Raw genomic sequence first — 288,358 nt, forward strand, 5'->3', positions numbered from 1 at the left:
CTCCCCTTTAATTTTTAATTCTTATGGAATTTATGGGTTTTCCCCATTGTTTCTTTCATCTTTCAATATCCAATTTATCAGTAAACCTACAGTTTGTTTGTAAAGGCAAATATCTTCCACGCATTAATCAGTGGAATCCTTCCCATTGTTTATCTCTCAGTGCTAGTTTTATCTACCAGCAGACCCACTGCTTGCTTGTAAAGACAAATCTGTCAATGCTCTCAGCAGGGGAGATTGGGACAAGGTTATCTGTAAAGCCCCTTCCAACTTCGTAACATTCTATAATTTAAAACCCACACTCCAGGAGTTGCACACTGCACGCACGCACAGAGCAAAAACACCATGCGCTGCAAATACTGTTCATTGTTCAATGACATTTCGGAGGTTACAGAGAGACCAAGCGCCTGCACCCTTCTCCACCCGTGGCTGCCGCAGCGGACCCGCAGCGAGAGGCCGCTCGCCTTCACTTACGAGCAGCCGCTTGGGGTGAATCAGCCTGATCAGATTTGTCCTAACGATGAGGAACTTTTCCCTCAGCATTCGGGACACCGCGCACAGCGACACCCACCGCCCACCAGTGCCCGACTTCGTGGCGGCCTCTTCAGCCAGCGGGAGGGAGGGAGGAGGGAGGAGGGAGAGGCGGGGCGGCCGCCCTCACTAAAGATGGCTGCCGAGGCCGGCCCGGCAGCAGCGTGGCGGCGAAGCCGTTTCCGCCCGCCCCTGCCCGTCACGTGATCGCCGGGGGCTGCGGCCGCCGCTGCCTGGCCCCGGCGGGGCAGAGCCGAGCGGGCGCGGAGCTGCGCCGGGGGGAACTGAAGCCCAGCTCAGCCGAGCCGAGCCGGGCAGAGCCGAGCCGAGCCGGGCCACGCTCCCGGCCGCAGCGGTGGCGCCGGGCGGTCTGGCCCTGAGCGCGCTGCACGGTCCGGGTGGCAGCAGCGAGATGGAGCCCGAGGAGGGAGAAGATCGCACCCCACTGCTGAAGGAGCCCCAGCCCGACGCGGGTGAGACGAGCGGCAGCCGCCCCTGTGTGGCGGCGTCGCGTTGCCATGGAGGCGCGGGCCGCGAGCGCCGCTGTGGGGCCCGGGGGTCGGTGCCGCCGTGCCGCTGGTGACGGGAAAAGGGTGACGGGCCCGGGGGCTGCGGTGCCGGAGCCGCCGCGGTGCCCGGGGGTGCTGGATCAGGCACGGCCCCGAGTCCTGACAGCGGTCGCGGCTCTGTCGGTGGCGGGGTCAGGCGTGCCGCCCTCTCAGACACCAGCTCTTGGCGCTGGGTCGTTGCAGTAAAGACATTCCAGCCCAAATACCGGTCCAAATATTAAAAACTACCGGGGTCCACCGAGATTGTGTCAAAAATTCATACGAGGGCAGAATTTTGAGTAAGACTAATTGCTTGTGACTAGTGTGGAGAGGAAGGAAGGTGAAAGGATGCACGAAGGTAGGAGAGGAGGCTCGATATACGGTCAGAGCTTAACAACAGAGCCCGCGTGTTTATTTGTCTGTGCTGTTTTGCTTCCCAGAATGCACAACCTATAAAGAGTAGAGTAAGATTTTTTTGTTTCTTTAGCATGCTATGCAAAAATGCTCTAACCTACTTAGCAAATGTGCAACTGCATCAAGAGGAGCTGCTAACAAAATGACTTTGAAAGCGGCAAGAGGGAAATTTGAGCTCAAGTCTTCCTAAAGCAATATGTTCTTAAGTTTGCACAATGTATCGGGCTCCAGCTGGAGGTGCCTCACCTCACCCACAAGGAAAACTGCTGCAGACGAGCAACTTCCTTTAAACTGCCTTGCAACTTGCAGCACAGACCTCTTTTTTAACTGCAATTTAAGAATCTTGTTAAGTTATAGCTACAGTGCTTTAAAACATGCCCCTAAAATCAGAATTAACTATAGATGTAGGACCGAAGACAGCTAGTCAAGGTAAGACTTTGAACACAATGCTTTAAATTTTGTTAGCTGCGTTGAACTTTAGGGGGGTGAATGTCTATGTCTGTAGTTATAGCACTCTCCTGAAACACACCTGTAATCTTCTTGAGTCTTCCATTCTGTTAACCTGATCTAATATTCTTAGGTATTTTAAGTGCACATGATGGAATGATAGGGAACCAATAATTTAGTAGCTATTTGCTTCAGACTTCAATTCTATATGTTTGTTAGGTTTTTTTTTAGTGAAATGTTTACAGTTGGAAAAAAAAAATCTGACATTAGTGAGCTTAAGTTCTTGCTCATCTGTTTTGTGGAGATTGCAAGTTATATACCAGTAAGAGTCTTATAGAAGAAAAGTAATGGTTGTTCCAGTTAATCTGCATTTCCAAGGAAGGGTTACATCATTAGTGTGTTATTAAGCTTTCTGTTATTATTGTTTAACCCCAGCAACTACAAGAAGTGGAACAAGTAAGTAGCTTTACCTCTAATTTTATTAATTGTTGTAAACTATATGACTTTACATTTTCTACTTTAGGCAAATTGCCTTTTAAACAACAACAAAGAACAACAAAGCTGCTTGAGTAGTTTTTGTGTAGTAGGTACTTCCTGTTCTCGGTGCCTGTTCTTTTTAATAGAAGCAATAAAATCTTGGCTGCTCTCCCTCATGACATTTAAAAATCCAGGATGGCTTTTTTGAATGTTCCTGATGCAAAACTTGCAATTTCCACAGGTCTGGAAGGGGTTTTGCATATTCTCCTTATATTGCATATTAACCTTGTTTATTGTTTACTTTTTAAATGAGCATAGCAAGTACAGCATCTCTGAGTCATTTTATCAACTTGTGCAGCCAAATTGAACTTCACATAAAGTTTGTCAGGATTAGAGACTTAAAAAATGGGAAAGTTCTGTTAATTTCATGAAAATCTTGCAGAAAGTCTCTGTTGGTGTTTCCTCACAAAATATAAAACCACATAGACTCATTCCTTGTTTCAGGGAAGTTACTGGGAAGGGGTCTCATCAGCTTGTCCACAGGGCATGTCCTTTGTTTCTTACTGCAGATCAGAAAATCCAGTCAAGTGACATACTGCAGTAGCAGATGAAGCTCTTGTCAGTCCTGTTCAGAGATGTTGTTGTTCTATTCATCATTTGAACTCTGAGTAGTGAAAGATGAGATCACTGTAGACTGATGTAAACTGATGTAATATCTGCTGGTCTCCAACCTTCCCAGGGTTTCAGACATCCAGGTTATAAAACTTCCCATTAGTAACGTAGCTTCCTTACAGGAGGGGAAAATCTACACTCTATCTGAAAATTCAGGAGATTGTTCAAGTAGTTCCTCAACAATTTGACGTTCCTGCTCAGTAGTTAGTAAAGAGTAGCTGCAGAGATTTAAACTGTTGCAGCTCAGTTCTGATCTGGATCTCCTGGCACTGATGAATGCCCTCTGCCAAGTGCTGCTGTGTACTGCTGTAGGAAATCAATAACTGTGTTAGAGTCCATAGTCTGCTATCTGTGTACAAACGGCTGACAGAGCTGACTTAATGTCACAACACAGATGTAATGGTGAATCTTAGGACTCATTTCCTTTGTTGTCTTGTGACTGCCAAGAGGATGTACTGGGCAGCTGGGGACCTGTTACTGTTTCACAGTGCCACTACGGTGTCTGCCATTCCCCTTTCTGGTAGTTTTGGCAGCTGTCAGCAAATGCATATTCCCTTTTTTATATTTTTATAAGCAAACTTATAGAAGGAAAATTTGCCCTAGAAAACAGTCTGAAGTAGCAATGACTTTTCTTTAGCACTATTTTAGGAGTATTTGTGTTTCTTGAACCATTTTTGTGTATACTACAGGCTTCCCACTAATAGTTTTGGGGGTTTTTTAAGTGTGAAATTCTGTCTTGAGTAAATATTAGAGTATTTTGGAGAGGACTTTTGAAAATATGTTTCTAAATCCATTTCCACAGACCACACTACCCATCCTCTGCAGTCCCCACGCTGATGTGGATAGCTGCCTGTTGTCTAAATGATAATGTTTGCTTTGCACATCAGTGTGAAAAGTGGGGTTTTAAAATTTTTTTTCAACCAGCCTCAGACTCTACCCCTATTGAATAAACCACTTAAAAAGAAAAATTACTTTGTCTTCTTGCTAATTTTTTATCTTACCCAAAGATTTCTGAGAACCTTAGTAAAAGCTGCTTATGAGTTGTTTTTATTCTGTTAGGTCTGTTAAACATTTTTCATTTGCTCTCCTTTCAGTCCCTGCATGCTGCTCAGCTCGCTACAATCTCGCACTCCTGGCCTGTTTCGGGTTCTTCCTGCTGTATGCACTGCGTGTGAACCTCAGCGTGGCTCTGGTGGATATGGTAGAGCCGAACACAAGCTTAGCAAAGAATGTGACTTCCAATGTGTGTCCAGAGCATTCTTCCACCATAAATGCCCCTCGCAACACAACGGTGAGGTCTCGGCAATGTGTCTTCTCTTGTAACGTGGCATGTCAAAGTGGTTTTAGAACTCTGTGATAGATAGAACCATATTTAGGTGGCAAGAGAACAGGCTGTTTTTTTACTGGATGGCCTTTCCAGTGGTTCTTTTAAAGCTATTCTGGGAAATATTAGCCTTAAATGACTAGCTAATTGAGAAGTGCTGTGCTCAGGGTCAGCTTTTTGTCGTACCCCTTTTCTGTGCTATTCCTTAGAAACTGACTAATCTGACTACATAGATCTACCATGACTCACTGTTTTATATGCCACTTACCAATTGTTACTGTTACATCTGCGTCAGAGCTCCCATTACTGTCCAATTTGCCTGTTCTTTGTACAGTCACAATGGCATGAAATTTCATTACAAATTAACATGTAATATTTCTCTCTCCACTTCTTCAATCTCTTTTCCAGATTGTGCATTTTGTCTTAATATCCTTTACCTCTGACTTCCAGTAATTCTTAAAATCACATTTCTTAGCTGAACTGCCAGATATGGAAAAAAAAACAAAAAAAACCCCCCAGATTTGTGAATTTAGACTTGCACAGATCTTGTCTTGAAGTTATTCCTGAGGACTCTTGCCATCTTCCTGCTTTCATTTTGTTTGCTTGCTTAGACGTCATTTATTATTTATTGCAAACAAATTTTAATGGTGAAGTTTATGGGAAGATTCTGTCTCATCATTTCTGTGAAATGTATGCTGTTCATTTAGATGCAGACAAATTGGTCTTTTGGAAGTGATCCCAAATTTCAGAATCACTTTATTGGGCAACAGTTCCTGTCATCTTGCTGACTTCCTTTATAGCTGCAGATTCCTATCTCAATCATCTTCACTTTTATTGCACTGTCCACTAAACTCATCTTTCCTCTGTTGTGCTTCTCCCATTATTCCACCTACCCTTGTGACCCCTGTCCTTGACTGCTCTCTTTCTTTAGATTAAATTTGCAACTCCTTATTTGGTTTTTTTGTCCATAAATTTTCTGCAGATAAAGCCATTTTATAGAGCGTGACAAAATGTCCACTCTGTGATTTGGAAGTGGGATTTGTACTCAGGCTTATGTAGTCAGTACCTGTCACCTAACCCAAGCTACTGAGAATTCAAAAAGGGATAACTGCCAGAACTCTTATATTTGATATAGTGATAATTTTCATACTTGGGTTAGATATGTCCAAACAGATTGTAAACTACCTGAATAAGTTTTAATACAACTTTGATTGCAGTACAGGTGGGTGTAGAGGAAGGAGACCCTAGGGAGTAGGTCACAAAAAATTTGAAATTTATCTATAAAGGACTAAATGGTGGATCAATGTAATAAAAAATATGGTCAGAGAAACTGCTGTCTTTAACTTACTGCATTCTGTTTGGGTTTTTTTCTCTTCTTAGGGAGTAAAGTATTCTTGGGATGCTGATACTCAGGGATGGATCCTTGGTTCCTTTTTCTATGGCTATATCATTACTCAGATTCCAGGGGGATATCTTGCAAGCAAAATTGGAGGCAAACTGTTGCTGGGGTTTGGCATCTTTGGTACCTCTGTATTCACCTTGCTTACTCCCTTAGCTGCAAATCTGGGAGTTGGCTATCTCATAGCTGTCAGAGCCTTGGAAGGACTGGGAGAGGTAATCCTGTTTCCTCTATGTAATTTGAAAATGTATCTGAATAATTTATTTAAAATTGTAGTGATTAGACTCTGTGATGGTTGTTATGCTGGAATAGTTTATGGATTATTTCATTTGAGTGGCTTAGTTTTATGGTTTTTAGAATAATTAAAGCATTTGCGCTATATTTTAGCCTAAGTTTTCAAATAAGAAATGTAACTTGAGACAAAGCTATTCTCACTTTTCAGAAATCAGGGCCTTGAAACAAGTGTTGTTTGTATTGTTCCTGCTTTTCCAGTGTATACAGAGTCAAAAGCAGGAGAAATTAATTCTGCCTCCTTATTCTCATGGCTTGCACAATTTTTATAAGTGGTTTCTTGCTGGACAACAAACTAATAGACAGTACTACTGCTTTTTAATGGAACATGCTTTGAAACATGTAAAGTTGAAGTGAGTTCTAAAATTCTTGCATTTCAATAGAATGAAATGATGTTTTCTAGGGTGTTACCTTCCCGGCTATGCATTCAATGTGGTCTTCTTGGGCTCCTCCACTGGAACGCAGCAAGCTCCTTAGTATTTCATATGCAGGTGAGAAATTCCCACGCTGATAATGGGATTATAAATTTTTACTGCAGTTAACAGGGAGGATTGACTTAAATCAAAGGGATTTATATTATAAATTTTAATCAGTATTTAATCCAGAAAGTGTAACATTAAAGTAAATCGTGCTTTCCATTCATTTTTTTCATTTATTCATGGTTTTTATGACCTGAAAAAAGGTATTGATCTACAAATAAGTGTAAACTTGGGTCTAATTTTGATGTGATGTAGTGCAAATAATTACTGTGAAGCTGATTCATAGAAAATACTGTCAATAAAAAAGATTTAGCATTAGGAACAAAAAAGCTGGGGCAGTCACAGGATAGAGCTGTTTGGTTGGTTTTTGGAGGGGTTTTTTAAGTGTTCTTGGAGGAACTTGGGGAAGAAAACATCCAAGGTCCCATGTATTGCTGCAAGAGCTCCTTGTCAGAGTCGAATACTCTGCCAGATTGTCCTAGATATTCTGTGTCTGGAAGGTGTAATGTTTGATACCAGATTTACTTCTTTCAAGATACACTATGTTGCACAGGATTTTTGATTTAGCAGAGTGATACAGAATGTACTGAAAGCACAGTACAAGTCAGCACATAGCAAATGTAAGTTGACGCTTTGCAAAATATAGCAAGTGCAATACACTTCAGTTTGGGTTGACTGCAAGTCAAGTCTATTGTTCTCTCAGAAATTCTGTTAACTCATATACTTTGTGTTTGACTGACCCAGGTATTCACTCCCCTCATCTTGGTCTGGCTAAGTCAGTGAGATAGTCACACTTTTAATGGACTGAATGAGGAGAAACATTTACACCACCAGATGATCCACTTGGCTGCTTATCTAAATCAAAGCCACCTTCTGGTGCCCTTTGTATTGAGATAAAGTCAGCTTCTTTCCAACAACTGTGGTTGGTCACACCCAGTGTTACTCCCCGAGTTTGATGGACATGTTGGTCTTGCCCACCTCCACTGAGCCGCCTTGCATTTTAGGGGTTTATTGGTCAGTCACATTGCTCAGTGCAGTATTTGAGGGCAGGTGAAAAACACAGGTTTCTAATTTTCCTAGTCAAAATTGGTATTATTTCTTAGAGGATGATAAATTTTGTATTCAGTTACTGAAGTAATGGTTTGCTTTGCTCACTCTTACTAGCAATATTTGTGCTTTTTATTTGACCTGTGGTTTATCAAGAAGACTCACTTTTCCCAGAGGGATGAAGCCTTAATCCTTTTGCCTCATGTTTCCTCACTTTGCTCTGAACCAGTTGTCTCGTCAGTCATTGAAGTGACCCTTCAAAGAGCTACTTCAACTCATCTAATGCATCAAAAAGATTTTTAAAAAAGAGAGGAAAATCTGTTTTCTCCCTTGGTATTTAACTAAATCTACTTTAAAAGAAGTCTTCATGTGAGACCCAGCACACAAGTTAAGCAGAGCATACAGAGTTGGGATTGCCTTCTACTGCATTTAGCAATTGGGAGTTTTTAAACTGTCCTTTTGTATTTTGTGAAAATATATGCTAATGTACTAGTGAGAAGAGTCAGTGGCCTTGAACAGCCCATTGTTAGCAATCAGGGGTGGATAAGACATCTTGTGTTATCTTGGCAGGTTGTTTTCCTTCTTTCCTTTCCTGCCACGCTGGCAGTCATGCGGTCTGTAGTTAGTTTAATCATGATTGTGTTGATTTTCTGAGAGAACATGTGGTTGAGGTTGTAAATCAAAATAACAACTGTATATATTTTGCATGATGTATGTGGTTTTGTTGTTCATTGTTGGAGCTTTCTGCCTCATATAAAAATTACTGTTTCCATTAAGATGGAGTCTAGGTAGCCAGAATATCAACATAGTCTTAATATTTTCTGAGTTGAGATAAAGTTTGGAAAAGTAATCGTACAACTAACATTAAGAGACAAAACCTACTGTTTATGACCAGTGGAGTGTCAAGTATGTAAATAATACAGGTTCCTGGTTTAGATTTCGAAAGGGAAACACCTGCCATCCTTATTCTTTGCAAAATGTATGTTAAATTATAAGCACAGGAATAGTTCTTTCTGGCTTTTGGCTTTATTCTGAACTGGAATCTGCCCATTTTTTCCCTTCTCCCTTGGTCCTAGACACTGTCGCATTCGGAAAAACATGGAATTTGAACCTACTGGTTATATATGCGTGCCTTCTGCTTCATGTTTCTAGAATTCCTGGCTTTGTGGAGCTAGAAGGAGATATGAAAAATGCAAAATGACTATACTGTCACATTATACTCCCAAGGCCTTAATTATACTGTGTTCAGCTCTCTCTTGTTTTGCAGCAGTACCAATTGGCTAATTTACATTGTTTAGGATGTGTTAGAGCCATCACTTTATTGGAGATAAATGTGCCAACAATGCTTATCTTTTATTGCTTGTTGCTTCTAATTTTGGCTTCTGAGGGCTTTGTGGCTCTATTTGCTTGGAGCTGCCAAGGCAGCTCAATGTGCCTGTGTTTCTTTAAAGCAAAGCACAACCCTCTAGTGGCAGTGACAATCTTTATTCATGATGTATTATAGAAAAATAAAATAATTCTGAAATGGCACTTATATTTAAGGGGTGCATAGGAGATCTAATTATTTTTCCACTTTGTTTTGCTTTCTTCTGGTAGGTGCACAGCTGGGAACTGTTGTGTCCCTGCCACTATCTGGTTTAATTTGTTACTATATGAACTGGGTTTATGTGTTCTACATATTTGGTGAGTTTCGGTTGTTTTGATTTTTCTTAATTATTAAAAGTACAATCCATATTCTTTTTGAGAAGCATATCTTATAAAACTTATTTTACGTTTTAAAAGCTTGTTTGACATGTTGGGTTGCTGTTTTATTCCTTCTGGGCAATTAGAGATATTTAAGGCTAAGTAGATTCCAGTGAATGGCTAAATAAGCCTTCTTCCAGTGAGCAAAGCTGTCTCTGAGTTGGACAAAAGCTGGTACAAGTCAAATGCTCTTAACTCTCTCACCACTTGAAAACAACAGACTGAAATTTCTTACCTGAAGTGTGAAATTGAGTTAATAACTTTAATCCCAGGAATAAACCTCAACTTTGAATGAAAGAACGTGTGAAAAGTTACTGCTGCTTAAAATGTAAACTGTGGAAAATCTCTATCAGTCACAGGGACCCTGAAGGAATGCATAGCATGTTTACTGTGACTTATATTCTCGAAGAAGCTGAAACAGAAAATATCTTTTTTAACAGCATGGCTTAGCTAATACTTTTTACAGGTCTGTTTATATGTCTCAGCCATTTCATATTCTGCATGGGAAGGGGGAATCAAAATATAAGACAAGAATTACATTTTCCTCAAAAAAAAATCTCGATTTTTTTACAAATCACAAAGATTCAAACCAAAGAACTGAACAAAAATGAAATAAGTTACAATGTTACAGTTACATAAAAGTGCAGTTAATATGGACTGATTATTAAAAGTTACCTTTTTTCAAATGACTATTCTGGGGTCGGCTTAAGACAGAAAAGGAGGAATTGTACATCAATTAAGCTGCATGTACCTACATATTCTGTATATGTGCACAGAGTATTTTTTGTGATTAAACTTAATGTGAACTTTTTATTTCCTGAGGGTGAGCCATATCCTTCGGGGCTTTTCCATGTGACTAAATAAAAATACAATTATATATGAGCACGCAGCTTTCTTGCTATATGAAGAACTTCATGCAGAGGAAAAGAAAGGAAAAAAATGAAAAAAATCTGTTTAGTCATCTTCATTCTTTATTATATCTAAATGTACATTGTTAAGCCTCTTTGGGGAACTAGCGTTTGTAAGTAGATAGAAAAATAATGTTCATTAAAATTATATTAGCATATTGAGAAAACACTTCTGACTATATCATCTGAGAGTATTACTCGAAAAAATTGCTTTTTTTTTTCTTAATTTCTATCTTTTCACCTATCTTTTCACAACAATAGGTGCACTTGGCATATTGTGGTGGTTCTTCTGGATGTTTTTGGTTAGTGATACACCAGAAACTCACAGGAGCATTTCACATGCTGAAAGAGAATATATACTGTCTTCTCTAAAAGATCAGGTACAGCACTTTGGTAGAGACCAACCTACTTAAGTCTGAACATAAACCACAAACATGGTCATTAATGTCAAGCTTTGTTTATGGATTGTTACATGTTTTTATGCTTTGTTATATGTTTATGTAAACATGTCTATGTTTAGTATAACATTGTTAACCTGAGATGAAGGCAGGATTTTTCAAACAAACAAAAAAAATTAAATAGTGCAATTGTAAACTGAAAACCAATCAATAATCAAGTAAAGCATTTATAATAATGCCTTTTGTTAGAGATGCTTTTGAGGTGTTTTATTTAAAAAGCTTTGTATTTAAAAAAAAGCCCAACTCTGTCATTTTATACTAGACCCAGACCTGTATAATGTCTTTAACATTTGCAGTACAATATTTTACAGCATTTCTCTTTCCCAGTGTGTCATCTGGAGTAAGAAACAGATTACTATTTGCAGAGAAAATGCTAATGAGCCAGTTCTGGAAGACGGCATAAGATTCATTCCTGTGACTGGGGGAGATACGTATTAGAAACAGTGAAGCTGGCTGAGAGACCAAAATTAATATCTAGGATTGAGCAGGAAGAATTCAGCTAAATCAACACCTGAGGGGCGACCAAATACTTAATTATTTATAGTAAAAGCAGAAGGCATCAAATTTCAACAAGGGAAGGCATACTTTTTGAATTACAAAATGTAATAATTGGTTTGCATTGGAATAGTAAGCATCAGAGCAGTAACATACTTTAGTATACCTTCATTGAGAACTGAAGATGGTAATTAATTCATTGCTGATGACTTGCATTTATCAACTGAGACTCATTTTGTGCCTTTCAGAATGGATCATGAGCATAGATTTGGCTAGCATCTAAAACGCTGTATTTAGTAAATGTTCATATCAACATCCTGATTTCCTTCTTTTTCTATTCTCTTTGTCTCCTGCTTGCCAGCTTTCTACACAGAAATCTGTTCCCTGGAGAGCTATGCTGGAGTCCCTTCCACTCTGGGCTATTGTTGTGGCACACTTCTCTTACAACTGGACTTTCTATACACTTCTTACACTCTTGCCCACATACATGAAGGAGATCCTGCGATTTGATGCACAGGAGGTGAGATATACACAAATATAGTAATTTTCTTCTGAATTAAAGAAGCTAAATCACCTGCTGTGTAGAATAGAGGAAACTGTTTAAGAATCTTGGAATGTAAACCTACAGCTGGGAAATGATAACCCTGCACAATTAAGCAGATGCATCAAAAATGTTGCCTGCCTTATAATTTCCACTTTCTAGACTTATTTGACATTTACCTTAGTGCCAGCTTTCAAGTTGAATTTTCTGTTTGAAGATGCATGGTACCCATCTTTAACTGCTCTGCTTTAAAACAGTAACTAGAAAAATATTTTCCTTGTTATATGGCTTCTATGATTATTTGAGCTTTTACACCAAGTTTTGTGGCTTCTGAAATAGTGTCTACTTTTTTGCTACCTCATAAAGGAGAACATTTCCAGTTAAAAATAAAATTAAGAAAATCATTGGACAAGTGGCATTTTTGAAAGTATTTTAAGGAGGGGGTTTGGGGCAGAAAGGGACCAGAGGGAAGCTTCATTCTGACTGGCTCACTTTCTAAATTGTCAATTTCTTTCCTCATGAGCAGCAGAGGTAAAATACTTTTTCTTACTAAGGTAATGGGATGAAACAAAACCATAGTCTTAAGGTCCAGATACAGTGCTTTTCAAGAAAATTTTATAAAACTAAATTATTTATCAGGGAAAAAATAGGGTGTGGGGAAGGTGGAATGTTCTTATTTATAGCAATTACTTGACTGTACTGGTCTGTCTTTATTGAAACGGTTTTGGTGATGGCATAGCTTCCCTGGAGAAACTGGTATAGCTAAGATGAAAAGATGCTCAGAAATTGCAAGAAATTTAACATAGTGTTTTCTTGGTTTAGCAAACAAAAATAATGTAGATCAATCTGAAGATGAATGCCATGCAAGAAAGAGGTGATGCCAGCAATCTTGGGAGGCGAAGATGGGGAACCTTAGCATTAGAACAGAAGGTTGCATTAGGGCAAGCTGCAAAATGGCTGGAAAAAACTAACTGAAGTTGCTGGTTGGGCTCCTTATTATGCCTCTTCAGGTATTCCCAGAATCAACATCCATGAAAGTCATTTGCTACCACAGTTCTCAGTTGCATGTGTTTTGTAAAACACCGCTGGGTAACAGGTTCTACTGTGGTTTCCTTTGTCTCTGGGTTATGTTTTTTCTTTTTGGAGTAGCTTAGAGTACTGACTGTTGTGAACATTAAAAAAAAAAAACAACAAAAAAAAAAAAAGCTTGTGTAATAGTGTTGGACTAATTTTGTTGCCACACATTTAGATGGAAATTGCATTACCGTTTAAAATGTTGTACAATTGTTGCTGATCAGTTTCCTTTCTAAAATACAGAAACTAGTTAAAAATAATGCTGTTTCTTTGAATCGGGCTTCAAAAATGTTTTTAAATTACTGTCTATATTTCAAAATTTTACTTACTGTTTTTGAAAACTGACTGATATCCAACAGGCAGCATGCTTAAGTACTCATAGAATGGACTCCAGGTGGGGATGTGTTTCTTGTTTAATTTCAAATTCAAATTCCTAGGGAATCTTTCACTTCTTGATAAATATACATTTCATACTAGTGTATAAAGGTCATACTATTTCTATTCAAATACCCCTTTTTAAAAACAGATAAAGTCAAATTATAGCACTGTTATCAGTAACTATCCATAATTTTTTGGAAAGCCTGTAAATGTAGGCAGTTTAGTAGTACCTTTTGTTTCCCTTCATCAGAAAATCATCTAGAATCAGGCAGAAGTCTCTAAGCAGCAGTTTAAAGTAATGGGAATTAACTGGTGACTTCAGTGTAAGTAATGTCAGATCCTGGATAACTCTGCTTTGGGATTGTGGGATGTCCAGCGTAGATATTATGAAAAGTCCTAGTTCTAGATTTTGTCTCTGTTTATAGCCAGCACCAGATGTTTCAGCAGATGGATAAGGAATAATGTAATGTAACAGTAGTACAAAACCCAGAGATTCTGTATAGTTTTCAAAATTCTGAATAATATTTACAGCTTCTACTTGCTTTAGTAACTTGCTTGATATTGGTATTCTGGAAACTTCCACAATCAGGTTAATGTCCACAGGATACCTTCAGTTGTAGTTTTCTTTTTCCTGAATAACAGGAAATAATAACAGTTGCTGATCTAAACCTTTGAGATTTTGGTCTGACTGCATTGGTAGTAATAGATTAAGTCATGATTGATTTGTCATTTAAGTGTTTTCACTGTCTTCTCTTAACCTCCTTAACAGAATGGATTTTTGTCTGCCCTGCCTTATTTTGGCTGCTGGTTATGTATAATTCTCTCTGGCCAAATTGCTGATTATTTACGGGAAAAACAGAACTTCTCCACTGTTTGTGTTCGCAAATGTTTTACCCTAATAGGTAGGTACAAGTATCATCTCTTGGAACATATAATCTTAGAACATACAATAATATCAATTTAGGAAAATTTAAGGGCTTGGGGGAGTAGTCTGACATCCTGCTGTGAGTTTAGGCAGCATTGTGCATGGCTAGAGAGGAGCAACTTTATTTGTACATTAATGTGTCAAGAATAATCCTATCTTCTTCCATGAGAAGTAGGCCTACTGGATAAGAGAACAATAAGAGATTGTCAAAAGCTTTTTTTAGGACAAGGTAATTGGACTACAAGCAAACCAATCAAATAAATGGTCATGTAAAGTTACCATAAAAGGGTGAATGAAACATTGTTATCAAAAAAGGTTTATCAAACTGACAGGATTATTGTTCTGCATGAGCCTATTCTGTTGTTCAGTGTTTTGTTTATCTAAGACTGAAGTAACTGAACAGGAATAAACTTGCAAAATTTACAGTTACTACCACAGTAAAAAGACCAAACAGAATCCAAAATGGTCTTAACTAACTGGGAGGAGTGATGATCTGAAATCACTAACAGATCAGCCAGATGAGGTTTTTAATGAACATGAATAAAAGACTGCATTTAAGAAAGAGAAGTTGATTGCTGAAGAGGGAACAGGAGAAAGGAAAAAAAAAAAAGATTAGGCACACGATCCACAAAAGTTGCAGCTCAGTTATTGTATGGTGATCCTTGCTGTCTTCTAAATTCAGTTGATTCAATTTTTTTCTTTAAAGCAGCTCTTGTAATAAATTCTCAGGCATTTGGTTTGTTTGTCTTAAGCCTATGCTATTTTGGTGATTTGAGTTGACTGCAGGGCTGCACCTCACACCCATGTATGTATAACTCAGGAGAAAAAATGTTGTCTTAGGAAAAGCAGGACTTAGGTTGGTTTCATCAACAAAAGCATGTACTTGGAGCTGTTTGCAGAGGTCATGAGTGGGTCATGTAAATGGGCTCTGGGAAATGGCTGTCAAAGTTAACTGCAGATAGGAAGCAGTGTGCATGAGCTCATGATGGCTGATAAGCTGTTTGCAGTGCCTGATGCAGCATCTCTACAGCTGTCTTGGATTAATCCAGGGTTCACAGTGTCAGTGTAGCTTCAATTTATTTATAGCAATAAATAAAATTAATTTGTGAGGTAATTTTCAGAACCTGTTGATTTTTGTTAATTTTTTAATCTAGTTTGTTCTTTGTTGCTAGAATGGGATATTTCTGATCTAGTTGTTGTTTCCTGAGACAAGAACAGTTTTGCAGCCCGTCTACTCTTCCTTTTTACAAGGACATGTAGTGATAGGACAAGGGGGAGTGGCTTCAAACTGAAAGAGAGTAGATTTGAATTAGATGATAGGAAGAAATTCCTTACTGAAAGGATGGTGAGACACTGGAACAGGCTGCCTAGAGAAATTGTGGCTGCCCCATCCCCTGGAAGTGCTTAAGGCCAGGTTGTACGGGGCTTTGACCAACCTGATCTAGTGTAAGGTGTCCAGACCAGTGGCAGGGTGGTTGGAATGAGATGGTCTTTTGGTCCCTTCCACTCCAAAGCATTTCTGATCCCGCACGGTCCCACTGTAACGCGCGCGGTGCAGTGCTGATTCTGTACGCCAGGGGGCGATGGAAGTAGTATGGAAAAGACTTGGAGCCCCCAAGTGTGTCTGGGGTTAAACGTGCATTGATTCTGAGGGTTCTGTCTTAAAGGAATGATTGGACCTGCCGTGTTCTTAGTAGCAGCCGGGTTCATAGGCTGCAACTACGCACTGGCTGTTGCATTCGTGACCATATCAACAACACTAGGAGGATTTTGTACATCAGGCTACAGCATCAACCATCTGGACATAGCACCTTCGTAAGTATTGCAGGAACTGCTGTTAGTGCATATGAAATGTTTATGACCCCTTTTTTTTCTTTTTGTGTTGCTGGGGTGCCTTGGAAATGTAGCTATGGAGCATATACTCTACAGACCTGGAATGTAAACACTGACAATTGCTTGGGGTTAAGCACTGTTTTTCCAAAAAGTGCAAGTTTGGCAGACGATATGACATCAACAATAGTTTAGAATCATTCCGGTTTTAATCCTGCAGTAATAAATTATATAATTTCTGTAGTTACAGATTGTAATTATAGAGTTGATAGACTTTTCTCACATTTGATTAATGTTCTTGATAGGACTGTTTTTTGAACTGTACAATACAGTTAAGTGTTTCACTGTTTTCAACTTTTCCATTGGAGCTATCAACCCCTAGTATGAACATTACCATATTTAAACACTGTGATACAGGAAAATTATTTGCATTTGAAAAACATTCTGTACACTGAAATCTAAATTTTGTTACAAGTAGTTGACCTGATTTTTCAGTAGGTCAGTAGGTGTCAGCAATTGTACAATTGCTCTTAAATGAATAATTTTCAAGAGTGGAAAGTTGAGACTTCAGGCTGTAATTTCTCCAGTGTGTTACAAATTCATAATTGGGCAGATCTGTCAGTTTCCCAAAGAGTGTGGATATATGTATATTCTCCTAAAAGTGCACTGGTAGAAGTCAAGTACTTTGCTTTGTCATTCATTTACCTATTTGTGGTAGCACTTAGATGTGAACAGGGCCAAATGACTTTATGTCCAAAGAAAAGTATGTTTCTGTATTAATGTGTAAAATGCAAAGACTTTAAGGGTAAGTGTAGAAGAAAAAATATTTTGTAGAAATAGTATCTATTAAAAAATTCTGATCATCTAGATAACCTATAGAAGACTTTGGTTCCCAGTTGAAGGTGGTATTCAGGCTTTGGCAATTGAAACTATGGTGGTCACATCCACAATCAGGGACAATTTTTGACTTAAAAGATGGATATGAAATACTGGGAATCCAGTTAATCTTGGCATGTGAGGTTAGGTAGTAAGCAAGAGTATAGATATCACTGGCCAGCTATAAACAGCTTGTAATGCTGAATTGAATATGAAAGTAAGAAAAATAGCTTCTGTGGTACACTTCGTTTAAAATCATGTATAACTACAAATTTAGAAAATGCAGTTAAAGCAGTTCTTCTGGGGTGTTATGGGACCATTATACAACTTCTGTTCAAGCTTAGTTTTGCAGAGCTACAACAGTTAGTTTCCAAAATATGTATTAAATTGTGCTTGTTATGTGAGTACAATTTAACCTGTCCATGGAATGCAACAGAACTGTGACAGGAAAAAGGAAATCATGCAACTGCGATGTGACTTACACACACAAGGAACTTCTGTATGTAGGCAATGGCTAAGGTTTCCCAAACTAGGATGTTGTATGTGTCTTCTAATTTTAGATAGTTCATTTTGCATTTCAAATATGTTTATTTCAAGAGTCAATTTGTTTAGAACAGTATTCAGTGTATTTTAGGTGTTGAAAAAAGGCACAGAAAGAAAATGATGTTATACAGTGCCGATGCCTGTCAGCAGGCATAGTTAGTTATCTCACATGAACTGCTGCTGATCCCTTTGACCAAATCCCACTCTGTTCTTCCTGCCCTCAATAAAGTCCTGCTTTTTCCCTTCGCATTCACACTAGACAAGTTCCTCTAGCTCTTCTTCGCTCTCAGACAGGGGGAAGGGAGCACACTGAGTGCAAGAGGGGTAAGTGTCTTGCTGATAGTTCAGGGACTTTGGCCCAGCATTGCCTCTAGAGGCGAGTGACTGCATATGTGGGAAGACTTTCCTTGGTGGTCAGGGTGAGTGCTGTTTTATTGAAATGAGTGGTTTTCTATTCAGCACATGCATGCTTTACTTCAGGGTAATTCTGTTTAAATGGGGACAGAGAAGGAAAAAAGCACATCCTTGTAACAAAGGTCACATTGAAAATTTTCTTCAAATACAGAAGTGCAAAAAACATCTGAGATGAGAAGAAAAAGAAGACTGTCTTTCCTCCTTCCCCCACACCTAATTTTTTGCAACTTGTCTGAACTTTGTTGGCTAAAATGATCAAGGGAGATATGCACAATTTCAAGAAAATCCTTGACATAATTGTAGAAATCTAAAAACAGGGTCTGCATAAAATTGTGAAGGAAACCTCAGTAAAGAGTTTACTCAGAGCTCAATATTTATTTTTCATAATTTACTGAAAGACATTAGAAAAACCGGAAGTGATTCAAAGTAGTTTCAAAATATACAAATGCCCCTATAGAGTGGTTAAAAGTATGCTGCCAAGAATAGCAAATGGTCCCTTTTTGCTATGAAAATTTGCATCATATCAAAGAAATAATTATTATATTCACAGAAAAAAAGTGAATGAAAATAGTGATGCTTAATTAACAACAATATTTGCTTTGTGGTTTTTGGCTGCTAACATGTATTTATTATGCCATTGGTGAATTGGATTGGAGAAGGGTTGGGGACAGGAGGGACACAAGATTGTTCTTTTGGGAAATACACATTTTGTTTTAGCTCTTTAAATCTACATTAGTACCTTTCTATTATTACAGATTTTAATATTGGTGTCACCATTATCCCTTGTAACATTCATGTGGCTCTGTTGTACACTAAATACTTCACATAGCTGTTTTTTTTTTTTTACTCTTGACATTACTACCTGACTGCTCTGCAAGTTAATTTGTATTTGGTTATCCCCTCTATGCCATAAGAACCTGGCCAACAGGCTACTATTGGTTTTGCTGTACAGACATGTCACTTTTTGCTTTCCCTTTTCATATGGGAGTTTCCACTGTGCTAAGGGAGTGTCATCACAGTTATCTGCATCAAACAGCAAGCACTATCAAGAATGCAACCTCTGTCAGAAACACTGGGCATAAACAGAGGCATTTAGCCAGCAATTGGTTGCCAAAGATCTTTGTCAACTGGAGGAACTATTAAACTATGTTTAGTTTTAGAAGTGTCTGTTAGCAGTATTGTAGTGCTTAAACATGTTGAAGACAAAGTGTGTTTGGTTCTACATAAAGACTTTAAACAGGGTTTTGCTTTATTTTTATTTTTTATTTTGCTGTATTTGCTTATTTTGCTAAGGGAAACTTTCACACTTTGACATTCAGCTTCATAAAGGCCTGTTAATTCTAAACCACTCTCTAAGATAGGAAGACTGCATGCCAGATTTAAAGGAAATAAAGAGGTTTTTAACTAAAGTGTTGGCATGCTTTAAACTGATAGGTAGTTTACAGTTTCAGGAAAAAAATCAATTAGTAGGCTAGATGATTGTTTCCCTTTCTCAGGAAAAAAACCACGTTTTTCTCGTTTTTCTAATATCACTGGAATGAACATGGCAATCTTTTCTAACAGTGCTGGATGGTGAATTCTCCTGTTTTGGTAAATAAAATTTCAAATCTGTGCATTTCTTTTTGGAGATGAAATATGTTTCTATTATGTTAATATTGGTGAGGACACAATTTTACTCTAAACACCTAAAATTATCACTGGGATATGATTCCTTTCTCCTATGGTAAACTGCAACTATTAGTATTTTGCATGATTCTTCAGCCAACAAATCCACCTTGAAAATCTAAAACACAGGGATCTGTGCCCTGGTGGTTAGAAGGTCAAACTTCTGTTGCACATCTGGCTCTTATTTCTCTTCAGTCTCTCTCACAAGTCTGCACTTGTGGTACAGTTTCAAACTTTCATTATTGCAACATGCCTGTGACAGAGATCTTGAATTGCTTAGAGATGAGGTGCTGAGATTCAGATATTAAGCAAGTTACCAGCTTTTCCCAGCGAGTTTTTATGGCCGCTGGTGCATACACATACATTTGTGTGTGAGAGAGCAGCACGTTCATGGAACAGGAGGCCTCAGAACGGAGCTGCAGGAACGGCAACCAGCAGAACTGGTTTAGTCAGGCCTATTTCCCATTGGTCTTGACTCACAGAAAGCCATAGGGAAGGACTGCCACCAGAGCAGTATCTTTGGAATATACACTTTGTAATGTAAGTGGGGATGTCCAGGCACACTGCTGATATTGCCTTCTTGGCAGACAAATTTTTAGCCATGAAACCTGAACCAACTCTTACTGTTGGCAAAGCACTTTGTCATGCTCCTTGTTGTCTTTTTGCTTCAAGACATGCCATGTGCCTTTAACTGCTCCAGTGGATCCATTCCAGACAGTTTGGTTGTGACTTAGCAAAAGGGATGTGGGTTTGGATCATGGGTCTTGAGCAAAGCCATAGGCAATTTAAGTTAAATTCCATAACTAGCCTCTGAAAAATAGAGACATACAGAACCATTTAAGGAGAAAAGGATCTTTGAGATCATCACACCCAACCATTAACCTAGCACTGCCAAGTCCAACACCAAACTGTGTCCCTTAAACTGTATGTGCCAAACTGTCAGTGAGTTGTTATTAGAATAAAAGCAAGTCATTCACACTGGAATATTTGTGTTTTAATTTCTTTTGTGTGATCAAGATGAGGCTCACATGATCAGGTTAGACAAAATTGTTTCCATGATTGATAAGCCTTACAAGTTAATAACCAGTGTTAACAACTTCTCTTGCAGGTATGCTGGAATTCTCCTTGGGATCACAAATTCTTTTGCTACTATCCCAGGAATGGTGGGGCCAGTTATTGCCAAAAACCTCACTCATAATGTGAGTCTGTTTATTATCTTTTTCAGTTGTTTTATTTTTATCTCAGTTGAAGAATTTTTTTCTTCTCAAATCTGCAGTCTTTAAATGAAACATGGGTTACACCTGTAAGTCATATTGTTCCATTGTTGTGAATTACTTAATTCCTGGCTTTTATTGTCCTGACTATGACCAGGAAAATAAGGGTAAAATCAAAGACCTTTGTAAGACTTGAAAATTTTACTGACTCACCCCTTATAATCTCTAGGAATAAAATTAATATATTTTTATCACAGTAGAACTCTGATAAAATGCCAACTAGATGAGACAATTGTGGTATTGTTTTATTAAATTAGAACAAGTTCTTGCTTGTTTTTTGTTTCTTTTTAATTAGGTTCTCACATGAGGTGTTGAGTTCTAATGTCAGCATTTGTCAGATAAGTGAGAAACTAGATTTTAGTGTTAGATTTGACTAACAAGGTGGTGTAGCGATTTGGATCGAAAAAGGGAAGCATTTTGAGGAGTTGATTAGTATTTTTTCAATGAACATATGAATCTTTTAAGAAAGGGAGTTGGGACGAGTAAGCTTAGTGATGAACTTGAGTTTTTTTGAGTTGGAGGTCATTCTAAGGAATTTCTTAAAAATCACAGAATATTCTGAATTGGAAGGGACCCACAAGGATCTTCAAGTCCAGATCTTAAGTGAATGGCCCATATGAGGATCAAACTCACGACCTTGGTTTTATTATCACCATGCTGTAACCAAAAACAATCAGAAGATAGTCATTAATACATTATTCCAATAAAATTAATTCTTCCAGATACCTTAACAAGTGGGTTGTTTTAGGGTACTTTTGTTCAGTTTAGTTTTTCCCCCCTCCACACTAATGCACTCTTCAGGTATTCTGTTTTTGTAGTAAGATCATTTATAAGTTTGTTACCACATCATCTGGAACTTAAAAAAACCTCAAACCTTTAAGACATCTATAAATATTATTTCTTTACTTGAAAAGAAAAAAAAAAAGCAAATGCACCTCAGTTACAGTTTTTTACTACACATTTATTAAGGCCTTTTTAAAATAGAGTTTAGAGAGATTACTCTTGAAATGTGAGTTAAGGTAGCTACCTTGTTTGGACCAAAAGGCTTATGACTCTAGAATGTTCACACAGTCATTAGGAATAGCTTACTGCACATGCAGGGCACTTCAGCTCTTGGATCACCTGATCTGAAAGCCAAGGTAGTGTTTTCCATACAGTAACATTCTCTGCATTTGTGTCAATGGTTCTGTATCTTGAGTGATAAACTGATCCAGATAGGGCAATGCAGTTCTGATAAGACTTCCTGTGTAAGCTGTATTATAAAACTGAAGTTGAATGTACTAATGATTTCATCCTTTATGTTTGTAAGGCTTTTATGGTGCTGTGAAATCATGCTGAATGGCATTTACATTTAAATAGGCAAGGCATGTAGCATTGATTTTAAAATTGCTTTTTCTTGAGTGTGAAGCTGCGCATTGACTGCTTTTTTTTTTTTCTTTCCCCCATTTGACAGAATACTGTGGGAGAATGGCAGATGGTTTTCTATATTGCTGCCTCTATTAATCTATTTGGAGCAATTTTCTTTGCATTATTTGCAAGTGGAGAAGTTCAGGACTGGGCAGTCAGTGGATATCACTTGCATAGAAACTGAAGGAGATGTTGAAATACCAAAGCTTTGCTGAGTCCCGTTGTGCTTGGAACTATGTGACCAGAAAAGTGCCTTCCCTGCTGATGCCTAGGAGTCTTCGGAGCTGTTCAGTTAAACTATTTATCTCTGTATCTTTTGTACTGAAAATAATCTTACAGACTATGCTATTTCCTAATGAGAAACTACTTGGATTAACTACAGAAATTTCATGCTAGGACTTGATATGAAATATGTGATCAGAGACTTTTTAAATCAGTGTGCTAGGCTCTAATACCTTCCAGTTTTTTAATTAGTATTTTCTGAATTAGTGTCTAGGCAGATGTTTGCTGATACTAAAATGAGAGGAAAAAGTAAAGTGGTTATGTAGCACTGTAAGGAGGAATGACGTGCAAAGAATTGTACCCAAAAATGTGGTTTGATTTCCATTATGAAACTGAGAGGTTTTTGCTGTTCAAAAAATTGTAGAAGAGCTCCAGTTTCATACAGTCTTTTATAGTGCTTTTATTTTGTCATTGTTTTTATGATGGCTAAAAAACGCACGTGATTTACTTCTATTTTATGCACAAATTTTGAATACATAAACACTCCCTGTTTCATGAATACAGCTTCACAACTAATACACAGCAACAAAGAAGTAAATGTCCCATTGGAGCTGAGAGAATAAACCACGTGTCCTCTGTGGTGCAGATTTTTCAAATAGGCCACATTCTTATTTCTCTCTGCAAAGAAGAAGCAGTGCAGCTCAGTGGTATAAATCTAGGGAGTGTACAAGAGTGAACTAGAAATAGAATATCTGCATGATTACCTTAAAATAACTTTCGGTTTGTCAAATTTTTTTGTCCCTTTAAATCAATGCAATGGAATTCTTTCCTCTTGCATGTAGATATGTTTGCCAGCTTGTCAGTGTAAATGAAATAAAATAAGGCCAGTGTAGCAAATAATGAGGAAAATCAGTTATCTAACAGCCTTGTTTGTTACTCAGATAAAACTGGAGTATAAAAGAAGTAGTGCAATAACCTGGTGCTGTTACTCTCCTATCAAGATAGAATTTGACACTCAAGAGCATTTTTTTGCACAACACATACTTGAATGCCACAGAGTAGGATTAAAAGTTAGAAAAACAGTGGCCTTGTTTAAGAACAAATGGCTGAATAATGTTAGAGCCACAAAGCAAAGGAAAATTCCTGTGCCAAAGATTCCTGGATTGGAGCAATTAGGTAAAAAGGAAAAGTCACTGAGCTCTGGGTTTTTCGTTTACCACCAATCCAAAAGAAAAGCCCAGTACTAAAGCTGCTCCAGTGGAGCCTACCTTCCTTCATTTCTAGGAAATGGCATCTGCCTCTCCTTTTTAGCTTTAAGAGCCATTTTGTTTTGGCCTTCCTTGAAGTGTCATGTTCTCTGATAGTGGATTTAAACTGTGTTTAAATCTCTGTTTGCGTCTGCAGCATTTCCACAATAAACAATGTGTTGTTCAGATTAAATTAGTACTGATTAGTGAGAGTATGTTAAAACTATATTATGTCTTCAGTGTTTCTACAATAAATGGATTGAATATTTACATGTGCATCTGTTGCTGAAAGTTACTATCTCCCTGAAGTTAGAACACCATTTTGAAAGTATGCTGAACAACAAGGTTGGTGACTGGATTAAGGAATGGTTGATGTTTTCTTGGAAAATTACTTTCCTCAGAAGTTTTTTGTCTGGCTTTACAGGTAAGTATTGTCTTCCACCTGACACTGTATTAAAAGTAATAATTTCACTTTATGTAAAAAGAAATTTGTATTATTTCAGTATCTTTGGTTAAAAAGGACGGGGGGGGAGTTAAAAAAAAGTAGCGTATAGTTTAAATTAATTTATGCCTTTGCTTTTCTAGAGATTGTCATCAGGGCAACAAATGGACAGGGTTGCAATTCCACCTGTTCTGAAGTTGGAAACTTCGGCTTCCTGTGCTTTTAGTCTTTTTCTTCCTGTGCTTTTAGTCTTTTTTCTTTGAAAAGAGTTCAGCTGAATATCAAAATTTTAAAAATTATACGTAATGGAGTAGATGCAGTAGAAGTGTATATAGACATTCTTTGTATCAGTTAAATGAGTCTGAAATGGATTTAGTTAAAACAGAATTTTAGGCATATCAGCAGTTGAGCAGTCCAGAAATTTTTGAACCAGCACACTAGATTTTCTTTTCCCTTCATCTAAGGCACCATTATTATTCATTTGGCATACTCTGTAACTTCTAAGTCAGCTTGGAAAGTAGGACTGAAAAAATGCTGTAAGTCTTAATATTATTTGTGGACAACAGACTACACTGAAGTTAATAGACAGCTATTTCGGATTTCATTTTTGAAAGTTTCAAAATATAGAGTGGGATTCTTGATTCAGTGAGGCTTTTAACATATAACAAACAAGAATATCCTCAAAAAACCCTTAAGTGTTATTTTTCTGTATCATACTTGCAAAAAGGAAAATCTATTAGAAAAAGCTGTCAAAATATTTTCTGCTAATCACAATATTATGTTTATTGCATTGCCACGCTACTGTTTCCAGGGTTCTCTCAGCCAGTTTCATCTGTTCAAAGACATTTCTCATATTCTGTTTTTTTCAGGGGTAGCAAGGGGTTTGAGTACCTCTTGTCTCAGTTCACCTGTGTGACACAGGATCTTGTTAGAAATCGGCCAGTTTTTTTGTGGTGACTCTTTTCCTGAAACAATCTCATAACTGTTATTTCTTCCTGCATTTCCTTAACAGGGAGGAAGTACCAGAGTAAGAAGTTGTGCTCTCTGTTCCATGAAGAACCCTGTAATTAGGATGTCCACCTGGAATTGAGGGAAGTCAGTTCAAAAACAGATTTCACCTATTTCAGAGCAGGAGTTGAACCACTGCTTTGGGAACATGTCTTAGTGTTGTCAGGTATTTTTAAGTGCTTTCTCTTCAATGTCTGCTTCTGACACAGTTCCACTTATTTTATTTTTTTTTTTTTAACATTTAGAGCAAATTTCTACCAACATTAGAAACAAAAATGAAATAACTTCTCAGAATATCCTACAGCATGTGACATGGGTATTGCCTGAGATCTGCATCATGGTCTCTTACAGCCTGAAAGTGCCTTCCTCATGCTTTGCAAAAGATGAAATGCCACAAAGTAATGGGTGTGGGTTTAGAAACTATTTTCTAAATAGTTTTTAGAACTATTTCTTTGTTCTAAGGGTACAAAGCATCAGTCAAGTACCTTGCAGAAGTATTTGACGTCCAAAAATATGAGTTAACTTACATAGGTCTTTTGAATGCTAACCTAGTGAGGGTTTATATACCTCACCATAATACATAGGTACCTGTGCATGGTGCTTCCGCATCTACGTGTTCCTCTGTAAGCGGTAACAGCTGCATTTGCTGTGTGAAAGGGTCGTCTTAGTTGATTTCCCAGAAGTTGAATAGTTCCTGTGATGTATCTTTTGTCTGCCTTCTCCTCTCAATCATTTATTTACTTATTTGCCAATTTCTCCTGCGGCGTGGGAATGTTTGGTTCCATGACAAATTAATTACGCTTTGAGTTTAATGAGATTTCCAATATTTTTAGTGTTTGTCAGAAAGGAAAACCATGGGTGAGAAAGCCTATACATTCCACAGATAACTGAGACACAATTTGTATGGAAAGGTGGTATCTTCTGTTAGATCGCCTAGAGCTTCAGAGAAAAAAAGAGATGTTCTTAAACTTCCTCCTTCACATTTTGAGCTCAACTATCACAACTAAAACACTGCTACAGTGTTTTGTAAACTGTTGCAGTGAGTAGCATTTTAAGAGGGTTTCCCATTTCTCCTGTGCACCGGTATCTCAAAAAGCTGAATGTCTACTCTTAATTTCCATGATTTCAGATCAATTAAATCACATCAAGTTGACCAAACCAATTATCAGTCAAACAGTTGTAGGCTGCCCAAATCCTTTTCTGAGACCTGTCATTAAAAATGCTGTCTCCGTTAATACAAGGACACTGGCTTTAACTGTTACCCTGAGGAAGATAATGTCTGCCTTGAAGCTAAGAAAAGGATATAATGTGACATGAATGATTTGGTATCAACACATTTTGCTGTTTCTGTGCCCATGGGGGAGGAAATCATCACACTAGCACTAGCAAATTCACCAACAGCATAGTAGGTAATCCTGAAGGTATGAAGAGGACTTCATGTGGCCTCCTATTTGGTCTCTTCTATATGAAGAAATATAATAAGCCTTTTTTTTTAATGCATTTGTTTAACTAATCAGAACATGGTAGAGCAAACTTAAAGCTTTGCTGATTTGCCTTCTTCATGTTTCACTCATACTACAGCTATTAATATTTCTACAATTCTGTATCTAATTGACTATATGTTTATAGTTCTCAAATATAGCTTAAGAAAGGGTTCATTTATTTACATTTTATGTGACATATACAGTCTGTTGCAGAAGTAATTCTTGCCATGTTAAATACTACACTAAAACAATGAGTTCTATTTATTTTAATTTCTTGCCTTCCACCCAGCAGAGTTGCCTGTAGCCTCTAGAACTTGTTTTATGTCAAGGTGTTAGTTTTTAACATTTTGTGTGTTTCAAATCGCTAGAAAAAGAACTGCAAGAAGACACCAGCAGTTATTTAAATCCCAGTTGTGTTGCAAATGGCCGAGTTTGGGCACACAAAGGCAAGCCACAGGATAAAATAACACTATTGAGAGTTAACGCTGCAGACCCAATTAAATCCCACTGCAACCTACTTCTCCTCCTTCATAAAGCTGCCATAATGGTGGTTGGTCATACATTTTAAACTAAAACTCCATCTGTGTGATTCACATCCCTGACACAGAAAACAGGTTTTCATTGTGTGTAAAACCATTGATCTGACTTAACATAACACTTGGTAATTGCTAAGAAGCTCCAATACACATCTGGCCAATGTAATTCTCAAAGGAATCATAATTCAATCCAGTAAATTGCATTTCTTTGAGGAAAGTTACTTCCATGTGAAATTTTAACTGTCTGGCCTTACCAGTTAATAAGTGGTGTCCTAAAAGAGTTGCATGTTTTAGTTTTCCTCATCCTGTGTAAGCTCCAAAATGTAGGATTGACTTTCATTTCTCAAAAGTACACTTAATAAGATTGCATGTTGGTAGAGTTCAGGCTTGGATCAGACACAAAACAGGAGAACTCAGCTAGCAGAGTAATTAAAGAAAGTTCAGGAAATAGTGTACATTTTCAAGTGAATGCAGATTAACTTCAGAAGGGTAACTTTGCTCTTATTGCAACATAACCTGTACCAGATTGCAACATACTGCAAGTGAAGATGCCTTGGAGTTGCCCAAGGCATAACAATGGAAAGAAAGTATGGCTTATTATGCCAATATTCTGTTCGCCTTCCCCTTCCTTCAAAGAATATATTTGCTATAGAGTAGAGCTGAGTGAAAAGTGGTAATAGCCTTTGATAATGTGTTCTGGGAAGGAAATTTCTTTAAAGGAATTTCTTAATTTTTTTTTTTTTTTTTTTGTAGTATACAGAAATTTCCACATTGCTGCTTCAGAGTAGAAAATGAATATATCATTTTTTCTGGTCTTTTCCTAAGTTAAATTCCATTGTACTTATTTAATAAGCTTAGCTCAGTCAGACATATTGTCATGTTTTCTGATGGAAAACATGGTTCTGCTGATATTTCCCTACCTACCTCTTCTTCTGAAGTATTCTAGCAGAAAATGACTAATCTTCTATTTCCAAATCATCTTACTAGATGAGAAGAGTCAATAGATGAGCAGACAGCAGGTTTGTTTAGTTTTTGTTGCAGGATAGGGGGAAATGTGAAGAGAAAAACCCCAACTATTTTTCTCCCACTGCTTTTTCCCTGACCATCAGGGCTTCATGGAGAACAAAACTATCTTCTGTATTTACAAGTTTAAACAATCTCTGCTGATGGGGGGAAAGAAAAGAGTTTTTTGTATTTTCATTTGAGGGAGATCAAGCAAGAGTCTTGCTTGAAGGACTTTTTAAAATATCCGTAACTGGATAACTGGTTAAACTGTTAAGCTATAAATTCAGTTGGAATGGCTATGGAAAGGCTTAATTTCTTGTCTGGAATGTTGTTTAGTTAGTGCAGTCTGTCTTTTTTTTTCTTTTGTATTGAGATGAGCATATTTTGGAATTTGCTTCCAATACAGTTACTTGCATTGATATTTTCTGCTATGAACACAGGTTCTGCTTAAGCTGAAAAGCCCTTTTGTAGAGAGAATGGAAATCGAGATGTTTGAATTGTCAATACATACTTGGTAGAATTGCTAAGCACCTCTGCATGGTTTTGAAAGTAAACTGTCGAATACAAGATACGCATAGCAGTAGAGAAGGATCACATTGTGGAAGCAAATTCACACAGGGATGGTGGTTTTAATTTAACACCTCCCTGCAGAGTCATGTTGATGCCAATGTACTTAAAGCAGCTATTGAGAGCTAAGCATCTGCTGAATTATTTTGCTGTAGTATTACCTAAAGCCAGATTTGTAAAGGAGATGGCAAGTGGCAAAGCTATGCTGTCATACATAAACTGGTAAAGTGCATGCTGCCAGCAACAGCACCCATAGTTCTCTGTATCAGGCATAACCTCTCCCTCTCATGGGAGATAGGGGCTTAAATTCCTGCACGTAGAAGGAAATCAGCCTTGTTCCCTTTTCTATCACATATGGGGGAGGAGGTGGAATCCAGTAATCAACACTTACTCCCTGTTTTGAAAGGAGAGGGGCGGCCCACATTTGTGAACAGCCCACCTTGTCAGTCCTCTTATCCTCAAGCCCTGAGAACCAGGACTGCATGATGTTTGTGGAGCTGTGAAAGATTTAGAAAGAAAACAGGGGCACCAGGGATCTGTATATCAAAGGCCTGTGTAGCTGCCTGTGTGCAGCTGGCACCTTTAATATTAAAAAAGGGCATCTGTGGGCACAACTGTTTCTAGACCTGAGCAGCAACTGAGGTTTTCACTACCCCCAAGTGTGTGTGAAGTGTGTTCACTCAAGCTTAGATACCATAGATATCTGTAACTTTGCATGCATTGCAACATTCTTGGGATTCAAATTATCCCGTCTTGCTTGAAGCAGGCTGTGAAACTCAAGCCACAGCAGTCTTCTTCATCAGTCTAAGAACATACAAAATCACAAGCCACAGAAACTGATTCCTCCCCCAGCTCTCCTCTTAACAGGGTGCTAACTTCAAAGGTTAGTCTTGACCGTTGAAATACCAGCTGTATTAAACCAGCGGTCAGAATGCAAGCAGCCAGTTTGAATTGCTGGAATTCAATTATAAGCAGCTGGCTTCACTTCTAACTGAGGATCTAATAGTAAAAAAAAAAAAAAAAAAAAAGAGGCAACAGACCAAAACAACATTCCAAACTAAATCCATCTGTCTGCTTCTACTCTATGAAAGTTAAATAGTAAGTGTGCCACTTTGAAGCCCAGATGAAAGTTTCACCGTTAAGAGCATGTGCAACCTGTACAAACACACATTTACAAAGGCAGATGTCTTCCTACAGGAGATAAAAATAAATCTCTCTACGGGTTTCCTCTTCCTCTGTGTCTGTTTTAATTCTTCTGAATCACAAAATATGACGCAAAGTCACAGCAGCATGCACAGATGGATGGTTAATATGCAGCTCCGATTGTTCTGAGGAGGTTGCTGTTTGACTTGTGTCTTTTCAGCTGAGTCATGAAGCATAACGATGCAGTTGTACATTTCTTTGTCTCAGTGCTCCAGGCAAGGAGGCTGCTGAGAGCAGCTATCTCTGGCCGAGAGGAAACACAAAAGCAGGGATTTAGAGTACGGAGCGGGGCAGTGCTGAGCTGGTGCATGCTTCTGCAACAATAGGGAGCCATGGCAGGCCCCTGCCCCAGCACGGCTTCTCCCTACCAGCCAGCCCGGGGGCAGCTCACGAGGATAAGAAGGCATAGAGGATGATACAGATAAACTACTAAAAGAATTCAGTGATGGGATCAAAATAATTTCTCCTAGCATGCTGATCCCTGAAAAATCTCACGATCAGCAAGTCAGTTAGCACAGTCAATAAAATACTTTGACTCTGTGCAATGTGCCTTTACTGCATTTGATTTTGATCTGAGAACTGACTACTTGTAAAGAAAGTACCAAGACTTCCTAAATGGGCTTCACTTATGCCCCAAAGAATCCTCTGAGGCCCCTCCATTCCCACGCACAGTTTGTTTGAAGTCGCTGCCTCCAGCTGTAATTGTGTCCTGGAGTTTTTGCTTTAAATGAAAATGGCTTCACATTGAACCCTAACCCTTATTATTGTCCTCAAAAGAGAAGAGGCCCAGTAGATGTGCTCTTGTATGAGTCTGAGTAGACCTACCTGACTCCTTTAGAGATAAAAATTACCTTAAATAGGTAATAATCAAAAAAGTATTGGCTAGTAAAATATTAATGATACAATAATAAAATATAAATGCTAGTCTTTGCACCCAGTGTTTTCTACCTGAGTGACTTCAAACACTTCTTGGTTATAGTGCCTTTGTTCATGAGATGGGATAGTGTAACAGAGAACTACTTGGAAGAGGTGAGGGGGGGAGGCAGTTGTGGAGTGGGAGCCAGTACTGTGAGCCCCTTGCTGCTCTTCAAAGCCTCTGTACCTGTGAATGAGGGTCTGCAGCCCCCCCAACCTCCAAAAAGTCAGCAACTGTCTTGTGACTGTTTGCTTAGCACATTTTTGTGCTTTCAGCCCTGGATAGCTGAGATGCAAAGGTGAACAGATTCCTCAAATTTCTCTACATGTACAGCTGGTTCCATTGTGGAATGTTCACACATCTAGAAATAGGTAACACAGGAGAGGAACCAAAAGCTAAACCTGGCTAATTTTTATGAAGACACAAACTAGGGGTCTGAAAAATAGGAGGCTCTGGCACAGTAATAAGCAGCATCACTGGGAAGGTATTCCAGCCACAGGTAACACTAACTATAGCAAAAGCCTCTGGTCAGTGCAGTCTCCATTTCCTGCGTAAGATCAGCCTCATGTTTTATTCATCAGCTAAGTTAAAAATGACAGATTTTTAAGGTTATCGCTGTGATGCAGGTCTAGCCCATTTCAGTCAAATGACAAACTGGCAACTGTTCTATTCAAATTAGTGTAATTCTGCTCTGTATTTCAGAAAAAGAAAATAGTATCCAAACTTTTTTTTTTGTACAGAATGTGAATCAATCATGTTATTCTTCTTTATAACTGCTTAGGTAGTTAACTCCCACACATTGCAGCTATTCATGTTAAAAACAACATTCAACAATGTATAAAATAGGAGAAGAGGCATGTATAAGTACACTGGATTAAACTGTCTGCTTCAACATGGAGGAGGAAACTGAAAGACAGATGTTTGTGTATTGTGTACTGCAAGTGATATTACTCAGCAATTTCCAGTGCAGGTGAGTTTTCTGTGGAGTTTATCACTATGTTTATCACTTCTAGAGCCAAATAATGAATTTATTTGGTTTTGGGGTATTTTTGTCTTTATTTCTGATGACCAAGCCTTCTGTCATTTTATACCACCAAGCTATGGAGGTGAAAACCTTAAAATCACTGCACTTGTGTCTGGTTTTATGTTTACATCTGCATTTCACCCCACTTTCACTGCAAACAATGACTTCCTGCTATGCAGGGCTGTGGTCCCTGCTCTTGCTTTTCTTGCTTTCTCTTGTGTGATGGATTGAGTGACTGTTGTGTGTGCTTTTTTTTAAACTCTGCTGTTTATGTTATATCTGCAACAAATGTATCATTACAGAAAAAGCTATATATGCCTCAAATTAACCAGAAGAAATGTGATTATACTGATACATGCTTTACTTGTAGCTCCAGCTGTAGTAACATAAGACCTGCTTTATAATTCATCCCCTGGGAATTTTGCGTCTATTTTGAAACCTTTGACGTGCCTAAGAGAAGGTAACTGAGAACTGTACACCAACACTTTCAAGTATGGTGATGACAGATCATTTTTTTAAACCTTGTGGATATTTCTATCCTGAGACTTTCCTAGCATGTCATAAAAATGACAGGATTATAAATCATGCTTAATTACCGTGGCTTACCTTAATAACCATTGAAAACCTGTTTCACTGCTGCCTGGATGGCAGCAGAAGCAATTTGTGTTCTGTGAAGAGTAGCTGGTTAGAGCTGCCTCAAACCATCCTATACTTACACTAAGGTAAGACGAGGGTGGTATACTGTGTTGCTGGGTATCTGGTAATCTGCACGGCAGCAAACTGATTGGGGGGGGTTTTCACACAGGTTGTGGTTTCTCTTTCACTTTGAATTAGTCTGCACTTTCTGTATTTAAAATGAGTACTCTGGTCACGTTCACAAATGGGTAATTTGATATGTCCCTATATCATAGGAGAGGCCCTCTGGTACATGTGATATAGGTGTTGCCTGTGTTCCAGGCATGGTCTGCATTCCTTTTCTTTAAACCTCATCAGAGAGAAACTACGTGAGACCTTCACTGCTGCCATTCTGGGACACACTGAAGATGCATTGGCATCGGTTTGGAAACTGCTGGTTTGGCTGAAATCATAATGTCAAAGCCATGGCACAGATAATTGTCATAGTTTGTTTTCGTACTGCTGTTTAAGGAAGCCCTGAGGCAGCTGGTGTTATAATCCAAAAAAGTCTCTGTTCTATCTCTTTTGCAGTAATTCCTCACCACCCCTATCTCCATCCCTAAATTAGTCTGTGGTTTAGGCAGTCACTGGACTAATATAATTTTGATAATTGTCAGGAAGAGAGAAAATATGGAAGGGAGTTTGTAAAATCGAAATGGAAAGTATACTTGGTTGATACATTTTTTAAAAAGCTGCCTAAGAATATAGATGACAGAGTATTGACAACTACCGCTTCAAGGATGTGTACTTAGCTTAGCCAGTGCTGAGGAATCCATTCCGTGTGGTGTCTCAGTGAGAGCTGCAGTGGGAGCCGCAGGTTGAGCTCTGGATTGGGAGAGCCTGAGGCAAGAGCCCAGGAACTGCCGACCCTTTGCACAACAAAGGGCCCAGGGACTGGACACTGACAGATAGGGCAGGAGCTGACAACCTCCAGGCTTTTTCATACTTGGACTGTGAGGGTATAGAAGTCCAGGGATTGCTTTGTTCAGGGTCCTTCCCCAGAGGCACCAGCTCGAGCTGTTGTTATTTAGTTACTGCACCACGATTTAATTATTTTAAGGAGCTGGACATCTGAGACTCTGCAGTGGGAGACCTGGGGTTAATCAGGTGAGGAAACCTGGTGTGACTCTGTGAGTGTGGGAGTGTAGCTGCCAAAGGGCCTCAGTTCCACCTCAGGTGGGTGAGTGTGACTGCCAGAGTGGCTCCTGCAGGGCTGGACTGGGAAGTTTCCTTAATACCAAAATGCAATGTAAATACATAATGGTGGCTGATTACTTTTTTTCTGTTTTTTTTTAACATACTAAAAGAATTGAGTAGAAGGTGAATAATACATGATGCAATGTTATTGTTCCATATTGCTATTAACAGATCAATGGATGTAACTGGATGTTGTCTGTTGCTTCTTGTATGCTTGGAGAGGTTATGCAGGCCCTGTTAGCAGGCATTGTACATATTATAGCAAGAAAAGGAGAAAAACCCAAGCAAAATCCAAAAAATAAACTCCCACACATTCCATGGTTCAGAACTCAGAGTTCAGAGACTATAGACACAACAAGATTAGGGTCACATTCAGATGACTAAGATGGTCTGATGTTACCTATTCATGCACATAGTGACAAGTAATTCAGTATTGTTGTAAACTTTTGAAGTTGTAAATTACAATTATTTTGTGTGTATTACCACTGACTTCTCTGCTGAATAATGAACACTTCAGAATTAGTAGTGGAAAAACCAAAATTGCCATGGAAAAATACTCAAATCTTTTTGAAAGAGGTAAGTGTGTTTTCACAAGGTTTAAGCATGAATTGCAGGTCTGGGCTTCTGAGAAATGCATGTAGTATGTGACATGAGCCTAGGTCTGCCTCGATGGTTATAATGGCCTAGTGAAGAAAATAAGTGAGAGTGCAAATTCACTTTGTAGCTAAGTTGATGTAACTGAGCCTTGACACCTAAATGATATGTCCTGCTTTCTGTGGGTTGAATCAGGGAATCAAGTGGCCATGAAGTTAATTTGGTCAACTGGATGATTGAATAGGAAACAAAAACAAAACAAAAGTTGTCCTGTGAATAGCTTCACTGCTTCCACTCCCCTTTCAACTATACAATGTGCTAGATCCAATGCAATAAATCTTTGGATTGATAGAGGAGAAAAACAATTCTTCTGGGAGGTATCCCCAGCTGCATAGATTTAGCTTTTACATGGAATAATACCTTTCAAATTCCTGAACTCAGATATATGCTAAAGAGAAGAAATTAAAAGTTTAGTTTGGAAAAAACTTTTCTTTTTTCTTTCATATCCTCTATGTTGCAGTTTGTTTTACCCACACCAGTCACTATCTGATTCATAGGAATGTCATTATTCTGAACTGTTGTTAATGGATACTGTTTCTCAAAAATATCCCAGAAGGAAAGGGAAAAGCAAGTGAGCCAAAGTTTCTGCTTCCATGGTGCATATGGGTGTGTGAATGTTGCTGGGTCTCATGACTCACTGCACAGCTTTGTGAGGTAAATTGGACTGCGTTAGCTTGCAGAGCAAGTATAAACTATTTCCCATAAATAGTGATACCTCACTTTGTCTCTGATGACTCCACAGAGCTAAATTTAGACAAGGAGCTAAGATTTACTTTCTAAAAAGCTGCATTTCTTTACAACTGCCATTTCACTCACATGCACCCCTGCCTTAGATGGTCAGGGGCCCCATTCAGATAGGGGGGAGGTGGGGGAGTCACTACTTGTGTGTGCCTCTATATGTTCTATCATTGGAGTACTCCAACCTGAACATAGGATGTACACACAATTAGGTTTTCTATGGTGAATAAGAATATATGTACATAAAGCAGCTGGGCAGTGATTTAATATCCTCTGCGCTAAATTAGAAACAGCATACCCAATTTAAAACAGAGTGTGCTTTTCACTTCAGGTCGCCTTAGGAATTGCACAGTGTGCCATGGAGCCTGCCCGGTGTACTGAGATAGACCTCCTAGCTCTTCCTGCTTCGCACAAAGGGGATCCCTGAGTGCTATTCACAGCTTCAGCAGCACAGGCTGTCTCCTGCTGAGAGTAGGAGTGTTCCTGTTTCAGGCAGCAGAGGACAGTAACACATGACTCTCTGGTATGAACCAGTTTGCAATCTTCTTCTAAACCGTACTGTATTTTTAAGTATCGTACTTTTATTCTGGGCTGTGGTATAGCCACAGGCTTTTGCAGTTCGTATTCCCTTTGTCTGCCTTCACTATCCTCTGGCATGGTAGCTGGACGGACGGGATGTCCTGTCAGCCCTGGCTCCCTGGCCTTGTGAGATTTGGCCGCAGTGCAAAGAGCTGACTCAACACCTGCTCCGGGTTTAAAGGGGCCGAAGTCTACTTTATACAACGTGTGGTACAAGCTTTTAACCTCTGAAATGCCATTCCTCAGAGGACTGCCTTGCAAAACCATAGCTGTTGTTTCTCCCAGGGACTGTGAGGAGCAGCGGTGTATGTGGAGTGACCTCCCCCGTAACACTGCTTAGCTGATAGATCCTGCCAGAGTATCGCTGCCCGTGGGAGTCATGTGCACTGGTTTTTAGCATTCTTCTGGACGTTGTTTAGAAACTGCTGGAGAAACCAAACATGTTTTTCAGCATTTCATTTTGATAAGAAAATAGTACAGAATGAATGCTTTATAACATCCAGGGCCAGGAATGTACTCAGTTCCCAGGAACTCTAACATAACCTACCATATGCAATGGCAAGATGAGTCTGTGATATAAAATTTCTTCTCTCACCTTTCATTTTTAGCCTCACTCTTTTTTGGTTAGAGTTTAGGACTGACTATTCTATTTCCTTCTACACCTCTCATAGTTATATTATGCCAGCTTTTGGGTTTTCAGTAAGATGTACTTAATATTTTAGTGTGAAAGATGTAATTTATACAGCAAGATGCATGATTATTGGTTGAAGTATTTGTGAATTTCATTCAGATTGACTCCTGTAACTAAAGGGACTGACCTTTAGCTGATACAAGTACACTGAAGTCAAGGAGAGACTTCCTTACAAAGCCATTATACCAAGAATTATGGTATAAGAAATTCATTTTTGATTACACAAATCTTCTAAGTAATGTAAACCTATGGAAATTAAGGCTTGAAGAGGCTTTTGGGTATGTATAGAACAGTAAGTATCATTGATACTTAAATCATTCTTGCTAGGTGCTTAGGTGCTTTTAAGGAATTGGGTAATGACAGATGTTCCACCAGTTGCCCACAGAATCTATTCCAGTATTTTTACCTCTAGATATCATCTTGAAGCATCATTCCCGAGATGTACAAAGTATCCCGGCAGAGGCTTTAATGAGTACTAAGTAAAGTGAAAGGTTTATTTTACATATCTTACAGCACTTCTGTTCATACACCTCGGTATGTTTGCTTTTTTCACAAGAGCATGGCAGTGTTGACTCATGATCAGTTAGTGATCCACTCTAACCCCAGGTCCTCTTATACAGGACTGCTGGGTAACTACTGCTTCTCCTGTGTTTTTGCAGTGAACTGTTCCTTACAAAGGACAAATATTAACCTTAATTTATTTCCTCATTATTTTAGCCCTCTTTTCTTTACTTGCCCACATTACTCTGGGTAATGTTCTTGACTTCTGTTTTTGACTTCTGAAGTGGTCAGAGGTGTTCCCTGTCCTTTACCGCCCCAAGTCTGCAATTTAAAATTACACTTTTATGTATTTATAACTGTATATTTGTATGGTGGACTAATGTCTGTGTCCATAGAAAACTGATTTGATACCAGTCAGTTTCACAGTCATAATAGCAGTCACTTTGAGCATGTCATCTTCAGCTGGTCTCCTGCACATGCATTATTTTGTCAGAAGTTTGCTGAGCTTACTTGTGCAAGTTGCCCATAAAAAGCATCAAATCTTCCCTTTAGTTAAATGATACCTGTATTTTCTCATCCATGAGCCTGTTAAACCTGTCACAGTAAATAAGATTGGTTTGATGCAATCAGCTCCTAACAAGTCTGGGGTTGTTACTTATCAACCTAGTATCTTCCAAAAATAGTTCATTTGTTCCAATATATTTTTTCAGGAATTGAAATTAGACCAACTGTTCCATAACTGCCCAGCTCATGTGTGTGGTTTTTCTCTTTTTTTCCTTCTTTATTTATTTAGTACTTTCCTGAGTTTTTTTTCTACTTATTTAGTGTTCTGGAACCTTCACCTTTCATAGCTTTCCACAATAATCGGCAGTGGTTCTGAGATAGCTGGCCAAGTACTTCAGAGAGACTGTATTAAGAGAAGGCTAACAAAAAATATAGATATCATTTTAAGTAAATGGCCCCTCCTGTTCCCTCTTCCTCCCCCCAAATCAAGTTCTTGATCCTATATTGTGTTTGGGGGTTTTTAACTAACATAATTAAATATTGAGCATTTCTTCATAATGTTGGCTTCCTGCTTTAACCAAGCTGCTACCACTGCTCATTGACAATTCCAAATAAGTGGTTTCTATTTCTACCATAATTTAACTACCAACAGCCTTGAACCTTCTTGTGTCTGCACCCAGACTTGTGATTCCTCCTTTACAGATTTTTCTGTCTTGCAGAATCCTGGAAACTAAGCCAAACTGTCTTTCAGTAAACTCAGTATAGATTGAGCAGGTCAGGTGTAAGTACATTGCCAGATCTAGATTTATTCCCATAGTTCTTCTCTGAAACCTTTTCAAAGTTGAATAGTCTCAAATCTAAATTCACTGAATGAATGTCAGGCATATGCTGTAGTCACCAAATCTGAGCAAGGCTTCTAAGTGACTTGACTTGCACCACGTCTGGTTACTGTGGTTACCACAGAGTGAGAATGATGTACATATGATTGCAGTGGAAGGTGAGCCTATGGCTGGAGTGATGCCAAGAGTCAAAACAAGAGCAGTGTGAAGATGGGAGAGTGAACAGTGAACAGAGCCCAGGTCTCAGGTACAGCCTTCTTCCTCCTTCAACCCACCCATCCTCTGGCTCCAATCTGGAGCATACTTTTGTGGTCTGCCCCAAAGTCACTTTTATTAAGTTTCTCTCCCTTGCAGCTCTAAGCTGCACCTCAGGGGTTTTTTATTCATATAAAACCCTTCTAGGGGGAGGTATATGCTACAGCAAGAGGTGGGGGTTATATACTATTTGAGGTCCCACTTAAAAGGTTTTGTCACAGGCTTATCAGCACAAGAGGATGAATATGTTGCTTTTGGCAAAACGATTTTTAGCAGGAGAGGCCAGAGCTTTAAAATGGAATTTTGGAGGTTCATGATGAATTCAGAACAAAAGTCACACCATCCTCACCCAGTGGATTTTGGTTCAGTAACTGACATTTTCTTCACGCAGAATGCACTGTTTATATATATATGTAAAATGCTCCCATTTAGGGCATTCTTTGAACTGAACAGAAGGGCTACCATCCTGGAAGGGCTTACTATTCATTTAGGGTGTCCAAAGAGTGGTGAGATATAGTAAAAATTAGCCTGTTTGCTGGTGGAAAATACTAATGCAAAACCACAGAACACTCTAGCAAATGATGATGTTTTTCTTTCATAATGGTGGTTACTTTGTCAGCCCTTCACCTTTATTCTGCATTGGTGTCTAGTAATTCTGCTTTTTGCCTAGAGCCAGGTCATCAGCTGGTGTAAATTAGCCTAGCATTACTAAGGTATATGAAGTTTTGTCAGATGTCTGCAAGCGAAGGTTCACTTTTTGTTCAAGCTACTGTCTGCATGTATCTGCCCATTTGCTGTCTAGTTCCAGAACACTCTTAACAAAGCAGCCACCTGTGAGGTTGGTTTTTTTCCTGCTTAGGACACGTCTGCTCTAAGTCAAATAGTTTCATTTTCTAGCTCACAAATGCAGACCTCCACAGAGCAGAATGCAAGGGTTTAAATACAAATGGTATCCCAGTATGATCTGACCACTCTGTCTGATCGTAAACCTTCAGCATCACAGTTCAGCCAGTACTAAACCTTCAACATAAGTGAGCTTGCTTGTGCTGTGGATAAATGTGGTTTGAAAAGACTGTCCAAAGGATTTTTATTTTTTTTTTCTTTTTAAGCAGGCTATTCTCTAAGCCATTAGTCCATCACCTATTATAAATGCTGTAACTACTATGGCAGTGCTTCTCAGAGGATACTTCTTTCAGGGACAACAATAAGTTTTAAAGAGGCTCTTGTTAAGCTATTCAGAAGACTCTGAAATTGTAACTGCTTGTTCATCCCAGTGATACTCTCTACAGTTTTGAAGTCCACTGTCTTATACCTTCTACTGTAAGACCTTCTTTTGTGAATCTGTAAGCAAGGTCAGCTATGAGATCAGACAAGGAGACTTTATTTAGTCCAAGTCTTAAACTTCCAAGGATGGAGGACTTTAATTTGTACTTTATACTATAACACTAACCTTAAGTGTGTTTACTGTTGTCTCTTTTACCAAGCAATTTTTTAATATAAAAATGCCAGCTACTTTTACAGAGCTAAGTAACTTTCAAAAGTAGTGTTTTTCAATTAGTCTAGATTACCTCACTCTGTTCAGTTAAACCTTTTTTTAGTCAGGTTTTCTGTCTATTCATAGATGGACAACACCATTTTTCTATTGTTCTTTTATTTCATAAACAGATGACTGTAAAAACTGGTAGTAAGTATTAAGATCATGTATGAAAAAGGGTTTTGTAACAGATGTAGATGCTTTTTATTGCTATAAGAAACAATGCATTGAAGAACACTTATAGATGGAAGCAAGGCTGTATGCTTATGCTATAGTTTATGTTGAATTTTGGACAAATGTACATACCGTGATAATTGTAATATAGGGATGAGAAAGCCTTTCACAGTAAGTATGAGGCTAATTGTATGACAGAATAGTGCTGCATACCAGAATCCAGTTTTGCTGATCACTGGCAACTTTGGACTGTTTTTCGCCCACTTCCTGAAAGTGGCCTCAAGTGGTGCCTCTTTCATATTACAATGAGCTTGATATATTCTATTTATCAGATCTGCGTTTCAAGTCTTGTGCTTGTAAAGTCTGTTTGCTCACACTCCTGAATGACCTTGGTCATTGCGGTTAAAATGGTTGTATAAGCACTACTTACCTTCATCTTTGCACAGGAGTCTGACCAAAAAAATCCTCGTGTCTGTATGGTAGAGTTAAAATTCTTTAGAGGTGCTCAGTGAGCACGTCTTGTCTCCTAGCATGACTTCACTGGCTGTGACCATGTTCTAAGCTTATAGCCCATTCTGTATGTGCTGGAGCCACATGCTGAAATGGAAGTAATGCTGCAGTAGCTACTGTGAACTCAAAATCCAGTTAACATATATTTTTTAAAGCTAAAAAATCTGGCTTAGATAATGACAGCATTACTTTTATTTTAATATCATTTGATCTGAGATTCAAAACCCTTTTAAAATGGTGGTTTCTGTATAGGTTCCTACAATAGAAATGCTTTAGAGTATTCTGTGTGTTCTTACACTGGAGACATATGTGGACATAGGATATTTCAGTTTAGCATATGCTCACAAGTGATTGAAGGAGAATGAGTAAGTTTTGCCCACAAAGTCCTCCTTGTTCTGAAGTCAGTCTGGATTGAATAAGCCCTGTTTCAATGCCTAAATGTCCTGGACTTCTTGAAATCTCTTATCTCTGTTCCTTCCTGAACATTACATATTAAAGTGATTTGTTTTACCAAATTCATAAATTCTAAAATTTTTACAGGCTCGTTGCACATAGGATTTAGTCCCATGTAGGCCTATTTGTGTTAGCTGAGAGGATTCTTCAGAATGCATTTCCACTGTATTATCTGAGGCTACTCATATATCAGAAGCTCCCCAGCTGTATAAATATTTGTGAGATTGATAATAGGAATGTTCTAATAGAGTGGGAAAGAAAAGATACAGTAATTGTTGAGAGAATAGAAACATGTATTGGTCAAACTAAAGAGGAAATAATAAAATTATTTTGAAAACTCATTTAAAGAAGTGGAGGGGGAAAACAACTGCTGTAGACTTAAACAAGGACCATGTTTAAAAATTTGTACCACAAATTCAGCTTTCATAGCTTTCAGCTATGTAGATACCACAAAAAATTACTTCTTTAAGAAATACCTAGTTCTAAGAGCTTTTATTTATGAAATAGTCTTCTAAGAAAAGTATCTTTAAAAAATTTGAATTTCCTTCCTCCTCTTCCTGTTCAGGCACAAATAATTGACTAAATTTGGGAAGTGTTAAAACTACCTTTTTATGAAAATGGATTCTTTGACAGATCAGTCCATTAAAAATACCACCACCACCCCCCACACTGAAATACATGTTTTAGAAGATAACTTCAAACCATCTTGAAGAATAAAGCTTTTTAATTCTGTTTACAGTCTTTGCTTTATAGAAGACCCTAAAAAAGTGCTTCCTAGCTTTTTTGCCAAATATTACACTTTGGTCTTCAACCCAAGCCACTTCACAATAATGCATTTCCATTTCCAGAAAGCAGACCACCTTCCCTTCCCTACCCTTTTATTACTGTGTCTTCATGTGCAGTGTCTTCTGCCCCTGAAGGTGAGTTTTGAGTGAAGCTGAACCATCTCTACCTTCCCTCCAGTCCCACCACTAATCTCTGCTGAAAAACATAGGAAGGGGTGAGAGAGAATTTGTTTTGGTTTTCCTTTCTTAAAATGTTTGTTTAATATCTGAACCTTTTTTCAGGTTTTTACTCTGAAACTGGTTATTTTTGTAAAAGGTGTATTCTAAACTCAGCATCTTCACTAATGACATTTTGTTGTTTTGGGTTTTTTTTACAAAATGCGTATTTTTCATCTTTCATGTGGGAAAAATACCCTATCTCATGGAAACACTTCTATGACATACTAAGTTTACTGCTCTCTAATGTAAATTTTATGCTGCATTTATCTCAGCGAGAGAAACTTGAAGTCAAGTGGAAGGGTACATTTGTAGATGCATGAGGTAGTTTTTTATTATTATTACTTTGATTAGTTTGCTTGTGTTCTTTTTTTGTTTGTTTTTGAACAAGAGGTTGTTCCCATGCTTTGCAACTGCAACCTGAAGAGCATACCAAGAAATGAATGGATTATAGTTGTCTATAGAAAAGTAACTATTTCTGACAGGCATATAATGTAGCTGAATAAGAACATGGAGTACCTAGCTTTGCAGATAATTTAAAAATAACAGAGATAGTTCAGCTTCTCAGATTAATTTCTCTTGAATGGGTACAGGAGACATTAAATGTTTAACAGATTTTCTTACATCAGCTACAAGCGACTAAACCATAGAAAATCCACTGGAATCATAAAGGCCTTTATTTCTGATGTTCTGAGCTATTTTGTGACTCCTCATTGCCATGATTCTAAAATTAATTTGCCAAGGCTGCGGGTTTTCCCATGTGAAAATACAGTATGGGGGCACTTCTTGCAGTCAGGGTTTCTTGCAGGGACCCCATGTCCTGAATGCTTCTGTGACTGACACATTTGCACTTCAGACGCACCTTTGCTAGAGATGCGTCCGCCTTGATTTTTACTTTTGTGCAAGACGAGTCAACTTTTGTCCTCTAATGGTACAACAAAGACAGAAAAAGATTGTTCTGGGTTTTTTTAAGACACACGATGGCTTCTTATTCTGGTGTAATAAGGTTCCAAAAATTCCTGCTCTCCCCCTCCTTCTCCACCTTTGATTCTGGGAGACTTGCAACGTACTGGGGTAGGGGGAGTCTCGTATTCCGTGATGTTTAGCGGACATTTGCTAGTTGCCGGTCAGGGTAACTCACTGAACGTTCCTAATCTCGCTGACTGCGTTCTTTTGTGTCCCTAAGGCGAAATACAATTAGTTCGCCGGGGGCTGTTCCCCGGGCACTTCCGTCAGCTGCCGCATCCCTCCGGCCCGGCCATGACGCCAGGCTTGACGCTCCCCGGTGCCCAGGCCCGAGCCGCTGGGCCCTGCAGGGGGGCCGGGGCTGGTCGGTGCTGCCCCGCTTCCTCCCGGACAAGGCAGCCACTCCCGCCCACCCGCTCTCCATCCCAGGGCGGGAGGAGCACCGCTCCCTTCCCGGCGCAGCCCCTCAGGACAGCACGGGCAGCAGCCGGGCCCCGCTCCCCGCGGCCGAGCCGGGCCGGGTCCCGCTGGGGCCGGGGGTCCCGCGCAGCCCTGGCGGGGGCGGGGGCGCTCCGTGCCCGGGCGGGGCCGCGGGGCCGCCGGGAGCGATGACGTGTCTCCGGGGCCACGCCCCCTCACCAGGGTATATAAGGGGCGGCGCTCACGCTGTCGGTCTTTTTCGCTCCGGGTTTGCCGCCGTCGCCGGGCAGGTGAGGCGCGTCCGCAGGGCCGCGCTGGGCCGGGGTCAGCTCGCCCCGGAGGCCCGGCGAGCGCCGAGCTGGGGAGTGGTGGGGGGAGGGGAAGGGGTAGGGAGGGGCCGGGGTGCCAACGAGAACCGCGACGGACGGACGGGCAGGAGAGCGCGGGGCGGCGGGATGGCGGCGCATCGTCCTCCTCGATTACCATGTGCACACCCCCGTTGTCCGGGCTGAGGTCGGGGAAGCGGTGTGTCCGGGCGGACGTGAGGCGGAAGGCGCCCGGCAGCCTCCCTTTATGCCCCGCGGGCAGAGGCGCGGTGCCGTGCGGGGACTGTCGGTGGATGCCGTCGGGGGAAAGGGGGCCGGGGCACGAGTGAAAAGATGGCCGCTCGCCTTGCCTGCTCGCCGCCAGCGCCACAAAATGGAGGACGCGGCGGCCCGGGCGGGGTGAGTCACACAAAGGAGCGGGGCGGCCCCGCCCTCCGCGCTGCCCGCCGGGCCCGCTCGCCGCCGCCCCGCGCCCCGGCAGCCGCCGCCGGGGTAACTCGAGCCCGGGGAGGGGGCGACGCGAGGGGCGCTCCGAGGGGCCCCCGGCCCGCCTGCCTCGCTCCTCCCCTCCCCCGGCGGGGCGGGGCCGCCGTCCCGGCCAGGCCGCCCTGCATGTGGCGCCGCCATCGCTGCCCTTAGGCCCGGCCCGAGGCGTAACCAGCTTTTTTCTGGGGAACTTACAGGTGTCGATTCTCTTTTGCCGAAAGAAAGAAGTCAACTAACATCCAAAATGGGAAAGGAAAAGACCCACATCAACATCGTTGTCATCGGCCACGTCGATTCTGGCAAGTCCACCACCACCGGCCACCTCATCTACAAATGTGGGGGCATCGACAAGAGGACTATCGAGAAGTTCGAGAAGGAAGCTGCTGAGGTGCGTGGGCCCCTAGCAACCAGCAAAATTCCGGGCTGTAGGATTGAATATCTTTAATAAGAAGTGAACCTGCAAAGCATTTAGTGGCCACGGGGAGGCAGTCTTGTTGCCTCTGCCCCAGGAGCTGAACAAGTGGCTCAGTGTTGCGTGGCCACAGGGCGGCAGCTGCGTTGCAGTTGTCCTCGAGGTAGAACAAGTGTTGTTTAAGTGTTCAATCTGCCGTTGTGTTGCAGAAACTCAGATTATGAAATGTAGAGCAAGTGAGGAGAAGGTAGTCTAAAGCTGCATCTGAATAGTAGCATCTGGAATCAAATGGCCAGATTCAGACTCTGCATCAAAAGAAGTTGATCTGTTAAAGTCTAATTCAAGAATCACAGAGTTGTACCCATACTACTTTTTTTCTGTGTAATAACGCCACAGGTCATAATAACATAGAACAAAATTCGGTAAATGTTGAGCAGAGTAGAAGTTAAATTACTGCAAGGATTGAAGTAGTAAGAGGACTTAGAATTGTAGAGGATACTTGATAGTAGGACTTCGTCTCAAGAGCTTTATCATAAAGATCCATTAGTGAAATTAACAAGCTGTCAAGCAGCCTGAACTGTTAACAGGTGCAATAAGGTTCAACAGTTGGCATCTCTCACCAGTAGTGCCAAGTGTATCTTGTTGCTTATTTTATGAGCACCAACATTTTTCAGTGTTATGCCAGTTACTATTATTAGATTTTGCTCTTCAGCCAGTGTGTGATCCTCCTGAACTAGTTGCTGATCTGGAACTCTCGTTTTTTAATGGTGATAAAAAATCGGTTTTCTTGTAACCATAGATGGGCAAAGGTTCCTTCAAATATGCCTGGGTCTTGGACAAGCTGAAGGCTGAACGTGAGCGTGGTATTACTATTGATATTTCCCTGTGGAAATTCGAAACAAGCAAATACTATGTCACCATCATTGATGCTCCTGGACACAGAGACTTCATTAAAAACATGATTACTGGAACTTCTCAGGTATGTAAAAAAAGTAGGATTTGGGGAGTTCAGGAATGTTGTTCCTTGGTTGGTATGGGGGTTTCTTGTAGTACTTTGACATACACAGAAGCATTATAGTGAGGGTTTTTTTTTCTTTTCCAAGGCTGATTGTGCTGTCCTGATCGTTGCTGCTGGTGTTGGTGAGTTTGAAGCTGGTATTTCCAAGAACGGGCAGACCCGTGAGCATGCCCTTCTGGCCTACACCCTGGGTGTGAAACAGCTGATTGTTGGTGTCAACAAGATGGATTCCACTGAGCCACCCTACAGCCAGAAGAGATATGAAGAGATTGTCAAAGAAGTCAGCACTTACATCAAGAAGATTGGCTACAACCCAGACACCGTGGCTTTTGTGCCAATTTCTGGTTGGAATGGTGACAACATGTTGGAGCCTAGCTCTAACGTAGGTTTGGCATTTGTATTAAAGCATGAAACTAGGGGGATTGTTAAGACCAATTATGCAATGATAAAATGCACATGCTTTGTAATAGTTTTATTTTGGAAGTGCTAAGGTCCAAGATAAATCCTAGCACTTAAAAAAATTCTTACTCTGCAACAGTAAATTGAGATAGTGCTGAGAGATACCACTTGGGCTTTTCCAGCCTTGCGCCATTCAGTTTGGCAGTCGGATTACTCTGGGCTTGTTTCCATTACAGATGCCCTGGTTCAAGGGATGGAAGATCACTCGTAAGGATGGCAGTGCCAGCGGCACCACCCTTCTGGAAGCCCTGGACTGCATCCTGCCACCAACTCGTCCAACTGACAAACCTCTGCGTCTGCCTCTTCAGGACGTCTACAAAATTGGCGGTATGTGTTCTCTGGAGTGCTGCTCTTGTGCCAGCAGCAGCTGATGCATGGGCCAGAAATGCAGGCCTTTGCCCAAGAGCTGCTTTTCCAAGACAAAAATTAAAATTCTTATCTCAGGAGATGTTTCTCCCTCATAAGGGCATACATTCACTAAGTTAAATAATAATACTGTTGTTGCTTGCTTGCAGGCATTGGCACTGTACCAGTTGGCCGTGTGGAAACAGGTGTTCTGAAGCCAGGCATGGTGGTTACTTTTGCCCCTGTCAATGTAACCACTGAAGTTAAATCTGTTGAGATGCACCACGAAGCCCTGAGTGAAGCTCTGCCTGGTGACAACGTTGGCTTCAATGTTAAGAACGTGTCTGTGAAGGATGTTCGCCGTGGTAATGTTGCTGGTGACAGCAAGAATGACCCTCCCATGGAAGCTGCTGGCTTCACTGCACAGGTATGTTTGACAGCACTTCAGGGATGTTAGCAATGTAGCTCTCTACCAAAATAGGAGTCTTGTTAAGCTAAGCTGTAAAGTAGCATAGAGTTGTATTGAGTTATATTTGATTGAAGCAAATCTCAGGAACTCCTTGGCTTTGTAAGAACATGTCAGTGTTCAAAATTACTCCCCTTCTAACTTGACTTTGTTTCTTAGGTCATTATCCTGAACCACCCTGGCCAAATCAGTGCTGGCTATGCCCCTGTGCTGGATTGCCATACTGCTCACATTGCCTGCAAATTTGCTGAGCTCAAGGAGAAAATTGATCGTCGTTCTGGCAAGAAGCTGGAGGATGGACCCAAATTCCTGAAATCTGGAGATGCTGCCATCGTTGATATGATCCCTGGCAAACCCATGTGTGTTGAGAGCTTCTCTGATTATCCTCCTCTCGGTAAGGCACATTAATACTGGTCTTTGGAAAAGACATTCCTCGATTTCTAGTGTGGAGATGCAGTGTGTTCTGTGAAATGCTGATAAAAGCTGTGACTTTAAAACTGTTAAGTGGAACCAAGACTTTACTGGTACAGGGAGAGATACTCTAGAGAAAGGTGATGCCTCTGTCCCTGTCTGGTTCCAGGGCAGCACTGGCCCATTTACATCAGCCTGTGTGTTGCCACTCTGCAAATGGGGCTGTGAGTTAGGCCACATAGACAAAAGTCATGAAACATGTTTTTTGCTTTCAGGTCGTTTTGCCGTGCGTGACATGAGGCAGACGGTCGCTGTTGGTGTCATCAAGGCAGTTGACAAGAAGGCTGGAGGAGCTGGCAAGGTCACAAAGTCTGCCCAGAAGGCCCAGAAGGCTAAATGAAAATTCTGTACACCAGCTGCCACCTCAGTCTTAATCAGTGGTGGAAGAACGGTCTCAGAACTGTTTGTCTCAATTGGCCATTTAAGTTTAATAGCGAAAGACTGGTTAATGATTACAATGCATCGTAAAAGCTTCAGAAGGAAAGGAATGTTTGTGGACCATTTGTTTCGTGGCAGTTTAAGTTATTAGTCTTTAAAATCGATAAATTTTTTAAAATGGAAACTTGACCAAAAATCTGTCACAGAATTTGAGACCATTAAAACAGAAGTTCAATGCTACGTCTCTGTGTTCTTTGGGTTAATGTAAAGTTTATGGCAAAACTTATATCTAGTAATGATGGGATAAGAAAGGATCATTGTCAGTTGAGTATGTTCAGAAGTTAAAAAGCAAATATCAAAATTACTTTTCTGAAAAGTAGAACAAAATTCAGCTACAGGTTTACTTTTTAACTGGTCTAAGCCTTAAATAACTTTCCTGGTGCTTTCTTCAAAAACTATTTTTAGATTGGATTGCACAAATAAGGTAGCAGTTGAAGTACTTCAGTGCATTCTGTGATGCATGGAGTAAACCACAAGTCCACATTGAGAAGAAAAAAAGTGAACACATTTAACCTTAAATGTTACAAAGAATCTAATGTTGGGTTTCCAACATTTTGTACATTGATTTTTCTAGTCAAAAGCAGAACCAGATTTTTTTTTTTTTCTGGAGAACTGATTACCTGCTGTGTAGCTCTTTAAAGATTTAACACTTTTACATAAATGTTTTCATATATATATGTAGTAAGACACTAAACAGCCAAATCTGAAACTTCTGTCTAAAATTATACCTCAATGCAATCTGAGTGACCCACCATTGTAGCCTGCACCAAATGGCACAGTGGCACAAAGGTGCCTGCTATCTTTTTAACAACAGTTGAAAATTTGGTTCAAACTGTCAGTTATGGGAGCTTGGTATCTAGTCCAAACTATTATTAATAATGACTAGACAAATCATCCCAAGTGAAATGTTCTGGGCTGTAAGAATACCAGCTGTAATGATTAGGAACTCTGGCATAGAAGCCTTGCTTTAAATTGGTAAATGGGGCAAGCAGTTAATGGATAATCAGAGCTGACTTGCATAACGGGGTAGCTGTTTTACTAACCTTTCACATGATTTCCCCACAGCATCCCCACGAAAGGTCAAAAAGAATTTGGTATCTTTGAGGGACTTGTTCCATGACACCAGTGTGTTTGTTCTGCCTGTAACAGCTGTATTCTCGTTTGTTTTCCTTTCCTTCTCCAGCTGTGTGCTTGCTCTGCAGGAACTCATATCTGTACTGCTTGGATAGGTCTGAACTGCTGTTACTTACTTTCATGCTCTGTTTGGATCTTTTCTTCTTTTCTGCTCGCCTTCTGTGTCTTAACTGCAGTGAAACCTTGGAGCATTACACACCGTTTATGAAGGTACAGTGGAAGCAAGGGCTAGAGAGCTTCTTAGCATGCTATGTAATTCAGTAAAGAAATCTCAGCTGCCTAAATTCTGATTCTGGAGGTTTGTTTGCGTCCCCAAGGCAACAGGAAGTACATAACTGCAAAATGGAGGCAGACCTACTGTTGCCATAATAAAGCTTGAAGTATCTAGGCCAATCTTAGCCTGCTTTTCAGTCAAACCACTAAATATTTCCAAGAGCCTTTGGTCAAACTGGTTGAGCAGAGTTGTGATTTGGATGAAAAACAAAGCAGCTCTGGCACAGGCTGCCTTCAGCGTGGCTCTGCCTTCGTTAGATTTCCTTCACATTCCTTTGTTAGGTGCAGGATGTTTGGTTTGGCCGGCCAGGGCCTGGATATGCAACACCCAGTCTGGAGTGCTTCTGTGCACGTTGCGCAGGCTTATCTTTGGCTGGGTGTACTTGCTCTATGGTAGTTTGGAAATGGGCTTGTAGTAAGCAACTCATTCAAATCCTTGGGGAAAATAAGGTGTGATGCAGCAGTGAGCGCCCTGACCCAGCAGTGCGGTGAGGTGTTGCTACTGCAAGAGGCCCTTAGGTCAGCTGTGCATAGATAGATCAACAGCCAGCGCTGCTGGGAGGTTGGCTCACGCTAAAATGGCCTGGCTGAAGAGCAGGGCAAGAGTCAGCTGCATAGTTTGTGACGGGCACTAGGCCTGCTGCTAGCAGGAAAAAAACCCTAAAGAACAATATTGCTTCTAGCAACTTCATGTGTGCAGCAAAACATTTGGGAATGCTCTGCCTGCAATGCCAGCACTTGCTTTCATGTATTTAAAACCTAAATTTTACACATTCGGTTTTCTTTCTTTTTTACTTTAACTTTTATAGACCGGATTTGCTTTCTATGCACTAATGTAATGCCATCTCAGTTCTTTTATTAATCTGACTACCTGGGGAAATTGTTAGACTTTTGTAAACAAAATTTGGGAATAAAACTACTTTGATCAAACTTTTAATAAATGTTCTTAGTTGAGAACTGTATTTGTCTTCTGACTGCTTATTTCTTTAAGCAACTTTTACAGCTGTCCTTAACGCTTTCCTCACTGTCCTGCAATGCTGCTGGTGTTCATACAGAAGTGTGCGAGCGTGCTGCCATGGTGATGGAGCCAGCTCTCAAGGCAGAAAACTGGCTGGAGTCTTGCATTTGTGAATGTTTCCTTTCTAGTTGCTGATGAATGCTTTGGTAGTCCAGAGGACTTTAAATACACAAATATTCCAGAAATGTATGTGGCGAGATATTGGGGGACAGAGAGGACAGTGGCTGGTCTTTATAGGGAAATGGAGCAGTGCAGTCATAGCTGATATCACTGAGTAACGTTCTTGCTCAGTGTTGGTTCCCTAGGTGGGTAGTTCAGGCTGGAATAAAATGGACTCAGACTACTGCCCAGAGGCATCTTAATTATATCTCAGATCAACTTGTACAAGGCTAATTACAGGAATAACTTATTTTACTGAAATTGCAAATGAAAAAAAAATAATTCACATTCTGAATTCAGCTGACAGTATATTTTGTAAGGTATTGACAAATTTTGAGAAATTTTTTGCTGTAAATGCTTATTTTAAATAAGATTTGGTCAAGATAAACCATGTAGAGACAAACTGTACTGTACAGGGGTATTTTCTTCAGTGGTGCTAAATGATTATCTGTTTAAGAACTATGTAAGTTCGGTCTGATGAATACAACCCACCTGGTTTTAATTTCTCTTAGCTCTATGTTTTAGGTAGTGCCCAGAGAGAGGCTGTGGGGTGGAGGATGCAATGGGAGGGCTGGTAAGCTGCCTCCCCAACAGCACCCTGAGGTCCTGCTCAAAGCATCTGCTTCGCCCAAAGCTCCTTTTCTGCAAGATCTCTCTCACATGTTGCACTGCAAGTTGTAAATTCCTGACAGTATTAACATCTTTGAATTTATTAGTTTCAGTAACTCAAATTTTTCATGTTATCTGATTGCACCAAATACTACTTCATGTCCAGGAATTTAGTTTTCTGAAATTGCAAATCTTCAATAGCCAAACCATAAGCTAAACAGAGGAATAAACTGTGACAATGGAAGATAATACTGGGCAAAATTACCCTTCTCTTGCAATGCTGCTCCTGCTTACCGAGGAGAGGCCTGAAACCACTTCACTTCAGGAGAAAGAAGAGGACACACCTGGGGTGCAAAAGAGCTGAAGAAAAACCTTCTAGGTATCAAAACAGTATTGGTTTCGAAGGTACAGAAGCTGTGGTTCTTTAGTCTTTTCAGAGTCCTCTTTAGTCCCTTCAGATCCTTTCTGTATTATAAGTCAATTACACTGCTTTCTGCTTTTTTAAAAATCAGGTTACTTTCCCTGGCTGCCTATCAGTAATTCTTTAATCCTTTTATGTTTCAAATATTTACACAACACAATTCAAATCTGCCAGCTTCTCTGTACCAGCGCTGTGACAGCTGAACCCCTATTTTCCTTGGAAGGTGCTGAGGGATGTACTGAGGAAAGTTGGATATAAATCAGAGCAGAATACCCTGATGAAGGGTCCCTGGCTTCTGGGTGGGGGGATGATGGGGCAGCAGCAGTGTGCACACGGGCTGTCAGCCAAGGAGCTGCACCCATGCTTAACAGCTCTGAATTTCTGCAGCTTTTGCTTATTTCTTCCTTTAAAAACATAGAACAAGTTGGGAGGTATCTAAGCTTTCATTAGTGAATCATGCCCATGGGCCAAGTGCGTGATTTTAAGGATGTAGTAGCAACAGGTTTGTCCTCAGTGTGCTGAGGTACTTGCTAAGGCTTTCTCCTGGCTCTTCTCAGCGAAGCAATCCAGAACCCTGGACATCCTCCTGCAAGGGCATCTGCTAGCCCAGGCCTAGCACAAACATTAGTCCATGGGTTAATATGCTAATTTTTTTTGCATTACACAATCACTGGAAATAAGCAGAGCCAGCTCACCCTAACTCAGGGCCCTGCCTACCCTGCCAGCAGCAGTCACAGTCACATTTTCCCTTTCAGCCCAGTAAAATCTAGATTATTGAATACAAAGGGAAGAGCCACAGCGTTTCCCCCCACCCCAGGTGCCTATTCCGCACAGCTCAGCACGGCTGGAGAAGCTGCTGACTCCAAACCTGGTCAGAGCTGGAAAGGCAAGAGAAAGGTCCCCTCCTGGAGGGGCCTGATTGCTGAAATTTAAAACTCAGTTTCAGGTTCCTCTTATGTGCAGCCACCTGGGCACATCTTAAGCAAAATGCCCATTGGTTTTTTTTGTTTGATATATGTATACATATATGCACACACATGCACACCTATAATATATATAACATATATATACATCTACATAAATTAATAAGGTGCCTACTTAAATTTTCTTTATAAATGAGTTGCCAGACTCCTTAAAATATGAGGTTCCTATTTTGAAGTTCGATTCTAAGCTAATTCCTTAAGTAAACAAGGTGAAATGCCCCCAAATGGTTAATAATTAGTTATCGATAATTAGTTACTATTTATATTTTTTCTTTTATATTATTTATATATATAGTTCTTATTATTAAATATTTAATTACTATTTCAAAAATATTTAGTTTATAAGCTAGGATGTGGTTCTGCTAATAAAACATGAGTATTTTGGAGAAAAAGATGTAGGATTGTTGGTGTTGAATTGCCTCTATGTAGAACAAGTCCTTTAATACCCTTTTCCAGAGGAAAAAAAGGAAGGAATAGATGAAGTTAAATGTAATTATAAGTTGGTTGACTGTCATTACTAATACCAGTAACTAATATCAGCTGGTCTGCTGCTAAAGCACTTTTAAGGATTACAGTACCCTAATTCTTTGGAGAAGGAGAGGGTGTATTTATGTGGCCCGGGAGTGGGAGAAGGAAAACCACTCTGAATGGGGGCTGTGCTGTACTGCAGTCACTTCCTCGTGAGGGAAATTCCTGCGACTCATTCCTGGGCAGCATTCCCCAGACTGCTACACACGTGGCACAGCCGAGGACTGAGATCACTGCCTGTGACGTGACCACCCTGCTCCCGAACAGCCGCTCCCAGCTCTCGCCTGACGCCCACCACCGTCCCCCAGCCAGCTCTGGGGCAATGTCACCAAGCCAGCCCTGTCACCTGCCACCTACCCAAAGTCTCCCGAGATGCCGTGGGACAAGGACAAAACCTGGCTGAAGTGCCAGCTCAGCACTACCAGGCACGGCAGCCGTTCCGCTTGCGACTCCAAAAATCCTATACACGTGTGACGCAGGCCACCACCTGGTCACGCACGGCAATTTTCAAGTTAAACCACAGTATATTGCAAAGGAAGAAACTGGTCACGAGGCTGTTGTCACCTCCCCTCTCCTCTTGCTGCCCTGTAAGGCAGAGCGAGCTCATTTCCCACCTGGCTCTTCAGCTGACCACATCCAGCACTAAGTCACTTGGAACAAGAACGGCGTGTGCCTATCAGTCCCCAGCGGTGCCTGGAAATGTCCCTCCTAGGGCTTGTGCTGGGAGCTGCAGCTGATGCTGGACAGGAGCACCTTCCCCCTTCCCTCATTCCCCCTCTGTCTATCGCAGCCCGGGATTTTGCTGAGCCAGGCTCCTCCCTTGGCAGCCCACACGCGTGGCTGTGCTGAGCCGCTCCTGCAGCAGCAGGGAGGCACCCACAACGCAGGGACTCAGAGAGGGAATCTGAGGCCGTGGATGTGCCTGTTCAGAGCTGAGCACCCCAAGGAGACATCACAGCCAGTCTTAGGTCTGCAAAGTGGTGAAGAAGGTGCAGCCTCCAGCTTTTAGGATAGAAGGTTTGCTAATGCTGCATTCCTTGGCGCAGAGGTCAAGGCCCAGGCACCAGGCATGGCCACCACACACTGGTGACTGTGTAGTCTGATGTGGATCCCCACCGGAGGATCTCTGTCTCCACCCTCAGAGCTACATTTGATGTGTTACACCTGCACAGCAGTTTAGAAAGGAGACAAAAGCACATTTTTTTTCCCCCAAAGCATCACTGTCAGTAAAATAACAGATCAAGAATCAATCCTTTTTTCTTCCTCCTTTATGTAACAGTAATTGCCGATCAAGTCTTCAGTCTCCCATCTGAATGTCTGGACACCACTAATTTTAATCAAAGGAGGAGAAAGACACCTTTTATCTCTCAGTAGTGCCAGGAAGTCAAGGCAAAAAATGGAAACAACACCCTGGAAGCACTCAGAGCAGCATCGATCATGGTTTGCTGGGAAAAACTGAGAGCACCTCCTTGGTGGAAACAGCATCTCCAAGGGGACAGTAGATTCCTCCCTGCATCCACTACATGATGTCCTGAGACACCTGTCACTGCATGAGGAACACAACCCAGGACATATGGTCATCAATGCTGGTAACCCCTGAGCATCTAAAACCACTGCATGTGAAGACTGTTACTTAACAAAGTGCAAGGGCAATGTACAACTAGGAGGCACATTCGGCTTGCCAAGGGCCAGCCAAGTGGGGGACTAAGACAATCAGCCACTGCTGCACCAACGCAAACATTCCAGCAGCACTGAGACCATCAAAGCTTGCAGCTTTTAGTGTCTCCTAGCATAAAATGTCTTTCCATTTTTCTCTTGCTTTCATCCACCAGACAGAGATAAAGGCAAAGAAACTGCTCAGTTCAAGTACCAGATGAAATGAAAACTAGAGTAGGGAAGGAAAAGAAGTTGTCATAAAAAATCTGGGATAAGACAGAGTGGTAGATATCTGAGGAAAAAGTGCTGATCACCAGGCCTGTGTTCTACAGGAGGGAAAGAGAGACACACACATTGAAGCAGGGAACACAAGGACAGATGGTATGTGCAACAAGTTAGGTCAACCTCACCACACAACCTCCCTCCCTGCTTGCCTGGGGGCACCAAGGATTACAGGACGACAAAGTGCCATTCATTACTGCACAGACAAGGAAAAGCAAGCAGACACCCATGGTAAGAGCAGACTCCCCCTGTTCTGCCCTTCCCATCCTGTTGGTCCTAGTGAGACCACAGGACCTGGGAGGGTCTAAGCTCACTTTGTCTTCATGTAAAAACCAAACCTTGGGCCTTGTAGCAAATCCCCAGTGGTCAGAAACCAGATGGCACAAGGTGTCCCTCCTATCTGCCCATGCTCCTTAAGCAGATTATTTAGCCTTTCTGTGCTCGGTTTTCTTACCAAAATGAATGGAACTGCTTGCAGGAATTTCTTTTCATGTTAAAAGTCTTCTCAAACAAGAACTGTTCAACAAGCACAAAATATTGTGGCAAGCTCTGTACACATGAAACTAATACCTGAGGGACAGCCAGGCCTCAAACTTGTGCACATGCCAGGTTTTCCATTTCAGCAAATATGGACATCATTAACCTACATATGTGAACAGAGGACACCCTGTTTTAACAAGGGAACTCACCAGTGGCCAAAGACCCACTTCACACTGAAACAGAAAGAGCAGTTGTTACAGAAGATCTGCTGAGAAGAAATGCGCATATGACTTCAATTTCCCCTGAACTCCTTCCCCCTCCTTAGACCACCCCTGTGCATTATGAAATTGTTAAAGGTGAGAAAACTCCCCTCCTTCTGCTCTTTGACACTGGTTCAGCCCAGCTCAGTGGAACCACCTTTTCATTTATGGTGCATGTGTGAGACCAGAAGCACAGAAAAATTCAACACACAAAGCTGAGGAAAGTGTTTCCTTTTGTAGCAAGGTGTGAGGTACTTGCCTTTAAAGACACACTTTATTGAAATCTACATAGTCCTGTCAAATGACCACTGACAAGAACTAGGAAATGCACTTTTCAGATTGCATAATAGAAGTGAAGATTTAGGGTTCCCTTGGATTCACATAGCTGGATTTCCATGAGCACCATACCTGGAGCCCGAGTTACACCACAGAAAACACAGCTGCCTATCTTATGCTGAACTTAAGGCTTGCAAGGTTGAAGCAAATCCTTGAGCCAAAGATGGAGGGAAAACAGGCCACAGATATAAAGGAGCAGACAGATGTTCACTTTTCTGAGCTATTCTGACATGAACTGACCTACAGATCATGTGTCTAAAACTCTTCCACGAGCCAATGGATGGTGACAGAGAAGGGCTTTCAGGCAGGTTGGATAATGCTCCAAACAAACTGCAAACTCTGCTCATCCTCCTGCTGCATGACACGGTCTCTGTCAACAAAAGGGATTTGCTCTGACTCTTTTTTCTGGACAGGAGAGCAACCCTTACCTAGAGCAAATATGCCAGAGAAATTTCCAGAATCATAATTTCAAAATGGGAGATACAGATATTTGGGTCAGAGTTGGACTCAATGACCTTAAGGGTCTTTCCCAACCTGTAAGATTCTCTGATTTTACTGTATCAAAATGTGTTCTGAAGACAGAGGACATTCAGAAATGACACCAGCACCAGAAGCTGCTGCCTGAGTCAAGCAACGATTTGGTAGGTGCACAGTAACAGCTTGAATTCCATGTGTCTTGCTAGTGAGTAATCAATTGCCCAATTAATCCAATTGACTTGGATCTCACTCAAATCCAAGTTCTGTTCCAGTCAGTTGCAGCACCAGTGCTGATGAGAATCCCACTCCCCCAGTCCACAGCATATCAGACAGAGCTTCACAGCACCCAGGCTGAGGTCCATGGGGCAGGATCCCACATTACCCCCACCCTCCTCAGCACCCAGACTTGTGCAGCTGCCTCCCCCAGCTCTGTAGTGAAATCTCAGCCCACCTTATGTGTGGGAACTGTGATCCAGCGAACTGGTGAAGCCCTGCTGAAAGCTAAGTGATAACAGAGCTCTTCAGCAAGTTTCAAGAAAAGCTTTATTTTAAAAGAGAAAAACACCAGCAGGATGTGGTGTTTACATTCAGCCTTCTATGTAAATTTAAATATTCGAGTGGCACACGTTTCCACAGCCAAGTGTCTCCTACTGGCTGACACCACACCAAGACACCAGCCTGTGCATAGTCACTGAACTCAATGGAACACACTTTGCAGCTCCAATCCTCTTGCGCTGCCATGGGCTTCGCATGGCAACATTTTCTACTCATTTCAGAAGAACTAAACACTGTCCTTTACAAGATGCAGATTTTGACTATCTGAAGTCTTCCAAATGAGTGGAATTTTAAAAGCAGCTCTCCTGTCTCTCCATTTGCATCAGCAAAATCACAGGCTGTATTTAGGTTTCTGAGCATTTACTTTGTTCATTCATCACCTTTGTTCTATGCAATGACACTGCCACAGAACTCAACTAAAACGGCTTTGGATCCAGCCAGCATGGGTGTTATCTGGGAAGAGGCTCAGGAGCACAGGGGACCTTGCCACAAAGTCTGGCAGGATCCGTGCCATTCTCTACAAAGGTGTTTTAACAAACTTTGTCTCCTCTTCAGAAAACTCTGCTGAGATCTGTCTTTATGAAGTTGCTTTGCCCGAGTATGCTTCCCCTGGGAAGTACTCCCCAGACCGAGGCACAGCTTTTAGCTTCTCTGTCTTCCGGTGATCAGTTTTCACAAATCTTAGCAGGTTAACAATAGCAGCAGGTGTGATTCCAGGGATACGGCTGACTGCACCAATCTGCACATGGAGACAGGAACAAGTTATAACCACCACCAAACTTACACACTGGAGCTAGTGAGAAATGAGATCAAAACCTCTGGGTGATCCTTTCCCTGATTCTTCCATCCCTATGCCCCTTAAGAAGACAGAAGGGATTTCTGCTCAGCCCTGCTGTGGCTGCATTTCTCACCGTCCGGGGGCGGTTTGAGTCCAGCTTCTCCCGCACCTCTGCGGAGAGTGAGGCATCAATGGCAAAGTAATCCAGGTCATCTGGCAGCTGGAGCGCCTCGTCACGACGCACTTCTTCCATTTCATGCTGCTGATTGACTACACACCACTCGTAAGCAGCTGTGGAGATCAGGGGAACAAGAAAGGCAGATATAGATAGATACTCATGTGAAATAAGTCACTTGCAAAAAGTCTCGGAAGCACAATGAGAGATTCTGCTGACGTGGTCTGAAGTTCCTAAGGAAATTTCCAGCCTCATGGATTATAGAGCCTAACTCACATCACTCCTTTGGAAGAAGCCATACTCTTCGATTTGTTACAGGGATTTAGATACATGGGTCCTTTTTATTTTCTCCTCACAACAAAGGATGGTCTATTTGATGGGGCAGTGAGGAAAAAAACCCAAAGAGTGATCTTACCCACAGTGTGAAACACCAGTTCATAAATGGGCTGTGGCTTATAGTAGAAAGTTCATACTCTGATTTATCAGAGTGTTTCACTTCTCTAAGCAGCAACATGAAAACCCACTAGGACAACTGCTCTCCCCTTACTGAACAAATGTATACAGATCACCACAGGAGAGCCTAATCCTTGTACTCTACCTTCTATTTTCAATCTCTCTGCCAGCTCTCTCCACTGAGCAAGCTTGCCCAGGGGCTCTGGGATAGCCTTTGCCAGCATCTCCATGTTGGCCCCTTGATATTGGAGGACGTCAAAGGCACTGTGGAGAACAAGAATAAACATTTACAGTAAAAAGGAGTCATGCTCGTAAGGCAGATTTACAGCTGTTCCAAACAGCTCAAAGTTCAAAAGTTACAAAGATCTTAGCTTAAGCCAGAACAGCTGCAAGCCAAGCTCAATTCCCTACTATCTCCTCTCAGTACACAGAAGAGCTGCTAAACTCTCGAAGAGAGACTCCTCACATAAATTTACAGCAAGACAGAAGGGACAAGGCAAGGGCACCAAGGGAAACCTTTCACACAGACTTTGTCAGCCAGGTCTTAGCCACTGATTTAAAACAACAGAAAAGATGAGAAAAAGTATGAGTAAGGGGAGTAAGGGCTTTTGTGTACAAGAACAGCTACTGCCTGACAAGAGCCTGAAATCAACTGCTGCTTTTACCAAGCTTTTAGCAAAGCTGCAACCCACTGCAAAACTATCCCAGCTGGTGACTCTGTGTAAGGACAGCAAGAGCTGTCAGGGCCAGTGGAGCACTCCCTTGCTTTGAGAGCAATGTCAGCACCAGGAAATGTGGACTAGTAGAAACACCAACGTCATGCTTATTCTATAAGCAAATATCGGATGTGTGCCCTCTGAAGGTGGTAAAGTTGGAATCTTGGAGTACTGACAGCTTCAAGACAGATGGACAAATGCTGTGAAACCACTAGCCAGATGTGCTAAAGCAAGCATAGGTAAAACCAGAGAGCTCCAGGTGTACCCCTTACCTGATAGGTGACCTGCGATTGCTACTGAAGGGAACTTCTGGCAGTAACTGGGACCATTTGGATATGCTGAACTGGAGTGATTTTAGTGTTGCGATCCCTTCCTCTAAGGCAGCTCTCATCTTAACCGCTCGTTCATATCTCTGCTGTGACACACACCCAGCTTCTTCAAACCCTGCAGAGACAGACGGTGTGTGAGACAAAGGTCTAGAACCAGGCAGGGCTGGTCAGTGTGAGAGCTCCCACAAGAGAGCACCTCTGAGAGTGAGCCTGGCGTCGGCGTTGTCCGGGCGCAGGGACATGCGGAACTCCACGCGGCTGGTGAACATGCGGTAGGGCTCACTGGTGCCCAGCGAGGTGAGGTCATCGATCAGCACCCCCACGTAGCCCTCGGTGCGACTGACGGTGAACGGGGGCTTGCCCTGAGCCCGCAGACAAGCGTTGATCCCAGCAATCACACCCTGCACAGGCAGAGCAAACCACACACCCATCGGCCTCTTCTTAGCAAAAACGTCAGCACATCTGCCCCCAAAGGCTCACACGTCAAACTGTACCCAGAGAAATACAACAGCCTGTGCCAGAAGTCCAGGCTGTTTCCTGCCCGTGACAACATGAGTGTCTGAAGGGCTTCTTGGCCCCTGCTGATGCGTCTGGAGACAATTCCCATGTTTTCAATTATACCTAGTTCACAGTCTCCATGATGAAACACTTGACAGGACTTATAACTGTTATTGTTACTGCAACCTTAGCAGCTCCAGATACCCGTACACTAGCTGCAGATACAAGTAAAAATATCTTAGCCAAGTCTGGACTCAGGGTGAGCAACGTCTCATGAGCACAAAATAGGCCTAGCAAGACTATCACAAAAGGCCAAGGTAATATCCCTTTCGGTGTGCTGAATATACAACAGTCAGACTCGCCCACCTGAGCTGCAGCTTCTTCATAGCCTGTTGTGCCATTTATCTGGCCTGCAAAGAAGAGGTGCTGAACAAGACGCGACTCGAGAGAAGCAGTCAGTTGCCGGGGGTCTAAGAAATCATACTGCACCCCATAGCCTGTGACACACAACAGGACAGATGTTACAGGAGGGACTGTCAAGGCAATCAGTGGAGCAGAATGGAGCAGTCAATTCTATTTATGATTTCTGAAGAAGCAAAGGAAAAATCACTGCATCCAGGAATCAGTTTTGCTTCGTACTTCCTTTGTTTTGCTATGCTCTGAACAAAACCTGCTTTTCAGTGACTAGTAAATAAATACGACCAATAGATTCAAAACTATCCAGCCTCCTCACCTGGCTGTAACATCTTGGCTTTTTCCAAGCCAGGGACGGATTTGATCACCTGTTCCTGGAGCTCAGGTGGCAGTGTCATGGACATGCCTTGGGGGTAAATGATGTTGGACTCCAAGCCTTCGGGCTCCAGCCACACCTGATGTTCTCGGTCTGGGAAGCGCAGAACCTTTGATTCAAGAGAGGGACAGTACCTGCAACAGCAAACAGCCATGAGCAGCATCTGACATGGAAAAAAAGTTACTTTCCAGAAGTGATGCAGGAGTGACCCACAGCTCCAAACAGACTGCCAGCTTGTCCCCTTGACAACCTTGCATGATGACACACACTCACCGTGGGCCCTTGGTTGTCTCTCTGATGTGGTTGTTCAGGTGGAGGTTATCACGGATGATTTGCTGGGCCTTCAGGTTGGTGTGAGTCAGGTGACAGGACAGCTGATCTTCTGGCTGGAAGAGGCCAAAAGCTCTGCCTAAGTTAATGTGGTCACAATGCCATATCCTTCCTAAATAACTCGGAGATCTCCAACACCATTCCCATGATGGCTGGCTCTCACTTCTGGGAGCAGTCAGCAGTGATGTCACACCCACTGCACAGACTGAACACCAGCAATCCGAGAGCTTGAGCAACACGCTCAAAACCAGACCGAGAATAGGATGAACTTGGGAGTCTGGAATTCAAGTTCTATCCTATATGTTGTATTCCTAATTACAGGACGGATATTCCCATTAAATCAACACGTTACATCACAGCATTCAAACTGATCACAGAAAAAAAAAGCTCCGGAGTTAGAAGAGTAAGTGCTGACCCTACAGCTAACAACCAATTAAGGGGTTTGGTGAAGAAAAGAAAACATTCTCTCAGAGAGGAAAAAAACCAAACTTCAAAACTCTGAAATTAACATGAAAAGTTCAAAGTTTGGAAAAAACCTCACAGATTTTTTTGAAAAACATTCAATAGACTCACATTCAAAATAGCAATAATGTAGCACCATAACTCTTTAAAACTGCAAGTGAGTTATTTATTAGTTAGCCAAGAGTCTTGTGATTTTACGTGGTTTTGATTTAGATCTGTGTTGGCTGAGTGACAGTACAAAACCCTGAGAAATCATCCCAGTGCACCTGCAGAAAGGAACTCCATGGACTTATACCCCTCAGGGAACCTCATCAACAGTTGAAGATCAAAATGTAATAAAGAATTGTTTAATGGTTGTCACATAACTCGAGATGAATTAGCAAGAAAGCTGTCTTGAGAAAGTTAAGGAGTCAAAAGCCTATATACCCCAGAAAACTTGATGAATACACTGCAAGTGCAATAACAGAGCCAGTCCATAGGCCTGTAGACCCCAGAACACTTAATCTATAGTAACTGTCTAACCAGGACAGCAAATCTAATAAAGCACTGTTTAGCTGGATAAAACCTGGGTTGTCCATTAAACAAAGACAGATGAAATGTTCTGGTAGTAATAAAAGAAAAAGAACACCTATACCATGATGCAATAAATTGGGCAGACTTCTGGGAGCATCTGTAGAAAACCCTGGATGTTATAGCATATATGAATGTCTGAAAATTTTTGTTTCTTCAAACATGTTTATGGTGAATACATTCTCAATATGTTCTCAATTTTGACTCAAAATTGTAATTAGGAATGTTTGTCTAACAGGTTTTTGCTGTTAGATTTAAAACTCTTTGTTTCAAAACCTCTCCTACACATACCAAGGACTTCAAGTGATACTACTTTTGCCCTATCCTGATTATAAAAGGTTATTGCAATTCCTATATCCTCTGGGGCAAATTAAAACTCCTGATACTTAACTCTGTGCTGTTTACTTACATTACATAAAACCAGACTATTTTCCAAGATTTTCTTCAGAAACTTCTTCTGATTTTAAGCTACTATTAACCTGCTACCTTTCAGCTCTGTGGATAAATCTGTCCTTTCTCTTTCCTAGTCAACACTACAAATGATCTCTAATTTTAACATTTTAACCTTATTCCAGAGCGAAGATAAGAAGCCAGACACTGTAAATCTCCACAATACAGGTGTAATACTGGAAGATTTTGTAACACCAGCCATGTAACCAGCACATGAAGAATAATGCTAGTACCAGTATCACAATTCACACAACTCTGACTCCAGAAGTAAAGAAAGTTCAGTTCTCAAGTTGAGAAGTGAGAGTAAAAAGCTATTTGCTTTCAAAAGAACGCAAGTAACTTCTCCTGCACATTGAGAGTCCTCAAAAATGTAACACCTCCAGTACAAATACATCCCAGCTGCCTTTCCCAGCCACCAACTCCCTGGCTGATTACGAGCATGACATTCCCAGAACCACTCCCCACCCAGCTCTATGGATTTGATGGGTGCATTTGATGGGTGCTATCCCACCTTGATCCACACGGCCTCACTGAGGAAGCTGAATGGCACTGGAGGGTTGTCAGCGGCACGTTCCTCCAGACCCCTGAAGTCAATCGTATCCTTGGCAAGTCGGGGCGGTGTGCCAGTCTTCAGCCTGCCCACAGCAAATCCCAGTTTCTCCAGCGTGTGAGCCAGGCCGATGGCTGGCTGGTCCCCCAGCCGCCCCGCCGGATGCGTCTCCAGTCCGATGTGGATCATACCCCTCAGAAACGTCCCGGTGGTCAGGATAACACTCCCAGCACGTACTGTGCTCCCATCCCCTGAAACAGCAAGTTTTCAGAGATGTACACCTTTTAGCATCAACAAAGTCCCAGAATTCTGGTGCTTCTAAAACTAGACTGATAGTGTTCACTGGGGGTTTATCTGTCCTCTATTATAAAATAATGCCAGCATTTCCATAATAAAAGCATCAATAGTAATAACTACAGTAAGCAGCATGTAGTTACTTCCGTGTGTTTATTATTTCTAAGCAAGTTACCCCAAACAAAGAAAGCCACTCCTGGGAAAAATACATATCCAGGCCTTTACTTTGGAAAGCTTGTTTATTAGAACAGCAAGGGGTAAAGAAGTACAAGCCTGTTATTAATAGGACCCCACAGTCCTGTAAAATTGAGAGCAGCATACACCGTTTACCAAATAAAATCTCAAAACACAGCATGGAATTCAGTATCACCAGCCTAAAGAAAATAAACTTAGTTTAAGCTCCAGTATACTGCCAATCCAGGTATTCTTGACATTGTATTACACATATTACACAAACCTGGTTTAGTTCACCATTTGCCCAAACCAGCTCTATTGGCTAACTCATCTTTCTCACTAATTGTATAGAAATAGAACAATTAATTATATAATTAGAATTGTATAATTCATCTTTCTCATTGGTGAATCAGAAATGTTCACCCCAAAGGCTGCTCTTAGTGTGGAGTAACTGAAGGCACTTAGTGAGTTACTAGCACATACCCAGAACAACTCCTGTGACTCGGCATTTCCCAGGACGGCCGGGTTCTGGCTCTGTCAAGAGAAGATCCTCCACAGATGCCTCACGAACTGCCAACAGTGGTGTGTTAAGGATTTCTTTCTGTCATGAAAGGAGTTACTGCAAAAATCTAGGAAGTTATGAGACACATGGGCAATCCCAAAGCCTGCTGATTTCTGAAACACCTATCACCCACTTCCATTCTTACCAGATCATTTGGCAGACACTCAGTTATAGCACTATCCTGATCTATCAGATAGAAGCTTTCATTCACATAAAGTTTTAGCTCAAATCAACTATTTGGTCATGAAGCCTGACCTGTATCTAAAATACTAGAGAATTTTTTAAACTATGCTGAGCTCTAACAACTTACACTTCCACCAAAGTACCGCACATAAAGGTATCTAGGTTTGATCGGTAAATAATGAAAAGCAAAACATATCCCCTTCCTTCGTAATCCTCAGTCGCGTATCCTACTCCCAGCGCCGAGACTCGGCCCGGCGCGGCCGCTCACCTGCATGTTCTCCTTGTAGAGGCCGCGGTCGATCTGCGCGCGGAGGCCCCACACGGCCGGGCCCTTGCAGCGGTTCAGCACCTTGTAGTGAACGCCGGAGCGGTCGCACACGCGGCCGCACAGCCCGTCCAGCGCGTCCACCTCCCGCATGAGGTGCCCCTTCCCGATGCCGCCGAAGGACGGGTTGCAGGACATTTCCCCTGGGCAATGACACAGGGACACCCTCAGCACCGCCCAAAGGCTCCCGCGACCTCCCCGGCTCAGCGCCGCTCCCCACGCCGCGGAGACCCGAGGCGCCCGCGGTAGCTTCCCGCGCCCACCCCGGGCACCCGCGGCGGTACCGATGGTGCCGATCCTGTGCGTGAGCAGCAGCGTGCAGGCCCCGCCGCGAGCGGCCGCCGCCGCCGCCTCCGTGCCCGCATGGCCCCCGCCGATCACCACCACCTCGTAGCGCGGCGCTGCCGCCGCCCCGACCTCGCTGCCCGCCCGGCGGTGCCCGGGGCGAGGCGCCGGGGGCAGCGGCAGGCGGCGGCAGCCGCTCCGCAGGAACATGGTGGCCGGGCCGGCCCTCCCGGCAGCGCCTCCTCCGCCCCGGAGCGAGAGGCGGGGCCGGCGGGAGCGGCGGGCCGGGCGCCTCCCCGCGGCCGCGCGTCCCGTTGCCCCGCGCGGCTGGAAAAGCCGGGCGGTGCCGGGGCTCACGTGTCCTCGCCCCGCGGGTGGGCGGGCGGGCGGGAGGAGCCGCCCGCGAGCGGGAAAACGCTCCCCGCGGATTGGAGGGAGGCCGCAGCTTGGCTGGTGCTGCCGGACCTGTCCCGCGACCGGGCTGAAGTTGGCGGTGCCGGGCAGCGCCTCGCCTCCGCCCCGCTCGCCGTGTTTCGTTTCCTAGGGGAGGCGCGCTTCCTGGAAGAGGAACTCGTCTAAAGCCAGAGGCGGGAACCCCGTTGCTCGCGGGGCCGCGCTCGTCGTCTTGCGGGTGCGGAAAGGGAACAGTGGCCATGGATACCGCGAGTGGCAGAGGGGCGCGGGCCAGGCGGGGGACGCGTCGCGCCGCTCCGCGGAGCCGGGGCGCGGAGAAGGGCGCAGCCCGAAGCCCCTCGCGGGGCCGCGTCGCGGGTGAAAGCCCGAGCCGTGCCGCGACCCTCCGGGCGCCGCGGACGGACGGACCCTCCGCCCGGGGCGGCCGCCCGGCGCGGCGAGCCCCCGCTGCCCGGGCGCTGCCAGCGGGCGAGCCGGCGGACGGCGCAGAGGCGCTCCCCGCCCCGCGGAACAGGGCGCCGGCCGCCAGAGCCCCCGCGGCTCCGCGGAGCGTCGCGGCGGTGCCCGACGGGGCGGTCTCTGCCCCCGCGCGTCGCCCCCCGCCGGCGCCGGACGCCTTGCGGCTCCGGGAGGTGCTGTCGCGGCTCAGCCTGGGCCGCGAAGACGTGTCCGAGGCGTCGACGCTGGTGAACAGGGTGGTCTTGCAACTGGTCCAGGCCATCCGCGGCAAGGACAGCTTCTTCAGCTCCATTGAGCGGCAGAGCGCCGGCAGCTACTACGAGCGCGTCAAGGTGGGTGCCGGGGCGGCGGAAGCGCTCTCCCGCCGGGCTGCGGCGGCTCGCACGGGCCGGCCGCGAGAAAGCCGCTCTTAGCTGGCCCTTCCCGACGCGTTAGAATTAAAGATGGGTCTGTGAAGTAACCGTACTGCATTATAAAATGATCAATAACGTGCTGAATGGCGCTACGTGCATCCAGTCAGAGACGCTACCTGAACGGGACGCGCGCTCAAGCTGCAGCAAGCCCCGCCCTTGCACAGCACGTAGGTGACCCCGGTCCAGTAACACGATCAGTCAGGTAGAGCACTGCACAAGGAGCCCTGGGCCAGATTTTATAGTTTTTTCAAAAAGCAGGAGTTACGGATACAAATTGCAAGAAAGAAAGATTAGAGAGTAGATTTTTTTTTTTTTCCTGTGAGGATAGTGGGACATTGGTACAGGGTATACAGGGTACCTGAGGAGATTATGGATACTTCAAACCTGGCAAGTGTTTAAGGCCAGGTTGGATAAGGCCTTGAGCAGCCTGGTCTAGTGGAAGGTATCCCTGCCCAGGGCAGGGTGGGTCAAGACTAGCTAGATCTCTAAGGTCCATTCCAACCCCTTCACCTTCTGTGATTTACCAGTACCTTTTTTCCTGGTTCCAGCAGACTGAAAGAAAGTCAAACATGGGGACACATTTTTTTTCTGTCTAAAACCAGCTTCAGACCTTGCAATGCAGTTTTTTTCCTCACAGTTGATTCTGTTGCACAAAAGGATGACTGAGTACAACATTTATGCATTAATTATTCAGAACAGCTCAAGAATCTTAAAACTGTCTTTAAAAATTAATAAGCTGGAGAGCTGGGAAGTGAGCTGTAAATTGCTATTTTCCAACCCAATGCACAGTAATCTTGCAATACCACAAAATAAGCTCATATTTCAGACATGATTAGCACACCAAGGTAGATAAAACCACAACTGGTATAAAAATCTCAGGAGAATAAAACCCAAGTTGCACATTGACTGTTGTATTCTCATATTTGCAGATATCTGAACCAAATGAGTTTGACATCATGCTTGTAATGCCCGTTTCAAGGATTCAGCTGGATGAGTCTGATGATACTGGAGCTTATTATTATGTATCATTCAAAAGAAGTCCAAAAGAAAAGGGTTGGCTGAAGTTTTTAGAGGAAGATGGAAAATTATCAGCTTTTAAAATGCTTCAAGCACTAAGAGAAATTATTAAACAAGAAGTAAAAAACATTAAAGGTTAGTACTGAGAAAATAAGCTTCACCAGGAAGTGCTAAAGACCAGTTACATTGTGCATAGTTGCCCTGGTGTTAAGAAGATCCATTTTCCTGCCAGTCCTCTGTCTCTCTGTGCCAATGGAGCTGTAACCCCTCCTGTCCCCTGTATCTCAGGCTGGCTCTTGTGCTGAGAATCTCAAATACATCATAGGTAACTTGTTACAATATTAACTCCACTATACATATTTTCTGTATGAAAATAACAAACATTAAGGGTTCTGTTGCATGCTTGGTATTTCCTAAGTGACCTATACATCTTGCATCTATCTGTAGTATACAAAGAGCCATTTGCTGAAGTGGTAGCAAAACAAAGAGCTTTTTTTATACAGTACCTAATATGTTTTATTGATCAGTACAGAAACTGTATCCCAGTTATTTTTATAATTATATATAACATATATATATAATTATATTAAAAGAACCTCAGTTAGGGTTATTTTTTCCCAAAACCTTCAGGAACATTGCAGCCAGATCTCTTCACTGTGTGTTTTCAACAGGGAAGCAGTTCAGTGAAAAATATTACTATATTTTTAATTCTTAGACAGTAAATCAAGCAAACACAGTAGTGTTCCACAGTTCACAGAACCCTTCAACAGACCTTCTCAGTGTTTCAACATCTTGTAGGATAAAAAAACCAGTGACTGAAGCCAGGTATTTCTTCTGATTACTTACGAGCTCTTTAGTAAAAACTGTAACATTCTTAAAAAAAAAAGTTTCACTTAACTAATCTATCTATCTAACATGAAATATCACTTTCTTTGTTACTAGATGTGGAAGTCACTGTGGCAAGGAAAAAGGCTGGAAGCCCTGCAATAACTCTTCAGATCAAAAATCCTCCATCAGAAATTTCACTGGACATCATCTTGACTTTGGAGGCTCAGCAGAGCTGGCCCCTCAGCACGCAAGGCGGCCTCAAAATTGAACAGTGGCTGGGAACAAAAGTCAGGAGGGATTTGAGATTTAGATCACTTTATTTAGTAGCCAAGCAAAACAAAAGAGAAAAAGTTCTAAGAGGTACCTCAAATATGGACAATAATAAGTTATGAAATATCTTCTCTACAACTTGATCACTTACAAGTGTTTTAGAAAGGGTATCCAGATCATGTTTCAGTATTCTGCCTTCGAGACACCTCATCCTGGATATATCCAGCTCAGACAAATGAAATCCCTCTTTAAAGCATCAGATTTGTGGTACTGCTTGTCCTGTACTGAAATGCAAATACAAACCCACTCTGCCAGGCTGTACACTAACCGTTACTAAGGGAACTATATTAAACCCACTCCAGCCAGACCCATGGATTTCACAGAATGTGAATGTGTGAAATATGAGCCTCCCCTTGTGCTAGCACTGTACTTAAGAGCAGCTTGCACTCTCTTGTAAGGAAATTAGAAGAAAGTTGTTAAAAATGCAGGGAACATCCCCGTACATGGGATTGCATCCCCAAATCAGATACATCTGCAGGAAGCAAACTGTTTTCTATCAAGATACATTACTTCTCACTGAACTCTGGTATGGCTACAACATTTTTTCCTCCAGACCACTGTCACATTGAGGCTCCATTAGTTTGCAGAAACATTTGAACTTGTCAATGCATTATGGCAACTGATGATTTCAGCAAAAAGACTTCAAGCATTCTGGTACCTTTTTAATTGGCATGCCCATGTTATCAAAGCCCAGTACAGCAGTACTGATTTATTTGGCAATCTCTTCCTGTGCAAATTAAATGCAAAGAGTAACTGAGCCAAACAGGCAAGGGAAACAGTGTAATTCATGAAAAGAAGACAAAAGTGACTGCTGGTGTTAAAACCAGGGCATTGAGCTATATTAGCAATTATTTTCAGAAGCACGAGCAGAAGAACAAAAAGAAGTGTTTTAGAACAGTCATCCTACCTGAGACAAACAAACCTATTACTTGTACAAAAAAAAAAAAAAACAAAACGCAGAAAACACAGTAAGAGTACAGAAATTAAAAGGTTGTAGATTTCTATAAATAATTAAGTTCTCTAAATAATGTTCAGCAAATCCAGGAAAGTTCTGAATTAAGCCTAATTTTAAAATAAATCCAAACACCCTTAAGAATTTAAAGCATCCAAACAATTATGTCCTATATTAATTACATTCTAATTGTGTTTGTGAAGCAGCTGGGGAGTTAAAGAGGAACTAACTGCATTCACTTTATTATGATTTTTTTTAGTGGGTGCAAAAAATTGCTGGTATTTAAGTCATTTTCAAAATTGTGTTTGTTTTTTTTTTTTTTTCTAGCTACAAAAGCTGAAGCTTAGTGCTGTGTAGCCATTTAACAGTCTTGTGCTTGACTTCAGGGAACACCTGGCGACTCTCCTTCTCGCATATCGAAAAGCACGTGATAAACAACCATGGCAACTCAAAGACATGTTGTGAATCCGATGGACCAAAGTGCTGTAGGTTGGTATTTCACAGGAATATTTCACTTTAAGCCTGTGTGAGCTGGGCTAGCACTAACACTGTTTTCAGTTTAGCACTTAAGAATTTGATCTTACAGTAATTACTCATAACAGGAAGCAAGAGTAAGTCTTTTAGCCATAATTGTTCTACAGCAATACAACACTGCACGTGCGCTTGCTCAATGTCTGACTTGCATTTATCTAATGGAAGGTGGAAACAATCACATTGCTGCTTTACACTCCAGACTTGCCTTAGAATGCAAAAAGATGTGACTTGTTAAATTATCTTTCCCAAATTCAGTCCTGTTCAGAAAAAACAGCTTTAAAATGTGATGACTCCACTTTCTGAGCAAAATTACACTTCATATCAAGGCAATTTCTAAAATGATGGTGAGAAGTGCTGAATGAGATCAAGATGAATAAACGATTTTTCACTTCTATGAGAACTGTTTTCCAGATTTCTTCAACAAGGACGAACAAAACCCACGAGGTACAAAACCTCCTTAACAAGTAAAGTAAGAAGTTCGTTTGCCAATTACATCTTGTACTTGAATTAAGACAGCCACACGAGAATTAATGCATAATTGTGTTAAAATATCTGAACTACATTTTTAGAACTATGGAAAAGGTACCTAATATATATATATTTTTTTTTTTTTTGAAGGAAAGGTTGTCTTAAGCTGCTGAAGTATCTTCTAGAGCAACTTAAAATGAAATATCCAAAAGAATTGGAAAAATTCTGTTCGTATCATGTCAAAACTGCTTTTCTCCATTCCTGCGTCACGTGGCCAAATGACTCAGACTGGCACTTCGGAGACCTGGATCATTGTTTTCAGCAATGTCTGGAATTTTTTGTGGATTGTCTGCAAAAGTCTCAGCTGACTCACTTTTTTATTCCCAAATACAACTTGTTCAGCCTAGAAGACAAGGCAAGACATCATTTCCTTTCAAGAAAAATAAGCCATGAATTGAACAATGGATTCCCAGTATTTCACGAGAATTATTAAGAACACTGTTCACAACAGATATCTAATCATGTTGACTTGCCTATTTAAAACAAATTCTGCACCATAAACTACTCTTCAGTAGTCTGGTACTACAGACACCAAAAAAACCCAAACCAAAGTAAAATCAAGAACACAAAGAGAAAAATGCATACTTCAGTCACACTGCCTAGCCATAACCCTTAATATAAATGTTTTAAGTAATAATTATCTTGCCTATCCAAATGTAGATGTCACCTGCAAAATACCTTCAAGCTATACTAAGAACATACAGAAGAATTTGCAATAGTTCATTTCCCACACGTAATTTCTGTTTCCAAATACAAAGGCATCAACGACTGCATAAAGGGAAAAATGACAATTTTATTTAAGATCCACTGCAGAATATCCAAAATACCCTTCTGCTTTCAAAAGAAAGGAAAAAAAAAAAGTCACTGGAGTTACTTCGACATTAACCAGAACAACTTCTCCACATCACCTGCATGGATGAAGATCTTTTGCAGAGGACAATCACCAGCAACAGCAGAGAAAGAATATTTTATCTGAGTGATATGAAGTTCCTGAAGAAACTTATCCTTTCTGAATCTTCAGAATTACTTTAGAAATCAGTCTTCTCATTGGGCTTTGGATGGGGAACAATCATGACCTAACATGCTGCAACAGCACAGATGGTTTGGTGCCAATGAGCATTTTACTTGTATGATGAACCATGTAGAAAGAAATGCCTGTCTCAAAGAGGAAGACTCTTGATATAAAAGGTTTTCAAAAACCAAAACGTAGCATGAACTGGACACTCCTGAAATTGAAATTTGTATCTATTTTTCTCATATTGAAGAAATGTGTGTTAGGAAAAAAAAGTAATTATAATATTTTCTATTACTAAAATTGTGCAGGTGAGAAGTACACAGCATTTGAGAACTGCTGTGCTGCAAATAAATACATCTTTTGCTTCTACTTATAGAAGCCATGGGAAGTCCATATTTTTAGCCTACTTTTTGAAGGCAAAATAATCTACTGGCTTGAATAATGCCCAGATTTACCTCAATTATGGGCAAATTAAGAGGGAAGAATATTTAGAGAGTAATTTTACTAAAATATTCTCACTTTACTGAATTTTGTTTATCAGTGTTTATTTAATCATATGACACATAAATTAACACAAGTTCAGACCAAGCATCAAATGAAGGAATAACTCCTTCCCATACAAATTTCAAAGTGTAGAAAACATGCCCCATTATCACTGGGAGCCTGTGTGACAGAAACTGACATTCAAATGTAAAGTGTGAATCAACTTCATCTGAAAGAAATAAAAGCTGACCTTCAATTGTATTTTTTTCTTCACGACTTTTTTAACATTGCTCTAGTAAATTCTGGTTTAATTCCTTAAGCTTATTCCTTAAGAACATCCTTAAGCTTCATCCTTAAGAATATTACATCCACAAAAACCAGAGTAGAAACTGGTTTTCTTCCCCAGTGAGCCACAAACAAATACTTCTTGTCATGCTCTCCTCCATTACAAGAAAACCCAGATGCTCTCTCAAAAAATTCTGAGACACGAGTCTTAACAAAAATTACCTCCAATATTAAGTTTAAAAATAAGAATAAAGAAAACTTGCTTCAGCAAATGTAAGTAACAGCAAACAGAGTAGTTTTTGTTATCCTGAGAAATACTTCTGCATGCCAGCAGCATATCAAGGCAAAGGTACAGTATTTTCAAACTACATTGACATTGAATAATCCAGTTCTCTGAATATAAAAGGAAAAATTATCTTTTACATTTATATATTAATACTGCATTTAACAAAAAACCCCCAAAAACCAACCAACAAAGCCACAGCATTTGTTTTTAACCGGTAGATAATGGCTTTAGAAATTTCATATATCACACAAGAAAAAAAAATTAATTTTTATGTGAAAATAGTGTCCAAGTGCAAAACCAGATTCATTCCTTTACAAAGTTAATCCAGTTTTCTTTTATAAGACACTTTTGAGAAGTTTGTTTAATAGGACAGGTATAGAAAACAAACAGGAAACGAAACTTGTAAATTCAAGCCCATGGATGCTAACCTTAATTAAAATGACTTTCTCTGTTTCAGTAGCTTCAAGGGATTACACTTATTTTGAGGGCTTTCTCCAAGGTCTTTGTATAGTCTTTTCAATTTCTTTTCTCATTTGTGATTGTTTGTATCTTTCTGCCATCGCAATAAGCTCATCAGGAACTACCTAATAAGAAAGCAGGCAAAAAAACAAGATGAATTTTAAATAAATCTAAACTTTTAGACTCTGCTTTACAAAAATGCTATTGATTTGTGTGTTCCCAAACTTGATTTCATTATTTATCTGGCTCCTGTCACTTTGCAGATTCTTTTCTGCAGAAATACAGAGAGAAATCTTTTTACATAAAATTTAAATATACTGAAAAATTTTCTGAAGTATTACTGAAATATACTGAAAAATAATCATCATAGTGTCTCTGGATTTTCAGTAATATATCTATGCTTGTATCACCATATCGGATGGCAACATATAACCAGCTAATTACAACATTATCGTTCAAACAGAAATGCATCTTTTAGTTATAAGGAACAGTTGGTAAAAACATCCAGTGCCACTTACAGGTGATATCATACTATATACATATATTTGAATGTTGATTTGTATTAAGTTCCTTATGGAAGTTTTAAGAGCCTCTGAAGAGGCTTAAAGAAAGTGTTGTCATAGGAACAGTTCTCACATGCTTAGAACAAAGCTAAAAGACAAGGAAAGAAGGGCAGGAGAAAATGGCCAGATCTCTCACCACTGGGAGGCTGCAAGAGCATCTTACCAAGATCCACACGGGTTTTTGGCATGTTTGTGATTATGTGGAAAAGGTGAATAGCATCAAAACACTTTCACCTCAGAGTTCTTAATGACTGAGGGCAGATGTGAAGAATTACAGACATATTTATTAGGTTGTGGGACAGTGATGAAAAAAAAAAAAAAACAAACCCAGATACCGTTCCTTTGCTCACAGTACAAAGGCAGCATCCAACAAGACTTCCTAAACCAGGCTGGGCATAATGCTGAGATTAATGCTGTGTTTACTGTAAAGAGCACTGTGGGCAACTGTACTGTCAAGTGTCAAGAGGCCTTAGATCACTGACCTGTCAAAGCCAGCCCACTTCAACAATCTGCAATGGCACGTGGCCATCGGTGGAAGTCACCTCGTCCAGAATAAGTCTCCTGAACAGAGCCAAGGGCACTGTGTGAACATGCCAGTAACATGACTGCTCAGTCTGTGGGATTTGTGTCAGCCAGTGGCACAAATACAGTGCAAACAGCAGAGTACAAACAAAGGTAAATGCCTTAAGTCTCCCTAGCACTGCCTGGGCTTGGCAGTGCTTGAACAGATGGAGGATGCAGCCAGGACAAAAGGTCTGGGTGGAGCAGGAATTCACATTCCTCTAGTTTCCATTTCTTTCATCAGGCTTTATAATTGAGCAATGCTTGCTATTTGCTATCAGCAACTTTTTCTTGAGCTGGCATGAGGGACAGCTCGCTAGTATATGTTTTAAATGCTGAATTGGTCTTACTGACAAGCAACTATCCTGGCAAAACATGACAACCCTGAGTCGATTCTGCCTACGTTTCAAACATTATTTAGAAATAAAGTTAAAAATTACATATCTCTAGCTCAAAGTCACGACAGACTTATCAATGGAGATGGAAGTAATGAGACATAGTTATTTTTCAGTTGAAACATTGGCTGATTTTCTTCCCCAGTAACAGATCCTCTCCTAGAGCCTGAAGTATAACTTATTCCAAAGTAAAATCACAACGATTTCTTGCAAGAGTGGTTTTTGAGCAAGCACAAGGCAAGAGTGGGAAGAAGTGAGGATATAGAAACATAAAAATCTCAGTGAGGTAATATCCAGCATCTAGTGGCCTGCTGAGATTTTTGAAGAACAATCTGTGTATCTGCTAAACATGTATCTAGGGTAGGGTAGTCTAAGTGAGAAAATAGAAAAGGATAAAGATGCCATAATTTATATGGAATGCTTTTCTTGGTATTACAGAGATTACTGGTTTTCCACCTGTTTTTCCAATAGATCTGTCCATGCCTCTTAATAAGCTTTTATATATAAAAGATTCCTTCTGCATGAAACAGACCTTTTTGTTGTACCTGTTTTTCTTTATATAATCTGTAGGTTCAAAATCACAGAGAACATTTGGCTAACAAAAACAGCTAACTTGTTTTGAAATCAAAGTATTCTGAACCTGCACTTCTCTTCTTACTATTACATGATGCTTTAAGACTGAACCAGTGGAATTCTCACCGTCATGAGAAAAAACCCCAACACTTTGTCTCTGGGGATACTTCCTTTCTATCAGACATAACTAAATTTGAGAATAATGTTGTGACTAATGGCGACTTCTGAAAGCAAGGATTCAGAGTTCCTCTTTCCTCTTCTGAACTCAGAGACTTGTTCCCAGTTGAACTTTGCAGTCTGCAGCTGGAGACAAGGCTTGAAAGGTAACTGCTAACTCAGAATACAAAACACAAGGCACCTCTAAAGTAGCTTCACAGTATCATTACTGGTTTCATCTCTTGTACTTTCTGAATGAAAACTAAGCAAAAAACCCCCACCCCAACCAAAACCCCTTATCTGCACCTTTGAGGAATTACCAGGTGACTACTCTTCTACACTTTTTTCTCCTTTTCCTCCCTAAAAACATATTACTAGGTTTGCAATAAAGCAACATAGTATCTTTCAAAGTAGAGTTATAAACCAGAAGACTGAGGTGAAGGTCTAACCCAGGGTTTAAAGACTGAGTAAGTGTTCGTAGTAAAACCCACAGATTCTAGATAAAATCCATTTGGTATGTACTCAAACTCCCACCCAAAAAACCAAACAAACAAATAGCGCAACCCAAACAAACAAAATTTCAGCCCAAGTCAGGACTTGAACTGAGGGTTTACTATAAATCAGGCAAAATATTGTTCCTTGTTACAGCAAGAAACAGCAACACATTTGTCTCTGTTTTCTCAGTTATGGTGTCAAGAAAAAATTTGCTTCTTTAAAGAAAGAGATCACATTCCAAGTTCCATCTTCCAGACTGTTTGCAAGCATCAGTAAGAAAGATAGCTTGGAAAAGTACATGCAGGTGTCACAACTGTCAGATACAAAAAACAGATGAGAGAGTTGAGCTTCTGATATAAGTATCGCTACTACTTACACTGTTAAACAGGAACATTGGTACATGCATCCAGAAGTGAAATACAAATGGAATAAAATACTATGACATAAAATAAACTCTATTATTCCTCTGCAGACCTCAATGTGTATGTTAGTTACTTTTTCTTTGGACATGGAAGGCTAGTTCCTTACTGGGAATCATCTGTAAGCTAAAATAGAGCTAAGGCTATCTAGGACAAGACAGACTGAAATACCCATTTTCTTTCCCTGAGACACCACAAACACTCACCAAGAAGGGTCTAAATAGGCTTAGACCTTCAAGACCTGCTTCAGGTGTTAACCCAGAACCAATATAAATGTCACCCAGTAATGCATGCTTACTTGGTTTGCTCTTTGCAGAATGTCAATCAGCTCGGATGCAAACTTCCAATCGGTGCTCGTAACAAGTGTCACTGCCTCCCCAGTGCGCCTAAACAAGGAAGGAAACAACTGCTCATCTTCAAAACAACTCTTGCCAGGCTTTTACTACTGCCTTAGGCAGTAATGAACTGTACTACAGCCAATATTACTGAGCTGATAGAGTAAAAGTGGCTGCAGCATTAACTCTGCACATGACAGAGAGCAGCTTTTGATATAAATCAGAATACAGCAATTCACCTAAAATGGAGCAAATGCACAGCTAATTTAGACTTTTAGATATTAAGCATAGCATAACAGCAACACATTTAAGTATGAAGAGACACACATTCATATCATGATTAAATGAGAAAAATCACACTTGTACCAGCCTGGGAAAGCAGCATCCAAAAGAACTACCACTGAACTACACCACCATGATGGGCTGCAGACTTTGAGCCTACAGATGCTTCTTCTCAGTGTGCTGTTTAGAAAACTAAATAAATCAGCAACTCATGAAGAGAAAAAGAAGTAACATTCCAGAATATCAATGCAATTTTTTTTCTAATTCTTCCTATATTTAAACCAGCTTTCAAACATCCTTCATTCAATAACAGAAAAGTGTAAAACTTGTTCTCCTTCAATTTAACAGTGAATTCATTTAAAGACATAAAGCAGTGCATTTCTAGAACACACTTTGATAGACTGAAGTCTTCAGCCCCCCATCCCACATCACCTGTAGCCTCTACAATTTGAGAAGAAAAACACCTATGCAGAGCACAAAACATAACAAAACATTGATAATACATTACTATTTAGTGGTAAACACTTACCCTGCTCTTCCAGTACGACCTACTCTGTGAACATATTCTTCAATGTTGCGAGGGAAATCGAAGTTGAAAACATGAGTAATGTCGTGCACATCAAGGCCACGGGATGCCAAGTCAGTAGCTACCAATATTCGAACCTTTCCTACAATAAATGACAGGAACAACCAGAAAACATACTCCACTCTATTGGTTTTCTAGCTTATAGTGCACTTAATTATTCTTAACACAAAGTAAAAATATGCTTGTTGCAGGTCACACTGAGTTACCTTCAAATACAAGCTGGTAATTAGGCACCCAAAACGTCACTTTACCATTATTTCCATTTCACAAGTAGAACAGCAGAGTGTAGGAAAATTAAGAAATATCCCTGGTTGACACAAATAGTCTGTCCAAAGAACAAAAACTTCAACAACTATATTCTCAGCTGACACTTGTCACAGCACCAGTCTTTTATTAGCATGTGTTCACATAACCCTAGTAGCATAATCTGGAGCAAGACTGTTTCACTGAAAGCACCATCATCTGACATTTAAATTTACCATTCTGTAGACTAACACAATACCAACTTTTCTACAAATGACAAAAGTAAAATAAGCCTTACTTTAAATTATTAAACTCCCAGACATTCAAAATTTTATTGAAGAGCAATCTCTTTGGTTGCTGAGTCTTTTTTTTTTTTTAATTAATAAAGAAAATGTATCATTCAGAGCTCTTTAATATTTTCATTTCTATAGTACTAAAGAGACATGGTACTTAGAAAGAGACAACTTTTGAACAGAACAAACTCTAAAAGTCTGGCCTAAACAAACCAGTATTTCAGTACCAACTCACCTTTCTTGAAGTCATCCAAAGCCTGTTCTCGATCACATTGTTCCCTATTGCCATGAAGTGACTGTACTGGAATTCCTTGGATACCAAAGTCACTTGCTAAGTCATCAGCTCTAGGGTAAAATAAAGCAATGGCTCTTAAAACAAAAGAAAAAAAGAAACAAAATAGTGCAGTATCTAGATTTAGATCAAAAGTAATGTGACAACAACAGCTAAATGTGTGCTTAAGGGCAAAACATTACTGAGGTCAGATGATATTTATTATAAAATAGGAAAGCAAGTTTAATTCACATAGAAATGTTTCCCTTTATCTATACTTTAGAGGAATACTTGATTATTTTTGTGTTGTTCACTCAAAAAGTTCAAGTATGATACAATGACCACCCACCACATTAGTCAGGTCTCACATGCACCAGAGGCACATGAAAATAAACGGTACATCACATTCATGTAACCCCAAAAATCCAAACATCCCACTTGAACTATGTGAAACTGAGACTTATCACCACCATTAATGATATTTAAAAAGATACAAACTGCCAGTCAGTCTGAAAGAAGAAATAAAAAAATCAAAATAATACTACTAACGGCACATTGTGGAGAAGAGCTGTGAATGAAGAAACTATTCTATTCAGTATTTCTGTTAGGAAAAAAAAACAAAACCCAAACAGAGGTGAAACTGGGAAGTGACTACATACGTAAGCTTTTTTCCCACAAAAATGATGACCTTATCTTTTGGCTTCATAGACTTAATGAAGCTATGCATGTAAGCTCTCTTTTCAGCCTCAGGGATAACAATCACTTTTTGTTGTACCGTGTTTACTGCCTGTCAAACAGCAAAAAGGGGATGTTAGCTAGAAACAGATTAGAATAATATTTTTTTTTCTGTTCATTCCCATATTGCTATGTTATAAAACTAGTAATATATGATACCACAAAAAACTATTTCAATATGTATCAGTTAGGAGTTCAAACAATGTAGATTTCTTGCTCCCTCGTTGCTTTAGGAGAATAATAAAATCTACTTTTAAGCAGTTTGCCAAACCATTAATTTGCACAGATTTAAAGGGTACATATTAGTGAGGTGAAATAAATATATTATTACTGAAAAACACATTGAAGTTCTTTAATTTGCAAATATTTTGTCAATCCAGAGCAAGCTGGAACAATGGCAGTATTACTTAAAATTGCAGGTTTTTAAAGATGCTGTAAATCTCTTTGAAATTATCAGTTCTAACTATTCCAATAACAGTTCATTAAATTCTTTATTACCTCTGAAGGTTACCATAGAATATCTAAGGTATAACTAATAAGTAGAATAAAATGTCTAGACATTCTCATGGCATGGTATCATGATCCTGTGGCAGGAGTTGAAGACTCAATCAAGTAGACAAAGATTCTCTCTCCACACGGGAACCCTTCCCCCCCATCACATGTCACTTCTTCAATTAAGCTCCTATAAAAAGATATGAATTCCCTAGAGAAGAGAGCTACAGCAGCAATTTATGTCTTTCAAATTCCAATCCTGACAAGAAATGCCCTTTGATAGAAGTACTGTTCTGAACAGAACAGACAAAAAGCACATTTTGTCTCCATTTCTACCGAAAAGGGTACTGGATACTAGGTTTCCTCATTCCCCATCACTGAAAAAATGGAACTGAAAAGGAAAATTTCCTAAGATCTTGGGTGAACTACTGTTTCTGTAAATTCTGCTGGTACTGAAGCCAACTATACATAGCTGCACAACAATGACAAATAAGCAACTACATCCACATGTTAGAAGTTTTGGATTTTAAAGACAGTTCTTACTCTAACACACACTTTCTGCTCTAGACAAGTGCCCTCCAGGAGTTTAGTACAAAGTTCCCACTCCATTTGAAAAAGATGCAATTAGGAAATACAGGTTTAGATAAGAATCTGTATGCATTAGAAAAAAGACCTTCAGAAGGAAAACCAAGTGAAGAACAAGAACCTGCTGAACCAAAACTGAGGTTGTAAAACCAAGGGATCACCCAAAACCACTTGGTACTGTGAAGTAGAACATTCAATATGACTCATACTTGTCACCTGTGATGTCTTCTACTGAAGAGCTAAAACTTCCAGATGTTGTTACAGAAAAAATGGGTTTTTATACTCTTTAAATTTTTCTGAACTTTTAAGGAAAAATTAAAATAAATAGCATGGAGGAGCTGTTTCCTGAAAGCTCAGATTGATTGCTTACATATCGTTAGTTACAAGCAAAAAATTTGCTGGCTTAAGCATAGGTTCTACAAAAAGAAGGGGAAAAACCAAAAAAGAACAGGACAACTTACTGCTAAGTCAAGAGTGCCAACATACACAATCATGGGATTTTTCAAGTAGGATTTTGCTAGGCGACGGACACTGTCAGGCCAAGTAGCACTAAACAGAAAGTGAAGAGGAAAACACACACACATGAGAACAGTGTGCCTAATCTCCAATTAATTTATTTCATCACCTTTTCTTTTCTTTCCTTTCTTATACACCAATGAAAAACATATGCAGTGACAGTATTGAGTTTAACTAGTCGTAAATTAATAGCAAACAGCACTTGAGCTTAAAAGGTAATTCTGTTGGTTAGGGCAACAATTTGTACAGGCAACAATTACAGAGCCTTTCTATTGAAGCCTCAGTTGAGTTCAGTGGTTGAACAATACCTAATAAGCACGTTTCTAGTCTGTTTCCTAAAACAACAACTTGAATGCAAAATATGGGAACAAAAATTATTGTTGCAATATTTGATTGTAAATTCCCAAAAGCTGCATAATTTCAAAATTAATCCAGGTACAGACTAGCACAGATACTGATCAGAAAGTCAGGAAATGCATTTGGTCCCAGATGGAGAAGGGTAAAGTGGCATTTCAAACTGATATGGCAAATTCTAGTGCTCCCAGGATACCTTCCTTTTTTTTGGGACAACTCAATGGTCTCTATATTTGATGCAAGACATCAGAAAAGACAGTACAAAATAAAAAAAAAAATTGTCAAATGATTTACCAGGACTGACTAGACTGAATTAGAAAGAAAACTGGTAAAAAATTTAATAACTGACACATTTGTTTTGAAATTAACTTGTTCAATAATAATTCACTTGCTCAATAACCTTATGTTCAAGTCCTGAGCACTATCATGGTTAGATACCTCATCATAACAGTTTGTCTGTCAGGACGCACGTCTATCAGGATCTTCATTATCTGAGGTTCAAATCCCATATCCAGCATTCTGTCAGCCTCATCCAAAACCTGTTCAGAAATTAGGTTATTTATTCTGCCTAGTCCCTCAGATATGGGTTTGCTTCAGCAGGACTTTACACAGAACAAGATTTTAATGGTAACTGTTTTAATTGCAGAATCATCTCCATAACTTATTGCAAAACTTGTTCAACTTCTATTTTACCTCTTCAATTTCCTTGACACTTTTTCATTCAGTATTATAATTGAAGGCAAAACAAGAAAATTCACAATTCCTTTAAGAGCATTTAAAGTCAATAAAGAAAAAAACAACTGTCTTTTTTAACAATAATTAGGATAAATGGCTAAAACTAAGCACAAATTAAAAAAAAAAAAAAACAAACAAAAAACCAAACCAACCAACCAACCAAAAAAACCCACCATAACCAACCAAACCCAGAGGGGAGCAACCTGCTCAACACACATTAAGGAATTGTTTGCAATTTAAAGGGCAAATCTCATTTCTGCCTCATTAGAGATCTCATACAGGATCAAAATATCACTTGTCAATTTAGTTCCTCATTAGAAGTAGGAAAAAAGCCAGAGCATACATTCTGGCTCACACTAGGACACTGCACAACTCCCAGAGCACGAGTTCCATCTGGTAAAAAAAGCCAGGAGTGAACTAGTGAGCTGGAGGTCTGAGAATGGCTCTTTGGAACTGATAAGTTTTCTAATACACAAACACACTTCTAAATGTTTTCAGCCTCATACAAAGAAAGGCAACTGACATCTGAGACTCATTTATCTCCTTTGATTTATATTAACTCTATCTGCAAATTTAAGTTTCATGGACCATGCTTTTAAGTATTGACAATTTCTAGTCACTTATGTGGAAATGTAAGACGATGATGATAATCCCTTTCTACTGTGCTAATTTTGCTGCTCCATTATTCTCTGATATTTTATTATATTAAAGGGGTTTAGTACATTATCCACGTAAATCTCCGAAATAACAAATTATTAACTGAGAGACAAGTGAAGAATTCAATTTCTTGATTGAATTCTCCTTAATTTTAGAGGGCTCATGGAGATTTCTTTAACTACATGAATTCTAATGGAGTAGCAAGGCTGAAACATCTCTAATTTTACATACAGAGTTGGCTGCTATGCCTTTTTCAGCAGCAGAAGCTTTCTATGCTATTAAGCCCACTGGCACTTTGCTGCAGAGCAAAAAGCAAGCATCTGTGTCTAATACATGGATAAGGGTAGTTGAAGTTTACTTATTTCTGATAGCTGCTTCATTAAGATTAAAGGCTGTAATAGATGTCAGATAGATCTTAGCACTGATTTTTTCAAATGTCATAGTGCCGTCCAGGTTTATATTCTAAATGTCCTTCAAGGAATATAATCTTATGTTTCTTGTTATCTTCAAATATATACATATTTATTTGTTTGCTAATATTGTTCATTTCAGTTCTATTTCTTGGCAAGAAATTCTTACAAGCCAGTTCTTTTGAAAATAACTTACTTTTCTCTGTCCTCTGTTTTAAATCAGTTATTGGTAAGTTTTACACTATTTTTTTTGTATTGAAGAATAAGAAAAGCACTACTCCAATCTACCGTTTACATCCTCCTTCATGTTTTTTATATATATATATATGTTAATTACACTTTCTCCTAAATGTTTCCCAATTATTCATGCACAATTCCAATTTCCTTCCTTCTGCTTTATCAGCATGAAGACCAAAGAATTAAGATTACTTCATCAGATTGCTGATGAATGAACACTGATTCACACTGAACACAGGGAAACAAAAAACATTTTCATATGACATGTATTTTGAACAATCAAAAGGCTGTTTATGACACGATTTACAATCTTACTTCTGAAATACTGAAAAACAGCAGCCTATCTTGAATAAATGGCTTCCTAAAAATCTCAATCAAGACTTCATTAGCTTGATGTTTCTGTCAGGCAAGAAGATAAATTCTAACCTCAAATTCAGCTTGGGTCCAGTACCTACTTAGACATAATTAACAGAGCTTTGTTTTGTGTTGCCTTTTTTTTTTTTTTTTTTCCTAGGGGGTGGTACATTTGGTTGGTTGTGTTTTTTTAACAATTGTATCCCAGTATCTGATCTTGGAAGTCCCTTGGGAAACAATCACAGCACATTAGTAAGCAATACTCAGAGTTTGTTTTGGGAACCTTCCTAAGACTCAGTAATATCTTTAAATGAAAACTGCAAATGAAGCTCCTCAATGAAGAGTGTTCTTCATCCAAGGTGGTAAATGTGAAATCTAGTATGACTCTCTTTTTCCTAAACAAGGCTGCAAGATTAAATTATTTGTTGAAAAAATTATTTGTTAAAACTGACAAGGAAGTTCTGGAAACAGAAAGCATCTTATATATTCAAAAGAACAAGAACGTACAAGGATAAATACAACAGGAAGATCTCAAAAGACAGAACTTTCAATGTCCAGTTTTTCCACATGGGCCTTTGGTAGCACAGAATTTCCTTAAAGTCAGATGCATGAGACCATAACCACATCACAATACATTGTCCTTGCACTGGTTCTTCTGAAAACATTTAACTGCTAGTGGTGCAACAACAAATGTCTCTTCTCCTTCACATCATCATATTTTTCAATTTGATAGTTAATTCTTTTTAGCAATGTAATACTACAGCATATGCTACACATACTGAAAGATGCTTTTGGTTCAATACCCACTGCTTTATGAAGCAGTGTGTGCTTGTGATATGACTCTACTTCGCCTTGCCAGAAAAGATGACCTATGTTCCTATAGTTCTCAGAATGCAGGTTTTCAGGCCTGTTTCCCTCCTGCTCAGCAATTACACGCTAGCCTTCTACAGAATGCTACTCTCCTGTCTTCCAGTAATAATTTTTTTCCCCAAATGGCCAAATTTATAATGATGCTATACCACTGCTGGCCTTGCCAGCAAGCTCACAACTATCACACAGAATTGGAGCTAACTTGTCACAACATGGAGAGAATTTAACTCTCACAGGGTAGTGGCGTAGACAGAGAGCATGGTCAAATTCTCAAACTAGGCAACAATTCACAGATAGGTTAGAAATAAATTGAATAAATGGAAGCATTTTACAAGCAGCGATGGTCTTACATGTTCAGCATAGCAAAAGGCAAAAACGAAATGAAAACATAAGGATTAGAATAACGTTTATAAGGCTATTTTCCCACTGAGATCAGAAGAAAGTCCCCCAACATTTAAGTATCTGCGACTCTGCGACTACACAAGTTCTAATAAAAAAACTGAGACGCTGGTAACCTTCAAAAAGAAAAGGAAAAGACAACTTCATTTCATCCATTAGTAACTAATCCAGACAAAATGCATTTTAGAATGCCAAACATTATTGAAAAAACAATATAGCATCTTTAAAATGCTTGCTGTGCTAGTAGCCTATTTTTTTTTCCCTAGGGAATATTTCACATCTGCAATGCAATTATAGTAAGCATGAATCATCCCTCCAACACCAATTTCAGAGTTAACCTGTATTGTAATTAAGACTTCGGAAGTTAAAAGAAAACTCTATTAAAACTTAAATTCAAACTGAGTCAGCCATTTCCCAGCTGGTGTATTACTCATTGACAATCAGTTACTTGCCAAATATGTTATGCTCTTCAAATTTATGAAGTTGTTCATTTGAAGATCATTGAGTCTGCCAGGAGTAGCAATAACAATATCCACACCTTTGGTAACCATGTCTATCTGTCCTTTTCGGTCCCCACCACCATAGACGCAAATACTGTAAAATAAAACAGTTTTGCAGAAGCAGTGTTTAAGCTAAAGTCAATCCTTTTCAAATAAATGCCACCATGCTGCTTTAAAAGTGTCACCTGGCATTGACAAGAGGAAGGAATACAGTAAGTGTGATTGGCAGTATTGCAGTAATTAATAAAATTAACACTGCATGACACTCCCTCAACAGCTCAGCAATAGTTTTCTGCTGAAACTGCAGTGAAAGTGATCATGAAAGGAAGATAGCTCACATGTTTTGGGTTGTTCTGAAAATATTTACACAAAAAATAGATGAACATATGAAAGGATACATGATGTTTTGCTGCTGCAATGACTGTAAGACTTATTCAGAATGCTACACAGAGTTAACAGAGATCCCCAAAAGCAAGTTTCAGAGTACAGTAACATCTGCTTAATTGCTTAAATGAAGATCTACACTTAGCAGGTTTGTGGATGAAATGAAACTGGGGAAGCAGCTGATACACTGAAGAGAATTAGGCTTTTACCAGAAGAACCACAAAAAGGTTAGAGAAATGGGCTGATGAAAACACCATAAAGTTTAGCAAAAATAAAGATAGGGATGGAATTACTCATGACTCAGGGCCAATGTGCTAGAAGATGAGATTACAAAAAGACTTGGATGGGCAAGAACCTGAACATTATTCAGCAGTGTAATCTTACAGGAAAGAAAGCCAAGTGTGTTCTATGGAGAAGGCAGCATCAGGAAGCATAAAAATAACATTGGCCCATTACAGGATGAGGATGGTCAGCTCAGAAATAGGGACAAAGACAAGGTAGAGCTGTTTAATGCATTCTTTGGTGTGGTCTTCAGCATAGATGATGCACCAAGGGGTGGTGATGCCCTGAGCTGGAGAACCATGACTGTGAGAATGATCCACTCCCAGCTGAGACATGAACTATGCAGGAACTGCTGCTCCAGCTGGATTTCTACAGATCTATGGGGCATGATGAGATTTGTACAAAAATCCTCAGAGCTGGCTGATGTCATTGCAACGTCTCTCTAAATGATTTTTGAGCAGTCTTTGGAATCCAGAAAGGTCCCAGCTGACTGAAAGCTGGTGAACATTGTTCTGATTTTCAAGGACACCAGCCTGTTTTGACACCAGTCAAAATGACACCAGTCTCATTTCAGGGCCTGATGAAGTCATGGAGAAGATTATGTTGGGAGGTATTGACAAACACCTGTGAGACTATGTAGTCACTGGCCACAGCCAGCACAGCTCCATGAGGGTGAAGTCCTGCTTGTCAAGCCTGACTTCTTTTTATGGCAATGTAACCCACAAGATGATCGAGGGAAGCCAGCTGAGGTAACCTGTTTAGATTTCAGTTTGAATACTCCCTCTCACAGTATCCTTCTGGACAAAAGGTCTAGCACACAGCAGGATAAACACATCATGGGATGGGTGAGCAACTGGCTCACGGGTCAGACACAAAGTGCTACAGTGAATGGGGTGACATCAGACTGGTGACCTGTCACTAGAAGGGCCCCACAGGTTTCCATCCTTGGCCCTCATAACATCTTAATAAACGACTTGGAGGCAGGAATGGAAGAGGTACTAAGCAAGTTCACAGACAATACAAAACTGGGAGGAGCTGCTGACTCCCTCCAGGGCAGGGAGGCCCTGCAGAGAGACCTCCACAAATCTGAGGGCTGGGCAACCACCAACCACATGAAGTTCAATAAAGGAAAATGCCAGATTCTGCATCTGGGATGGGCAACCCTGGGTGTATGGACAGACTGGGGAATGGGATGCTGGAAAGCAGTGCCACAGAAAGGGACCTGGGGATCCTGGTTGATGGCAGGCTGAACATGAATCAGCAGTGCCCTGGCAGCCAGGAGGGCCAACCCTGTCCTGGGGTACATCAGGCTCAGCATCACCAGCCGGGCAAGGGAGGGGATTGTCCCGCTCTGCTCTGCACTGGGGCAGCCTCACCTCCAGTGCTGGGGGCAGTTTTGGGTGCCACAATGTAAGAAAGACATTGAACTATTAGAGAGTGTCCAAAGGAGGGCAGTGAAGATGGTGAAGGGCCTCAAGGGGAAGCCGTGTGAGGAGCAGCTGAGGGCACTGGGTCTGTTCAGCCTGGAGGAGACTGAGGAGACCTCACTGCAGTTACAACTTCCTCACAAGGGGAAGAGGAAGGGCAGGCACAGGTCTCTTCTCTATGGTGACCAGTGACAGGATCCAAGGAAATGGCCTGAAGTTGTGTCAGGGGAGGTTTAGGTTGGCTATTAGAAAACGTTTCTTCAACCAGAGGGTGGCTGGGCACTGGAACAGGTTCCCAAGGGAAGTGATCGTAGCACCAGCCTGACGGAGTTCAACTGTTTGGACAACAATCACAGTCACATGGTGTGACTCTTGGGGATGTCCTGTACAGGGTTAAGAGCTGGACTTTATGATCCATGTCTCTTTCAACTCAACATATTCTGTGTGATTCTTACTAGCTGTCAACTCAGAAGGAAAAAAAGCAGATAAGCTACATAGACTTTGACCATGAGATTAGCCGAAAGAGATATTCCAAAAACTGGGAAAATATAAACTCTGCATTTACTACCATCTCCTTCCCTCTCAAATGCAATTATTGTAGTAGGTAAATTAAGTCACAATTGGTAGGAGAAGAAAAAGATTACTTAACAAGCCAGTAAAAAGCAAGACTACCTTTTAATTTCTTTGTATGCATACTTTGAACACTCTGCCTCTACTTGAAGTGCCAGTTCTCTAGTGGGAGCAAGGACTAACATTCCAGGCCCCCCACGCTTATCTTTGGATCTGCAACAAAGCATATTTAGAATATTGGTATACAAGGACAGGCAAAGTCCATCATGCTTGACACAGAACATTTTTATACTGTTCTAAACTTCCTCTGTACACTGCTGCTAATGGAATCTATGGTGACAAATTTGGTGCTTATTCCATCAGATTTATAGTTCTTTTTCCAATACATGATTTTTATCTTCATTACTAGAAAATAATCTCAGTAGTTGGGTGCAGGGGGAAGTATGCACAGCTAAACAAATCAGACCTGTGAGCAGTCCTTACATTGGTTGTGAAGTCAAGTGAATGAATCCAGGCATCAGGTATGCCAATGTCTTCCCAGTACCAGTCTGTGCTATACCAATAAGATCAATTCCTTGGAGTATGATTGGCCATGCCTGGGACTAACATAAAACCAACAAATATTCAAATGTAGTTTTCATTTTTCTCTTAAGCTTCAGTCAAAGAGTCATGGAAATTGAAGACATACCTGAATTGGTGTAGGTTTTTGAAAACCAACTTTTCTTACATTGGCCATAATATCAGGATAACGCTCAAATGCATCTTCAAATTTACAAACAGGATTGGGAATGCGGCGCTTTTCACCTTCTTTTAAGTCATCACAAGTTATATTATTATTTTCTTTCCTGTATAGAATTAAAGTAGTGCAATTGTTTTCAAGTCACATTATCTGAAAAGGTAGAGCTAACATAAAGGACTGTTTCTTAACTCTTTTAAAACTCCTTGAACAAGAAAAAAAAAGTTCAAGCTCTTGAATGGGACTGAATTCGTCTTCTATCTTTCTTAAAAGTCTATAGGAACACTTCTCCCAGAGGTATCAATTATCATTCTTTCTTAAGAACAATCAATTTGAAGTTATATATGGTTATTAACATGAACTGCACTATGATCAAGCTACAATTATACCCTATTACAAATTAAGTAGGAATGATGAATTTTTAAACCCAAAGACAACCCAGAATTCAATGAATTAAACAAAAAATGGCTTGAAATGGTTCTGTTATTTTCACTAGCTCTAACAATAACACATCCATATAATTTAAGGAAAAAGGTGAAAGCAGGTGGAAACAATTCCAAGCTTTGCTCACTGTGGCAGTTTCCCTGGCATGCAAAGAAAAGAAGACATCTTGCAAAAAGAAAAGTAATAAAAAGCTATCACTTCAGTAATGCTCACTAACTTCATAAGAACTACTGAAGAGGACTGTAACTATTACCAAGGCCTGAACCAAATCACTTGAATGTTTTGTTCAGATGATCTGCTTTCCTTTCAAGGTACTGATATAGGTTGTTGGATCAAAATAAATAGATGCAGTTAACTGAAGCATGTGCTTCTAAAGACAATATAGATAAAAAAGGAAGACAACAATAACAAAAGTTGGAATTTGGTTTGAAGATGGTTTTGACTAAAAAAATTCAGGGAAAAAATTGCAGCCAAAAAGTATTCAACATGTGAACAATCCTATTTGGAAGGACCTAGAAAAGGTGAGCATACTGTCTCATGAAAGGCAAAGAAATAGCCAAGAGCCAATGAACTGTCATGAATTTTTTCTGTTCTGAAATTCAGCTAGATCAAACACCTTTAGAAAATCCCTAAAGTTAATTTTCCAGACAACTAATAATATCTCATCTGCTAGCTGTTTCATTCCCAAGAAAGAGTTCTTTAAAAAGATTAAGTTGCTACAAGACCCCAGCATTAGTGCCTCTGTCTCAGTATTTCATCTCCTACTTTCCAGGCTTTATAGTTAAGTAGTAATTTTTGCCAAGCAGATGATGATTCCCTAAAGAAATGACCTTACCGCCACAGTTCCACTTCTTCTTGTGACATAGAAGCAGTCCTGGGTGATTCTTTGTAGAAGTTTTTCTCAATTGGAGGCAAGCCTTAAACAATCAGAAAAATTCAGCTTGATTCAGCAAGAAATGATACAGAATCAGTATAAGTCTGCTAAAGCTTAAGATGGAAAGCCCAGGACCCAGAAAGTACCTTGAGCTAGCAGACTTGCTGCAAGTGATAGAATACCATTGCTCATGTAAAAAGATGAAGGCTGAGACAAACACTTCAATATCTGCAAAACATCCACTTCCCCACATTTCAAGTTCTGAAGTTCAAGTTCATTTCTACTAACCTACATAGCAGTATATTTAACAGCTATTACACCTTTTTACCCCGTGGCCACATAAAAAACAACACCATTTTCAAAGAGTGACTTCAAAGCATCACATGAGTAGCAGGTTTAAGTCTTGGTACAGTGATCAGTATCCTCCATGACCACGTTGACAAATGCTAACATGGCCAACTCACTGCAAATATGTCACTCACTTGGGCCCTGAAAGATTCAGTCATCTCAAAACAAGTATTAGAAACACTTGAGCATTCCAACAGATTTACCACATAAAGACAAGTATAATACAATCAAAATTGTGGAACTAACCTGCCCACTTCATGGATTCATATTTGGCCCTGTTTTCTCGAAGAGAGGCCCAGTTAATCACTGGTTTCTTTGGTTTATTTTCAGGATTGATAATGTCCAAGGTTTTTCCTGCAGAGTTAGTAAAAAAATGCTGCTGTTTGACGGAACAAACCATGGGGATAAACCTCCCCTCAAGCAAACACATTTTTTCTATTGCAAGGCCTCATATTTTAAATACATATGAAACATGTAAGTGAAGAATTCTTTTCTAGAGCTCTGCCCTGAAACACTGCTAAAACACAAAACCCAAGACACATGTATAAATTCAATCTTGATTAAAAAAGAGAAACATTTCAACATCTTTAGCTACTTAAAGGAAGTAATGACGGGTTATAAAATTCTCCACCAGCTATAAATTAGGCAGCAAGCTTTTGACAAACTTGTGAAGCCAGTAGATGATACGCAGACAGAAAGCTTTAACAGCTACAGGAGCAAAGCTTAGGTCTAAAGCATCCAACAAGTCCATAATAAAATCTCAGTCTAGTTATATTCTACAGTTCTTTTTTGATGAGGTCAACACTTCCTAAGTAAGTGCAGTTAGTAAGTGCAGTTCTACACTGAAGATACAAATAGCAACACAACTCTGTGGAAAATTAGTGGAAATGCAGGAAACATAGGGATAACACTGCCACAAATCCTAAGGTAGTTTTAAATATTTCTAGTCTCTTGAACCATAGTCATCCACCTTCTGGGACACTTCTAAAAATGAAACACACAACTACTCCAAACCTTATCCTAATGCTGGAACAAAACTCCTGGATCCCTTCTTCCTAATCAGTGCATCAGATCAACAATTGTCGATGGTGTTGGCCTGTGCAAAAAACTGTTGGGAGCATATACAAGACATACCAACAATACGAGCAGCATCCAAACGTACAAAAATTATTCCTATATCCATATAACAAAGCTACCACAGGAAAGCCTAGTAAAGCCAGGCATGAAGTGCAACATCAAATCTTAAAACATTAACGTCCCCTGAAAGTAATAGGAAGCCAGCATGGCCAATGCTATGATCAACACTTTATAGACTATATCTTTACAAAAGTTTACTGAATTGTAAATACTTCACAGATACCAGACAAAAACCTCACCAGAGCCAGGGCTGGTATTTTGGAGGAATCAGACTGATAATGCACGAAATCAAAAAGCAAGAATCAAATCACTCTGCATTGATAAAATTGCTGAAAACACAGAGGAACTGGTTTTCACCAAAGCCTGGCAGTTTGGGGCGAGGGGGAAACTGTCCATAGTTGAAAAAGTAGGATATCTTGGTATTTCTGTTTTAAGGAGACGCCATTGCTCAAGAACAAGGTTTAAGTTAACTCACATCGTAAAATTTTAACAATATAAAAACATTCCAGCAAACTACTAAATATATTGAAGACAATCCATAACATTTTTTTCCTCCAATTCCACATTTCTTACCTTTCTCTGAGCCACCTCTAACAGAGTTTTGTCCAGAACTTGTGACAAGATTGTCAATCAACATCTTGGCTTTGTTTTGCACATCAGCGCTGCCAAAAATCTTTACTTCAGATTCACTGGTTCCTCTTGTAACCTATGTTCAAAGACATGACTGAGTTTTTTTCCATACTACAAAGACAAACATTATACAAGAACACATACTGAAAACAATTTTTGATTTGTCTTTTCCTGAAGTTTATCTTGTTCTACGAAAAGGCCCTTTAATCCCTTTCCTAAAAGAAAAGGAAATAAACGCAAACTTAAGGAAAAGAAAAAATCAAGAACCTTTTCCTATTTTTACATAACATCCAAGTTGCACCCTCAATTCCACTTCCTTTTTACCAGCTGTAAAACAGCAGCATTATTGTACTATTGGCACTACTGCAACACCCCTCAACTTCCTCCAACTGCCTTACACAGAAACAAAAACAAGTATGTTCCCAACAGAGCCCATTTCTTCAGGTACCTTTATCCTGGAACCTGAAGAATCTTCAAGTTCTTTAATTTTAGTTCCACTCCGACCTGTTATAAAGATACACAGCAGGTATTACCGAGATTTAGGACAAAGTGCCCAAACCTACACATTAATTGCATATATTTCGTTGGTGACCAAACCCAAGACCTTCATATGAGTGTGTGTAGTTACAAATAAAAGAACTTGTGACACCAAACCGTTGAAGACTATAGGCAACTCTTTTGTCAATTAACCAAATGCAAGGTTTATGGGTAGGGGAATGCCCTTCAGTATAAGAGACGGAAGAGTAAAACTAGATCAAGAGACTGTCATCCTTCCTCCATGTGACTAGAGGGGCTTCTGACCACTTGCACACTGCTGGCCTTGAGAAAGAGATGTCAACTCAATCACTCTCGGGAGGAAAAGTTTCCCTGGTGAGTGGCAGAAACGCTGCAAAAGCACCCTGCCATGCCCAAGTGGAGAGAACTGCAAGGTGCCCTTCCACGGCCAGACTGGCTGAAGGCAGGGATACACTCCCTCAAGACAACGGGGCCTTTCCTCCCCACCCGCTCACCTCAGCGGGTCAAGCACCCGGCCCGAGGCGCACCCGTCATTACCTATGAGAGCCCCGACCAGGGCGCTGTCGAGGTGGAAGCAGAGCGGGGCCGCAGAATCCCGGGCCTGGCCGGCGGCAGCCCGGGCCGCCCGCTGCCGCGCCGCCCGCCTCGGGCCGCCGGAGCCTTCAGCGCCTCGCGGCGTCCACCCTTCCCCTCCAGGATTCCCCGTGCCCTTCCCCCGTCGCCCGCCGCCCTCCACGGAATCGCGGCCCCACGAAGGGGTGCTGGGCGACCAGCACAGCGACCCGGCCGCAGCAGTGGCCCGCGGCCAGCCCGGCGCGCCGAGTTCCTCGTCGCTGCTCGCGTCCCAGTCCGACATGGCGGCACCACCCGCCTCGGCCGCCCACACGGAGGGACTTGGCGCGGCTCAAGCCCGGGGCGCGCTGATTGGCCGGGGCGGGCCGCTCTCTGAGCTGTGATTGGCTGGCTCCGCACGGGGGCGCAGGCTCTATGGCTCCCCCTGCTGTCTCGTCACAGAATCTCGGAATCGGTCAGGGTGGGAAAGGCCTCTGGGGTCATCGAGAGCAGCCCGTGACTGAACACCACCCGGTCAAACAGGCCGTGGCACTGAGTGCCATGTCCGCTCTTTCCTTAAGCACTTCGAGCACGGTGACTTCCCCACTCCCTGGGCAGCCTGTTCCAATGCCCAATCACTCTTTCTGCAAAGCACTCATTTCTAATGCCCAACCTGAACCAGCCCTGGCACACTTTAGGACTGTGTGTCCTCTTGCCCTGTCACTGGTTGCCTGGGAGAAGAGACCGACCCCCACCTGGCTAGACCCTCCTGTCAGGCTGTTGTAGAGAGCCGTAAGGGCCTCCCTGGGCTTCCTTTGCTTCAGGATAAGTAACCTCAGCTCCCTCAGCGGCTCCTCACAGGATTTTAGATACTGCAGACCCTTCACCAGAGTTGTTGCCCTTCTCTGGACTCGCTCCAGCACCTCAATGTCTTTCCTGCAGCCAGGGGTCCAGAATTGGAGAGAGGATTTGAGGTGTGGCCTCACCAGTGCCGAGTACAGAGGGATAATCACTGCCCTGGGCCTGCTGGCCGCACTATTGCTGATACTTTCTGGTTTTTCCCCTCTCCCTGCTCCTCTGCTGGCACAGGGTGACCCTGGCTTGGACTTACCTGAGGAGGAGGAGGCAGCAGAGATAAGAACATGGTTGATAACATGTGGGAAGCCCCAAAGTCTGTACAGTGGAGGGGGAAGGCAGGCAGCCTCAGGGGAGGCGAGGCAGTGAGGGTGGCACTGTTATTTTCCCAGGTGCCCAGGCTGGTGTCATGCTGATACATTGCAGTCTAATTTTTAAAGTGAGGTCATACTATTTAATCTCAAATGAAGCCCTAATGATGTTTTAACGAAGTTTTATGTTCATTATGACTCAATGCACTAAAGCCGATACAATACTGGAAACAGAATCGCAGAATGGCTGATCTTGAAGGCCCCTGGAGGCCATCTGGTCCAAACCCTCTGCTTAAGCAGGGATACCAAGAGCCAGTTGCCAAGTTGGCTTGTGACTTTCTCCAAGGACGGAGATTCCACAACGTCCCTGGGTAAACTGTGCCAGTGCTTGCTTACCATCACTGTGAAAAAAATAGAGAAAACCAAATCAAACCAAAAAATAGCTAACATACCCCATGCCCCTTCAATTACACTAAAAAAATGCTAAATGGGTGTTCAAATTTCCTTGTTAGGTAGGCTCCTGGATTCTTATTGTACAGGGCTGAACAGGAAACACTTATGTATGTGTCTGTATGGGTATGCATCACAACCTGTACCTGCTTGTGGCAATCTGCCAGATAATCCAACAGGAAAATTTACTCTCTGTCTTCTGACCCTTCCCTAATAGCTCTGTGCACACAGGAAGCAAGGCTTCCTGGTTTAACTCAAGAAGAGAATGTGTACATTTGCTTCTTTTCCTGTCCTGTGTTTATTCTTAGGCAGAGCTTGGTAGTGTTCACATTGGCTGACGTGGAAAACCTCCCTTTCTGGCAGCTGCAGCTTTAAATTTCACTATCTTAAGACGATATTAATCAGAGAGGCTGGGGATCACCTGCACATGGAGAAATCTGGGTCCACTCTTGAAGCCTCCACAGAGGCAGTGACTTCACCACAAGAACAGGCTCTCTAGTATTTTACACTGAAATAGTGAAGCTTGTCTTCAGCCAGGATGCAGGAAGAGCACAGTGGACAAAGTGGGTGTGTTGCAAATGAGTTTTTCAGGTTTGGTACAGTAACATTCTACAGCAACTTTCATGGTCAAATGCAGAAGAAATAGCTTCACCTGGGCCTCGAGTTAAACTGAGATGACAGATGTACCTTCCCAGGGAAATCCTGCTCCCCACACAGGTCCCCAATTGCCAATCCTGAATCTATTGCCATTTATCAAACAGGGAAGGCAACAATAACTTCCAAGCTCATTTTCATAGAGGAGCTTCCACATTAAGTGAAAGTAAACTGCTGTAAACAATTACCAGAAACTGAACATGTCAGACTGGTTCTGCACATTTTATTCTAATAAACTTCCTTTGTGATGTTTTGGTACACTTATTAAAGAATTACAAAACTTCAAAAGCAAATAATGAGCAAGCTTAATTGTTTTTTCTTGCCTGATACGTGGTCACACCATGCAATCTTTTATGTAAGGAAAAAACCCAGTAGTCACGGTACTTTTCAAGTAATTTTTATTAACAACAATATGGATTCAACTTTGTCAAGAATTTACAATTAACATTGTAATGTACTGGCTAATGTTGCAGTGTCAGTGGAAGCAGCCATCATGCTTTCTGGGCCTGCTATGAAACTTCCTTTTTGTCTTTCAAAGAAGTCAAAAATGCTTCCAATAGCAGATCACATTGGATATGTCTGGAATTGTCCTGTGTGTGACCACAACTGAATGAATGGCCACCTTTGCATCCAGATGAACGGACAGAAAAATATTACATGCTTCCACTGACGTTGCAGGGGACAAGTCTTATTTCAAAAACAAATTAAACTTTTTAGACAGTGACAGCACTTTGTGTGATGTAATCCATTTGAATAAAGTCAATTAACACACTTGGGAAAAAAAAATGTAAAGCAGAAATACCTGGGACAAATTCTTTTCCATATTTCATTCAAACCTAGTGAATCCAAAAGGATTGCATGACATGTGAGTCAGGATAAAAGTTGGCCCAGAGAGGCAAGTTCATTTCTGGTACAGCTGGTTCAGTTCCTGTAAGGTCAGTGGAACTGAGTCTGATTATCACAACGGAGGCTGAGCTTCACCCAGTTGGGCAGTGAATTCATTGAAGCCAGTGAAGCCATCCAAGGATGAATTTAGCCTCGGGTGTTTAAACCCTTTTTTTCTCCATTCCTTTGCTGTTATGTTTTCTTTTCCTGCTTATTTCTATTTTCTGAATATTCTGATTTTCTCTGTGCTTTTAAAAAATGTCCCTTCTCTCCTTCCCTTTTTATATCAGTACTTTGTGCGTAATTTTTTATATAGTCAATGTGACAAGGGTAAATTCAGCTAAGTATTAGTTTCCTCAGGAAATAACTGGAATATTACCATTTTCACTTCAAACAAATGCCCAACAAAACCAGGACTTGAATCTGAGTTCCTAATTCAAGAAAAATTCTTGAATTTCATAGAATGAATGAATGAATTCCATAGAATTTTTGCTTGAGTAAGGATTGCAGGTCCCAATCCAGAAATACTACTGTACATCAGATGTTCTACTATACATCAGCAATTCAGCATGATTTGACTTATCACAGAAAAGCAGGTGAATTACTCATCACCATACTATAATGAGAGCAGTCACTCTAAGTAGGATTATCTCAAAAACATATGGAACAACTGTGGGCACTGTAAATAAAAGTGTATGATCTTTGCAATCTTGAACCCTAGGCTAAAACATCATATTCATATTTAAATAAAAAGTATAGATCATAGAAGCCAGGAGCAAATACAAATTTTTGAACAAATAATAGTCATTGAAATAATTCTTTTCAGCTCTCTCTTCATTCAGGTAGAAGAACATGCTGACCAGAAAACAGTTATTTAGATAAGGCCTAAGTCCTGAAGCTCTTACTTAATTTCAGCTTCTCTCTTCAAACAATTCTGAGTTGCATTGTAAATCAGAAAAAAAGTAATTCTTTGTCCTGACTCAGGAACTTACTAGTTTTTATGAGCTGGACTTTAATAAGGAGCTCAGGACAAGACTTGAAAAGCCAGGCAGGCCCTTCTTTTGTGAAACCAATGAATGACTGTCAGTCACAACACTGTCTTTGAAAGAGAGAGCATAGAAACTCCTCTTGAAGAAATACAAGTAAAGCTTATAAAAATCCAAACAAACAATTCTTCTTCTTTAAAATTTCATATATTCACTAATCTTTCTAGTTTCTATCAATATTATATTAAAAAACCCTATATGATAAGACTTGCATCTACAAAAATAATAATAATAACGGTGAGCATAAAAGAAAAAAAATTAGAATTTTAAACCTTAATTTGAAAAGATACGATCTTCTGGATTTATCAGTACTTTGTAAAGACATTAATATTTTCATACATAATTTATAGAACTCATTCTTTTGTGCACAAAATTGTATTAAATAAATTAACTTAAAGTTAGAAGGACTCAAGCATCTCATTTAAGGCAAAAATACCAAGTTTCCATGAGATAAATTATCAGCAAACCCCAAGGCCCTGTTTCTGTGCAGACTCGGGACAGGCAGGGCCATTACTCAGTTCTCCCATCGACACCTTCCGGGCGCAATGGGGGTGTGACCATCTGCTCCTGCAGATGAAGGTGGAAGAGTGGTGTCCAATTCATGATGCCTTGGTTTTTGGGTCTTGTCAAGGAGGGGGAGTTTCACTATGGGCACGCAGTTGCCATGTACTCAATTGCTTGCTCCTTAACTGAACCTAACTGCACAATTATGCTTAGGTCAGCAGGAGGCTTCACGTGAAAGGCAAGAAAGGCACCATAAACAGGAAAAAGGAAAAAAAATAGCCTTAAAAGCAATTTTAAATTTTAAAATTTCCAATACTTTAAAGTTACATATCTGTCTGGATTAACTGCAGACATTCAAATAAGTTAACAGTTAAGTGAACTGAGATGTGGAAAAAAATGTATTTATCCTCACAAAATTGCTGTTGTAATCAGGCTTCGGTATGGTCAGATTGCACATAAAAGAAAACAGGAAAGGCTGAATGTGGTGAATTATATGGCAAATCAGCGGTGAGGAAATTGTGCTTCAAGGTGTCTTTCAGGATTTAACAACTGAAGTTTGCTCCGGCATAAGCCATGGAACACAGTGTACCATCCATGGACCCCATATAATGACACAATATATACACTCTACAGTTTGCATGTACTTTCACATAATAAAGTTGTCATGTAACATCCAGGAATACTTCTGTAAAGCAAATGGAAGCAGAAGTTACAATGGTTTCATAGTAAACAGATCAGCTCCTTCACAATACAATCTACAGCATTTAGCCACGGTTAAGACTGAAGTGATGTTTTCAATGTACATAGCAAGTTCCCAGCAGGTCTGGGCCTTGAGAAAACACTGCCCTGAGTGAGCTGGCACTGGCACACCCGTACATTCCTGCTGCTAGAGGGAAGCTGAGATCAAGCTGGGTTGTCTACAAGCCTGTGGTGCAGGTGGGGTGCAAATCTGGCAGGAGGCAACACACAGAAACCTCATTCAGGTGGGAAGGGTGAAAGCTCATTTAGGCTCTGCAAGGGCTCTCCCAGTGGCAAAGCCTTGCTGGGGATATGCAGGCAGGCACTAACACTGCTCCTGCACCTCAGCAGAAGTGAAGTGTAGGCAGAGTAAGAAAAAAAAGAGGATATATCAGGCAGGAATGCTCAGTCTGATGCAGGCTTTGAATTTGAAAACTTGGGTTTAACAGGAAGGAGTCTAAGAATCCTGTGTTGAAAAGTTCACAAGAAGTGACTGTAGTTGGGACACAGTGTTGAGTTATAAGGGTGGGACCGTTTTCCCTGTCTCCTCTTCCCCTTTTATTAAAAAAGCAACAAGCCCTTGCCTTATTTATTTTTTTTAGTTACAGTGATTTTCTCTATTTCTATTTCTGATCGCCTGCATGGCTTTTTATTTTTATTTATTTATTTTTAATAAATCTCAATATCTGCAGGAAAAAAAGATGTAACTTTTTCCTTCTTTACCTTTCTTGTTTTATTTTCTGGGATGATTTCCCTTCCTGACCATCTAAATCCATATTATTATTTATTTATTTTCCCATTGATTTTGTTGTCTTTCTTCCTCCTGTTCTGTCCTCTTTAGTTTTACTCTGTATTTCAGTTCCTCATTTTCCCTTCTTGCCCAACCGTATGAAAGTGCTGTCATAGTATCAGGTTGGGACTGCAAGGAAAATTGCCAAAATTTTCACAAGAAGGAAATATTGCTTCTACAATAAAGGCAGCACCTGCTTCCTTCCCTCACCTACTGCTGCCAAAATGGTTCGGATTCACAAGTCAGCTTCTCAATGAAACTGGAAGAAGGAGAGATTCCCTTGAATTTTCAGTGCAGTCACCCACGTTATCCACTTCTGAGGCCAGACTCAATTTTTAAAATACAAACCTTTTGTTAGAAAATAGTTTTTGTTATAAAGAACAATGTGACTGTGGTGTGTCAGGTACTTCTGCCACAGCACTAAATCACGAAAAATCAGATATTAACATACTGTTCTTCAGAGCTAAAAATAACTGATTACTGATGAGTTAATGTATTTTGTGACTGGCAGCCATTTCTAACCCCATGTTATTCATCTCCTTGGTACCTTGCTAGCAGCTGTAGATAATCTTTTTGTTGTAAACATAAACTATCATCTAAATCAGGACATTATATATATATTTAAGTAGTTCAGAAGCAAAGTGCTTTAAACCTTAAGATTTTTACTTCTGCCCTGTAGAAACAGCACGAGGTCTAAATACTCAAATTTTTGTTTTTTTGATACATCCTGCAGCATTAGCTTTGTAGGCAACTCATTATTTAAACCTACTGTACTATATGAAAGGCTGCTGTACCGTAGGTGTAAATTTGGATGTTAGCCATTGCTTAGACATGCATTTTCATGCAACTCGGAAATATGGGCTCATTCAACTGCTTTGAAGATTCATCCTGATTTTTGTGTTTTTATCTTATTAAAAGGCTTTCAAAACAGTTCATGCTATGATATGTATGACTAGAGGAATGACCCAGCCAATGAAGAAAGCCAGAAGTTATTTAAGTTTGACGTGGAGCAGATTGAGTGCTTCTGTACCATCCCCTGGTTTGCAGATGTTTTGAGATGATCTTGATATTCCAGTCCTTAGAGAGTCAGCAGAGAGAGTTGTTTCCATTAACGGGCGCGAGATGGCTTCAGTAGTCTCTGTCCCTGCCTCTGTCTCCAACTCTTCATCCGTTATAAATAATTTTGACTCTCTCCATTTGGAGTATACATCTTGGCTACCTCTGGAACCACTGGAGTCACTGCCAGTAATCTGTATATTCAGTTCTTCTGTTGACTGTATAAGGTTTTGTACAGATAAAGATTTTCCTAAATCCATTTGCACCACAGGTTTAACTGAGAGCAAAGGTTCCCCTTCTGTATCCAGACTTTTCCTCCATGTGAGATCCTTTGGTGCACTGGGCTGTGCAACTTGTCCATTATCCTTTGATGCAACAAGGCAAGCGGTGACATTAGAAATATTTTCCTGTGTGGTTACAGGAATAATATGAATGGGCTCAGGCCTACTGATATGCTTCATCGATGAGAAAGGTGGTATTTGTAATGTTGTCGGAGTTGCTGGCTTAGTTGTCTGGTTTATTTGGTTTGATGTATTATTAACTGTTGCAGGTCCATCATTTGGCACTTGTGTTGCTTGACTATGCATAGCTGGACTAAAAGCATAGTAAGCCTGAGTGCTAAATTCATTTGGTGTCAGTATAAGCTGTAGGCCACGAGGCAGATTGGCACTAGCTGATCTGGATACACATCCACTAAGTTGTGCAGAATTAGACAAATCTTTGCTGTCTGATGGACTCTGATAATCAGAAGTCTGCTCACACTCGAAAGCTGGCATTTGAAATGAAGCCAAAGTGAGCGCAGATGCAGACCCTTTTCGCAAAACTTGTTGATAAATATCTAATAGACAGTCCAGTTTCGACTCAATGGATTGTACCTATATGAGAGGAAAAGGTCAACATTAGTGCCAAATACTAATTTAAAGTATCTGGAACCTAAGCAAAGGGAAAATGTAACTGTTGAAGAGAGAAATGAAAGTAGCTTGATGTACGCTATTGACCTTTGAAAAAGAGTATCAGAAGCCAGGTACATTTTTCATAAGCAAGCTGAGAAAAGGGGAGAAAAGGTTAAGGTAATACGATTAATATAATTTTTATTTCAATGTATAAACAAAGCAGATATTAGAAAACAAAATTGTACCTGTTCAGCTTTTGAAACTGGCAATAAAACACAGAAAGGCATGAGCAATAAAGCAAGACAAAGTAACACAGATAGTCACTCTACCTGTTTCTCCACTTTGACTACCCGCCCTAACATACTGACATCATCAGTTGTCTCATGCTCTGCAGGATTCTTTTCTCTGCTTCTTTTATCTGCTGTAATTTGTCCTTTCCCAAGAATTTGGTCAACACTGCAAGAGAAACCAAAAGCTGTTGCCATTCCTGGAGCTGGCATAGATGGGGAAGTGTTTGCTATATTTATATGTTAAAAATAAAAGCCACAGTACTTCAGGAAAGCACTCAGGGAAGAAGACAAACATAATTTTATTAATTAAGCGAAATTGAAAAAAAAAAAAAAAGTGATTTTTGAACATATTGGACTGCTTTTTTTTTTGTTGGCACTAACCAAAACCAGAACTTAGCCATCATTTGGGAAAGCCAGGGCTAGACTTGCTGAAAGGGGGAAAGAGCAGGTAGCCTCTCCAGCGGCTTGATGTTATGGAGAAATAGACATACCAGTGCCACTCCCAGTTCCCCTATCCTGACAACAACATCCACTCCTGGGAGAGTTGTCAGTTTGAAGCAGGAATCCCTAACCTTCTCTGATAATGCTATGATGTAATGTTTGGTTTGGTTTTTTTAATTACTATTGCTGGGAATCTCTAGCATAAAACCTACATAAATACTACATTACCAGTAGTTCTCAATATATTTTATGTGAAAAGAGGAAGTATGGGATGGGAAAGAGGTAATTCTCATTATCTTCCTCACCCTTTTGACTAAAGTCCTTGTTTACAAATGGACTTTACAGATAAAGGATTACCTTTTCTATTGTTCAGACTTCCATTTTCTGAGAAAAATTTAGATACATGTTTTTTCATTTGTTTTTGTCCACAATTCAATTTGTGGCTCAGCTGTGTTCACAGAAAGAGAGGCTACATAACACAGAAATGTTAAACTTTACCAATACACTTTATGCAGCGAATGACATTAGATGCTTAAGCAGAGTGTAACTAATTCTTTCCTTACCGTGACTGAAGACTCTTAATCCTGCATAACATGTCTAGATGACCTGCTGAATACTGTTCAATGACATCTTTGACATCATATGGCCGAAGTGTTTCCTTAAACTTTCTCTTTGCAACATGAAACTTCATAATTCTGTTGGGGGAAAAGCATTTTATAGGTTAATTTTCAACAGTTGTGGAACCATAGGTATATTTCACTGGCAAAATTTGATAGCTCATTTTTAAATGGAAGGTATTTTTAATACAGCTAGTGCCGGTAAATTTTCACCTGGTTTTTTTTTTTTTTTTTTTTTTTTTTTTTTAATGTACAGATGCACTGTAGCTATGTCTTTGAATTGTTTGAGAGATCAGGTAACACTGTTTTAAAGACTGCAGAGCATGTTTAGTATATCAGTATATAGCTGTTTGACTTTTTTATGCTAGGTGCTTGATATGAAAGGTATTGAAGTACACGCCTGACCTAAACCTTGGATTAGTTTCACTGACTTGAGTGAGATATCATGTCAGCTACATCTGTGCATGAGACACTTCTGTTCTTGCTACAGGAAATATTTCTTTAATGGATCAGTTACACAAACTTAAATAATAGTATTCTTGTTCTGGTGTTCATTTTAAGTTCTTTGTTCTCCTCTTTGTGGGCAAAAACAAGCACCCAATTAATTTTCCATCAGTTTTTATTTTTTAACTAACATTCCGGCCTAAATATTTGTTTTTGACTTATTTGGCTGACTTAAAATCAAAGTTTTCATGTTTGTTCCAAACTGGAATATATGGAAATTATTGCATAATTAGCATTTACAAGTTTTTCCTTGAACTTTACTGCAGAATAGTAAGGTTTCAGATAACAGTAAATATCCAAAACTGATGAATGGCATATGTGTTTTTATGTGAGTCTTGCACAAGTTTCTGTGGTATGTGACATGAACATGTGATGTCCCCTGAGCTCTTCTTAGAATGGAAAGCTTGATATTAAATCACAAATTTTAAACAATAAAGATGACAAATTCGGAAAGTAAATGGCCGTGTGATGATTTTCCTGGTCAGCTGGTAGAACCTGAAGTTTTCCTTGGTTTATCTAAGATTTGGGAGAGAAGACAAGGGATCAGGTGAATTAGCCATTCTGGCCTGTGCTGCGGAGCTTATGAATTCCCATTAGGGCCAAACTGCAGATACTTGCTATCTATTGCAATAGAAAAAGCAGAGACTGTAAATTGGTATCCTATGCCAAGTGCCAATATTAATGATAATATATTCCCTCTGTGTTTATTATGATATGTATTTTGCAGCTGTAAGACAACAAATTATAATAAAACCCAAAATACGTCTCTCACTCTCTGATAAAAATAGATTGGTAATGTTTTAGTGGAATTTAGAAAAGCCATACTTCATATAGTTAGGACAGACATCATGATAATAGGTACGTAGAGTTGCATTGATAGTATATAGTGATCCTCTACTGATTTTGTATCATACATAAATATTCTTACAGATAATGTCAACCTTTTCTCACAGTACTTAGCTTGTTGTTATTTCCCATTCTGGTAACTTTCAGTTAAAAATGAGATTGTCACTGGTATGGAACTTGAACTATGATTCTGATTACAGAAATTAAAAATGGAAAAGGCCTGTTAGGAGCAGTCCATCAACTTGGCACTTCAGGACTGATCTCCATGCACTTTCAAATATATTGGATCATGGGCTTTCCTCTTTTGTATTACCAGCTAGTTCTACAGACCAATGGCTTTTGGTATCTTTACTAATCTGGAGGCCTGTAAAACTGTGATGAATCTGGGATGCAGGTTTGTTTTTTTTTTTAGCTGTCAAATTATTTCTAAGGGGCCACTGGATTGTTCATATGCCAAGATGTTGGTTTATAAGACCCTGACAACCTAATCTTCTGAATCTAGTTCTTTATTGAGGTTACAAAGAATGAATAATGCAGCTGACATACAAGACAGTATAATAGTTTTGTTGTTATTATTATGTTTCAGTGGTCACAATATTTTACTTCATGCATTTAATAAAGTAAAAATATGAAACTCTATTAGAAAAGAAGAGCCAGACCATTATTGGTATAATTGAAGACAACTGAATTTACCACAACCGGGTGATTTTACAAGGGAAGAGGCAGAAGACTAATTTATATTAACAACCATGGAAGCTTAATCAGTTAGCACAAAAGTCTTCATTACTACTTTGCAGCTTTATAACACTTATTTTGCTTATCGAAGCAGTTTGTTTATAATGTTCAGAAGTCAAACAGAATTGAAAGCCTCACAGCCGTATCAGTGAGCTGTAACTCACTGGTTTATTTCTGGTTTAGGTATTAGCTCAAGTGATTCCATCGCAATTAACTTCAGCAGGGTTTGGAACAGACCCATATTGTTTACTTCTTTTTTTTTTTCAAGTACAGAAAATTTTACATAAACTGTGCAAAAAAATTGAACTATTAAAAAACTGTCATTTTAAAAGTCTGCAAGTTAATTAAGAAAAACAATTCTTTCAGTGATGGAGCCTTGCAACTGCTTTGCAATTATTAAATTTGGTTGAATCACCATAGTCATTTAGTGTCAGTTTCAAAAACTCAGTTGGCTTCCTATATCTTGAAATCACTATGTAATTAACTTTCTTTGCTGTGAGGGTGGTAAGGCTTTGGAACAGATCACCCAGGAAAGTTGTGGATGCCCCGTCCCTGGCAGTGTTCAAGGCCAGGTTGGATGGCGCTTGGAGTAAGCTGCTCTCAAGACCCAAGCCACCTTGGAGCGACCAAGTGGGAGGTGTCCCTGCCCATAGTGGAGTGGCCGGAACTAGGTGGATGTTACGGTCACTTTTACCCAAACCATTGTATGATTCCTTATGTTTGTTCACCCATCCTGATAGATTATGCACAACTGCGTAGACTGTGAGTTCCTGTGGGATAAAAACAGAGGCAGTTGCAGGTAACCTGTCCGTACGAAAAGGGGAAAAGGAGCACCGCGTCACGCGCACCGCAGTTGTTCGGAGCACCAGCCCCGAACTCGGGCTGCCTTTCCCAGCGGCGCCGGCAGGGGGCGAGCGAGACCCGTCACAGCCTCGCCGCGGAGCGCGCCCGTCCGCCGCTGAGAGCGAGGCGCTGCAGCCCCCGCGGCTTTTCAAAACTTCGCTTGCCCGTTTAAATCGCTCTGTGCCATGCAGAAAGGTGGTGTTTTATAGGTCAAATCTAATGTGACGGACGATACGCCGTTGTAAACCCACCTGAGCCACATGCATGACAGTGTTCTGGTAAGAATTAGTCAGAAAAAGATGCTCATTTCAGTGATACATCCAGAGAAGAGCAGGAAAAAAAATCGTCTGTTGAAGTCGACCAGTATATAAAAGTGCTTTGTTTAGAATTAATATCTAAACCACAGGTCCTACTAATCGTTACATACCCTGATAATTTGTGGAAAGTTACAGGTCCAATACCAACTTTTGTCTCCTTGACCCATAGCAGCCAAAACCAGCACCCATTTCATTTATCTGTTCTCAGATGCAGGATCAGCATTGCTTTAAAATTACAGTGTTTTCTGCACATGCACGTTGCATATTTTCCCTGGCATTCACTGCATTTTAATTTGCGTTCAAGTTGCCCCTTCCAGTATTAAAAGCTGTTTTGCTTGTCATTTAGTGCACTTTCCTGAGACTGGCACCAAGTTAGAACATCTCCACTCCTTTGTGCAGCCCTGTCATACTCATGCCGTTATTTTCAAAGCTGTGTCTTGTCAGTCTTGTCATTATTTCAGGAGGAAGCAGAGCTGCATTCTACTGGGATTCAGGTAGAATAATACATGGTTACCACCTTTAATATTAAAAGACAGATACGTTGTTTTATCCATAGCCAGATGAGGTGACCACAGGTTGTTTGCTCACCTGCTACATCAGGAAAGCAAGTGCATAGGGATCTAGCTGTGCTGGTTCCTCTGTCTCTCTACCCTTACCTTGCCAAATATCCCTTCTTCCTGGTAAAACTGTAATGTGCAGAAGAGATCAGGATCCAACACAAAGAGGCCAGCAGACGAAGGTGCTTGAGAGACAGTTCTACTACAGGTGAGGCAAGTGAGTCAAAATTGTCTTCCCTCTCATATCTCAACCTGACTCATCCCCTAGCAGCCAGAAACGTGATTTTCCCCCAATCACAGTGCAGTCCTAGCCAAACACGTGTAAGAGCCTTGCCTAGGTTCTGAAGACCATCTGGCAGGAAATAAACGATGTCTTTAGATTTAAAAGAAAGAGGTGGCTCTGAAAGACTACCTTGAACAAATTCAAAATGGCTACTAAAATACATTTTATAGGTAGAAAAATTGCAAAAATATTGTAAAGACTGAACATGAATGATAAATTATATTTTCCGTCTTTGTCTGTTAAATATGTATGACTGTTCAACTATACAGCTTATCAGCTCTAGAATTCTCAAGTTCCATTACATTTAGCAACAGTTTCTGTTCTTTTTTTTTTTTTTTTTTTTATTAGGAACAAATGAAAACATATCTTTGCAATCACTAGAGTTAAAGAGAGAAAAGACCTATTAGGTCAGTATGTTCATCTTCTTGCCATTTCAGTTATTTTCTATTGCATATTTATTTATGCATCTCAAATGTAATTTTATATTCCATAAATAGTACAGTCATTCCATCATTTCCATGTGGAAAATATTATTGAAATGAGTGCTTCTTGCTATGGAAAATGATCAGAGACATCATAGTATAGGGAAACAAGGTATCCTAATCTTCCTTTTCGTTTTTTTTTTTTTATTCACATTCATCATTGTGAACTAACAGAGCTGGAAATGGTTTTGTTAGTCTCCAGGAACTCTGCAGGATATTAATGGCTTTTTGTTCACAACAAGACTGAGTTGAGTAGTGCTGAAGAACCTGCTGGCACACAGACTCACTGCACTGCTAGCAAGGACTGCTTTGTGCACTGCTCTGATCCCAGCCAGAGGCCTTGGATGAGCAGGACTGATCCTGACTGGGCCCAAGGCATGCTGTGGGGCACACCATGTTTCGCTACACTACCCATCTGTTCCCTACTCACCCAACATCGTGCAAATGCATTGAGCAGCTTTTCCTTACTTTCCCTATTCCCTCAGTTCATCTTTCCTGACAGAGACCTTGTGGAGTAAGAGGGGATGGAGTGAGCAGCACACGAGATAAAAGACTCAGTTTAGGATGCTTTGAGAGCAGATTGAGAGCTTGACATGTTACCAGACAGGTTTGCCTGGTGGGTCCTCAGTAGGACTGGTTGAGAGTTCTGTCTCTTTTGGAAAGGACCAAAATGTTGAGAACTTTTTCAGGAAAGAACTGTTTTCTCCATCCTCTGTTTTGAGTATAACAAAATGAAAGTTTGGGGGTATGTTTACTTAAAAAGCTGTTTTGAAGAATAAAGTAGTCCTGGAAAAAAAATAAGTAAATAAGGTCAAAACTGACACAGAAGACTTTGAAATTACCAAAATGAAAAATTAAAAATCAACCAGTTTTTGTCTTTTGCTATTACAAGGCTGTCCAACAAGGACAGAGGCTGAGAGTAAGCAGCATATTTTAGGCTTCTAGCAGAGAAAAAAAACCCCGCCCCAAATGTTTTGATTCCAAAACTGAGAGAGGACCTACCTCTGTAAACCCACAGGCATGAATTAATTCTGTTAATTTTATTTCCCCCTAAAACAAAAGAGCCATTTGTGTCTTTGTAAAACAATTTGCACTCAGGTCTAAGCAGGAAAGAATAATTAGTCTCCCTTATAGCAATTTTTAGGTTGATGTGTCAAGAATGGATTCAACTGTCTGTGTTTATATTTGAGGTCTTTTCATAGTGCGTCATAAAATCATGCAGTGCCTTCTGTCTTCGCCTGCTTCTGTATACCAGATGCATGAAAGGAAAATCAGCCTTCACCCTCCCCCACTGCCTTTGCAATTCAAAGCTGTTTCTAAAGCAAACTTCAAAATGAGGCACAGAGTTTCCATATAGGCAGATGTTATCATCTTGAAATTCTACAGTTACTATATAGAGTCTCAGATCCTTCTTCAGATGTTTGCATAGATCCCAGCCTAGTCTGGTAACAGATACTCTGAATAATCAGAAAGAGGTGTATCAGCTACCTGATGAACTGAATTATCAGTCTCTTGATTTTGAGAGATTAAAGTATAGCATATACAGAAGTCTCAAGATCACGGCATATTACTCCTTTAAAGATGTCAAACAAAGGTAAGTTTCTGAAGCAAGATGCTCGTGTCACTTGTGTGACACAAAACGCTTCAGTGTTTTGTTAGTTGCAAAACGCTAAAATTTGCAGGAAGATGGGAGAGATTCACAGCTAATTGATGGCAAGTGGAGATTCTTACTCTCAGCCTCAGTGGTGACATGAGTTGTTTTTCTAGTAGGCCAGGCATGCAGAGCAAAAGTTGGAGATTATACAGAATTTTGATTCTCATCAGTTAAATAGTACATGTCTGAAACAATGAAATCTTGCACCTTTGCTCTTCTTATTAGAACATTTCTGTGGATGGTACTCTGAAGAAAGTTTCCCATCTATATCCTTCACATTTGGTTACTTTCCATTTGAGCTGAAAATTAACAAGAGCACCAAGCAAAAATGCAGATGATGCACTGAACAATCCAGTGGCCCCTTAGAAAATAAGCTCCATGAATTAAGTATTAAAATGTGAAGGCAACCTTAAGGAATTTGGGCAGTATGAAGAATGATTATCCCTTGCCAAGATAAGTGGCAAGGTGCACCTGGAGCCAAGAGTTATCCAGTCTGTTTAAAATGCAGCACCACAGAGAAGCATCTTTGACACCGAAGTCAGTGGATTATGCTGACTGTTCCTAATGTGACCATTTTCCATTTGGGGGAATAGGCTTGCTTTGTGTGTGGGTGTCCACAGTGAAAAAGGGATTTCTGTCACCTGCTGAAACATTGCTAGCAAGACAGCAGTGACATTTGGGTTGCCAGTTGCAGTGGCTGTGGACACTGGCCTTGTATCTGAATCATCCTGTGAGGTCATTTCCAGGCAGGTTGGAAAAATGTTAGGAAAAGGTGTCTGCAAATGATCTATCAAGCTGTCTGTGCTAGTGGAAAAGTTTTAGAAACAGCCTTACTCAGTATCTGTCTTCATTTGACTCAATGGAAAAGGGGAAGGAAATACAAGTAGCCCATAGGTTATCACTGCATGAAATTATGTGATAAAAAGCTTGAGTTTTTTCTTCTCACAGTACTGAGAAAACTCAGGCAAGGGTTTCTGTACAAGAAAACGTTGTCTTTCCATATGTTTTTGCTGAAACCCCTTTTGGCTGCTGCCTGTCTGTCTGCCTACCTTCCTGCACCCAAGAAGGGTGCTGGGCACTGATGTGATTGTGATGCAGAGGTGGTGGGGGGACCCCCAAGATAAACCTGAGGTTTGCTGCCAGCAGACAGGGAATGCTTGAGCTCTCCTTGCTTGTTGCTGTACACTTTATAGTGGGGATTTTGACTGTCAGGATTTATACTTCAAAATACTCTAGAAGATAAATAGCCTTGGTAGTCTCAAGAGGACGAATGACACATTTAAACTTTCAATGCAGGTAACTTCATAAGTTTCAATGCAGTTTGCTACTTTCTTGGAGAAGGAAGGAGACTATTTGTTTTAAATTATTTGCATTATATTTAGTTTAGTGGATAGTGGTAGGAAAGGCTTTGCACAATTGAATAAATGTAATTATTTTGTTCTTACCAGAAGAAAATTTGCAATAAAAGTCATATGACAGTCTCAGGAATATGGAAATGCAATAAAACCCTACACTTTTAAAGGAAAAAAACTTTTCCAGGCAAAGTGATACATATTCAGTAAAATTACATCAAATTTGGATAACATAAAATATAATGGAAAAACAGCATCTATTACTCTCTTTTCTGTATCAAATCATGTAACATTTTCAGATATTTAAAAGCTAATAACAGAACTGATAAAATGTTTTAATTTACCTAAAATGGAAAGGAAGCATAATATATTAGCATTTGTTATGTAAAAAATATAGCCATGTAATAAGTTCAACTAACTATCATTTTATGAATTGACATGCAATTTATTCTAACTTAAAGAAAACTCAACTGTTTATTCATTTAGTATTTTCTACTCACCTGATAGCTCTAATGACAGTTTTAAGAGCCGGAGTGAGATCCTCTACGGACACATCACACTGGCACCCTTTGTCATCATAAACATCATCTGTTCCAAGACTGGTGTCAGCTGCAAAAGACAAGAGCAGACTAAATAAGAAAAATTTAAAAATCTCTTCCTTAGTGTTTTCTAAAAGCCTGCACAGTGGTTCTGGAAAAAGAAGGACTACCTATCAAGCATGACAGACCTCCATCAGTTTATGTACTATATGATGCACTTGTGTGTGTCTATGCTTGTGTCATAAAATGCCTTGGTGGTCCCAGAGTAAATGGTGAAAATTAGAAAGGAAAAATGCCCTATTATTTTTCAATTTAATTAATAGCTGAGTACCAGCATGTTTATTCCTGATGTCCCATGGTTTTTCATCACATTCTCTGTTTTATGGGAAAGTGGTGAACTAACAGATGTAACGGCAGAATCAAAAGATGCTAAAGTTATATTATTACTGTTTTACCACTATGGATCAACCTGACATTGAAGACAAAGGAGAAGATCCATTTCATTTATAAGCAGGCTGTGGCATGACCCAACACTTTATTACAGGTGAAAATAAACAAAATACTTATTTTACCAAGAATGAATAATTGCCACCTTAAACCTCAGAGACATGTAGGTATTTCAGGCTTCCTTTGCCATAGGCACTTAAGCCAAATTACTGTATCTATTTACCTGAAAAAAGTGGATCCTTTACCCTTTCCTAAACACCACCTCTGCAGAGTTGCCATCTGGGAATTAGTTAGAAAACTCAGAAGTGTCCATTGTACCTCAACACAGAAATAAAACAGGTACTGATCCATGACCAAGTGGTTTACAAGCTTAAAATGTGCTGGAATGCAAATGAAGCAAGAAGGGCTGGGTCATGGATGCCCATATGTCATCTGTGTTTCAAAGGCATGTGAACTACTGGAAAATTCTTTGGGGTAGGTGTTTTTCCTCCCAAATCATCTTTCTTCAACTGCATAAAGTCCAAGTGCCCAGAAGAATTTCACTCAAAGTCAGTCTATTTCCTCATGTAAGTGTCTCTGCTTCATGAGGAAGAGAGTGTAAAATGAGTGACATGAAGCAGAGAAAAAAAATGGGATTCAGTAACCCTCAGTAACAGAGATTTCTTCCCAGTCCAAGGCTGCTGCCTACATTCATGCTGTTATTTAAAACAACAGGTTTGCTCATTCAGAAACACTTCAAGTAAATAATTTCAGGAATTTGAATTATAAGCAGATTTGAAGTACAGTCAGACACAAATTATTACAGGACATTCTTTCAAATTCCCTTTTCAGGAAGACTGCAAATTAAAGATGAAAAACATTTTCTGTCTGTCAAAAGTGGTTGAAAATGTCATGGTACCTTCTATATCTAATAGGAATGCCATCTTGGCATAAACAGTTTTGTACAGCACCTTCAGGAACTGGTATAGCTGCACTGTTTTCTTCACAGATTTAATGTTCAGCCATACACATTTTTGGTTATTTTTTTTTTTTTTTTAATGAGTCTGACTAGTTCATTACCTTTGGGAACTTTGTTTGTTTGTTTGTTTTTGTTTTCTTTGTTTCTGTTGCTGAACCAGTACATTTATGAGAAACATCTGTAGCTTTTAATAACAGGTGAATTAATCTTTGACAGATCAATTTATGATGGCTTATAGATCATCTTAAGATCAACTTAAGATGGCTTATAGCCAGTGTTGAAGTCTACGTGAAACAATCAAATGCAACCTTTAAAAATTAAGTCTTAAATTGTAAAAGTGAAATTTTCATACAAAACTTTGAAGTCTCTCTTTTCCACGCTATTACTGTAAGTCATGACTACAATGATACCAGGAGTGTTTTTTTCTTGCGCTCTTTCATGAGCTTATCTGACTGGGCTTATCTTATTGATAAAATAAACTTCTCTCAACCCATCCTGCCCCAATAACATTTGGATCCCTGCCCAGAAATGTGACTAGGTAAAATAAACTTTATAATTAGTTTGATAGGTATATGCACTACCTAAACCACCAACTCAGAACATGCTAAGTATCTCACAACACTAACTTTCCAAGTGTCACATCTGATCAGCCTCTCCAGTTACCTCTCCCAGTGTGGAAATCTCCCAGCTCATTTATAAGTGCCATATTAAAACCAGAGCTTTTTATGCTACTGGTATTTCCAGTGACTCTCTAAGGTTTGTATCTATTCAGTTATGCCAGTATAAATTAGGAAAAAATACTGTTCAGATCACAAGAGCTATAGCCATCTAAACCCGGTGAAACAGGAGACTCCAACTTGAAAGTTTAAAATAAACATGTTTCTGCATGGTTGTCTCACGGATACGGTTCCTGGGTCCTTTGCCAAGTACAGTGTCATTAATAAAAGGGCTTCCTTACCAAAGTATATCTTTGCAGAACTGTTTTGAGAACTGTGCGGTGCAATTATAGTGTTCCATGTTGCTCCCTTGTGGATAAAAAATTCTGCAAAATTTTTAGACAGATGCTGGAAAATTCTTATAAATTTAAGCCAGCTTTAATAAGAGATGCTGCTCCTAATAAATAACCTTTTTATTCTAATATTCCATTAATATGAATTTCCTTCATTATGGCAGACACTCAATACCACAGGTCAATAAAGCTTGTGAAAAGATTTAGCCTTATTTGATTCCTATGGGAAACATAAATGTTTCTTTAGGATACTGAGCAGACCTGGGAAAAAGTTTGGGAAATGCATAGTAGCAATCCAGCTTAAAACACCACTGAAATCAAAGTTCACATTCTTATAAATTTTTCCAGTGGAAGCTCATGTTGTGTACCACATAGTTACGAGGTGAGATGTACTTGTATCCTTTCTGTCCCTCTCGAGTTCATCATTGAGGTCAGGGCTGAGTTGGGGTCAGTTTGGCTGCTTTAGCAGCTCCAGCTGTTCAAACTTCTGCCTGCTCCCAGATGGGGCTAAGCTATGTCCTCCAAGCTGCTGTCTGTTCCCAGAGAGAGCCCTTGCTAGGCATTAATGGGGCAGCTAGAGCTCCTGGTGCCAGCTCATGCCTAGCCCTGCTCACATCTACATCTTCATCCTTCCTCATATCCTTTGTCTTTATCTTCTGCTCTCCATCGGGGTGGTTGCACATGGTACAAGTGGGTTCCACAAGGAACTGTGGGCAAGAGCTGCTCTGCATGAGCCTGGCTTTGCTGCCAGTTTTTCCTGGGGTTAGCCCTGGTCTCTCTTTCTCTCCAGGAACCTCTTCCACAAGCTAACCAGGGCTTTCAAGTCTGTTCTTTGGGCAGCTCAGGAATATAGCCTCAATGATGCCCAAAATGTCTATTAATGCACATTTAGACAAACCCCTGCAGATCTCTTTAGGAAGGGCTGTCAGTCCACTTGACAATCCAGACCTTTCTCTAATACTAGCATGTTTAGAATTCAGTATGTGTTTTGATCTTAAACAAAGAATGTGTTCATTTCACAACCGATGAGGCATCTCCTATTGTCTTATAATCTTTGACATTTTTTACTTTGGGCTACTGTCTGTTGGCTACTTGCTGCTTTTTAATTTCTTCCTCTTTCTTCCCCAACAGTCTTTGATTTAATCACACAGTAAAGCAGCAATTACCAAGAAATAGAAGAGGCATCCACAAGTCAGTAAAACTGTCTTGATATTTCCCTGTTTTTCACAGTACTTAGGCATTTTTTCGTGCAAACTCTAGTCATTTATGAACACCACAAATGAATGGGCAAAAAAATTAGGCTGGTCTAAAACATTATGTGTCACCAACAAAAAAATTTACAAGTTTGTAGCTGCATTTCATATGGCACTGTGCAAAAGTTATTTACAAGGCTTGATTTATTATTTCTGTAAGTAGTATGTGTCCTTTCTTAGAAGTGTTTTCTGTTGTTTAATAACATGCTTTGGCATTGGGAAAACTGATGCTGCTCTGATCACTCTCATAGCTCCTTGCTTTCAGTGTCAGTAACATTCAAGTAATTATCTGCCTGTTGAACAGAATCAGAAAGATTTTTTTAAGTTTTGTTTTCTGGGAACAGCAATATGCTAGCAACAACAATCCAGCATTAATAAGTGTGTGTGCCAACACAATTAATAATCCTATGGAAGTGCTTCTGACACAGTGGCTGGTATGGTGATCCCAACATAGACCTTTTGACTCATTTTTTGGAAGCCTTCAGAAGCACCTCGATCTTACTCTTCTGTACAAGAGGTAGTTAGGGTCCTTCATGTGGGCGATACAAAGAATTTTGCGGAGACTGACAACCCACCTTCTCACAGAAACCATCTCTCTGGCCTCCACTACCAAGAGCCAGGTCATGCTAAACCAATGCCACATAGAAAAACCTCCATAGGTCCCTGAAGTTGATAGCTTGCATGTGACTTGAACTTATTCACGTTACAACACAATGTTGTGTTGACTTGGTTCAAAACATACTGGTTTGGAAAAAATGTCTGATTGATTTTCATTGAAATGTATGCCTCAAGGTGAAAATTGGATGGTGGCCTAATTTTTACAGGTGCTGAGTTACTTTGAGCCACAGTTTTTAACTATCATTATCAAAATTGAGGGTTTGAGTTAGGAATTGAAGTCCAAGCAATTCATAATGCAGCTCCACATTCTGTTCTCCACCCTATTCAGCAGCCTCATGTGAGTGTAGAGCTGTTCTGGCGACCCAGGGCAGCAGTTCAGGGCACCCCAATGTGACACACTCATCTCTACACTCATTTGGGTGTGAGTGGTCAGAAAGAAAATGAGTGGGTAATTCAGTGCATCCAACTTCTGGGCAAATAAAGTTGGACATAAATTCGAAGCTTTTGGGGGATAGATTGCCCCTGTGGGAGGTGCCAGTGCATAGGTCTGCTGCAGCAGGGGGATCCAGGCAGCTGCTTTATTATGAGATTCCAAACTGCCTTAGTGGTTATATGGCTGCTGAGCTCAGATGAACCCTCTTGCTCAAGAAGCAATGCCAGAGGCTTAATACACTCACTATTCATTCTTTCAGCCTCCTTTGTGAGCAAATAGAGCCTCTTCTGCGCTACTCTATGTTATGCCTAGGGTGTCTGCAAGGTAGGCGCATTTCACTCAACTTTACCCTGCCTTTGAAGGACCTTTCTTCACTGTGAGCATGTACTGTGGTGAGTTAGGGGTTCAGCCATACTCTCAAAAAAAAAAAAAAAACCAGAGCTATCCTGTACATATTTTGTAGTATTTCCACAGATCTTATGATGCATAGAATGTTTCAGAAAATCTCAGTTACTTTTTTTCCCTCAAAAATTATTCTATGTACAAACATATGATGGTTTATGTTCACGTGATTCTTGCAATTTCCCTTTATATGAATGAAATGTGTCTTAGCCTAGTGCCTTTGTTTAAATGTTTCATGAAACTTCTCACCTCTTCATAAGCTCTCATTATTTTCCTGCTTGTTGAACCCTTCAAAATACAAAATCCCTTCACTACCCCTATAACTGATTTTCTTTCCAATTTGGCTTTGCTTTAAAACATCAACAAGCTGACACTCTCTCAATACATAGCTACTTTGTTTTTTTTACTTTGCTCACTAAGTTCCATGGGAAAAATCCACTGAAGAAAGCAACACTAATTGTGATGGAACTTAATCACATACTTAATAAGAATGCCCAAAGCTCCCCCAGAGCAGGAAAGGCAGCTGCCCATGTTTACATGCTTTCCAGAGCAGAGGCCAGAAAAAGGAGGCCCAAGGGAGTGTATTTATGTATTTATTTCCTTGATCTCTGGAAAAAGAAACCAACAAAAGGAAAGACTTTCTTCTAATCAAGAAAGAAGGAAGGAGGTGGAACAAGTACTTCCGTGATGTGCTCTTCACATTGGATACTTAATATTCATCTAGAAAATGGCACCAAAATCCCTGGTAGCAGACAACAGTGTTCAAGGGGAAAAATTAAGAAAGAGGGAACAAGACTGACAGCATTTACAAATATTGTTTACAGGGAGATTTTATGAAATGGTTGCCATTTCCATGCTAGAAAGAAATTTGTCAGTAAAGGAAGGAAACTGGTGCCTCCTGTAAGGAGGAGCATTTTTGCACAAGCTTGTAAACTTTGCCTTCTGCCCAACCTGAGCCTCTACTCTGCTGGCAGTACTGATGGGGAGTTCTGTAGTGCTAGATCAATAACCCACTCCTTGTCTTTCTTCTGAAATGGACAAAGCATTCCAGATGGGGAGGAGAAGAGTACATCTTTCAAAACTGCAGTGCAATGTGACAGAGTATCTTAAAGAATGTCCCTAACAACTTCATATATGATAAAGCATTTCTAAAAATCCTCTGATTTGGCTAAAAGGGAAGATAGAATTGGTGGAAAGCTTTTTACATATTCTGGATATAATGATATTTTCTTTCTCTGTAACTGCAATTTTTTAAAGTGAGAAACCTAATTTATATCAGTTATCATATAATGCAAGCAAGTTCCAAATATCTAAAATTCTAGCATTTCCTTCTAACAACTCACAATTATCTTTAATTATTATTTGACTTCTCAAATATTTCTGCACCAGCAATATTTCATGGAACAACTCCCACTACTTAATTAAAAAGGAATCCTTTTAATTTTGAATGATGATATGGAGGACCAGGAGACTTTCTAAAAACAATTCATTAAATGCACAATAATTATGCTGTTCAAAGGGCTGATCTTATTATAAATAGTAGCAAATTAGCCAGCAACTTTGGATGGCCATGTGAGAAAAGTAAAAGAAGGTGACTCTGAATCTATGACTTTAGTGTATTTTTGGATACACATTTCTGTTATTTCATATATACCACATCCAAGAAGTAAAAACTGCAAAATAAATTGCAGATACATACGATAGTATCTGGAACTGTAGACTATTAAGCTAAATGTCACACTTAATTGACTATCTCCCTGCAAGACCTTGTAGCACACATCACTTGATATTTCTCTGATATTCCATAAGGTCCTCAGAGGTCCTGTGCCCTGGGAGATTTCCAGGAATTTTTGTTGAGGGTTGTCATAGACAGGGGCAAAGGGTTAGAGAATGATAGCTGTTTTAGATTCAGGTATCTACAAGATAGTCCTGTATTTTAAAAAGCCATGAAGGATTTCCTTAGTAATGTTTCATAAAAATAAAACTATCCCTGAAATGTTTCAGATTGGGTGAAGTGGGTTACATGTGATTGGGAAGTTTTATGAGCATCCTCTCAAAATTAGTTTTTATCTCATTTTTATAGTCTTCACTGCAGATGAGGCTATCCAAAACCCATGCTGATCATACTTTTCTGTGTGATGCTCTGCTGCTGTTCCTCACAGAACTAAGCTTAATAATCATTCACAAGTGACCACAGAGTCCAGTGAGCAATTGTGCACAGCAAGTCCCTCAAGAGGTATCATAAAGAAAGAGACTAAATTGTGGACTCATATGGCCAGGACTTTGGTTGGAATAAACTAAATAATGCCTCAAAACCAATGGCCTGTACTCATTCAGACAAAAATGACTCAGAGCTTAGATCAGAATGCCAGATCTTCCTAGTTAATTACAGTGACAATGGTAATAAATGAGAGCTCTGTCTGCTCTATGAAAGGCAATAACAAGAAAATAAATCTCTTGTCTAGCACAGATTAATATATTGCTAATAAATTTCATTTGAACTTTGACAACGTGCAGCTTTACTTTGAATCAGCAATTTAAGCGTAGATGTAGAAGCAACTCAACCAAGGACTCCTGCCACATCAAGTGAACCTTATCCAAGGTCAAGCTGTTTACGCTACTGAAAGGAAAACTTGTCATTTTTGCAATACATAAATTACATGGTAGTAACTGAGGACATGGGGGCTGAAATGCACAATTGCATTCTTTCCATGGCTCTTATAATATACTCTACCCTGAGGATTTTGTGCAAGTACTCTGTAGGGAATGAAAGGCTAGAGGTCATGTGAGTGTATAATGTTTGGGGATGGTGCAAGAAATCAAATATTTCCTTAGAGGGTTCTTTTTAATTAATCAAATGAAATATGTTTGTAAGATCTCCAGTGCTGAATGCTTTTGATGTTTTATTCAAAAAGCCACACAATATCTCTAAGTTACAGTAAAGGCACAATAACTCATTCAGAGGCTCAGAAACATGGGATGGTAGAAAACAAATATAAGAGGGTATTTCTGTCCTTCACAGGAAACTGCATACACACCATAATATTGGTTCATTGCTTCAGCTGTGGTGGTACAAGACTGGAGCAAGATTTAAGCAGAAAAGGTTCTGTTCCTCAGAAAGTAAGGCAAGCAGAAAACAAAACAGGACAGGAACAGCGTTGTAAAGAAGAGATTTTGTGAGGTTGAGTCTCTGTGGATGGATACACAACGTACAGCGAGGCACGGGCACAGTGCCTTAAGCAAGATGTGTAATCACCTGCACTATTTAATAACTAGCACAGACTCTGTCATGGGGTTGGTCCTGCTGGTGGGTTTTCTCATGTTCTGGGCACCAGGCCCCACAAACAGTTTGGCTGCAGCTTCCCTGTTTTTGTTAACAGGGACCAAAGCCATACTGCATGAGGAGGCCTTGGGGCCAGAGGTTGCTCCTGGCTCACTTTGTGTACAGGTGCAGAGGGGGCTGTGAATGGCCCCAAGGTCAGGCAGCACCTTTGCCTGTGTGACATAGCATCCTTTAGGGGAAGGCACTTCCATGACCCTATACAATCCTTTTAAAATGTGTGCTTTGTAAAACTTCACTATTTACCATTCTTGATTGGTGAAAATTTCCCTTTTATCTGCCTCATCCTGATAATTCCCTTTTAGTCTGATAATACGGATTGGAAATACAGCATTCTGATACCTTTGTTAATTTGTGCAGAGTCCCCTCTTCAACAAGATTTCTGTAAGTTATGAACCACAAGTCACCTGAGACTGCACATGTATTAAAAATCAGATTATCTAAGTCTTGATATTCAGTTTCACTCCCCTGGGCTGTTGTTAAATGCCCTAGAAAGCATCTCTAGTCAGGCCACCAAAGACTTTTCCAATCATCAAACCTCTCTCAGGTTTGGATTCCATTTTCAAATACACATATGTAACTGAAAAAATTACTGCCATTTTCAGAACCGCTTTGTCAATGGCAATAAATGGTTTATAGACATTACAGGATTGTTGCTAGCCATAAATAAAGCCATTTGTGCAATGGTTTTGGTCATACTGTTCAAAGGCTGTTATGCCAAAATCTTTTTGGGAGATACCTGTGGCTGGCTTAAGTGTTTTATTTGCTGCCAAGAAATTCTCCTTCTATGATTTTAATATGCAGTGGGGGAGTGCTAGAGTGTTTGTTGCTGGGTAGCCTAAGAGGCAAGCTACTACATTTTCAATCAGGTTAGGCTTTTAACTACCCCCATGAGCTCCTGTCTGGACTAGAAACCTCCCCTTGCAGGCCAGTTTCTAATTGCTGATGTTGAGTTTCTCCAGCCGTCTCTTTCTGATGGTTTTGTCCCAGATTCCAGCCATGTCCTTACCAGAACTCAGTCAGCACTACAAAATCTCTGTGCTGACCATCTATCTTCTTTAAATCATCCTCACATGCTAACAATTTTCCTTCCTTTTGGAACCCTCTCTTTATATATATGCATATTTTCTTTATTTTCACACAGAATTCAGTCCTCTGCCTATGCAGAGCATTTACAGCTCCACATCCCATACATTGAAATGTCTTCTGTCTTCTCTTTTCAAAGAGGAACTTTATAGTAAGACCCTATTTTTTTCACTGAAATGAAGTTTTGACACTCAACTGGGTGTCCAGCACTATGTTGCCATGTGGTCTTGTAAAGGTCTCTTGTAATCTTCTTCTCCCATCAAACAACCTACAGAGATGTAGGAATCACGAGAAGGACCAGCTGTTCAAGGGTACTGTTTTGTGCCCAAGATTTCACCCACAAAATTTGGCTTCTAGTTTTGGCTTGAAAATTGGCCTGCCAAAATTATTAATTATTTGGCTGGGGAATACCTCAATGAGGAAATTGGAGGATCTGGCAAGCAAGAGATAAGAATAATATGCTGCAAAGACGGTTTTTTCATCCAGTGAAAAACGCAAGATGTTCTAAATTAAATACACCATCTTGAGATCTTTTTCACTGAGCTGTCAAATGCAGAAAGCATCAAGCTATGAAAGAAAAGAAAGAAAAAGAAATCAACATTAGTAGTGCCCGACTTTTCCTGCAAAAGTTTGGGTAAGGCAGCAGGGAGCTGTCTCTCAGCAGTGAGCACACTGGACATCTCTCTAATCATACTTGTCCTAGAAGTAGTTGGATGAGGTCCCAGAATGGAAACTTGGCATTTCCCTAAAAGCTGGAGACAATGGAAGCTGTTCCTTCTGCCACAAATGAGAAATTGGTTGTATCTGTTGGCCCCAGTTCATACGGGTGGACTAGTAGCTGGAAATCACTGACCAGGAAACAGGCTGTGCTCACTCTGAGGAGCGGGAAGATCTTCAAGGGTTTACGCACAGCCATGAGTGCTCTGTTGTTGTTACTGTCCTTTATCTACAGATATACCCTAGGTGCTGTTTATGCCACCTTTTCCATGCGAGGGAAACCATCAGAGGCAGCACAATCTGCTGGTGCACATCATTGTTATTGCACAGCACAAAATAGGGGATGTGCTGAGGAAATGTTTCTATGATAAATGGGCTGATGAAAAATGAAACAGGTGCTTCAGTGAGGTGCAGGCTGCAGAGCTGGGGCAAAAGTGAGCCACTGATACTCTGAGAAAGTGCTCAAAAAATTACTTTCTTCTTAGGTCACTTCCAGGCACAGTGTGACTTACAAGGGTTTAACCTATGAAATTACTCCTGATGTGGTTTGGGGAAGATACTTGTGCTTTATAAGTGTTTATGTAGGATGCCTAAATTTAGACAGGATAGCTTCAACCATTACGCTGCCTAGAGCATTTCTCAGTTCCCATTGTGGCCTTGTCTGAGCTTCACATCAATGTGAGACCCAGGCTAGGTCACAGCCCTTGTGATACAGCTGCCATGGGACGTAAGCTAGGGCCTGTGCCACAGGATGGAGATAGGAGTGGGTAGCAGTGGACAGTGGAATGGAGCAACCTGGATAGTATCCTGGTAGCTGATACACCCCAGCAGCTCACTGTATCACAGGCAAATTCAGAATTTGTGCATCTGAGACATATCCATGGGGGAGGGCTAGCCTGGAATGATGACCTGAGCCAATACCATTGGTTTGTCTTGGTTGCCCTCCAGGAAATGCTTATTTACCCAGGCTTTTCCTGAAGAAATCTGTTGTGCAGAACATCCTCAATGAGGGATAGGGCATTGCAGTTAAATGAGTATTTTGCAACCTACAGGTTTGTGATATTATGTGCTCTTAAAAAGGAAGCAACATCAACATTGCACTTCTGTCTAATTAGTCTTACCACAATTGTTGGATGTAGCATGCATGATTGCCATTGTATAAAGAGGTTGTACTTTCCCACTCAGGCAGGGTCACTGCATTCTGTGGTAGTCAACCAGTTTGTTTCCCTTGTTTTTTACATGGAGGATACCACAAGAAAGAACAAAACATTCATAAATTGGGAAATATGGAATGGAGAAAGCCAAAACAAAGTCCACCGGGGCAGCAGTACCCCCAGAGCTGTGTGACTGCACCTTTCAGTGCTGGACCTGTCTTATACAGGGGTCAGTTTCACCTGGTTCTCTCAGCTCCTGCCTATTAGGGGGCTGCTGTCACCCACTTTGGTGCTCCTTGGTTAGAGGAGTCACTGTCTTTGTTTTAGCCAGCTTTGTCAGATGAAGAAGATCCTTGCCTGAATACTGGTTAGTTTAATGCCAAATTGGACTTCAGCTAGAAATGGAGCAGCATAGGAGGCAGCTAGAGGGAATGCCTGGGCTGCCTGCTGCAGGTTCAACAAGCCATTTTCACCAAGATCCACCTCTTTACATTTTAGGAGTGCTTCCTACATCCAGAATACCCTATACAAAGCAATACATAAAAGCAGTAACACTGGTTTTGTTTGCTAAAACTATCTGCCTTATCAAGCCAGATACAACCCTGTAAAACTTAAAGCACCAAGCAGTGTATCCTTTGGTGGCAGGTGATTGCATCACCAGTGCAGGTACTGGGATGAAGTCCGCTGGGACTCCTCTGCCTGAGGCAGCCAGTTCTGCACAAGCTGTGCTCTCGGCTGGCAAAGGCACAGAAAATGCTGGCTCTGCTGTGTGGACCACCAGCAAGAGGCAGTAGCTGAGCTCAGTAGTGGGAGAGGGGCCATGACAGAGGAGCTGCTGCAGCCAAATCCCTGGGATGCATTCAGTCCACATTCACTTTTCATAGTGACCCCTTTTTTCCACCAGCTGCTCCCTATGCACCACTGACATGATTTCTTATTAAAAAAAAAATCATTATTGGGTTCTTTGATGTAGACTATAGCTGGCTTGCGTCTCTGGCCCCAAACATCAATTTTTTCTGCCTTCCTAAAATGTGTACAATCACTGTGCAAGTGTGCAGGAGTGTGAGCAGGCTGGGAGCAGCGTGCAATGGCAAACCAGAGGTGAAAAACTCCTACCATCGACCATGGGCTTGGGCTGGGAGCTCTTCAGCCGCAGCGAGGGCCTGAAGCGGGTTCGGTCATTGAAGCTCCAGCTCTTCTGGACTTTGGTGGGGCTGCCCTCGGTGGCAATGTCAGCACCTGGGGACCGGCGATCTCCGACTGAAGACTGCCTGTTTTTTATACTTTGACCTCGTGGGCTGGCCATCCGGACCCGCTCCTTAAAACTTAGCTTTTGACTGTGAGAGAGAGAGATATATTTTATTTCACAGTTACTTCAATCAATTTCTTTTTTCTATTGTATGATTATTGAAAATAATATGTAAAATATCTCAGTGGTATGAATCTGTTTCTTACACACTTTTATTTTCATTGAAAATATTTCATTTGTGAATGGAACTGATTTGATGTAATTGTTTTTTGATAGAAGCATTAGCATTGGCAGTCTATCATAGAGTACAGAATAATCTTCTAAAGGAAATTAAAAATAACAAATAGAAACAATTTCACCCAATTATTATACATTTATCTCTATGATGTTTTTTCTATTCCTTGAACTTGAAATAGTTTTGTTTCTGTCTTGGTCAGCCAAGCTCAGTGCATTTCTGGCCATATCTTCAGATAAACATAACCAAAATGTATTTTATTGTTACTGCATGCCATGTAGTATTTTCTGGTTTGGATTTTTTTTTAAGCAGGCAAAAATACTGTTAGTGTATATTCATGCTTTTTCAGGATGTGGCACTTCCAATATTTCATATGCCTGATTAGTGATCACTTATATCCAGAATTCCTTGTTAGAGCACTTACTTGGACAAGACAAACCCAAAATTAATAAAATATCCAAGGAACAGCACAATGACTGATTAATGAAAATGTAATGATATGCTGTAGGGTCCCTAAATTCATTCCTGAAGATTAAGCTGGGGGCTGACTATGTGCAGGTGGTACTGGACAGGCACCACAGTGCAGCCAAGCTCATGACGGTGTCTGCTGCATCAAGGGTGACCCTCTGGTCTTAGTGTTGACCAACTGTAAGGTTTTTTTACCCCCTACTGTGCTTGTAATCCTCTCCTCCAGCCAGCTAAATTTGGGATTTGTAGATTTTCTATTTCCCAAACATATCTGATGAACATTCTGTGGTCACTGTGACTATCTGCTATGCTTTTTCATAATTTAACATTTTTGCCTTTGTTTGTCCCTTCCTGTAGCAGAAGACACAAAGGGAAAACAGAGAAGGAGCTGATACAAGGTCTGGAAACCTTGTTTTATATGCAAGGTTAAATTCCATTAGTTGAGCAAGGGAATGGTCACCTTGATCAGTGGTCCTGTTCTTTCAAGGGGAGAGATGATGGGGGCATTGCAGTGTCTGTTCATGGTGTGGTGCTACTGGGACTTGCAGTCCTACTGCCCTGGTGTAGGCTTTGCAAGGGGGCTTTTAAAACACCTTTAGCAAAGACTGTCTACATGAAAATTATAGTGATTCTGGAAGTTAAGACTCTTTCTAGTACTCTCAAGGTCTTTGCATTTAATTTCAACATGCCCATAAGATGTTTTGAACAGAAACAAATCTTGCAGATAATTAACCAATGCTAGTATGGACTATGTGGTTCTTAGATGTTTAACCTACTGCACTCTGAAAATACAATGTTAATATGTAATTATATGAAATGGAAAGTAGTTATAAACCTCTGTGGATGTGAAATGTTGAGATAAACATGTCTTTGTCCATGCATAGCAAAGCGTAGCATTTCAGTCTGAATACAAACATCACTGAGAGCAGAAAGGATGCAGTTTGTTGCAGGCAAACACATGCTGGGATGCTTATAATATGATATTTTTCAAGAATACTAAAAAATGAGCACATCAATAGAAAGATTATTAGATAAATGTATTTCTGTATGGCATGTTGGATTACTTGAAAAAATACCTTTACTATAATTTCTCAATGTAATCCCCTTCTTTCCTTGCCCAAATAAGCAATTGTTGAAATAAATACATCACAGTGATGAAAATGTTATCTATTTCCATTGTAAATTGTTACCCAGTGCTGTGGCATAAGCAAAACAAAAGGCTCAGAGAACCTAATATTTGAAAGAACAGTGAGTTCCAAAATTTAACTTTGAATACAAATTACATTTCAGGACTGAATTATTTTTCAGCTTAGGAATCTTTTGCATTGTACAACAATGAAAATATAAACTGTAAAATATTTATTAACCACATTATTGCATTGTCATACAGAATGAGGAAGAGAATCAAAACTGAGTTCTTATTATAGATATTATTCCTACAAGTGTCCCCCCTTCCCCTTTTGTTTAACTTATGGCTCAAATTGTACTTGCAATTGAAAAATGAAGCCAAATGATGCTTCTTGCCTTTTTTTTTATTTTTTTCTTCCCGCCCCCCACCCCCAACCAAATATTAGAGTTAAAAATTTTCTGGACAGGCCTCTTCCTGCTGCACTAATAAAAATGAAAGGAAAATGGATAAAATAGCCATGAAAATGATGTTTATAATCACATTAACTCCAAAATAAAAATGAAAATTTAAAACCAAAGTCAAAAGAGCACATGTGTTGTTCTGTCTATTAATTTGTACTAATGAAAGCACTGTCTGCCTTTAAATGAATGGTGGACATGGTTATTTCATTTATAAAAGCTGAAGGGTACACAATGACTACTTAACCTGAATATCTTTAGTTCTCCAAATCAAAGCAGTGAGGCAATGGTGAAAGGAACAGTAGGCATTTTATCTGTAGTATAGACATTTTTCAAAAGTGCAATGCTGAGAATGAAAATATTAATGTAAACTGCAGAGCTTATACTTAAAAAAATCAAGTCAAATCTGCTTTGTAGCGATGAAAATGTACTGGCATGCCAAGGGTCCATGCAGAGGATGCTGCATTGTGAAGAGAAACACAGCCCTTGAAGGAAGCAGGGTTTGAAAACTCTCTTTTGCATCTTGAGATGCATACCCAAAGAGATTAGCTATAGCAGTTCTTCGCTTCTTGGATCCCTGTTCCTACTTTGAGACTGGTGGGAAATGTTACTGAAGTCACCAGGTCCTTTTCAGCACAGGCATAAACTGTGTGACTGACAGTGGAGAAGAAAGGTTGGGAGAAGAAAGCTTGTGCTTGGGAACACACTGTCTTGGGGCTCTTCTATGTATGATAAATAACAGATCATGAAGGAGTAACTGAATCAGAGCACTTTGAGCAAACCCTGACCAAGAGGGGTTTTTCCCCAGGGCAAAAGTCCCTTTCCTTATAGGATAAAGCCTAGTTCCTGGCTCTGGATTCTTTGTTGCAATAGCGGTAAAGTTGGCGTTAAAATTACAGAGTGAAGATAATCTTACGCCATTCAAGTATCTTTGGACATTCTGCATTCAAATCAAGAGCCAGTGACTCCTTTAGGGTCTTTTATTCTGATTTAATGCTGGTTGTATCAGCGCTGTCTTGTGCATGCTAAAAATCCTTCAAATCTTGCAGGTCCTGGCCCATTATATTTTTCTCTTTCACCTTTTCTCCTCTCTTTTTACATGATATCCAATGGAAATCCCTTGAATCAATGTAAATCTGTTAATGATCATTGAATATTCACGTATCTCTGTAAGTGTTCACAAACTTTAAGTTGGGTGTTTGTCCAAAAGGCAAAAACCATGAGAAAGAAACAGGAAAATAAAATTGCACAAGATCCTAAATCAAAATTAAATGACAATGATTTGAGAGATCCACAGTTGTCTCCAGTTATCTCTGCGTTCCTTTAGATGTGTGTCTGTCCATCATTTCTTGTACTTTGTATGACTGGTAATTTAGCCCAACTGGTTGACATACATTTTTGCTTCCCATGACAGCCTTCCCTGGCAATGGTAATTTTTTTGGACCTATCACTCCTCTATTCTTGCTGGTTTAAAGTTGTGGAATGTATTCTTATCGATTACACTCGAGCTTTGAAGCATCTTTTAGTGGAGATCAATTACAACTGGCAGCTGTAGAAAAGGAAGCAAATTACTTTTTTGTATTTTTCTGCCTTCTGAAGGTCAGTTGTAGGATCTTAGGACTCATTCCTCCCATTGCATGCCCAAGGAACTCACTTCCCTAGGATAGCAAATGACTTTCTAGTTTTTATTCCTTCGTTTTCAGATTCTGCCTTTGATTTAGGAAGGAATAGGTGTGTAGGGACACTAGAGGTCACTGTAGCTTCACTGCAGTGGGAACGATCACTTTCTGCTGGTCCAAATGACTACTCTGAGTAAGAGTTTGTTTCAACTGACAGATGCATACAAACCTTTGCTCACTCTGTCTTCCATGGACCATCTCCCTATACTTTATTAACTGAGCATCTCCTTCCTTCCCAGTCCCACTCCCCCATTTGTCTGCCACCTTCCTACATTTCTGGTCAAGTTAAACTTCTGCTCTGCCTCAGCCTCAGACCTGCAGCACTACTACTTGCTACTAGCCACAATTTACAGCTTGTTTTTCAGCTTTTCATACTGAGCCAATTGGTGGAAGCAAGAATAGGAAGAAATTGAAATGAATCAGAAATAACTGGAGGGCCTGAGGGTGAGGAAGAATGTTTTGAGTCTTGAGACAGAAGCTAAAACCGCCAGAAATTATCACCGATGGCAAACAACAGCAAGTAGATGCACATGCCAATTTTCAGCAGGTAACTACTTATAAACACAGGTGTTGATTCTTACTAATACTTAAAAATACTTTTACTGAAATTGAGCTAAGCTGAACATATGCAAATGCAGTGGATAATACTGTGAGACCTAAAGTTCAAACACTCAAGACTTTGCCACCAGTCTCATGCTAGGACCATGAACTCAAGAAATTTAGTGTTATATCTCATACCCTCAATAAGCAATAACAAGAATTTCAGGCCAGAGTATATTATGGTTCAATTTTCAAACAGGAAAAGTAAACATTCAGGATGTTTGTGCATTTTTTCCTTTTCCAAAACAATTTCTAAATGAAGCAAAACTATTTTGATCCTAATTTTCTGTAATCAGTTTGTACTTGTACTGTCTTCTACATTATTTTAAATAAGTAAGAAAAAAATGCAATCAGCTTGAGATATGAATCATAGGCTTCTTCCCGTAACATTTATCTATCTCGGAATTATCATTTTTGGTAAGAGACACAATTTCCACAGAATACAGCTGAAGTAGATGCTTGATTTCACATGCATTCCTCTACCTTCCAGTACAGGATGCAGGCATATCATCCACAAGCTGTGTCCAAGGGGATTCTTCTCAAGAACAATTGTACATTTTGACTGCTGTAATTGCCTAGCATGTTATAGCTTAATATTCTCCACTAATTTTAGATGGAGAAATCAACTGCCATGGTTATAAAAATCCTCTTGGACTTGGGGAAATGGCTTTACCCAAATATTCAACCCCGGTTTTAGATCTCCACAGGGTAATGCATTCCAAAAGTTGAAGTCTCAGGCAGAGAAGGGGAATAGGGCTTTGTAAAACCACGGGGTGCTGCTGCAGACTGCAATTGTCTAGCTGGGTGAGTTTGAAACAACTGGTGTTGCTGCCATTGTGTTAATGGCATTGCAGGCAACAAGCAAAAAGGGACTTACAAGCACTTAAAAACAAATAAGAAGCATCATTGGAGAAGGAAGGAACTTTAAAGCACTAAGGAGGGGAAGTGAATGAATCATGCACCTGATGTTAGTTGGCATTCTCAAACATCATGTGAATAGGCAGGATGCTGAATACCTATGTTTCCGAGGGGTGTACATCCTGAAGAGCTTCTGTTTATTACTACAAAGCTTACTAGGAGTGAGGGGAGATAGAGGACTCTGTTACTAAGCATTCCAGTGCTAGGTAAGGGGTTAGGTTTTCCACCTCAAGTTAGATTATGCATCCTTGGCAATTTCCTTCTTATATGGTGCATGCAGAGTGCTTACATTAAAGCTACTTTTAGAAACAGATACGGTATAGGAGGTGGAAGAATTCCGTAATATAATTCACTTGTTTCCCTCAGAACAGGGCTGAGTTTTTCCCCAAAGATCTTATGCTGACAAAACTGCTCCTTATTGCACCAGACAGAATTGTCTGAGTAAGGAATGCATATTCAGCCTCATGAGTTACAAGACTAGATAGGTGACATTCATCCTTTGCAGACACCCAGTGCATGTCCTACACACAGTTTAAGACTGATTATGCTCCCTGTATGTCACAAGATTCATCAGTCTTGATCTAGTTTCCTGCACAGGAACTATTTCAGCCATGTTGTATAACAGAACAGAAATAAATACTGTTTGTTTTCAGTGTGTGCATTTGCAGATATTAAGAATTTAACACATAGGCTTTTAAAATAATTTGCACAACTCTGGAACTGATCTATAGAAATATCTCATTTATAACCTGGGTACCCCAGAGAGGTTGTCTACCAATACTTAGATAAATGATTAATTAGAATACTTGTGTGTAAAATTTAGGGAAATACAACATACATATTTTTATTAAAATCAATCTGAAGCTACAGCCTCATAAGCACAACTCTCTCAATTCAAATGCATAGCAACATTTAGTCACCTAATGAAAGGCTGTAGGTCTATACATGGCAAAACATAAGAATTAATTTCTGTAATTATAAGTCAGTTTGGTAGGAAAGAAGATAATGAACTTTTCCCTAACACAAGTTTTTCTTCACTGTTATTACAAGAGAATATAGAGCAAAGAGCATGTTCAGAATGCAATCCAATCTACTAGTTGTGCAAACATGTCTTCATTTAAAGAATGAAACAAGAAGTTTACTTCGTTCACATAGCATCCCATGCAAGTCACTTAACATCACAGTAAGAAACAAGTTAAATAGTAAAGAACAGTTATCTCAAAGTACACTGCAGCAGTTTACATTTACATCTTTGGCACAAAAGACCACATACACCACATGTATATTCAGTGATACAAATATACAGGGATCTATCAGCATAACAGCAATAAACAGGCACTGACAAAATACACCTTCTTTATAAGGCACTGAGTGGTCTGTAAGGTTTTTACTGTAGAACGTGATCTCAGAAGTTAACTTCATTTTTACATACACACTAATTTGCAGCAGTGCATGTATTAGTTGTTTCTGAAAGAGCAAACATCTTCCATTCAGTGAAAATAAAGCAAATAAATCTGGCTAAATTGTTGACTTTTTGTTATCATTAATATGGAGAACGCAACATGGTTTTGAAAGCTCTCTGTTTGGGTTTTTTTCATCTAGTTTCTAGTTATTGTAAGTAAATTTGTCTCTTTTAGTGCTTGCAGGTACTACTGGGAATAACCTCTCCCCTCTGCACAAATCCCAGTTTTAGAGGGATGTACTCATTTACTGGTAACTTCTGTGTCACCTTTAAAAAAGTCAGTTTTAAATGTTGCTGTCAAAAGACTAGGAAATGTAACTGGTGAGTGCAAGAAGTTTGGATCAGACTGTAATAGATTAATGAGATTAATATGTTGCTACCAAGCCTGTGGAGGTAATGTGTACAAAAAGTCCCAGAACTGATGGAGCAAATCGTGTCCCCTTGAGTTACAGTGACACTAACAGCAGTAACATGTGCTTGGAGGAAAAGGTCAGAGTCAGGTGCCAGAGGAGCAGTCTCAGAAATGGAATGGGACATGGGTAATTGATGTGAAGACTTCCATCCCTGACTGAATAACCTAGAAGCGTTTGTGGACCACAGTACAACTCAGGGCTGGATGTATTTCAGGGGCTGATGTGTCATCAACACCTTTTTCCTTGGCTCTTCAGCATTTTCTGCTGGGAGGTAAAGGCTGCTATTCTCTGAGTGTGCTGATATTGCAGTGCTGGCTGCCAAATGCCTGCTGATCCCCATCCTTAATGAGTTTCTGAGATAGAGTAATTTCTCTTATAGCCACTGAGGCCTTTCCTGTCCCTAAGGATTTGGGCTATCAGTAGAGCAAAGACCAGCATTTTCCCCCACTGCCTTAGGACATGCCTCTCCAGAGCTCTATTTTCCCAGTGAGGGTAGCCCTGCCAAGGCTTGGTGCTGCCAGTTGTAGGCAGTCAGTGCTCAGCTGGGTGGAATCCCTAGGCTGAGCTCACCTGCGCTCTTGGCTGACAGCAGTGGGGCTTTCTTCAGCAGAGATATTAGCCTGTCTCCTCTGCTTGAACTGGGGCATGGGGGAGTGCAAACCATGCAGCCAGGAGGAGGTGAGACACTGCAGTGCTGCTTTCCCCCCATCTCCTATGTCCCAAAATGCTCCTTAGGAGGGGATGACAGAAAAGTTGGAAAATGTGGAGGCATGGCAGTGAGGCCGCCTTGAGGATGCTCCTGCAGGGCAAAGGTGACATCCAACCAGCCCCATCAAAGGGTTGTCCCTGCAATGGAGGGTTGGTGGGCTTCTTCACATCCTCAAATTAAACTGTATATCTGTAACTTCCACTGCAATTCCTGCATCGTTCTTCCGGCAGAAGCTGGGGCCATGTCCTTGCCCAGAAGCTGGGTCAGGGGAGGCTGGTCCACTGGCTGCTCTGCCACTGTTCAAACTGAGCCCCTCAAAGCTACAGCATGTTAGATGTGTAAAAATTGCCTATTTTCTCCATAGAAAAACTGGGACAAAGAAGAAAATTTCAGCAGCATATGAGTTTAAAAAAATCCAATTTGTGATTATTATCCATCAACAGTTGCAGTTCTTTGAACCTACTGTAAAGAACCCAAGACATCTAAAAGCCATTAGGAAACAGCAATTCCACAGATAAAAGAAATAAAAGAAGCTACAAACCTGCTAGATGATTCCCCTTGTTCTTTTCTTCAGGTCAGGGAGTGGGAGGGAAAAATATACTTGTTATGCAGATAGTAATCACATTACTTAGTTACAGATGATATATGTGTGATAAACATAAATGGGAATGTTAATTAGTATACAACACACACATTACATTGCAACCACAAAAACATTCAAGCAAGACTCATAATTACAATGCTTCTGGAAAAGAAACTTTTCAGGTTTTTAATACATGCATAACATGCTTAGTACATACCACTGCAGACTGAGTTGGCAAAGCACTTAGGCAAAATGCATTGCTGACACATATATAACAGAAAGCTGTAGTTTCTTATTAGATAAGTTATTTCTGGTAAGTAAAAAGGTTCAATTTTAGGATAGTACAGCAATATGCTTATTTAAAATAAGAAGTAGATGCACTTTTGAGGGACAGTCATATTTTAGAATATTTTATGTGGGATACAGCTTCATTATTTATGTAACTTTCTATCCATCCATTTATACTAATGTTGCTTTCAACCTGTTTGTATATGTAAAATATCAATATTTCACATAACTTTTAATATAAAAGCTCCTTTTAGTGTGGAGCAGTTTGGAGTTACAGTTATGGTAATGGATTACTTACGGCTCTGTTCTTGTCAACTCTTTGAAATTCAAAGATCAGCTTTGGATACCCAGCCAAACTTCTTTTTGGCTGAGCTTTTTGGCACACAATTACCTTTTTACTGTCATGTGGATGTTCATCACCCAGCTTTGAGAGAAACCACTAATTCTCTTGCACTGTCTGCAATTAACAACAGTTAAGATGCTTATCAGAGCTTTCCCATAAGGCTCTTAACGCTCTCCTTTTTGATCTTTATCAAGTGTCTTTTACTTCCTGATTTGTGCCCCGTACTTGCTGCCTTCCGCTAAACCTTTTACTAAATTATTGCTAAGGCTTGGGCTGCCAGTGCTCTGTGAATTCTCACCCAAACTAGGATATCAAATATTTTCTCCCAAACTGTGGCAACAGGTCTTTTGAGTCATCTTCCACTATCTGTATATATGACTGCATGTATTGTTTGTCCTAGGGAAATACTGAATATATCAGAAGTTATGACAAAAAGGAGCAAATTCCCCAGTGCATTCACCTGCAAAATACCACAAGTCACTCTTTCTTTGGAAAGGTGGATCAGCAGCTACAGCCTTATACAGAGGCACAGGCATAAACAGACCGTTGAACCAAGGAACAAGCTCTGCATTAAACTTAGTGTTTTTCTCCTTAAGGATAATTTGGAATGAGGTGAATCATTAACTATGATGCATGAGTGGGTTGTTGGGAAAGTGTTTCTAATGCCTGTGCATTTCTAAGATAAATAGAAATTTGTATTTGTTCCAACATGATATTGATCTAATTTGTTAGTTGAAATTTTTAATGAGAAGATTTGAGAGGACTTGAGACAACAAACCAAGACGAAACAGACAAATACTGGTTTTCTATAAGCTTGAACAGATATCAGAAACAGCACCAGCTGCTGTATTTGTACCTACTTTGTAGGGCTGCAGGTATGCAAGGCCTTCAAATGAGGCTTCCAGGTAGCAATGGAAACCGATTTCTCATCAGCAGCATAGCTACGCCATACACACTACGTGCAGGATATGTGGTAAAAAAAAGAAAAAAACAAGGCAAGAGGGAGTAGGGGATGAAACAAAAAATTGAAAAGCAGATTAGTAACCAATACAAGTGGTATCTTTCTCTTATCATTCATAGCACTGATACATGCCTGAGGGGAGGAAGAATACTTTCATAATATCGCCAGGTGGCTGCCACGTTTGTTCGGCTGGCATCGGTAGAATAAAACCGCCAGGAAGCCTGGTATGGGGAAACAATAGAAAAGCACAAAGGAACCAAGAAAATGAAGTGACAATGCCACCGCACTGACTATGGAGTGAGGGGATTTTGCTCAGACCAGGATGTGCTTGGTTAGGCTGATTCAGGAAACACCAGTACAAACCTACCAAAACTTCAGTGAATCCCAGTACACCCCTTATGCAGTAAGATAAGAGTTACTGGCTCTGTGAAAGCATCAGAAGGTAGTCAGCACATAAAGGTGCTCAGAAAAGCATTGCAGTGATTTATTTGTGACAAGTCCATAGGGGACACCCACACAAACTTGCAGTCTGATGTAAAGAAAATGTCATAATACATTCAGCAAATCATAATGAAAACCAGACAAAAAGCACTTAGAAGAAAAGAGAAGCATTCTCTGTGGTTTGAAACATTGTTAAATGTTTAAAAACACAAAATGAATAATTTCAAAGGTGAGTGACCAAAGCATAGCATTGAAAATGTATCCATTGTCTAGATTTATAGTGCATGCAGATAGTAAGATGAGCCTTGGTTCTACAAGCTGGGACATGCTCCCTGATGTCAGCATAACTATATTAATTGTACGAGCTGAGCATCTGTGCTTCCTGTATATTGTCAACCATTAAATGTCATCTATATATTCTTGTATGGAATCTAATACTCTGTGTTTTCCTACTGTATATCTCCCAGAAACACATTCAGTCTTCATTAACAGATGGACAACCTGTTACTCACTTTGAAAATTGCTTCATTGGTTGATCATTCTCGTTGTCAAAAATTTTTGCATTATTTTTAATTTGAAACTCTTTGGTTTTGGCTTATAGCCAGAGTTACTTATTATGTTTCTGTCTGCTACATTAAATGGTCCAGTAGGTTTCAAGACTTCCTCTCTGAGCTTCTGTGTTCAAATACTTCTCACAGTAAATATTTCTTATAAGCTAAAGAAATTGACAGAAGTATACCCATACGAAACATTTCACATTTCTACAGCTATCTTTAGGTCATGTAAAGGCTCTAGCAAAAGTCTATCTGTGGCAACAGATGAGTTAGCACAGACTAATTCTGCAGTGTTACTGGTTAGAAAATAGACATTACCCTGATAAGCTAGAGACAAATTTTAAAAACCTGGGCACTGTTATAGTACCCAATGATGTGCAGTTCAGACACATCCTGCATTTATGAACATGAAATTTTCTCTAGTCCTTGACCCATTTTTTCCTTTTTTTTCTCCAGTATCCAAAGTCTCACTTACAAACTGTAGATGCTGAGTTTATCAACTAATATGTAGCATATTGGTATGAGCATCATCATACACAGTGGTAGTATCAATCTTCCCCTTGTTATGTTTGTGGTTCTGTATCTAAGGACTTCAATAAAACCAGGTGTAGTGACATACTGGGAACTTGTATGAAGCTCTTGACCGTTCTTTCCCAGTCTTCCTCCTCTGTATTTCTCATGCTTCATCAAATCCTTTCCCAATTCACTAATACTGGGATAGAGTCATCTTGTAATAATCTGGATTCAGTTTCTAGATCAAGTTTTGTGTTTGTCATATTAAAGCATTTGGCAGTAATCCTTTCACCCTGAAAGTCACCCAGATTGTCCTTGGTTTTGTTCCTGTGTGCCTGTTCTCATATTTCCTATTCTGCCAGGCCTTGTGCCTTCAGAAAATATCTCCACCAGCAATTTTATATTTATTTCTGGATCACTGAAAATGTTGAACCTGTAAATGAACATGTAAATGCTGAATAACCTTCATCATGGGATCCTACAACAAGTGTCTTCCTTTCACAATGATTTTGCCCACTGAGAGTCACTCTCCAAAATCAGGCAGCTAGCTACTCTTAATCTATTTTGCACGCTGTCTTACTAGTATTTTGGTTGAACTGTCATAAAGTAATAATAAGAGCTATATTCAAAAGGTAAATCTATTATGTGTTTCCTCTGGCAACCAAACTTGGAAAAAGTAGATTAGAATATACGTGTTAGAAAATAAACCTAGCAGTCATTCTAAACTAGACACAAAAGGAGTGGAATTATTTTTGTTAATTATTCAAACAAATATTAAATTTGAAATATTTAGTATTTAATAATGATTGAACAGTAAAAATGGAAAATATTTATTAACTTTAAGAATGCTTCAAAGACAGTCTGACATCTCTCTGTACTTAGCATGGCACTCTAGCATATTCATGCTCAGCTACTTTATTTGGATTTTTTATTTCAAAAATAAAACCCAGCATACACGGCACACATAGAATACTTGGCATCCCAGAAAAATAAACTAGGACTCTCGGAGATTATTTCCCCCCTTCTTTTTTCAGTGCATTGAGTAGAGCAAAGCTTGGTGCACAATGATTCTTTAGAGTATTTTCTCAGCTTTAACTAGGACTGAAAGTTAAGGGAAAAGCCAAAACAACTGCCTAAAACACACCATGCCACTTTTTGTTGATATGCACCATCACGTCAGAACAACTTCAGACAATTTCAGACGTTTTGAAATTGTTAGTGTCTACATTTCCAGCTTTTGAATTGACTAATAGTGAAAGCAATTCTCTGGGCAGGACACTTTTAATCTTCACCAAGTATATCACTCACTGAAATACTCTAAACCCTGTAGTAGATGAAAAGTAGCTTAATATAGGCAAGAGTGCTGTGCTGTCAGTTGGGTTGTCTAGGGATCAATTCTCTTTTTCCAAATAGCTTTCTGACTGCAGGCATGCATTTGGCATCCTTGCCTCTGTTTCTTAATATGGATAGAAGAACAAAAACTACACACAGAAATTCTATATACAGTTTGTCTTGGTGATCTTAAAGGTCTTTTCCAGCTTAAATGAATCTGTGATTCTGAACAGAATTATGGCAACACATAGCAGTCACTGAACACAGTTATTTCATGAAACTAACCAATCTGTTAAATATTATTTCCACAAAACTTTCCAAATGGAAATAAAAAATCATGTTCCAATATGTACTTTAAGTCACCTGTGATTATCTTTTTGGTGATTTCATATTTACCTGAATTAGACTTGCAGCTGGATTCCTTCTTTTCTCAAAGTGTTTCTGACGATGCTGTTCCTGCACTTTCAATGCAAATCCTGAGCCAAGGATGCCCTGCAATATCATTTTATCAATGTGTAGGGAGTCTTTGAACAAATATACATCATCAATTACAAAGATTCTTTGAAGATGTTACATCATATGGTTGCTTCAGATGGCACATTTATGACCAGTATATGACAGTAGACGGCACAGAAGCAGTTCCCTTTTTCCTAGTGAAGCAGGTGATTCCTTACATAATATCTGCAGTGCTACCAATGACCACCCATCCCACCCATTGCTTGGGTTTGTACTACGTTACGTTTCTGCAACTACCAAGGCCATAGAGATAGATATAGATATATATTTATAAAATCAAGCAGGGGTATTCAGAGGAGCTTGAGTCAGGAATAAGGAAATGACCAGCTGACAGGTATGCCAGATATATATGGACATCAAAGTCTGCATCTGTAGTATCTATTATAACTTTTGATTTTAGTAAAGTTAGAAAATGCATTTCTTCTCTATCTTTCCCATTAAATAACATCCACTGTTCATTCTAGAGATTATGAAAAAGCTGATTATGAAACTTGTCCTCTTTTAGCCTTTTACCTTTGAGTAAGATAAATTTGATTCTAACTGAATAGATCCAAGGACTGAGGATGTTTTCCCTCTTAACTCACAAGGAATGTAATACTTCTGCTGGACATGTCTTCATTACAAGGAAGAATACTTCCACTTGATTCTTACTCAGGATAAAATACTGAAATATAGGAAGTGGAAAAGTTTCCTACATACCTCTTGTTTTACAGACAGATTCAGCACAGAAGTATTTATGAGGAGAACTAGAATCTGTACAGAGAAGCAAGAGTTGTGGCATCTCTAATATGTAAGTGTATTCATCCTTTCATTGTGGCGCTGCTAAGACTAGCTTTCTTGTTAGTGGTGACTAGGTGACAAAAGGAATTAATTACAGTAGATGTCAATAAATGTCAAAGATTCACAAACAGGTAATGGGTTATAATTATGATGCATTTTAGTATGTCAAAGATACTGAAATATTCTTTGTAACTAGAGCAAGAAATAAATGCAGTGCACCAAATGATTAAATGCTGTTGACAAGTACTGACTTTTAATCTTGATTTATCCATATGGTTGAAAACAAATGGAGTATTATAACATCCATGTTTTATAGTGATCTATAGATAAAGTATATAAGTACTAAAACATCAAAAGACATAGCACTGACGACAACACAAAAAATACAAATGCCATTTCCATTTCCTGCTTATTCAAAACTAATTAAAAAAAAAATTCACTCACAAAAATGTGAATTTATTTCTGAAGCGACATTATATTTTAGTCATTAGATAATTCCCATTTCCATTAGTCTCTTGAAAATTGATAGAAACAACATTAATAAACTGTAATGTTTATTTACAATTATTAACAGAAAATGATAGTTGAGTCTTTTGCATTCAACAGTGTTAACTATTATTTGATTTAAGGCCTTCTACTACTCTGTTGGTAGCATGAACATGGCCATAGAAAACAAGCTATTAGGAATACCTATTTTTTTTCACTATAAGTTAGAAAAAACATATAGTGTGCTTTTATTTTTGTTTTGTTTTGAAAGATTCGAAAGAAAAGCAGCAATATAGAAGTCACAATTCGTAACAAAAGCAAGGATTTTCAACTTTATACTGTAGTATGTAACCTAATTTAGGGTCATTTCCCGGTTTTGTCCATGCCAGAGAAACTTCCCAAAACTAAAGCAAGGACGCCAGACTTTTTCTTTGGATTTTGAATAGCACCTTACTGGTGTTGTTGAAGAGCAAAAAGCCTTAAACAGTTGTTCTTCATGCAGGCAGCTTTCAGCTTTTTGAATCATAACAGTGGCAGGACTCACAGGAGTTTCTATTATTTTTTATGAATTTTATAGGCATACTTACAGCAGGTAGTGCAAAGAAAGAAATGCCAAGGAGAGCAAATCCCGCAGAAAGCAACCTTCCGAGCCAAGTTAGAGGAGTTTTGTCTCCGTAGCCAATGGTTGTCAATGTGATCTAAAAAGAAATGAATGAACTATGTGGTTTACCAGAAGTCACTGACAGATTAGCTACTGTTTATTTACATTGCATGAAGCATGATTTCCACTAATTAATCCAAGACATCTGAAACATATAGCTGTTTCTAGAAAAATGAACAAAGATATACTAACATTGACACTTTTCTGCGAAAATGTAATACTGTTTATGACTAAATAAAACTGAAATAAGTAACAATTGTGAGAAAAACACCTAAATAAACAATAAGTTTAAAAATAATGAAAAATTATCATGATCTCAAATTTGAGGCAAACGGCAGGAAATTATATAAGTTATATATAACTTATATATAAGTTATACATAAGTTGGACAGGAAAAAAGTGTTCTTTGCCATAGATATGAAGGTGTTCCACCTATTTCCTGCAGGAAAATATAACTGTATGTATTTGTCTAACTAAACAAATATAAATTACATGGAAATAATACTGGAAAAATGTAAGAGGGAAGAAATGATGCTTGCAGGTGATATAAAGTCAAAGGAATTGCAAGAAGCAGCTGCATTTTCTGCAAACCCATCAGTACAATTTGAAGTGAATTATTGCCTGAAACACAAAAAACACTGGTCAAAACCTGGGAGGAATTTTAAGTAAAATTTCTGGTCCTTTGCCCTTCTTCCTGACAGGCTCAGACATACACCTATGTCACTCCTGACATGAAGGTCCAAAGGTTACTATGCAGCAGCAGATGCAGAGGTGCCTCGGGCTGTCGGACCACGTTAGCTCAGACCTACCTGTGGACAGGTCAGAGAGAAAGGGGAGGCAGGTTTTAGTGCAGGTGGGAGGGCTCACTGACCACTAGCCATGGGCAACACGGCCACTGAGACAATGGAGCGTGATTGGAGCTCACTGAGCTCATCTTGAAGGCAAAAGATGAGTCTGAGGTCTTTCCCTGACCCAAGGAATTGCCCTCCAGGCTACTTGTGGTCCAGGAAGTACAGCAATCCCATACCTGGGAACCGGACTGGCAGCAGGGTTGTGTCTGTGCGCTTTCACAGAGCACAGACCTGGGCAGCTGCTGGGTGCGGGCAGCTGGAGGAGGTGTGGGCAGAGTGGAGGATTCCCGAGGGCCGGCTGGGAGGCTGCGGGGCGCGTGCTCAGGCAACGGCACACGATGTTAAAGGACAAAGATAGACAACAGTAGGCTGCATGCCAAGGACTCTGGGGCCTGTTATTAGGGAGAACATGTGCATGGAGAATTATTTTACATCGTGTACCAAATGTGGGCAAGTTCAGGCTTAGCAAATATTCTGGCAGCAACAGATTCTTCAGGAAATTGCCTTCTAGAGACATTATTTTGCTTCCAGCTTCCTCAAAGTTCATTCCTAGGCAAGACGGCCAAAACAATTCTATTTAATGTCAGGGTCATCACGGGACAAAAGAAGGAAAGTCTTTTGGAAGTAATTAGATTTCAACTGTTTAGGACTCTGTAGATAGTAAACAGTGCTTTTAATTGCTCTCATTGTTGGGAACAAGCTGCGAGTGTAATTTACCCTCAGAAAGCCACAGAGACTAAGAGAGAGAGATGAATTCAGGCTGCAGCTGAAATTTCAAGTGGTTATCAAGTCTCAAGTTTTGTAACACTAGCCTGGTCACAGACACACCACCTTGCATGCCTATCAGATCTCACTCTTCCTTGCTCCTCTTCACTTCCCTGCCCCATCTCCTCTTCTGAGCCTTTCCTGGACTTTTTGGCAAGCCAATGCCACCCAGGAAGGGACAGAAAATGATCCACATTTCTGCGTGGTTTGTTTCTGCTGCTTTGGTCCGTTGTGTCAGCTCACAGACATGCCTAACAAGCTCCAGAGCCTGCTCAAGGCAGCGAGAGACTGAGATGGAGTAAGAAGGAGGAAGGAACATGAGAATGCAACTCTCCCTTTTCTGGCAGGGATGAGCTGGTGCAGCCATGGTCTTGGCCTGGCAGAGGGGCTTGATTTGTTTGCTGAGGAAGATAATCACAGCTCTTCACATCAGAGGGCAACTGCAGAACACTTTGAGGCTATTAAGAACCCAAGAGGAATGAAACACTTGAATAAATGAATCCCTGAATAAAAGTTCCTCAAAATTTGTTTCCAGGCCAGTTATTGCAAAGCAGTTTGGAGCTCTGGAATGAGCCCACTTTCTTGGCTTCCATTCAGCTCCCTATCTCTGCCAGTCGCTGGAAAGTACAGAGATATCTCCTGTCTGGACTGATGAGAGGGAAACAGAACCAAGCGTCATCTGCATATTAATGATATTGCCACCTAACTGTATTCCAAAGAAGTCAGAGATAAACTTGAACCTTTGGGACCTGACATCTGAGAGCAATCTAAAACACAGAGCAGTCACACAGAGTGTATCCCTGGAATTTCTCCGAAGAAAATAACAAGACCCTATAAAAGCCTTTCCTTCAACTCTTCTAGGTACTAAGGATTTAATGGTATCAGTCTGTGATTAAGAATATCAGTGGCTTCTTGCTCACTTTGAGCTATTTTATCTCAGGATGGTCTTTACAGGGGTGTATAGGTGTCAGCACCATGCTGAACTGTCTTACTCAACACTGAGCAAAGTGTTCATTTATGCTACTTTCACCACAAAACTAAGAAAATGTTTTTCTGTACAACTTCAGGGTCAAGTTTGGGAATAATCCCCTGCATCTTTGTAAGTGCTGCTAGTGAATGACTAAACCATTGGCCAGGCCCTGAGTGGCATAATGCTGAGATTAAATTAACTGAGCAGGGTGTGGAAAATGACTGGAGGTGAAAACACGACAACATGAGAAATTTCCAGACATCACTGACAATCATGCGAGAAGCAGGCAGAAGTTACAGGTAGCATTGTGTGAGTAAGAGAGAAGAGACCAAAGTTCAAAGGTAACTCATCCTTATCCTAAAATGTAGGACTTGGGCATGTCTGGAAAAAACAAAAAGTCTAGTACCACCAGAGATGTACTAGGATGTCAGAACAGGGACCACCCACAGGAGAGGCAGCAGACTGTCCAACAGATCTTTGATGGTACTGTATGCCTATGTTTATGCAGCTGAATCACACTCCTGCATGGCTAAATGAGCTAGCTGATTCCTGTCTTTTACACCAGATGCAAACCACTCCATTTTGGCTACTTCCCTAAATGAGGGGTCTGGACAGACAAGCCAAAGTAAGCAGTGTCATTGGGCCAGGCTCAAAACTCACAATGACGATAGAACATCTGTTATCTCATTGCTGGAGCTAATAAATATGCTACTGTAAATGAGGTAATATAATGAATGTGATGATATAACTTAGATGACTTCAATTAGTTGAGATAAGACTCAGGAGACCATTTTCTACCCTAATATTTCTTTCTGATGTCATTTTATGTTCTCCTAGCAGTACTTACCTTTTGAATCGTTACCTGACATCACTTACCTGAAAAAAATATAGTTTGCTCAAGCTATCATTACATTAAATGGGAAAAATTTCATCAATGTTAACTCATTTAAGCTAGTCATTGTGTCAATGTAATTCATTATAATATGTTTTGTTCCCTAAAAGGTCATGGTGGAGTGCCAGAGCCACTCTGTATCCAACTGTAACTATTGGGTCCTACTGGAAAATAAAGACTTATTAAGAGAAATTCTGTCAAATGTGTAAGAGGGACAGAAACTTCAGCCGCATTACATTTTCAGCTAAAGCTAATTAATGTACAAACTAAATGTCATTAGAAGTATCCACAGTTCTAGTTAACAGCAGTATATCTCAGAAGACCATGCATGGTTTGGTTTTGAGACACTTAGGTTTTTTAATTGACCTTTTGTTCCCATATAGTTTTATTATATTCTTCTGTTAAATGAATTTGTCTTCTCTACCAAAGCAAAAGTTGAACTTGCACTCTTCATATAACACTCACCATTGTGTGCTGCTGTTTTAGGCAACACTGTGGGGACCCCAACCACAAGAATATTCACAGTAATGATATTAACATGATGATTCAATAGCAGGTTGCACAGTACAACATGAACTTGCAAATACAGTGGAGTATTCATATGTAAATTTGGATGCCGTATCCTGCCTTTCATTTCTGTATATAAATATGGGCTTCAGAAATGGATTCAGTGAAATAACCATAGCAGTGTATGGTCCTCAAGTAATCTGAATTAATGAATAGGTTAATTGCAGCATGCTAATGCTGATCCTGTAAGAAGCATAAGTGTCTCTAAAAGATTGAAATTTAGGGTGAATATTTGTGCCTGACTTTGATGCAGCCTTTTCTTTCCTCTACCTCTGCTATGACAAAATTCAGTCCAGAGTTTGCTAGATAATCCGTGATTTAAGTCAGAAGAACTTTTGCAAATAAACAAACCAATGAGACTAAGCATTGATTTCCCCTAAAATGCCATACAGTCTGTCCTTTTCAAAAATCTGCATGTGGGTTACTCTGGCAGTAAAAACAACCATGACTAAGAAGCACATTATGCATTTCCCACATACTGTTTTACATATTGTAAAAAACCCCCCACTGTTATTAAAATGGCAAAGATAGCAGGTAAGGGGGAACATGGATTTCTAGTAACTTTGTGCACTTGCTTAAGTGCATTAAAAACTTAAATATATTGATGTCATATAATGGGGAAAGGAGAAAATATATAGAAACATACAATATATATTGTTTTCAGGTTTTTAAAAAAAGGTTGTTGCTTTTCCTGCTAAAAATCAAGACAAGATTCCTGATTTTCTCAGTTGCACTACTTATATAACCTCTGAATCATGCACTTTCACTTCATAGTGTACAAAATATTTTAAGCACCACTTTATACAATGATTATTTCCTAGCAGGGTTTTTCCTTAAAAAATAGCAGTCAGCAGGTAGTGGAGAAGCAAATTCTAAAATAAAGGTCTTGTTCCTGCTGCTAGAGCTGCTCAGGGAGAACGATCTGGATCTAACACAAGTCTCAGCCAGATGCCAGAGTGGAGCTCTGAGTTTGCTGGGACTTTCTCATTCTTTGTGCATGTTTCCCGATTCCAGCTGGCAGGTGGGTACAATCCTCTGCTCAGCCCAGACTCCCTGCCTGTGCAGTGCTAAGGCACACAGGGCTCTGCAGAGAGGTAGAGGCTGTTTCCTGGGAAATCAGATGTCTGAAAAGATGCGTTCCCAACTACAGGAGGGTCTCTTGCAGGACCACAGCCCCACTGCCACCCTGCAGGGGCAATGGTGTTTTTAGACTGCCAGAGCTGGGATACTCATCAGTGAGGACATCAGCATCCAATGCCAGAAGCTCAACAACTGTGGCAATACAGGAAGGTTAGAAAGCTTTAAGGCAAACCCAGAATTCAGCTTTTGAAGAAACAGGTACCGATTATTAGCCAATATGAATTTTATGTGTGTTTGTACAACAGGATAAAATGTATATTTTATCAGTGATCTGCCTGGATGCTCTAAAGCAACAAGTTTCAGCAAAATATATTTCTGGATATTTGTAAATGTACACATAATACTTACTAGGTCTGGTTTTCCAAACTCCCAATTTTGTGCAGTGATAACAGAGAAATACAGTCTCTGGGGAAGACATACAACAAAAGACTAGCCCTTAGATGAACATATTTCAAACACAATAACTACCCCTAATAATAGTAGGTGACCTTGACTTTAAGTCAAAATGCAGACAAAACTTCTTACAAATATTTTCAATAATTTAAGACATTCTGGAAAGGGCTTTTGCACAGTCCCCGTGTGCATGCTCTGAGTCTGCAGACACTACTTAATCTAGATGAAATCCTGTCACCATAAGGTCTGAGGTGAGAAAGCTTCATTTTTTGCATCCCTCTGATAAGGAAAGGTGGCAGAGGCTAGCTCAGGTCTCACACTTATTCCAAGGAAACAAATGAGTGCTCTATGTTATTGTCAGCATTAATGATCTCCCAGGTATCATTTCACTACCCAGACACTGCCAGAGCACACTCTGTGTGTTCTACCACATCAGAAGGAAAAGAAAAGAAAAGCAGATTTACACTGCCTGACAATAACTGCCTCAGGCTTTGTCGGGGCAGATTTCTTAAGCTGCCTAAGTAACTCTCACACAGTGGAGAAATCTGGATCACTATAGGACATTTTTAAGCAAAAACCCCTACACATTATGCCATAAAAAAAAAAATCAAAACTTCAAACCTAGCCTTTTGTTGATCATTGAAAGCCTAGTTTCTGTAACCATATTCATATAATCCTCCTTCAGAAAAGTAGTCAGGCATGTACTTAGATCCCACAGATTTCAACAAAGTAAAACCAAAGGATTTGATAGTTAACCATGATCTCAAGTAAATCAGGGGTTTTATACCTGTAAAAAAATAACACTGCTGAACCAGAATTGACATATTTATTCTTGGTCTTTGTCCGTAAGGTACTGAGGAAGGAGAAACAACATCTTCTAAAAGGCACTGCTGATACCCATGCCAAAGCTGATGAAAGATTTTTTTCTTACTTTTTTCCTGACACTTTTTTCTTTTCCTGCACTGCCACTTACAGTCCTCTGGTTTGTATCAAAACAGCTCTTTGTGGGGCCATATTACAAACTCTATTACTGAAAGGCTATGGGTTAAATAGTACAATGCTTTCTTCTCTTGAAGGTTTAGTGGTTTGGTGTGCAGCAGAAACGCATTAACAGCTGTTCTGCAGGATGATGCTGATGTGCAAATGAATAAGCTGAAAGAGAAAGCGTCTCAAAGCAGTTTTTTGTCAGTGAAAACAATTCACTGAACAGCACACTAAGTTAAAATCCTCAGTAGGTGAAATTCAAAGCACTTTAGCATACTGGTTACAGAGTCCATGCTATTTTTCTGTACTTACTGTGCCCCACCAGAGAGCATCTGCATATGTGGAGAATTCGGTATTTGCATCTTTTTCCACCAAATAAACCAGGAAAGATGAAAAGATGAGTACTAAAAATCCTATGTACCAGGCTGTGATTAATTCCTAGAAAAAGAGAATAGAGATCAATTCCCATTTTATGGACTGAATAGAATGACATTTCAAGAAGACATAATGAAAATATCTAGATATATGCTTTTTGGCATTTGTGCAGTTACAAGTCCAGTGGTTTCCAATGGATGCAAATTTTCTCTGAAAGTGGACAGATCTACTCTTACGGTTTGATGCTTCAGCAATGTCCCCAACATATAACAAATTACAGATGCACAACAAGGAAAACATTTTCAAGAGCTCTAAAACTGTTAGCATTAAACATGGCTTGGTGTATCTGTGTTAGTTCATATTACAATTGATGTTACTTAAGAAAATTTGAGTTATTCTGCTCAAAACTGATAAATGCTTATTTCCATTGTCTCCTGTTGAATCACATCAAGTGAAGATATCAACCAGACAAAATTAGTATCTAGGATTACATACCTTGCTATGTGCATAAACTACAGAACCTAATAATTTCCAAGTGCCTCCTCTTCGGTCCATGCGCACCATACGAAGGATCTGTAGGAAACGAAGACTTCTCAGTGCTGATGTTGCAAAAATGTTACCTTGAGTTTTTGCAGAAACAACTGCTATTGAAGCGATGAGAACAATGATGTCTGAAAGAAATACATTACAGAAAGCATTAATGTCCAAGTATCAATAAATAGCATATACATCTACATGAGCTGAATGAGAAGGACAAAAGAGAGACTCTTATAGTGGGTGAGAATCCAAAGCACAGAGATTCCTGCTTGAGACAGGGATGTGAGGTCAGAGGTGGTGTCAAAAACTACCTTGTGTGTCTCCAGGGTGAAAAGTGAGGGTAGCAATTTTCAAAGCATATGGATAAAAGTGAAGAAACGTCATGTAGGAGCTTTGAAACCTGATGTAGCAAACTGTACAAATCAGTAGATGGATTAGAACTTTTACTCTATATCTATCTTTTCATAACAACTTTTCTGTGCAAAAAAAACTCCAAAAAATACCCAAAAACCCTAAGGTAAGAAAAGAATAGAGCAGGCCCAGAGGTGAAAGTGTGGTAGAATCGGACTGACAAGCACAATACTAATTTCCTATCAGAACAGACACTGTGTGTTTGAGGAATGTAGTAACTGGACACAACTCCCCTGATGTACCATTTCCTGGAAGGGAGGAAGTACAGCACTGGGTACTCAGAAGCATTCCTTTAGCTGGAAGCCTGGAAAGTTAGTTGGAGCTCAGCAAGTGTTAGGATTTATTTCTTCAGGTCACAAATTCCAACAGTGAGAGTGACTTTGGTGTGCATGAAGTAATCAGTAACCAGCTGTCCTCAGAGCCAGAACAACATTTAGGGGGAGAAGAGGAGAAGCAGCAGAGTGATGGCACAAGGATGCTGTGAGAAAGCATAATGTTCTTCCACAATGATTGTGGTTGACATGCTGTTATGCACGGAGTAGAAAAGCACAGCACAAGCTCTGTTCTTCCTCACCTTGTGATTAATTCCCTGACAAACTTTAAAAGCTTAAAGAGACCTTGTAAAAATACCTGGTTTTAATCTTAGGGTTTTGTGGTGTTTGTATGTTTCTATGCAAGGATTATCTAAATCCATGTTTGTTGGTGAATAATTGAAAGCAGGTTCTTGTTGATATGAGTTTTACTTCTTTTGTGTTGGGTAGAACACACATCTTGTCCCTAGCATAGCTCTTACAAGAATGACCCAGAAAGTGAAGCCCCCCACCTCCACAGGCAAGCAGTGAGAGATATTGACTGTGCCTACATGCAGGAGACTGTTTCCTTAGTCTGCTGCAGCACAGCAAGAAATGGCCTTTGTCCATTCTGCTCTGCCACCAAAGGGAGATGAGGTCCAAATACACTTCCTTGCCTACAAACATGCTGTGTTTCTCTGAACTCACCTATAGATGCCTTTGTCCTCTTATTACAATTCCAATGGTACAGATAACCTGTTTCTGTGGTTTAAGGATTGTCCTGCTAAATTGTGGAAACTTCTGTCACAAGGGGCTAGAAATCTACAAAGGTTTAAAGCCAGCTGGATGGGCGAAGATTTAATCCTGGGCTAATTAATACCAAAAGCCCACTTCTGGCTCAGGATGTCTCCAAGTAGCAGGATGTTTGGGGCTGAGAAACTCTGGTAGAGAATTATCACTGTGCATTTGCCCGGCTTGTGCAATCCTCCCTGTCTGTTCACTGTTGGCTGGTGACACTGTTTGACATCCCGTGTTGGCCGAGGCTGACCTTCGCCAGTCTTATGCTCTGGCATTTTAAAATGTCTTTGACTACTACATATGTGGATCATAGGTGGCTACTACATAATTGGCGACCAAAAATGCTGGATTTGCTTCTAAATCCACCAAGTTCAGAGACGAAGAGCCAGAAGTGGACAAGGTGTCTTTGTGTAGTACAAATCTCAAGCTCACAACAACCAGATGCAGGAGGTCTGGGTGAGAATTCAGAAACAGGAAAACTGACTAGGAAAAGTTAAGGACATCATAAATTCTAACAGAGATCAGAAAAATAGATGGAATTGGACTGAGCTCCACATGAAGATATTTAAATTTAGGTGTCTACATATGAAGCAGGTGTCTAAATTCCCTGAGCAGCACAAGGTAATCACGTCAGCTGAGAGAGGTGCAGCTAATCCTCAGGAAGGCTTCTGCTGGCTGCTCAGCTGCTTCACACTTTGGGCTTGGCACAAGAAAGGCTTAATTCCGCTGCCTGAATTTATTTGTCCAGTGCCATTTGAGATGCCTTAAGGTATCTGAGATATCCCCTAGATCTCACAAGTATGCTCTTGGACCTGGAAAAGCTGTAGTCTTCAAGAGAAGTGACTGGGGAGCAGGGAATATCATGTAACAGGGGACAGCTACCTCTCTGTACTCTGCTGAACTAAACCCTAGATCTTGATTGACTATACTGCCAGCATAGACACTTAGCACACATGTACCCACCTAAAGCAAACTTCTTTCTATATTTAGTTGTGTTTATTTGGATCCAAGGATAACATAGAAGGTGCTGGAATGTCTTGAGCAGTACAGACTGTGCTGAAGAAGAGGTGTCCCCAGGGACTAACACGGTGACAGAGTGATCTTGACTTGTCCCAGTGGCTCCGAGCAGAGTAGCAATGGAACAGCCATTTTTATTTAGTGGAGACTGGCTAGCAGCAAGTTAGAGATCATTAGAAGAGCAGTGTATGCCTCTGAAAATCTTTCTTAGAACTTAAAAAAAGAATAAGGTCACCCAAATATGGGAAATTACACATTTGGTCCAGAAATAATTAAAATGCTTACCGGGGTTTTGGTCATGCTCCACCTCTCTAATAGGACAATGTTTTAAAAAATTCAATGACTTGCTCCTGCCCTTATTCCTACTTATTCCAGAGCTCTGACAGTTTTTTAAATGACATAGAGTTTTATGAAGGCTCCCCACTGCAAAAAATTCAAATTAATTCTGTGTTGTCAGCAGAGCACAGGCTCTGCCCTGCACTGCTGGGAGCCCTCTGCCCCCCTAGAGGGTCTCTGGTCCCCTCTGAACACAAGAGATGAAGAAGCCAACAGCATCATAGCTCTCTTTTCCATTTTCAAAAGCATCAGTCCAAAGGAGTTATCTACTTGTGTATGCCCTTCTATCTGGAGGACAGGGATGAGGTTCTCCCTAAAGGGAAGAAAGGTGGAGGAAATAGGGGAGCAGAAAATGCACTGGAACCTGTTTGAAAAACAGCTGAAGGGAAGAGAATCTACCTAGGCTGATGGTGGTTTTTTTTTACACTTTGCCCTTTCATCTTCATTGCCCTTCACACCTGCAACTCCCACCAAAACTCCTTCCCTAACTCCTCAACTGGAAACAGGGAAAGAAAGAATGTGTCCATTGTCCAAGGCAGCCCTTCCTGGCTCTGTTTCCCCAGGAGGTAGGGAAGATAGGCAGGCACATTATTTCAGTGTAGTTTAACTTTTTAGGAACAGGTGTAAGATAAATCAAAATAAACCCTTCTTGGAATGAAATCAGAGTCCTAAGAAAAGTTTGCAATGGTTGAAAGTCACTTCTGAGTATGTTAAAACTGCTCAATTTTCTTATCTAAACATACCCTGGTAAAAATGAAAAGTTAAGTACATTATGATTTTTTTCTCTGTGCCATACTTTTATACAATATGATTCAGGTGGCTTTTGCCCTCTTTCAAACCAAGAGAGAAAAATGTTTTTCTACCATATTCCATGTAAGTGTAGCTAAAGACTCTGTGGTACTTCTGTATTCTAGGAAGGCTTGCCCAGACTTGTATCACTATTTTCTTGTATTTTATCTTTTAGTGACAAAAGTAGGAAAATAGCATTTCAATTAATTCAATGGGCTCTCAATTTTTACTCTGTATCTTTCTGTAAAGCACCAGAAAAGATTCAGATGTGAGACTGAGTAATGGGCAGTATAGTTCCAAACTTCTCTATAATGACTTACTAAGAGACAGAGGTTTTTGATCTACGTTTATCCCTTTATTTTTTTCCTAAGCTAATATCTTATGTATGATCTTCCAAAATATTAAGCCTCTCTTCAGCCAAGATGATGATTTTATTCACCCTTTAGAAATATAGCTCAGATTTTTATCCTTGCAGATAACATTCTCCCTCATTAACTCTAGTCTGAGATTTTAAATCCTCTCAGCAGCTTTAGCAATGTTCACTTTTGAGCACTTAATTTCAAATAAAATTTCTAACAATTAATTCTTTCACTTCAGACATTTCATCTAGTACCACTCAAGAAATCCTTGAGATTACACAAAAGTTTTGTGCTTATTAACTGGCAAATGATTTTTTGACAGGCACCATGTTAACAACAGGGCCCCTTTAAGAAAAATAAAATAAAATAAAAAAAAAAAATAAAAAAAAAAAAAGATGACCCCAGAATTCATGTGTGTAACAGATTACACTTATGTATTGTCCAGTGTCACTAAAACAGTAACATGTAAAACAAGTAACTGAAGGCCAGTAATGCAGCTACCTGAAACTTAAATAACTCATGCAAGATGTGCCATTCCAAGTTCCCCATCTCACAGAGGAAGGCCAGTGTTGGGCTGCCTTAGGCTGCTCAAGTTTGGTCAGAAACTCTGGATTGCTTGTGTTACTGATGTAGGTGTAGTTGGCATTCCTAAACTATCAGCATTTCTAATGGTAACTGGGAGACTAATAACTTGACTGAGAGAATAATAATGGTAGAAAAGGAGGCATCATAAATCATCACACGGGATTGTTTTGCTTTTAATGACTTCTCCAATGCAACTTTCCTAGCGTGAGCTTCTTGGATGTTGTGAGATTTTACAACATTCATTGTTGTCATGGGAATTAATCTATTTATATAAGTAAAGGGGGAACACAAAAGCTCTACTTGGATATTGTGCCACATCCCAACACCTTGATGTGCCATCAGGACAATCTCTAAAATTACAGAAAGAATGTCAGGATGATTTTTTTAAAAGAGCGTATAATGATAGGACAAGGGGGAATGGCCTTAAACCGAAAGAGGGTTGGGAATGGATGCTCCTTTCCCAGATGTGCTCAAGGCCAGGTTGGATGGAGCTTTGAGTAGCCTTGTCCAGTGGAAGGTGTCCTTGTCCATGGCAGGGGGCTGGAACTAGATGTTATTCCTTTCTGCTCAAACTATTCTGTGATTCTACGATTATTAGAACACATAATCAGTGGCAATCTCTCATCTGCTCGAATCTCATGCACATGCTCAAACTAATACACAAACCTGCATCATCTTTCTCTTTTTCATATTCTTCAAAGGAAGAATATGTTTATAGGAGCTTTGCCTGCTGCCTGCATTTAATGCTAATATAATGGAACGTATATATTGAAATATCTTTTCCCTCTAAACACAAATTTTACTTCAAGACAATACAGGTTAAATGAATCTTGTGATTTTTTCTTTGATTTTATCTGAATAGAAAAATGAATAATATTTAATCATTTTTGGATCATCACTAGATCACCAAAATAGTGTTTGCTATAAATTCATAGAAAATACCCAGAGTTCACACATTCTTGATAAGAAAAGGCAGGAAACTTCAATGACTATCAATTACCGTGTCTGCACCAGCTACAGAGCAGTAAAGAGAGGCAACAAACTAGGACATGAGTAGGGCATTTCTGCCCACAAAAGCGCAGAATTAAGGAGAAAATCTCAAGAGGTTGTTTTATCTAGCCTGCAGCTGTATTAACTCACAAAGGAAATTAACTGGGCAATTGTATGACCAAATCTAAGCTACCCTTAGGCTGTCCCTCTAAGGTCTAATTTTGAGCTAGAGTTATTATCCATGACCCAGAGAAAAGGCACAGCTTGTAGTGGTCATTTCTGAATAATTCTCAGGACAGTTCATTACCCTCAATTTCAAAGTTACTTTTGAAAAAAACCCGAGCACTATGATTCTCTGGTGTTACAGACACTGAGCTCCACTTAGGGCACGAGAAAGCTTTGACATGGGCTGTCTGCTTACTACGGCACAGGTCATGCACGCCTGTGGCAGCACAGTGAGCAATTATTCTCACTTGCTGAGGGGTTTAAATAGGTTTTAATTGAGATTTGCAACAATCACTACATAGAAACGCTTAACAGCTTTCTATTCGGAGTCACTAAGAGGTGGTAGTGGTGGTAGTGAGGAATGACCAGCATTTTAGTTTTTCTAATATCTCTTTGGATATAAGTCCTTCCAGTCCATATTGCTATTCTCAGAACTCTCTTTAATTTGCCTTCAATAATCTCTACAGCCAGCTGGCCAGGAACAACGGTACCATCTAACCAATGTAGAAATGTAGTTTGAATTTTAACCAGACGCCATGGCACAGAGTTAACATAACACACATTCTGGACCACTGTATTTGAGCACATCACACTTTAGAAATATGATAACAAAAATATATTCAATGGGTTTTATCCTAAATTGTTAGAGTTGGCAATTTAAATCATTTTAAGATAAAGCCTGATGACTGAATCTGGACTTTGGCCATACATCAGTACATGAAAATAAGGTTGTTCTTTTTCAGATTCCTAAAAGAAAAAGTCTGTTTACACAAACTTGACTATTGGAGCGGCAGCCTTTTTGCACAGCCTGGTAACATATTGGGCATTGGTGTACTTCGTGCTCCTGTGGGCTAGCTAAAAAAAAAAACAAAACAAAACAGAAGACGAAAAGAAAAAGACATTCATAGAGTTTAAGGCTCTGAATACCCTAATACAGGGGTATTCAGTGAGTGATAGAATTGGATCACTATTCCTTGTGCACTTGTTGAGAAAGGTCATAGGACAAAAGTTATTTTATTGTAACTGGCTGGAAAACTGCTGTTTTCTTGAAAAAAGGGATTAACTACTTCCCTCTACCAGTTCAGGAGGGCAAAAAACAAAAAACATGAATAGAATATGCTGCAACAATTATATCGAAAAGAGGCAAATGTAATGTTTTTACCAGGTGGTACATCGTTCCTTTGCTCTGTGAATGTTCCCTTACTATAAAATCAGTGGGATATTTCACATCATTGTGACAGAAAATTTGGTCAAATATGGGCTGAACTTAGTGACCTTGCGTAAGTATTTATCCCAGAAATCAAGAACTTTCAATATCTTTACCTGTAATTACATCTCTGAACAGAGAGATAAATGACATTACCATATTTAGAAAGATGATGTGTGTTATAATGTTCAGTACATTATCTCATTGGAAGAAGCAGAACTATTTACCAGCAAAGTAAAAGTCAGTATGTGCAAGACTGCCAAAATCTAAAAACTGGCTTTTAGAGACTACTCTGGAGACAAGCAGACTTTTGAAGTCACCTGAATTCACCCTCAAATGATATTCTCAAGCATTTTTTTCAGCCTGTAACACCCCTCCAAAAAGCAATTTAATAGCACTCATTGAATTATATCACCTGAAGCTCTCCAACATAATTTGGGAGAGGCAGCATGTTGAGTTCTGTACCTCTCACAAGAGGCTGAGAAGACTTATATCTACAAGGCCTCAGTTTTACAGAGAAAAAAAGCCTGAACACCACCATCAACAACAAAACCCCCCCAAAGCAATATGAGGTCATCTGAGTTGTGCATATTCTACAAATAATGATGCTCATGATCTTGGGTCCTGGCAAAGTTTGCTTTCAGCTCTGTCTGAATATAGCTTTTCTCTCTGGTCAGGGATCAGATCTCTGCTCAGATGCCAGACAGGTTATGATTAATCGTCACCTACTAGTAAAAGTAATTGGCAGGATATCTTCAGGAAATTCTTGGGATGGGTGATGCTGTTTGACTTTTGCAGATGTTGCTGTCACTCCAGCCAAAAGGTCTTTGTATTTTCAAATATGTAACATAATTTGGATTGAAGTCCTCTTAATTGTCATTACAGGCAAAACAAGCTGGTGATTTCGCTTCCTTTTTTAATAGTTTTGCAAGATGCAAAACAACAAGGTATTTTTAGAAGTAGGAAAGTGAGCTGATTTTGCATATCAAGATAATTCACAGAGATAAACACAGATGAGTGTGAAAATTGACTTTTATTGCTGTTGAAGAACAGGAAGATAGTAATGTATGGTAGTGGCACATACAAGAGAAAAAAATTCTACAAAAATATGTTATTCTGTCTAGGCACTGAAGTGGAATAAAAAATTTTCAGAGGTTAATACTTCTCTACTGATTTTTTTTTGCTAACAGTGGTGAATGGCTACATTATTCACTGCCTTCCATTTTAAGAAGTCCACTAAAACTGATCTGTGCATTGAAACTTCGATTTTTCTTATCATCAGCTAAGCAATACCCCAGTGAAGAAATCAAATAGATGAATCACCTTGGACCCTTCTTTCCCTTTATCATTTAGATTTGCAATATATTGGAATCATGTGAGTAAGCATACAATTTTAATGTGAAATGAAAGTGACCTCCTGGAAATACAGACAACCTCTTTCTGGAATAAATGTTATTTTTGTATAACTGAAGTGGGTCTGCTTAGAAAAACAGCTCATCATTATGTAAAGCTATCTTTTCTGGCAAAGAGAGAGCTGGAAACAAGTCAAAGACACTTATTAGGAAAGCTAATCAAATACAGCAAAGTTAACTTGGTTCTCCAAACAATTTCTGAACCAGAAAGAAAAGGAGTATTTTTAATAAGGCAACACTAGATATTTTTAAAATGTGAAAACTAAATATTCCCTTTTTAAATTGTGGTCTAATGAAGATGAGTAATATTTTCCTTTTGTAATTTTAAAAAATTTTATAATGAAGTCTTAATTCCATGCTCAATAATGGATCAACCAGTGCTACTCACTACTGTCAGTGTATTAAAAGTGTATGTACCTTGTTCCTGGGTAAAAGTAGCATCCCGTCAGACCATGATGGCAAATACATCCAATAAATGCCATTTTACCTTCTGCTGTATACAGCCAAAATATTTCTCTATGGTCTGAGAACCACAGTAGCTCAACCAGTACAGGATTTTAAACTGTAGCCATGGTGGCTGTATTTTATTTAGTCTGGATAAGAATACCAACATTCATGGGAACATTTCACCTGTCTTTGTGCTGTTCACAGTTATTGTTCACAGCCCTATTGAATACACAATCTTTCTATGGGCTGAATAAGTCCTCAGCACACATCTTCATGTTATTAACAGCTGGCTCAATAAATCTTAAAAACCTAAGGGCCTCCTGCAAGCTAAGATTAAGTTCAATTACAAGCCTTCCATGGATTTATACTTTATTAACCTTTTCCAATAATTGATCTTTAACATAATTAATATACACCTGCCAGAAGGAACAAAGCACTATTTATTCTGTACGGGTTTTATTTGGCTTTGAGACAGGCTGAGAGAAACGTTTAAAACTGTGTCTTTGACCTAGTGTTCACCAACCTTTTTTGTTCAGCTAAAGAAACAAACTACAAGTAACACAAGCAGATTCTTCCCATAAATCTTCACCTATTCTGTTCAGAAACAGTTTTGTGCCTTGAAAACACTGGAAAACAAGGTTTGCCAGTCACTTTACTATGTCTGTATGTTGCTGGATGACAGTAGATCTTAGTGAAAAACGCTATTGCAGTGGAGAGAAAAACATCTGAAGATTTCTGTAGGGAAAGGCAACAGGATGGATAGCCACACACACACAGCCCTGAGGAGTAAAGACACTCATTACATCAGGCTGTAAGAAAACCACAAAGTAATCGTCAAGAAAAAAACAAAATAGCTACAGCATGGCAAGACTTGTGTATGGAGAAAGGGCTGAATAATTTAGGAGTGGTTAGTCAGAAGACAAATATGAGACTGCAGATAGAGGTATGCAAACTAGTGGAAGATAAGAAGGTCTGTTGGATGCCTCCTATTTACCCTTTCTTATAAAAATGAGATCAAAAGACAATTTAAATTTGATAAAAAAGTACAAGATGGAATTGACTTGTAAAGTTCATTGCGCTGAGGTATAAAGGAATAACCAGGGAAAATTAAAGACAAGTTTGGATGCTTTCCCCTGAATTGGAATTAGATTTTTCAGGGGATCCAAATTCTTGTGTGAGTCAGCCACTGATTATTCCATGTGTGATTGGCTATTTTGGGCTACAGGTATTAACACCCTCATTAAGGGTCTCTGGCACTAGTCAGCAAGTGGAAAGACACCAACCAGGACTCCTGTGTGATCCAGACCCACAGGGAAGCATTGCTATGTCTGTGCTGGATCCTTGCAGCCACAAGGGGAGGAATCTCTAGGCAGGAATGTGCTCTTTCATGGCCTTTTCATCATACTCTAAAAGCTTAGGCAGGGGCAGGCAGGCAGGGAGTCTGGAAATGTTAATCTAACACATTCCCAGATCGTGGATAATGTGAAGGTGATACAGTGGCATGGGAGTTGGAAAGGCCAAGAAAGAAAGTGGGAACAGAAAACTCCGTGGTGTGTAGGTGAAAGTGGATGGGTGAAAACTGACAAGTAAAGATGCTGAAATGAGCAGGGAGAGAAAAACGTGTCTCTGAGGAGAAGAAAAGCCTGTTTGTAGGTGGAGAGGGAAGAGACAGTATTAAAAATCTGCTCTAAAATTCACAGGTTAGTGGGGAAACAGAGGATATCCAGTAGCTGAGTTATTTAATGCAAATGTTGAGGGCAGCAACATGGGTCCCTCAGTGTTGGCTGAAAGAGTTCCTGCATTCAGTTTTCTGAGCCTCTCTTCAGAGGCAAAAAAACCTCTCCCTGCTGCCTAAAAGCAGAACTTGCATTTCTAACCTAAACAGCTATTTTGAATGTCTGCACAATCAGTGAGTGCCTTTTGGGACCCCTTTGTTTCTGTAAATACAGAGTTTATTCAGATTACAGAATTTACAGACATTATATTATATTATAATACATAAATATTATACAGAACCAGACATGTCCAGCCACTCTTTACCTTCAGCTGCTATCCCGCCTGCAATCTGTGTGTGAGTAGACTAAGAGGGAATACTGTGCCAGCGAGAAGGTTTGTATAATTTGGAGAACACTAGTGTGGGGCATCTTACAAAGCCACACTTGAGACTTCCTGGTGTGGGAGATATGAAGAAAGAAATGGAAATTCTGTTCAACACTTGTCAGAAAGGAAAAATTTCATAATCTGGTATCACTCTCTCAAACCCAACAGAGACAATCACAAAATGAGATCTTAAATACAGTAGATTGTGTCATTCTTTGTGACAACCTCTCAACTCTGCCTTGTGACATTTTCATCTGAAATGAAACAGTCTCCGCTGTGGGGGTGGCATGAACGGACTGGGATGGCAGAGGGGAGCCCCAGGACTGAAAGAGCTCTGCCTTTGCTGTGGCTGCTGCCCAGGTGGTCACATACATGCATTGGGGCACCAGCACTGCACAACACAGGGGTGAAAGTGAGTGGCTTTCTTTACACCATTTAGGAGCTTCCATAGCTTGATGTAAAATGGATCTGATGGTCACCTTCCTTGGATCTGTTATTGACAGCAATATCAACTATCCCCAAAGAACAGCTCGATTTTGTGAGCTATCAGCTCAGGCTTAAAGATAAAAAATGTAATTTTTCTTTTTTCTCATGGGAAACAACAGGTTATGGACACCTGCTGCCTAAGTGCTAGGGATGGGAGGAAATTAAAATGTGCAGAACATGCCCAAATTGCCATCTAAAAATGTGCAAATATTTCTACTTAGCCCTACTAAAGCTGATATAGAAATACTGTAACTCTTACACAGTGTAACAATATTATTACATTGTCAAACCTTCCTAACTGCTGTGTTTAACATAGCAGGTGTAAAAATGAGGAATTTAAACCTGTATTTTCTCTCTTATACACAAGTCCATTCCTAATGTAACAGTTGGAGTGTAGCCATTTGAGGCATGATCATAAAAATACAGATTTCCTGCAACTCCCACTGGGTTACTATGCCCATCAGTCACTTCAGCAGTGCTGGTGGCAACATGCAGTTCTCTGAAGGGATGTAAAAGAATGGAAACATCTGTAGAAGCTGTGCGTCATCAAGCGTTGCAGTAACTAATAAGCTAGTGGCAAGACTGGATGAAGACATCTGGCAATCAATTTGATTATATTGAGTGTAACTGTGGGCAAATCTTATGTTTTAGACTGTCAGCATTGACAGTTAACATATTAAAGCTGAGTAGATACCGGAGGACTGCATGCGAAGAAACAAACACTACCTCTAAAGCAACAGAAGATGTTTATGTTTCTAAACAATAATAAAAAAACTACTGTTCTTAGCCAACTGCACCAACAACCCTTTTCCTGGAGACCTCACGCACACAGGGGTGACCTGAAGAGAAATAAACTAGTCTTCAGCAAAGAGAGCAATAAAATCACAACATTCAGCAATTATAAGAGAGATAATTAAAAACTAAAAGAAGCAAATAAATGGAAATATGAAATAGTAGCATTTTGCCTGCTCATATGCTGCAGGGGTAATGAAAAAGGAACTGTTATCTGTGCAAAAGAATTGGTGAAAGTGGACTTCATACAAGTAATCATGAGTGAGATCATCTCCCACAATACAATATCAAGAGGTGTCTACAGACTGGACATTAGGAAGTATTTATTTACAGAGTGGATTGTCAAACATGGAAAGATGCTTCCTACAGAAGTGGTCAATGCTCCTTGAATGTCAGTGTTAAAGAGGCTTTTGGACAATGTCCTTAATAACATGCTTCGACTTTTGGTCAACCTTGAATTGGTCAGGTAATTGGACTAGATGATCATTGTAGCTCTCTTCCAAACAAAAACTTTTTCCTTTTTTCTTTTCCCTTTTTCCTTTTTCCTTTCCTTGCCTTGTCCTATCATTTCTCAATACATTTTGCATAGTTGCTTTCAAATAGCTCTGGTAAGATTCCTGCAGTAAATGCTAGTGCAATTTCTCCACTTAGACCTCTTCAAGTGTTTTCATTTGGCCTGACAGGGGTGAGGCTGGGAGATAAAGCAGGGAGATAAAGGCCATGAGATAAAGCAGGATTTGATTGACTAACACGTGTGAGAGAGTTAATCATGGGTCAAGCAGTCAGATTGACAGTTGTCTAATGTCTCACACCAAGGTACTAGCATTCAAATTTATGGCAACCTGCTGACAAAGCACCTCTGAGTAATTATGGGCATATTAGTAAAAGAGAAGACACACTGAAAGTGGCTTTTGAAGTAAAGCAGTGCTGCAAGCCGGGGATATCACAGTCCTGTGAGAGGCTACATGAGTGCCAAGGGCATTCATGTAATGAGTTTAAGTAGCAGGCAGTTACAAAAGCCCAAATAGCAAACACCTAGTCTAATAAGATTGTTTTGGACCAATATGAAAATATTCCTAAGGTATTAATATTTCTGCCTGGAAAGCATAATTCACTGTTGCAAAAGCAGACTTGTACAAAGAAACAATTCTTCTCAGAGAGAAACTACAGGCGAGAGTTGACAGTGATCTGGAATGGGAGTCACAAAGAATGTCACACACCAAAGCAGCTGATCTGCCGCACATCTGGAAAGAAAACTGAGAATTTTATTGCAGATCAGTTACGTTCTGACATGTTATTCATGTCATTAAAAATTATAATTTTTTTAGATGCTAAGAGTGATAAAATTTGAAAAAAACCCCCCATTTTACTACTTTTGAGGAACCATACACTCAAGTAGGCAGATAAGTGGACTCAGCACAATCCTGTCTACCTCTAAGTTCCACACCAGTGTTTATACCAATAACTACTTAATTTTGAATTGACAAACTTATACATACTTATGGTATCTGAGAAACTATCTTGTCCATGGATATGATGGGAATTCAGCATAATAAGGCAGGATATGAACATCAAACCAAATAAAGGCAGATTATGAAGAGAAAGGTATTTGTGTAAGCAACTTCATATTCTGGGTATCTCTAGTAGAAAGAAGTTTAAAGCCAGTCCCTAAAAAAAGCGAGCAAAACTGAACATATGAAGACTATAACCAGAAAATGTTAACTGCTGCTTGGTCTGTCTGTTGCTTCCCTCCCGACTGAACATTTCCTAGTCACAGCCCATAAACAGCACTAGAATTTCTATGATAAACTTTTATATTACATAATATTTTATAATAGATAGCATTTAATATAATATTATTATTATAATCATTATCATTATCATTATCCTTATGATTATACTACAATGTACTTTATGAGATTCAAATATGAGTGATAAAAAATAATTTGAAAGACTGCTTAAATCATATACACATTCTGGGTGAGAAAGGACAGGAGCCTCATTATTTCTATATAATTTGACTGTTTGACTTTAGGACACTTTCCTAACAATAGGGAACTGAGTTAGTAATTGCTAAACATTTCAGTGCAGGTACTTAGTTATATTAGTCTTGTTCAAAATGGATAATTGCTTCATGTTTAAGAAAATATCTTTTTTAGCCTTCTAATTCAGGAATTCTATTATTACAAATAAATTCTTTTAAATAAAATGTCCCTGTCTTTTAACAGCCATTTTATCACAACCCTGTCTCTTTAGCCTTCATGTCCCAGGTTGCCCAATTCCTGGTAGGGGCTCATCTACTCTACTTCACAAACACAGCAGTGACTCTAGTGTAAGATCAAAAAACCACAGCATGAACAAACACAGGCTGCTGAATTCTCTAGCTCATACCAGAAAGAAACTTCAATGTGAACTGCATTGTACCAAACTAGATTTCCTTCGAATAGCAGACATGCAACCTCTAGCAAGAGGAGATCAGAACCTGATGTTTTTAATCCCAGCATATGTTACCTTACTCAGCAGCAAGGTTAGCAGTCAGCAAAAGTAAGTGTGAAAGGATAAGGCCCACCCATAGATTATTTTTTCTACATATTTCTAAAAACTGCACTGCCAGAACTGTCAAACATGAAGATTTGCCACTAAATACCTGTTTTAAAAATCTACATAATTGGGGACCAGTCTAGCCTAAAGAACACCTCTGTTCACGGCACAGAATTATGGCTGCTGAAATTATCTGAGGAAATTTTGATTGAAACCTTACTGCTAGTACTACTACTACTACTACTACTACTACTACTACTACTACTACTACTACTACTACTACTATTACTACTACTACTATTGCTATCAGAGTATTTTGTGGAGTGAAGTAGGCAGGGTGTGTCTGAGATGAGTTCAAGTTTGGCTGGCAGAAGGTCCCCAAACATGAAATTTGCTGTAACTTGTTTTTTCTGGGATTTATAATGAGATGTGATGTGAGATATGTCTTCTTGGTCAAGGTTACACTTAATTACAGACCATCTCTGGGTTATTTAGAGTTCAAATTACACTGGAAAGGGGCTGTTTATATTGTTTATCATAAGCAGCAGATTTAACATCTGTCTGTATTTAAACTATATAATGTGTCTAAATACCAAGGTGACAGACGCATAACGTGTCTTACACAAATACATTGAAGTAATTCAGATTAAATGTCCAGAAGATCTTGTAACACACTAGATATGGATTTGTTTATAAAGGTTTGACAAAAGCGCCACATGATGGTTCATTACCACTCTAATTAATGAAAAATAGATCCAGTAATAAGCAGCAGTCATTGTTATCACTTAATGCTCTGAAACAAGGTTTGCCAGCCATGAAGTTCAAGGGCCTGATTACAGATAATGGACTTAAGCTTCCTGTTGGGAATTTGCTCATTCTGCAGCCTCAACAGAATTTGAACTTTTGACGTTTCCATCATACTGCAGCTTGACTAGAGGTAAAATAGAAGCAGCTGTGGTGAAAGTGCTAATGGACTAACTGAAATATACGAAGTCTTTCACTCAGCTGGACCACCAGGATGTGTAGCTGCCCTGGAAAAATGTAATATTACTAGAAGTAGGCTCAAAATTAAAGTGAAAAAAAATCTGTAGTAGGAGTTTCCACTTCCAACTTTAAATTGAATAAAGTTTAGACACTAGAGTTAACAATGTGCTCTGGCAGCCAGGAGGGCCAGCCCTGTCCTGGGGTACATCAGACCCGGCATGGCCAGCCAGGCAAGGGAGGGGATTGTCCCGCTCTGCTCTGCACTGGGGCAGCCTCACCTCCAGCGCTGGGGGCAGTTTTGGGTGCCACAATGTAAGAGACACATGAACTATTAGAGAGTGTCCAAAAGAGGACAGTGAAGATGGTGAAGAGCCTTGAGGGGAAGGTGTGTGAGGAGCAGCTGAGGGCACTTGGTCTGTTCAGCCTGGAGGAGACTGAGAGAAGACCTCACTGCAGTAACAACTTCCTCACAAGGGGAAGAGGAGGGGCAGGCACAGATCTCTTCTCTGTGGTGCCCAGTGACAGGATCCAAGGAAATGGCCTGAATTTGTGTCAGGGGAGGTTTAGGTTGGATATCAGGAAAAGATTCTTCACCCAGAGGGTGGCTGGGCACTGGAACGGGCTCCTCAGGGAAGGGGTGACAGCACCAGCCGGACAGAATTCAAGAAGTGTTTGGACAATGCTCTTAGTCACATGGTGTGACTTGGGGATGGTCCTGTGCAGGGCCAGGAGTTGGACTTTGCTGATCCCTGTGGACCAGCTTAAGATATTCTATGATTCTATGTTTAAAATTCACTTGCTTTTGTTGGGCTTTCTCACATAGGAGTCCCAAAATTTCTTACAGAGTCAGTGGAGAGAAAGAAGCTCCTCTGAAAGCTCAGTGGACTTCAGACATGCAGGTGAGGCCAGCAGGATCTTACTCTTCTGACCCAGAGCTTGTTGTTTATTATTCCTAAATACTTTTCCAGTGTCCCAAGTGGAAGCTGCCCTCACAGACTGAGATCTCACTGTGATTGTAAATCCTCTGATACACATAGGAGAGCGGCCAGAAATTTAATTTTGTCAGGTCACATACCACCATCTGGGAGCCCATTGCCAGAGGAAGGACAACGGACTCTTCATTTATTTCAGTGTCCCTAAATGGCTTGACAGGGAGTGGATGCCATATATCTTCCCTGTTACACTTGTCCGCTTTTATTTTGGGGATCTTCAGTGAGCTAAGGCACAGGCAACAAGTTTTTTCTGGTTTGTCATCATCCCTGATCTCCAGAGGCTCCAATGAGCAGTTGGAATATGCATTTCTTGGATTGCTGCTCTTCTGAGCAATACAGCACAGCAACACTGTTCTGCAGTGCTAACAGCCAAGCTTCAGAGTGATATACCTGTGACATTTGAGATTTGCAGGGGGATATACATATTTAAGTACCTTACATGCCTGTAAGGATGTATTGCTATGCCCTTTATATTATGTACACAAGTTCATATACAATAAGAGAAAATGAGGGATGTCAGGTAACATGGGACAAAATACAAAGCAAGCTTTAATACTACACTGTAATTCCCATTTTTACAGAAATAAATAAGGGTACAAAACTGTAAAATAATTTGGTAGATGTAATTACTGACATGGTAGCAAACATCAATGCTTGATGAACTAATTTTTCAGAGTAGTGACATTGTAGGCACACTAACATAAGCACAGAGTTTTGGCCCTGAATAAAACTTCTCTGGTTATTAGGTTATTAATGGAAAAAATAAAGGCTGTCTAAATGTGACCCTTGAGGCAATCCTCAAATTGGTTATTTCTAGCCCTAAGGCCATTGCCCTATGTGATTTGTGTTTAATCACAAAAAAAAAAAAAAAACAAAAAACAAAAAAAAAACAAAAAAAACCACAAAAAAACCAAAAAAAAAACAAAAACAAAAAAAACCCCCAAAAAACAGGGAAAAGATCTGCCAGAGATATATAGCAAATTTAATTAATAGTAAACAGACTAAGTCTTCTAAAATATTATTGTTCCACTGTAACAATAAACAGAAAGAATAATTGAATGGATGACTAAGTAAATAATTAAAAGTAATAGGCCCAAAGTGGCCATGTGCTCTTAAGGAGACCTTAGCACTGATTTCATTGAGTTCCCCCCGAAGCCATCTTTTCTCCAGGATGAACACGTACAGGTCCCTGAGCTTCTCCTCAGAGTGCAACTGCTCCAGCACTGATCATCTTCATGGCTTCACTGAACTCACTCCAGTTTTTAAGGTCTTTCAGGTATAGTGTTGGAGGGGGAAAATGGGGTGCAGTATCTTGGATGCGGTCTAATGAGCGATGAGTAAAGGGAGATGATCATCCACTGATTGTGCTCTGGTTAACACAGCCTTCTGATCTTTGCTGCTGCCTTACGCTTTGGCATGACTGCAAAGCCAAGGTGTCAGGCAAATAATTACTTTATGTAGCAAGAGCTGCAAGATGGCTTGGTTTTTCCTCAAGCGATCAAATCTGGAAAGATACTGAACATCAGAACATCAGAAACTCCCTTCTGGGACACTAAAGTCCAGAAATGGACTGAAGTCAATCAAAAGAAGAAGAGACATGCAGAGCAGTCAATGGCAAGAAATTCAAGCTATTGGTTTAGTTTCCAGAAGCTGCAGAGCAAAGTTTCCTTTCCATCCAGTGCACCAGCATAGGAAGACATCTGCAAGCAATAGACTATTGTCTACTAATTAATTCTGCTAGCAAGTGATAGAGTTCCAAGTGGGACAGAAAAGATGCTTTTAAGGCCAGAGACTGCTTACATAAAAATAGACGAAACAAGAAGAGGAGATGAATTTCAGAGAAAGGAAGAAATACCATAATAGAGTGAAGTAAACCCACCCCCTCAGTGTGATCTGCACCAGAAGACCTGCCTGAACTATTTCACCAACAGTAGGAGGGTAGATATGAGTAGTTTTAAGGAAAGCGTAGAAATCTATACAGTCGCCTGTGAATCGTAGAATTATTTAGGTTGGAAAGGACCTTTAAGATCATTGAGTCAAACTGTTAACCCAGCACCGGCAGATCCATCCCTGAATTATGTCCCTAAGCACCACATCTACATCTTTTAAATATGCAGAATTTTGTACAAGGAAGAACTCCTGCATACAGTTTTGCTGAGAATTAGCACCTCAGAGTGAAGTTAATCACTGGTATGAAACTTTTCAGTTGAGTGGAGACAGGAGAGAGAGGAGACATAAAAGCTGAATCAAACAAACTGCAAGTGTTTCTGTACAATGGAATTTGGAAGAGTAGCAAAATGCTCTGAGAAAGTCACATGGTTCTAGTAACTTCAAAATCTTTAAAGGTGTTTTTAGTAAGTTCTAAATTGCTGTAGTAAGTTAATTTTACGAAATTAACAGTGGTCCTTTCTTATGATTGTGTCCTGATGAAACCTGGTTGCTGCAAAATTTCAAGTACACCATAAAATCTTGGAATAACAGTAAGTCTGGTTAAGGAGGGTAGCCATGTTTTGTGATTCCCACTTTCTGGTAGGCATGGAAATCTTGGGGTAAGTGTGTGACCTGGCAAGGTACCTACCCACCTCCCCTGCTGCCCAAACAAAACAAATGCCAATCCTGATACTCGCTCCTCTCCCACAGTTTCGTAAAATTGCATAGATGGGGTGCTTCTTTCTGAGGGGGAGACAATCTGGGGTGTCTTCCTAGCTGCTCATGCGACTTTCTCCATTTCAGGAGTGGCTTAGTGGGAGAAAGTGGATTTACCCGGGAATGAGGTGGAAAGAAAAAAATTTGCTCTACACCTTAGCCCTAACTACTGGTCTACTAATACTGGTCTGCCATGCCAAGGAACAGTGTGTAACTCTTGTTTAGACTAGGACAGCATTCATCTACTTCTTACACTGAAACCCATGTGTTTAATGACTGTAGGCACATGACTCCATGCACTAGCTGCTGTAGAGATGTATGGAAGAATGAAATGTGTTGCCTGCCCCAGTTGATCCATAACTTGCATTGAGATACAGGCAGATAAAATTAAAGGCTGGCGAGAGGAAGGAAGTTGAGAGAGAAGTTGGGATATTGATATCCTGGAGTTTCAGAGATAAAAAGCATTTTCTCCAAACGATTAGAAAAATAAGAAATTATCAGATGAGTTTTATCTTTGATTTCTGCCTTTATTGGGAAACCATTTTCCTCCAGATCCCTTTTCAAAACAGGGTTTTGACTGATCGTGCGTCTATTCACCATTGTCACAGACAAATTCTAGAGGAAGGAAGGGAAGGAATAGTGTCTTGAAACAGGTGTAGAAGAAATAATGAAGATACTGTATCCTATACTAGTCTCACTGCAGAGCTGATATGTGGACTCTCATGCAGAGAACACAAAACAGGAAGCAGCAGTGTTGTCAGAAGGTGCCTCTAGGGAGGTTTTCAAACTTCTTGCAGTGTCTGATCACAGATGTTAAATAAGAAGAGCAGGATATATCCACATATGTATGTGGTATCTATGCATGTAGTGTGTCCATTCAAAGCATACATCTCCTCTGAGTTTCAATGAGATCCCTCATGTGTCCTTTATATAGACCAGCTGTATGAGATTCATAGGAAAATGTCTTCTGGAGAACACAAGAAACATGGACTGACTTGTTTTTGGGGATGTCATGATTTATACCTAAAGAAACCTTGGGCAGATGAGAGTTGACACACAGCTATTCTGGACTTACTGCTGGTTGCTGTAAACAGAGTGTAACTCCAATAGTTTTCATTAAGAAACAAAACAGGAGAGGGAAGGTGTTTATCTTAAACTAGAGCTGGGACACTCACCTATTACACAGAAGGGTTTCCTCGCAAAGCGCAGTCTTCCTTGCCATCCTCGGTACCGACAACAGCACCCGGCAGACCAGATACGGATAATAAATTCCAAACCAAAGACAACAATCATGACAAATTCCTAGAAATGGCAAATAAGAAAAATGCCTGTTAGTGATAACCAACACTTAAACATCAAGAAATTTATCACTACTGTTTGGATCTAACAATCCACTTTGATCATCTGAATATCCCAAGCTAAACTTGGGATCCTGCTCCCCAGGACGGTTGAACATCTACAAGCAGCACACAGTTCCCAGAACTTCACAGTGTAAAGTCTGAGCCTAACCTGAATAATATAAAGTATCAACTAAGATTGGCTACTAAACATGACACACTGAAGAACTGACTAATACGCAAAAATATCAGAGCAAAATACTCAAGGACTTTGTATATTGAACATCAGAGCACAGGAAACTTATACAGCTAGTGAAAAATGTTTGACATCCACAATCATACAATTAGCTTGTAGTTTAAAGGCTAAAAGTTTTCGGACATATATTGTCATTGTTTCAATACATCGGTGAAGTAACTGAGATTACAAATTTGGGAAATCAATCTGTTCCCAGCAGTAGGTTAAGGTGTGTGCAAGTGTAATTACATACAATGGGTATGTAATTGTGAGACAATAAATGAATGCCCACCCTAGGCACAACTTTTCCTGGAAAACCTGTGAATTAAAGCATTTAGAAATTTTGCCTTGCTTGTTTGGCTTGCTTTTCTTTCACATTGGAACCTTCTTTAAGACTGTCTATTTTAAAAGCATCAACATGTATTTATGTAATTTTTATTCTAAGAAAATTTCATTACAACTGTGAGGTCAACAGAGTTGCAGTAATAGAACTTGGAGTAGAATTCAGCTCCATACCCTAAGGAGATCCACAGCTCAATAGTATGGAGAGATATAGTACAAAAACACTGTATGGAATTATAAACTTAGATACTCTTCTGGAATACCATCACAAAGTCATGTGTTTTGATATGACAAAATAAAAATCTGTGCATTCACAAAAGGAGAAAAGTACTTGATGGAGTTTCTTAAACAGCTCGTCAAGAAGAAAAGGATGGAAGCTGTGTTTTATTTGGCAGCCCAATGTATTTCTGCGTCCAGAAGTAAGCTGTTCCTTGTCAGCCAATTAATTTGTTATTCCTGCAGGATGAGGAGTAGTGTGGTACCAGTAAGAAAGCACTGCAAATGAATTAAATAAAGAAATATTTGCAAGGGTAGGGTTGATCCAATATTGACTTTTCCCCAATAAACATTTTGTATGCTTTTAGACTGTGAGACCCTACAACTCTACAAGACAGTGTGTCAACTCAGGCATTAATTTACCTGAACAAATGGCATTATTAATGTTGTGCCATGCAATGGTTCTTTACTAGATTATGATTAGTGGCAGTCCACTGAAACATTGTGAACTTAATTGCTTTTGGTGTCATAGAACAATCTGAAAACACAGTATTCCTTCCTAAGACATGTCAGCTTGTGTAGTTACATTACATCAAAAGCACTTTTAGAGCCTTCTTCAGGGTCTTCGTTTTTGGTTTTGTAAATCCCATATTGAATGTCTAAGTCACAAAAGTAGAATAAGATCCCTCTGCTGAAACGTGGCTGAAGAGAATGCCACATTTTCTATTAGAAAAAAAATAACATTTCTATTAGAAAAAAAAAAAAGAGTGTGATTGTTTAAGCTTTTCCTTTTATTCCACTACAAGAAACTTTAACTTAATTCCATGGGCAGTGTTATTGCACAATTTCAGAAAGGATTATGTTCAAAACTGAAAAAGTTCCCCATATAGTAACGATAATTCCTAATAGTTGGCTACTCTGTGGTAAATTTCCTTGTAGGAAATTCTGTGTAGGCCAAGTTAGAAATGGACAGGAAGCCAACTGGAAAAAAGGAAGAATATGTATTTTAGTTATTTAACTACCACTTTTATAGTGGTAGTTAAATCATGAATTGTCAAGTCTGGTTTACACATTGTTAGATGATGCCTCTGAATTTATGAGGGTTAATGGCAGGCATCCAGGCCATCCAACATCTGATTCTCCTAAAGAAGTTTCTTCTTTGGGAGAGGGTAAGATATATTGAAGGAAAGGAGGTCTGAGAAGAATGAAAAATTCCTTGCTTCCAATAAAATCCTTTTCTCTTTAAAACTTAATCACATTTCATTGGACTAAAGTTTGTTGTTTCCCTGGGAAACATATGATGTGTACAGACGAGTGATAGGTTTTGTAAGTAAATTGTCCCAGGAATCTTACAGGAGCTGATCCACACACAGAGGAGTGTGTCCTCTCCTGTACTCTAGACCCTGGCAGGGCCTCTGATGGGGAACTGGCAAGGACAGAAAGTACTCAGCGATCCTGGAAGGACTAGTCCACAGCTTCAAGCCAGTTCCAATTGTATCACAAAACTGCTGGTAGGAGTTGGAAAGTGGTAATCCTTTGGAAAGTTTACTCTTCTGGTTCCTACCAGTGCTATGCAGTTTTGTGTTTATCACCAGTACTATTGTTAGACATTACTAGGTGTTATGCTTGTTCAGTGAGACAAAGATGAGAAAAGTTATTGTGTGCTGAAGGCACATTTATGAGAGTCTGTGTACAACATTGTGCTTTTGTGTATGAGAGACAGGAATCATATTTGTCTCTCACACACAAACACATATACTAAAAAGAGAAACTTCTTGGAGATATGTATATTTTGGGAGAGAAAAAGAGAAAAAAAAATTTTCTCAAATTATTTTTTTTGGTGGATGGGGTAAGAGAAAAAGTTACTATTTCTAGAACCATTACATATTTATGTATGGTTACATTGTCTCAAAATTAATTAAGGTTTCTACTTAAACTTTTTTTTTTTTTTTTTTTTGCTACTTAAACAATATAACAACTGTAGTTATATTGAGCTCAAATACAGTTAATACATTTGTGTGCACTGGGATGCTAAAAGAACTGCTGGCTTTAAAAATATTATGTATGATTTTCTTTCACCCATAACAAGTTGCTGTAGATTTTAAAGTATGCTATAAGTTTTAATAAAAGAAAAGACACTGAAGAAAATGTCGATAGGGTTTCACACTTATTTTTGCACGTACTGAAATAGTGATGTTTCAAACTGATCTTTATATCCTAATGACTCCTACTTCCTCAAATAAAAGATGACTTTGAAGGGAATAAATATAAAATATAATAAAGTCTAAAGGGAAAGGATTTTCCAAAAAATTGTAATGCTTTGAAACAGAACTCTTCATAGTAGCACGCTCAATAGCTTTGTTTTATTTTGGATTGGTTCAGGGCAAAACCAGAGAGAGACAAAGAATTCCACACTACTGTGTAAAAAAGTAATGTTTTAGTAGTCAGGGCACTCAGTCAAAATGTTAAGGCAAATCTCTCTCAGGGTTTATACAGGCCAGGAAATGACATTATCTTTTCTTATGGCAGCTGTAAAGTTACAAGATTCTTGGTCTTCCATGGGCAAAAATTGGAAGGATGCATCCCAAACAAGATCAGGATTTTAATTTCTATATATTTTATTTAGAAGGCTTATTGCCGACTTAAGCGTAAATCTAGGCTTTGAAATAACTTGGGTTCAGTTCCTTAGCAATTGAAACAGAACATAATTAGAAAGGCATGTGATGGAATAAATCATTCGACTTTGTGCTTTGTAGACTGAAGAAATGATGCATTCCAAGTATCTCTGTCCTACATATAATATAATGGAATGTCATTATTTTTGAATAACTTACGAGAATGCGAAACAACATTTACATCAAAGTGGGAAAATCTTACACTGTTTATGAATCTGGCCCTCTTCAAAATCAAGCAAGGCTGCATTTGAACTGATGAGCAAGTTAAGATTTACTGGAAACCTAACCCTTCTTCCCTTCCTAGGTAGAGCAGAGGTGCATTGGCCTTTGCCATTTCTTGCTTTTTCCGGATCTTGTTATCCCTTTCCAATCACAGCTGCATTTGGCCTTACACCAGGCTTACCAAAATCTGTCACTTTTTTGGCTGTACAAGCTCAAAGTTAGCACCTCCCAGTAACCACTATGGCAGATGCATTGGTGGTTCAGACAGAAGAAAGTTTTTCTTCCTTCTCAAAGCACAGTTCATTCAAACTGATGAGCTTTTCCTTCTGAAATGTTTCTGCACATGCAACTCCAGTTGTCAAGGGGAACCATGCACATGCAAGAGAAGCAAGCCTGACACACGTGGGCTGACAAGGTTCAGTTGCTTTTGGCTAGCAGTGTACTGAAGATCTTTATGTCTGTGCGAGCCTGGGTTGTCACACCACTGGAACAACAAGGGTCACACAAATGGCAGGAAATGAAAATAAGAGGTCATCCAGAGCAAGGTTTCTGTTAATAAAAGGTCCAGGAGGACTCTAATCAGCAAGGTTGTGATTAGGCAAATCAAGCATACTTTGTACAATCCAGCACTTCCCCCACCTTTTTTATCCCTCTTATCCAATTAGCATACATGATTTGTTGAAATTGTTTACATTATTATACTTCTCAGGGAGTTTTTAATGATAAGGGTTTCCCTAAGCATAACATTTTAACAGCAAGAACAGTTCATATAGTAGCTTTCTCACTCTTTGACATAACTGCTTATTAAAACTGAAAATAATTTGCTGAGGATGAATCAGGTGCCTTAGAGGCATTTTTGCAATACGAAAATGACCAAAGTTGAGCACTCTGCTGATCTAGGATGCTTCTGGTTATTTTGCAATGTGTAAATGAGCTGAGGTTTGGATATAAGAAATCCACCCACAAGACAATGTCTCTGCTCTTACTTTAATTTTAATTCTTGTACAGAAATGGTGATTTTAATTATTCTAAAGGATAATGAAGCAGAACAACAGAGGTGCAGACTGAAGTGAAGAGCTGCCTGCCTTGAGCTCATTGGAGAACTGTATTTACAAACGGCATTGTCAGAAGTCAGAGAAATGGACAAGAACAGACCAAATGAAACCTCTGAAATAAGCTTTAGTATGGCCACAAGTGTTTCCCTTCTGAAGACAACATCTCTGCAGTGTAACTGTACTGCAGATCCTCATCTGGTGTAAATCAGTGAGCCTCGCTACACTAACACAACAGCAGAACACAAGGAACAATGTCATCTGATACTGCTTGGGATATATCCTCTCTTCCCTAAAATCTCATAAACAGTCAAGTCCAGTGTTTCCAAATAATTTTGAAAGGAGGGAGAGTAAACATGTTCTCATACTTAAATTTACGGCTGACTGGTTTAAGTATGTCACCAGCTGCTGAAATATCTTTATGGTGACACATGAATACCTGATCCTATCCAAATAGCAATGCTTTATTACTCATAGGCAAAGAGGATGAGATTGTTTTATCATTCAATTAAGACAAGAACAGAACACCTCACCTTATCAACAACATCTGTCTCTAAAGCCAAAACCCCCCCCTCTACTGATTCCAGATATTAAGCCCTAAAGCTGGCCTGTACACTTTAAAGATATGCCATTGGGATGTGAGGGGAAGGACAATACTGCTCTGTCTCAATGAAACTTGACAAACTTCTGGGTTTTAAACAGTTATGATGCAGAAGCTGGTGTAGGACTACAGGTGATTGTGTTATACTGGTCATTTTCCAGATGAACACAAGCAGGTAAGAATATGTGCATGCCTCATAGTTTAAAATAATAGCAAACCTGAAGACACTTGTGTTATTCCTGGTTCAGCACTAACAAGGGGAGATCTTTCATCTAAATAGCTAACAAGCATATCTACGTGTGCGTAAATACACTTAAGAAACTAATGTTTTAATTTTTTCCAACTGCAGCTGAACAGAGGGAGAGACAGCCATAAATCTGAAAACATAACCCAGAATAGAACCTATTAGTGGCATATAAATCACAACCAGAGACTTCACTTCAGCTCCCAGTGCAATGCACAATAAGCATGAAGTTAAATTTATGCACCTTTTTATCATGTATCAGTTTTATAATGGATGTGATAATTGTAGTGCACTTGACTTTCCATATTATGATTAAGAATTTCCATATAGATTCTACATTAAAAGAGGATGATTGTGAAATCAGTTTTGTGCCTTTTACTCAACTACACAGCTACAAATCTATTGACATAATATTAAAATCTTAGTTATATGCTTAGTCTACATGTTATATTTGTGACTTCTGCTATCCAACTCCCTTTTAGCTTTTAGTGTTTATACCTGATATGGCACCTATCAGTCATGCTTCTTTTTTATTCCTTTGCAACAGAAAAAAAGCTGTGATTTTTTTATTTCAAATAAAACCAGTTTTGAATCAGAGAGTGCAACCCAGAACCAGAATTACATAGATGCCATTTATTTTTGTTTTTCATAATCTCTTATAAAGACAAGTATTTACCATATCAGACACAATGTACAATCCTTACCACTGAAACTGTGCTAACCTTCCTCAGCATCCTCTGCCTCCCCAGACCAGCAGACTCACTCCCCATCACCATCAGGGGCCAACAGCTGAGGACCTGCTGGTGCCAGAGGAACGAATGCCACAGGGCTGCACTGGCCATTGTGGTTACTGCCATCACCAGGTGGGCAATTTGCAATTTGTACATGTGGGCAAACAGATCCCAAAGCTCCTTCTGGTGGACATGGTTCTTTCAGGGACACTCTGATGATCACTGAATACCCTCTTTCAAACAAGGAAAAGGGCAATGGGAAACACTGACCTCTCCATGTCCGTCCTGCTCTTTCCCAGATACTGCATCACCTTTAAACATAGTGTTATCCAGCCATTTGCACTCACTGCTTTGTGACATACCATTTGGTTATGTGTCAGGTGCAATTACACATCCAAGAGAATTCCTTAAAGGAGATGATAGCATAAAATTCACATTATCGAATAATTTTCTACTTTCAAAAACTTTTTTTACTGTTCTCTGTGCTTGTTCAGATTTTCTTTCTCTTTAGTGAGATATCAGCGGTAAATGGTCTAATTTTGGTTTTAAATTTATCCTCGTATTGAAAACCAAGAAGCTCTGTACAGCTGTACCCAGGCCTTCACACTTTGCGATTTCTTCATGCATTTTTTTCTGCTGTAGTCACATTTCTGATGTCACATTAGAGGCAGACATTCAAGCATATGTCTCTGTAGCAACACAGATCCAAAATTTTCCTTTTGAAGTGTTTGTGAAGAATTTTGTATCTTTTCTCTGTTCAAAACAAGTGTAAAATGGGCATCAGAACTCTGAATCCTTTTATGCCATGGCATCCATATTGATTTTGTATCGATGCAGGGGGTTTAGGCTAATTGTTATGGCTGATCACATGCATGTGAATTAGGTGATAACCTCTGACATGCTGTCCTGCTGTGCAGGACAGCATGTTCATTCTTTTATTCTTTGGCCTTAGCATGTTTGGAGCTGTTAAATGCTGGAGATTCTGCAAATGATATCTGCAGTGTTCTCTTTAAAATCATTTCTTGCAATTTCCCAATTATCAAAGCTCATTAAGAGAGTTTCCCTAGGTGTTCATCTGTGCATGTTTTAACCACTGGAAGACCTAAGCACATCTCAGTTGATGCATACTGAAATGCTACCAGTACCAAAAATTTTCAGAAAACAATGTTAAGAAAGTGTTTTCAGACAGTTTGCAACTTTTCACAAACTGGTCTTGGTAGGCACTCAACCAAACCAGCCAAAATCCTGTTCACTCATTTAGTTTCTCAAAAATATCAGCTCACCAAACATTTCTGCTGCTTGGACAAATATTTGGTCACAATATTTTTATTCAGTTCCTTAAGTTCTGTGAAAAAGTTGACTTGGTCCCCCTTTTTTTAGTCAAATAACTGGATTTTGAGAGCCAGCATACCAGGTCCTGTGTTTCACACATCATGCCATTCACCGACTGTTTTGCAGTTTTTCCTATTACATTTTTCCAGGCTTATGGAATTTTGGTGTCTTGGAAAAAGAAAACATATATATATCTTTGTGAGCCATACATATCCTGTGATCATATCTTCATATGATACAATTAGCCAATTCCTGTCTGGTTCAGATGTGATACCAAAGTTATTATTATTGTCCTGTCCATGACATACACCCTTTCCTTCATGGAAGCCTAAAAATCTAAAATGGCCAGTACTTATTTTGCAAAATCACTCACAACTCAGGGTCCTCACGACTGAATTTAGTTCCACTGTGTGTCTGTGTGTTTACCATCACCTTCGCTTTAGGTGGATTTTTTCATTATGTCTACTCTGGATTCTTACAGATTAGTTTGTTTTTGCCTGTATTTCAATACTTATTTCACAGAATCACAAAATCGAAGAACAAGCTGAGTTGGAAGGGACCCACAAGGATCAATGAGTACAACTCTTGGCCCTGCACAGCACCCCCACCAAGAGTCACACCATGTATCTCAGAGCATTGTCCAAACACTTCTTGAACTCTGTCAGGCTGGTGCTGTGGCCACTGTCCTGGGGAGCCTGTTCCAGTGCCCAGCCACCCTCTGGGTGAGGAAACTTTTTCTAATATCCAATCTAAACCTCCTCTGACAGAACTTCAGGCCATTCCCTTGGGTCCTGTCACTGGGCACCACAGAGAAGAGATCTGTGCCTGCCTCTCCTCTTCCCCTCACAAGGAAGCTGTAACAGCAATGAGTTGTCCACTCAGCCTCTTCTTCTCCAAGCTGAACAGACCCAGTGCCCTCAGCTGCTCCTCATGCAGCTTCCCCTCAAGGCCCTTCATCATCTCCATTCCCCTCCTTTGGACACTCTTTAATAGTTTAATATTTTTCCTATATTGTGGCACCCAAAACTGCCCCCAGCACTGGAGGTGAGGCTGCCCTAGTGCAGAGCAGAGCGGGACAATCCCCTCCCTTGCCCGGCTGGTGATGCTGGGCCTTATGTACCCCAGGACAGAGTTGGTCCTCCTGGCTGCCAGGGCACTGCTGATTCATGTTCAACCTGCCATCAACCAGGACCCATAGGTCCTTTCCTCTGGCACTGCTTTCCAGCATCCCATTCCCCAGTCTGTCCATACACCCAGGGTTACCCATCCCAGGTGCAGAATCCGGCATTTTCCCTTGTTGAACTTCGTGTGGTTGGTGGTTACCCAGCCCTTGGATTTGTCAAGGTCTCTCTGCAGGGCCTTCCTGACTTTGAGGGAGTCAATGGCTCCTCACTGTTTTGCATCATCTGCAAACTTGCCCAGTATCCCTTTCCAGTCCTGCCTCCAAGTCATTTATGAAGATTTTGAAGAGCACAGGGCCTATGATGGAGCCCTGTGAGACTCCACTAGTGACAGGTCACCAGTCTGATGTCACCCCATTCATTGTAACCCCTTGCGCTCAACCTGTGAGCTTGTTGCTCATCCATTCCATAATGTGTTTATCCAGCTGTGTGCTGGACATTTGCCTGAATTCAGAGTTTTTAAACTGAATCTTGTGAACAGATTTCTCCTGTCACTTAAGGAAAGTTCACATTTCAACTGCAGCAAGCTGTGTCTTCATGCGCTTTGTCACGTCTCTGGAAAGAGAGAGTGGTTTGCAGCTTTTCAGTGTTACTCAGATGCTGGATTTTCCCTAGATTTCTAAACAGCTTTCATATCGCTGATGTGCTGCCTTCTTCCACACTCTTTTCCCTTTGACATTTAATGTTTTGTAGAATTTTTTCCTTACATGTTATTTTTAACCATGTACTTTGGCTTTCCTCTGGGCACATATTCTGCATTTCCATTTGGCAAATCAAGACTTCCCTGACAAAGGTCAGGTATGAATTTCTGATAGAGAGCTTCATATCTATCCATTTTTACTGTTCCAATCTAAACTGTTTCTTGCCTGTTTTAACAAGGTAGCTCTTGATGTCCATACCAAACTCTGGCATGAAGCCAGTAAAATTCAATACTGCAGGATCTAGCATAAACTATTAAAAATCTACATCTGCAGAAAATATTACACTTATTCCTTGGAGGTGATTTCCCATGCTGCCTTGTTATCACTTTGAGTGATACAACAAGAAAGAAGACATGTCATGGGAAGTGCAGTTGTGTAAGGCATGTTGCTCACTTGTCCTTAAAGGAGTCCAGGACAGCTGGTTTGGGTTTTTAGCACGTGTTGATCAGCCTAAAAGGAGATATGCTTTCCCTTCCTCAAAGAATTATATCTTTATTAATCTGAAGCCTGCCACACCATCACTGACATCTAATCCTCCCTGTTTTCCACTCTTAATCTCAAAATCCTCCTAGAGATTCTGTGTTCTCCAGAGAAAGTGGCCCCTTGAAAGACTGGATAAAATTCTCTTTTAATATAATTGCCACCTTTGAATATTCCCTTTGTTTTAGGAAACAAAGGGAATCAGAAACAGATTGTTCTCAGTATCAATATCTTCTCTCCTGACTCTCTGCATATAGCCATACAATGTCGTCAACAAGATAAGCTAAGTAACAGCTCTTACACAGGAACTGATAACAATAAGATAAATTGGTGTAATGTACCTATTCAGAAATTCAGCACTGGCTTTCTTACTACAGGTTTATCATTTTAATATTAAAATTGTACTAGGTCATGAACTTGTTACATTTATCACTGCTTCTGGTTTTGCTATTTCCATTCATCTTTCTTCACTGCACATTACCACCCATTTCCCTATACATGCCCTGTTCATTCAGAGGAATGGAAAATAATTTTGTGGATGGCATTTCATCCAGCAGCCACTGACTTGTGGCAACTCCAGTGATCCTAACATTGCACATTAAATGCACATTTCTTGTTAAACACAACTGATTGGTAGTTCTGCTGTGGCAATGACAAAATCTCTCTTGCCTTCTACTGCATTTGCTGATGAATGCTGTAGCACTTGAGGATAACAAGTTGAAGATAACATAGTTATCTTCTTCAAGTAATTCAGTTATCAGATTATTTTTCTCCCTGATTGTAGATCACATATTCAGTTTTACGCTTCTTTGGTCATCAAACCCATTTAAACTTTCCTAGTAGAACCTAATATATTGCAATTTTAATTACAGTAGAAAATGATTCTGTTCAATGTGTGATTTTCAATCTTTTCTTTACAAAGGTAATTTCTGTTTAATCCAGAAGAATAAAAGAAAAGAAAGGACAAAACATTGGTAACAATATAATCAATCCCAGAACCATATCGATAATAGGCTTATGTCAGGATTGACACATCTTTATTCTCCGATCTGTTGAAGTGTACTTACCACCATCAGCATTGTTGACCTCATAGAGATACCTTCTGCTGACAATATATAGATATCTCAAGAGTTTTATGTGCAGTGCTGTGTTCTGTTGTTAGGAAATAATTTTTGTGGTTACTTTCATCTCTCTCTCCATAGCTACACTGTGTACCTGTTCATTAGAGAGCTTTGCTGGTTGGTTGGAAGTGCCCTCTGAGAAAAGAATTAAGCTTTGAGGACAGTCATTGTTTATAATAACTCCATCTTTTAATTTACATTTTTGCTTTCTGTCAGACTTCCTTGTAATAACTTTTAATTTCAGCAAAGTGCATCCAGCATTTAAATTTCCAGTGGGAAGTCTGTTCAGTTTCTACACAAAGATTCACAATCAGTAGTGATGAACTCTTGTCCAAAATTTCGTAACAACAGTCAGCTCTGACTTGGTCAAATCTGCATACATAATAGGAGAGCATCAATTTAAAGAGAAAAGATGTGAAAATGTTCATTTTTGTATGTTAAGAATATTTTCAAGGCTAACAGGTAGTTTATTATGAAATGGTTGAATTTTTTTTTGCTCATGTTATTATAATATTAGTGTACATGAATCCAAACAAGACTGAAAACATGAAGGTTTTGACCTTATCAACATTATATTTCCCTCTCTTATTCTGTCTTTGATAACATCAGTGCTGTATGGATAATGTAATTTTTCAGAGATTTCTATGAGGGTTTCTGAAATTTCAAAGCTAAGATTTGATTTGGAAAATAAAACAATAGAAATCAATATTTCTTGAGAAATACTGATCTTGAATTTTGACAAACTCACTGATTTTTAAGTCAGGGATCAAGTAATCTATTTTTCTCAGAAGACTCAACAAAATTCCAGTAATATGGTCTATACCTTACTGTTGTTAGAAATGAATATTTCAAGATCATTTTTTCTTTTTGTGCCTTGATAGCTGGTCCTATAGAGCCATCATTAAGTCCTTTGTCAGGTCTGGTGGTCTTTTATCGAAACATGGCAAGAGGATTCAAGTGCTGATATAATCTAAACTGAAAAATGCTATTTTTTTTTCTAAAATTGAGCACTATCCATCTCCCTTTTAAAATCCATTCTGGCTAGCTTTACAATGCTGTACTGGATTTGTATGATTACATTCACGTGGATGGACTTAATTCCTAGAGCAGAGACAAATTGAGTATATGCTTACCTACTATGGGGTAGCTATACCCCGTGTTTTTAGATCAATATGTATCCTCTTTCTTTTACACAAAAAATATTAAGAGAAAAAAATCCTGGAAAGATATTAATTGCTAGAAGCACTTGGCAGACTCTCCTTTTGGGTTCATGTAAGTGACCACAGTACACGGAGAAACCAGCTTCATCCCGTGCACGCTGTTTGCTTTTATGTTTGGGAGCTATTTCTGCCTGAAGAATGTGTTCCCAGAGTACATTTTCAGAGGCCTTTACTCTACAAATCTGGGTACAGCTTTCTACACCAGCAATTTTCAGAGAAAACCACAAAACAGGTTTGATAAAACCAGTCCTGCAGAAATTCACTTGCATTTTTTGATCCAACCATCTTGATTAAAAAATTAAAATTACAAAAAAAGGGATGCTTTTTCACTTCAAATAAAAATGAAATTTGGTTTCCTACAACCTCAACCTGAGTTTTAAGCCAAAAATTCTAAAATATTTAGAATACACAAATACACAAACAAAATTTTATGCCAGGTCAAATGAAGCATTTAAACTGATCCAGGACCATTTTTTTACTTCTCAATTTGTCTTATCTTCCTGGGTCAACTCAAATTATTTTAACAATTTTCTTGCATTGACTGCAAACACACAGGAGTGAACCAGAAATTCACATAACTTTCAGCTTTAGTTGAAAATGAACCTTAAATATAGAGAATTTGGGCAAGAGAGTGAATGACCTCCAGTTCCAGATAATATTCCTTCTTGGCTATCTTCCCCAAAAGATTTGACTTTGCCTTCACAGCCTCAGTTTTACTCTCCTTGTGTTTATTATTTGATAAAGTGCTAGCAAATGTACTCGTAGATCAGCAATACATCAAAGATTATTTTCTTGCTGGGTTAGTTAGATTCTTAAGCTGCTTGTGGTTTATTTTGATGCTGAAGTAGATTTTTATTCTACTGCCTGTCTGGGATATATCACTGCCACAGCTCAAGTGCCAGAAGTTGTGTGCACAGATGAGGCTAAAGCATAATTATCATTGTGGGTATAAGGAATTTTATCTGATGCTCTCTTCCTGGTTACTCTTATTATTTCTGGACACAAATCTAACCAAATTAATTACTGATGCAACAATCCAGCATTACCATATGTAACATGCACTTAACTTATCTGCATGACTTTAATTTTAAGCATAAAATGCAAATATCAGAGGCGTTTTCCTTGACAGGTTTCCTGATAAGGAGAAGATGCATTGGAACACAGTAGTACTTGTGTGGATGCCAGAATTGAAGTTGGGTCCAACACAACACAGCAGGGCAGGTTTGCAGCTCAGATGAGTCCATTAACCTCTGCTGAAGCTCAGAAGCCCTCAGCTATTACTGCTTTCCTAAACAATGATTTGCTTTGAGCTATCACACGTTGATGCATGTTTCTGAGAGAGTATTTGGGATGCAGCGATTAGGAGATATAGTCTCTGCTCCCTTGTAAGACATGGCTCAGGCAGATAAATGGAATTGACTGATTGGAGAAGAATAATCTTCTCAGCTCCTCTGGCCTTTCTGAAGAGGAGGAAAAGGTTTGCTCAGCTCATCTACACTTGCCTCCTTAATCTCCCCGTGTAATTGTGAATAGCTGCAATATGTCAAAAGCCACAGGTGCCAGTGCACGCAGCAGCTCAGGTATTAAGTTGAAGGAGCATTACATTAGCTTTTTAGCCAATTAACATGGATGTAGAGGAGACCATCTGGAATAAATCTGCAAAACAAACAGTTCACAGAAACCCAGCAGGCAGCTCTATGGATTGTTATATTTGTATGGTACTTCATTAGAAAATAAACATATATCTTCTATTTCAAGCACAAAGCACAGAAAGTAATAAACCAGATCTAATAGTTAGTTCAGCTGTCTTACTAAATGACACATTTGGAAAAGCTGTGTGAATCACTGGAAGGAAAAGGTTGTGAAAGCTCCAGTGACTGCAGTTAGGTGACGGCACAGCCAAAACAACTGCTCCTGAGTTAATGTAGGAATGTATTTTCCTCTTAGTTTGCAGTTGCAAAAGTCTGTTTTGATAACATTGTTAATATCAGCTAATGATTCAGTATGTAGAGAAGGAACAAACCATGCATCAGCAAACTGCATAAAGCAGTCACCTTTAGCCTGCATCTGGAACTTCATACTTTGCTGTGTTTATATTTTTCTCCATTAGAGACCCACAGCAGGAGATGCAAAATTTGTCATCACTAGGTTTATTCCTGCTCAACGGTTTGCTGAACAAAGTAGGCTATGGTATAGAAATGCTGGATGAGGCTAGTATTGATGCTTCAAGAATCCCTCTTCCTCCTTAAGGTCTATTCCATGTTCAGAGGATGCCATGGGATGTACATAGGCAGTTAAGATGGACAAAGCTCATCTTTGAAGCCACAGCGGCAGAAACCACTAAAGTTTGCCCCAGCAGTCACTGTGCAGTTCTGCTCAGCTGATGGACACCTCTCCAAGGACTGGTGTACCAGCAATCAGAGCTCACCACACCTCTGCCCAGTGCTGGGAGCAAGGCCAGGCCTTCACAGAGCTCCTGCACATTGTGGCTCCCGTGAGACCCCTGTCACAGCACAGGGAACCAGCCAGCTGAGGAATCAGCAGTACCAACACAATCAACTAATATGTGGCTCATGGGAAATGTATATTTTATGTCAGAACAAATGGCATTTCTGCAAAAAATTTGCATAAGTATACAGGAGAACGGATTACTTGACACAAAAGCACCTTATATTACAAATAGAGTATTTTCAGACTAGTCAGATTTTCCTGTTTTGTATATCAAAAAATCTTAGCAATTAGGGTACCAGTTACAATAATATAACTAGCTGCAGAACATTCAAACAAACTTCCATTTACCAAGTATTGTTCAGATTTGTCAATAGTGGGTCTAGGTATAAGTGTAGGTTTAAATTGGACCATTTTTAGCTGCTTTAATGCCACCTGATCTTTTCTTCAGAGAAAGGAAAAGCACTGCTATGGCTAGGAAGAAAAATGCAACATTTAGCCTGGTTCTCCCTAGTTAGTCCTGCTAAGAAACCATACAATGGAGCAGAACACCACATACCTGCACCTAGCCAGCTCTGGACATTTAGTTCAGCTATTTGATGCAGTGGCCCATCATGCTGTTAAGACATAGCACACAACATAATCATGCTTATCAGCCTGCTCATGCCATAATTAGGAAACTGTTCTGAAGACCAGAGCTTTTGGATATATACAGTGATGACAATTAGAATGTTGGCATTTGTCAACAGTTACTTCACCTCAGGTGCTACTTAACAAGCCACAGTCTGCTGAGTACATGGAACTGAAATAACCATGGTAACTCTGGGTACGTGCTGACGCTTTAATATTCACTACTCTGCCTATCCTTAGGCCGTCACTTGCAGAACTAAATGGCCCATCAAGAAGCAGATGAATAAAGTGGCGTCCATACAATGCATGAAAAGTGTTAAGCACTTTTAGGGATTAAAGCCCTTTTCATTTACCTCAGAAGGGAAAAAGGAGAGGTAAACATAGTACAAAAGCATGTATTATGAAGAAATAATGAAACTACCACATCCTACTGCAGCAACTGCTAGTAAAATGTCAGTTTCTCCCAATAGCTAGCCCATATCCGTATCTAAGATACCAAAATTAATTCCTATTTTAAGTGCCTCTTACTACATACTGACTTTATAAATGACAGCAGCAATATCAAAGGTCTTTCATGCTCAGTCACTGCCAAACTGCAGTAGAAAATGTCTCAGTTATAAACCACAGTAGTTCTCAAGCAAAGAAAGGGATGCAGTTCCATACTCTATTAGCACTGCCTTACCATCTGACTTGTTCTTATACAAAAAGATGGTGGAATCCTCTATTTTATAATTTTTTCATCATTCTGAGGAAAAGTCTGATTTTTTAAAATGCTCAGTTATCATATTATATTACTTCCTCCATGGTGAGGGAGATTATTTGATTGTATAGGAAAGTATCTGTAACTGGAATCTGTAACACAACTGTCTTGTATTTAGAATTTTCACTTACCAAAATGAAGAGACAACCAGAGGCAAGTTTTGTGTGTTCAGGAATAGTAGAAAACACGGACAAAATCAAGCAACCAAACACAAGGAGAAAACTGAAAAAGAAAGAATATTAATAATTGTTAATATTTTACAGTACCCTGACCCAGTATTTATATTGATTGCACTTCACCAGCATTAATAGAAGACCATCTCTGCACAGTCTTCATTAGTAGAGGGGAATACAGCTATCACTTAACTTAGCTCATTAAAGACATTCGAATAATAGCCTGTTATTAAATCTATGTATTTCTAAGCAGCACTGCTAGAATTCAGAGACAAGATTTTCTTGGGAAGATGACCCAAAATACACAGATGTTACTATTTGTATCACAACCCTGTATCTTTATGCAGTCCAGATAATCGAAGTGTCTTAAAAGAAAGATCTCCAGTGGGACGGTTGCTTCCCAGGTCTGAAAAATCATTTCCCCCACAACTGACCACAAATACCTTCTGCACGAGCTTGCCAAAGAGCTAAGTTACATATTGCACCTATCTGTCCATCTGAAACAACCTCCTTCTGAGCACAGACTTCATGTATAAACTACCCGAAGTGAGAGGTAGAGCCATGGCATCACTGCTCGCAATGAACAGGATCTATTCTGGGAACAAATTTAGTATCATACAATCCACTGAAGAAGTTCATTTTACCCACAGTATCATGAACTGACTAATCAGCACCCAGTAATAATTGATTCTACCAATGTTTGGCTAAATTCCTTCTTAAAACACTTCTCAGTCATGCTTCACAATGAGACAACCAACAAAGATCAGGCCTCTGACTTTTCTCTGAATTGCTGGGACACATTAGCTGATGTTCTAACCCACATCTATAGATATTGTAATTAATAGATATTGTAATTAATGCAGATACATATCCCTCCCTGCCCTTATCTTAACCCATGAGCCTTTCCTTATACTTTTTCTCCTCCATCCAGCTGAGAAAAGGGAATGACAGGGAGGCTTTGGTGGGCACAGGGTCAAGGCACCACACTGTGAAACCTCTGCCCCCAAAGATTGAAGAACTTGGCTGAAAAGGGCCAAGTTGGCCTTTTGGTCTGACTTTGAAGTGAGCTCTGCTTTGAGCAGGAGGTTGGACTGGAAGACTCACAGAGGCTTTTTTCAACCCACATACCTCTGTGTTTCTAACTACTGGATATAACATTATTATATTATTGTTTCTGCATACACTTGTGCTTCAGGAGCTATGATTACTTTTTCCCACAGAACATATGGACTTTCCATAATGATGGAATATAGAAGTGCTATAATATATGCAATTTATTACATAAAAATATAAGTCTAGTCTTCAGAATATCTGTAGAAAATCTCTACCTGCAATGCAATAAGACTTCGGAGGCACATTTTGTAGCATATCACTTAACTGCTTGGGGGTTCTACTCTGAAAATCAAATATGGTAGGAGCATTATTATTGCTGGCTGTTTACTACTGTTAGATACTTATTTGTTATTGAATACCTGTTATTAGTAGGTATTTAAAATAGAGACTCGACAAGGAAAAGGCCTTGTCAAGCCTCTAAAGAGGGGAAATGATGCCTTAAGCTTTTGCTTTCATATTTTCAGCGTAGGTAGACAAAACAAGTCCTTTTCCTGCTTAGGACCAAGGACAACTTTCAGCCCAACAGCATAAACAACGGTGGACTGAAGAGAGAAAACAAGAAGGACGAGACCTCACGACCTGAAGCTGTAATTGGACAATTGAACCCCAATATGCAAATGAACCAAAACTTATAAAAATATAAGATCTCATGACTGGTTAGCCATTTTGTGACCATTCTTAGTCCATCTTGGGTGTAGCCCTGGTCAGGCTCCTGTCCTGCCCAAGGTGATTCCTGGAGGACTTTCAACAAATACCTACTTTATCCTCTAACTCTGTCCAGTCTGTTTCAGGTCAGCCTTCCCAAGGCATCAGTTGCATATAAATTATATTAAGGACTGTAAATAATACAGTATACAGGAGGGTAAAGAGGACATTTGGCATACACCATTGGCAAGTCTTATCCTCTAGACTAGAGAAAGGTGAAGAACAACACACGCTTCAAGATTTAATAAAAAACTCATTCAAGACTCATGAAATTGCAGCCACAAGTACAGGCTGGGCAGAGAATGGATCAGAAGCAGCCTGACAAGAAAGACTTGGGGGTGTTTCTGGACAAAAAGTTCAACATGACTTGGCAATGCGTGCTCATGACCCAGAAAATCAACTACATCCTGGGCTGCATCATAAGAAGCGTGGCCAGAGGTTGAGGAAGGTGATTCCCCCTCTCTGCTCCTGTGAGACCCCCACTTGGAGTGCTGCATCCCACTCTGGCGCCCTCAGCACAGAAAAGACATTGACCTGTTGGGACATCTCCCAGGGGAGAGCCGCAAAACAGATCACAGTGCTGGACCGGGTCACCTGTGAAGACAGGCTGAGAGAATCAAGGTTGTTCAGCCTCCCCTCAGAAGTGAAGGCTCCAGGAAGACTTAGAGCAGCCTTCCATTACCTAAATGGGGCCTACAGGAAAGCTGGGCAGGGCCTTCTCACAAGGGCATGTAAGGACGAGGGTCAAGGCCTTAAGCTGAAGGATGTAAGATTTAGGTTAGATATTAGGAAGAAATTCTTTACTGTGAGAGTGCACTGGAACAGGTTTCTCAGAGATCTTGTGGTTACCCCATTCCTGGAGGTGTTCAAGGTCAGGATGGATGGGGCTCTGAGCAACCTGATCTACTGGAAGGTTCTCTGCCCATGGCAGGGGTGTTGGAACTGGATGATCTTAACACCCCTTCCAACCCAAAACCATTCTGTGATTCTATTTTTCTATGATTCTATTTTTCTGTAATTCTGTGATTCTATGATTCTGTGATAAGTGACAAAAATCCATCTCGTGAGCAATTTTTCTCCCCTTCACTTCACTTTATAAAAATGGAAAATCTCATAGAACATTACTGGTAGTTTCAGCTGCTACAGCCTTCAGATGCAGCCCCCCTATAATTACATCCTACTGACATAGGCATAAATGCAGTTTCTTCTTATTAAGGCTTGCATAGAGGGCAAAATAAAATTAAGAAGTGACTAAAAATTTACAGTAGAAGAATGTAATTTCATTTTGCTGAATTTCTTTAGACCTGAATCAATTAAAATGACATTTGCTTACTTCCTTTGTGTTTAGGTATTAAAAATTACTCGTTTGATTTTATTCCTGTAATACCAACTAAATTGGAAGCCCAGTTGTACTGGGTTTTATCCAAACACACAATATCAGTTTTCAATTGGAAGAGATTTCTTATAGTACAATTATGGAAAACAGACACAGCAGGAAAAAATAAAGTTTCTTGTTCCCATACCACAGTTGGAGACCATGGCACAGTAAAGGTAAGGAACTTGCCTAAGGCTACACAGAAAGCCTTTACATGTGGAATAAACCTGAAACTTTTAAGTGTCAGCCCAATCCTACACAAAACCATCATCCTTTCACCCACCACTTGCTTTGCCATAGTCTGTCAGGACTAAGACTTAGAATATCTCTGTGGGCAAGGTGTTTGTTCACAATAGATGGGAAAAGTGAGTCAGAAGAGGGAATGAGTACAGCTAAGCAGTGTATTAATCAAAATAAAAGCAAATATTCAGGAAAGCCAGGTGCAGCGTGGATTAGCACCTGGTTGACATAGTTCTGCAGTTTATCCATGAAAAGCAGAAACAATCCTCACAGCAACACATAAAAATAGCCTTGGAAAGAAATTTTTCCAAACTTCTATAACTCTTGTTCTCAGTTTTTCCAGAAACTCAAAAGGGCATGGATCATCACTATTAATTATTATTATTATTATTATTATTATTATTATTATTGAACAAAAGAAAAATGTTTGCATTTAACCACCCACACATTCAAATATTGTCCCTCTGTCCCTCATTCCTCCCTCCAACACCGAACACTTCTTCTAGTGCCACTCGGCACAATATGTCTAAAATTAAGCTGTAAGCACATTTGTGGAGGGGAGAAATGCAGTCTACCAGCCTGGCAAAACCAAAAGCATACGTTTAAGTCCTGTAAAACACAACACAGCAACAAAAGTGGAATATTTTCAGTAGTTTATATATCACTGAAGTGCTTTCCTTCAAAGTAAACTAATAGTGAGGATTCATTAGCTATCTTTTGAGTGCAATCTGTTTACTCAGGCCATGCAACGAAAGTACCTCTCCTCTTTCCCAGCTGGAACTGAAGGCATGAAGGACGCAGCAACAACTTTCACCTGGCTGAATGTTAAATGAGGATCTACCCAGCAAAAATAAATCCCTTAGGTTCAAACATCACAATGGTCAAAGCTTATCAGAAATTATTCTTTCTTATTGTGAATTATTTCTCCAGCGACAGATGGAGTGTAGATGATTGCATTAAGCCCTGGATAGTAATTTGATAACCCTCAACAGAAGAAAAAGCATTTTCCTATGCCATCATTTGAACTGTGTGCTATGATACATGCTGTACAAGACCATGCTGCTGTAGGTAGAGAGTAGTGAAAAGCAAAACACAGAGCAATTATATTTGGCCTCTAATGATTCAGTCTGGATCATATAATTGTTCAGGCTGAAAAAAACAGATGGTTTTTCCTCATGCATTCAGTATCAGACAGTAAAACACACGCCTTAGGCAGCAACTTCCCATAAAATTATTCAAGGACTGCCATAGCCTTGTATTTTATGAAAAGCAGCAACTTCCATTTTGTTTCAGCAGTAATCAGTTTTGTTGCAGATCCTTTCATCTTTTTCCCCTGCTTCCGAAAGCATATACTAATTGGAGAAAAGCCAGTTTATGAAAGATAATATAACTCAGAAACTTTGATATTTAATCAATCTGCCTCCCATAAACTTTTCTAATCGGTTAATTAGGACCTACCTCCATTTATATATTTTTCAGCAGAATTTTACTACTGTTTGATTTAAGCACTCTTCGTATGGAAGAGGATGTTCAGCTTAAAGCAATTGTTAAAACATTACTCGAGAAGTATCATAAGGACAAAAAATACACCCTGGAAAGATCTTTAAGAGCTATTTTGCTACATAACTTACTGCTAGAATTAAAATAATCGAAAGTTAAACATCTGCAAGCTTTTGTGGCCTCCTCTGAAATAATAAAAATGTATCCCTGTTAAAGTGGCATAATTAAGTGATTAGGCCACCAGAGTTATTTTCTGGTATTATTTGAGGTCTTATTTAATACTAATACAGGTAAGGGCATTCAGGATTATGACCAAAACTGTTTGCTTACCATTGGCACGGCCATTATCCTGGATTTTGTAAGGAAGGTAGAAAATGTTTGAAAGCTTTTACTAACTCCAACTGCAACAAAAAGTAGCTCTTACTTTTCTCCCTGGTATACTAATGCAGTTGCTTGCAAATTTAGAGGAAGTAGTTTGCATTCACGAGCTCTGAGTCTACAAAGAAGCTGACTGAGCCCCTCCATAAGTAATCCTTTCCACAGCCAGGGGCAGTGACTATGCTTTTTTGACAGTGATCAGGATCTTGCTGAGTTGAACACCCAAGTGCTGCCTTTACATGATTTTTTTAATCCCAGAATGCATAAAATCTGTCTGAGGCATTAAATAAATAAATGTGCTGAAGATTATACTGGATGGATAGCACCAATAGATACATTAGGGTTTAGATAAATGGGTAAAATACCCAGAGAAAACCTTATTAAAAAAGGAAGGAAATACAATCTTTCATAGACTGTTACACTTTCATAGGGACTATTAATTTTGGTGAACAATTCCCACAAAAAATAAAGACAGATCTGCCTTGGCTAGATATTATCAGCACTCTCACCCCTCTTGATGTGTGAAAGGGAGAATTTACAGATTCATTATCCCATGCAGCTGCTGGGGAAGACAGAAGAAAAAACATCATCTCCTAGACCAGGAGCTACTTTCATCCATACACACAATTTTCAAGGGAGCAAATTCCCACAGAGAAATTATGCATATTGTTCAACTGGGAGCTGGTGCACCACCTTCCATCCCAGAGCAGACATGGATGCTCAAGGCAGGAAGGCAGCACAAACCCGACAGCACCCTCGACCTCTGGGCACTTCCTGGTGCCTCTGAGCACACAGTCATGAGAGGTGTGTGGGAATGCCCTCTCTGATAGGATATGGAAAGAGAAACTCTGAAGCATTTTCCTAGCTTCAGGAAGGACTGAAAATGAAAACATCATCTAATGCAGGCGTGAGGTGGACATTTACACAGGTTCTGTGGTATCTCCCTTAAAAAGTAATCTTTTCAACATTCCTATAAAACAGATAATGCACTGCTGACATGGTGGAAAAGAATACAGTTTAACAGTTTTGATAGTGCAAGCCATGTGGATTAAATTTTCCATCATTTATAGTTTCAGTGTGACTTGTTTATGCAAGAAAATGAGATATGACAAAGGTTATTACAATTTGTTAAGAATGTTTGACAAAAGCTGCATGGAAAATAAGCGCTCTTCCATAGAAAAAGCTCATAAATTTCTTCTGTAGGCTTCCTTTAAAATGACTTGCACTTCAACCTTTTCTTCAAGGGGAAGAGTGTAGCATGTTGAGGGCTTGATACTGCACCGCCTTCTACCCAGAAATAGTACAACTCTAGCCGTGGAGTGGTGGAGTATGAAGACCTCACAGTCTTAGAATGGGAAAATAACCTGGATAGGAGACTTAATAAATAAATTTTGAGAAAAAAAAAAGGTGTTGCAGCAAGGCTGTCTTTTTATATATTCTTTCTTTGGGTTAATTGCTGCCTTTTTCAGAAATAAAGAAATTTGAATTGAATTTCATGTCTGACTTTTTAAAGAACTGATCATACTGCTGAAACAACTTATTTAGAAAGGTGAGTTTCGTCAAGCTGGGACAGATACATTTTGTTTCAAAAATACTTTTCATTTCACTGTGGGATATTTACTCTTTTTAAAAATTAGAACAGTTTATTAGGAATGAAACAGTTTACTTTTACAGTGTGAAAAAAATTGTTGTCAACCTAAATCATTCTTTTCTGGCATATTTTTAAGGAATTGTATTTTTAGCAGAGTCTGCTAAGTGATTGTATTTGGCTTCTATTGACAAAGCGATGACGAGGCTATAACAAGAGATGATATCAAAACAAAGCAAATCAAATAGCTCAGGTATCTATGGGGCACAAATAAAAGTGTCATTAAATGCACATTTGATAATCCATTCCATCATAGAAAAAAAAATCAAGGTAAGTTTCTCCAGGGTTCTAAAAAAGGAAGTATCATACTTCCTTGAGCAAGCACATTCACTCAAAAGAAAACAAAACAAACGCAGAAATTCTTTTTCCTAATTCTCAGAGATACTCGTGACCTAGATTTTTTTTTATTTTCATTTGCTTCAACAGGAGGTAAGAGAAAAATAAGAATAAACCATGTGCTCCTCCAGATTTTAACAATTTTAATGATTGGGAAGCATTTTACTGATTTGCCTCAAATCTGTAGAAAACGACAAAATGCTTCTTTTATCACTCTCAAAGCATAGGTCTTTCTGTAGACCAAAATTTTCAAAAGTGAATGCTTACTTTAATAAATAAAATCTGTACTTCGACAACTCTGTAGGTTTTTTCTTTTGCATTAAATAGCTCCAACACCCAATGACAAGTCTGGCAGCTTACATAGCAACCATTGCTTGATCACAGATATTTCACAAGAAAATTAATTTAAAATATGAATAGAAACTATGTTGTCTTTAACACTGAGCACAGGTTGCAGAATTTAAATATATTTTTTAGAACATATACAAGATTAAGAGAAAAACTTTATAATAATGAAATAGAGAAAATTTTAAGAATTACAATATGAAGCTGGAGAAAAGACCACTATATAACCTTTTCTTTAAAATATTTTTTCAATTTCAATCTATTTTTTCTAACCTTTTTCACAGTCTAGGGTAAAGGGAAGTACTCAAATAATCTTTTCCTGTAAAAGTGTTTGCTAACATACTGTACTTAGGTGTCTTGCTAGTGAGAAAAAATAATTCTTAATATAAGAAATGTGTAGACATGCAAGAAAGAAATGTGTTCTGTAATCGCCAGCATAATCCACTATAAAATCACCTTTTTGGGTCTTCAGGATTTAAGATAAAAATATGGCCACTACTTCATGTTTGGTTGGGTTTTTTTTAAAGTAACAGAGCAAACTTAAAAGAAGAGAAAGAATGTAGTACTGATGGGTAATTTTTATGCCACAAGAGTTGCCTGTTTGCGTGGTGCTCAGAATGCAGCTCTGGCTCTGACAAAGGCAGGGTGTGATTTACTGCAGCAGGGCCAGACATCAGTTATCTTCATTGCCTAATGAAACATCAGTGGCCAACGAGGCCAACACTGGCTGTGGCTGCTAAAACTAAGAAGGAAACACTCTGCGTTGGGAGAAAAATAGCCTGCCTACCTTATCCTCTGGAGCTAATCCCACTCACTGTGATTCAGCTGGATCCCTGAGTTATGTGACAGGGAATGACACTCCCTATGGTTGCTGATGGTCTACACCATTAAATGCTGAGGACTGCCATTAGAATAATGGTAAAACACTGCTTTCCTAGACAGCTCCCGGGTATGGTCTGGGGGTTAACACGTATCTGGATGAATTTTTTCTTTGGACTTGGCTATACATCTTTTACTAAAGATAGGTTCTTCTGGATGTCAAGTTATTGTGCTGAAAAAACACTATCAAACAAGCCTATTTAGCAAATGAGCTGCAATTTACAGTGGGGATATTTCACATCCTGAGGATATATCACAGCACAAGCCTGCCAGAATTTTAGAAGCATTTGGACAAGGCTTCCAGGCACATGGTGTGGTTCTTGGGGCTGTCCTGTGAAGAACCAGGAGTTGGAGTTTGATAATCTCTGTGAGTATCTCCCAACTCAGAATATTCTTTGATACTGTTTTACATTTTAATCAAAGGTAAAGATGGGGACAAAATCTAGTGAAAATTTAATCATTCAAATTCAGGTGCCTGATTGACATATTTCAATGAAAACCTGGGATTAAGACAATTAGCCCAACTTGATTATGAGAGGTTGATACTGTGGGAAGCACTTGAGTCAGCTGTGCATTTTCACCTAAAACTGAAGAGCTCTGGAACAAAAATCAATTTCCTCACTTCTCTCATTTTTCTCCTGTAGTATATTGTATACTGGATTTTGCTTTGGTTTTACATTTGTTTTTCATTGATATATAGTCAACAATATTGACAATTAGGGAGTTTTTCAGGGGAAAGGACACTCAAATGCAGTGACACAAAGATACTGTACTGTAGTATATGAGCAAACGGGATATCACTCAAGAAGGCATCTTAGCAACCCTTGGCTACTTCTACAAATTTTTATCCTTCCAGACATGTGAACAAAGAAGTACCCACAAATACTCCAATATTAGCTTTCTAGGCTGCAAATTAACATGGTTGTCCTGGCAGTAATGCTCAAGTCCATGATATTGATGAAGAATTTATGAAATACTTTGCTTTTTATGGGGATTCCATTTTATTTGCTGTCATTACATGTGATAACCTCACATGTTAACCTGAACAGTAGATAAGAAAATAAAGCACACTTAAAAAATAATTTTTATTTTTAATTTAAAAAAAATATTTCAAGTGGAAACATCAGACCTTTGAGGTGTATTGTACCACATCATTATATCAGCCTGTGGTGGCTGTGGGAGGAAGGGTACTCTGATAAAAAAAATCAGAAATACTAATCATTCTGATCACTTTATGATGCTTCAATTCAGCAAGTTGATTAAGACAGAAATGATTTATCATATTTAATACACTTAAATACAGAAGAATATTTCTGGGCACTCCACTGTGGAGTGTTAAAAAGGAGAATGAGGAGGCAAGAGTAAGCGTGTCCTGAAAAAAGCCATATATTCATGATGGAATTAAAAAAAGTGGTAAGCATAACAGTATTTACAATTCCAGGCTACCTTATAGCCTCAATGTCCCTCACAGCTACAACAAAAATCTAAGCAGCCACGAATGCCAGTGCTCATTAAACTTGGCAGAAAAATATAATAATGTTATCAAGAATTAGCAGTTTAAAAAATTTCATCCGTGTACCAAGATCTAGGTCTTCTTTCTCTAACTTTATTTACTCCTAGTAACTAATAGCTGGGTTTTGGTTTTTGTTGAAACCTTACAGTTGACTTCAGTGGGAGCATGGCTTGTGTTGGGAATTATGAGCTGACTCATAAATATCACCAGAGCAGAAAAAATCCTGTTAATTTCCTATCGTTTTGGCCCAGTAGTAAACAAGGATATAAATGGAACACAGAATATTTTTCTAACATAATGCACTGTTAGTATTAAACTTACTTCTAAGAATCAATCACAGCACTTTAGTTTGAGGGTGTTCAGTTTTATACCACACCATTAGTCTTGTCTTCCTTAATCTAAATAAGTCCTGCACTTTCTGGAATCTGAAGTGCTCCTTCTTGTTGTTAGGCAGCAGTACTAACAGACCAGAACCCGATGGCAGAAGCATGTGAGATTGCAAAAGAAGAAGCTCATCTTGAAAGGTTCAAATGACAAAATTTCCTGAGTTTAACTAACTTAGAACAGCACTTATCTCCTCTCCATGCTCATCCATATAATACCGACAGGAAAGCAGAAGAATGTCTCAAAGCTGAGGGGGCAGTGGGGTGTTCGCCTATTTCCTCATATGCCTAAGTTTCTCTGTGTTTAAAAGCAAAGAGCAGAAACACACTTTGTCAAGCGCTAGGCCTTGCTGGAGAGGGTACAACAAACAGCTTATGGCTTTGTATCACGCACTACTTTGAGAACAGAAAACTTCTCGCAGTGCTGTTTAGGTCTTGAGACCTAAAGCAAGATGTAACACTTACATTTCACAATAGGCCTTATTCTGTCTGAGTCTCTATAGTCAAAGCCCGATGATGTGACTCATTTCCTCTATTTTTCAGGGTCTTTTCTCTCATAATCACTCTGGCTGGAAAGAGTGTTAGATAATTTCTTCTGTGCACCAAACAAGATATTCTGAAGTCCCTACAAGGTGGGGCTGCAGAGCCCACCAGCAGTGACTGCAGTGTCACCTCGTGTGCCCACAGCCTCTGCTGGGGTGTCTGTCCGGCTGCCGCTGCTCACACGTCTGGCTTCCATGTGCCAAAGCTGTGCTTATGCACTGCTTTGGCAACAATAATGTTTCTGTTTCAATAATGAGTTATTTTCTTAAATGCTGGGTTGCAAAGGTTTTGGAACAACTGTTGTGCTTATGCAGAATGTTAAATACACAAAGTGATCACTTATTTTCCGTATGGGGAAAAACTTGCCCTTTGATCTTAAACACATTAAAGCTGCTGCTTGCCTGTTTGAAACAACACATGACAGTGCTTTTACTTTCCAACATTTTATCTTACAGTGGCTTTCACTCTTTGCCAAAAATTGTTCCGCTCAGAAATTTGTGTGAAACAAGTTTGAATTTATCAGACATATTGCAGGCACAGAGATAGTCTTATATGAATTTTACTTTAGCAGATCAGTTTCCTTTCACACAGGATGATCCTTTAAGCACTTAGATAAGTGTTCACTTATCTAAGTCAGGCCAGGCTGGATGGGGGTTTGGGTAATCTGATCTAGATGCAGGTGTCCCAGCCTGCGGCAGGTGCATTGGAATCAATGATCTTTAAAGGTCAGTTCCAACCCAAACCATTCTATGATTCTGTGATTCCATGTGCACAGTTTGATCAGAGACGACTGCGAGTACATACTGCTGAACACTGCATACTTCCAAGGCTGCAGAAGAAGCCCTGGAGATCCCTTTGTTAACCACACAGTTGAAGACAGTTTCTTGGAGCTTCAAAATACAAAGTAGTAGCCTTGAGTAGTGCACAGACCATACCAGTGAAAAGGATTGTAACTTCCCAGAACTGGGGAACAGGCAGACAAGCATCTCTGCTAGAAGGAGAAAAACACCTCTGTCAATACAAGGAGGTCCAGTTAATCGAAATATTTCAGCTAATAATGACTCCTTGTTTTTTCAGAGCTAAAGGAACATCTCTCTGTGACTCTCAACACAGCATAATACTTCATAATACTTCATAACTTCAGTGTACTCATTCCAGACAACTCCATTGTAAGACACAACAGTGCTGTTTTCTTATATTATCAATGTGAAGCTGAGATACATGGTAATTTTACCTCCTACAATTTATAAAGGTTCACATTAAAAATCAGCACAGGGTAGGCAATGAAGAGTTTTTGCAAATTATGAGCCTCTGAGAGTCTAAATTCTTAACTGTCTTTAAAGTATTAACTCAAGTGCACAGGCGAATTTTGGTAGAATTGAGGATTGGTCCTTCCTAGGCTAAGGAGTGATTTAAGCTACGTATGGTGCCCAGACAGAGCACTTCCAACATAGCCAGGAATTGTTCCTAATTGATATCTACCCCCATGACTGCACTTCCTTGTAGTGAGAGCACTGTTTTCTCCTTCCATCAGAGATGCATGTCTCCTCAGGACACCTGACAAGTGGAAGAGTGGATTCAGGGTGAGCCAAAAACATTCTATATATTTTTATGTAAAAAAAAACAGTTCTGCTCTTTTCATGTATTTTGTGATGCATTGTGAACATTTATTTACGTAGCTTTACAGAATGAATGTTGAACAGGACTTGATTTATCTTGATTTAACTAAAAAATCATGTAACAGTATCTATCCATTCATATGAAAACACACAGACAAAGAAGTAACCCAATCAACCAATATATCAAAGCAGCAGAAGATCATTTAGTCAAACCTTCCTATAAAACTGTATGAAATAAATGGCTTTTTAGTATGCTCAGAGCATTACTGAACTCAGACAACCACAGGCAAATAAATAACCAAGAACCTGTCTGTTAGAATCAGCATATTAATCTCTAATGAAACTAAAGTCACATTGGCTTCTTTAACGAAGGGAGTTCATAAAAATCACAATCCTGTGTTAGCTGGAAGGGACCTCCAGCAGTTATCTTGTCTAGCCCCTGCAGAAAGCAAGTTCAATTACATCAGCTTGCTCAAGGTCATGTCCAGTCGAGTGGTGAGTGTCTGCAGGGAAGGAGGCTGTGACCTCTCTGGACAGCCTGGAACAACACCTGACTGCCTGCATGTTTTTTTTTTTTTTCTTAACATGTAGCTCCAATTCTTACTTAAGAAACACTGAGCATCACATTACTCCTCAAAGGCTAATCATCAAACAGTTTTGGTTTTTTTTTTCATCAGACTGTATCACTCAATCTACTGTGTTAAGAACAAGTTGTCTTCATGAGCTGGGATGATGGGATATTCTGTATTCTCATCCTTCTGGCGCTATTCTCTCATAGTTATTCCTCCTTACCCCAATAACCTCACTGAGTTTGATTCTCCTAGTTGTAAACCTAACATTAATTACAGAACCACAGAATCGCAGGATCACAGAATCATAGAGTGGTTTGGGTTGAAAGGCATCTTAAAGATGATCTAGTCTCAATATCAAGGCCCCTGAACCCAAAATAACTTCACAGTTCTCGGCAGTATTCTCATTACCTGCATTTGTATTCTTAGCACTTTCTTTTTTCTTATTTTGCTGGTTATTTTTCCTGCAACACAGGCAAGAACGAAGCTAAACCACTGTTTTTACTATAATGATGGACGTGGGTTTACTTTGCTATAACTTGACTTACTTGTTCATATTCCTTTTATCTTGTCAGAGACTCTTATTTTATCTTACTGAAAAGTCACGAAATATCACCAAACCTGTGCCAATGAAGTAAAAAAGGGTGCGTGTTACTGATATATTCATTATATAAATTATGATTTTTTTTTTACCAGAACTGAAAGATTTTCCAGCAATTAGCTGGTATCTCCAGACACAGAAGCCCCGAGTAGCTGTTTTGAGCTGCCATACTTAGGAGTACACATTTGCCACTATTGAGGCTTAAGGCAGTGATTAAATGCCCAGGCACAGGTTCAGATGTCCTGCAGTGCAGCAGTTTCATTTTGGAAATGTATTTATCATCTCTTTAGCAGGTATGTGATGTCTTTCCACAACGTGTTTCCTCTAGCTGTGGCCACAGCTCGGTAGGTCAAATGCTACACCTGCCCACCTTATCAGCCTCTTTGAGCTTAGGGGAAGAATGAGGATTTGTAATGAGAGAGCTACAGGAACTCTTTGAAGATGAAAAGGCTACTTCAGCCAGTGTGCTGTAATGCAAGCACAACCAGGGTGGCTGGATGGGTTTTGCACAAGTATGGACCATCAGAGAGAATTCCTTCTAAAAAATGAATGTTCACATAATTCTTGGAGCTTATGACTGGGTGTGACCAGGAGCTCACTTAGCCAGGCTTCTGAAGGGTAATAGTGACTGCAGCACTTAATGAGAATGATTTTTTCCATGTCTTTGGGACATGGGAAGAGCACAGCCCATCCACAAGGCCCTGTAGCTGCAGGCAGCATAGGAAAAGGGCCACGCAGGCAGACCCTGGCCTGGCTGCAGAGAAAAGCGAAAATACCTAGTAAGTCCCTGACAATTTGATCTGCAAGAAGATGTTTTCTTAACTCTAGATTTGATCTCTAGCACTTAACAGGAAGTAAAATGAAGCCTTTTGCTTCAGAGGAAAGGGAAGAGGGGAACCAAAAGTCTTTGATTTTTCTTCACAGACCAAAAGAAAAAACTCCAAACCCTCCCACTCATTTGGTTTTGCCAGTTGTCTCAGGAAGACTGTGGCTGGCTGAATGTGGATCAGGTGACAGCTAAATGAAGCACTTGAAAGTTTCTCTAAATACTTTGATTTTTCCAGAATTTAAAAAAGAAAAGTCAGCTTGGTAATTCAAGTCAATATAAGTCTGCTTTTTCATGGAATAAAGTTAGATAAGAAGTTCTTTGCCATTACACTGTCTGGACAACCACAGACCAAAGCCTGTGCAGCTCTTGCAGCAGTGGCTGGTAGCAGATATGAAAGGAAAACTGTGGAGGAGCCAAGCTGGTTCTTTACCAGCAGGCTGTAGCTCAGGGGCTTCCTGAACCTCAGACTGCAGATCTGAACAGACTCTGCTGCTATCAGGTTGTCTAATCTCAGTTCTGGAAACTGCATACCTTTAGCATACAAAGTAACTGTAAATGATTTACAAAATCTAAGAAAAAGCTCTGTGAAGATGTATGTTTTCATTTGTTCACCTGAACCTACTCCTTAGAACCTGCCCTGTTGCCACCTCTGTGTGCCATTCTGAGTGGTTGTCAATCACCATTCCTGTTAATATAATCTATTTGCATCTTGAATTTTTAAATCCTCCTTATGTGTTGCTACAGAATAAATCCTTTTTCAGGAACTACAGAAGTTACAAATAGAAGTGAGCTCTGATTTCCAAATTCTAATCCAATGACCACTGAACCCAGCCCATGTCAGGCCAAGCAGGTTTGCAGCATTAATGAATGCTGGTGTCTATTTTCCATGACTCACAGTGAGGTGATATGTCTGGAATAATCTCCATCTGCCAGCTTCTGTAGCTTCATGACCAGATCTGTTCTGTGGAGACAGCTACACGAAGAGGCTGAGCCACTCGAATGCTTTAACTGTATGTATGTATTAAGATTTCTGCTTTGCAGCACAGGACAATAGCATATTGTTGTTACATAAAGAGACACTGCTATTTTAAAATACATTTACTACCTGTCTGATACAGAGGAGCTGATTGGGACCACACAACTTAATTAAAACTGCCTTTTTTGTATTATTGCAGTTCCTAGGTAAGTCATATCAGATGTATGGAGGAAAAATGGGTCTAAAATGCAGTATTTAGGATGACATTACAAAATACCCAAGGGGGAGAAAAATCTCTAAATTAGCAAATATATTGTGAAATCTGCCCATGATTTGTGAAATAATGATACAGTGTGGATCACAGAGTCCCAGAATGGGTCGAGTTGGAAGGACCACAGCAGGTCATCTGGTCCCACCTCCCTGCTCAGGGTCAGATCACAAGGCACAGGAAAGTGTCCAGACGGTTCTTAAATATCTCCAGTGAGGGAGACTCCACAGCATCTCTGGGAAATCTGATCTGGTGTCAGTCACCCACACAATAAAGAAGTTCTTTCTCATGGTCAGGTGGAACTTCCTGTTGATCAGTTTTTGCCCATTGCCTCTTGTCCTTTTGCTTTGGCATGGCCAAGAAGAGCCTGGAAACATCCTCCTGCCAGATACTGAGAGACATTGACAAAGTTGCCTCTCGGCCAGCTCTTCTCAAGGCTGAACTGGCTCAACTCTCTCAGCATTTCCTCCTAAGAGAGATGCTCCAGTCCCTTCGTAGTCCTCTGCTCGACCTGCTTCAGGAACTCCCTATCTCCTGTGTCCTGAGTGGCCCCAAACTGGACACAGAACTCCGGATTTGGCTCACTAGAGCTGAGTAGATGGGCAGGTTTACCTCACTCGACCTGCTGGCAGTGCTCTTCCTAATGCACCCCAGGATACCATAGTTCTGCAACAAACAAATATAAAAAGTCTGCAGCTCGTTAATCTCTGGCAAAAATCAAACTGCTGCTCGCAGCTTCAGTGACTTCTGGTCCCCCTAGAGTCAGCACAAACTTGTCTTGCATATGGAAGACTAAAGCTGGACCCTGGGTAATTACTGCACAAATGCAAACAGCTTGCTTTTAAAAAATTCTTCTGTGCATGTTGAATGTATGTGATAGATTTAAACAACATCATAAATGTAAACTGTACTTGAGAAAACCGTGCAGCTGGTAGAGTCCATAAAGATAAAAGAAATGTTTCCATAACATTTAATTTTAAGTTGACATTTATATAACAAAACTATGGTAAAGCTATGTTTAGCCGAAGTTGTTTGCATATTTTGCATCCGTATCACCACAGGCTCTCTCCCTCATTTATATAGTTACCACATTTTGGTAACCACATTTATGTAGCAGAGGCACCAGCTACCGCAAAAGGAAAACTGAAAACCAGAGAATTTGTAACATTTGGATAAACAAGCCATCGATCCTCGTGTTGTAACTAATCAACAACTGGCTGTGTTCACTTTTGACTAAAGCAATTGCCCTGCTTTGAGTGAGAGACACATAGCAGAGTTCGTACCAAGTTCTTGAACATTTAACTGTGAATATACCCCAATTAATATGGTTTTAGTTTGTCAGACAGAAACACACTCTTCTGAGTTATTTTCCTTAGCAACCACAAGGCCATAGAAATGTATTCTCTTCAGTCCCATTGGCTTAGCAAGGAAAAGGCTTTAACATAAGCTGCTCCCTTCCTGACTGCCACTGCAATATAGAGAAGTTTTCCTTGGTACACTACCCTTTTTAAGAGACACAGAAATGAGCAGTTTTCTTATTTGTGGGGTGACATCCCATCCCTGACAGAATGAGCAAGAGTTTTGCTATAACATTAATAAGGTTAAGGTCTCCTGAATCAGCTGCTTTTTTTTGAAATCTGATTGAGAAACGTGTTTGAACTGCAGTAAGCTATAGCAAAGATGGGTCCTTTCTGCACATAAAGGTGTGAGGATTCAGTGAGACCATAGTGTGTGTCAGGCTGCCAGGGTCAGCTTTAAATGAGCTAACCTGAGTTCTGACAAAGTGCAGCCAAAGCAGCACAGAGGTTAGCTCAGGCTAGCTGGCCCATTATTCACCCAGCTTTCCAGACAGGCTGTGTAATTCATGCTTGTGCTCCAGCCTGGCACAATTACACTACTCTCATTCCCAGGTTGACTGCATAAAAACTAGCTGACGAGTGTCCACAAAAGCTCCTGCTGACTTCATCTGAGATTTTGAAAGCGTAAGAATGCAATTTACCACACAATATTTAAATTTCCCCAAGGATCTCTTTCAGAAGAGTATCACATTTATCTTTGCCACCACACAGACATTTTGTGTGGACTTAAGAAAAAGCACGTTTTAAAAAATAATAGAATATCATTAATAAATGCTATGAAAAAAGCCTGAAAATGTCAATGAAATGGGAAATTCAGGGTAAGCTTTGCATCATAATCAGCAAATTCCGGGGCTTATACTGAAAATGTCAATTAGGTTAAATGACACAAATGGACTGTCAAAATACAGAGGAGCCATTGCTCACTACTCTTGGTTCTCGCAAATCTGTTAATAGAAATGAATTCAAAAGTGATAAAAGATTATACATCACCCCCCTTGATATTCAATGAGTAAATGTCTCAGGTAGATGCTGAGGACACTGTTTCACCAGCACTTTCCACGTATCTCCCTCCCTGCTACAATGCTGAGAATAACATCACAGGCAGTAATAAGTACGGAACAGCACTGACCAGATTTGTTTAGAAGGGAAGGGAATCTACTTTCTTAGTAAAGCTTCCAGCTCTTTTTAGAAACTTCTAATGTTTGAAATAGTAAGTACTTTTGCACACTTGGGTCAACAATGAAAGACAAACCTTGAAGTCAAAGGAATGTGTGCGTGGAGACAGTGCAGAATCAAGTCTGAAATAAGATTCAGGGCAAAAAGAATAAAACTATTATCACATTTCTGGGGCTAAATTTTGAAGGAAGGCTGTAGAAGGTGCAAAATTTGAGGAACTTCTAAAAAATCTCACTGAATACATATTTCCACATTTGCAGCTAAACACCCTTAGAAAGTGTTCCCTTAGGTCTAAGCATTTTTGCAGCCATCGCAACAGAAAGCTGAAAAACATTTAGAGGATTTCAAATGTGGTGTTATGAATGACAATATGGTCTGACTACAGTTTAATAAGAATGTTCACTGTATTGCGAAACAAAAGTAGTGATACATTGCTGATAATGGTTAAAACCAACTGTCACCCCTAAAAAGAGTGATTGAAATGAACTCTGCCGCTTAAAATATCTTCCTATTGCTAAAAAATACATTTTTCAGTACTAAATCAGAGAAAAGAGACTTCAGACAGTAATAGTAAGGAGGCAAGTTGTAGTTCCTTAAGTCTGTCTCAAAAGTGTTCCGTATATAGGAAGCATGGTCTTGGACTATCACAGGCTTAGATATGAGATTAAGAGCCAATTTCAACTCCACACTATTTCAAGACATCAAATCTGTGTTTTCTCCAGTTAATTTTCTATCTTGCAGGCTTTTCTCCAAGTTATTAACAGTGTGGATGAGAGACCATTCTGGTCTCATTTCACAGACCTGAGTGTCACCCTGAGTGAAGCTCCCAGTGAAGTAACACTTGATGCTACTGAGGTGGAGATGGGGTGCAGGGAATGGCATTATGTTTACAGAGCCCCTGTATGGGCTGTGAAAAGAAAACCCCAACCTTCATTTTTCACTTTGAAAACCTTGACAAATCAAGCGTCAAGAAATCTTTAGGCCATGCTCTTGTTAAGACAGCCTTGAAGACAAAACTGAAAGAAACTAAAGGTAGCATATTATGTTGCATAATACTGGGAATAATGAGACAAAATATGGATTATTAACACAAAATATAACAGAGGCTTATTAAAGAATATAGAAAATGTTATTCAGTAAATGATTACTAAGGTGTTTCTCAGTAGCATGGCGTAACAGCAACAACTCCCAAAACAATAGAAATTATCTTCAAGTATTGCAAGTGGTAATAAAATGATTTTCCACATTGCATGAGCAAAGAGTACTTTTTGAGATAAAGGCAAGACTTTGTCCCCAAAATGATAGAAAGATAAGAATGGAAGTCTTGCAGAGGGAACACTGTAAAGATGCTCAGCATGAATGTAGCGAGATTCTGCAGTGAAGAACCTTCTGGGAGCATGAATGAGTGCTGATCATAGCTTTGTGTTAGGACATGTAACTGTCTATTCCTGTCAGGAGGGTCAGGAGAGGAAAAGTAAAGAATAAGTGACAGCAAAACACTTGCCAAGGGTCCACAGCACAGAGATCATGCAACGGGAAGTAAACAATCAAGGGTAACAGAATCAGAGCAATAAAAGAAATGGAGGGTCAAATCAAATTTTTCGACTGTTTTGTTCTCTATTGCATAAGCATATTTAATTCTTTTATTTTGCTCTAACAAAAAAACCCTCTGAGAAGCTTTCTGTTACAGAGTGGTACTGTTCCCTATACAAAGGTCTCTGCTGCTTGGATTGTGTTTCTATGTTCTGCTGACCTATCTAATGGATATATAATGTTGAAATTCTAAGTTTTACAGACTAAGTAACGGCATTTACTGAACTTTGGAATAAAAGTTAAGTAGCTTTAAATGACTTGAAAGTTATAAAAAGAAAAAAGAAAAAAAAAACATAGAAAGAAAGATGAGATAGATTATGGAACAATAGCTTGTTAAAATAACCTAGTCTAATTTTTATAGCTGCTCAAGTGCTCAAAACATAGCCAAATTTCCATGATGCTACTGACTTAATGCCTTTGAAGACTTATGCCAACAGACTTCTCATATCTGAACAAAGAAAACAAAAACGTATCTTTCCCATGAGTTACATACAAATCTTAAGTTAACAGGATCCAGATAAAAAGGTAATAGCAACTGACAAGATTAATAAACTACATGAGCACACACACTGCATTGGCAGCAGGTTTCCATCAGCTTGAATCCTCAGACTTGCCCTTCACTTCTAAGCTCCATGTAGTTGTATTAAACAGATGTCAGACACAATTTTACTGCACAAGAGGAGCCAAACATCCAAGCCGTTCTTTGAGCTAAGCCTCTTTGAAAAAATGGTATGTTTCATCAGAACCCATTTTGTGGTCCACACTTGTTATCTCAGATGCAGGTCAACAGAGTAGTTACCAGTCAAAAATACTCTCTCCCACCCATCCAGGTGAGCACATGAGATTTCAAACAAAGGTTTGGGGGTGGTGTGTCAGAAAATGTCTGGAAAAACATATCTAGAAAACCCAATGGATTTGATATGAGATGGGAGTTCAACTACTATAACACACCACCGATGCTTGTCTTTAAGAAAACCCAAAAAATGATGAGAAAATATGTAGTATCTGGTAATTACTAATCTTGAAAAAATATACTCAGTGAATTATACTCTCTTCTCCAGGCTGTGTAGCAAATATCTAATCAGCACTGCAAATAGGCACTCTAACAAATACCACTTCCAATGAAAGCTCTCCTTCCAACATCCACAAAAAAATGTGTGCTGCTGACACAGCAGATTTCAGTTTCCCACTCAACTTCCCAGGAAAATCACAAACAGCACCACGTGAAACCTGCAAATTTATATGCAATTCACCTTCTTCCCTATAAGCTAGCTTTTATGACGCAAAATAGTTCTCAGACATATATTTAGAATTCTCTTCTCTACTAAAGTAAGAGAAAAAAACACGTTGGAATTGTCTAGAGCAAAGATAAACTTTCTCAGTGGCTTCAAGACGACTTCTTCATTTAATCTTCAATGTGGAAGATTTCATATTTTCAAAAACACACTGACTGGTATGATGTAATCAGCATCCAATCCCATTTACTGCCTAACATTTTATGCATGCAAAACATATGTAGCAATTTTGAAGACAACATACTTACTCCTTGTTTGGCATTCAAAACAGAGTCACTGCATTTCCTTTCCCGCGCCTGCAAAGGACCCTTCCCAAAATTGGGTAGGTACATGGTCTTCTGATGCCAATGTATAAAATCTGATCTAGCAAACCTAAAATCACGGGCTGCTTAACATTGGTAATTATCCTGCACTCTTATTTAAAAGACAGCAGCTGCTTTGCTTGTCTCCAAGGCTAGAAGTGGCCCAGGCTGTGCAGCTCTTGGCTATGCAAAGGTCACTGACATAATCCATGATCTGTCTGGGTTCAACTCAACATTATTCATTTACCTCTTCCTGGTCAAGCAGAAACTGTTGCTCCCTCAACTCATACAAAAAGCCTTAGTCCTCCAGGGAAGAAATCCATTCCAGCCCATGACAAATTAGGATTTTCCCCCATATTGAGATGCAAAACAGCTAAATGAAAATTAAAAACTATTTTCATATTCTCAAAAATTCCAAATCTAGAATAAATGAGAATTCTTTACATATTAATTCAGCACAATAAAGTTTAAAGTTTTTCCAGAAAAAAAAAAAAAAAGACATAGCCTACAGGAAGAGACTCCTTGGTGAGTTTCAGAGTTATTTTCTTGGCGCAAGACTGAGGAAACCCTCTTGGCTGGCTTACTTAGCAATTCAACATATTAGAAATTCCTGATATTTCACATATGATTATTATATTACTGATGCAAATAATTATTTGATGACTTATAGATATGCCTCTTACAATAAAGTGTAATACTTTAGCCAAGGAATATATTTTTGCTACAGAAAGAAAATAATCAATAGATATTGTGTTCCATGTGTACAAAAACATAGGAATCACCAATTATTCAGGTAACCTCCACTCTTCATTTTGCTCTTCATTGCCACCAATTAAACTGTAGTGCAATTCAATTATTTTAAAGTCAATATTAACTATGTTTTACTCTTACATGTTTGAAATATGAGGTGGAGTGTCCACCTTTACGCAAGTCCAGCACAGACATCTGCAGCTTGGTTAGCTGGTTATTGTGCCCTGAGCAGGTATTTTTAAGATGAAGTATGTTTAATAAGTTTTAGATTTTAAGCTAGGAATTGGGAACTTCACTGTTTTGCATAAGAGCAATGGCAGGTCCCGGCCAAACTCAGTCTTCCCTTTCTGTCTGAAAGGTCTCAGCCACAGCAGTCAAGAGGAGGGTATGAGAACCAGGGAAGCATATGGAATACTCCCTTAGACTCTAGTGCAGGACAGAGCCTTCAGCACCAGGCACAGTATTTTTGTATTTAATATCTGTTGACATGTTTATCTTTGATAAATCTGCTTAGTTTCTTCCACCTGTTCTCTTAAACCCTGTGCCAATGTAAAAGCATTAAAGGGTCTCACTGTTGACTGTAAAAACTTTGAATCATTCATTAGCAGACATCTTTACTGCAGATATATGTCTGACTATTGCTATTATTACTAAGCACGATGTCTCAAATTAGATATAGACTTAAAATATTTCTCCTGGCCATTTTCTTAAATCAAAAGATTTTTTGGCAGGTGGATCAAACACAACTCAATGAAAGATATACCTTGGGGCAGAATTTTTCTTATCTCTTGAGATTTCAATTTAGAACTCTTCTGTGTAATGTCAGCAAGACAGATGTCAGATAGATAACTTATAAATAAACTATCAGGATCTTGAATAATACAGCTGAGATCAGAAGGCAGAGGCATGCTCCAGATATCATGCTTAAATGGCAACAAATGCACGGTAAAGAAACCAACAGTGCCTCAGTTACTCTAAAAGTATTCCAAATTGTTCGACATGGACAAGATCAGAGCTAATTATTGGGGTGGACAACTCACATGCTAGCGCCAAGCTTAAGGACTGGATAACCCAGGGGTTCTCAAACGGTGCTAGATTACTTATTAGTTGATAGCTTCAACCCTTGAAGCAGATCTTCAGGTGAACCAAGCTGATCTTCTGGCTAACTGAATATGTATGATCAACTCTGCATGGTGAGCTTACCTACTGAGATGTAATTCTGTTGCTAGTGTCATACCTTTTGTGTTTTCAGCCCCCAGCTACTGCACCAGAAGACTGAAAGGCTCCTAGAGATCATGAATCAGAGCTATCAATGCCACACAGATGTTGAAGAATCTTTAGGACATTCCAAATGTCAGGAGATACCCTCATTTTAAGCAACAGAACAACACGCTTAGTGTGCCTTCAGACAACTACATGCATGTTAATGAAATATCTTAGACTAGAGCTGAATCCCACCCCTCTGACAATGTCACCATTTAAACTGTCCCTCTGTAGTTTATACTGCTTGAAGTACATATGACATTGAAAGGAAAAAATGCATTCCCTAGGTTGCTTCTGATGGGTCATAGATATTTTTACTGCAAAAGCAACTCATACTGTGATAGTTTTTTTTCTTGCTAAGGTGATACAGGGAAGCGCACTGTTAAAAGCTAAATCAGAATGTTCAGATAACTGTGAAAAACACCACAAAACCTAATTCCTTGGGCCTAACTCACCCCTAGGCCCAATACGAGTATCGCTTTTGTGAATATAGCAATAGAATTAGATCCACTGAGGCTGATTTTACCCTCAGAGTAAACACAGAGAATTAAGGAAAAAGCCCCAGAGGACTCTGCTTTCTTCCCACAGTAAACAAATCAGAGGCAAAATGATTGTGGTCCAACTTTTTCAACAAAATAAACAATTCTAAAAGATATTATTAGAATTATTACAGAAATATTTCTCTCCTCCTTCTTGCAGAAAAAACCTGCCAATGCCAAGGAAACAAGACATACAAATATATATATAAAAATCTTTATATATTAGCTTTTGCACAGATTTTAAGAAAGGAGAATGTTCATCCAAAGGCTAAATCCGCAAGCATAATGCAAAAAATAGTGCATGGCAAAGCTGTTTCACTACAGTGGCTATAGCAGCAAATGTTGGAAGGTTGTTGAGAAACCGTGAGGACTGACTTTACTTCCCTGCTGCTTGCAGCAACATTAACCCAATAGAGTTACCTTTTTCAGCTTTTATTTGAGCTATTATACCATTTCAAGCGGTATAGTTTGGTTTATAACCTGAAACAGGAGAAAAAGGATGGCTTCATCTTTCAAATAATTTGATTAGGAACTGACCAAGCTACATTTAGAATCTGCTTGAAATGAGCTCTCATATCTTCCTAGATTTAATCCTCTGTGAAACTCTGTACAATATGAAAAATTCTTTGCTGTCCCACTTTGACGTGAATTTGTACTGTTGGACAATGTTTGTGCACAGATGATAACAGTAAATATCCAGGGAAGTTCCTTGTGCTGTGTGAAGCTCAGTGTGATGGCACTACAGGGCCAGGTGCAGCACAGCTCCAGGGAGGAGAGCAAACACCTTCTGGAAAGCACTGTTCAACCTCTCATCATCTCCATATCAGAAAAATGCATACTTTGTTTCTGCCTTTGGAAAAATACATCCATGGAAAGATGAACATTGGTCTGAAGTAAACCAAGCCAAGATTACTCAATGCATGTGCATGAAAGGCTGTGGAATCGTTCACACATAGCCCATCTGAAAATGATAGTTCAACAGCTACAAAAAATGTTTTTCTATGATTAAAATGTCACCATCCCGGTCAATATAAATCCTGGCTTTTGATAAAAAAATATAATACTCTTTAAAAACTAACTTTTTAAGAAGAAGTGAATAATATTTTGTTCCTTTGCACCATTCACATGCCTATGCAGCTGATAATTTTAGAAACAAAACAAAGCCCTTTTCTGTGTTTTTTTTTTTTTTCTCTAAACCTGAGGTTTTGACTTCTCCTCTAATGTTAAGTGCCCCCAAAGCAATTTCAAAACATTAATATACATTGTAACACAAAAGCACGCATAAGGTCAAGTCAGTTCTGTGTCAAGCAATATCAACCAGGTCTGATTTTAACAGCAGTTTGGCACCAATGGTTTTTGTGTTGCCTAGGGGTTTTCATTACAGTAGTTAACTGCATTATATCATTGACATCAAAACATCTCTGAAACGTCACTGTTTTGTTTCTTCTTCATATATTTTAATCCTTTGTTTATTTCACTAATATGTAAATATAGATAACAAAGCCTTGTTAAAACGCAGAACTTAAAAAACTGCTGTCCTCAATATATCACACTTGGTTAGTGACAGAAGTTTCCAGACTGCTTGATTATTATTACAGAATTTTTCCTTCATCTGTCATAAAACTTTTCCTCCTATACCTGACTAAAAAGTTTCCACATCTCTTAACACCAGCTAGTGTTATTATTGTAATGCTACTTCATGTAAATATTATGAGATCAAATTTTCTCAACCACTCCATTTCATAGACAATTTAATAGGTACTTCCTCTGAAATACGAAAGCCAAAAATAAACAGATTTTTTTTAAAAAAGTGAGTGCAACACTGTTTTTGAGGTCAGGAGGGCAAACACTAGGTAGGAAGAGGAGGGATCAGGGGAGAGGAAGGAATGCAGGTCTACCTCATGTGCTGTAGATTTGTGAGCATGACCAGATTTGCCTTGATAATCTCATAGTGAAATGCCAGAGGAAACTATCTGCTTCTGAATGTGGGGAAGGATAGGACATGAGCTTGATGTCCATTCAGTTTTGTGCTGTGTTCCTTCATTAGTTTCTTCAACAAAATTTTGTGCTTTTTTCCCCCCTTTGCTGCTCTCCTTTGCTTGGTCTTTTCCAAATAAAATGCAAATGCTGAGTTCAGCTGCAGCTCTTCAAAAAAAACCCAATCCAAACAAATCAGCGTTCAAAAACATGTACAATTAGACAGGTTGAGTTCTTAAAATCCTACACTGTATAAAAAATTTTTAGAAGAAGGCAAGTAAATCAGGATGAGAAAAGCTCAAGCATCTCTAAGGACAAATATAATCCAAATTATTTTGTAAAAGGAAGAGGTGAATAAGAACAGATTTCCTAGAAATTTTCTTAAACTCTTTTGTCACAGCAAAAGTACATGACGATCTCAGCAGGATTCCAGCCAGAGATTTCTGACACATTAGAACTGCAAGAAGGCTTGCTTTTTCAGATATTTAGCATTTCCCCAGTAAAACTAGTAGAAGTTCACAGCATTCTGAAGCAGCTATTAAGTTCTCACTAATGTGGAAAGAGTCCCAGGGCTCAGGAGACTTTTGGATTTCTTGTTTGGTTTAGATTCCTCCAGTCAGTGCGATGCAACTTTTAAATCAACTATCCAAACACTCTAAAAGAAAAGCATTTACTTATTAGCTGAAATATTTTCTCAAAAATTATAAAGAAGCTCCTGGAAACCAGTTCAATTAAGGAAGAAAGTTTATCTGACCGGAGCTCTCACATTCATCTTCATCACTCTGTATGTATGTACAGGTAAGATTAGTAGCAGACCTGAGATCCACTCAGAAAGTGGTCCAACAAACTCATCATAGTATTGCATAGCATAAATGTGTTATCCATATCAGGTGATGATTAAGCAGATTTCAACATGAAAATTTTAAATTTGTCAGCCAGTGACATTCTTTACCATGGTTTGGACCTTTGTAAGCTGATAATTTTCTCAATATAACAAAATAAGCCAATATTTACAAGCCAGTTATTTTGCAGCACAGGAGAAGCCTATTCTTATATTATTCAAGAGTAAACAGGATTTAATATTCTTCTGTAAAAGCTAAAAAAAAATTCTGAGGTAACCAAAAATTACTTTTTGTAGATTAAGGAACTGGTGCATATGTAGACAGATACAAGTCAGGTGTTTTAGATTTGGTTGCCTACCTATCTCCCCTTTTTTCCACCAGATTCTTCAAAGCTGATGATATGTGGTCCATGTCTACAAAAACAAGTCCAGCTGTTTATTACTTTTGCCTTTTAAATTAAGTACCTTTCACTTAAATCCCTTAATTGGCAGAATCTAAGGTTCTGAGAATGGTAAATTATGACTATGTGTGCGCTGAGGATGAAGCTTTGCTTCCTTCAGAAATTGACAGAATAGAAAAAGCAAATCCAAAGACAAAAAGATGTAAGGGGACGAGAATAGACAAGCTGGACTGTAGAGTGCATGCTGATTCCAAGAGGAATGTTTTGAGGAAGTTTTCCACAAGGCGTTGAACTCTACCATGAGTATTTTGGCTTAACATTATGTGAAATAAAGACACAAGGATGCGCTTTAAGGGCCCTCCTAAGAAAACCTGAAATTAAATCAATGATCAGCATTTTATCTCTTACTTGAAAGCATTAAGATTTCTGCAGGAGGTCTCATAGTATTTCCAGGATGTGGAAGCATTCCCTTCTACATGTGCCTGATGGCCAGTGCGAGCCCATGCATGAGTGCAGTTATTGGTGCATGGAAGAGTTCAGCTCTGTGCATTCTGCTCTGGTATGGATTCAGCAATGTTTTTGCTGCCCAGGTCACCTTTCTGATCTCCTGCCAAGACCCACAGTCACTTGGTTTTTGCTCTCTCTCAGTGACACCATCATTATTGTCAGTTTTAGAAACACAGTAGTCAGACCATTCATATCAAGTTCTTGAACTAAACACTTTGTAATAACTCCCTAGTTAATGGGCTCAAAAAATTTACATCTGAAAAACACCCTATAAAACTTCACCAGTGCATATGTCCATGCTTACTCCTTTTTTCACTTTGTATTTGGAATAGGCATGGAGCTATGCTGGCAGGCCACAAGCAACAGGAAATGAAACAAATGTCAAACTCAACAAGTAGCCAGAGTGTCTCTCATACTCATACCCATCCAAAGGGTGATGCAGGAGAACAAAGCAGGTCTTTTACCACCACAAACAGCATATGTGTGTCAAAGACGGAGATTCAATTCCCCTGCTCTCACTGTTTGGTGTCTCTGGCCTTGGAATAGATTATTTCATGGGTGTGCTTTGGTATCTATCTTATCCTATCACACATGGGGGGGAATACAACTGTAATGCAGAGATGGGCTGAAACTCATTCCTCACCTCACTTAGGTGTGCTGTGGTACCAGTGAATATTATGTTACAATGGCAGTCCAGGAGCTGAGTATATTGAAAACACTTTGCAGAAGTTTTAATCCCATAAGAGCTCTCTTTCATCTCAGAAACTGGCTCCACTACTCTCCAGCCCTGTTTACGCTGTGGAAGTTTGTAAAGGGCTTCATTGGTTCCAGGCATTTACAGGAGTTTTAGGATTCAACCCTCCGATGCACAGTTTCATAGCCGCAGGCAGGTGCGATATTTCAGAAGGTCTAAAAAGCCTTTTAACTCTGCAATAAGCTTCAACTCCCCTCTCTCATGATTCTGGCATTGTTATTTCCCACATGGCATTACAGCTTCTCCCTGATCCTTCAAGAGAAACAGCCCATGGGTGGATGGTGCCTGTTATGCTCTGCACCAAGGGCTTGGAGGGAGGTCACTGAAGGATGAGAATGAAAGAAAGGAAGAACACCAGTGGCTGAGCTGAGGCTGCAGTGTAGGACCTGGATCGGGGGCCTCTGGATCTCTCATGGCTGGGGCTCTGGCAGCATCCAGTCCTGGCTGTGGTGCCATAGCCAGTGGGTGGATGGCATGGGGTGAGTCCTGCCCCCCAGTCAATCTGGTGCTTGTGACATTTCTCTACCCTGCCTACCCTGCCTTAGGTGCTGGAGTTAATGACATGTGAAAGACTGAATTCAAAATAAAAATGTCTTAGAGAAATACCTGGCTAAGTCTGACACTGGACTATCCACACCTGTCAAGGCATGGTGGTGGGAGGGGCAGTGTGCTCCCACCCATCCAGATGAAGGGCAGAAGGTTGGATGCATTGCCCAGAGACTTGCACAGACTAGGCTGTGACTGCTGAATCTACTTTCACTGCCACTTTAAGCCTGAAAGCAAGAATAGCTGCTAGCATGAATCCATCTAGAAGACAGATGAAAACAAAAGTCTGTCCCATGGGGCTCTTGAAGCCTAATAAATGGGTGTGATAATAAGCGAGAGGTCCTTTGAGAGCTTCCAGCACATGGAGAAGGCTCAGGAGAAGGGAAATCTGCTTCTCTAGAGAGAAGTTCTTCAGAAAAGAGGAGTCTTCTGAGATATAATTCTTTGAACCAATATTAGCAAGACTAAGTGGATCATATGAACTCTTCAGCCTCAAGCCACCATTTTGAAGGTATTAGTTGTTTTCCCCAATCTCCTAGAAATCTGTAATTACAGTGCTGGTAGTTGCATTAACCTTCTATGAACGCAATCTTACTATTATTATTCAAAATGCAATGTAAACTTCAGCTCACTGTAGTGTACTTTTTTCCTATACTTTTATCCTATAACTTTATAACTTACTGCAGTCAAGAATGGGAAATACAGGCTATATACTGCCAAAATCAAGGGAAGATGCTTTGGCTAATGCATGTTTAAACAATATTTTTAAACATAGGAGCCATCAACAAAAAAGCCAGAGATGTAATCAATCTCCCTGCTTGAACAGTTAAAATATCTTTAAAGAAAATATATGGAGCTCAACATTTCTTCTAAAAAAATGGGAGTCTTTCTTTCCATTATGTTTGGTCTTTGAACCAAAGACTCAAGCATACAACAGATTATGGTTTCCTTATGCATTGCAGCTACAAGGAAACACCCATGCCAAAATCTGCATTCGTAGAAATAGATGCAACAGGGAATGGTTGTGCTGGAAATGCAGTATTTCTGTTGGGGTTCTACTGGTGTCAGTCAGTACTCAACAAATACAAACCATTTATGAGAATTTTCAGTTTGCAAGTGACTATATACATGAACTTATTAAGTATTAATTACTGGAGGATATTAAACACAAGTTTTTAAAGGAGAGGAAATGAAAAAAAAGTTAAATGATGTCTTAATGGTGTACACAGAGACTATACCAACAACTGTCTTCAAATACCCATCCTTTGATTTGGCATTGCCAGACTGCTCTACTTCTTTCACTCCTTCCCTTCAGAAAGAGATACAGCATCAGGTGACTGTTATGGGAAATGTAAAGAAGCTGGACTGAAAGGAATATAACTGGACTATGGGTTCATCAGTCACATGAACAATTCGAATGTAACCACATAACTCTATGGAAAAATAAATAAACCTGAGAAGTTAGGCTTGGAAAGCAAGGGATGTGAACAATCTACATCAGAATAAGTGCCCTATAGGAAATACATAGATTTAATTTATACAAAGCCCTTGCAAACAAAGAGCCAGTCCTGTCTGCCTTGGACATAGAAAATGTGAGCACACGCTGCCCCACTGGGACAGCACAGCCCTGGATCACATCCCCCCAAACGGGCAGCAGTCCTAACAACAAAGGTCATAGGGGATGGGGAAGGTGCTTCATTGCTGTCGTCACTAGAACTCAAATGAATATCAGGACATGTTCATTAAGCTTTTGGAAGGAAAGACAGGTATCATTAAATTTTAGTGTTGCAAAATAAAGAAAGGAAAGGACAATTAGCCTTCCCTCATAAAACTCTGACAAGGTCTGTGCAGTGTTTCCTCCTAAAAGGTCTGCTATTCTTTGTGGACTTCTTTTTAAGAGGATATATTTAATAGTGACAAAGTATTAAGATGGTTGCTCAGTACATATGTTTGCCTTTTTTGCCATCAATTTATCAAATGAAAACACAATGAATATGCATACAAGCATCTAGAAGTTGTTCCCTTTAGGATTACTGCTAGGGTTATTTATTATTACTACCAATACTACTTATTACTACTACAATTGCTACTACTTGTAGTACTACTTTTTTACACTGACACTGCTTTTCTTGAAGTTTATCATTCTGATTTTCTGTCTGTGGAAAGGGGAAATGGGTGCAGTACTGATAGTGGTTAATGCATCTACCAGTGCTGTTTTACTCTCATTGTGTTTCCTGTGATACCAGTCCAGGGTTTCTGCCATTTTTCAGTTTGAAAAATGTGCTGCCTGGTAGATCTCACCACATAAGCTGCAGCCATCAACTTTTCTCAGCTCTGTCACTGAAAGAAATGCAATCCTGGCATAAGATCACAAACTGCACTTAAGCAAAATAAATTCTTTGTGTTTCCATTTTCCATGGTTCTGGCCAAGAATAGAGTCCTGTGAACTCTTCTTCCCTGCTCTTATTTAATTTTGGTACTCTATTTTTCCTTATTCCTGTAGAAATACTACTTTAAATTCTATTTTTTTACTGCTTTGGTCAACCTCACTCTGGATCATCTCTTTCTTCAGTCTTGTGTTTGCTGTGCCCTAAATTCCCCTTATTAGCTTCCCTACAATAATAATTTTCTGTGCCATTTACATGTACTCATCACCTGTAAACTTTTTATATACTCCTTGTAGTTGCAGCAAGTTCCCACTATGTTTTATCCAGAAGCTTTTAGTAAACTTTCTGTTTGTCTTCTCAAACAACTTTAGGTAAACTCTGCTGCATGCCCAGTTTTTAATTTGAACTAAAATTGAGAAAAAGGTTAGTTTGTTTCTGTCTTCTGGAGTCATAGATAACCCTGTTTCTAGCACAATACCAAGACCCAAGGCTAAAAATAGAAAAACCAGAGGAAAAGCAGGACATTTACTTCTAAAAACACAGCATCACACTTTAAATTTGAATTGAAGGGGTGGATTATTTATTTCAACTTGTAAGATAAACCTCAGTGCTATGAAAGGCTGAGTTAATTTAACTCCATACTAGCTATGGTAGCAACAGCATTTTCTGATTGAAAGACAGGAAGAACCTAAATTCTGATCTCAGTGCAAAATCAAAGTACCTACACTGGCTTTCTGCTTAATACACATAATTTGGCTTTCAATTTTTCATTAGTCACTTTATTTTTGTTACTGAGCAAAAAGTCCATATCAGTGTTCAAAATGATGATGAGAATCTGTGAATGGTAATGCTGTGGTGGAATAATGTAATGAAAAAGAAGAACAAGGGTCAGTTTTCCATCAGCTTTATAACCACTGTAAAAGTTGAAGTAAAGTGCTGAGAAGTGTTACAATTCTTTAAATAGCTTAAGCCAAGAACTTTTAAGAATAGATATCCAAAAATAGCATTGTAGTAAATTTTGTATAGAGTTTTAACAGACTTTCTGCTCACTCCTAACTTCAGAAGAACATGTGTTATAATTATCCTCTAACTCTCAAAAAGGAAATGGGAAAATCTAAGCTACCAGCCACCAAAAGTGCAAACAGCATTTTTAGAGGCCCAAAATATAACTAGAGGAGAAGGAATGACAGCAGCACTGGAAAGCAAGTATGCATAACTAAGTAAGTGATACTCTAACATTTTTTGGCATAACGGAGTGATAAATTTAACATTTTCTGTCTTCAGGAATTTAGACAAAGTTAATTTCTGGGTATGCTGAATGTAAGGAACATCTACATTAAACACCATTTGTCACATGTGGTGGAAACAACAAGCAGAACCACAGGCAGTATCTGGGGAAAGCATCAGCTTCCTTTAGGGGAGTCTTCGGCAAACGCTTCAAGGGTAATCTCAGGCACTGCTCCAAGGCTTTCTTCCCATTAGAGGATCTAATAATGCATTACTGACACTTATCACACCTCTTTGCATCAGGTAAACCTACTATTCCCTCTTTTAACAGGTTGCAAAAATGGACCACAGAATGATTTTTACAGTTCTTATATGTATATAAAGAATTGCAATATGAAGAGGCAGAAAACAGGCCAATTCCCCATCTTGTAAATGATTTTCTTCTGGATAAAACTGTTGTGATTACTTCTGCAGCACTGGTAGTTTTTGAATCTAAATTGATAGATCTGAAGAGAAATCAGTTGTGTTTCTTCTGCCAATGAAACAGTTTCTTAGTTCAAACTGTCCATTTTAAAGGAGGCATAGCAGAACTCAAAATCTGCCCAGCTGCTGTCAGGCAGTACCTGAGGAACTGCTGCACATGAGCACTAAAACTTGTCTTTGAAACTACTGAAGTATGATGTGGCCTTCTGATAACTGAAACCAGTGTAAAACCATGGGCATTCTTAAATTTCTTTGGTAAAAAATCTAAAACCCTTGCAAATTCTTCAAGTGCTCTACCATATAAGCAGTGCCTTCAGCATATAATGGATAAGAATCTATTATCAATGAATTGTAGATTGTGTAAAAAACTAACGCTTTTGCAGCAGGCTCCATCTCTAGCAGGGTGGTTTTGAAGCTGCTAAAGCAGGTTCAATACAAATATATTGTGCTTCTTTTCAAAAAGCAGTCCCATGCTCTACAAGACCACATCCTCAGAGGCACACTTAGACATTACACATCAAACAACTAATCAGGCCACTAATCTCATGCTGTGTTGCTGGCTTCCTGTTGAAAGCCTGCGTAAACAGCGGTGTGTGCTCAGCTGCAGCCCATTAGCTGGAGTCTCAGACATTTCTCCAGCTTGGAGACCAAGCATTTAAGTGAGCAATTGATAGTTGCTGTATAATTAAAAGATCATTATTTTAAAGTTCTTTGCATAAATCTCCCTCCAAGATGAGAGCTGATGCCAGACACAGTGACAAAGATCATGCATTACTTTAAAAATAAGATACAATAACCCCAATCAGAGACCTCACTGTTTCTTGTCAGTGAAGAATGAGGCACATGGTCATTAGCAGACCTAGTGGTTAAAACGATTATGAGCTTTAAAGACTGATTTTCTGCTTTACTTCTTGGAAGAATGGTAATCTGTATAATGGGAGGAGGCTATTCACACAGGTAATCACCTTGGGTGTTGTGTAGTGCAGAGACAGAGAGAAAGACTCTCTGAACTGCTCTTTGAGAAAGCCGATTTTTCTCTTTTCTGTCTAGGAATGGAGCCAAGAGTAGTTTAGATACCCAGGTTAGATGCCTAGGGTAAGCAAGTGTGACGACACCAAACAAATAGGCACACACAAAATCTTAAACCACAAAACAGTGCAAATGTTCTGCCCATTAACAATGATCATTGGAGGCAATTTTGGTGGCCCTTAGCCCATTCCGTCAGCACAGCCAGAGCAAAATATCAGGGTGAAAAAGTAGTTTGCAGGGTTTCTTGAACAAGTAATATTGTTTAAAAAGGAAAAAAAAAAAAAAAACCACCAAAAACCCTCAAACATTTCTCTGACCACGAATACATTCTAAACCTCTCAGGAGCATAAAGTTTTTAAAATTAAACAGAAAAAAATCCACATTAGTGCATTTATGGACTTTGGTGCTTACTACTCTTATTAAGGGGCCAGAAGTAAAATTTCTATTGATGTTGGTGTGACATATGTGTCACACCACATATGTCACACCATATAATTTAAAACTTATGTAGAAAGATGCAACTAAGAAAGTCAAGCTACATGTAGCTGCAAGAGCACATCACCCTACGCTCTAATTATTCAAAATGAAAGGGTCATAGTGGGGACTTTTCAGGCAGAGTGATTTAATGTGTTCTGAATTCATTCTTTCATTTAAATTGACTTAACTTTCTTCAATATGATTATGTACACAAAACCAATGCTTCTTCAAATTTACCAAAAATAAAAATCTGCAATCAATTAACTCATCTTTCATTTTGTCATCACTTAGACAATGTAGTTGAATAGGTTTCTACAGTGCCTTTGTCCCTTGAGGTCTGCCTGCACCAGTATGGTTAGGAAAGTTAAGCTGAATTAACTAAGGATGCAAAATAAAAATGCAGCAGTAAAAATGTATTAATCCCTAAGGCACAGTTCTCATTCACAAACAAAGCTGTCTTAATTCTTCACTACTTTAACTCTCAAAAGGAGCATCTAAACAAGGCTTTTGTGCACTTAAACTAATTCACATTCACTTAACACCTTTACTTAACATCCTCCTGTGACAAAGCAATGCCAGCAAAATCTTTAGCATAAACACTTTCAGGAACAAAAACATCTTTACTGCTGGTGGAGTTTATTTCACTTTGGGAGCAGGCTATTCTCAGAGCAGAACTCTGCTTTTGCCAGAGGAAATATCATCTCCATTCCGACAGGTTGGTGGTAAACGCTATTAAAAAAACAAACAACCACCTTCCTAATAGCAGAAAAACATATTTAAGATATTTAAGATTATTCATGAGAACTCCTAAAAATGTAGGTGTATTATTTTCCTACTTCACTCAATAACATATGAAAAAGTATTTCTAGATTTAATCTTTGAAACAGCAAGCATTTCTGCTTTTGCAATTTATTTTGGTTTTATAAATACTTTTAAACTATTTGCTAGTTATTAAATGTTGTTGCCTTCCAGTCCTCGTCACAATATTAGACAATGCCACCACTCATTTTTGTGTAGCAATTCAAACATTTATCACCCCCATAAGTAGATACAGCTTCCTGCAGTAGCCTAGTCTATCGTTCAGCTTTTCAGTACAACTAAGCTAGTTGGTTATAGTACTCAGGTAAAATTACAGCCCTTTGCTAGTGCATTTATATTTTTTTCCACAGTGTTTCCAGAGCATTTTCTGTATCTATCACTATGAAATACTAGTAGAAACTCAGACTTTTTGCCGATTTTTATTGCAAACATTTTCATTGAATTATGCAGGATACAGAATGCCAGAAACAGGACTGGAAAGAGAGAAGAAAATAAAACTAAACACTGTGATGACCACAGCCCCATAGCAGAGAATGAAAGAAGAAAGGGTGGAATAGGCAGAACTGGAGGAAAATGGGATGAAGGAGGTGGAAGGATTCTCTGTCCAGCTTGTGCTTAGCCACAGGACAACTGCTGCCAAGGCATCTTCTGGAAAGTTTGGTTCCTTGTTCTGGCAGTGGCTGCTTTTCTGACCACTTTATTTTTGCTGTTTATTTCATATCCCACAGTGTGATCTGCCTTCCTGCCTCTTGCTGTGTCCCTTCCAGCTGCCCCATCCTTCCTCACATGCTCATTGCTTTGCTACAGTCAGAGTCACAGACCGTGCAAGAGTCCCTGAGCCATCATTGCCATGTTTGCTACAGACTCTTTTCCTTTATTACTCCCTGGCAAACATCTCTTGGTAGCTTGGCATCTTTTTACCCCTCTTCTCATTTACAAACCCAAATACATTCACAGTAGTGAATCCACTGGTCTTATTCTGTCTAAAACTCACTGCTCATTCAGTGTGTCATTATGCGCAATTGAAATTGAAGTTTGCTTAGAAGAGATGTGATGGCCCTGACAGCACCCATAGCCCTGGCCTACCCCTGTCCCAAGGTTTCTGGGGCTCCTCCCACCCTGCCCATAGTCCAGAATCCCATCTGAGCCCCTTTAGGTCCATGTCCCATGGGTGCTGCAGCAGGGACAGCCTCCAGTTCCATCCCCATCCCTGTAGCCAGTTGGTGTTATGGGTGGATCCCCTCTCCACATAAGGCACAGCTCGTTTCCAGCCCTGTTCTGGCCCCAGCCTCTTTAGTTTCCCTTGGATGACCCTGGTACCAGACCAATATCTGTTGTCAATGGCCCCATCAGAACTAGCCAGGTGTGTAGCCCCAGGGGTGTGCAGCCTGTGGGGAGGGCATGTCCTTGTGCTGTCAGTCCAAATCAGTGCAGCTGATCCCAGACAGACAGCAGTTTATTTTACAACAATTTCTTACTAAAATATAACTTTCTACTTGTAATGCCAAAATGTCCAGTTTTCTCTGCTTCCTTGTCCTCTTTCAGGTTTCTTTTTAGCCTAGTTATCTTTGTAAGAAAATTATATCTGAAAAATAGTGCACACATCCTCTATGCTCTGATCTTTCCCATTCTGAGCTTCTTCTTCCCCAAGAAAGGCAAAGGGTTTGGTGCTTAGAGGTAACAGATATGAAATCACAAGTATAGCTGGAAAGGAAAAGAAAGTAAAGAAGAGTCCTACAACAAAGATACAGTAGGGTTTACATTTCAGGCTTAATGGTTAGAGGCATTTTCCTCTACAACACTCTAAGGGGTGGAGACTCCTTTAAGGCAGAACTGACCTCTCCTAAGGACACCCTAAGCAGCTGCTCAGAAGGAAGTATCTGAAGATGTGATAATCTTCACAGATCCTGGTCCTGTTTCTGGGTAGACTGCTTAGCTTGGGGCACAGCAGCAGCACGTTTTTGATGGGGCCTGGGCAGGCCCTAGCTTGAATGACCATACACAAAATTTTTAAATTTTTAAGTCAGCTATCTGTGGTCAGTGACAAAACTTGGAAGGTCTGCCATGGGTGCTTCCCGGTCAGAAGTAAGCTGACAATGTAATTTGGGATGCCAACCTTTACTTCTGCTGGGAATGGCTCCTGTCTGAACATTTGCATTGGTTTTAGTCACATTCAAAGGATAGAAACGGGTCTCTCTTAACATCAACAGAAACTCTATGGTGTGTGCAGCTTGCAGCTGTGGGTTACATAGAAGCCGCTCAGAAGAGCTTCTAATAATGACCCTAACACCCAGCTGGCCAGGGGATATGTCTGTGGTTAACATAAGATGGGATTCTTTACACAGGAGAGCGCACAGGTATATGAACAACTGGTGAAATCATGCCTTGACTTTGAAGTGGTTCAAGTACTCTTACTATTATCACACCTGTTTTAGACATGGGCATGTTTGAGCCACCACAGCAGGGTCAGTAATGGAGACATCCCTTAAAGAACAAGAAAAGAAATCCCAGAAGAACTAAGACTAGATAAATGAGATATAAATTACATGAGCAAAAATAAATACAAATAAGCTATAAGCCAGAGGTTTATCATTATTTTAAAATATAGCTCTTTTGCTTTCAAATGCATAGAACCAGTGACTGGTTCCATTTCCTAGACACTGATATTTGGCTCTGCATTTTATTTTGAAAGAACTTGAAGCCCTAGCCTATTTGAAAATTAAGTTAATCTGTGACTGTCTTGCAAAAGCTTGCAAAGGGTGTCTTCTGACACCTACTGCTTGCCTCTGTATTGTGGCAAGTATGAAAATGACCCCTTGAGCCACCTACATTCCCCTGTTGATGCTGTGCTTGATTCAAAGAACAAAACTCCTGTATATTGCTTGTTCTACGTGGACATGGCAGTGACCTTTGAGAATATTTAACTGTGTTGCAGTAGGAGCAGAGGCTATAAAATTAAAGTTAATGAAAACGACTTTAACAGGACAGAACACTGTGTTATATCTGTGTTCAAGCATATTGTATGAATGAATCAGATATTGTCATAGTGGGAGGATCAGCCTTCTGCAAAGCGGAAGCGTTTCTTCAAGAAAAGACTGCATTGTGAAAAATTATGGAAGAGTTAAAAGTATTATAGCTGTTTCTCTCCTACTATTTATATATAAAGCTAAAGTATTACTTGGCACAAATGTATTAACAAGTTCCTTGAAGAGATGATGGAATGTTTGCTGGTCTGGAGGGACTGACATTTTCCCAGTTTGCTATTCCCTTTAAATTGTTTTATTTTCCATTAGCTATAAAATCCTTATGTTTTCACAGCACTGAGAACAGGAAGGGGTATTTTTTTCAAAAAAGGCAGCTGAAAATAAGCAGCACAGCACAAAGTCCTTTCCTTTGACTCTCTTAAGCACTCAAAACTTGATTTTCATGACCCTTTACACAATCAATGAATTTGCTTTCATGAAAAATTCTGTTGCATTTGACAATGCTCATTTTTGTTTTCCTTACTTTTTTATGTTTTTGTAACAAATTTTCTTTTCCATTTATTTTGGAGACAAACTCCCAAACCAACTGAGAAAAACTGGAAAATACTGAAATGTTGTGCTTTCTTCTCTACCTGTAATCTTGCACTGTCCTATTTTCTCAATAGTGTTATACAGAGACATTACATAACATGTTGTGAGTTACCCTGTGCTTACAATGTAAGTAATGAATGTGTCTGAAGATGAAAAGTTAAGCCACCTCATGACATGTATTGTCTGCTCCCTCTCATGAAAAGTTTGTCCCCATTACAACTACAGTTTACTTTTCAAAAGCAAATCCATTACAGCTTCAACTCTTTCCCCCTTTCCTCCACTCTGCAGGAATTCCTTTAACGCCAGTTTGCACCTCAACAGCTGACCCAAAGGCTCCCAAGCAAGGTCATGTTCAGCTATCACAAAAATAAATCACTGTAAACTTAGTTGAGGGAGTATGGAACAAAATACTACACAAGATTTTCTCCTAGATATTTAGAAAAATGTCTGAATTGTACTCAAATACATACACACAAAGAGAATGAAGCATGGTAATAGAAAAGGTAAATCCTCCTGAAATCGGTCTCTGTGTGAGAGTTACAGTATTTCAATTGTGGTTCCTGTGCAACTACAGCTTTCTGATTTCAAATTCTATTTTACATTAAAAAATAATCAGTTGCTTCTTAAAATATATATTACAATGTATAGAGATGTTTAACTCTCTTATTATTGTGTCTTTTGGCCAGAAGCTAACTTTGGCATGGTGTACTACCCACATTTCTCCACTTACTGGCTACCAGTAGATGGAGTCTAACAGAAAAGCTGTTTTTTGTAGTTAGAGGGTATGAGTTGTATATTTGCTTCTTAGGCATGTTGGACCAAATGCACAATGGATGAATTCAAAAGTGCCATGTATATGATTTGAAACTTTCCCAATGCTTTTCTTGATAACACAAATTTTAAGGTCTGTAAATTGAAACAGAATACAGTCAAAACCCAATCTAGCAGGCAGATGAGTGTGAGTTGCACTGCAATGCCAATACTCAGGGGATACAGAAAAATATTCTCAGATATATATCCCAAGATATCCATCTTAGCCAAAGTCTACCTTTCTAGAGTGTGAGAATATTTGTCTTATTTTGATATTATTTTTGACCCCTAAGTAGAAGCACAGAATTCCAGTGAGTAAATCAAATGAGGGGAGATGACTTCTTTCACGTTTCTAAACCTAAAAAATGCACATCCTAAATGTCAATTCCAAGTCTGAATAAAATTTTGGATTAAATTAATTTTTGTTCCTCTTCTATTGAAATTTCAACAGAGATCCCTAATCATTAGCTATTTAAGTTGAAACAAAAACCTTATTTAATAGTTAAGGGGAATTGATTTTAATTCAAGGACAAGCTCCCATTAGTCTTGCATACTGCATGCACATATCTGTTTCCTTGGTAGTCACAAGGTATCTCTGAGTCTGAGAGACTTCCCATTTTGGACTTGAAGACTAAAACTAGAACCCAAAATCTTTTAAAAATTGTTTGGTATCTCTCAGGCAAGAAGTTGGTTAAATGCATTAAATGCCTTTTGGAGATAAAGGATCTTTGAGGGTTTGTACAGTTTTAGAAAATCTAAAATCTAAAATCTAAAAGGCCCAAGTTTATCACTGGCATAACTGCAGATTCCTGAATTTCATGGAGGTATGAGAGGGCTAAATCTGTCCCCTGGTAACTTGCAACTAGATGAATGCATATTATTACTGCACGAGAGTAAAAAGACATATCATATTCACTCTCTTTGGGTTTAGGTTAGTTTTCTTTCTCATTTATACATTTAGGACCTATGAAAAATCTCTTAATAGGGGGTATATTGATTAAGCTTCTAATATACATATATATTTATATATACTCAATCCTGCTGAAAATAGTATTAATTAGAAGACATATAATTGTTAAAGCCAATGTCCTGTTGGAAAGATGAGGCTGCACAAGGAAGGTAATGGTCTGTATTTTTCAGGTTCATTGAAATGTAATAAGCTAATACTGCCATACCCATTAAGACCTTTGAAAATGTAATTAAATGCTCAAATGACTACTAACATGATTAAACAAAGAACAGGTTAGGTTTTTCACTAAGCTTATTAAAGACATTTCATATTCTGTCCTGCTCAGTAATAAATCACAGTGAAATTTTTTAGAGTGTATCGACCAGCAAGTAATTTTGCTATTATCCTGTCCAGTAGAAGGTTAGTGCTGGAATGCTATTCCATTGTTTAAAAGCATGTTAGTTTTACCTGTGTCATAGTTTTGTTTGTTTTGTTCATATCAGATCTTCATTTCTCTAAAGAGAATGCAGTAGAGGGAGCTCTCTTTAAAATGCCTTCAATCTAATTGAACAATGTATGTGCTTATTCCCTGAGTTTGGTCTGATATCCACAGAAGCAAAGAGACTTTGTGGAATATACTAATGCATAATTTAAAGAATATTGCACTATTATAGCACTTATTAATTAAACTTTCTTCAATAACTTGTGTTTTTTCCCCCATGATGGTCCATACTGCCATTAATTTAACTTCCAAGCTACCTTCCCCACTAACCTCACACAAAAGAAATCACTTCACTTTTGTTCACTGTTGCTCTTCTTACACATTTACGAATACAGAAATATATAATTTTATGGGAGGGTAAGCATCCCCATACATGTATATGATATGTGATACTGTGTAGTGCATACATTTATACATATGTCTACGTATCCTATCTATACTATACACATTTATGTTGGCGTTCACATAGATATGAATGTTATATGAATTGACACACAAAACATGTATTAGATGACCATATGTGTATAAATATTTAGTGATTTTGTCTTGTATTGTATCACTTTTTCACAATGATTTCTACAGCCTTTTCAAAATTCTGTTCTTCAGGATACAAATTTCTACAACTACAGCTCAAACTTCTTACCTAGATTTCTACTTGCTTTTATAAGGACATGCACATTTTTGAACACAAGTGCTGCAGGTTTTAATCACTATTTACAACATCAGTACGTGTTATCTACAAATTCTACTAGCAGACTGGGGCTCTTTTTTCCTGTTTGTTTTCTTCCAGATATTGGAAAAGCATAAACATTACCTCTGGTGTCTCTTCTATCACCACTGGAAACATTTTGACACAGCTATGAGTCTCCATGGAAAACTTCAATGAGGGGTTTATCAGACAAATTATTCTTGAACCCTATTCTTTCCACCAAAGCACTCATGAACAGTCGATATTTTGTCCAGGACTGGAATCAAGATAATTGGTTTCCAGCTGGGTCTTTCCACTTGAACGTTTCAAGCAGAGGCACATCAGATTCCTTTGCATTTATGCCAAATTCTACAAAACTATGAGGAATTGCCACCAAAATGATAGAAACCCGTCTCTCCTTTGTGGACATGGAGCAAGGCAGCAAGGTCTGTGAGGGAAATAGTATTTATCCCCCATAGATACCGTTTCAAATTTTTGATCATTTGTCAGATTTTATGTGATAGATACACATCCCCCTTCCAAATACCTAACAAACATTTATTAAACACATCTGTTCCTTTTTGGCAACATGGCCAATAAATTTCCATCCCATAATAGGTCTAAACAACTTTTGAAGAGACTAGATGTAAGAAGTGATGTTTTAACACAAAAATCCCACCAAAATTCCTAGAATAGTTTCACTTCATCAGAATAGCTTTCTTGTGTATCTTTAACTTCTCTTATCAACAATCCATGCTTTACAACTCTCCTAAATGAACAAACAGATGTAGCAATCCACATAAATTGGATTTTCTTCCAGCAGTTTTGAAGAGTGAGATTCAGCAGTTTTGACTATGCTGTAAGATGGACCGTATCATTATTTAGATATGTTTGAGATTTTGCAGTGTTTATCTCCACTTTCAGGGCAGCATACTGAAGACATCTCCTTCCTCACTTTCTAAATATAAAACATGATAATAAAACCCCCAACATTTAGTAATGCTCATTTCTGTACCCTTGGATGGAATGATCCTGTCTATCCACGTAAGCTACCTAGTGTCATTCCACTACAGTCTGTAAGCCATGTGGCAGATACAAGCATGCAGGTACTTACTTATATGAACGAAACAGCACTAAATGACTTTAAATGGCTTTTTTCAAAGCCAGAAACTGAATGTTTACAGCCAGGGAAAACTTGTGACTCTTGGCCTTCCATGACATGCACAAGTTTCTTGCCCTAAAATTCTTGCATCACGCTGCTTATACTAATGGAATATAGACTTTTAGATAGATGCTTGTTTTAAGGAATATATTCAGTTCTTATATTCTCATCTTTTAATAAAATTGAAGTCTTCACCATTCTCCTAGGTTTTGACTTTGGGGCTGTGTAGTCCAAATTTGCCTAAAGGAAATGAAAATTCCTATGCAGGTTGGTTCTTGTCAGAGAAGCATAAGGTATCTTCTAGCTCTGTACTACATGGATTAAAAATGCTTATTTTGACAACTAGAGATTGATATAAAATAGAATTTTAAAACAATCCTGTAAGATTTCAAGGAAAATAGAAAGTCAATTGAAATAACAGCCATCCAGTCAGGCTGGTAACTGCAGGTATTTCAAAAGTAGAGGAAAGAGACATAGGGGGTACAGGGTATTTCTTAGAGTCAGACTAAATTAGATGTGATGGACTTTTAATTATGCAAATGACTCAATTATTTTCCATAATTTGTTTTGTGTTTCTATGTCATACTAAAACTCTGCAAAAGTAACTTGATTCACACTATAGTTTTGTAATACTTATTTTCTCCCACCGACAAATCCTTGTTCTGTCCGCACTTGCCATTTATTATGAAATTCATTATGCTGAGTGGATGTACTGACATGCACTCATCTCACTGTAATCTTGACAGACCATAGCCGACTGAGGAGGGGATATCTTGGAGAAATCATGAATACACCTGAGACTACGTTGCCCTCTGGCTCACACGGGGGATGTGTAGATGTCTTGATTAATAACAGAAGTAAAGGCTGTCTGCGCTGGCATCCTTCATGACTAAACGAAATTTTTGAGAAGTCACCTACTATAAAATCTAGAAAACTTGCCTGTATCTATTGATCTACCAGGTATGAAAGAAAAAAAGACATGGGTTTAAAAGAAAATTCTGCTAAACAGCCCTTAGCTGAGCTAGAGGGGAATGGCAGTTCTACCTGTCTGTACTTCTCAGTTAGGTTTCCAGAGGGTAAAACTTCTGTTACTGCATGTTATATATAGCTCCCAGAGAAATAACTGGCAATTTCCAGCTGTGACAGTTTAACCCAAAGAATTGTACAACTCACTCAGGAACTCCAGCTTGACCCAATCACACAAAAAATATTTCTGATGATGGTGACCTAAATATCCTATGAGCAGTACTAGCTAGGCAAACAATTATTTCTGAAAGTGTAACTGTTCATTCCTACACTAATGAATAAAATATTTCAAATTTAGAAGTGGAAAAATAACAAAACAAAGAATGGCTTATCATAGAGAAAATAAGAACACAATAAAAAGGAAATCGAAGAAAAAAACCCTTGAGCTTTATAGGCTATATACTTCATGATCATTTATTATTTGAGTAGAATTCAGTGATAAATCCTACTATATACAAGAATATATACAAGAAAAACTGTATAGTTTGATATGAAACAACAGTTGAAAAAAAGGTGGAAAAATGGTATTGGGAAGTAATGAGTGGAATATGGAGTTGAGCTAGAGATAGATTTTTTCATATCAATGAAGTGATCAATAATAGGGTAGTGTTCAAGCTTTCGATCCATTCAATAGGACTATTGCTTCAAACCAGCATTTAGCATCTCCTGTTTGGTGGAGTTTGTCAGGCTATAGGGTCTGTGGGCTTCCTTCCTGCATACCAAAGCCGAATACTTTGCACACAAATTTCTACACCTCTCTCGAGATTCAGAGCACACAAACAAGCCAGAGCCACTGCACCGCTTGAGACACACTAACAAGCAAGTCCTGAGAGATTTGTTCACAGCCACAAGTAAAATCTGAAGATCTTCTTTCTTGCCTCTCAAGCATCAGCTGGGTGCAGTTACATTTCTTTTTCAGACTGCTTTTCATTCATCACTTTATTAAAGCAAGGGCAGATCTATTTGTTCAAACCCCCTTTGGAACTAAAGATATATTTTACCTCTAAGGTAGGACCTCTGTTGCAGTTTCCAGATGTCCTTTGTAAACACAATATAGCCTTGATTTTGAAGTAGAAGTGAGAACTAAAAACCATATGTTCCAAATCTGGGACATTTTTTCCTCTCAATAAACATGAAAAATCTCAATTCTCTTTAGTACTCACATACACGTATTTAAATAACTCAATAATGAAAGCCAGGGCCTTGGACAGCAGCTGACCATTCATCACTGACACTTGGTATCAAATGAATCCATAAACAGATTTTTTTTCTTATTAAATGCTTTTAAATATAGCTTGTCATAGAAAAGCAGAAATGATTCAAGGACAAAACATCTTCCTCTGCCTATTGTTTCTGCTGATGGATTTGTGTCTTTCCCCAAAACCAAACATATTTCATTTATAGCCTAAGAAATATTTATACCAAGATAAAAATCCCACAAGCATTTTCTTGCTTTTCTTTTTGTACTTTAAAATTATTTTTAAAAATTGTTCTCTGTTTCTGCTGAAACACAGTACTCTGTAGTATTCCACTTCATGACAACTCACTTTTGTTACACTGCAATCTCTTTTCATCACAGAAAACCATAAAATCATTGATTAGCCTCCCTGGCATGGAGCTGGTATTATGGGATTGCTTTCCTTTACTTTACAAAAAACAGCCCTTGTACAACTCTGGTGTTCCTCCCTGTTCCTTCTGTCCTGTAACACCTCACACCACACCAGTCTGGACGGCCTTGGCCACCTAAGGTCTTCTCTGGCTTGAGTTAGTCCCAGCCAGTTGAAGCCACCTTTTGTGTTCATTAAAAAACTGTTGAAAGATACAGGAGATGAGAGTGAAAAGAAAAATGATGAAGCAAATACATGGAAGCCTGACAGAAATGTTGGCATGGCTCTGATCTGATGGATTTGTTAAGACTCAGGTATAAACTACATAAATCAAATGGACCTAGTGAGTAAAGTATATAATGAACACTCCATGGTGAAGTTTGTAGTTGTCATTAAAAGAAAGCATTGGCAGATTTTCTGCAGTGTTTTGCTACCAAGTTTCCTAATACCGTAGGGCACATCCAATTCTTCTGTTTCCATGCCTTCATCTATCAAGATAGAATAACAGCACACACAGTGAGAACTAAGTTATATACACTCTGGAGCCCTTGGGTAGGAGTTCAGCATTGCTAGTCACAATATATATACAAAATGAGACCTTCCTAAATTACTCAGTTCATAAATCTTAATTTTACTTCATCAGCTCCAGACAGGCTGCTTTTCCCCTCTCCTCTCTAAGACACCATATACACAGAGTCTGCCAATGCAGCTTGTCTCAGTCACTACAGTAAAGGTCTCCTGCCAAATCCCAGTCCAGGATCAAAAGCCCAAGTACCAAATGACCTGTGAGGTCTTGTGAAATCTATTCTGAAAACTCTTCAGTCCACCAGGATTTAAAATAAATAAATTAAAGCTACCATGGGTATATTTATATACATTAACATCACTTCTCTCGGCACCTGTCCCAGGAACATGCACAAGCTCCTTTAGATACTGCTTCCTTTTCTCCTATTTTCTAGCATATCCTTTTTCTCAGTGATCTTGAATTGAAGTTTATACTTCAAATGTAGGAAATTTTACACTCAAGAGGTGCAAAATTTTCTCTTGTGTAGCATCAATTTTCCCTGGGGAATCTGAATAAAAATTTCTCAGTTAAAATCAGGTTAGCTCTGAACAGAGTCTGACCATTTCTCCGACTGGTGCCAAGGTTGCTTCCAGAGCATCTTTCCTGTTATTTTAATCTGGAAAAAAAAAATCACAAACATATTTGTTACCATGAACGTGAAACCATTTAATTTGTAATTGTAAGAAATTTCCATGAAAATAATAAAAAAAAATATTCAGCTCAGTATTTATCTGCAATGCACAATGATGGTGAAGTATAATCCACACGCTGGAATATTATTCACACCCTTTCAGTTTACCTGGGCAGACTTTGGGTCCTGAAAGGAGTGTGTCCTATGGCTTAGCAGATGGTGCTAGCTCTGTCTCACGACAGAGGACACTTAATCAATTTCCTTCTTACTGTGGAATAACACAGTACATCTCCAGATGTTTCTTTTCTGAAGCACAGGGTTTCTCCCTGTGAACACCTTTTCAGAAATACTTCATTGTCTGGTTTTGTTGCGTATCTCTATGTTGGACATAAAATGCTGACAGTTTCTTAGATTAATGTGGAAGATTTAGTCAGAAAGTTAATTCTAATAAAATGTTGCATCATACTGCCAAAATATTTCACTTCCCTCTGCCTTACTTTTTTTTTTTCAACTTTCTTTGGTGAGGCATTCACCATCATTTTTCTTTCTGTAACTAATCCCTACCACTTATCTGTTTCCCAGACCTCTCCTCCAGTGCCATGCTTTGCCTCTCCAGAGTTCAATAGTTTTGCTACTGCAAACCTATAGGAAAACAGGCTTAATGCAAAGAAGGAGGAATAAGATGAGAAGGACAACATCTATGTGCCCTGAGACCCAGTGATGTTTTCTTGGCTGACTGCAGCTCCTACTGATGCTTGGCCTGTGTAATAATTGAACATCACTTGTGATTTCTTCCCCATTTTCCAACCTGTAATTTGTGCCCTTCTGGAAGGTCTGTGGTGCCACAGTCTCTCCAGGTTCTCCAAGAGCAGAAAGAAGTTGTGGATAACTCCATTCACATCCCTCTCTGATATGTTTTCCTGGCAGCCTGGAGATGTGCAGCCCTGTTACACAATCTGTTGTTTCCATGTGTTCCTGTTCCACAAATAGATGTGAACGATAACTCCAAACCTCCATTTATGACTTGCAATATCTGCCTGCAAATATAAGATAATAAGTCCCATTTTGAAACAAAAGGTGGGTTCAGAGAAGGAAAGGAAAAATTGCACCTTCATTACAACAGTCCTTGTGAGACATCTTTTTTTCAAAGTTCTTAAATAACACATTGATTCCTTCTGTGTATTCATATGCATCTGTTGGCCTTGCCAATTTTCTCAGTATCTGTGCATGGAAAAGGAAACTGGAATCTACCAGGATGAACACACACCATAAGGAGAATATATTTATTTTATCTAAGTTCTAGGTTTTAAACTCTTTCCTCTCTTGTAGCACTAAGTAAGGGGTCAAAGATGAGAAGTGATTGGGTGATAGAATCCAGCCTGACTTTAGGTTTGTGGGTCACGCACATAGTGTTGTCAGCAGTAAACATTTCTTATTGTAAAAGGAAAAAAAAACGTGATGTGGAAGTCACTGACTTCCACTGACTGATGATACACACAGAATTTCTAAAGGCTACTCACAGTCATTTTTCAGTCTGAAAATCTATATTAAGACATTTCCTCCTCTCATCAACAATTAGAAAGCCTAAAACGGAGAATAATGTTTTCTTTCCATTGGTGTACTATTATACACAAATGGGCTCTGTATTTGGTAAGGAAAGAGAAACTCAATTTTGTGTGTCAGAAGCACCAATGAATAGAAACAAACTTATGAGTGAGAACTGTAACAAGAATGCCCATGAGCTGCACAGTTGTATTGAGAAGAATTCTATAAAAGCTGCGAAATTTCAGCTCATACTGTACCTATAGATGCACTTCCAGTTACTTGCCTGTACTTACTCATGCGTTGATTTCAGGAGTAATTAAGTTCTAAAGCTTACCTCTACTATAAACATACAGTTTTCCTACCATGTTAGAATTCAAAATCAGAAGGCCAGGAACCATAAATTGGCACTAGGCTCTTGTCCTTCACTGTTGATTAATCATTACAAAACAGATTTCTGACAAATGGCAGACTTAGCAGTCAGACTCAGAACATAGTGCACTTGTTTCTGCCCATCCCTCCTCCTTTATTTCCGTAGTTAGCAGGTTTTTTTAATCTTGGACTTTGGCTGTCTAAAACCAGAAAGTAGTAGCCCAAGGATGTAATTCGGCATGAGTATGTTAATGAAGACTATTCCTGGGATTATTGTGGCTATCTAATAGGGAAACTGAGAAATTGAATCATTTGTTTCTTGGTATTTAATGACCCCCTATATGAAAAATAGCAGGGAGTAAGTATGTCTGTTCTATGATGTAATTTATATCACAGAAAACAATCTTCACAGAAAACCCTTATAAATAGAAATTTAACTAATGGAACATAAGGATAAATTATAATATTTTTCTAGATAATGCGGATTTTTTCATTACTACTTTGTTTCCAGAGAGAGTATAACCAATTTTATGAAGCAAATATGCTCTTGTATGCCTCAAGAGATTTAGAAGTTTCCAAACTCTTGATTTTTATTCCTCTTTTTCAAATATACCTACATGTTCAGTTTAGGTGTTCTTGTTACTGGAATACATGCAGTGACTTATTTTTGTTCAAGATTCTTCAAACTTTTTAAACTTTTTACTGATAATAGAGCCTGATGTACTCTGGTATGGTTCAGCAGATGGCTAAACAGAAGATGGCAAAGAAAGATGGAACAGTCAAGAAGGTCTGTGCAATTAAGCTTGATATAACTCCCCAAGCTATTAGATCCTGCCTTTGTATCTTTGCTGCAATGTCAGCTCTCTGACTCTCCTTTAAAAATGTATGTTTATCCCTGATCCTGTACAATCCCATTTTTCACAGTTTTATATAGACCGTCTAGACCAAACCTGTTTGAGGGGGCGGAGGGGATAGCAACACTATTTTTTATAAATCTCTGCTCAATTGTAACTCCTCCCCTGCATTTCAGCAATCAACTTTGAATGTAAAGTTGCCATTTACAGTTCTATGAAATCAATTTATGTACAGAAAAATTAAGTCCTGCCATGTTTTGCTTATAGGGACTTTACTCACAAAAGGCATGTTCCACTGAAGCTAATGACAGCAGCTGCTTTTCTGGTCAGACAGAAAGCCTAGGATTAATAGCTGTAGGCTCTAAAGCAGTCGGTGTATTTCTGGTTCTACCCAAGTCAATGGTTAATCTCGAAGTGGAGGGTGGAATTCATCCTTTTAGGAATAGAAATGCAGCACATTAACAACTGGAGTTAATTCCTGTACATCTTATCAGAAGCATGAATACAGTCAGTTTCTACAGACTAGACTCTTAAACCCTCCTTTCAGCTCCTCAGTCCCACACATCATAGAACAACAGAATATTTTGGGTTGGAAGGGACATTCAAAAGTCATCTAGTTCAACCCCGATGTAATGCCCTAAAGGCAAAACTGCACACTCTTATCTGTTTGTGGCTGTAAAACACAGATTTGTTATTCATATTAGTCTATTAGTCCCCCTCCCAAAAGTTTTTAAGATAGTTATGCCAGAAAGCATTGCAATACAGCATTCCGGCTTAAGCTTGGAAAACGAAAAATCACTTACCTAGCTTTGCTTCATTTCTAGTGATTTCCTAACCTGCTATGTTCACTGTATGTTAAGCTGGAAGTTTGGAAGACCTATTGTTCCCCAGGATACACAAAGATCAATAATAGTCTATTAAATCTAGTCATATTCCAACCAAAATATAATGAACAATCTTCTAAAGTGTTAAGCATCCTAAAAATCTTAATTTTCCTCCATGAAGTCACATCAAATATTACCTAAAACCATAAGTATATATAATGAAAGTACTGAGGCAGAAGCAGTAAGTGTTGCTTTGAAGAGTGCTTGTAAACAAGAATCCTCAAAATGCTTAAAATAAGAAGTAGGACTAACAGCCTTCCAGTGAGTCTTGGATACAGAGTCTAATTTTGAAAACAGAGTTTAGAATTTGTTTCAAGTCACTTAAACAAGTAAATTTTCAAAGTTTGTTCCACTGAAAGTTATCCCAGAAGACAGGCTGAATGTCGAGCACTCAGCAGCAGCACTACATCAACTGGTGAGAGTTTTGTGAACTTCTCCCTCAAATAAAATGATGCTGACCCATGGTGAAGGTTCAGCCTAAGTGAAACTTGCATTAAAAAACTCAGAATTTGGAACATCGCCTTTGCTTATTTATTTATTTAATTTTTAAGAATTATTGGTTTAAAGATCAAGGGCCAGCCTCTGTCCCATGTGCTATGCGCAGAACTCCCACTCTTGTCAGTGGGAGTATCACAAACATATCTGAGGCAGAACGTGACCTTTTTATGCACATAGCCTTTTTGGGTAACATCAATATTTCAAAATTGACTATCAATGAGATTTACATGAAGGGCGGTTTTGATAAAATAGCTAACAAGGAACAGAACATTGTGCTGACCTTCAGGGTGAATACTATCTTTTGTTAGTAAATTGTTCAACGAACTGAAATCATGAATCCCAACAGATTTATTTTGTCATATAAACTGCTGTGGCGACTATAAAATACACATGTTGATTCTATGAGGATGAAATAAAGAAATAGGATGGGGATTTTGTGTAGAGCAAATAGAACCCAAGAAAATTTAAAGAGTTCATGCCATGAAGACTATAAAGGAATGGTTCTGATTGGGAAAAAACCCATATTCCTTCATTCTTTTAAAAGCAAAATTTCCAATGAACAAGTAAATCCAATTCTAAGTAACAACATAAATTTGGAACCCAAATTATATGCATACTGTGAATTGCACTCCTACACCACCTTTATTCTCAGCAAACCGACAGTACCCTATTAACATCTATCAGTAGATTGCCAAGCTTTTATTCATGTAGTATTTCAGCAAATGATTATGCAATTAAAATATAAAATAAGATTCAGAAAGGGGACAGATCACGTTTGTCCTAAAGAAAACTTAGAATATTACCAGAATACACTTAATACACTTAATTTCAAAGATTTAAAAGCAGTGTTAAAAACATATTTGCAAATCTAAAGTCCTTATGATAAAAAGAAATATTATAATTACTATTTTCCATAACATGTCTTTCTTTTATAGTAATTGTTCATCATAAATAGTCATAATTTGCAGCTGATACTGCCACAGCAGCGTGCTCAAGTACATTAGAAGAGTCCCTACGTAGCCAATGGCTTACACATACTTCTCATCAATTATACATACTCTGTCCTCTTTTGTAATAGCTTAAATTACATGTCTGAGAAGATCAACGTGGAAAGGATACACAATGTGAGAAACTTAACACGAAAGTTAAGAAAACATGTTGCTACAGGTGGTGCTAGCAGGAAGGAAAGGGACTAGGGCTCATGCTCTTGTTATCTCAAACAACCTGTACTTGATGGACTATGAGTTCATAGATGGAAGGAGCAAGAGATCAAAAAATGTAGGAACCCAGTGCTCTCAGAGCCACTGGTGAGAGGAGCATGGACAGGTGGGTGCCTGTTAAAATGACTAATCACATAATCCTGAATCACACAGCTCCTCTTTTCAGCCTAACTTTACGCTCACATTTTTTAATGTCAAAATAAATGCGGAACTTGTTGAACTGACACCAATTTTACTGCATCAATCACAATATAAGCTAGAAATAAAGGATTTATTCAGGATGCAAGCTATGAATTCAATTATCTTTGTCACAGAAAGCTAAATGCATAAATCTGGCAACATATTTGGCACAGATTTTTCTCTTAAAAGGACAAAAAAGGTAAAAATCTTTTAGGGTTTTTTCTAAAAATCTGTAGGGGTTTTTCATTAGGAAAGCCCAAATGGACTGTCAGTATATGCAGAGCATCATTTTACTTAATGCAAGAACCAGCAGTCACGAGAAAATACACTTTTTTAAAAAGCCCTTCAGTAGACCAGTAGCAGAGCTAGCAACATGAGAAAAGGAGAAATCTCAAGTTAAAAATATTACACCAAATTTTAGATGGTACAGGCATTATTTTGGTGAAAATCTGTCTCACCTTTATGTGTGCCTCACTTCTTTCCCTTATGGCTGACTGTACGTTCAGCCAGACTTGGGCACCTCTGCAAATAGTCTGACTGGCACAGCCCCGGTTAGCTCCAGTTCACACACACACCAGGTGAGACACATCGTGCCTGCCTTCAGAAAGATGAGCTGCCTCTCTGTGAGATCCAAATGCCCAGGCACAACCCCTCGCCAAGGCAGCCAGGAGGCTTTTAGATCAGAGCTGTCTTCTGTGCAGCCAGATTGGAACACGGGGCAGAAGGAATTAGGATTTGTCAGTACCAGTCAGCCAGTGCTGTGGAATTCAGCAGAGTGTAGGGAAAGTGATATGAATGCACATCTCCTATGGCAAGTGACAAAGCACAGACAGGGTTAATGTTGCTGCCCTCTTTAACAACTATAGCCCTCAGCAGTAACAAGTGATGTCCCAGCTCCAGACATCTTCACAAAAAACATTTGGAAAGTTGTTCCATCATGATAAGACACGATAGTTGCAAATAGTCTTGGAGAATACTGAAAGCTATAATCCAACAGATGCATGAAAAGAATATATAAATTCTTCCCAAGATCTCATCTAAGACCAGAACTTGGCCTCCCTGGGTCATGGGCTTCTACATTCCTAGGATGCCTAGGCATGAGAAGACCACAACTGCAACAGCTATATAACCACCACATACCCACTGGCTGAGAATATTTTGAAGATCTGACTGGAACAGCCTGGACTTATAAAAATAAGGGATTTGCACTGAGATACTGCATGACCCATCTATTGAGAACAAAATTAACATACTCAAATCCAACCACGTAAATCACTGAGAGGGCTAGCCATTCCCATCTACCTTCTGAAGATAAAGCAATTTATAGAACACAAAACTAATCCCCATGCAGTCAGGATGTCAAAGGAGAGGAGAAAAGTGCTTAAAATGCATATCTCAGACCAAAAACTAATATGTGATCTGATATCTTTGCTTTTTCAAGTGACTCTAGATTTATTGAAGCAGATTTTCATCTGAAGTAAATCAACATCCTTCATTAAATCAATTAGTGTTTTCCTGATTCTCATTAGATGGTGACTGGGCTGCTAAAATGCCCGAGGTCAGGAAGCACTAGGGAAGTCTCAGGAGGACACACATTGTTGTTAAGAGACTTCCTGCCCCTCAAACAGGCAGAAACTACTGCTCAAAAAAGAGCAGATATCCTTAGGAAAGGTGCTTATATTTAATGCTTATGGGAGAAAGATGGATTCTTAGAGTTAATGTGTAGTTCTTCTTTGGAGTGGGAGAAACTGAAATTAAGTACAAAATCAGCCAAATTAATTTTTAGGTTTTGGGGGTTTTTCACTGACTGGCAAAACAAGCCAGCTAAGTAGCTAAGTAGCAAAGGTTAAATAAAGGCTTTTAAATTTGGTTTATCAGCCAGGACCATTGACAATAGTACGACTTCAATCCATAAAAGTGGAATAAAACTTTAGAGCTTTACATGACATTAAAATTATCTCTGTGAAGAGCTTCTCCTGATGCTTGAAAACAGTGCTTGCTTCCTAGTGCTCTGCAACACTTCAGAGCAAGGACTTCCACAAATAAATGCTTCTGATGTGTGGTTTTCAGTTTCACCTGATTTTGCATCTGGTAGACGCTGATGTTAAACACCTACAGATTTTAAAGCAAACAAAGAAACCAAAGTCAAGGTTGATCTTTGGATGAAAAGAAATAGGGTCACTTCAGCCGAGGTAGGTAAGGTCAAGTTTACAAAAAAATGGAAGATAATAAGCCAGAGTTAGAAAAGTACAAATTTTGTCTGAAACTGGGTCTGTGATTTCTGAGTATTTGGTCTCGTGACAAATAGTGGGTTAGGTACCATCATATTTTAAAAGCACTTGTAGAAGATTACAGGATTATTATCAGTTTATAGAAAGAACTTGAACAGGTGTCTGTCCTTCCCTCGAACTTGCCAACTCAGTAGCATCGCTTGTTTTTTTTCTTTATTCCCCAGCCAAGCTCTTTCACCTTTTCAGATATCGGATCATGAAGTTTTATTTGCAGTTTGCAGCAATAATGAAAATATAAGAAACTTCCAATCTGGCTTTCCATCACTTAACTTTCAAACAGAATAAATCCTGAGAGAAAATTTGCTTTGGGTACAGTATACACTCCTCTGATTCATTGACCATGAAATTCCCATCCTGACAGGACCAAGACTTGTATTTCTCTCTGTATTGCGGCACATCTGCTAACCATGCCTGTCACTGCTAACCTAAACTTTTTATTTCTTCTTGCCAAGTTGGTGAAAAGGGCTTTTAACAAAATTTGCCAAAGGAAGGTAACCTCAGTCCATCCCACTCCAACCAGTATGATGCCACAGCCAGCCACAGATGCCCAGAGCCTGGAGAGAGATAGCAGGTAAGCAGGAGCACCTGAAGGGCAGCACAAAGGAATCCCAGCCACTCCACCCACTAAGTCAGATTTATTAGGGCCACAGCCTAAATGCTTCTGTGAAAACACAGGCAGCATGGGGAATAAAAAGGAGGAGTTAGAGTTGTGTCCATGCCTGCAGCACCACCGTCTTATTGAATCTCCACATAAGAAAGATGTGCACCTGTGAGAGTGGGTCCAGAGGAGGACCACAAAGATGATCAGAAGGTGGGGGGAACACCTTTCCTCTGCACACAGGCTGAGAGACTAGGGGCTATTCAGCCTGGGTAATAGAAGGATACAGTGAGACCTTATAGCAGTGTTCCAGCATCTAACAGGGGTCTATAAGTTGAAGGAGGATAGATTTTAGATTAGATATTAAGAAGAAATTGGTGACTGTGAGGATGGCAAGGCACTGGAACAGGTTGCCCAGGGAAGTTCTGGATACCACAACCCTGAAGTGTTCAAGATCAGGATGGGGCACTGAACAACCTGATCTAGTGAAAGGTGTCCCTGCCAAACCAGGGGCTTTGGCGCTAGATGATCCAGGGTTCCTAATAATTTAAACTTTGTAAAAGTACTCTTGGAACAGTACCATGTTGTGTGTGTTATACTGGTTGCAAAGTAAATATTCATGAAAGTATGTATTCCGTTGGTAATAAACACATCTATTTGAATATTTTCTCTCTGATAAAAAAAAATTGGATAATGGTCCAATGCAAGTTCAATTTGTTTACCTAAAGTTAGATACACATTTAATTTTTGCTATTTTCATTTCAATTTATTTTTAGTGCATGTTTGTGGTTGGGGTTTTTTTTTGTTTTTTAAGGTATAACCAGTAGCTACTGGTTAGTTATGTAAGAAAAAACTGATATTCATCTTTCCCCTTCTGAAGGGATAGAGCTGAACAGTAGTTCAGTCTGGAAGTCTAAAGTGTCTGGGTGACAGAAATGGACCTTTAAATGAGCTATATTCATAAAATAAGACAGCTGCTCCCTGAAAAATATACAACAGATTTCAGAAGCACTTTTTGAAGAGTTAAGTTACAAAATAAGTGTCTACCCATCTAGAAATACTTTTTATTTTTTTTTAATTCTATCGTGAAAAAGAGAAAAAATTTTGTGTAACCTCTCCTTCATAAATGATGATGTAGCCAGACAATGAGAGTGGTGGATTTGTTACCCTTTTCCTTGGCTTAGCTTGCTTCTGCAGTCTGAGATGCTTCATGCTCATAAATGAATTGATTTGGGCTCTGCAATTCAGTGGGGAATTATGTCATCTACTTTGCTGTTACTAGCACACACAGCTGATACTGTATTTCCCCATCTTACCAGACAACTAACATCAGTTTTGCCTTTATCAATTTGCCTTTATCAGAAAATTATTTAGATTTTGAAAGTTATTTTTCTAAAGGAACAGCCTGGGTTCGGATCCACCTCTTGGCAACAGCTTTAGAATCTGCCTTTTCTTGCATGGGAGTTTCTTCATGGATTAACTTCTGCTCAAAGGTCTAAACACAAAAAGTCATAGCCTGTCTTTTGGTTTCTTATTCACATGAGAACTGGAAAGAGCTCCTTCCAACAGGCTTCCAGATCTTAATATTTACAAATAGGCCACGGCCATGTTAAATTAAAAAGAAAAAAAAGTGTATATTTAATTTTCAAAAATTTTTCCTTTATATGACCCATTTCTAGGTAAAACTAAAAACTAGTGCTTATTTTAAAAAATTATTGCTTTTTGTATTTTTATAAAAATATAACAAAGGAAAAATAGACTGTTCTTGAAATGTCTTTCCTGAAAACAGTGCTCCCCTTTAAATGCAGAACAGTGTTTCACAATGTTGTTTACACTGATGAATAAATTTAAAGTTTCTACCAGCAGTGTGTTCCTTGCCCCTCCTTGCTTAATCCCCAGGTGAATGTAGTTTTTATACAAAATAGAAGCCAACCTGGAGAATTCTGTTCAAGACACATTTTACAGGCCAAGCAGACTCTTCAGCTTGTTTGGCTGCTGTTTTCAATTCTAGTCTCTAAATTCAGAGTTACATACTTACATGAAGTTCAAAGCTCTGAATTTCTCATGCACTTCACAGCACTACTATTTCAAAGTTGTGTAAGCCAAAGCATGATAACAAGAAAAAAACAGGTATTTGCACAGACTGTAATATGGAGAAAACAGCAACAGCTGCAATACAGGCACCTTGCCAAGTGGTACATGCCAGGGTTTGAATAAATTACACTATAATTGGGCAAAAAAGAGTGGATATTAACAGAGAACATTATATCATGCTGTTAACCGGTAATATATATTAAAAAGATATTACAGGACATTATACAAACCAGTTCAAAAAGTAAATTGACAAATAATACGCTTTCATTTAGAGTTATCAGAAATTAATGATGCTCCCATGATTTCAAGCATTTTCTCTCCATTACAACCTTTTGGTTTTGTTCCAAAGTTAAAACTTTGTTTTCAATGACATAAGGAACACACACAATGTCAATTGTCAAATAATTTTTTTGTCTTATATAGCGGAGTCATAAAGGGTGTTTTCAGCATCAGCTAATGTACTATTTTGACCAAGTCAATCTTATTATAGCCTTACATTACCTCAAAGTAAAACAAAACAGCAACAATAAGAAAACAAATCGATTTAGGCAAAATTAAAAAAAAAATTCTCATTATAGAAGCTTTTTCTCTCATTGGAAGGCCACAGTTCACAGCTTGCAACTGAAGGAAAATTTTGTAAGTGCATCCAATTAATACAGCCATAAGCATATGTCTGCTCACCAAGGAAATCTGCTGCACCAGACAACTGGAGAAAGCAAGGCCAGCACTCTTGAAATAAGGCATGATTTCAGGTTGCAATTGTGGCTGCTAAGAGACAGACGCTACCAAAATAAATATAAGGAAAAAAATAAGCAGAAGTGAATATAACATTTACTCTCAGGTACCAAGTTCTGTCCGGTGAGAAAATCCAGAGCACCTTGCGGATTACAGTAGTTGTCACAGGATCTTTAAGAGTTCCAGGAAAACTGCTGCCAGTATGGACATTGGAAAAAAATAATACTCCAAATTAATTCACTCTCTGAGTAGAGCTAAATTGCCTGTTTCAAATGAAATGTAGATTCCCTGTTCAAAATTTCTTGATCCTTCCATGGCTGGGTCATCAGATAGCCATGGGTCAGGGATTGCAGGCTACCCATCTCAGGATAACACATAGAGGCAGATATTCTGAAATAGGAAGAGGTACCAAGTTCCCACCAAATTCCCCAATGGGCATGTCTGAAGGAAGTGACACACTGTGACTCAATTTAAAGGCTTTTTCTTCTCTTCCAGAGAAGCTGGCTAAAATAGGTTAACTGCTAATAAAATGTTCCTACAGTCCTTGCAGAGAAAATCCACTCCATCTTCATTCACAATAGGAAGATTTGGAAAATATTGAATATTACAAGTTGTGGTAATGAGTTCTTGATAAGTACGTTAGTAAAAAACAGCCTCATGTAAATTTATCCTGCTGTAGATCCTACCTAGAGTGCACAATCTATCACTCGCTCAGCCATTCACTCCACAGGACTGTTTGCTTCTTCACAACAAATGCCAGTTTCCTGATTCTTGCTCTGTCAAATAAAACCCCTTCAGATATGCTCTGTTTCAAAATTCTGATGGCTAACCAGTAACATCAAGGTTAAATTCATAACAATCTTGATACAGAAATGTGGATTATTTAAAACGTAAACACATTAAGATCCATTATCTTATGATATATGGCTAATTTGTGTACTACATTCCCAGGAATGATGGTTTAAAAGACGCATTTTAGCAGATAATCTACAGCATACTTTATTCTCCATAATGTTACTCATGGGAATTTTACATTCCATTCAGTTTTCTATTTTATGCTCATGATTTAAGTGCTCATGCTAATAATACTAATAGTTCAGTGCTCTGCAGCAATATGTGCTTGAAAAGAAAAAAATAAAAGCAAGAAGCAAAAAAGAGCTATTTGCTTTCAACGTTTCAAATTCAGCTAAGGATTAATATTTTTATGTTACTTTATTATTAAGAACTCCAGGCAGATTTGCTGTAGCTTTTAGATATCTGAGTGAAATAGAATCACTGAATCACAGAATCTCAGAGGAAAAGACCTCTGAGATCACCAAGTCAAACCTTTGACTAATCACCACCTTGTCATCCAGACCATGGCACTAGATGCCACTTCCAGGCATACCTTGACCACCTCCAGGAATGGTGGCTGCACCACATCTCTGGGTTGTTCAGAAACCAACCCCCTACAGCCTCCATTCTGGGAGTTGTAAAGAGTGATAATGTCCCCTCTGAGCCTCCTTTTGTCCAGGATAAACACCCCCAACTCCCTCAGCTGCTCCTCACAAGACTCATGCTCCAGACCGTTCACCAGTTCCAGTGCCCTTTTCTGGACTTACTCCATCAAATGAAAGTCGTTTTTGTAGTTAGAGGCCAAAACTGGACACAGAATTAGAGGTGTGGCCTCACCAGTGCCCAGTACAGGGACACAATCACTGCCCTGGTCCTGCTGGCCACACTATTGCTGTTACAGCCCCGGATGTCACTGGCCTTCTTGGCCACCTGGACACACACTGCCTCATGTCCAGCTGCTTCCAACTAGCACTCCCAGGTCCTCTTCCACTGGGCAGCTTTCTGACCACTCTTCCCCCAGCCTGTAGCACAGCAGGGCATTGTTGTGACCCAAGGACAGGGCCAGCACTTGGCCTTATTGAATCTCACACTGTTGGCCTCAGTCCCATGGATCCAGCCTGTCCAGATCCCTCTGCAGAGCCTTCCTGGCATCCAGCAGATGAACACACCCATCCAACTGGGTGTCATTCATAAATTTACTGAGGGTGCACTCAGTCCTGTTATCCAGAGCATCAGCAAAGACATTAAACAGGACTGGCCTCAATACGGAGCCCTGGGGAACCAACCCCACTAATGACCAGCTGGATGTGACTTAATTCACCACCACTCTCTGGGCCTGGCCATCCTGCCAGTTTGTACCCAGCAAAGAGTGCTCCTGTCCAAGCTGTGGGCTGACAGTTTCTCCAGGAGAATGCCACGGAAGGCTGTATCAAAGGCTTTGGGTAAAAAAAATACAGTGGAATATGAGATTTTAGATCAGAAGGTAAACACAAAAAAACTCTAATTAGTTTGTTATCTGCACATTTCCCTACTTTAAATGCTTTCTTTACTTCCACAACAGTTGCAGCCCTTAACTTCATGTAGATCCTCAAGTGATCTGTCCCTTTGCTTAAGCCACTCAAGGCAGTGCAAGTCACTAGTCTGATTTGACCACAGGCAGCAAGACTCAGTTCTGCTCCCAGAGATGGTCACAGAAGCAGAGCTCCCTATCCTTGTGCTGTGAACAGCATAGCAATGAAAAGGGCTCTTACATTTTGGGAATGTTCAACCACCCACCTTCCCACCCTTTTGAGGAATGAGACCTTTGGAACATGATACTTCGCTGAGCAACCTGATCTAGTGGGTGGCCTCCCTCTACATGGAAAGGGGGTTAGAACTAGAGTATTTTAAGGTCCCTTCCAATCTATGCCTTTTTATATTTTCATGATTCTCTGTTTCTCCACAGTACTACAGCAAATTAAAAAACCCAAACCCATAAAGAAAAACAAACTGTTAAAATCCAGTTAAAACCGGTTATATATATATATATATTTTTGATAGTTGCCAAACTTCAACTGCTGAATAACGTGCTCACATTTGTTTAAAAACTTGTAACCTTTGGAACACCTGAGAAACTTCAGTGCAAATATTATTTTACTCAAACTGTGCCTCCTGCTTTGGCACAGCAGTGACTGTGCACTGGTCTTGATTTCCTAGACAGAAGATTTATTTTCTTGACCCTTTTTAGGACCTGCTTTTGAATTCTCTGGATTGATAGTGAGCATCTTGGTTTGACCACTAAAAAAAAAAAAAATTAATAAAAAAAATATGTATATATATACACACACACATATATATATGTATATATATGTATATATATGTATATATACACACACACATATATATGTATATATATATGTATGTATATAACATCTGAAAGACTGTTAGTGCCCTGATACACTGGTTTTGGTCACAAAGCTGGGTTGAGTTTCTTCTTGCCCTTTTCATCCCTCTGTCCCACACACGGCAGTGGACCAGAAGATGCAGCATGGTAAGGTTTGCACACGGGAAAGGGAGGGGTTGGGAGTAGAGAGATGGTGGCGGGACTGTCCTAGTATGACTTTTTTTGGCAGAAGCATGTGTCCGCAACTTCATCTGCTTTGAAAACCCTCTGACACTACAGATGTGTCTTAAGTAACACACAGGTTTAAGTAGCTCACTAAACAGTGGCAGTAGGAATTTGGTTTCAGGAATCCACTGGGAGTGAATGGAAACAAGAGAAGGGAGTTTTTTCTTCTTTTTTTTTAATGCTTGCACATTTTCTTTTATTGCCACACTGGCCTTCCAGGAAAATTACTTTAAAAGCAATACTGGTCTCAAGTTTATAGAGTGTCACAACTTACCTCATTAACAAAAAAATGAATTGTATGGGTACAGAGATCAAACTGTGAAAGGCAAAATTCAGTTGCTTTTCTGGTTCACAAAGTGCATTAGAACTTAGTTGAAATCAGTGAAATATCTGTGAAGTTTGGGCACAAGTATAATTGTCTTGCAAAGAACACATTGAAAAAGCCCAATTACAGAATAAAGAGGATAATCACTCATACAACAATATACAAAATAAGCAGCAGCTACACCTAAGTAACTTACTAGTATACTTACTATTTGATCTATCCTTAATTGTGTGGGCAATTTTTAGTAATTCAGTGTTCTTGACCAATTCTAACTGGAATTGTTACCCCCCATGAGACCATTTGAAAATGTAATGGGCACTTATTTGGTTTTGAAGACTAAAATAGAGTTTAAACTACAAGCTCTGTAAGGTTCTTTATTACTATTTTTAGTTTCACAGTTCCACATTTTTAGTTCCAATTCACATGCTTAAATGCTCAAAACAGAGTCCTGACAGCTCTCACTTTCTCTGCAGCACAGCATGGTGGGAGACGCAGTTCTTCACAAACAATGGGGTCAATTTTGTTTCTTTCCTGAGCTGCCCAAAGTATAATTTCTGCTAAAATTAATATATACTTGTGTGCTGGCTGATCTTATGACTGATTTCTAGTTGTTTTGACAGCTGCAGATGTAGTATGGGCTGCCACTGAAGTCAGAAAGTAGAAAACTTGTCACTAACTATAGTAGGAGTTGGAGCAGGAGTTTTACAAGCTTCATTTAAGTTTAACAAGTCTTTAGAGGCTTCATGGACCTTAAACATTTCTAAAGCATGTCTTTTCCATTTATTCTGAACAGACTTGTAATGCTGCAAAGGAGAGGCTTCTTCAATCATCACATCAACAAAAAAGCCATCAGCAGACCATTCCCACAGCCTCTGAGTTATCTTTAGGTTTGAAAACTTGCTCCAACAGAAATTTTATCACTCAATAATACTTATATGATATTTGAACATAGAACAACGCAGGTTTAAATGCATTTTTGGGGCATCATTAAGCATAAATTTGTAGCTGGTTATTTAATATTAGTGTTTTAATAATTATATCAGTATTTATTAAACTTTGTGCTTACATGAATGGGTAATATCAAAACTATAGAAAGTTAAATGTTCATCCTTTTGCCACATCTTTGGTGTTGCTTCTACATCCACACACACTGTTATCTTTGGAAGGATGGGGGAAAGCATATAATCAGGTCAAGCCTCGTGCTTCCACTGTATTGATCCAGGATATCTTCATAAATTTCAACTCCTGATAGTGTGCTCCACCTGATTTTTGTCTCTAGCCACTCCCATTTCACTAAGAAAGGTTTCTGGGATTGAACTACCCAGATTTTAAATCAAACTCTTACACTGATAAGCTCAGCTTTCCATGCCAACAACCTTCAAGATGTGGTGGAAAAGTACTACAAGTCATTTTCTCCTCCAGATTAATAACAAATGCAGTAAAAATGTTACAAGGATTTATTTTTTTTTTTTTTTTTGGCAGGAATAATGGACATAGCATGCTATATGAGAAAGCAAAAATTAATGTGTTCCAATCTGATTAAAAGAAAATTAATTTAGTTCTCAGGTTGTTATGTAAAAATGAAAAGTTGAAGAGTTCACTAAAAACTGATGAAGGACAGAATAATATATTTCGCTACTTTTACTTCAGTTTATGGTGACAATTCTGCAATTTCTCTAGACTAAATTTGCTACAGTTGGGTTATGAGGAAGGAGATACAGAGTTGAAGACAGAATAGTTATTTAATTTACATGCTCCTCAACACTGCTGAAGTTAAAATAGGCATCATCAGGCTTCATGTCAGAAATACAGGTTAAGGTTGAAGTGCTTGGTTTGGGGTGGCTGTGTCTGTGAATCCCTGGCACCACCTGGCACCACGGTGACGTTTTGAGAAAGCACCACCATACTGCCACCAATCTTCAGAAAATAAGACATCAGCAAAACAGTTAATTTTAATTAGTACATAGCTAATTATAGCTGGACGACAGAGTAAACCACAGTGGGAAAAGGGCTGTATATGACAAATGTGACATATGTGATGACATCAGTGGGCTTATCCTGACTGGCTCCATGCTTATCATTGTAATAGTTGAATATGCAATGAGCATTATATTAGTAACAGAGAAAATCTATCTGCAAATCTTATGCTTTCTTCTAGTAAGAATGATATCTTTTCCCCCCCAAATTCAAACACTACTTCTGCTAAAAGTAGAATAGAAAACATCAGCCACAGACAGAACAATAAATTTAAATTTATATGATTCCCCTACTTACTATATACTTAAAATAGCAAATATTACTGTAGTAGTATATTACTGTGACAACAGTGCTACCATACATATATTTACGTAATATTTACTCGCTAGGGTAATCATTAAGCTCACTTGGACCTACCTTAAGTGTCAAGGTTATCTTGTTAATATTTTTGGCAAGGACACTCTGCATTGGTTGGACTTTCAAGCACCAAAATCAAACTCGTACAAGAGTGATTATACTATGAGTATTGCTGCCTATTTTCTGGAAATTAATGACAAGTTGATAAATTTGAATTCTTGAAGAAAAATATCATTACTTCTGTGAAACCTACAACTGGTGAAACCTACAACTGGAAAGCATTAGTTTACAATCAAGTGGATCTTTTTTTTTTTAGTGTAAAACATGACTACAGAATAAAAATGAGAGAGAGTCAAATTGGAACAGAGGTCAGCTAAACACTCTCACTGGAATTTAAACACAAGAGTAATGTTTGTTTGCATAATTTTTTAGTGATTGCATATTCTCTTGCAGCCAAAGCACAGATGTGACCATTTAATGAAAATAAAGTCCTGCTCTAAATCACTGCCTAAGCTGTTCTCTCATAAGAAATAAGTGTAAGTATTAAAAAGATAACTGATGTCTATGATGGGATGCCCAGAAATAAACTCAATATTCCAATTATTCTCAAGTGTCTGGACCTTCTTTGTTTTGCTTTGGGTTGGATTTTTTTTTTAATGTTTGTTTGGGTTTTTTTTTCTCCCCTATTTCATATTAGGAAATAAATTGGCCTGTTCTGTTTTTTCATAAAAGCTCTACACACTACAAAGTATGTGTATGCATGAACTGCAAAGCCATTTTTACTGCAGTAATAATCAGTTTAAATATTGTTAACCACCATAATGAAAATTCTAACAAAAATTGTGACAATAATTCTGACTATCTTCTTTGCAGAGCATTCAGGTGTACTCAGACTATTCTGATAATATTAAATCACATACTCTATAAAATTTCCTCTTTTAAGCTGTCAATTAATGTTACAAGTTACTCAATGATCCATTGCTGAAAACACACGGTTTTTCTTCTAAGCTGAGATTCAAAAGGCAAAACAAAATTCACCTCCAGGACAACATAAGCTTATACTTTAGTATATACTAAATAAAAGCTTGTCAAAGGTTGTCTAGCCAGATTTTTGAAGAATAGAAATTAAGATTCAGTGAAAAAAGTGAAGGATGTTATCAATGGGTATGGATGACTAAAAAAAGTCTGAATTCTAAAACAATTTGTCTGGAATATTTGCTCAGAATTGAAAATCAGTTCTTTATCTCACAGGCAGGTGGCATTAAATGAAGGTAAAATCAAAGCTTTGCATTTTCTTTCGGGGTTTTCAATGTGTGATCTAGCCTGCTTTACTCTCTGAACTTCACTAGAAAACATATTATTTAACACTAAACATTATGGCTGAGAAAATGTAAAAGAATAAACCATTTTCTAAATGCCTAAGAATTTGTCATTGAGCAGTGCTTTTCAGGGTAGAATTTCCTGGGTTTACTGCAGCTGGAAAATTATACACAGTGAAGCTGGACTCCATTGAAGATGCTGCATTCCTGATGGCCATTCCCCATCCCCATTAGCAGCTATCAAGCTAGAATAACATAGCAGGCTCCAATAGAGATGTTACTGAAACATACATTTGCAAAACAGAAAAGAGAAATTTGATTTTGAGACAATGGAAAAAAATCCTTCTATGAGTTAGGATGGGCAATCTATAAAAAAGATGAGTACTGAGACTTCTGTCTTCTCATCCATCCCCTACCATTACCTTTGTGCTTCCTGGAGCAGTACAAAGCCCAAAGTATAGAAACCTGATATTCACAATTTTCACTTTGCTTTGATACAAATTTTGAAGCTGGCAGTCCTGCTGACAATACGGTGGAAAAATACTAAAAGTTTAGGCCATATTGCTATAATTTAGTATTTGCTTATAGATGATGAAGCATAGCCTGACTGCACTGAACTTTTAGAAGACCCATTGTGTCTTACGGGTCTGCAAACACTACTTTTGTCAACTGAGTTAGTGAAAGGGATAAGCCATGGAGTGAGAGAGATCCTTCCTAGGAACATCTCAGTATGGTTGCCTAGAGACTAATGTATTTTACCATTCACACTATATATTAGGGGATTTACAAGCTTATTGTAAGTTTTCCTATGCTTGCAATGTGTTTCAGAACAGTACTTAGTGAGGAGACTATATGCCCCTGAAGACAGTCTGCTCCAATGATATTATTCCATCCTGTGCCTCAATCATTTGATCATAGCACTGCAGTCAGTGTTGACTTCTCAAATCACAGGCTTCTCACTGCTGACTGCCAGAGTTGGCCACGGGAAAATACACAGCCTGTAGTAAGCACTCTTGTTGCTGTACTTGGTGGTAAGTGCTGAGCCAGCACCCATGAAATTATTACAGAATCATAGAACCATTTAGGCTGGAAAAGACCCTTAATATCATTAAGTCCAATCATTACCCAACACTACCTGCTCCAGCACTAAACTATGTTCCCAAGTGCTTCATCTACTTGTCTTTTAAATACTTCCAGGGATGATGATGATGATGTCACCACTTCCCTGAGCAGCCTGTACCAACCTTTGGAAACTTTTTTGGTGAATAAAATATCCCTAATATACAACCTAAACCTTCCCTGGCACAACCTGAGGCCATTACCTTTTGTCAGTAGTCACATGGAAGAGGCTAACCCTCAACTGGCTACAACCTCCTTTCAGGCAGAGAGGAGTAAGGTCTCCCCTGAACCTCCTTTTATCCAGGATAAACACCCTCAGCTGCTCCTCACAAGACTCATAATCCAGACCCTTCACCAGCTCCATTGCCCTTCTCTGGACTCACTCCAGCACCTCAATGTCCTTCCTGTAGTGAGAACTGGACACAGGCATTGAAACATCAGACTGCCCTGTATGACATATTTTCCCTATGTTATCCGGTATTTGAGGCACAAAGAAAATAATCATTGTATATATGTAACTGTAAAACATCACATGTAAGATATTTTTTTCCAAGTTGTAGAGAAGTGGAGTCACCTTACAGTGTTGCTGCTGCATAAAAATGAGAACTAAAAGTTAATATTCTTGCAATTTATTTTTATATGACCTAGAGTGTCTTTTTTTTCTCATTTTTTGTGGTGTGAAGGCAGGTGAAAGGATAAAAGTATGAAAGCATGACTCTGAATGCTTTCTACATTCTGATAAAAGGTATATACGTTTGAAGTATTTGCTGAATCATACATTAAAACAGATACTGATATTTCCAGTTTATTGATCTAGTGATGTGGGATTCAGTAGAACCAACTCAATATAAGAGAAATGGTGAAGTTTCCCACCCAATAAATCATCTTTGTCATGACATGAGACATAGCAGAGCAAAATATTTGCAACAATAGAACTGACACACAAAAAGATGTGTTTATGTCATTGTGATACCATCTAAGCTGAAGCTTGGTTTTTGTTATGATAGCTGTAGTGAAGCTATATTTAGAACTCCAGGGAGAAAAGTTCCAACTAATTATCTCATTACTGTAGGGTAATAGCTACAGCTTTCCTGCTTTCTTTGTCCACTGATAAGACCACTAAAATATTCACTATGTTACATTCCTTTCATAAATCCATATTTCTCCCCATGATTTTTCCTTCCACCTAAGAACACTTAAAAAAAATCCATCTGAGAGAAAGGCAATATATTTGCGGTTGTTACAAACACAGCATCCTTGTCAAACCTGTTTGGGGACAAGGCTGCTCATTTCCCTCGGATCTCTTCAGAACACATATTGTGCTGCAACAAAGTGCTTAACCTGGTGAACAACACTCATGCCATTTGTTAACAATAAATGATCAAGGAACATATTTGCACAGCTTATTAAGACCAGTACTCACACAGCTGTGAGCCTACAGAGAGATCGGTACTCCCACTCCCTGTGCAATTCTAATGAAGGCACTAGACAAGTAACGAGTTTTACTGCAGCACTGACTTTTCTTAATTACCATCGACTGGCATGTGATTATTACAGAAACTTTCATCTTCTGTAGAAAGAATTATGTTTGTTAAAATTGGAAACCTTTCTTTTCAAGCACACATGCACACACACACACCCACACCCACACCCACACACACCCCCCCAAACTGAGGTTTCAAACATTCCCTATTAGAACAGGTTGGCAGTAAAACTCCTTGGCCAGCCTTCATTTGGACCCCTTGTGTTTATGCATGAGGTTACTGGCATCAATTGCATAGTCAAGGAATCACATAATCCTTGATCTCTGACAAGATCCACAGCTTTTCAGCCCACAGTAGAGACAATGGTTAGAGAAAGAACATCCATTCAGGATTTTTTACTGTTCTCATGATGTGGCTCAGCTCATGTCTGTGCCACAAGAAAGTACAGCTCTCATTGTACTTCAGCAGTATTATCAACTATCTCTTTCCTGGGCTCCTTATCGTGGTGATGCCAAAGTATTAATAAATCTATTTTATAGCATGGTGATAAGGTACATTAATTCCCATTTTATGGATACAACTGAATCACAGGGAATAAAGTAGAAGATTTATATTAACTGAGCCCTTTTTTACTGGCCTGTCAGTTACTGTTTCTGAACAATGACTCCACAATTACATTAAAGGTCTTGGTGCTACCACAGCAAGACAGGCACCTCTGGTACTTACATCCATACAAGTAAATGAAGCAAGTCCTAGAAAGTTTCTGGCACTACGGGCAGCTGGCTCAGAAAGTTTGCACCCCCACCAGCACCCCTCTCACCTCCAGTACAGGCTTGGCTGTGTGCAAATTGCCTTACGGAAATGGTCTCTGGAACACTTTAATGGCAAGCCATGCTGGCATGCTGTATTTTTCTTTTCATTGCCAAAATCACCTTCTTGTATTTTTCTTCCTCTTCTCAAAAGCACTGCAGAAGGTAGCTTGCTATATAGTAACCAGATAAATTTGCCTATATCCTAGTGTTTTCCTTATCCAAACCTATTACAATCAAACACTATGGAATTGAAATATCCATTGTACAGCATTTCATGGTAATAATAGTAGGTATCATCTGTATTTGTACAGCTTGTCATTCTTACACATTTTATGTTCTGGATAATAATGATTACTAACGTAAAAATGCAAAATGGATCACTACACTGAACAGAAAAAAAGCCTGAGGCACAAACCACAGATTTATTCATTTCTATCTTCCTTAAAAAAATAAAAAGGATCACATACAGTGTTTGACATTTGTGCTACAGCTGATTTTATCACATCATCAAACTGATGGGCCAAGGGGAAGGAATCTTTTAATGCAACATAGAATAGAGTTCAGTCTTCTGGAAAATAACAGTTATTATACACAAACAAATCTGTGGCCAAAGGGTATGAAAACTGCAATTAATTTTTAAGCAAGTATATTACTTTAAAAACACAATGACCACTTCCCACCCTCGTTCCTAGGTATCTGTGCTCTTGTGAGAAAAGAAAAACATATTTTATGTTAATCAAGGTATCTCAAGTGTCATTTAATATTTTTGTTTGATTTTAGTAGCAGTATTTATTTATCTTCCTTCTTACTTCTCACAGTTGCACCTTTTGTTTGATATTTCTTCTACCTGAATCCTCAGATTTCTAAGTTTGCAGAATCTATGTGTCTTGGGTGGCAATGCAAGATGTAATCAAAAGTATATATTCTATTACCATCTGTTGACACCGGTCGGGGAGGTGTTTTCTTCATGTCTTGTATTACCCATTCTTCATAACTCTCGGGGGAGAGGGCAGGTGCCTTCTGTTAATGGGTCAGCTGTTAAAACCAGGTGGAGCAATGTTCCTTATCTCTTCCACGACCCATCCTCCCTCCACGGGGATATCTGCTGTTAATGGGCCATTAAGGTTCACCAAATGACTGATAAAATTACATCATCCCATTGTAAGATGCAGGAGGAGCCAAGCATTCCTACCTGGATAAAACCTGAGATTCAGAACACCAGCACAGCCTGTTTCCACCGGATTCCAGAGGAAGACTGGACCCATCTACACCGACACTGGACCTTCAGAGGAAACTACACCTTTCTACAGGACCATCTCTCCTCCAACAGAACCCCTTCTGTCACTCTGGGAGGACTTAACTGGACTGCTACCAACACCCTGACCAACAGGGTGTCAGGTTGCATTCTGACTCTGTCAGTGTTTTCTTTTTTTGTTTATTCGCTTTTTTTGTACCACTATATTTTTATTTTAATTTCCCTAGTAAAGAACTGTTATTCCTATTCCCATATTGTTGCCTGAAAGCCCCTTAATTCAAAATTATAATAACTCAGAGGGAGGGGGTTTACATTCTCCATTCCAAGGGAGGCTCCAGCTTTTCCCTGGCAAACAGCTGTCTTACCAAAACAAGACACTATGTTATCTTATTTGTAGTGCCAAATGACTCATTTGTCTAAAGTTTTTCTATTACTCTACTGAAGCTGCTATTATTATAAAATGATGCATTTCCTTTCGCCATGAAAAATAAAAATGCTTCTATTACATATCTCATTATTTTGGGAATGGAGATTCGAGCCTAGATGTCTTATTGTTTTAATACTTAGAATAAGGAAGTAACTGAAAAAATATCTAAAAACTCAAAACATTAAAATCATGCAGGGTAAAAAGACCCATAAATGTCAAAATTAAAACGTTCAAAATTCAGAATATTAGGATTTATTTAACAGAAGTTAATTTCACATTGTTTTCAAGGTACTAATTAATTTCCTACATTTGTGCATAAAAAAAAAATATTACCTCATATTAGAGGTAAATTACTCTGCTATGGATAAGCATTTTTGTTTATTTTGACATCAGCTTCCAAATATTCAAGAATTCAAATATCACGTAGAAGTTTTATTAATACAGTAGGGAATTTACTATATTACAAACTAAGTGCACATTTATTCTGATTAAAAGATAAAAGACTTCCCTGCTGACTTAGCATTACTTACAGAAGTTGTATTATGCCAGGATGCTATAGTGAAATGATATTATTTCACAAATAAGCTTCATGCTGATGATATAGAATATAGAAATGCTTATAAACAGTTGACAGAAGTTACAAGCATGTCAGAGACAGGTGGAGATATTGTTATCCTGAATGGCAGTAAATGAACGTCAATCAAAGGCACTACGGAGAGTTACAAGTTATTCCCATCGGTAACCTGCAGAACTGAAGTGTATATCTGTAATAAATATAATAAATATATAGGGACAACTATGAAGTTAATGTAAATGGTTTATAAGTTTTACATAATGTAATACAAGACAGAAAATTGGTTATAAAGGGGCATAAAAAAATTAGACTGAAAATTAGAGGAAGATATGTGAACATCTGAGGATTAGAGTTCTGAAATGGTTGTAGGGCAGGAAACCTAAATTGTTTTAGTATGAGTCTCATAAGATTATGAAAGAAACTATATTAAAAAAACCCAGGAGAAACTCTCCTAGGAAACAAAAAAGGGGTAATGGAAGTCTTGTGTATCTAATTTGTGTCATCAAATGAAAAGGAGACTGGACCATAACATCCTTCATTATAATGTTTATTGTCTGAATCTTATAGAGAGAGCCAACCATAGATCCTTATGGAATACAAAAACATTTTTCTGTCTTGAAAAAATTAGAGAGCGAGAAGACCTGGAGAAGGGGGATGTTCACTTGGAACCTGGAGATCAGCCATTAGAGACAAACCCCTGTTCTTCTGCCTTCTTCAGCTCTCAGACATTTGGTTGGTGTGTTCAGCTTACTTGTTCATGGCCAAATTACTTGGAAAATTTGGGATCAATGACTGTTTTTTTTTCCACAGGTCAGATAACTGGGACAACCCAGACTGTTTTACCCTGGCTGCTCCCTGCCCAACCTCCCCATTTGTATACCTAGCAATATCACCCAGGGGTATTACTTATAAAATGTGTTGTTGCTATACAGAAGAGGATTTAGCAACTCCTTAATTCTCTGCAGCACATTTCTGGACAGAAAGGAATCCCTTCATGCAGCCTGAGCATTACAGATAAGGGCTAGTGAAGAAAATGATGCCAAGGATGTATGAGTCCATTGAATCAAGCAATGACACTATGATAGTAACCTATTACCAGTGGAGCTCCCTTTAGTTTTATCGTCATGTGAATCTGACATAAATTATTCTGGCACCATATTAATCAGTAGGAAAAAGCAGGTTTAATCTCAGACTGGAAAAAACTTTAAATTATAGTTTGGACTATACCCAACATGCGGTTTTTATTAGTCAGTTTTCTGTAGTCTGTACAGAGTAAGTAGAAGCATACACTCTGCTAAATTGTGTCCAACCGCAAATGCTATAAACTCAAATCAATTTTGAATAACAAAGATATTCCCAGGCCAGTGAACTTTTGCCCCAATTAAATAATTTGGAAGATTTTTCTTTTACCACTATAGAAACCAGAGAAACTTTGTTCCTTCTATTAATCTAACTTCACCCACTAAACCAAAGCTGATAGTGCCAAAAGTCTTTGAGTTTATGAAGACATCTTAGCCACTCCTAAGAACCCTTCCTCAGCTGTTCAGCCAAAGGTGAGGAGGGCAATGTGTCGAGGTACTGCACACGTCATTCAAAGCTCCGCTTGCTCACCCTCCTCTTCCCTGGAAAGATCATTCCTCTGCTTACAGATCCACTGATCAAAGCGCCAGTGACTGGAAGGCAGTGCTGTGCCGAGTGGGAGTCAGGTGTGCCAAACTATTACAGAGTGTCCCCCAAAACCATCCTGCATTTCTCCAAGGTAGAGTGGGAAAAAGGTACCTGTGCAGAGTTCATGCACCAGGCACTTTCATGAAAAAGACTGGAATCAACATGACTCTATTGGTTTCCACATGGTGATAATGACACAACTAGGTTTTCACTGGTTGCAAACCTGAGGCCTTCTTGCACTTCCTGTTTTCCACATAGATGATACTGACTATTGCTCCACCTAAGCAGCAAATCAGTTTGCTTGTGAGGAGCAGAAAAACATAAAATGCAAAAACTAATAGAGGAGTTAACAAAATTTTTACATGTTTTTTACTGGATTTTCAAAAAGAAGGCAAAACAAAGATTGCCAGACCTGATGCCTTTGTGATCTTACCTAACTGAAAACAGAGAATTTTCTAACATTATCACAGTAACATGAGTTGTTCTGAATCCATGTGTCTCCATACTCACTGTTCTTCTAGGGAAATTCTGCGATACATGCTGGGTGCTAAAGCTTTGGCTATGAAAACAGAATTGGTGACATTGCTTGTTTATGACTCTAAGAGCACTCAGGGTAATGCATCAGTGAAGCGTCACATGGCTAGCAAGAGAAATGGACTAAAAATAGGGACAAGAAAAGCAGAAACACTTCTGACAGTGTTGACTTCATATTGTCGTGGACTGTCACATTCTTGATCCTGGAAAAAAATAGCCTGTCTAAATGTTTAAAGGTTAAATCTTAACAGAAGAAGTAAGAAGCTAAACTAGTGATTTCCTCATAGCTGCAACCCATCGCTGAAGCTCCCTCTCAAATCTTCTACTGACACAATACCCTCTGCTGTAGCATTGCCATACCTGGCCAGGAGGAATTCTCCAGCTTTCAAACCAGATGGCATGGCTTGGATGATGTCAGTAGTGCAAGCCCAACCAAGAAAGGTGGCAAGAGCCAAGACGCCCACTGGCAGTGGTCTCTGGCTTGCATCTCCCTGTCCCAACAGGGCACAGGCATTGTCTGGGAGATGGTTCCCTACCATGGCCCTCAGCTATTCCAGGGGGGTCATTCCTGCAGTCGCAGCACCCAGAATCACAGCCGGACACATTTGTAGGGCAGATGTAGCCTCTGTACTTCCCAAGTGCAATAACCCCCTTCTCCTGTTCTCCCACAAGTTCGCTGTGTGTCCTTGACTGCTGATGGGATGTGCTGATGAGGACCTACTCACTACTACTGGGTGAGCCTAAGTTAATATCCGGTGTCTCTCTCATGAGACCATAACAGAGGACTTTTGGTGCAAGATTAAGTGTATTTGTGCCACTTGAATGGAACTGATTACTCCATACACACTTCTACAACTAACATCTGCTTATATGTCCAGCCATTTATGCAGCTTTAAGAGTCAAAGCTTCATAACAACTAAAAATATTAGTGCTTTGCTAGAGTGGTGTTCGTCTGAATGCATGTTATCTGCTTTTTCTATTAGTTGAGAGATATTTGATATGCAAATTGACTGTTTTCCCTTTTTTGTGTCCACTTAACATCCTCAGGCGTTTAGGAAAATTCCTTTTGACACATTTCTGCATCTGTCAGTGCCTTCATGCTTTCAAAAGTCAGGTTTTATGCAGCTTAGGATTTTAAAGCCTATTTTAAGAAGTGACATTAGCACTTGAATCCCACTGCATTTTTGTGAAATTGAGTGTCCAATTTTCAGGAGACTTCGCATTGATTCAGAGAGGTAGCTAGCAGGGCTTATGAGAGCATCAAAGAACTTAGATTTCAGTGTGAATTAGGCACCTGGAGTACTTTATCAAATTTTAACTACAATAAGGATATTATCTGAACCTGTTGGAGCCCTTAGGCTCCAAAATGCTTATATCACTTTGAAAATGGAACTAAGGCTGCAATGATGCTTAGATAATTTTGGAAATGCTGCCCTTCATCCTCTCCCATAGTGTTATTTTCTCTAAGAGAGATTCATAGTAAAAGGAAAAAAACACTTTTCATTTCAGATCTCGTTACTCTTGTTTTTCCCTTGGGCTCAAAAGCAAAATTTCTCCTGAAACCTGTGAAGTATCTGCTTTGAAATCAGCACCAGAAAAAGCTCGCGGAACATAATTGAGTTGTGTGGATTTCTAGAAGATGTGCTGAAAACAACTCTACGGAAAAGATAGTGTCTATTCACAGTAATTGCAGCAAAACATTGCTTCATCATTACATTTTGCCAATAGTTAGCACATAATTCCCTGTGATTTCTGTATACTAGAGCAGAGCTCTCCAGAGTTTGATCCTTTTCATTTATAATGCTAAGGTGTTCTCATATGTGGTGGACAATCTATATTAACATAAAAGTGTATTCATGGACACAGGACAGTTTTGCAGCAACTCAGTGACCTGCCATCATTGCCTACAAGAAGAATGATTACTATAAGAATGAAACTCATCTAAAAGAGGAAAAACACATGAGTCAAAGATGGTAGGGAAATCATATGTACATGTGTAATTAGAGAATTGGGTTTCCTGTAAGACAGTCTGTGACAATTTTTATGTATAGACCTTTCATCATCTTCAACAGATGTTACACATGAAGGGAAGCACAGAACTTGTGTAAAGCACTGCAGGACAAAGAGTATGTGGTGCAGAAAATGCTGTTGGAGGGGTCTGGGATGACTTGCACCATGGACATGAGATGAAAGGAAAATAGCAAAAACCTTAAAACAGGCAGATAGAATTGTACCTTGGCTTGTCCTGGGACCTGTGTTTGTTAGAAGTGGATTGCTGCACTGTAGCCACCTGGTTTTGCAGTGCTGAGGGAGAGAGGAGCCGCAGTGCTGGGAGAGCGCCCTGCTTCCCGTCACGCTGCCCACGTGCTCAGTGCCATGACTGTGCTCCCCACACCCCTCTCTGTGTGTTCTCATCACTGAGTCATATCAGCCCCCCCAGCACATGGACAGCCAGGCACAGTCTGGATGGCCACTGTCTGTCCTGCACGCCCCGCCACTGCTGCCATCCCACAGCGCTGGGAATGGCACTCACATTCCATTTGCACTGGCAGGGCTTCAGACAGGCAGCAGTGGAGAGTAATAGATAGTGCCAGCCTGAGAGTGACATTTTAGTTAAACCACAAGAAAATGCACAGGGGTTGCTGTGAGCTTCTCTGGCAAGGAGATTTGAGTTGCCAACTATGACTACGTGCAAATTTTCTTTTATCCTGGCACAACTGTTGATCGGCAGAGGATCAGACTTAAACAGCATAGGGGAGGCACAGCTGTTCCCAAATGTTAAAAGCTACTGCAGCAAAATCTTTGCTTTTGCTGGACTGGTAGTGATACAAAGTATGTTATACATATATGTACATGTGCGTGTTCTCCATTATTTTTTACTTATTAATTTATATATAAAGTTTCATCATGTCTTTCACTTAAATTAAGACCTTTAGCATTCTCCAAGTAACAAAAAGCATATAAACACCTTATGAAAGCAAGAATCTTTTGTAGCTCTGAAGACAGAGGTAACACTCAATTCAGGCTACCTTATGGTCTTGATACAGCAATGTCCATAAGCCCTCTATTAAAGAATATTTTAAAACAGAAGTGGAGAAGTACTTTGCATCAGAATGGCTAGATATATAGAATGTGCTGTATTAGTAGGGCCAAAAAACTCTCACAACCTCAAATCCAAAACCTCTTAAATTCATATTCATCTTATATTATTTCACTATATGCCTGGGGAGCAGCCTCCCAGGCTGCATGCCCGTGGGTGCTCATCACGGGTGCAGGAGGAGTTAAATCCTGGCCCAGACAGCTCAGAGAAAGTTGTAGAGACCATGCACCTTCTGGATGAGTCTGCTGTTTAACATAATAGAGACGTGCAAGTTTTCAATGTACAGTGCTCCTGTAGTTTACTTCTATCCTCTTTACAGCAAGGATGACAGGATTGTGCTAACACAGCACTCATCTGCCCTTTTCAAAATCTCATCTGGATGAAAATATCACACGCCCCCTTGTACACAAATTTCAGATCATCCCGTAGCCAATGCCACTGACAGCAATCAGTATGTATGGATTAAGCTTGTCCAAATGACTTCAAGGTGAATTTAGTCACTCCTTCCACACACAGATTTTTAATGGGACCTTAATTTTGTATGATTCCTGTTTTTAGGTGTTTTCTACATGGGGTTTCTCTTGACTTACTAGCTAGCAATCTTTTAAAAACTCAGACAGATGCATTTAATTTCACTGGTTCTGATCCATTAACAATGACCAGAGCCTAAATTTGGTATATGATAATCCTCTGCTTTCTGTGACACTGAAAAGGCTAATCATATCAGAAGATCCACTCTGAGAGAAAAAACTGAATTATATTTATATAATCTCCTAAGGCTTATTATGTCCCTCAGCAGTTTAATTACATAATTTTATTTTTTACTTTATCATTTCAGAAGATGAAAATATCAGTGGGTTAATAAATTCTTCCCTTGACATTTAATTGCAATCTGTAAGCCACAGATTTCCAATGTCATCATGATAATTATTCATATTTTTATATCGATTTTCTAAAATGAACATATCAAATTTACTTAATTGTCTTAACAGTACTGCTTAAAATTCTGTACTACACAAAACTACAGAATAATTTAGTTTTTGTAGTTAAAATATCTACATGCATTTAAAATAAACGTATTTCCACATACTATGTCACCCACCCTCCTTATATGTACATGCTGGTGAATCAAAAGTCTTGTTCCTGCATGTGTATGTTAAAAAATTTAGATTTTAGTATGTGGTGATGTAATGGGATAAAACGTCTAAAATTTTTTAATACAATACCATATTTGAACAAATCATTGCCAATAAAATGTGCATAATAGAACAAGGTGTCTTGATCTATTATCCTTTGGTAAGGATACTAAAAGAAGGAAAGGTCTGTACCTTATTTGGGTTTCTAACTCACTTTACATTATTTTGTGTGTTATACATTTTAGTGGTAGACTCTGAAAAGGACCATATTTGTCCTTCTAGTTGATGCACACCAGCCAAATTCATTAAGCCTTCTGAGTTCAAAGGCTAAATACAGATGTATAACAGACATCAAATAGTACCAAAGAGATGAAAGAACATGATGATGACAATACCAAAGGTTCAAGCACAGCATCTGTCACTGCTCAGTGGAAGGAGCCTAGGCAATTGTATAATAACAAAATGCGTAATGTTATTTCCTGAGAATGCTATCCTGGGCTTAGTCAGACACAGCATCTTTGTAATTGACGGACAATATTTTTAATTCCATGAATTGGTCCAGTTAGGTTTCTAATCCATCTAAACTATGTAAACACAACAAAGTTGCCTAGCTCAACTCCTCTCTGGGTGAAGAACGACCACATCTACTCTAGTTGGACAGGTAGCCCCTGGTTTTATTTCATTTCCTCTACTACTTTTAGTGGAAGGTCCTGAGTGTCTTACTCATCTTTGCTATGCCAAACCCCAAGCTCATGCCTTGTTCAGTTTAAACAGTTCTATCTAGCACATGTTAACAATCTTTAGTATAAAGGTTGTCCACAAAGCTCTTATCGTACTTCTTGACGATCTGATTCCTCTCCAGTTTCAGAACACGCTTTTGGAGACAGAGGAAACCAGAACTGTACACAGTACCCACAAAACTAACACACATGTCCAGCTGCATAAAGTTTTATGCTTCTCTTCTTCTTTCTAAAAAATTCCAAGAATTGCATTTGCTGGTTTTGATCAATGCTGAACTTTGGCTCATCTTATCACAGAACAGTCTGTTGTAACTCCTGTATCTCATTCCTCGTGGTATTTGTTAGCTAATAGCCCATTGCTCAGTGTCCGAAGGGAGGATTGCTTCTTTTTCCCCTGTGCATCACTCCACATCTGAATTTCATTTCAGTATGAGGTCACACAGTGTCATTTGATCCGTCTGCTGTTCTTGACAACAGTTCTTCTGAATAACATGACATTTAACAATTCTTAACTCATCCCTTTAAAAACCACTTGTAAGTGTTCTGATCCCATACATTATATGTGATACACATATTCTGCAAAATTGAAAATATATCCCTGAACTTTGTTTACTATCCTTTAATCAGTTTTCTTCCATGGGGAATCCCCTTTTATCCCAGGGTAACTTTGTTTAGGAGGCTTTGGTGAAGGATCCTGTCCAAAAGCCTTTGGTATGATCCAAGGAGATCACATCAAATACTTCCCCTTCCAGTGACCATGGAAAACCTCAGAGTGTGCCAGTGGGTTACGGTGCTGAATTCTCCTTTGCAAAGTCACCTTGACTCTGCCACAGTATCACATAATTCACGTGTGTACTAATATAACTTTTTATTGTAATTTCTTTTAATAATTTTGTACTAATTGCAGGTAACAGGTTTATTCAGCTGTGATATCAAGGATCTTTTCTGAAGTCCTTTGAAGAATAAGTGTCCTGTAAGTCCCTTTTCCATCCTCTGGTATAGGAGTGTTTTTAAGCAAGTGGCCAGAAACCACAGTTTGTGATTCAGAATTCAAAATCCTCCCGTCCTCCAGAACATGAATACAGTCTACACCGTCACCCAGCTATAGAGTAACTGAACTATTACTTTACCAAATGAGAAAAAGTCTATCAGAGAACCATACAGTCAAAGTTTTCCTGCAAGAAAATCTTCATATCCTCATTGACAAGACTCACTCTGTGTTGGAGCCTCTGCTACAAAGTTCCAGTCTGAAGCAACAGTGGGAAAAGGAACCAAGAATGGAAGTCATATATTTTTCCTAGGGCTTGAAGTGGATTTCCTGCAAAGATCAAGACTAACTAATTTTGTATACATGGCTTCTCACACTAGGTACCAACAGCTTTTTATGTGGTTTCTGAATGTCTTCTTTCATCATCCCAGATCACAGTGTCTGTTTCAACAGGAATTATTTCCTTTTTTTCTGTCCTATTTCTATCATCTTCATTCCTTTTTAAGTCTGGCTGTGTTTTGCTCAAAACTTTCTCTTGTACTTAGCACATACTAACTTACTTCCTTACCCAGATAGTTTCATTCTGCTGTAAATGGTGGTCCAGTATCAATTTTTTAAACAAAAATGTTTAATCAACAAATCAAGCAAATGACAGAATATGAAGCCTTCTCATTGGTATATGTATAATCAGATGCATGAGTTAATTGTAAACCATCTGTTTCAATGCACAGTTATCTGATTTAAATATGTAGATGTTAGCAGAGAGTCAAAGCATGGGATTTCCAAAAACAAACTTTAGCCCAGCAGTGCTAACCTCTCTATCTCTGTTTCTGTCATCACTGGAGACAGACAGGATCCTTTACAGGGTTGCACAGTGTGTCATTCAGACGAATTTCCCACTTTGAAGGAATATAGTAAAAGCTGGGCACAAATAAATAAAAGAAATGGTTTTGAAACCCAAGAATACTTTGATAATGTGCTTTAAGATTTCTTACATCCTCATGAAAAATTTCTCCCTCTCTCCACTCCTGATGTCTAAGAAAGTCTCCTAAGTGAAGCTGTCTGCCACTAGCTGTTGAGTAGAAAGCTGATATTCTGTTACAAAATCATCACAAAAGCAGAGAACTACAATGAATCATAAACCTCAAGAAGACTGAATTACGAAGAAACCATAAAAGAATTTTTCCTTGAAAATTGGTGTGAGCAACAGCCTTCTGTTTCCCATTTCATTACTCACTGAAAAATCTTTGAAATAGTAGACCTGTCCTAAACAGAGGACAGATGCAAAGGGAAAATGCTAACCATTATGTTTAGTTGCTAGTAAAATGTTTCTGGAAAAAATAAGACCAGCTCAATGAAGTACTTGTATTAGGATACTTAACATGATATACATAGTAAATTGTAATACAGTGAAATGGAAAATATGGATAATGATAACATATTTAATTACAGTTTTCAAAGTAAGCAGCAAATGGAGAAAACAAGTTCCCTTGATTTTCCTGCCTATCAAATATAGATAAGATTACATTGTGACAGGATTTCCAGAAAATTGTTTGGTCAGAGTTCATTTCAGATGTGTATCTCCTTTTTTTTAAGAGAGGAAGAGAAAGGTAGCTATGAAGACTACTTAAAAAACACGGATTAACCATCAGCATCCAGAGGGATAACTAAAAAGAAAATGTAAGGTAGCAAACCTAGAACATCTGTGCTCAAACCCAGTATGTGGACACTGGGAACTGTCAGATAAAAATATTCAGACAAATGTCAAATAAAAAGCAAAGCAAAATGAGTTTTTCACAACATTCAGGATCTGTTAGTTGATTTATTGAGAAAAGTGAGTAGAAGAAGAAATGAAGGTAGCCACAGACTTTGTGACCCACTTATCTATTCCCATCTCTTACATAAGCATGCATGTGCATGCCCTAGCCTTTTTCCACACCTCCATGAGCCTCAGGATTTGCCATTATTAGTCTCCTCTCCTGTTGGCCATGACAGCACACACATACATGCCAAACTACCTGATAAAGCACTCTGAACAAACATTCAGGAAAACATATTATTTTTGAAAGCAACTATCAATTCCATAAATCAGCTAATCAATGGAAGGGTACATGCCTTTGGCTAAAATGACTCATCCACTCACAAACAGGAAGTAATGGGATTTAGTGTAGGAAGATGTACAAAGCCAGTTTGGAGGGGAAAGGTGTGCATCCTTCCCTTTTTTTCTCCCACTTTCAGAAGTAGAGAAGGGATTATTTTGGGACAGCGTGTTTGCCAGTGCAGAATCTGTGAACAGTTTTTTACTCCTGCTGATTCCAGTTTGTTGTCAAAAAATAAGACAAGTATTTATGATATATCTTCTGAGTACTGGTGCTGCTGCTCTAGGATGAGTGTAGATATGCTTTGGAGAAGGAAATAACCCTGGCTGAAAGAGACGTATGTAACTGCAGTGGGAGCTAGCAGATTACAGATTCCACAGATTTACCAAATGACCCAATTTTGAGATATTAAAATAATCTTTGCAGAGCCATAAAATCATATAACCTTCATTCAAATATTTTTATTATTATTTTTATTTTTATTTCCACCTGCAGTATCTGTTTTACTAAATAGTGCAGAGGGAAGAATAGGGAATACTAATGGACTATCTTACATCACCTTGATGATCACTGCCCGCTGAAAATCAGTTAATATTTAGGGCCTAACATTTACCAGTTTTTAATTCAATCCATGCTTGGCTATTGACTCTTTAAGAATTTATTAATTTAACCAATTCACTTACAAGCCCTCTAACAAGCTAATGACTCACACAAGCCAAAAATCTTACACATTTAATATATTAGTGCTGCTATTAATTCCCGAAACACCAGCCAAATTATAATGCTAATTAGTTCAACTCCTGCAAATGAGAAAAAGAATTTTAAAGAACAATTGCTGGTTCTGCAGATAGAAATTTCTTTTTTTGGCTCAGATTTTGGCTCAGAAGCTACAAGTGTTACATGTGAAAGGCCAGAGCAGACATGAAACTGCTGATTTGAATGACTTTTGACTAGTTTATTGAAAAGAACGTGAAGGACATAGACCTAGCTTACTTGTTGTTTTTAAAAGTAAGATGTCTTGCATTATGCTCTGGTTACAAACATGCTATAAAATATTACACCCTTACCGAGTAAATCTAGCAAGGACATACCTAACGTAATTAACACAATTTTAAAAAATATATCTCAAGATGAAATATGCTTTTGTTAGTGCTTCATTAGGAATAGCTAAAAAAAACCTAAGAAACTGATATTTTGTTCAGGTTATTAGTTTTGTTTTGAATTTTGGCCCTGATAATTTAAAATAGCATGGTTAATTCTCATAATTTACAATCTATTGTATTTTGAGCACTGTTAATACTAAAATATTTGCTATAAAGATGGCAATATTTTTATAGTCTGGAAACTTGACTAATAAGATCTGTAATTTAGGTGAAATTTAACTTTGATTGTTTTCCCATCTTCTCCATTTATTTTAGTTAGTTTCTCATTAGAAGGAATGATAAGAAACAGAGACCATTTGCAAGATTTGAAAGATCATATACTTCCATCTCATCTGCCATTAAATTTCTTCTTTAGTTTAGAGAGTTTCATTGTTTAATTAGATTGGATTTTAGGCTCCACTGACTGTAGAGAACCTGAAGTTTTGAAGTACGTGCACATGTATAACAGCATTTCAATATGTAGGGAGGATATGTCACATGTAAGACACTGTTTCTTTATTTTATTCTAAGCATTTCTCAAATTAATCTTTTCATCCTGGGTCCTTTCTTCAGCCCTTCACTACCTGGATAACATAGATATTCTTAGGGGGAGAAGTCCATTCATGTCTGGCCATTTCTTTTCCCCAACCACCTCTCCTCACAGTGCGTATCGGAAAAATCCTGCCAGCACAAGTCATGTGCTCGGCTCTTCAGCTCTCTTCCTAGTTTGGACCTACTCACCTCATTAAGTCCAATCCACAAAAAACATACAAGGTTTTGGGAAGTTTACATGAAGGCCTTTTCCCTTCCTTTCTAAATCTTAACTAATAGCAGTCCTGAACAAGACCTAATTTTCAGTTTGGATCCTAATGGAATTTAAACAATTCCATCAGCCTGTGGGAAATGACTGTTCCTTCCAGAGTCTGATCATCCTCCCAGATGTGCCTGTTCAGGGGCAGCAGGAGTCACCTTCCAAAGCACCCCACACTACAAGGAGCAGAAGGAAACTGCCTTCCAGCTGTTCTGACTGCCATTACTTCTTACTACTTCGGTCTGGGAGCCAGAAAACTATGGGAAGGGTAGGTCACCTAACCATCCCACCTCTCTGCCTTTTTACAGAAAACTAACTCCAAAAGCCATGTGAGAGAAGCTCTTGGATGACGGCCATGCTTGTGACAGGCTGGCATCACATAAGAGGGTGAGGAAAGAAGAAACTGGCAGACTGTGTTTCTAATAACAATTCTTTACTTTAAAGAAAAAGTGCTGATCTGCTCTGTGCAACCAAAGTGTAACAGAGTAGCTGAAATGATACAGCACTGCTGCAAGAAAAGAAAAAGAACTACAGCTATCTGTAATACTTTATCCTATGACCCAGGTAACAGTAACACCTCAGCAGACGGATTTAAAACATAAAACAGGGCAGGTCACCACCCAGGGGTTCAGTAACTTACCTCAAATACTCTTTCCTGTTGTGTCAGTACCTCTCCTGTTATTACTTACACTGGATGCTACAATCCTACTGAGATGTGTTCCAACAGTTGCAAACAGCCTACCTTGATTTATTGCTGTAATAATCAGTCCTGGGCTTGGCAGCACTTCAGTGGGAATTGTGGCTGCCCTGGTTTCTCAGCATCAAGTCTAACCTGCCATAAATCCAGCAGGGGCTATCAGTGACTGCTTTTGCAATAGTGGACATTTCGCCTTCCTGCATTCATTTACCAATTCCGAAAAAAGGAACCATGCTTATTTAGCACGGATCTTGTCACAATTAATCCATTGATATTGCTTAGGCTCTGGAAGGAAGCCTGCTCCCACTGCCTTTTTACATCCTTTTTTAAAATTTTTGCTACATTCACTGCAAAGACTGTGCTGTGGTCCAATTAATCAATATTGTCAGGTAAAAAGAAAAAAGAACAAAAGCAATAAATATCCCGTGAGTATTTTGGCTTTTAAATAGTAAGACATTTTTCGCTTGACTAAATTTTAGTTTCCAAATGATGAAATGAAATCAGAAGTAAAAACAGAATTTTGAGAAAGGGCATATCATTCTTGCCACAGATATTATATATTTTAAGTTCAATGGGTTATAATAAAAAAAGTTTGCTTATATCTAATCACATTAAAGATAACTCTCCAACTGGTTTTCAACCTAAAAAAGAAAATTTGTGTGAAAAGTTTTGGAAGCCTTTATTGGATTAAAAATCCTTCTTTCTGGATTGAATTACTTATTTATACAGTAACCACGGATCGTGAATATTTGATTTCATATTTTCATTTTGAATGCTCTTGGTTTTTTTAAGAAGAAAAAAAAGTATTCCAAACCCCACTACCAAGTGGCCAATCTCACCTCCTTATTTGCTATTTCAAATCCCATGACTTCTCCAAACAGTTTCTCCAAACTGCACCAAATCTAAAGAAATGCACATTTTCTCTTTATCTTTAAAACACCATTCAGACACTTTTACTATAGAACCCACTTTGATTCTGTCCAGATCAGTCAGTGCTTGGTAAAACAGCTATTTTGGCTAGAGGGATATTAAATGGAACAACCCAAGCTCTTTTAGCCACACACAGTGAAAGCATCTGTTACTTATTTTACAAGTTGCTAATGACAGAGAACAGTTTTCAGCTCCTAATGAAAGAACATAAAATACAACCACACTAGGAAAGAGATAGAAGGTACTGGAGTCTTCTTGGAAACTTATGCTGCTGCATTTCCACTGAATATAAAAAAGACTTTTGTCTTCTTACTTTCTTTTTTTTTTTTTAATCCACTATTCCTATTGAAATATTTATGAGTGTACTTTTATTTTCCTGTAGATTTCTAATATCCTGATATTTTTTGCATTTCCTTACCCTTCATAAAGTTACTTTGAAAGCTAACTCAGGGAAGTAATTTTTCTCTGTGTTTAAAGTAAACAGCCACCACTGCTCCTTATTTTTAAAGGACAATGGCTCTAAGGCACTACCTTTGCAATATAAAATTTTTAATCCTCTTCCAGAGAATATTTAAGTCTCCTGCTAGTATGGAAGATAAGTCTCAGGCTTAGCTCATAGAAGCATAAGTAGCCATGGTGAAGGCTTTAAAAAACACCTTATAAAACCTGAAATCTTTACATGCAACAGTTTCACCCCACATTTGCCCAGGAACATAAAGAGAAGATACCCAGCTGCTGCCAAAGAAAGAAAAAAAGCTAAAATTCTGAAGCCTTGCTATATATTTAAATGCATACTCGGCATTTCTGAAACTTACTTAGATGGGAAATCTTAAATAAGCTCACATAAATAAAAAGTAGTGATATTCTCTTCACACAGTTTGGTCATGGAAACAAGCCTAGGCTAGTCCTGCTGGTTTGGTTCAGCTTTTGTAAAATGGTGGTTAAGATGTGATGCAGGAGGTATGCAGGCATCTCGTATCACACTTGCTGCTGACATATGGATGAGTACTGAGGGAATCAACAGTGCCAAAATTCTTTCCATTAAACATTCATATTTGCCAGTAGTTTCAGAAAATTAACGATTTTACTCTTTAAAAAGAAGAATTAACTACATATGATAAAAAAGTCAATGTGTTCAAATTCTATCCACAATTTGACATAACTGCTTTTATTCAAAGGAAAGCACTTTTGAGGGAAGGGACAATAATTAGTATTTTTTCCCCTTTTTCATTGTGGCCGATGTCTCCCTCTCTAAGTTTACCTTTGTTTTTAATAAATAGCAATGCTACCAAATGATTAAATTAGTTTGGATCTAAGCAAAATTCACCAGAATCTGTATCCTTATTCAAATGCTACTCTTTAGAGATAGAAATCCAGCAAATTTATCTTCATTACCGAGGCCAACAGTGGATTTCTCAGAAAACTAATCACTTTGTAGCCAACATTTGGCAGCTGAAGGACTGCAAAAAATTCAAGATCTTGACAGAAGGACAATGGAATAGGCCAATGTAGACACAAAAGTAATATCCAGGGTTTACTAAAAATCTCAAGGTATGCCAGGTAATGCAGCAGTTAGCCATTCATAATAGTTAACCATAACAGTTAATATTCCTGACATTGAACAAGAAGATCGCTGCAGTGATAATGAACATATGGAAATTTTTAAAAGAAAATATTTAAAAAATTTTATCATAATCTCTAGCAAGACTGTTTATGGTATGGCTTATTTCACTGGTAATTTGCTGTAAGAATTCAGTTCTCGTCTTAGAACATTATAAATGATATGGAAAAAAGAGCCAAACTGCTGGATATCACATGTGGTAAAGAACAGAAAACATTTTAAAAGGCAATAGAACAACAAAGAAGATTGAAAAAATGAAGAAACAGTAAAGATACGTAACAGACAGAAAAAAAGAGCAGAAAAAGAGCTGACTGGCACTGATGGCACAGTCCTGGACAAAGACAGAAATAACTGAGGACATCACATATGCTGCTGTTCCCCAGCAATGGGCAAACTACAATGCGATGTAACAGTCAACAACAAAACAAAATCCTTTCAGGCACTAAAGAAAGCAAAATGTCCCTTTTGGCTCCATATTTAAAACCTGAGCAGGCAGATGATCCTGGTGCTTCTAGTGACACATTTACCAGCAACAGCTGCTAACAAAAGTAAATAAAGTAACTAAAGTAACTAAAGTTTCCATCTCCGACAGAAGCAGTTTCCACTTCTCCTACAAGCATGTCTCAAGAAGGGTTAATGTGCCTAGGTATGATGAGCCAGGGTCAGACAGCAGTGAAGCGCCACATCTGAAACCAGGTCCCTACCAAGGAGACCCCATCCTGGTGAGTGCAAAAATGTACCCAATGAATGGACCTGCAAATGCCTGGGCCAAAGCTGGACCTCAACTCTATATCCCTGATGTCTCTCACTCTTACCACACAACTAGAAGGACCCAAAACCAGACCCCAATCTCCTCTGACCACCCCACATCTTTAGCCAAAGCCAGCACTATACAGGGTTTAGGTTTATATGTCTGTGGGGGATCCAGCTGGTCTTGGCAGAAACATCCCTAACAGCATTCAGACATTGAATGATATGGATGTCCTCCACCCTGGCCAGTTGAGTATACTCCTGTAGATGAAGCTTGACACAGGTATTCAGGACCACCCAAGGCTCTTGGTTTGCTAGCACCCAGGAAAACTAACTTTAAGAAAACTCTTCACAGCCAAATCAGTTCAAAATGCGGTACAGATGAGCTAATGACCCCTGAAAAAAACCCCAAAACCTACAGAAAATCCCAAACAAACAAACAAACAAAAAATAAAAACAAACCAAAAACAAACAACTCCCCCAAAAACCACCAAAAACACACATGAAAATAAAGGTTTTAAATATGAGAAAACAAGGTTTTGCAGTCATAATAAAGTAACAGTTGATAGTGAATGGTATGCAGAAATATGTTTGAAGCAGGCTGCTCAGCTTGTTTCCTGGTCATAAACTGAGAGCCAAAGATCCTATCTACATGTTTCTCAGCAATAATTTGAACAGTAAACTTGAAGAGGAAAAAAATTGTTTAATATAGATTTACCTATTTCTTTTACTAAAGAATGCATGTCAAGAAATACATATTGTATCTCAGCCATTTGAGAAAGAATAAACAGCATGTTCAAAATCTCTTGCCAGATGCTGGGCACTTTGCCTCCGGATGCAGGCTTCTGATCCCACAGGTTCCTTCTGCATAGGTGTAATAAAAAGCTATAAGATCGTGGAGTCATAGTATGGCCTGGGTTAGAAGGGCCTTTAAAGATCATTTAGTTCCAACCCTCCTGCCATGGGCAGGCAGAGACACCTTCCACTAGACCAGGTTGCTCAGAGCCCCATCCAGCCTGGCCTTGAACACTTACAGGGATGGGGCACTCACGACTTCTCTGGGTAGCCTATTCCAGTGTCTCACCACCCTCATAAAAAAAGAATTTCTCCTTAATATCCAATCTAACCCCACTGTCTTCCAGTTTGAAGCCATTTCCCCTTGTCCTGTCACTTCACACCCTTGTAAATAGACTCTCCATTTTGCAGCCTCCTTCGAGGTACTGGAAGTCTGCAATTAGATCACTCTGAAGCCTTCTCTTCTCCAGGCTGAGCAGTGCCAATTCTCTCAGCCTTATATAAAGGGTGTCATCACCCAAACATCTGAAGTTTAGTTCTTCCCTTACTCAACTCCATTCATCTTCTGAGATCTTGTGAGATATTTTTCTTTGGGTTTACACAGGTTTCTACACTCAGCTAAAAACTGTAAGACAACTTTCACTCTGGACTAGTGGAAGAAGGTCCATGCAGTGCTTTCTGCCATTGTACACTCAGTGACTGTTCTTCAGGAATCATAATAATAACAAGCCTATTTCTACAGAAAAACAGGCTAATTGCCACACACCTCAATGAGTCAGTAATTAAATACTATGAACATATACTATAAAAACAGCAAGTAAGTTGAGAGAGAATGCAGCAGATTTTTTCCTGAAGCACTTGAATTTGTGAACTGGCATTTTTAAAGACAAAAAGGAACAACTACTCCAACAACCTCAGATTTTCTTCTTTTTCTATTTCTTCCTTTCATGTCTTGTCAGTATGAATAATGAAGGGTAAACACCCAGCTGGTTACACATTACATATCAGTCTGGCTTTCTCCTGGGAATGGAACATGCTACATTCTGTGCAATGTAATAGTGCAAGGTAAGGGAGAAAGAATAAGAAACCCTAACATAAGGATGACTTTCTTTCACTCACAGCAACATTTTTAGATTTCTTTTCTATTATGTAATTATAAACAACTTCAACTTTAGTTGAAAATATATGGAATGGATTTCCTTACAATTTAAATACTCCCCATCCAAAGCCAAGAAAATATAAGAGAATTATATTAACTATTAGTAAAAACTGTTCACTCAGCCAAGGTCTGTTTACAATAATACTACCTCTAGCAGCCAGTATTACAGAGCAAACAAACAATAAACTGTCATGCACGGAAATCAATGTATGAAATAGAGGTCTGCAATGCAATCCATATAACCAGCGTAGAGTCTGCTGTAACGGTTCATTATAAAGCTTCAGATGAACCCCAAGCAAACATTTGCTGCCCATGTTAAAGAAGGGAGAGGCATTTTCAGGCTTTTTCTGCAGGATGCACTGTTTCTCCCAGTCTTTCAAAGCTCATTAGCTGTCATGGCGGAGGAAAACAGCAACTGTGACATGAGCTGCTAAAAATATCTCTTATTGGCATCTGTTCTCTGGTATTTTGTGTTCATTGGAACCTTCAGTGGGTGTGTGAAATTTTCCAGCTGCTTATAATATATAGGACTGAGCCTTAAAAGACTCAGTGACAGACCTTGTGTTACAGAGAAGGGAAGGTCTAGAAGGAGTACAAGTAAAAAGGGCATCACAGCTTGCTGGTACACTACACTGCTTTACAGCACACAGAAGCCTGCTTGCATATAACCACGTTTTTACAAAATGGTGAAAGCCTATGCAAAAACTGGTTCTATTATTTCCAAAAGTTTGCCAGACATATACTCTGTTTTCACGCTGTGAGTGTCTGCTTCTTTTCTTGTCAGCATATAGCAGGTTGGAAATGACTTCTTGTTTTTGCTTCTAAGAAAATTTCAGCATTGTTTTTCAGAATTCCGTACACGAAAGCTTCATCTATATTTTTGACCCCCAATAAAGCAAATAAAAAGAGGAACTAGCCATTTAGGCTTACAGATTTAGTCAATGGTCTGGAGAAAACACAACTAGCAAGACAGAGAGGCAGAAGCCATATAGCAGGATGTATGGGAGCCCAGCATGCAGTAGTGAGGTGAAAGGCTGCCCTGTGCCACTGCTCAATTTTGTCACCTACCATCTTCAGCATACTAACTGCCCCAGTAGGAGGCAACACAAACTGCAAGGCTTATTAGTGAAAAGGAGCTTATATTGCCTTCTGTAGCTAAATTTCCTACATAAAAGATGTTTTCTGCCTTACTGCCTTACATGTGTTAGCTGCTTAAAATAATGACAAGGAAAAAAGAAGAGCTGTTCAATGTTTCTTTATGATTTCTCACAGGAAAAAAAAAAAGCCCAATTTAAAGGAACCAAGAAGTTAACATGCAATAACAATTTAATGAAATGCTGTGGGTCTTGTCATCTATTTGAGCTGATATTTGCCATAGATAAAGCAACTATCTGTGGCAGGTGGTTGGCTGAAAACAATAAAAGGCATGAGGTACACACAACTACTTGCACTCAGTTAAGGAAGTGTCACATTATCTGGCATTAGACATATAAAACAAAGTTGAAGAAGCTTAAACTATCTCAGATGGCAGAAATGGAAAGAGCCCCACCACAACCTGTTTTCAGTGAAAGAAACCTCAGTGACTTAGGAAAAATCCACCCACATTACAACCTCTTTCCAGCTATTTAATGTGCATTCTGAATGACTATACGAGACAGCTGAGATAAGCAGAAAGCTCTCTGCTTAAAAATTATTGCTGAAGACATTGGTTCACTGTGTCTCCACAGGGAAATTGAGTAAGACTTTACTTCCATCAGCAGTTCCAGTGAGGAGAACATTAATCAAATCACTTTATGGAATACTTCGGCATTACTTACAGATCTTATTTCTTCTAAGTTGTAAGACGGGACACCATTTCTTGTGAAATGAATAATAAGGAATCACCACTTAGACAATGGAAAAGAGCAACCTGTGATGTTGGTCCTAGCTAGGTGGCACTCAATATGCTTTCATGAATAATTTCCAGCTACAGCCCCCATGGAATCCCCTGATGAGATCCCCATTATCAGAGATATGGGTTGGTAAAAGAGCAACAGACACAGCTATTTATATGAGTATCAGATGTCTCGTTAAGATTGCTTGTATTTCTCATAAGGGTTTTTCTGTTTCGAGGATAAAGGAGTAAGCAAATAAACCGTTACAAATATAACCTTCTATATTTCCCATAAATCTGCATGGAAAATTTCAGTGTGTGGCTTAGCACACTAAAAACAGTACCTCACAAGAAAATGGGTACTGCAAAGTAATAGTGAATTTCTAAGCCTCTTAGAGTAACAAAGAAAAACTTATTGAAAAAGCAAAATTTTGCACTGGATCAACAAAATCACCTGTTTCTGTGATGCGTAAAAGCCTATCAGTGACTCTCAGGAACTTGGAGAGTGTAAAACTTATTAATAGTTAATAGCTCTGGCAAGTATAGGAACTTTCAATGGCAGTTACACAAACTTTGGAACTCAAGCAGCCTGATTCCATCATGCACTCTTCTACAAAGGGAGTTACACCACAGAAAACAGTATCTGGTTTTCCTCTTCCAAAATATGTGATTTTAGATGGTATCAAATGAAATTTGATTCCAAAAAAGTCAATCAAATGAGCAGATGCAGCAAGCAAATGGAATAGGAGAAGAGAATTTGGCACCACGGCTTTTATCCTCAGCCCACCTCTGGCCCCAAGAGCTATGAAGAACATAGCCTGTGAACTCTGAGGAGTGCAGCGTGGCATTTGTGCCTGCTTCCCCAGGACCAGCTGTCCCCTTGGTGGCAACGCTGCCAAGTTAAAAGCGTTCAGCGGAGTGCCAGTCCTGCAACCTGAACCCCTTCCCATTGCTCCTGCCAGGAGGCAATCCTGCTGCTCAGAGAGGGCTCATGCTGCACTGTGGGGCAGTGGTGCTTCGGATATCCGCTGCTGGACAGCTCTAGAGCACTCGATCCTGGCAGTGTCCGCTCCTGTGGCCAGGAGTGAGAGCTTGTGCCCTGGGATAAAGATGCTGAGCATGCCTGGGCAGTGACCCTCACAGCAGCTTCAGACACCAGCCCAGCTCTCTACATGAAGTCATCCTCATGGCCAGAGAACATGGATGGGAAATAGATCTGACTGGAAATGGGATAAATATGATTTACAAATACAGTGGGGCTCCCAACTGGTATCAAGCATATCATTTAGAGTGAATGCTTTACATTTCTTTATTTTCCTTTTTTAACATTTAATTTAATTTTTATAAAACAAAATCCTGAAAATATCTGACACGAGATTTCTAAATCAACAGGTAGAAAACAAGGAAAAGAGGAATTAGCAGTGGAGCTGAGGCGATGTTGGGAATTTGGGAGAGGGTGTGCTGAGAAGAGTTAATGAAGCACAGAGGAAGAATAATGATAGCAAAATGACCCAGGACAACACCAATGAAAAGATAAGGAGAAAGCTGGAGGACACCAGGTGATAATTTAGTCATCTGTCAAACAGGTGTGGGGAAGATGACAGTCTACAGACCAGAAGAAGTGATGGGAAATTCACACTCAATGTAATGCTGCATTGACAGGGTGGGAAAATCACCTGTGTAAATGCCAGCTTTTAATTCACATCCTATTTATCTTGCGGCCCCAGCACAATCCCTCATCAAACTTTCTAATGAATTACAAGGTACAGAACTTCGGTGACTTCAAATACCCTCCACTGTTTCCAGAGTTAAGATGTACCCTAATAATGGTATCATCTGAAAAAGTAATTCAGTGTCTAGAACTTTTTACAGATGTATGACACAGATTACTTTATCACTGTTCAGGAGCACACCAAGAATAAATTACCGCAATAAATTACTGCAAAATAATAAAACAACCCCAACAAACCCCAAATTTGTACCTACTTTCTCTTCCATTTAAAACAATAAATATTCCTACACTTTGATGTTGGTATATTAATACAAGGAATGTAATAATTACTTTTTCAGTGAGGACTGTTGTGCACAAATCACTGGAAACCATTGTCTAAAGAGGCTACTTAAAGAGAAATAAGATTAACCTTTGCTTATGTATCTGAACATGAGAGACAGAACTTGTTGCTCTTTACATATCATAGGTTTTTCAATAAATCCCATCTTTTTGACAGTTTTGCATTACAAATAACATTCTTGAATGTTTTATCTCCATGTTCTGGTGGTACAAAATGAGGTTTTGGGCTCCACATATTAAAACTTTAAATACAAAAGAGATAAAAACACACACCGGGAACATTTAATTCTTTATCTTCCACTTTAAAGCACTCAGCCAGGTGAATACTAATTAAAAATTTAGAACAGGAGAATGCATTTTGTTGTAATACTCTTTCCTACCCCTCAGATGCCATACCCATGGAGGACAGCTTATTTTTGACGCAGTAAGATCTTTTCATGCAGAGTATTTTCATTAAGGTATTTCATTATAAAAAAAGATTTTCACAAAATTCTAAATGAAAATAACCTGCCATTGATTTCCTATTGTGAGAGGAAATACATTTTGCTATTCAGGGCTGGGCATCTCAGAGTGTCAGGAGCATAGAGCTACTCTCCTTTTTTAAAAAAAACCAAGGCACTTATGAATTGCTCTTTAAGTGAGCAGAGTCAGTGGGAATTTGATAGCATTTTGCCAGAAGAATGTTTTGCCTGTGTGCTAGGACTGCTATGGGCAGCCCAGTGTCACTTCAATGAACTCCAGCTTACCAGGGCATGTGTGAATGATTTCTTTATTCAAGGCCCTCACAGCCAACGCGCTTCTGAACGAAACACTTGTTTAGAGAATTTCTAGCCTTAGTCTTCTCCTCACTCCCTCCGTCTATAAAAATAAAAAGTTAGCTTAAAAATGTACTAGAGAAATAAAACTGCATCCAAATAAAATTTATTCACTCCCAGGCAACTGTGCTACTATTTCTAGCTTACTGGCAGAAGATGAATTTGTGACTTAAGGGCAGAATTTTATAAGTGGCAATATAGCAAAAAAGTACCTTTGTACAGTAGGGATTTCTGGGCTCTGGAATGAGAACTTTTAGACTTCTCTGTGTTGCATATCTGAACCTCGTTCATGTTTACTTCACAGTTAGGGATTATTGTATTTCTAAAATTCTGGTTTTTCAGAAACTGTGCATTTTAAAAAGTGATAGCACAGATTAGATACTTTTCTCAAAGAAACATCTTTGTCTTACCTACTCTGAGTGTTCACCTGCAATATCTGAGAAGCATGTAAAACTATAAATTTAAATTTCTTGGTAAAAGTGCAGAAGGGTCTTCACTATCAAATCTCAATTATATCGGCATGAATAGTCTCTTTTTTACTTTCAAGTTGGGATTTTTTTTGTTTGACTTGATTTTTTTTTTGTTGCTACTGTTTTGTAAATTACTTTCTGTTTTTTAAATTGCTTCACCAGAGCTAATAAAGCCTAAAAAAGTGCAATAAATATTCATGTTTATGTGTGAAAATGTAATAATAAATACTCATTAAGCACCACTTACAAAAACACAGGAGACACACTTCAGTAATTTAATGTCTCACAAGGTGGAAAGAAGCTTTTCATTTCCATGTGTAGGGCATTCACAATAATCTCCTTAAATCAGCTTTTAGCAAGTGATGAGAAAGTGCTGTGGTTTATTCTGCAGTCTATTACAACACAGGGCATCAATATCAAAGAAGCATGAGATGATTCTGGATTTTTGTGAAAGTAAAAAAGGCACTGCTGTTTCTTTAAAGATGAGACACATTTTAGCTGAATTTTCATTAAAGTCTCTCAACTAATGGTGATATAATGTTCCTGCTGTTCCAAAATAGTAACACTCAGACAATATTTAAAAATAGCAATATAAATTAAATCTTTTCCACTAAATTGGTCTAAGTAGTTCCTGCCCAATCGTGTATGCACTGCAACATTAAAGCGTTTCGAAAACACTTTTATATTGCTATTGCAGATTAATGTAGAATTGTGAATTCATTGCAGTGGCATCTGGGAACCAAATCACAGGAAAACAAGGTCATATCTGCATGGCCAAAGGTCCACTTTGGTCCGATCACGTTGAAATGTATACAAATGCTTTATCAGTTTTGAACATCTAGGAGCTCCCAAGAAATTAATGTTTGGATCCAACAGGATAACCAGCCATGGGGACAATGAGTGGGGGTAGAGATGACCTGGCAGAAAATCCAGTGGGATTTCCCACATATGCAGAATAAACCACTCAGCTAGTAAAATATTTCAATTAATATTTTGGGGGTTGTTTTTTATGATCTTGCTAAATGGTTTGCTAGATGAGTGATGCTGTGTCATGATGCACACATAATTCCACCTCAAGAATTACTGCTTGCTTTAGGAAAATCATGCTACAACACAACATGGATTTTAAAACTACATCATGCTTTATATTTTTCTTAAGTCACTATGCCACAATACAATCCATTTAGTAACAGAATACTGTCATTTCTGTTAGTCTTCAAATCGTATTTCATGGAAAAAATTCCACTGCTTCCATTAGAGTAGCTGAACTGAAGATAATTAATACAGATTACTACCCACTGAAGGAAAATGAGTCAATTCAATAAATAAATTCCTGTGGAAATTTAGTTAAAATAATGTATTTCTATTTCCTTGAGAAAATAATTTGCTTTAGATTTATTAACATAAAGAGGGCACTAAAATCTCCTAATGATTTGCTTTCTTTAGTGGCTGTTGCATATATTAGTGGCTTTCTTTCTCATTATAACTCCTAAATAATTTAATAATAAAAGCACAGATTTTTTTTTATTACAATCTAGATTAATTTTGTACCACTTAATTGTCCTGACATTATGACAGGTTTCTTTTCCTGAGTAGTTTCGAAGGAAAATGAGAACCCAAAAGAGACAAAAATTCAGAAAGAAGCTAGTTAACTTAGCATAAATGTTGACTCAAGGGAAATCTCCATGATCTTAGATGATTAAATTACAATTAATTTCTTATTATGATGAAAGGGAGAAGAGTCTTGTCTTACAACCATGAAAAAAACCCCACAAGAAAACCACAGGAAACAGTGTCGGCAACCCCCCTGCCTTTCACCCTTTTGACTGCATCAAATATGCACATCCTGAGCAGAAAGCTTTGGTAAGACACAGGAGACTGCAGGACTTCTGGAAGAGAGCAGGTGGGATTTGGAATCTAATATGGTCCTGTGACAGATTCAGAGGCACACCTTCTCAAATATAAACGATGGGGATAATGGTCCAGACTTTCTGGGGTGCTGTGGGAGGCTAATGCTCAGGGAACACTTAAAAAATGCTGCACAAGCATTGCTTATTAACAGACAAGGAGAGTCTTTTGGAAGATTGAAAGGCTTCGAGTTACACCCTCAGGGCTGCCTATGGATTCAAGAAAAATAATACTGGTTTATATCTGGCAAGAGCCATCTAGAATAAAAATTATCACATTGTAAAATGTGTCTCCCCAAAAGTGCTGGGATTAGCGAACAGTGTACCTGGGGGGAGGGGGGGAGCAGTATTTGAACACATGTGCAAACCCTCTCAGTGATCATAACTAGGGACTGAACAGCTACTTCTTTCTCGAAAAACAAAATGTGCCTCAACTCCTTTGGAACTGAAAAGAATCTCTATGAGTCAAGAGCTGAAGCTTCCTGGAATACCGTAGGACATATTTCCGTGGGATGGGGACATTCTGGGTCTGCTACATACAGAAAGCACAGGTTCGATGCATAATACAACCCTGTCTGCCCAACACCTTGGTCGGAAACCACAGCCACTGAAGCCACCTCAAACTCAGTAACTCAATATATGAAGCTGCTGTGCTGTGCTAAGGGGAATTAATTGGCTTCTTGAGCAGGTTTTGCAGCTTATGCAGATATCTACACTAACAAGCCAGTTACAATTCTTTATTTTCTGCTCTGGTGTAATTTCTGTAGACACTAATTAACTGGTCAAATTTATAGCTAAACCATTATTCTTTAAAAAAATGCTGACACACACTCCAAATTAAAGTGTCAAAAGAGCAAAGATAGCTGTATTAGTGATGACCAGATTTACAGCAATTTTAGAAACATAGGTGCTACATAATAAATTTTAAATGCTGGTGAAAATTGATAAAAGACTCCCTAAAATGACAAAGAACTGTTGTTAGCATAATTCCTCAAACTATGAATATGTATGAACTCCAACTCCACTTAAGTATATGAAATTTTCAAGTACATGAAAATTTCAAGGACTCAAATCACCTTGAATAAAAACACAAATTAAAAATTAAAAGTCTAATCTAAGGACATACAATAATATATGCCAATCATACACTTGGTTTTTTTTTTTAAATCTTATTTAAAAAATACTGTCACTATTCTGCTGTTGTAAATGGTTTTCTGTCATTAATATCAAGTCAGTGCATGCAGTTTAATTTACTTTTGATTAGATATGCATTGTATGAGTCATTGCAGATCTTAAAAATTTATTACAAAATACTGCAGTCAGGAGAACAGTAGTTAATACAAAGCAGTTGACTCCTTCTGCTGATTGAGTTTGGTTGCTGTGGATGGCAACCACACATCACAGGAAGAAAATAAAACCCTGCAAGAGAATTCAGGGCTCTGTATTTCAAGGTACTGGCATAGACGTTCTGGTGATGTTTTCCCCTGAACAAATTTCCAAAAAGGAACAAAACAAAGATAAATCCGTAATGATGATACTTCTTGTTTTCTGTCTACATGTTTCAAGAAACTTTGCTTTAGTTTTCCTGGCTTGCTGGGCTGCAGTAGAGCAACTTGCCTAATCAGAAAGTGGTTTTAGACAGGAAACAAATGTAACTCTACTTGCTTCCTCTTTTATCAAAGATCCTAAACACATTTACAATGCTCTTCTCTGTTAAAAGAGTAAATTGTATTGTTGGAAACCTCTAGATGTCTGTGAGAAACAAGGGCTTGCCACAAAAGTCCCTGCCAGCAATAGGCAGTGTCTGGGTTTCCCAGGGATTACCCTAACCTCTGGGAGGGACTCAGACACATCCAGAGACCATTGGAAACCCATCTTGGACAGTCAGGACCAACTCTACCACTTAACGTTGCCAGCTCCTGCAACTAAGAGTTTGGATTCAGAGGGGTTATTAGTCTCCATGTTAGATGCTTTTATTTGAAAATTCTTTCTCCCCAACAAACATACACTACCAGAACAGCCTGCTATCTTTGTCCTCCGCTTTTCTTTCTGTACTTTCTAAAAAATGATATAGTTAAGTCATATTCAGTCACATAATGAAAAGTGTGTGTATTTATTTGCATGCCAGTCTTGAAATAGGGGTAAGTGAATGCAGATGATAAAAATAACTTGCACCTGATCACATCAGCAATAACATACAATTGAGGCCCAGGAGACTGGCAGCAAATCTTTGTGGTCAACATGCTGGCCAAACACAGTTAGAACAAACAACAGTATGACTCTGCTCGTGCAATTTCAGTTTCACAAGATGACATGTAACCTAGAGCTACTGGCAGATTTGAAGCACTCTAAACCTGTGTGCCCATTATTCTCCTATCAGATGTCACATTAACTTAATTACTGAAGCATATTTATTGCTAGGCATATAAAAAGCACAGAAAACATGAACAGTAGCAAAATCAGGCCAAATGCATGGCAACTCACTTGCCTAAACACTGACACCCTTTGCCACTGGAGATATACCGAGACATCTGCAGAGGGCTGGCAGAAGAGGGACAATCAGTAGGCAACCTTGCATTCTCCAGAGGGCACAGCTGTTGGTCTGGAGAAGACCTGGACAATCTCAAACAGCATCAGATGCCTGTGGCTAGTCATTAAAAAAGAACCCTAAAGAGATACCACAGAAAAGTTTATAGACTTTATTCCTCCATTTAGCAGTATTTCCGCACTAGATTAGCTGTTGGTATTCTCTATTATGAAAGAATGAAACCAGTCACCAATCAATAGTGGGACCTTTGAAAGTATGTACTAACTTTTGATTGGAACAGTTAGGTGCTGGTATTCACAATAAATTGTTAATTGTACAAGCAGAACTTTTAAAGAGAGATTTTACTTCAGCAGCTTTTCTGGTAACTGCCAAAACATCCAAGTACCATGTCTGTAGCAGTGTGCTGTTTCTTACCTGAACCCCATTTTTTGAAACCAAAGCCAAAACTAAGCTACCAACTCCAAAGCCTTTAATCAAAAATACAAGTTTTTGTCAAAAAGAAAAGATTTAGCAGAAAGGGCAGTAATCACTTTCATTTGTTTTCATCTATCCTAAGATAAGTTTTATTGTCTAATGATGGAAATACCAGGATACAGATATCTCCTTATGTTGATTCCTCCAAAAACATTAGTTAAAATACTTCTGTCATGAGGAAGTGAGTTGTGGCTGGATTAGATGGATAAAAACTCTCCTTTTACCACCCTTTGTCCCTCCCTCCATGCATCAGCTTACCAGGTATTGCACTGGTTTCTGCTACCAGGCTGTGACACTCACTGAGGAGATGAATGGTCTGGATGAAAAGTGTCTCAGGGGTTCTTACAATGAAGATTTATCAATTCTCCTACTGTTTACAGCCAAAGAGGGCAGCACATTTCTGCAACATCAAATCAATCTGTGAGTTACTGGGTGAACTGGCAACTTTCGTCACAGACACAGTAAGGGAGCTCAACTCAGAGCCAAAGTTGTGCAAAATTCACTTTATCTGAACTATTACAAGATTCAGAACTGTAAGTAAATTTCTCTCTTTCTGTATCTTCCATTTTCTTCTGAAGCTGAACACAGATCTTTACTATCTTTAAAACAGTACAACCACCTGACGACTCTCCATTAATCTTTGATTACTATATATTCCAATATCATGTCATAGCCCTAAAAAAAAAAAAATTAAAAAAAAAATCACTAAGCTAAATATCCTGGAGTTTCCTCTTTTTTTAAAAAAATAATGTTGGTGTCTTAAGTGGAACCTTTCAGACATTCCTCCTCAATTGGTAACATTAGCTCAAGCTCAGCATGGTTTCAACTGCCCCATGAATGTTTTTTTCTGTGGTGTAAAGACGTGCATGAGGCCTCTCAGAAGAATTGCTGCAATTATTTCCTCAGATCTTTGGCCACATTCCCATTTCAATGAAATTAGCAGCTGTTCCTCTTCAGTCTTCTACCTCTACAAGAGCTGCTATATTGCCCTGCTTCCAGATTCTTATGTCAGTAAAAACAAAGAAACACAGAAAAGAGGTGAGAAAAACAAACACACACACACACACCAAAAAAAAAAAAAAAAAAAAAAGGATCTCTTCTTACAAATACAGTCTGAGAACATAAAAAGGAAAAAACATTTAACTGTCAGTACAAATATGGCCACTGGTTTTGTATGGCTTCTAAGGGATGACAACAACTCTTGACTGTATTGCCTCTTGTACTCTGATTCTTGAGCACTGCTGACACAGATTAGTGATGAGACCACAAGTCTGAAGCAAGTACTGGCTCCCATTATCTCAAGCACACATTGCAGGCTTGTGTTCACTGCAGGCATTAGGCTGACTGAAGCTTATGATGAGACTCATACAAAGCTAACAAGATTTACTTCTGGTTCATCCACTGACTTTCAATTTCTTATTCCTTTGCACTCGATCCCACAAAGTACAGATTTGTCGGACTATGTTCCTCAAGACACCTATTATTTCCTAGAAGAGCTGATGACTAAAACCACTTGCTACATCATCACTGCACTGTTGAAAACTCTGAGGTTCATCTTGCTTAATTGGCACATGTTCTTTAAGAAAACAACAACTCGCAGGGCCAAATTATCTGCTGCTGGATGCTAATGGCTCATTTGCAGCTAAGGCATGAGAAAATTCAAGCCTGCGTTTCCTTAGAGTTATTGCTCAAAAGAGGTTAGGTGCCCTAGGCACCAGAGTGGAGGAAAATTTTCTTTTAATTACTAATTGCAGCAACAATTACTTATTGTGACTAAGGATATCAAACATTTTCCGTAAGAAGGTGTCTTGTTTAAATGTGACAGGACCACAAGAAGGTATTTCTGTTTTAAGTAGAATTACGCAAGACTTTAGCCACGTAAACTGAAACCACGTAGCCTAGGAAAAATAACATTACTCAGGTAAAAAATTCTGAAGATGCCTTATTTGAACTACTGAAAACACGTACAGTTTAAGAGAACAGGAGAAATCCAAAATGCTCTTAAATCCTAAACATAAATTACAGTACGTAACATAAATTACACCACTTCCTGAAGAAGGCAGCAACACATGAACAAACCAGAGAATCCATAAAGGGGCAAATTTTGTACTCAGTTAAAATAGACAATCTCTCCAGCACTTCTCCAATTCTCCTGAATGAAACCAATCTAAATGTAAAGTGTTTAATTTAAGGTACTTTGAGTCAAAAGGATGTCCTGGGTTCAGTGGCAGTCTATTGCATTCTTTGAAGTAATGTCTCCTTCATAGCCTCAACTCCCATATGTTGGTCAGCATAAAAATCTATACCTTAAATTGGGCTGTGGAAAAATGTGGATAACAGATATGGGTTGCTGCTAATATTTGTATTAATCTCCTTAGCAGAAGGGTATTCGGAGAAACATTTGAAATTTTCAAACTGTTGAAAGAGAGTATGACAAGAGATGAGCATGGGTGGGAGAAAAATAGGTTCTTGAACCCATAATTGTGACTGCCACACTATTTGTTGCAACTTTCTGTGGTGATAGCACTCATAATACCTCATGCCTTCCAGGTTGACACCTCTTCAGTGTGATAAAGTATTAAGCCTATTTTTTATTGCCACAAAAGAGTACACACTTTAAAGAATCTGGCTGTATTCTTGGATTCAGAAAGCAAGCAGCGTATTTAGGGGGCAGTGTGGTGGCAAAATCAATATACTGTTCATTTATGCTAATACAGTCCCCTACAGTTTCACAATAAAGTGTGTGCCCATTTGCAGTCATGCTAGTATTGTCAGTGAACTCATAGAAAAACCAAACATGCCTGCAAAATATCACAATTCACGTTGCTCACTAGTAGAACACAATAGCAATTTGTACTTATTTATTAATGTTTAGCTGAAGCAGGCTTTGAGAATATTTCTTTTAGCTTTCATCCAGGTGATGAACCAATAGCATCAGGCAGTGGATGCTCATCTCCCACTGACTTCCATGAAAGTATTCCTATTCAAGTTCCCTACAATGCAGGATGAGACCCATACTCCAGTTTCTGGATCCACCAAATTACAAATCCAGACAGAATGTGCATAACCGCTCAACAATCTTTCAGCAACAAACCAAGATAATTATTACTGTGTCATTATGTGTAAATTAACTACCAATTTAAAAAAGAGCAATGCAAGAATAGGAGTTAAAGATATCAAATCAATAGTCTCCAAAAATAGTACAATACTGACAAAACAGAGGTGATTACCCAGCTGTAGCACAGCTAAATTTGACTAATTTAGTATTTGTATCTGAAACTGTTTTCTCTGTCCTAAGAAAAGAAAATTGTATTAGTGTCAATACTGTATCTGACCTGAGATAGCCACATATTATTGCATGCTTCATACCTTCCTTCACTTTAATTTTAAACTACCCTTCAGAGCTGCTTTGGGCTAAACCCATATCTTTAATAAGTAACTTAATACACAGATATTTGATTATCCCTTGAGGAAAACAAAACAACTCCTTTCTGGAAAAACAAATCTGATGTGATATTAAAAACAATTAAATAAATCCTGTCAAAGATGTGAATAAAAATAGAATGAGTGTAGGACAGAGTATGGTTTAAGTCACAATTTCATTAATTTATCTTGCCCCTCCACTGCTCAGCCACACACCATGCCATTCACAGGACTATTATTTTATAACTTCCACCTATGTGCAATGAGGACTTCTTTTCTGTGCATTTACTCGTGGACAAAGAAAGGCTCTGTTTCTCTCTGACACACATTGATGCACCTTTCCTTATCTTCCTTACCAGATACACCTGCTAAGCCACACCTGTGTTGACATGCACAACAGGCAAACACCGCTGCAGTAACAAATCAGTTGGCTTGGAGGACAACACAGGAACTTGACAGTTTAAGCCCAAGCCAGGCTTGGTTTTGGAGACTGAATGCCATGTCTTAGTGGCTGGAGTACACTAGATGAAACACCTGGGACACATCTTTCCAGTTCCACTCCAGAGAAAATCATGTAAGGTGCTGCAGTATTGTTTATGGTACAAACCAAACAACAGCCAGTGGGGAAAATGCAGACATTCTCTTCAAAACAACTGAACTAAAATGTTAACATAGACATGGTCTGTGAAACTATGCTTCAGGTCCACAGAAGGGCTACAGAAAAAGGGGATGAGATGGGTTGTCCTAAAGGAAAACAGGTTATTCAGCATAGATAGATCAAGAAGAGGGAGGTCTAGCTCAGGGGCATCCAGCAGAATAGTCTGGCATGGGAGAACGGGCAGGCAGATATCAGAAAGTATTTCTATAGGCCTACACAGCTCACAGTTTCTTTCCTGACCCCTAGCAGAAGCATTCTTGCTGCTGAGGGGAACAGCACTCCTAAAAGAAGCACATTAAGCAAAATGAAACCCTCAAGCTTTATCTCTACAAACAGGGAAACCAGTAATGAGAAAGAAGAAATCTGATTTTCATCTGCCTATGCTCACACTTGCATCTCATAAAACCTTTTGACCATCTCTCTGCAGCTCAGAAGAGGTCAGCTACGCTTCTGTCTTTCCAAATCAAAGCTTCCCTCAGAAAGTCTGAGGGAATACATTCTCCTTGGTGGAGTGTGAATATAATACATGCTGCAGCGGTATTCCCTATCCTCACTACATTGGTCTGTAAGACGTAACCAAAACTAAACAGATTTTAAACAGAAGGAGGACACAGCTGGTGTATTACCTCTGTAATTTTAAAGTACTATTTTTATCCATTTTCTATTGTGCACTAATCAAACTTCTATGAAAACCAATTACTGAACCTAGAGTGATTTTGCAATGCCCACAGAATACACCGAAATATTAGTATGCAACAGATGTAAACATATAGGTATAGAGATTGTTTACCCTCTTCCATGGCAGAGGTTGTGTGCCCAGAGTTAAAGACTTTTAGGGATACTGTACTTACATGGGATACTTCTGAGAGGCACTATTTTTGGAAGCGTGGTACAGAATTCAGAACTTGAGCAACTGATGAAAATGGCATCTGTCTAGTGTCTTTAATTTCACTCATTTTATTCACTTCCTTTACTGCCTTACATTCTAAATGAAGGTATTTAAGAGTTTCACATTAAGAGTTTAAACGCAAGCTGGCTTTAGTCAACTACCTACATGATGTAAAAGAGAAAGCAAGCTAAAACCGGACTCTGGACTGAAATCTTTGGTGAGGAACGGATGAGCTTTCACAGCAGATGTTGATAGTGAGATATGAAGGTGAAAAACTGCTTTCCTG

The 288,358-nt window shown here is 39.2% G+C and overlaps 6 protein-coding genes across 6 annotated transcripts; 3 read left to right on the plus strand and 3 right to left on the minus strand.

Moving 5' to 3' along the window:
• Window positions 1–716: 716 nt before the first annotated feature.
• Window positions 717–23,896, plus strand: SLC17A5 (solute carrier family 17 member 5). The gene is made up of 11 exons (XM_066179677.1): window positions 717–1,001; window positions 4,181–4,377; window positions 5,791–6,024; window positions 6,504–6,591; window positions 9,223–9,309; window positions 10,539–10,657; window positions 11,592–11,750; window positions 13,993–14,125; window positions 15,816–15,963; window positions 20,585–20,675; window positions 22,204–23,896. The coding sequence occupies exons 1-11, from the start codon at window positions 941–943 to the stop codon at window positions 22,339–22,341; spliced, it is 1,455 nt and encodes a 484-aa protein (XP_066035774.1). The 5' UTR covers window positions 717–940; the 3' UTR covers window positions 22,342–23,896.
• Window positions 23,897–43,716: 19,820 nt separating this feature from the next.
• Window positions 43,717–48,103, plus strand: EEF1A1 (eukaryotic translation elongation factor 1 alpha 1). The gene is made up of 8 exons (XM_066179678.1): window positions 43,717–43,792; window positions 44,512–44,702; window positions 45,526–45,705; window positions 45,830–46,126; window positions 46,380–46,530; window positions 46,719–46,975; window positions 47,174–47,408; window positions 47,701–48,103. The coding sequence occupies exons 2-8, from the start codon at window positions 44,559–44,561 to the stop codon at window positions 47,823–47,825; spliced, it is 1,389 nt and encodes a 462-aa protein (XP_066035775.1). The 5' UTR covers window positions 43,717–43,792; window positions 44,512–44,558; the 3' UTR covers window positions 47,826–48,103.
• Window positions 48,104–57,063: 8,960 nt separating this feature from the next.
• MTO1 (mitochondrial tRNA translation optimization 1) lies at window positions 57,064–65,255 on the minus strand. The gene is made up of 12 exons (XM_066179679.1): window positions 65,018–65,255; window positions 64,677–64,876; window positions 64,147–64,264; window positions 63,157–63,446; window positions 61,107–61,219; window positions 60,777–60,967; window positions 60,410–60,540; window positions 59,742–59,946; window positions 59,489–59,660; window positions 58,646–58,764; window positions 58,006–58,163; window positions 57,064–57,833 (listed from the first exon to the last, which is right to left on the minus strand). The coding sequence occupies exons 1-12, from the start codon at window positions 65,226–65,228 to the stop codon at window positions 57,672–57,674; spliced, it is 2,070 nt and encodes a 689-aa protein (XP_066035776.1). The 5' UTR covers window positions 65,229–65,255; the 3' UTR covers window positions 57,064–57,671.
• A 385-nt stretch (window positions 65,256–65,640) lies between these two features.
• CGAS (cyclic GMP-AMP synthase) lies at window positions 65,641–71,891 on the plus strand. The gene is made up of 5 exons (XM_066179682.1): window positions 65,641–66,223; window positions 67,234–67,456; window positions 68,264–68,509; window positions 69,818–69,920; window positions 70,584–71,891. The coding sequence occupies exons 1-5, from the start codon at window positions 65,672–65,674 to the stop codon at window positions 70,924–70,926; spliced, it is 1,467 nt and encodes a 488-aa protein (XP_066035779.1). The 5' UTR covers window positions 65,641–65,671; the 3' UTR covers window positions 70,927–71,891.
• Window positions 71,892–73,038: 1,147 nt separating this feature from the next.
• On the minus strand, window positions 73,039–93,241 carry DDX43 (DEAD-box helicase 43). Its single transcript, XM_066179681.1, has 16 exons — window positions 92,923–93,241; window positions 92,318–92,373; window positions 91,813–91,945; window positions 90,349–90,456; window positions 89,716–89,797; window positions 88,389–88,545; window positions 88,184–88,302; window positions 87,803–87,913; window positions 84,990–85,131; window positions 81,314–81,414; window positions 80,467–80,554; window positions 78,853–78,980; window positions 78,158–78,267; window positions 77,330–77,468; window positions 76,482–76,569; window positions 73,039–73,146 (listed from the first exon to the last, which is right to left on the minus strand). Exons 1-16 carry the CDS (start codon window positions 93,239–93,241, stop codon window positions 73,039–73,041), a joined length of 1,989 nt encoding a protein of 662 aa, XP_066035778.1.
• Window positions 93,242–95,584: 2,343 nt separating this feature from the next.
• KCNQ5 (potassium voltage-gated channel subfamily Q member 5) lies at window positions 95,585–183,382 on the minus strand. The gene is made up of 13 exons (XM_066179683.1): window positions 183,315–183,382; window positions 166,831–166,957; window positions 146,207–146,382; window positions 145,649–145,774; window positions 138,701–138,811; window positions 136,728–136,823; window positions 133,391–133,485; window positions 131,858–131,884; window positions 123,113–123,333; window positions 110,541–110,649; window positions 102,414–102,545; window positions 101,449–101,575; window positions 95,585–101,101 (listed from the first exon to the last, which is right to left on the minus strand). Exons 2-13 carry the CDS (start codon window positions 166,946–166,948, stop codon window positions 100,160–100,162), a joined length of 2,280 nt encoding a protein of 759 aa, XP_066035780.1. The 5' UTR covers window positions 166,949–166,957; window positions 183,315–183,382; the 3' UTR covers window positions 95,585–100,159.
• Between the last annotated feature and the right edge of the window lie 104,976 nt (window positions 183,383–288,358).

This window comes from Chamaea fasciata, unplaced genomic scaffold (genome assembly GCF_029207755.1).
Source record: "Chamaea fasciata isolate MVZ Bird 193981 ecotype frontalis unplaced genomic scaffold, bChaFas1.0.hap1 SCAF_3, whole genome shotgun sequence".
Taxonomy (NCBI): domain Eukaryota; kingdom Metazoa; phylum Chordata; class Aves; order Passeriformes; family Sylviidae; genus Chamaea; species Chamaea fasciata.

What these genes read in the sequence shown, in the direction of transcription:
- SLC17A5 (XM_066179677.1), top strand. Translation starts at nt 941, where the DNA reads ATGGAGCCCGAGGAGGGAGAAGATCGCACCCCACTGCTGAAGGAGCCC. An exon ending in GGAGCCCCAGCCCGACGCGG is followed by an intron (nt 1,002 to 4,180) that starts GTGAGACGAGCG and finishes CTCTCCTTTCAG; the next exon opens with TCCCTGCATGCTGCTCAGCT. An exon ending in TGTCTTCTCTAAAAGATCAG is followed by an intron (nt 10,658 to 11,591) that starts GTACAGCACTTT and finishes CCTGCTTGCCAG; the next exon opens with CTTTCTACACAGAAATCTGT.
- EEF1A1 (XM_066179678.1), top strand. Translation starts at nt 44,559, where the DNA reads ATGGGAAAGGAAAAGACCCACATCAACATCGTTGTCATCGGCCACGTC. An exon ending in TGATTACTGGAACTTCTCAG is followed by an intron (nt 45,706 to 45,829) that starts GTATGTAAAAAA and finishes TTCTTTTCCAAG; the next exon opens with GCTGATTGTGCTGTCCTGAT. An exon ending in TGTTGGAGCCTAGCTCTAAC is followed by an intron (nt 46,127 to 46,379) that starts GTAGGTTTGGCA and finishes TTTCCATTACAG; the next exon opens with ATGCCCTGGTTCAAGGGATG.
- MTO1 (XM_066179679.1), bottom strand. Translation starts at nt 65,228, where the DNA reads ATGTTCCTGCGGAGCGGCTGCCGCCGCCTGCCGCTGCCCCCGGCGCCT. An exon ending in GTGAGGCCGTGTGGATCAAG is followed by an intron (nt 61,220 to 63,156) that starts GTGGGATAGCAC and finishes GGCCTCTTCCAG; the next exon opens with CCAGAAGATCAGCTGTCCTG. An exon ending in CGCCAGGCTCACTCTCAGAG is followed by an intron (nt 59,661 to 59,741) that starts GTGCTCTCTTGT and finishes CTGTCTCTGCAG; the next exon opens with GGTTTGAAGAAGCTGGGTGT.
- CGAS (XM_066179682.1), top strand. Translation starts at nt 65,672, where the DNA reads ATGGATACCGCGAGTGGCAGAGGGGCGCGGGCCAGGCGGGGGACGCGT. An exon ending in AAGAGAAAAAGTTCTAAGAG is followed by an intron (nt 68,510 to 69,817) that starts GTACCTCAAATA and finishes GCTTGACTTCAG; the next exon opens with GGAACACCTGGCGACTCTCC. An exon ending in GATGGACCAAAGTGCTGTAG is followed by an intron (nt 69,921 to 70,583) that starts GTTGGTATTTCA and finishes TTTTTTTTGAAG; the next exon opens with GAAAGGTTGTCTTAAGCTGC.
- DDX43 (XM_066179681.1), bottom strand. Translation starts at nt 93,241, where the DNA reads ATGTCGGACTGGGACGCGAGCAGCGACGAGGAACTCGGCGCGCCGGGC. An exon ending in GGTCGTACTGGAAGAGCAGG is followed by an intron (nt 76,570 to 77,329) that starts GTAAGTGTTTAC and finishes TTCCTTGTTTAG; the next exon opens with GCGCACTGGGGAGGCAGTGA. An exon ending in TTCTGCAAAGAGCAAACCAA is followed by an intron (nt 73,147 to 76,481) that starts GTAAGCATGCAT and finishes CTTTCTTATTAG; the next exon opens with GTAGTTCCTGATGAGCTTAT.
- KCNQ5 (XM_066179683.1), bottom strand. Translation starts at nt 166,948, where the DNA reads ATGATTGTTGTCTTTGGTTTGGAATTTATTATCCGTATCTGGTCTGCC. An exon ending in CAGCTGCAAGTCTAATTCAG is followed by an intron (nt 133,486 to 136,727) that starts GTAAATATGAAA and finishes TCCTGCACGTAG; the next exon opens with TGTGTATGGCGTAGCTATGC. An exon ending in CAAGGGGAATCATCTAGCAG is followed by an intron (nt 123,334 to 131,857) that starts GTTTGTAGCTTC and finishes TCTCTCTCACAG; the next exon opens with TCAAAAGCTAAGTTTTAAGG.